The sequence below is a fragment of the Schistocerca cancellata genome, chromosome 5 (assembly GCF_023864275.1).
Source record: "Schistocerca cancellata isolate TAMUIC-IGC-003103 chromosome 5, iqSchCanc2.1, whole genome shotgun sequence".
In the NCBI taxonomy this organism is placed as follows: Eukaryota; Metazoa; Arthropoda; class Insecta; order Orthoptera; family Acrididae; genus Schistocerca; species Schistocerca cancellata.
The window spans coordinates 211,606,483-211,894,840 of NC_064630.1; positions in this window are offsets into that span (position 1 = coordinate 211,606,483).

Sequence of the window (288,358 nt, forward strand, 5' to 3'; positions counted from 1 at the left end):
GGTGTAATATGAAATGCGATTCATTTGCCCAGGCGACACGTATCTATTGCCCCACGGCGAAAGCTCAGCGATGTCGCGCGCATTGCAATCGTAGTTGACTGCTGTTGAGTCAGCACGGGCTTTCGAGCTCGTCACAACAGTGTCTCTTTGTCAAAACCGCTTACATCAGTGGGCTATTGAATTGGCGGTCCGTATCTTCTCTATAATGACTGTCCACTCCTCTCTGATCCGCTTATATTCTTTATGCATCACATCCCCGCAGCATCACCAGGAGGCATTCAACCTCACGGTGGGCAGTGGTCATAATGTTTCGGCTCATCAGTGCATGTATGTATGTATGTATGTATATATGTACGTCCCACATCTCCTCCTAGTCTGCTTCACCGATTTTAACCAAACATGGTAATCAGTCACATTCTAGAGACACCACATTGATATAAAAAAAAGGTGGGGGTGAGAAAGCCGTGTACCTCACGACGCGATAATATCCATACTATAGTCGCCCAGTATTTGTAATTTTACTCTTACTTTCAAACATTTACGAATCGTTCAAAAATGGCTCTGAGCACTATGGCACTTAACTTGTGAGGTCACCAGTCCCCTATAGCTTAGAACTACTTAAACCTAACTAACCTAAGGACATCACACACATCCAATGCCCGAGGCACGATTCGAACCTGCGACCGTAGAGGTCGCGCGGTTTCAGGCTGTAGCGCCTAGAACCGCTCGGCCACCCCGGCCGGCTACGAATCGTTGTCTCGCTGACAACACCCGCGAATTTATGATAGCAGAAAAGTTTATCGCTGTTCACGCAATAAAACTGTCACATAATACATGGCCTTCCAATTTACTACATCTTTATTGCTCGCTGTGTTGGTAACACATTTTTGCAGACAGTATTCACATGTACCATTGTATGTACCACAAAAATTACATCATTGTACGACTCTTAGTTCAGGACATACGACATCATAAACAATGAATGCTTGAAACTACCGCATCAGGCAACACGTTTAAATTTATTACTTCGCTACTACTGAATCTATTCGCAACGCTTCTCGCGGACAATATCCAAATTTACTGATGAATGTATCTACAAAAATACATCCTTGTGGGACACATAGTTGAGGGGATATAATTTCATAACACTGGAATGCTTGAGAAACTGTCGTATCTTGTATGACGTTTTAATTGATTACTTCTTCTCTACTAAATCTATTCGCAACACATTTCGCAGACAGTAGTCACATACACCACTTGATATACATGCAGAATTTTATATTTGCGCAGCACATAGTTAAGGAGATACGACGTCATAAACATTTAAATGCATGAAAATGAAACATCAGCGCGAAATTGGGTAGACGTACAGGTGAAAAACGTGCACAAGACACCTGAAATATGTTACAAATGTGATATCCAAGTGAAATTGGTACCCATATTAGTTACAACCTGGAAAAAAATACTGTAAGTGTGGGAACCACCAGCCTCCAATTGGGGTGAGTGTGGTAACGTGGGTAGGACGAGAAGATGGACATAGATGGGGGAAGGAGATGGTAGGCACAGATAGGAGGAGGTGGAGGTGAGCAGAGATAGGAGAGGGGGGATTGACAAAGATAGGAGAGGGGGAAATAATTAGAGAAAGGGGAGAGGAGGAGATGGAGACAGCAAGGAAAGAAAAAGAAATGGATAAAAATGAAAGGGAAGGAGATGATCTAACAGAGGGGGAGGAGGAGATGAAGGAGTGAGGGTGAGAGGGATAGAGAGAGGGGGAGGAAGAGACTGATAAAGAGAAGTAGAAGATGGACATAGAGAAAGGCAAGAGAATATGGATAGGCAGTGGCGGTTGGAGGAGGCTGACAGACAGAGGGTGTGGTGGAAATGGACAGATATAGGAGAAACGAGGAGTTGGGCAAATTGAACGTGTGTGTGAATTCCTAAGGGACCAAGCTGCTGAGATCATCGATCCCTAGACTTACACACTACTTAAACTAACTTATGCTAAGAACAACAAACACACCCATGCCCAATGGAGGACTCGAACCTCCGGCGAGAGGGGCTGCGCATTCCCTGACATAGCGCCTCAAACCGCTCGGTCACTAATACAAGGGTGGGGTAAATGCATCCCCCGGGCCCGCCGGGTACTCACGGCAGTAATATAATAAAATAGTGTTAATTTCAGATCAAGTTTCCATTTCATTAGTTGGATGATACCTTTCTAGACGTGCATCTACACCTACATGACTAAATTGCAATTGACAGTTAAGTGCTTGCAGAGGGTTCTCCGAACCACCTTTAGACTATTTCTCTACCATTCCACTCTCTAACAATGTGTGGGAAAAATAAATGTTTCGTATTTTACTACGATGAATATTTCTCCCTATATAGGATGGCGACGATAAAACTGGTGATCCAAATTTCGTGAAAATATCTCGCCACCACGAAAAACGCCTTTGTTTTAATGACTGCCACCCCAAATCGCTTATCATATCCATGAACTCTCTCCCCTATTTCGTGTCAGCCATTATCTGTTTTTTAATATTTTTATGAGAGGACAACTCTCCGCATTCATTTTATAGGGCCATCCTAATCATACCGTTAGCCCAGTTGCGCAACAGTTTTTCATTGCCGCCCCTGAGTCTGTAAGAAACGATCTGTCTCTCATTTTGGCCAACCAGAGCGGAACATTGCGGCAGCCAAAAAGGCGTGTCAAGAGCTGAGTTGGCGTCTCTCACTATCCCCTGTTGGAAAATGTGACGCTCCTTTAAAAAAAAAAAAACACGCTGGATACGTATTATTAGAATTAACTCAAATTTACTTCGGTCATTCTGCGAGCCCTGATTACAAAAACATTGCAGTATACGGCCGATGTTATTAACAAAATTCATAAAAATGCTTACACTCGGTTTTAGAACCTGAAAGAGTTATATTAAATTGCGAAACACAAATGGTTGGCTTGAATAAAAAGCGTCCTTCTGCCCTCTAGGTACTTATTCATTCATTCTTGCGTTTGACATTTTGTTATTCACACATCCATAGTGATGTGATATAAATTTCATTAATGGTTATTTACATAATCATTGAAAGTGTATCTAACACTTACGTGTAGGTGGTCATCACCTAGGACGATTAGGTGAAGTAACCCGTGCTGTGGCAATACTACGTCTAGCTTGCGGCGGGTCACATCAGCAAACCCATCTTTCAGTAGTAGCTGGTGCTCACTTTCATTCGTTAGATAAGAAGTCAATAAGCCTTAAGATGAAATTGTTTGGAAGATTCCTTTTCTGTATAAATTTCAAAGTCACTGCAAAAATCGTAAATATAATAATTACACAGTTACAAAAAGAAGCCACGAAGTACTGTAGGTAGTCTCTTCTCTTACTGGTGTTAGTACTTATTCTAGCTATATGTGCTTTTGGGGTGTGATTCTGGCGTAATTGTGTTCTAAAAAGAAAAATGGTGTAATTCTCGAAGAGAGCATGCGACGTGAGAGTGCATATTGGAAACATTCCTGGATTTTACCTTATAGCTAAGGGAAAAACTGTGGGAAAAGCCTTGGTTAGAAGTGGTTTCGTGTGTATTTTACCTAACTACCACGTTAACTACTGAGGTCTCTGCCTTGGCAGGTTATTGTACCAACTAACACAGGGCTAGCAATATTATAGTATTTCCTACAGTTTGTGCTTTTTGTTAATCCAGTTGGGGTTTCGTCTTGCCTGTGTGCAATAGTCATATGTGACACTTTAACATATGTTTGTATCTCTTTGGCACATACTTTTCAGGGTTCGAAGGTTTTAAGAATATTAGTTCCACTAAAGTATGTATTCGTTCAGAATCCATACCCGCAACCTGTATTGTATGCTTGGTTCAATGTACATGATACTTTACCGGCACGTACAGTTGATCCCTGATGACCCCGTATCGTACCTATTTCAGTAACATTGTGTCGGTTAACGTCATCAGTAATAGTATATTCTTCTTCTTCTTGTTCTTCGTCTTCTTCCTCTGATCTGCTGCCTTCATCCGTCATGTGTGAGAGCCTTTTAACATTTTCTGATAATGGATTTAAAGTTTCTGAGAATGATCTAGTTCCTACTGCTCCAATTTTACAGTCATAATTTACGACGAATAGTCATCCGCACCTCTGTGTTTTTACTTTGCATGGGCATGTTGTTGTACGCTAAACTAACTTCGAGATAGTATGCAAAATATTTACAGGGTTTCTTTTTCATATGTCTATAACTCTTTCAGCCTCATAAACCTTCCAATTTAGTACACTGATTAACCTCAGAAAGATCTTAATGTTTTCTTCCCAACCATTTCTTTCTTTAATATTTGCAAGAAGAGCTTTTTACTTTATATTCTCTATTTTTTCAATTTCAACAGCATTTCCCAACGTTTGCATTTCCGTAGTATTACGTTTAAGAGTTTTGGTGATATTTTTAAATTCTGTATTATAGATTTTACTACCTCCATTTATTCTTTTGACTTTTTTATGGGTATATAAAGGGATGTTAGGCTTCTGCATCATCATTTCGAAATGAGTGCATAACATACATATGACGCTGTCCACAATCTGCTCTATATTGACACAATTATTTATTGGTGCACTATCTTTTAAACAGAACTCATGGGAATTTCCTCTTTATTACCCATCATTCCATATTCTCATTTAATAAAAAAAAATGTTCAAATGTGTGTGATCCCTAAGAACCAAACTGCAGAGGTCATCGGTCCCTAGACTTACACTTTACTTAAACTAACTTATGCTAACACCAACACACACACCCATGCCCGAGGGAGGACTCGAACCTCCGGCGGGAGCGGCCGCGCAATCCGTGACATGGCGCCTCAAACAGCGCGGCCTCAATAACCATAAACTCCTACTGCGTGCAACTGGTAATAAATTCATCCAATGTTATGTCAGTTGCTACATGTGCTTCGTAAATGTGTTTTAAATTCATATCGTGCTGTTTGAAAGCGATAATAATTTTCGCATTATTCCTTACCAACAGCTTTGGAAATTAGCTCAAATAAAAAACGTCAACTCCCATATGCTGGCCAAAACAATAATATTCCTGAATTTAATTCTGGTTTTCACAAGCAACATCATCAAATATGAATACACAGTTAGGCTTTATTTTTTTCAGGTGGCGAGAAACCACTGCTTTCGTTGAATGTATGGTGCGTTACACCACCAATGCCATGAAAAAATCTCCTGCAATAGCTGGTATTTCGGCTGACATAATGATTTCGAAAACACCCCTCCCCCATAATTTTGGAAACACCAAGTGGTTCTGGACAATGCAAAGGAATGCATTTTATAGTTTTCTAAATATTCATTGATCTCAGGCAATACATATGTAAACACAACTGTTACGTTTTAGATTTCTCAAAGTAGTCATACTTTGCTTTAAGCACTACCTGGCATAATTTAGGCATGGGTCAGTTTCGGCAGGGTTTCAGTTGGAGTTAGTTTCTAGTCTTGCTGCAGAGCGTCCCACAAATTTATTCACCTCATGATTCCCTGTTTTCGGATTCTCCTGCTCAACTCATCCCGCAGTAGCTCGATTGGGTTACAATTAGAGGTCTGGGGAGGCTATTCCAAGCCTTTCAAAATTTTCTGAACCTCTAGATTCTTCATAGTTTTGATACAAGCGGGATGTAAGTATAAGGTTGTTGTCTTGCTGCACAACAAACTCTTCACTAAACAGACACAAAACAGATGTCTTTCATCAAATCTACGACTTTATTCTTTCCTAAAGATCCCCGTGCCATCATGGGACATCCTCCACGCTTCAGAGTTGAAATTGCGCACTGAAAATTCAAACGTTCTTAGGTTAAACGGCATACGAATTGAAGGCGTTGACTTCCAAATAATTCGAACCTGGTTGATCAGTGAGTAAGGCTCTTTCCCAATCCCTGTGTCCAGTGGGGTTGTGTCGTTGCTCACTGAAGGCTTTTCTTCTTGTTAAAAGGTCGCAACAATGTTTTTTTTGCCACACATCCCTGGAGGTTGTTTTCTGCCAGGAACCATCTCACTGTTGACTTACTCACTGGTGTACCCCTAGTTGTGTTTAGTTCAGCAGTAAATATACGGACAGTTTTTAATCTATTGCGTTTACTGGTCACTACCAAACACTTTTCCCGTCTTTCTGATATTTTCCTGAGTGCTCCTGATCGAGGGCGATCATCATAGGAAAGTGAATCTCGATGCCGTTGTATGGTCTTGACAACTCCACAGATGGAAGCCTTCGATTTCCTTGATATCTGTCGAATACTATTGCTTTATCGGTGCAAAGCGATTATCTTTACCCGTGACTCATAAAGAATCTGGCACTTGAGGACCATCTTCATTTGTTTTTGCTGTGTGTACTACCTTCTTTCGCAGCATGATCTATCTTCACACAAACGGAGCTACACCTGAACAGAACTGCAGACAACGTAACTTCACACAGTCGCGCATGTTTAGTAGAAATGCTTGAACGTGTAAAGTCAGTTTATATAAAACTTAGCAGTACCAATACATATGTATATATACAACAGTTATCTGTACAATACTGTAAGTATCGTTATTAATCGTTATTTGAGCGTATTATTTATAATTTACATAATTTAAATTAATAATTTACGTACATCACTCACGTCTTGCTCCGTTGTAATGCGCAGCGTTGCGTTTCCAAATTTAAAATGGTTAGTGTATGTATGAAGCGGATCCCTTGGGCACGTGTCAGCAGTGACATAATGACATTAGTCTTCTCACAGGTGGGCCAGCACTCATAACTCGTGTATTATTGCGATGGAGTGATCCACTCTTCTTCTTTTCCTTCTTCTTCAAAAATGGTTCAAATGGCTCTGAGCACTATGGTACTTAACATCTGAGGTCATCAGTCCCCTAGAACTTAGAACTACTTAAACCTAACTAACCTAAGGACATCACACACATCCATGCCCGAGGCAGGATTCGAACCTGCGATCGTAGCGGTCGCCCTGTTCCAAACTGAAGCGCCTAGAACCGCTTGGCCACACCGGCCGGCCCGTCTTCTTCTTCTACTTCCTTTTCTTTCAGTTTTCAGTATCACTGCAGGACCATTCAGTTAGTACAAAGCCATTAAGGCATGGTAGTTTTGTCCACTTTGTCATGTTGATGACTATGTGCTTCCATTAACATAAGGGGATTTTATAGAGAAATAAACAGATACACACACACAAACACACACGCACACACACAAACACACACACACACACACACACACACACACACGTAGCTCTTAAACTTTTTGTTTTATTTGCAAGCTCTTACATTTAGCGGAATATATGAACACACTTAAATTAGAATGTAGTACAGTGCATACATCTGGCACTGTTTATTCATATAGACTGTATTGCATAACTTGACTAGTCAAGTTGTGCAATGGTTTCTTCCAAGAGATGAAACACTAAGTCCAACAGATTGACCCACATTCTCTCACAGAATCGGTACACATATGGTTACCTGTTTAGCTGACTCTCTAGAGCGTGCTGGATCATGCAAGTGGCAAGCAGGAGATTTTTAAAAGTTGTCTTTTGGCGATGAGTACACTTTCTCTCGTTAAATAGTTTTATACTTCATGTTAAATCACCTCCAGTGAATGCATGATCATCTAACATCACTGAGAGAGAAGTTTTTTTCAAGTCATGCAGTTTCTGTGATGACTTCAACTCACCTACAAAGAAAAAAATTAATTACAGATATTTTTTTACGACTATATCCATATTGATCTTTGTCGCTAATACTCCCATGATCGCTGTCTTGCAGTCGGGAAGGCTGGTACGCCTTCTGGCATGTTCGCCCTTCGAGAGGTCTTAAGCGACTGGCTGACTGATTTATCAACCACTGTATACAGGGTGGTCCATTGATAGTGACCGGGCCAAATATCTCACGAAATAAGTATCAAACGAAAGAACTACAAAGAACGAAACTCGTCTAGCTTGAAGGGGGAAACAAGATGGCGCTATGTTTGGCCCGCTAGATGGCGCTGCCATAGGTCAAACGGATATCAAATGCGTTTTTTTAAATAGGAAACCCCTTTTTTATTACATATTAGTGTAGTGCGTAAAGAAATATGAATGTTAGTAGGACCACTTTTTCGATTTGTGATAGATGGCGCTGTCATAGTCACAAACGTGGTATCACGTAACATTCCGCCAATGCGGACGGTATTTGCTTCGTAATACATTACCCGTGTTAAAATCAACCGTTAACCAATTGCAGAAAGGTCGATATTGTGTTGATGTATGGCTATTGTGACCAAAATGCCCAGCGGGCGTGTGCTATGTGTGCTGCTCGGTATCCTGGACGACAACATCCAAGTGTCCGGACCGTTCGCCGGGTAGCTACGTTATTTATGGAAACAGGAAGTGTTCAGCCACATGTGAAACGTCAGCCATGACCTTCAACAAATGATAATGCCCAATTAGGTGTTTTAGCTGCTGTCGCGGCTAATCCGCACATCAGTAGCAGACAAATTGCGCGAATCTCGAAGTTTTTAATTCTTCTCCATGGATTTTAATACCTACTTCAAATTTTCCTTTTGTTTCCTTTACTGCTTGCTCAATATACAGACTGAATAACATCGGGGAGAGGCTACAACCCTGTCACACTCCCTTCCCAACCACTGCTTTCCTTTCATGTCCCTCGACTCTTATAAAAGCCATCTGGTTTCTGTACAAACTGTACATAGCCTTTAGCTCCCTGTATTTTACCCCTGCCACCTTCAGAATTTGAAAGAGAGTAATCCAGTCAGCATTGTCAAAAGCTTTCTCTAAGTCTACAAATGCTAGAAACGTGGGTTTGACTTCCCTTAATCTGTCTTATAAGGTAAGTAGTAGGGTCAGTATTGCCTCACGTGTTCCATTATTTCTACGGAATCCAAACTGATCTTCCCCGAGATCGGCTTCTACCAGTTTTTCCATTCGTCTGTAAAGAATTAGCGTTACTATTTTGTAGCCGTGACTTATTAAACTGATAGTTCGGAAATTTTCACATCTGTCAACACGTGCTTTCTTTGGGATTAGAATTATTATATTCTTCTTGAAGTCTGAGGGTATTTCGCCTGTCTCATACATCTTACTCACCAGATGGTAGAGTTTTGTCATGAATGGCTCTCCCAAGGCTGTCAGTAGTTCTAATGGAATGTTGTCTACTCCCGGGGCCTTGTTTCGACTCAGGTCTTTCAGTACTCTATCAAACTCTACACGCAGTATCATATCTCTCATTCCATCTTCATCTACATCCTAATCCATTTCCATAACATTGTCCTCAAGTGCATCGCCCTTGTATGACTTACGTGACTTAATTCCTTTGGCCCCTATGGGGGCATAGGGCATCCAGGAGAACTCGCCTCCGTCTCTGTCTTTGGCCATTTGCCTCAATTATCCCCAGGTCTTGCCAACTCTTTTTGCTTCCCCTTCACTGTCCTCTTCCATATGCCCCTTGGTCATCCTCTCTTCCTTGTTCACTGGGGATTCGATTCGAATGCTTTTTTCTCGATGGCTCCATCTGGTTTTCTCAAGCGGTGCCCCTACCAACTCCACTTTGTCTCTCGTATCTGGTATTCTATAGGTATCTGGTTTGTTATTCGGCAGAGCTCCTCATTACATATTTTTTCTGGCCACCAGATATTCATGATGCGTTGAAGACATCTATTTATGAAGCTTTGTAACTGGGATGTTATCTTTTTATCCATTTTCCAGCTTTCAGTGGCGTACAGAAGGACAGCCTTCACATTTGTATTAAAAATACGGATTTATGTTTTGTACGTGATATTTCTATTTTTCCATAGTGGATACAATTGTATGAAGGCAGCATTTGCCTTTTCAATGCGGTTTTCACGTCATCTCCGGCTCCACCATCTTCCGTCACTATACTACCCAGATACGGGAATGAGTTGACAGTCTCCACCCGCTGCTCACCTATTAACAGTGGCACCTCCATGTTCCCTGAATTTCTTCTCATTTACTTTGTTTTGCCTGTATTTATCTTGAGGCCAGCAGTCTCTGCTTCTTCTTTCAGCAAGTTTAGTTTAGCTTGCATGTCAGCCAGCCTTTGAGCTAATAAAATTATGTCGTCTGCAAAATCCAAATCCGCCAGACGTTCATGGATCCCCCACTGGATTCCTCGTCTCCTGCCTGCTGTGACTCTTCTCATAACAGAGTCTAGAACAAGTAGAAAATGTGTTGGTGATAAAATGCAACCCCGCCGAACTCCAATTGTTACTTTACGGGCTCTGTCATATTTCCCTTGTGGAGTACGCAACATTTGTAGCCATCATATAGATCTTTTATGATGTTTAAGATCTTCTGTGGTATGCCATACTTCCGCAACACCTGCCAGAGCACTTTATGTTTCACGGAATCGAAAGCCTTTTGAAAATCAATGAATGCCAGGTACATGGTTGCTTGGAATTCTATGCTTTGCTCTAAAATGATCCTAACAGAGTTAATAAGATCATCATAACTGTGTTGTGCCCTATAACCGGCCTGTTCTTTACGCAATCGCTCTTCAAGTGATTCTTTAATTCTGTTTAAAATAATTCTGCTGAGTACCTTACTGGGCACTGACAACAGTGTAATACCACGCCAGTTGCTACAGTCTGACAAATTTTCCTTTTTTGGGAGCTTTACACCAAACCACTTTTCCACTCCTTTGGAGATTTCTCTTCAAGCCAAATATGCTTCTGCAAAGGATGGAACATTTTAACTGTACTTTCAATATCGGCTTTTAAGAGCTCCGGTGATATGTTGTCTAGGCCTGGAGCCTTTGTATTTTTTAGTGTTTTCAAGGTAATCCTAATTTCTTCCATTGTGGGACACTGCAAATTTATATCTTGATCTTCTTCAACTTCCTCTGGAACATCTCTTACCTGTTCCTCTTCGTTGGATTCACAATTTAACAGTTCCTTGAAGTGCTCCTCTCATCTCTGTAGCTCTGCCTGTTGAGTTGTAATCATCACCCCATCCTTGTTCTTAACTGGTCCTTCATGTCTGAAGTTCTTCATTGACAACCGTTTGGTAATATTGTAGAGCTCTTTCATGTTTCTTCGTCTTGCTGCCTCTTCTGCTAATTTTTGCTTGCCCATCTATCCATTTCCTTTTATCTCGACGTAACCACATTTTCACTTTTTTGTTCACCTCCGTGTATTCTTTATGCGCTTCGCTCTTGTGCGCTCTTGTCACACAAAAATCTAACTTGAGTTTTAGTTCTTTCCTATGGCTGATTTCATTCCATGTAGCATCGGAGATCCATTCCTTCCTTTGATGTGCCTTAAATCCTAGGATTTTCTCTCCCACATCTAAATAATTGTCTTTTATTTTTTGCCAACATCTTTCAGCTTCCTCTTCCATAAAGTTTTCTTCAGAGAGGACCTGGAATCTGTTTGTAGTTCAAGGGTAAATGTTTCTTTGATCTGTTGGTCTTTCAACCTTGCCACATCTATTTTCTTGCACTTGTGATTGAGCTTGGTTCTATTTGCCACTATCTTCAGTCTGAATTCCGCCAAAACTAGGTGGTGGTCACTTCCAACGTCTGCTCCTCTTCTATTTCTGACATCTAACAGAGAGTGTCGGAACTTGCGGCTTATGAATATGTGGTCTATTTGATTTTCGGTAACGTTATCTTATGGCAGTTACGATGTGCAAACAATTTGCCTCCAATGACTATGTCATGTTCAGTGCATGTATCTATCAACAGCTCACCATTTACATTCCTGATCCCTACACCATGCATGCCCATGATATGTTCAAGCACTTCATTTTCTGAACCAACTTTTGCGTTCAAGTCACGAATTAAAATTTTTATGTACCTAGAATTTGTTTGTCTAAGGACTCCGTTAAGCTCTGTATAAAATGCATCTTTTAATTCTCCTTTAGCTATTTCAATAGGTGCATAGCATTGAATTGCAGTGACATATAGCACATTTGTTTTAAAGCGTGCGGTTTTTATCCTTCTGAGACTGGTTTCCACTCCAGTAAGCTCTTCTTGCTGCTTTTAGATAGTAAGAGCCCTTCACCATTCCTATTCATCACGTCCTCACCTGTCTGACCCGCATACAGCAGCACTCCACCATTTTGTGTTTGGAATTCCCCAGATTCTGGCCACCTTATTTCACTTAACCCCAATATATCTAGTCGACAGTTCTCCATCTCTTTTTCGACCTGTCTTAGCCTCCCTGCCTCTCTCAACGTCCCTACATTCCAAAAACCAATAAGGGTTTTCTTTTCAGGCCAAAGGTCATATCCTTAAGATCCATCCGGTTGTTTCTCCTTTTAGTTTCTGTGATATGTGTTTTTTGGCGGTGCGGGTTATCAGCCCACAACCCCTGAGTATCCTGGTGGGACTGCCACCTCATGGCTTGGACACCTGCCAAGGTTTAATTTCACGGCCTTACCCCTTAGATAGCTTGTCTTCACCACGACTACAGAGCGCTATCCATCCCTTCGCAGTAAGGACTATGTGCATCAACGTTGTCCTGGTTTCCAAGGATCATCCGCTGTCCACATTAGGAGACTGTGTCTGCTGCCACACAATCACAGGGAGGAAAAGGAAAGGAATGGAGTGTATAGAAAGGGACAGAACAGAATAGGATAGGACAGGACAGGACAGGACACTAGATGGGACGTTATGAGACACACTTTGTATGGATGCTCTGTGGAGACCTGTCTGGCTTGGGAAGCCCTGCTGGTAGTTACACAACCACCGGCATAGCCCTCCACTTCATTGGATCACACAAACCCCCTCGCCCACACGGACAGTGTTTCGTGAAGGTGGTGTCTCCTGAGGGGGATCACCCTTGTATAGACCCTCTATATACTCGTACTCCTTCCACCTTTCTGCTTTCCCTTCTTTGCTTAGAACTGGGTTTCCATCTGAGCTCTTGATATTCATACAAGTGGTTCTCTTTTCTCCAAAGGTCTATTTAATTTTCCTGTAGGCAATATCTATCTTACCCCTCGTGAGATAAGCCTCTACATCCTTACATTTGTCCTCTAGCCACGCCTGCTTAGCCATTTTGCACTTCCTGTCGATCTCATTTTTGAGACGTTTGTATTCCTTTTTGCCTGTTTCATTTACTGCACTTTTATATTTTCTGTTTTCATCAATTAAATTCTATATTTCTTCTGTTACCTAAGGATCTTTTTACCTACTTGATCCTCTGCTGCCTACACTAGTTCATGCCTCAGAGCTACCCATTCTTCTTCAGCTGTATTTCTTTCCCCCATTCCTGTCAATTGTTCCCGTATGCTGTCCCTGAAACTCTGTACAACCTCTGGTTTAGACAGTTTATCCAGGTCAGATCTCTGTAAATTCCCACCTTTTTGCAGTTTCTTCAGTTTTAATCTACAGTTCATAACCAATAATTGTGGTCAGAGCCCACATCTGCCCCTGGAAATGTGTTACAGTTTAAAACCTGGTTCCTAAATCTCTGTCTTACCATTATATAATCTATCTGATACCTTTTAGTATCTCCAGGCTTCTTCCATGTATACAACCTTCTATCATGATTCTTCAACCAAGTGTTAGCTATGATTAAGTTATGCTCTGTGCAAAATTCTACCAGGTGGCTTCCTCTTTCATTTCATCCCCCCCAATCCATATTCACCCACTACGTTTCCTTTTCCTACTATCGAATTCCAATCACCCATGACTATTAAATTTTCGTCTCCCTTCACTACCTGAATATTTTTTTTATCTCATCATGAATTTCATCAATTTCTTCCTCATCTATAGAGCTAGTTGGCATATAAACTTGTACTACTGTGCTAGGCGTGGGCTTCGTGTCTGTCTTGGCCACAGTAATGCGTTCACTATGCTGTTGGTAGTAGCTTACCCGCATTCCTATTTTTTTATTCATTGTTAAACCTACTCCTGCATTACCCCTATTAGATTTTGTATTTATAACCCTGTATTCACCTGACCAAAAGTCTTGTTCCTCCTACCACCGAACTTCACTAATTCCCACTATATCTAACTTCAACCTATCCATTTCCATTTTTAAATTTTCTAACCTTCCTCCCCGATTAAGGGATCTGACATTCCACGCTCCGATCCGTAGAGCGCCAGTTTTCTTTCTCCTGATATCGTCGTCCTCTTGAATAGTCGCCGCCCGGAGATCAGAATGCGGGACTATTTTACCTCCGGAATATTTTATCCAAGAGTACGCCATCATCATTTACCCATACAGTAAAGCTGCATGCCCTCGGGAAAAATTACGGCTGTAGTTTCCCCTTGCTTTCAGCCGTTCGCAGCACCATCACAGCAAGGCCATGTTGGTGTTACAAGGCCAGATCAGTCAATCATTCAGACTGTTGCCCCTGCAACTACTGAAAAGGCTGCTGCCCCTCTTCAGGAACCACACGTTTGTCTGCCCTCTCAACATATACCCCTCCGTTATGGTTGCACCTACGGTACGGCTATCTGTATCGTTGAGGCACGCAAGCCTCCCCACCAACGGCAAGGTCCATGGTTCATGGGGAGGCCTATGTTTCTCAAACAGGTCACACACAATGAGCTTATACTGACAATTAGATCATTCAGGAAACCTTCATGTGGTTCAGACTATATTGTAAACCAAATCGGATGTTATATTGTAGAACTGCTGAATATTATTAGTCACTCCTTTTCCACTGGTTCATTTCTAAATCTCCTTAAGGTTGCAAAGGTAACTCCTTGCACAAAAAGGGAGCTACTGACAATATTAACAGTTACAGTTCTGTATCTCAGCTTAGTGGGTTCTCAAAGATCTTTGAGAAGCTCTTCTAAAATAGATTGCTAGAGTTTATTAACAGACTCTTTGCCATCAACTCATCAACATGGTTTCACGCAATCGAGATCCAGAACCACAGCAGTCTATGAGTTTCTGCCTCTTATCCTAAAAGTTATACATGGAAAGGAAATGGATACTGGGATCGTCCCGGACCTATCTAAAGCATTTCATGTTATAGATCACACTATCCTATTATATAAACTAGAAAGAAAAGGAATTGCAGGTATTACAAATGAGTGGGTTAGGTCATATATTTCTAACTGATAACAAAAAGTTGTTCATTAACAGGGTAGAACCACTAGAAACATTATAAGAACAATCTTCTCGACGTAGAACGTTGGCTGTCTGCCTGTTCGGATCACAACATCTACCTTCGTAGACAATCTATGTGGAGCATCGCAGGACGCTGGAAACTCAATGCCGAGCTGTTGTGAGACTCCGAATGTCGACAACAGGTCACAGACCCATGGCACACACGTGTTACATGCATCGTGCGCTACGAGACCACACTGTAACGATGCGCGAAACCGGCCATCCGCCGCACCTTGACACACAACGGTACAGCATAAACCGGGTGGAAACACCACACAACAGATTTCTTCTATAGCGCTCTACGCGATCTCATGGACCATCTCCCGTCCCTCAACCGTCATAAAGAAGCTCAACGCTTCAAGGCAAAAATTTTAACCTTGACCAGCTGCCGTTTGAAGGAAGTCATTATACGATCATCCAGCCAAGACAGGATTAGCGGTGAAGAATCTTCTATTCACCATATCGTTCAAAATATTCGACGACGTCGACAAGCCTTAATGCCAACTTTAGACCTGCCTGATGGACAATGGTTCAAAAAATGGCTCTGAGCACTATGGAACTTAACATCTGTGGTCATCAGTCCCCTAGAACTTAGAACTACTTAAACCTAACTAACCTAAGGACATCACACACATCCATGCCCGAGGCAGGATTCGAACCTGCGACCGAGCAGTCTCGCGGATGGACGATGACTGATATAATAATCTCCCATCGCCGATGCCTTCCCAACTTACTATAGTTATTTCTATCAAGAAGTACCGGGCAGCGTGGAGACAACTGCTGAATTTCCTCAGGAAATCCATCACACGTTAGTAACCTTCCTCACTGAAGAAGGGTCCTCCGACAATGTGTCCACAGGATCACGTTATTGGTCTCCTGGTACAGATGGCTTGCCTCTCGAATTTTATAGAAACTACGAAGATAAGATGTTGCAACGATGGAGATACGTATACGGTGAACTATTGTTCTGCGTGACACTCTTGCCAACGACGTTCAACGAAGGCTTACTTATAGCAGTCCCTAAATCCGCAGGAGGAACAAGGCTTGATAGTTACCAGCCGATCACGTTACTAAATTCCGATTTCACCATTTTAACACGCCTCCTAATTATGCGACTCAAACATCTGTTACGACAAATTGTGTGCCATGAACAAACCTCCATAGGTGGCGACAATAACATCCAGGTTGCCCTCAGAAAATATCGAGATGTCATCGCAGCAGCAATACGCTCCCGACTCTCCATTCGACTTCAGCTAGCGTTTGAACGTGTCAATCGTGCACTCCTCATCGCAGTGATGGACCGGATGGCGATTTCCCCCATGTTCACCAGATGATCATGTGCCTCCTTCGAGAGGCGTCGTCTAGGCTTCTCGTCAACGGAAGACTTACAGAACCTACGCCCTTTACGGATTTACCCACTGTCAACCGTGCTTTACGCCATTGCGACGGAACCATTGATCTGCCGATTATGGCGTCACTTGACGGGTATTCTATTTTGGGAGCACGTCTTCTGCTGCCGTGCCTACGGGGACGACTTGGTCTTCCTAGTACGTTCAGCACCCGAAGTACAACCCATGATGTAATGGATTACCTGTTGCAGTGCAGGGACAGAGAGCGCTATGTACGATGGATAATCATGTGCCATGAAGATCAGTCATGACTTTCTCAGAGATTAGCGTAGCTCCGTTTCAACCTGTGGACACCCTTCGCTGTCTCAGTGTGGTATACACGCGAGATATTCGCCATACCCCGCCGATCAGTTTTCAACGCTACTGGAACGCATCCAAGCAAACATACAGAACCACCTACTACGCTGAATATATTCCAGAGGGTCACCTTTGTCAGTACTCACCTGGCGTCCTGGATGCTCCATATTGCACATATTCTGCCCATCACTGCGACAATAGCGGTCAGACTCCAGGCGGCCTTCGGGTATTTTGCCTGTTCCATACACATATTCGAAGTCCAGTATGATCCCTTCAACTTACTGAAGCGGAATGGTGGCCTCGCTTTGGTTAATGTGAGAGCTAGGGTCGCGACACTTTACACCGATAGCGGAAAAGCCAGGAAATTAGCTTCACTGGACTGTCGACTGCCCAGTTCGCATCTATTTCGAGAAACATGCCGACGACATTGGCAAATATCCCACCTATAATGCCCCACAGGCCGGTTCTTTTACGAATACAGCTCCACAGGACAGGAAGAAGACCACCCGCCTCCTCAGCCCGTCCCTACTCTCCGAAACCGCTTCGAAACATGTCACCCCCGAAAAACAATCCTTCAATCATACTACACGACTGGTACCAACAGCAAATATACTACAAGACTGCACTGTAGTTCCTTCTCTAGACTGTCGCACAGATGACAAAATGGTAGATATCGAAATATATGACAGAGGGATAGAAAAACAATTAAAACCGCTCAAAAGAGGAAAGGCCGCTGGACCTGGTGGGATATCAGTTCGATTTTACACAGAGTACGTGAAGGAACTTGCCCCCCTTCTTGCAGCGGTGTACCGTAGGTCTCTAGAAGAGCGTAGCGTTCCAAAGGATTGGAAAAGGGCACAGGCCATCCCCGTTATCAAGAAGGGACGTCGAACACATGTGCAGAACTATAGACTTATATCTCCAACGTCCATCAGTTGTAGAATTTTGGAAAACGTATTATGTTTGAGTATAATGACTTTTCTGGAGACTGGAAATCTACTCGGTAGGAATCAGCGTGGGTTTCGAAAAATACGATTGTGTGAAACCCAGCTCGCGCTATTCGTCCACGAGACTCAGAGGGCCATAGACACGCGTTCCCAGGTAGATGTCGTGTTTCTCGACTTCCGCAAGGCGTTTGATACAGTTCCCCACAGTCGTTTAATGAACAAAGTGAGAGCATATGGACTATCAGACCAATTGTGTGGTTGGATTGAAGAGTTCCTAGATAACAGAACGCAGCATGTCATTCTCGATGGAGAGAAGTCTTCCGAAGTTAGAGTGATTTCAGGTATGCCGCAGGGGAGTGTCGTAGGACCGTTGCTATTCACAATATATATATATGACCTTGTGGATAACATCGGAAGTTCACTGAGGCTTTTTGCGGATGGTGCTGTAGTATATCGAGAGGTTGTAACAATGGAAAATTGTACTGAAATGCAGGAGGATATGCAACGAATTGACGCATGGTGCAGGCAATGGCAATTGAATCTCAATGTAGACAAGTGTAATGTGCTGCGAATACATAGAAAGAAAGATCCTTTATCATTTAGCTACAATATAGCAGGTCAGCAACTGGAAGCAGTTAATTCCATAAATTATCTTGGAGTAGGCGTTAGGAGTGATTTAAAATGCAATGACCATATAAAATTAATCGTCGATAAAGCAGATGCTAGACTAAGATTCATTGGAAGAATGCTAAGGAAATGCAGTCCGAAAACAACGGAAGTAAGTTACAGTACACTTGTTCGCTCACTGCTTGAATACTGCTCAGCAGTGTGGGATCCGTACCAGATAGGGTTGATAGAAGAGATAGAGAAGATCCAACGGAGAACAGCTCGCTTCGTTACAGGATCATTTAGTAATCGCGAAAGCGTTACTGAGTTGATAGATAAACTCCAGTGGAAGACTCTGCAAGAGAGACGCTCAGTAGCTCGGTACGGGCTTTTGTTGAAGTTTCGAAAACATATCTTCACCGAGGAGTCAAGCAATATATTCCTCCCTCCTATGTATATCTCGCGAAGAGACCATGAGGATAAAGTCAGAGAGATTAGAGCCCACACAGAGGCATACTGACAATCTTTCCTTCCACGAACAATGGAATAGAAGATAGAACCGATAGAGGTACTCAAGGTACCCTCCGCCACATACCGTCAGGTGGCTTGCGGAGTATGGATGTAGATGTAGATGTAGATGAAGAAACATCACCCCTGTGCCTCTAGCGCAATGTCGAAGATATGGATTTACACTGTTTCGAGCGTGGAGCAGCAGCAGCTATCTGGATCCTTGTATTGACCATGGCTTTCTACCTCCGAGTACCATATATCACTTCCCTCCCGCCATGCTGATAGATTCTATTGCGACCTACTTTCCATCGTCCATGATCTAAGTCGCATGGCTATCAATTACCTCTCCTGGGACGACATTGTCTATCCGGCGGACTTCTGCACATGTCTCCAAGTACAACACCACACCCTCCACGGACAACGACACTATCGGGCCACTTCCGCGAACTTCTTACAACGTATTGTAGTCAACCCGCCCAAGAGCTGGAATCTCGACGAAACGCACCAACCAAGACAGGATGATTCCCCTTCCCCCTCCGACAACAGAATGGACGCTGTTCTGACGGCAAAACAACGTGGAGCACGGTGCAGCAAGTATTCCAAGTCTCCTTAACTTCCATTTTGCCTTCACCTATCCATGCATCTCTTTGCCTCTGCACCCTTATTTTGTTTTCTTTTTCGTGTGCTCTGCTACTGCAGCCATTCGATAATCAAGTGAAAAAAAAAAAAAGATCAGTACCGAAGATCATATACATTTTATAACGTCTCCTTGTTTTTAGTTTTCTTTCTTTGTTTCTAAAATATGAGAATACACAATCCTGTAACAGTTGAGAAAAGAAAAATTTGTGCATCCTGAGGTTTTCTGTTTTGTTTACCCTAACTAATATTTCATTTTGTGGTGAGTGTACACGAGAACACTGATAAATATTATTAATCTAAAACAAAAAAAATATGTAAAAAATGGAAACGTCAGACAATTCTTCTTTAATCTGGATTTTGAGATTTAAAAAAATCTCGTTCATGCCATTTTTTTTAGTTCAAGCATTAAATCCTAACCTGAAAAAAGTCTGTGAAGCACTTAAAAATATTTAAAAAACAAAAAATGCTCCGGTTATCTTCAGATTTCGAAGTTAGGGAAAAATGGTTGTATGCTGTTATACAGTGGCTGACGTGTAGTGTTTAAACCGACTAAGAAGCCAACTTTTATATTTTCTATATGCGGAAAATGCCGCCAAGATGTAGCATGACATGGAGTCCACGTTAAACTCGTTCAGGACAAACTATAGATACTGGATCTTAATACAAATATTACAGTCACCTTTTAAACACAACGAAACACACATGTCTACTTATTTACCAGCAGGATGAAATTGGTGTGATGTCCAAGTGCTTTTCATTGAAAATGTGTTACTTTTAACACAGTTAGTAATCAGTTTCTTTCAATTACGTTCAAAAGGACGTCAACTTTTCCGTCATTTATAAGTAGTGCAATGCAATGAATGCTTGTTACTATTCTGTTATATGTATTACTCATTTCTGCATTATGAAGGTAGTTTGGATATCTCATCACAATACAAAAAATTTTGGCCATGGCTAATGACAATGTACGGAAGCAAAGTAGATAGCCCTGAAAACGAAACACACTGTTACCAGACTTACAGAGTCATTAGTATTGATGTGTATTTCCGGTTCTTCTTCATTATAAATTCATAAACATTTAATCACTTTGATCATTCCTTTCCGTCTCTCTTTCTTACTTACTCAAGTGCTTCATAATATTGCAGGCTTTGTTTTGTTTCCTATGAATATCACGTTTTATTTAATGCTGATATCGATCTCACCTTTCAAACTTATCGTATTTCTTTCTTCATTAAAGCAGCTTTACTGTTATAATTCTCCCTATAATTAATATTATTAAGTAACTACATTAAGTTTATTTCTGGAAAAACTATTTGATGGACAGTTCAGCTCGTCCCGGTATGGCACAAATTTTCAGTTATATATATACAGGGTGAGTCACCTAACGTTACAGCTGGATATATTTCGTAAACCACATCAAATACTGACGAACCGATTCCACAGAGGGAACGTGAGGAGAGGCGCTAGTGTAATTTTTTAATACAAACCATACAAAAATGCACGGAAGTATGTTTTTTAACACAAACCTACGTTTTTTTAAATGGAACCACGTTACTTTTGTTAGCACATCTGAACATATAAACAAATACGTAATCAGTGCCGTTTGTTGCATTGTAAAATGTTAATTACATCCGCAGATATTGTAACCTAAAGTTGACGCTTGAAACCTCCGACGTTCAGTTGCGTGTTGTAACAAACACGGGCCACGGTCGGCGAGGAGCATCTGCAGGGACATGTTTACGATGACGATCGTGTTTACGAGTGTGGCTGTAGTGCACTGTTGTGGTTTGGTCTAGCTGTCGCAGTGTCCGCATGTAGCGCTTGCTGCTATTGTTATTCTGCATTCGTCTCCGCACGCAGACCAACTGTAGTACACCGTGTTACCAGACGTCTGTGATAGTGTAGTGTTGTAGGAACTGTGACCATGGTATATTCGAACTCTGAAAAGGCGGAGATGATACTCATCTATGGCGAGTGTCGACGAAATGCAGCTGAAGCCCGCAGGGTGTATGCAGAACGGTACCCGGACAGAGAGCATCCAACGTGCCGCACATTGCAAAACATCTGTCGCCAACTGTATGCAACAGGTATGGTCGTAGCACGCAAACGGGTCCGTAACAGGCCCGTCACTGGAGAAGCGGGTGCAGTTGGTGTGTTAGCTGCTGTTGCCATGAACCCACACATAAGTACACGGGACACTGCGAGAGCCGGTGGACTGAGTCAAAGTAGTGTTATGCGCATACTGCATCGTCACCGCTTTCACCCGTTTCATGAGTCGCTACATCAGCAATTACTTGGTGATGACATTAATCATCGAGTGCAATTCTGTCAATGGGCATTAACAGAGAATGCGTTGCAGTTCTACCTGTTTACCGATGAAGCGGGTTTCACAAACCACGGGGCAGTGAATCTACGGAACATGCATTACTGGTCCGTGGACAATCCTCGCTGGCTCAGACAGGTAGAGCGACAGCGACCGTGGACTGTAAATGTATGGTGCGGAATCATTGGCGACCACCTCATTGGTCCTCACTTCATTGCAGGGGCCCAAACAGCTGCAACATACATCGCGTTTCTACAGAATGATCTGCCAACGTTGCTCGAAAATGTCCCACTGGAAACGCGTCGACGTATGTGGTATCAGCATGATGGTGCACCTGCACATTCCGAAATTAACACTAGGCTGACCCTTGACAGGATGTTCCACGGGCGTTTCATAGGACGTGGAGGACGCATAAATTGGCCAGCCCGTTCTCCTGATCTTACACCTCTGGACTTCTTTCTGTGGGGTACGTTAATGGAGAATGTGTACCGTGATGTGCCTACAACCCCAGAGGATATGAAACAACGTATTGCGTCAGCCTGCGGCGACATTACACCAGATGTAATGCGGCGTGTACGACATTCATTACGCCAGAGATTACAATTGTGTGCAGCAAATGATGGCCACCACATTGAACATCTATTGGCCTGACATGTCGGGACACACTCTATTCCACTCCGTAATTGAAAACGGAAACCACGTGTGTACGTGTACCTCATCCCTCATGGTAATGTACATGTGCGTCAGTGAAAAAGACCAATAAAAAGGTGTTATCATGTGGACGTAATGTGCTGTTCCAGTCTCTTCTGTACCTAAGGTCCATCACCGTTCCCTTTGGCTCCCTACTTAATTCGGTGCTCTCCGATACACACGATCGAACAGCGGAGGAGTGGTACTCAAGCGTCAACTTTAGGTTACAATATCTCCGGATGTAATTAACATTTTACAATGCAACAAACGGCACTGATTACGTATTTGTTTATATGTTCAGATGTGCTAACAAAACTAACGGGGTTCCATTTAAAAAAACGTAGGTTTGTGTTAAAAAACATACTTCCGTGCATTTTTTTATGGTTTGTATTAACCAATTACACTAGTCCTTCTCCTCACGTTCGGTCTGTGGAATCGATTCGTCAGTATTTGATGTGGGTTACGAAATATATCCAGCGGTAATGTTAGGTGACTCATCCTGTATATATACAAATGATTTGATCGCCACCTAGTTAAAACTGAGCTTCACAACTGACAAAGTCTCACGCTACAGTATTTTGAAAGAGAGATATCGTGCCGAATTAGGGATTAGCGTCTGCTCTAGTACATTTCCTTTGTCGGAAGCATCCTGCATTTTATTGATACAGATTGTAATCCATAGTTCTGAGAACCACTCTCACTTTTTAATCCGAGACACATTTTTCCGCAATGTCATCTGACTTTATATTTGTATATTTTTACCGAAATTATACATTCATATGACTACGAGCTTTCATCCATTTTTCGTCTCCGCACGTGGCATTTATTTCCACATTGATGAGCAGCTTTTTCCATGAACGCATTTGCAGTTCATAGCGCGGAAGCTGCTCACTGTTTTGTGACATCCGACCATCGAATTTCAATTCGGTTTCCTGCCGGAATTGTTCGTACGTTTAAGCTCATTTACGCCTTCTGTTCTCTGAGGTGTAGCGTAGTCATACATTTCATTCTTGTACACTCAGACACCAACCGTCACATCTCCCAGAGTGATCTAATACACATCAAAGGTTGTGTCTGTTAAACAACCCATAGAAAATAAAACCCCTGTTTATATGATCAAGGCAAGGTCAACCGGATGTATGGTGTCTATGAAGAAATGTGATATGAAAATGAGTATGCAAGATCGTTCGTGGGTAGCAGTGGATGTTATAAAGTTCTGCATGAAATTGCCGTGATCAGAGACTCCCTCTTCATAAAGTGAAAGAAGCCCCAAAGAAAATAACTTTACTACGAGATCTACAGAGTGGCTCCAGGAACACTCTTCCGAGTTTAGACACACGTCTCCTGGCCACCAAACTCCCCAGACATGAACACTATTGAGCGTATATGGGATGCCTGGCAACGTGCTGTTCAGAAGAGATCTCCATCCCCTCGTGCTCTTATGGATTTTTGGACAGCCCTGCAGGATTAATGGTGTCAGTTTCCTCCAGCACCTCTACAGACATTAGTCGTGTCCATGCCACGTCGCGCTGCGGTACTTCTGCGTGCTCTCGAGGGCCCTACGCGATATGAGACCGGTGTAATAGTTTCTTCGGCTCTTCAGTGTAAAATGGGGTGGTTCTGCCCCGAAAGTGAACAAGACTGAAGCCTCCTTTTGTAACAGGGAGGATGGGGATCTTGTATCGGATTGTGAAGATGGTGTCAGCCGAAAAGAGGGACCCACGCACCTGTTGGAGTTGACGTCCCAGGATCGATGGTAGGAGGAGTACTCGGACAGCATGGAGCAGTTTAGGTGCTACGTATGTGTTGACTTGAGTCACTCTCTGCAGTGGATTCAGGCTGCGCAGGATATCGCGAAGAACGTGGTATTGCATGGACTGCAGCAATCGACGGTATGTTTCAGCTGTGTTACGCTTGGTGGATCCGGTAAAGTCACTGAGGTGATGAGGCAATTTCGGCACAACGCGAAGTTCGTGCTATCTTTTCTTGGCCACGCTGCACGCAGTTGCAGCTTTGCAAGGGCCTCGATTTTTAAATCGTGTTTTTATTAAACCTATAAGCAGGACTAGATTTTGGTATATACACTTTTGTCTTGAACTGAGCTGAGGGATCGCATGCCGACCGCCAAGTGCGGCACTTTTTTTCACTCTGTGTAAGTACACACACACACACAGAGAGAGAGAGAAAGAGAGAGAGAGAGAGAGGTACAGGGTGCAAAGAAACTAAGTAGAAGAAATTTTTTGCTGTTTAGAGAAGATAAAAGTGAACATTTTACGTGACAAAAATGTCACAGATGCACCTTTTCCCCGCTGGGATACCATGAAGGTTTCCATACGAATGCTGTTCAGAGACAGTTTTCGAACTGCCGTGTGATGAGCATTATTTTAGAAAATGGCTCTGAGCACTATGCGACTTAACTTCTGAGGTCATCAGTCGCCTAGAACTTAGAACTAATTAAACCTAACTAACCTAAGGACATCACACACATCCATGCCGGCGGCAGGATTCGAACCTGCGACCGTAGCGGTCACACGGTTCCAGACTAAAGCGCCTGGAACCGCACGGCCACACCGGCCGGCCATTATTTTAGAGACCTTGCTGAAAATATCATGCGTTTACATCAAAGCAAAACTGGTAATGAATGTAAATGACTAAATCACTCAAAACAACCAGGTGTTTCACGAAGCTGCAGCTTTCTGCCAAACGGCAACTATTTCTTCTGGAGTGTCTATCGGTGACTCGTAAAGCAAGTGCATCATCTTCACCCATAAAATAAAATCCATAGCAGTGAAGTCAGAAGAATTTAGTTGCAACTGTAATGGTTGAGCCCTTCTCATCCAACAACACGGGCAAACATCGTCTCAACGTTCTCTGACGTGAGCCGCAGTGCGTGGTGAGGCCCCGTCATATACTGGAACCCTAATCATTGCCTGAATGTTAGCGGGACACTCTCCAATATTTCCGGTAATACTTCACGGAGAAAAATACGGTAATTTCCTCCACCGGGCGTATTAGGCAGAAAAGGTCGTGGATAATACCAGCCCACAGCTTTATGTCAAATCTCTGTTGATGGTGGAACACACGAGTTGCCGTAGGGGTTTCCAACCCCAGACTTGTATATTTTGGATGTTAAATATTCATTCCCTTGTGAAGGCAGCTTCGACGGGAAAAAGGATAAGTTTGGAAGTCTAACATATTTACAATTTGGTGTAAATACCATTGGCAGAATTCCACTCGCTGAGGAAAATAATCAGCTGATAAGTATTGTACCTTCTGATACTTTAATGGATGCATGCCTGTTTCGTGCGAAGCGTTCTACGTATTGGTTCAAAAATGGTTCAAATGGCTCTAAGCACTATGGGACTTAACATCTGAGGTCATCAGTCCCCAAGACTTAGAACTACTTAATCCCTAACTAACCTAAGGACACACATCCATGCCCGAGGCAGGATTCGAACCTGCGACCGTAGCAGCAGCGCGGTTCCGGACTGAAGCGGCTAGAACCACTCGGCCACAGCGGCCGGCTACACATTGGTGTTGAAGGTGTTTATTACCTTGGCTTGTTCTGGGATTGTTCGTTGTTCACTATAACACAGCTTCCTCAAAATGAACAGTTTACGCAGTTCGAGGACAACAAGTTTCCCGTCGGTCTGGTCTACGGGATCCTGCTTCACGCAGACGCCCACGAAGGATTTGAAATGCGGCTTGATTTGTTAACTTCCTGCCCGGAAATCGCTCTGAATATAGTGCCTTGAATATTTGACTGTTGCATTGCGCCCCCTACAAATGAGATGTCAGGTAACTCATTTAAGTGTAATGCTAACATTAACTTGTAAACATCAGTAGAAATTTTCTGTAAACACGCGATATAAACCATAATAATGTAATTGCTTACCCAGGGCCGTGGATACAACCGGAAATAACGAAACTTTACCCTTCCTAGAAGTAAGAAATTGTGTTTCGACTCAATATATTGCCTACGAAGCAGTCAGAACAACTGTGAACGTTGTCCAACATCAGACACTTAATGAACCCCTGCTTGTAGTGCACCTGTGACATTTGTATTACGTAACAAAAGTGGTTGTTTTCATCTCCTTTAATATCTATAAAAACTTAGAAATTAAACAACAGAAATGCAATAACTGCTACGAAATGTATGTTATGTTAAAATTTTACAGCTTCTACGAGAAAGTGAAAATCTGTCGGGTCTTTCGATTTCTCCCATATTCTTTTAACTTCATACGGTAATATTAATAAATAAATACGGAAAACGTTTATTTCCTTCATCTTCAGAAAACGGGAAGGAAAAACTCCTGTATTGCACAAAAGAATACTTTTGTCCCTATCGTATTGTCATATGTGGTCTTAAAACAACCTGCTTTAAAGTCAATTTCTTGTGCCACTCCACAAGAGCGATTTCACAAGTGTCTTGTTCCTTTAGTTGTTACTGTGCGTTACTAGTTAGAATGCGGTTTTCATCATCAACACTTTCAGCTCTTAAGCTGTCTCAAGAGTTAACTGCAGTCCGCATTTGGCTCCAAGTTGAGATTCGAGATTCCAATGTTATAACGACAAACGTTCAATATATTCGTATACATCAGTGCCCTTGAGTTTGGTGGGCAAATGCATTGTGTTTAGTGTCCAGGAAATTTCCAATCTCGTTGCAAATCTCTGTCGACAAAAATCTTCTACCAGATGGCTCTGTAATCGCGATACATACTACGAAGCGCTGAGCGATCATTTCCACCGTCGAAACGTGAAAGGAGGTTAGCGTACCCGAAAAAGAGGAAATGATACACTGGTGTCCAAAATCAAAGCAACAAATCGCTCTTTAACCGTGTTGTGTCTAATTCACGGTATAATTGTACAAAATATCAACAGATGTTCGCACAGTCGTGCTCTGCATGGAAGATGGCATTCTGGTCAATCAAGTCAACGATGATGTCAGGGCTCCTATCAAACGGGGTAGTGTTTGCCGGGTAGTCCGACATTCACAGTCTTCACAAAAGGGAACGTCTAAAGTGGAGTCGTCAACATGCCACATGGACGGTCGAAGAGTAGGCCAATGTTCTTTTCGCAGATTAGTCCCGATTTGGTCTGTAGAGTGATCCTCGACGCATTTGGATCTGGGGGAAACGTGTAACACGATTTCGAAATCCAAAAATTGTGGTAAGATATCGAGGAAGATCCTTAATGTTGTGGACGGGGATTATGTAGACCTCTTCATGTAATTGTACAGGTGAATCGGTAAGGTTTAACTGCTGTCAGGAATCGAGATGAGGGCTTGGGACCTTATGTGCGGTTGTTGCGAGATGGTGTGGGTCGTACTTCGTATCGATGGACGATAATGCTCTATCTCATAGAGCACAGGTGGTTGATGTTTTCTTGAAAAAGAAAGATACTGCATGCATGGCGTGGCCTGTTCGCTCTCCCGGTTTGAATCCCGTAGAGCAGGGGCGGGCAAACGTTGCACGCGGCTCATGAGCGCACAGCGCTGCACGTGTGCTGCTCGCGTGCAGGCGTCGACCGCGGCTGTGGCGACACTCGGCAGGTTGCGGCAGTGTAGTGCCAGGCTAAGCTGCGGACGTTGATGCGAAGCGAGCACTATGTAGTGAACGTTGTATTTCAAGAAACGGAGAAGTGGAGATTTGCTATCTTTTAAAAAGTAATGGGAGAATCATTTTCTCTTTGTGCAAAAACGTGAAAATTCGAAATGTTTAATATGTGGCAGTATTCTCGCTGGTCAACGGAAGTTTAGTATTGAAGGCCATTATAACAAATTTCACAAGGACGAGTACAATTTATTGTCGGATTCTGAGAGGATGGGGAATTGACTGAGCTTAAGAAGAGCGATCTGACGATACCAGATGAATCTGTCGTAGTTGGCCGGCAGGAGTGGCCGAGCGGTTCTAGGCACTACAGTCTGGAACCGCGCGACCGCTATGGTCGCAGGTTCGAATCCTGCCTCGGGCATGGATGTGTGTGATGTCCTTAGGTTAGTTAGGTTTAAGTAGTTCTGAGTTCTAGGGGACTGATGACCACAGCAGTTAAGTCCCATAGTGCTCCGCCATTTGAATTTGTCGTAGTTGCTGTTGTCACGAGAGATCTGCGACTTTCTCTCGTCATGTCTCTCATCTAACTGATTTAAAATTTTATGGAGCACTGTTTTCAAGTTTTCAGGACGACAACAATAATAGCCCAGCGGTATGTGAAAGTTATAAGACTGCGCTTAATATAGCGAGAGCTGGAAAACCATTTGCTGAATTAATAAGTCTCGGTTAAGAGCAAACATCAGTGATGAAAATTTACGTAACTGTTTGTGTTTGTCTGTATGTAGAAATTTTGTTGCAGATATTAAACGTATTGTAAGCTCCACCTGTGATAATTAAATAAAACGCATCGTAGGTAATAGGTACTCTTTCAAACCATGATTTCTTTCAAGCACTCCTACTAACCTTATTCATTCACTCAATGAAGCAAGCTAGGAAACAAAACGCATTACAGAGGAAGAAGCGGACAGAAGGTATGGTGGGGATGGGAGATAAGCGGGTGGCCAGCTTGCCCCTGTGTGCACGCGGAACACCTGTTAACTGCACGCGTGCAAGTGCACCGCACATGTGCAGGATTCCTGCCCGCCCCTGCCGTAGAGCATGTTCAAAAATGTTCAAATATGTGTGAAATCGTATGGGACGTTACTGCTAAGGTCATCAGTCCCTAAGCCTACACACTACTTAACCTAATGATCCTAAGGACAAACACACACACGCACACCCGAGGGAGGACTCGAACCTCAGCCGGGGCCAGCCGCACAGTCCCTGACTGCAGCGCCTTAGACCGCTCGGCTAATCCCGCGCGGCGTAGAGCATGTCTGAGATTTGCTAGGAAGACAGGTAGCAGCCCGTCAACATCCATCAACCACTCTCCGAGACTTGCGAGCAGCTCTGCAAGAAGACTGGGCATTATTGCCTCAGCATCAGACTGATGACATCACTCACACCATTCCCCGTCGTTGTCAGGCGTGTATTGCTGCCAGAGATGGTAACACCCCTTGTGAACAGGTGACCCAGTTGTTAAAATGTACGTGCAAATGGAAAAAACGAAGAACGTTTTCGTCTACCGTTATGCATGCTGCAATTCTTTGCGTTCTCTGTTCTTTACATTGTTCCTTCTTTACTCTCACCTGTTCGCATTGTTTTGTGGCAAAATAAAAGCAACGTTGCAAAATTCCCGTTTGTTGCTTTAATTTTGGACACCAGTGTATATTACATTGAACAGTATTTGTTTTTGGTTCTGGCATATCACAGGTCAGAACACACTATTATTGCAAGACGACATAGTTTTCAAACAAGTTTGTATGTTCCGAAAGAAGCTGATGCGAAAACCATTCGCAAGGTTTTCTCCAAATTCAACCGAACAGGCTGATGACATAGTGGAGAGTTTTGGCTGCAGCACAGCTGTCGTTACTCCTGATAATGGTTTAGGACTTACTGAACAACATCCTAGAAAATCACTTCAAAGGATTGCATCAGAGGCTATTCTGAAACGTTCCAGCACGCGTACAACACAGAAACAGTCTACAAATGAAACTTCCTGACAGACTAAAACTGTGCGTCGTACCGGCACTCGAAACCAGGACCTTTGCCATTTTAGGGAAAGTGCTCACCCATGTTAGCTACCTGAGCACGAGCCACGGCCCGTCCTCAGAGCTTAACTTTCGCCAGTATCTCATCTACTAACTTCCGAACTTCACAGAATTTTTCCGACGAAACTTGCGGAACTAGCACTCCTGAAATAAAGTTTCACAAGTGAACTCCCGTGAAGTTTCGGAGGTAGGAGATAAGCTATTTGCGGAAGTAATGCTGTGAGCGCGTGTTGTGAATTGGTTGAGCACTTTCCCGAGAAAGTTTAATATCAGCCCGCACTCCGCTGCAGAGTGAAAATTCAGTATGCTCATGTTTCCATTGAAAATCCAAAGTCACTAGACCATGCAAGTATCCTCTGCACGACGAAGAGCTGATTTTGCGAACCATATTCTCACAGCGAAGATAATGTAAGATTTGATGAAGACGCCGCCTGGTTCGTAGAGGAAGAATACTTCCACCAGAATGGATCATGGAGAACTGTCGATTTTGCGTTTCCGAAAATACTAATAATCTATGTGAAGCGAGACCACTGTATTCTCCCAGAGTTATCGCTTGTATTGTGGTAGGCAGCAGAGACGTTATTGGACCTTGTTTGATGCGAGAATAGATAACTAATGAATGTCACTTGCAATTTTGGCACAGTTTATCGCCACATTGCAAGATAAAAATTTGAGAGAAAAAAGAGATACCAACAGAGTATTTTTTTTAGCTTATTTAATTTCTGTTGACATTACAGACTGATTCATGCTAGATGGCTCCGGCCACATCGCATCAAACTCGTGTTCTGCTGTCTTGTCGAATACCTCGGGAGGGAAGTCATTGCATTGGATTATCTCAAATTTATTCTCGTAGGCATTTATTGACCTCCATATTCACCCAATATGGCTCGTCGTCACTGCTTTTAGTGATACACATTGAAATACACTGCCCATCAGTACTATCCCACCATACTGGACGATATTGTATCGTCGATCTGTATAGCTACTGAATTGTTCTCCTTTCAAATACTACATGATTGAGGAAGAATCTGTTTATGCATGTTGATAAGAACTGCTTAGCGTACAGCGTCATCTGTTATTAGCTTTTTCAACTAATATATAGAAACTACCGTACAACATTCTTATAGCTTCCACAATAAGTATATCGTTTGTTGTATTCTTCTATCGATCTCTGTTTTCGTATTATTAAGTTTTAAAACCAGGGAGTCCGTTGTTGGACATCCTGTATATGTGCCTCATACACTTCAATACTACACACTTTACATAAATAAGTGATGACGTCTAGCCAAGTACTCTAATATTCGTGGGTAAATTCTTCGCCTCGACATTTCTTCAACACTCACAGCTCGCTCTCAGAACGTTTCTTGCGTCAGTATCTCTCTCCTACCTTCCAAACCACACGGAACCTCTATTGCGTATCACGCTTGACCAGCACGCCTAAAAGACACGGTACCGCGGAGAAATGGTCAACCCATACCCTACGAGATTGTTTCCAGAATGAAACTTTCTGAGATCTGAGCACTGAATTAGAGTTTCCTGGTAATGACCACGATGACCTTTCCTATAGCAGCGCTCAGGCAGAGAAATACGCAGAAGAGCTTCTGTGAAGATTGGAGAATAGGGGACACCTGCTAATAGAAAAGAATCTGTTAGGAAATGGCCGGGATGGGGCGTCGTGAGTCGTGCCTGAACAACTCAGCTGTTAAGAGCATTTTATTTTGAAAGAACATTTCCCGCGAATGGCAATGTTCCAGGTTCGTGAGTCTGGAATTTCTACACTATTTTAACCTGCCTGTAAAATTCGAACGAACGCCTCCTGTGTTGCAGTGTGAAGGATTCATTAGAGAATACTGTTGTTTAACAGGGTCGGTCCGCTGCGACACCAAAAATATTTGTCAACGCTCGCTTTTCTGAAGATAAAAGTTTGATGGAAAACAGAGATACGAACAGAGTATTTTTTCAGTTCTCTTCAAATTTACTCCAGCTATACGAGGTGGTGTTCAGATAGGACGTCTGGAGATAAGGTCCTAGGGAATACCTTAGGGCCGGCCGGAGTGGCCGAGCGGTTCTAGGCGCTTCAGTCTGGTGCCGCGCGACCGCTACTGTCGCAGGTTCGAATCCTGCCTCGGGCATGGATGTGTGTGATGTCCTTAGGTTAGTTAGGTTTAAGTAGTTCTAAGCTCTAGGGGACTGATGACCTTAGATGTTAAGTCCCATAGTTCTCAGAGCCATTTGAACCAATACCTTAGATGTAGCGTGTTAAATTAGTGCTGGCGTTGTAATGTAATAAGCTTATATTTATCAGTTAAAGAGATATCAAGGAGTTCAAGTTAGATATGTGTAAGGAACAATGAATTCTTTCCTGTTGCATAAGAATAAAAAGCTGAAGCGCAAAAAGTAATAAGAGGTTAAACAAAAAATAATAGACAGGCGTATTCCCCAAATTAATGTCTGCCAGGGATTCATTATGCAATGTTCTGTACTGGTAACAGGGAAAGTTCTAATTAGAGGCGGACTAAATGGAGAAGACTCTTCGGATCATTTCTTTTGTGAGTGCTAATTAAAAATACTATGAAATGAAATAATAACGCAAACAAAATAAAGTACGGCCGAAAGCATGTCAGGAATGTGCGAAGCGGCAGGATGCTCCCCCTATTACAAGACAGATGAAACACACGCTGAGTTTATCACAGTCAAAACTCGACCGCAGCCTGGGAACTTTCCTCGCGTTAACCGCAGGTTCATTAAACTTCGCAGTCCGTTCACAATTACGCAATTCATTAAACTTCCGTGGACGCACAAAATTACGCGACCCTGAAGCCATCAACTGACCTAAATTAAGTGATTTGAGTATTTATTTGAACAGAAGCGATAAACTGTCTTCCGATGGAGCACTGAAATTTTCTATGTTGTAAAATCATCTACCGCACCTATTTGAAGAGTACCTAATATTGATGCCATGTGAGGTGACTCGTTGAAGAGCGGTAAATTTTACCTTATCAGTCGCATCCAGTCAACAAAAAATGTCGAGTAGGACTATCGAAATTCTGTACAGACGTAAAAAGCGAATGAAATATGATCTCAGTACTAGAATAAATCTGAGAGTATAGGCGAAGATGGCTCAACAATATTTGATACGGGCCTTGATGCCCTAAGGCTTTCCCGCAAAAGATCCAAGTGGGAGGACAGGACCCCAGCGGTTTTCTCGTCAACATTCGCCGTTTGATAATAAATATAGAAATGTCTTTATTACATAAATAACAATTGCCAGCAATTAACAAGCGCAATAGATTAATAAGAAAACTGAAAGGGCCCACTACAGTTGTTAACTGACCGACATCATACAACAAAGAAAACATTTAAAGTCACACAATATTGTTCCATAAAACCAACTAGAAACTAGACAAATAACCTTCTAATTAACGCACAATATGTCTCCAGACACATTAAAATCAGTAAATAATCTAATACTTAGGAAGCTATTGCCTCTACCAGGGCACTTACATAAAAAGCTTTTTACTTCCACAATTTCTTAATCATCCAATTTTACTTCAGGAAATAAGAGTCCCTCAAAGAAACAAAACAAGAATTAATTACAGAAAATCCACAGAGGTCCTAAGAATAATTAACTGACTCAAACTTGCCAATAAGAAAACGAAATTTAAAACATACAATATTAAAATTCTGGTTTTAAAGACATTGACGATATTTGAACAACTTTTTCACTGGTACACTATACTAGGAGACACATCATAATCGGAAAAGGTTGCAAATACAACTATTAGATCAAATCTCAAAGCCACGTAGCCTAAAATGTACTCAATAACTTTTGACAATGAACACACATTCATAGAAGAATGCTCTATGGACGGACTGAGAATCCTTTGCCACCATTACACAAACAGGCTAGCATTTCCGATGTGTATGTTACCTTTGCAGAAACTAAGAAGCCGGTGAAACCGACCTAACGCTCCGAAGGTACCTAAACTTTCTCCAGCGGCTGGAAGGGCCCAGCCGAACCTAAATAACAAATGTGACAGGCGCACCTGAAATATGGAAAATCTGATCAGTTATGATACAGACACCAGATATTCATATGATACGCACGAAGTGGAAAAACTATTTACTGAACTACAGCCTGGGTACAATAATTTTAAGAATGTCTTTCCGCTTAGTATTTACATTTAAGACTGTCAAAGTCGTAAATTATCGACCGAAATACAAGGGCGCCTCCAATTCAGTCATCTTAGTAGCAACTGTCGACTAATAAATGTAAGGCAACATTATCCTTTAAACAATTTTCGCCCTAGGCGGCACAACAGGTATGAATAAATATAAAGAGCATTCCATGATAATAAGAATATTAAGCCAACTTCAATAAATGGAATACTACAATCAACTCAGGACCCTTAGGGATGTCCTCCACTGATGAACACTGAGTTAGATTAAGAAAGCAGAAGAAGTGAAAATCTCTACTAGTTTTGCAGTTTGCCTCTCCCCCGCTAGAAGACGGCACGGTGACGTAGACACACCTTACACTTAGTGAGCTCCATGGACAGCGCTAAAACGTATTAAAATACTCATCAATGAGCTATGCAAGCAAAGCGCTCTAAGGACTAAATTAAAGCCGAACATACGCACTCTTAAGAACAATAGCGCATCATATATATAAATATTAACAATTTCGGTGAGGCAGCAAGGCTCTAGTCGTAGTTAAGAGTCTGTCTTTCTCTCTCACCACCAAGAAGCGAAAGATCAGGACAAGGCGATCACAAAGCGTGGATTGAGAGAACACGTAATATCTCAGCTCCCAAAATAATAATCTTCATTCCTTTCAAGTTCGGCCCGAGACACAAAGAAGAAAGGCCAAAGAAAATAAAATCTTGCATCTGAGGCGACGTGCGACAAATCTACTGCTCCAGTTTAAGGATGATGACGACAGCAATGCACTGCCAGGCCCGGAACAATACAGGTTGCAAACGCCGAGCTGCACGCTGCAGCTTCACACTCATTCTCCAGACTCCTGCTCAATTCCACCGATCCACCCTAGTTTGCTTCTCGAGAGCCATTTCACTTCACTCTTCGAGCAGCACCTGCGTTCCTCGTACTGTGGACAACCAAAAATTCTCGTTTCGATGGAAGATTGACTCTGAGCGAGCCGTCCGCAGCTCGCTGTCTAGTGGCTAGTTGTTGCTACCTCTGGATCCTGGGATCCCGGGTTCGATTCCCGGCCAGGTTGGGGATTTTCTCCGCCCGAGGACTGGTTGTTTGTGTTGTCCTCATCATTCCGTCATCATCATTCGTGACAGTGGTTAGATTGGACTGTGTAAAAATTGGGACTTTGCATGGGTGCTGATGACCGCTCAGTTTAGCGCCACACTAAACAAACATCATCTGAGCGAGCTGCCACGGCTCAATGTCCTTTGAATTATCAGTCATCACGCCTAAGTCACATTTTATGATCCTGCCGCTTCCCAGCTATTATTTCATTTCAGAATAACTGCTGCATCCCACATTAACGACGTTCTGCCTTGTACTCAATTCTGGTGTCACTCCTACGATTCCTTCACTCTACCAACTGCAATTCAATGACAAATACCATGATACACAGATGAGCCGAAACATTTTGACGTCATGCTTAGCAGCGTGTTGGCCAACCTTTGGCACGCAATACAGCAGCTGTTCTGCGTGGCTTGGATTTGGCATGTCCTTGGTAGGTGCCACCACATTTCTATGTGTAGGTCATTTAATTCCCGTAAATTACTGACCGGTGGATTGTGGGTGGGAGCTAGTGCCCGATAGCTTCCGAGAATTTTTCCATCAGGGTTCAGATTAGGCGCACTTGGTTACCAAGACGTCAACGTGAAAACTGTTGCCCTGATGGAAGATGCCCTCGATGTCGGGCAAGACTTCAAGCATGAAGGGATATAGGTGGTCTGCAATAATGTTCACGTAGCAACTGAACAGTGGCGTATTCGGACACTACCATCCACCTTGTCCAACATAAAGCGTGATTAGTTCGACGAGTCGAAACGTTCCCATTGACCGACGATTCAGTCTCCATGATCCTGTGTCCACTGCAATCGTAAATGACGATGTCGGACGGCTGCGTCACAAATAAGTACACTAGGCTTGAATTTGGGGAATGCTTGCAAATTTCGCGCAGCTCTGGCTGGCAGGCAGTAGTCACGGCACCACTTGTCACATCGGATAGCAGGCGTGAGAATGTTGGTACGTAGGAAACGATTCTGCGAGGCAGATTTACGACACCGCGCGCAGGCGACCAGGCATAGCTTGGCGTGCACTGTATATACAAGTGTGAAGTAATCAGAGCGGCAGGGGGCACTGATGTGCAGTGAAGAACACATGCGTTGCTCTTGCAGCAGCGCCTGGTCACCTGTTTTTAAGGGCGGAATCGGGCTGAGGATAGGTGCTGTAATTATTAAAGCACTCCATTTGTCCCCTCCAGAGGGACTAAGTCAGAGGCATAAGGAAAAGACGTGTAAATAAGCGAGCCTAGAGGCTCAAATGGGAGTAGTCTTATCGCCATTCTGTCCGCGTCTAGATCCGGAGAGAACGACAATGACTGCAAGCTGCCGTCCGCAGGGACGCCTGTAGAGCTGTCTGCGGTCACTGACCAAGCTTCTGCAGGCGGACAACCGGAGCTGCTAAGACTCACTACAACGACGGCGGTCGCCTCTTCCCCTTCTGAACTCTACATGTGGTCCGCGAGTTGCACTTCAGGGAGAAGCCAGCCATGTTCCGGGCTACCAGCACAGCCAAAACGCGTGGCAGATAGTTAGCCATATCGTGGCAAGGAGCGGTACACCTTCAAGGCTGGGCGGCAGGACGCTGACGCACCAGTTTCCGGCATTGTCACTGGCGCTGACCCACGCACGCACGCCGCACAGTGCCATCACCAGGATCAGCGCAAGGCCAGCTGTTTATCTTCAATGCAATGAACAGTGACACACTTGCCATTGTTTCTCTGTACGCTTCGGCATGAGTCACCCCTCTCCCCCAAACTATACTTTTCGGCCATTCTGACACACTGTAAGTAGGCTGTTTAGGTTTTTATGTTGGTAACGTCACGTAGTGCTCTGTATGAAAATCACTTACTGTGCTGTGTCCAGTCTGTGGCTGGTTTGCATTGCTGGATGGAATATTCGCTATTGTAGTGTTGGGCAGTTGGATGTGAACAGCGCGTGGCGTTACGCAGTTGGAGGTGAGCCGCCAGCATTGCTGGATGTGGGGAGAGATATGGCAGAATTTTAAGAGCGGACGATCTGGACGTGTGTCCGCGAGAAAGAGTAAATGTGTAATACTGATATCATGAACTGATATATATATTATGACTTTTGACCGTTATTAAGGTAAATACATTGTTTGTTCTCTATCAAAATCTTTCATTTGTTGAATTTATTGCAACAATAATTTATTAGTCTCTGGAATCTGTTCCTCTATGCTTTTCGGCAGTGCATTTGCACTGGCAACATTCACATTTTGACAAGCAGAAAATGTGACTTATTTGAGAAAACGGTGAGGACCTAAAACCTGAATCTACAGTATTTGCAAGATTGTATCCTATCATTTCGGATTCCTGAGGCGAGCTGCTGCCGACCGATCGACCGATAATGCTTCCCTGTTCACTAATTATTTCACTGTCTACACCATTATTTGCCACCTGCTCCATTTCCCTATGCACAATTACCAAATTACTACGTTGAATGTCTGTTAATTCATTACACGGTGGTGCTGATAAGCTACAATCGTCGTCACTATCATTTCTCAATTTACTTTGGAGCCTACTGTTACGTTTTTCACACGCCATAATTATCACGTATTTAACACGATAACAAGAAAAGCTGCATGGGGGCCTAATTAAATAAATTGCAAATAATTTTAGTAGCTGTATGTCCGGTTACGAAGTCTCGTAACCGGTTGGCCCTAAGTAGTATTACTACGCAATCTGACTGCAGAGAATAACAATAAAGAATGAAAGGAAATTTGCGTTAACACAATTGATTAATGAAGTCCCCAGCAACTATAAAAGCTACGAAACAACAAAGCACAAATGTAAATGTTCTGTGTGTGGAATTGTGACTCAACGTACACGTATCTGGCTCGGTTCTTCCTAAATACGACAAGATATTTTAAACACCATTTACAATAAAGTAATTAAAAAAACAGAAATACTATAATTGCACGTAGAAACCAGAATTACAGTCTAATACATGAACACAAGACAGATGCTTTGTTGACTGAACCTGTGACCAAGAGGCATTGTTATTTAGGAAATTTGAAATAAAAATTTTTTTGTTACCTTCATATATATTGACGAAAAATACGCTGTGATCATTACAATGTCCCCAATCGAACAGCATCTGCTGTCTCGCTCAACAGAACAACTGCACCCGACATGCCCTCAACTAGTAGTGCTATCGACATCCTCTCAACAAGCACTGCCCACGGCAACCTCTGAACTACTACTGCTCCAGTGGAGGCGGCGGAAAAATACTCTTTGGCGCAATCTCTGGCGCTGTGACTCAGAGTAGCCACCTTTCATATGCCCCTCCTCCACGGGCTAAAATTTGATGGTATTTTTGCCAGAATTGGTGGTGAAAATACCACCAAATTCGTCCATAAAAATACAGACAAAAATAAAAGATAATATTAATAAGTAAATATCACATAACTAAATAAATTTTGGCTTTGCACTGACCCTTCAATAACCTAACATATAAAATACAGTAAGGAATACAAATGCTTGCATACATGTGATTTTACATAATAGTTTACACAAGTATCATTCAATCAATGGCACCAGCAATGACGAATAGGTGTAGGTAAGTCTCTCAGTAAATGCACAAAAAAATCAGTTTATACAAATATTCACATAAAATCTTTTCAGTAGTTCAATAAACAAGTAGCACTCCTCAGAGTAGTTGACAGTTCCAACAGTAGCACCCAGCAATGGTCAACAGGTGCAAATAGCAGTCTCATAACATTTCATCAGCAGTATTTAAACAGCTCCAACAGTGGCGCCCAATAATGGCGAGCAGGCGCAGACACCAACAAGTGACATTATCTCAGTAGCAGCAGTTCCATCTGTGGTACCCAGCAATGTTGAACAGGTGCAGACAGCAACAAGTGACATTATTTCAGTAGAAGCAGTTCCATCAGTGGCACCCAGCAATGTTGAACAAGTGCAGGTAACAGTCCATAATATTCACTATCACTAATCAGACAGTTCATCAGAGTTTATCAGCAGAAATTAAACATTTCCAAGTGGCACCCATCATGTTGAACAAGTGCAGGTAACAGTCCATAATATTCACTATCACTAATCAGACAGTTCATCAGAGTTTATCAGTAGAAATTAAACATTTCCAAGTGGCACCCATCATGTTGAACAAGTGCAAGCACGAACAACAGTTTGAATGCACACACAATTGCTTTTACAAAATTATTATCAATGCTCTTACACTAAACATACAAATTATAATAAACACACAAGTGATACCAGATAATTGTCATATTAACTATTATAAATACACAAATATCAGCAAACCTATAATATTTATTGGTGTCAGTGCAAGCCACAACAAACAAGTAAAATAATATTTAGGAGGTAGGTCGGTACCAATTATTTGAGATTAGGAAAGGAAAACACACAAAACACACTCACTCATCTTTCTAATTGAATAGTGTTAACTGTGTAAATGCAATTCTGTCAAAGATTTGATGTTCAACATGTGTATCAAGTAGTAGTGGCAGCAGTTTATTACAGTCAATAATAGTTAGTCAGTGTCATAGTCATCACGTCATGACCAATGTTTGCCAAGCCAAATCAAATGTACGGTTGCTGAACAACTGTCAGTGTGCCAAGATATGCAAATACTTCCTCTCTCCAAAAAAAAAGTATATACGGCTTATTGATTTAACAAAGTGTGTGTGTAGACAATCTTCCTTCCACTTGGGTGTTCTAGTCTGCCATCTTCATCCTCCTTGTTCCATATAAACCAACAACAACAAAAATATGCTCCTCACTTACTTTACCTCTTATCCACCAAAACTCCAATAATCATCAGCATCACATAATCTTAATACTTCAATAATACCTCTTACGTCGATACATATAAACCTTATCATCAATATCATTTACCTTACCTCTTGTCCACCAAAACACCAATAATCATCAACTTCACACAATCTCAATAGCTCAATAATACCTCTTCAATACGTCGATACATATAAACCTTATCGCCAATATCGTTTCACTTCCCTAACAACTCTTTCCTCTAGCCAGTATCCTCGAACAAATACAGATAAAATCCTAGTGCAAACTTCAATTCATCATACCATACAGTCCGAAGACACAATGTCCACACACAACCTCTGTTTAATCCATCTGACCCAAATCTTCTACTCATTATGAATTATAAAATACATTTTGGTTACCTTGTCCATCATTAAATAAAAGAAATGCATACATGACCTCCAACAGCCTTTATTTTGAATAACTTTCAGTAAGTAAGTAGGAGTACGGAGTGTGAATGATCGTAATATTTCACAGTGTGTGTACCACTTTAAGAATCACGGCAAAACAGAAGCAAACATGTGGAGTATTTCTTGTGTCAAGTGTCACTTTCCACTTCAATTGCTAACGAAGAATGCAGTGTAACAACTGTCAATGGTCTAAACCTAGTGTTGGTATGTCATGTCGTTACCTTCCTTCTTATTAGCATAAATTTATACAGCTTCCAAAAAACCTCCAGCTCATGTGACTTCAATGAAGTTTCTTGTACCAATGTCGTTCGTAGAATTATAGCAGTTAATTTTCTTATCTTAAAAAATAAGGCACTGAGCATAAGCAAAACATGCAATAGCGAGTAAATTTACCAGTAGAGAACAGAATGTTAACAAGTGGATGTAGCACAATCCCTATAACGAGGCTCTGGCAAGCGAACAATCTATAATTAATACCATAGTGTGATCTAAACTCCATGTTCGTACACCGTATACCAACATTTCTATATACCAAATTAAAGAGTAGTTATGACAACAAGACAGAAATGTGTAAATATACAATCCAAACGCAAAGCAGCAAATATATATCTTACATAATAAACAGGTCATTAGCATCATATCAGCATAAGCAAATAAATGTTCATATGTAATCTTAATAAGTAAACATGAAGGCGCAAGCAGATAAATCACAAAGTATAACTTACATACATAACCATATCAGCACAACTAATCAGGTGACAATTATAATTTAAATAAAGAAGCACAGCAGGCACATAATAAAAGAATGTGACATCAGTGAAAAAGCAGCGCAGCCAATCAATGCATAATATACATACGTAACAACCCTGTTCATTAATCAATCATTGTCAAAATCAGTTAACACAAAGTATAAATCACATAATCGCGAGCAGCAAATTACGTCTAAAGTACGTACCTAAGTGGAAATATGTTAAAAATAAACTCAATTAATAGTTAACTTTTTAGTTTATTACTTTCTTCTTCAAAATTACATTTTTCCAGAAATTTTCTCGATAGCAAGTCCTCTTAACGTCGGACACACACAGAATTTACCTGAAGTTCTTAAATATTTCACACAACTGTATCCTGAAAAAAAAAACCGAACGTTAATAACATAATTTATCAAGTCACTATAGCTTCATTCTGAATTTAATCAGAGAAATTAGACTGTGTATTTGTTTACGGCTGTCAGTGCATTCGCACTGAGCGCTCGATCAGCTGTAGGTACACGTGACGTAGGAAGTAATTGTTTGCGGTCAATGACTGCCTTGTGCGGTGCGCAGAGTTGACTGTTGACTTGAGTATGTGCCGCCGTCAGAACACGGCGCGGTATCCTTGTATTCTCTGCGTGTTTACGTATAACTGTTAGTTTCTCAAAAGTATGTCATTCCACAAAAATTTTAACGTTCGATATATGATGTATTCCCTTAGAGCGCCGAGATTTAAGAGTTTCTACTTCGACAGTGTTATCATGAATAATTTTGTGAACTCTATACGGACCGTTATAAAGCAGAAAAAATTTGCGACACAAGCCTTTTCCTTTGTGAGACAAACGGTGAGACTTAATTAACACCTTTTGACCAACTGACAAGGTTTTTAAACGACCGGGACGTTTAGCTGATTTCTTTCTTCTAACAGCCGCAGATGCAATATTTTGTAGAGCCAGGTTGACAATTTCAGAATGCCACAGTTTCCATGAAGGCGGAAAAGGAATGATTTCAGAAATGCGATTTGTCGGTGCATTATTTTTTAATATCATTGTAGGCGGTAAAGAAATTGAATCATTAGGGAGTTCATTCAGAATGTTTTGAAAAATATGAAGATACTGATCCCACTTTCTGTGATTCTGATGACAATAAAGTCGACACAATTTATTGATTTCCTTCATCCATCTCTCTGAAGCGTTAGATTGAGGGTGAAAAAGTGAAATGAAAATTGGTTTAATCTTACGACGCCGTAGAGTATGAAGCCAAATTTTAGAGCGAAACTGTGATCCATTATCTGATATAAACTTATCAACATGACCCACTTCTTTAAGAAAATGTTTGATGAAAGCATTAGATACTGAACGAGCTGTTGCTTTGCGTAAAGGTGTAAAACACACATATTTTGATGTCAATTCTACTGCTACCAAAATGTACGCAAAACGATTAGTAGAACGTACCACTGGACCGAACAAATCGACTGCAGCCATCTCCTTTAATTTCGCTGGAATGATAGGAAATAACGGTGCTCTGTGAGAAATAGTTGGCGACTTAGCCTTTTGACATAATCTGTATTTGGCAAGAACAGATCGAATACGTTTTTCCATATTACTGAAGTTACAATTTTCTCTTAATTTTTGAAAGCATTTTCTGGGACCAAAGTGTGCATAACTGAATGTGTATACCAAATCAATTTATTAACCCACTCATCAGGAATGCAAACTAACCAAACAGAGTTGTCGACTGATTTTCGTTTAAAAAGAATATCATTGCGAACTAAATAATGCGTCTAATCGCTATGCTTTCATTTCTCCCCCACTTCTCCTCAATGTCCTTCCAGATTGGATCCTTGTTTTGCTCCTTAGCGATGTCCTGGAGCGAAGACGAAATAAAATTTTCAAACGCAACTCCTTGAATATACATCAAACAATAATTGTTTTCTTTGCAGTCCTCCTCAGCACTTTGTTTCAAACCCATAGGTGCATGTGATAAAGCATCAGCAATAATATTTGAAGAACCCTGTATGTAAACAATACTAAAATCAAATTCCTGTAGATACAGCGCCCATCGTGACAATCTTCCATGTGTTAATTTAGTTGACATAAGATATTCCAGAGCTCGATGATCGGTGTAAACCTTAGTATGTCTGCCATACAAAAATATGCGAAATTTTGTGAAAGCCCAAACAACAGCCAAGGCTTCAAGTTAAAAAAAATGGCTCTGAGCACTATGGGACTTAACTTCTAAGGTGATCAGTCCCCTAGAACTTAGAACTACTTAAACCTAACTAACCTAAGGACATCATACACATCCATGCCCGAGGCAGGATTCGAACCTGCGACCATAGTGGTCACGCGGTTCCAGACTGAAGTGCCTAGAACCGCACGGCCACATCGGCCGGCCAACTTCAAGTTCCGTAATCGAATAATTCTTTTCTGATTTAGAGAGAACACGACTTCGAAATGCAATAGTCTCCTGTACTACAACGCCGTTTTCTTATATCTCTTGAAATAAGTGTTCACCTAGGCCTTTGTATGATGAGTCCGTCGCAAAACAAAAATCTTTAGATAAATCCGGATGTGAAAGAAGTGGAGCAGCAACTAAAGCATCACGAAGTTGTTCAAATTCTGATTGAGCTTCCTCATCCCAATACCAATGAGAATTCTTTCCAGATAGTTCACATAAACGAGGTGTGGCCAAATTGTCCAATCTAACAAAGCGTCTAAGAAAATTACAGACACCAAGGAAACTACGAACATCATGTTTTGTGGTAGGAACAGCATAATTACGAATAGCGTCTAGTTTCTCTGGATCAGGAAGAATACCTTCTGTAGAAATAATATGACCAAGAAATTTCACCTGAGAACGACCAGATTCAGAGTTTTCCAAGTTCACTGTAATGCCAACTCTTGCAAAAATACGTAATAATGAATCCAATATTTTGTTATGCTCACTCCAAGAACGTTTAGCAATAAGAATATCGTCAACATATGAAGTAATATTGTCACGAAGATAAACAGGTAAAATTTCGTTTAAACTACGAATGAATCCTGCTGAAGATACAGTAAGTCCAAACGGTGATTTCCGAAATCACTTTTGGGTAAAACAGTCATATCCGGTTATTCTTTACCGACTCTCTAGATAGATTGATAGTTGAAGAGTTGTTTCGATAGATACAAAGAATAGTAAAAGAGTAGGCAGCGGTGCAGAAAACTAAAAGGGAAATAGCACCACTACAGCTCGGGGCCCTGTGCACGCTATGGCACATATACACTTAGTGTAGCGAATCCCCTGAGGACATAAATAGCCGCACATAAATTCCAGTTTGTGACTTAGTGGCCAGTTTGGTGGAAGTGCGTACATAAATTGATCTAACCATTAACATGGATGTATGTCATTCTTAGAATTGCGAAAAATCTTAAATTTCCAAACAGTTAAAAAGTGTTTATAGTCAAAGTTTTTGCCTCGTGGCGACAAAGACCTACCGCGTCTGTCCCAGTCCGAATGTCGATTATTGTCAAGTTCACGCGCCTGGCGCTCTCTTGTTGCATCTCGTAAATGAAATAAATTATTTTCTTACAAGCCCGCTGCTATTGGTGATTCTAAATTTCTTCTACTGTCTTTTCCTACGATTTCGCTTTCAATTTGTTTGACTTGCTTCAGTAACGCCTGAAATTCTCTTTTAACACGTTCATTAAATTTTCCCTGATTTTCAATATGTTTATTTATGTTCTGGTACTCTTCGGTTTCTGCAAATGGCAATGGAGCTGTATCATCTGAATCTCTGTCCCCATTTAAACTAATACTAATAATAAGCCACAGCTGCAAAATACTAACACGAATTCTTTACAGACGAATGGAAAAACTAGTAGAAGCCGACCTCGGGGAAGATCAGTTTGGATTCCGTAGAAATTCTGGAACGCGTGAGGCAATACTGACCTTACGACTTATCTTAGAAGAAAGATTAAGGAAAGGCAAACCTACATTTCTAGCATTTGTAGACTTAGAGAAAGCTTTTGACAATGTTGACTGGAATACTCTCTTTCAAATTCTAAAGGTGGCAGGGGTAAAATACAGGGAGCGAAAGGCTATTTACAATTTGTACAGAAACCAGATGGCAGTTATAAGAGTCGAGGGACATGAAAGGGAAGCAGTGGTTGGGAAGGGAGTAAGATAGGGTTGTAGCCTCTCCCCGATGTTATTCAATCTGTATATTGAGCAAGCAGTAAAGGAAACAAAAGAAAAATTCGGTGTAGGTATTAAAATCCATGGAGAAGAAATAAAAACTTTGAGGTTAGCCGATGACATTGTAATTCTGTCAGAGACAGCAAAGGACTTGGAAGAGCAGTTGAACGGAATGGACAGTGTCTTGAAAGGAGGATATAAGATGAACATCAACAAAAGCAAAACGAGGATAATGGAATGTAGTCGAATTAAGTCAGGTGATGTTGAGGGTATTAGATTAGGAAATGAGACACTTAAAGTAGTAAAGGAGTTTTGCTATTTGGGGAGCAAAATAACTGATGATGGTCGAAGTAGAGAGGATATAAAATGTAGACTGGCAATGGCAAGGAAAGCGTTTCTGAAGAAGAGAAATTTGTTAACATCGAGTATAGATTTAAGTGTCAGGAAGTCATTTCTGAAAGTATACTTGAAAAAAGAGACAGCATTGGTCGTATATTTTTTCTATTGCAAAATCGATTTTCTGTCACTGAGTGACCATCTTCAGTGCTATATTGTATAACAAATTGGGATGCACTGTCACTAGGCTTACGGCAATCACATAGACTCTATGTGATTGCCGTAAGCCTAGTGACAGTGCATCCCAATTTGTTATACAATATAGCACTGAAGATGGTCACTCAGTGACAGAAAATCGATTTTGCAATAGAAAAAATATACGACCAATGCTGTCTCTTTTTTCAAGTATACCTGTTACCTGGTCGTAGTGCACAAGACAACATGGAGTCGCCAATCAATTTCTGAAAGTGTTTGTATGGTGTGTAGCCATGTATGGAAGCGAAACATGGACGGTAAATAGTTTGGACAAGAAGAGAATAGAAGCTTTCGAAATGTGGTCTACAGAAGAATGCTGAAGATTAGATGGGTAGATCACGTAACTAATGAGGAAGTATTGAATAGGATTGGGGAGAAGAGAAGTTTGTGGCACAACTTGACCAGAAGAAGGGATCGGTTGGTAGGACATGTTCTGAGGTATCAAGGGATCACCAATTTAGTATTGGAGGGCAGCGTGGAGGGTAAAAATCGTAGGGGGAGACCAAGAGATGAATACACTAAGCAGATTCAGAAGGACATAGGTTGCAGTAGGTACTGGGAGATGAAGAAGCTTGCACAGGATAGAGTAGCATGGAGAGCTGCATCAAACCAGTCTCAGGACTGAAGACCGCAACAACAACAACCTGTCAATTTATCTGAAATCTCCTCAACTCTTTCCGATAAGTCACCTATTTGTTCTTTCTGTTTATTTACGTCTTCCGTAAGTATCGCGATTCGGGTTTCAGTATTGTCACATTTAGTAGTTAGCTGTTCATATTGTTGTGTTAGGTTATTTATTCTGTCATTTGGTACAGATTCCTCGATTCTTAACTCTGAAAATTTTTGTAGTGTCACGCGATCTCATTCTTCCTGTTCTCTATCCTGTTCCTTTTGTCTGATTTCTATTGAAATTAATCTATTATTGTGATAATTCAAAATTAGTTGTACTTCTTGTCTAATTTCTTTCTTTAATTCATCTTTCATGTTTTTAAAACATGTCCCTATTCGTGAGACTAACCGTGTTTCCATTGTTCCCATAACAATTTTTAACCGTGTTGCCACTGTTTTTAATTCCGATCCTAACTGTGATCCCAGTGAGTCTAATCGTGTTTCCATTGTTCCCATCTTTGCTTTTAATTCAGATCTTAACTGTGTTTCCATTGTTCCCATATCAGTTTCTAACCATGTTGCCACTGTTTTTAATTCAGATCCCAACTGTGATTCCAAATTTAATATTGCAGTCATCAACTGCTCCATATTAACTGGTTCGAAATTCTTTTCGCCCCTAACATTTCCCGCAAAACCAACTTCCGTCGTCATAGCTGTAAAGCTATCTGTGTTCGATACAATTTAGAATCTTCTGTCGTTAATATCGTATTCCGAAAATTTTTTGATTGTGAAAATTTTTTAACTGGTTCTGGACTATTTTCCCGGCTTATTAAATTGTTTTCTGCTCCATTATTCATCATACTGTTCTCCTGTGTTGGCGAGTTCGCCATGTTAACAATTTCGTCATTCTGACTATCCATCATTTTTGCCTTTTTCATGGATCGCGTAATCATTTATAAAACATACAAAACTCGTCACTATACGAAAATTACACACAATATGACACTTTATCACCAACAATACCATTCATACGAAATGCTTCCCAACAAACACGATTAACGAACACTTGAAATCTTCATAATCGTACAAAATTGTCAAAGCTGTATACAAGACATCAAGAATTAAATTCTGCAAAAATACCATTAGAAGAATGACAAGACAACTACAAATGTTCAGTTACCAAATCTACACATGCAATATAGCATACAATTACTAAACTACAAATTATTACAACAATAATACTGTCTACTGTTTTTACAATCAAAAGAATTCCAAGGGGCGATCCTGGCAGGGTCGCCACTTGCATGGGGGCTTCATTAAATAAAATGCAAATAATGTTAGTAGCTGTCTGTCCGGTTATGAAGTCTCATAACCGGTTGGCCCTGAGTAGTATTACTACGCAATCCGACTGCAGAGAATAACAACAAAGAACGAAAGGAAATTTGCGTTAACACAATTGATTAATTAAGTCCCCAGCAACTATAAAAGCTATGAAACAACAAAGCACAAATGTAAATGTTCTGTGTGTGGAAGTGTGACTCAACGTACACGTATCTGGCTCGGTTCTTCCTCAATACGACAAGATATTTTAAACACCATTTACAATGAAGTAATTAAAAAAAACAAAAATACTGTAATTGCATATAGAAACCACAATTGCAGTCTAATACATGAACACAATCCAGGTGCTTTGTTGAGTGAACCTGTGACCAAGAGGCACTGTTATTTAGGAAATTTGAAATAAAAAAATTTTTTGTTACCTTCATATATATTGACGAAAAATACACTGTGATAATTACAACGCCCCCAATCGAACAGCATCTGCTGTCTCGCACAACAGAGCAACTGCACACCACATGCCCTCAACTAGTACTGCTATCGACGTCCTCTCAACAAGCACTGCCCACGGCAACCTCTGAACTACTACTACTCCAGTGGAGGTGGCGGAAAAATACTCTTTGGCGCAATCTCTGGCGCTGTGACTCAGTGTAGCCACCTTCCAAAGCACAATTTGAAGAGCAAAACCAAGAAAACACGTTGACATAGCACTGAAAATAATATCTCGTTAATTGCAAGCGCAACTGCGAAATACTTGGTGCAAATCTACATGCATGCCACAACTGTTTTACTGTACAAAAATGAAAAACTACAACTTCAAAGGAATTTCTCTACATAATTACGCCATTGCAATAAACAATAGCTACACTAATTACACACACTACAAGAAAAAATCAGAAGATTCCAGTGAGATATCCTCGGCTAAGGGTCGACATAAGAAACACCCCCTTTGAAAAATTAATGAATTACTGTGCTGGTAAACCCCTTACGTTATTTGTTTTTCAAACAGCTGAGCAGAACTGAACGTACTCAGACATTACTCTTTTTACTTATTCTGATCAACACTAAACTGACACACAATATTTTTAGCGCAACGCAATCTGATTTTCAAAAATGGCCCTGACTGACAATAACCTACACCTTTCATGAATCACTTACGTCACAAAAATCTTCGTTACTCAAACTACTGCAATACAGCATGTGCCAATACTGCCAGCTGGATAAAAGATTCTAACTACTGAAGGCACTAACTACTGATTGGCATAGTTAGCAAATGAAAGATTTTGATAGAGAACAAACTATGTATTTACTTTAGTAGTGTTCAAAAGTCATAATATATATATATATATATATAAGTTCATGACATCCAGTCTTACAAATTTACTGTCTCTGATGGACACACGTCCAGATCATCCGCTCTCAAAACTCCGCCATCTTTCTCCCCACATCCACCACTGCTGGCGGCTCACCTCCAACTGCGCAACACTGCGCGCTGTGAACAGCCAACTGCCCAACACTACAATAGCAAATTCCAACGATGCAAATCAGCGACAGACTGCACACAGCACAGTCAGTGATTTTCATACAGAGCGCTACGTGACGTTACCAACATAAAAACCTAAACAGCCTACTTACAATATTACAATTCCTGAGCTCTGGAGGTTGTAAGAGTGGAGTCAACGTGTGGGTCATTTGCTAAGTATCCCCACGTTCAACAGTGACTGCTGAACGATATGTTCCAAAATGCTTTTGCTTGCACCACCACTGTACTCTGTCATCAGAATGCTGCCTGTCCTGCTTTACGGAGCGGGCACGTGTCCAACCTCCACTTCTGCTGTGAGGCATGGATCAACACACGTCACCTGCTCATCGTTTCAACCAGTTTCCATAGTTGCTCATTAGACACTCGTTCTCACACTCCAAGCCATAACAGTCTCCCATTTGTCAAGTCCCTTATGTCAATGGATTTTCCCATTTACGCCCGCATCCTCGCTATAATGATTCCCCGTTCATCTCTGTTCCATTCACATACTTTCCATACCACGTCATATCGCCGCAACCTCACCACGCCGCATGCTATGTCACGAGAGCAGTTGCCTTAATCTGTTGGCTCATAAGCGTATGTGGTCAGCCATTCTATTTCTTCGTTTCATTGACTCGTATGACAACACCTTTGTTTCTTACTCGATTAACCGATCTGATAAGCAAATCTCCTGTATCATCACATTGCAAAGGCTTCTAATTGTTCCATTTCTGTTTTACCCAATGTCCACGTTTTGCACCCATACAGAAGTGTGCTCCGAATACGGCTTTTCGTTAATTCTTTTTTGCCCTCAGATTTCATATTTTTGAATGCTAGTAGATGTTTATTTTCACAGAAAGCATATTTCCCTTGTGCAATCCCTACTACTGTTTTTCTCATATATATCCCAGTACATATCGTTCTTCCAAGACGGTAAAATTTGTCCTTCTCTTCAAGAATCTCTTGCCCAGTTTTAACATTTATTCTTTCTACATACCACCTGTTCTACACACAGTTATCTTCGGTCTGTTTTTGTTTATATGTATATTGCAGTCATCAGCTAGCGCCTGACTGGATTCCATTCAGTTGCGGCTACTACTGATATATCACCAGCTAACCACATAGTGATAAACTTCTTTCCACGATAAAAAATATAGTCCTCTAGTTCCCTGATTCCCTCTTCTATATAAAGATTGTTTTTTTTTTTTCTAACGTCCAGGTCGCTCTACGAATTCACCTGTCACTTATGGTCACAAACTACAGTGGAGAAAGATAAATTTATGCGTTAGAGTTGAACAAAAATAGGCTTCGAATTTCTGTGTTAGAAGGTAGACTGAATTTTATAGCATTACACATTACTGAACGTCATGTTTTAAGATCACGCAGTTATGAAGATATTATAAGCAGCTTCCCTGGTATGGATTGTAGGCGCAGTGATCATGAAACTGAATGTCAACAATGTATCCTTCTAAAAAAGTTTACATAGTTGTGAACAGCATTGTTAATATATCTTGCTGAATACTCTAGTGACATTAATTATTTTCATTTTTAGTCTAATTGTACACTATAATTTTACATGTAATATACCTTGAACAAAGTGTTTTAAATACCTACGAGAATGGATAATGGGCAATACAAAAGGAGAATTTATGGTAGAAAGTAGAATACATAAAATGGAAAGGGCATTAATTTTGAGGGAAATTATATATAAAAAATCTTTATCCTGGGCCACAGACAATAAAACAATGGTAAGTGCTGAAACACTGTATGCGGAAGAAACACTTAAATTAACAAAATTTGGGGATTTTGAAAACTCTAAAAAATTTTGAAGAAGAATTCTGAGGAAAATACTAGGACCTGAAAGCATTTATAATGCTGCATACAAAGTAAGATCAAACAGAGAGCTGTTTGAAAATGGAAAAGCTATCTGATCTAATGAGGAAAAGAAGACTGCACTTTTATGGACACACATACCGAATGGATAGTACAGACTAACTAAGTAGATCTTCAACTTACAACACACCTACAAATTAAAACCAGTATGGTTCACTGAGATTAACAAAGATAGGAAAAATACCGTAATTGTAATCTACGTAATAGATAACCAAATACTTTTTAGAGAATTAGCATAAAAGGCAGGATTTCAGGAAAGAAAGAACGCTGCAAATGTAAGTAAGTGTACCCAAGAACGGTGAAGGAAGTCTGGCAGCAACGAAAATTAAACACAAAGAATCAAAACCAAAATTGATTTATCGTACCCTTCACAAACGTCAAATGCTACTTTATAGACGTAACTCGAAAACTGATCTAAAATTAGATTTTTACTGGTTTGTTGTTCCAAAGCTTACCTGGCTATGGTCTGCACCACAGGTGCGCCCTAGAGGTGTAGACGTTCTAAATATGGCCCTGCAGAACACTTGTGATCCGAGGGATAAGGTCAGGGCTTGACACCTATTTGATGATCAAGTCATTATAGACAGCTGTCACTTTCGTTCGCTCAAGATTACTGTTGATGAAACCGTAAAGATATAGGCCTATACCTAACATGCCGAGAGATGGTAAATATCCCCTTTGGAGCTCAAATAACGTTACGAAATTTGAGATATGAATGGTCTACTGCTACTTACTTACACTCCTAATGGTCAAACAGCAAGCAGTGACAGATATCCTCGTACTCAACCACACGATTGTACCCACCGTTATCATTTGGGAAAAGCGGATAACCTGATTGCCTAAACATCATGCACACTGTCACCAAGAAACTGAATGCCACCTGGTGACATTAAGGGCACATGACGCAGTAAGGAAAGTTAATAAGCTGAGCACAGCAGAATAGGAAATCATTCTAGCAACGATAATAGCACTGATTGGGGAAACCTTCTGACACAGGCGACTTTGATGACAGGTTGTTCCTGCCCATTTGGTGGGGCAGATAATCTCGGAAACGGCGAAGCTGGTGTGCTATCCACGTCCTACTGTCCGCAGCATCTATAGAATGTAACAGAACAACGGTGAAACCACGAATACCTGACAAGTTGTTCGGTATTCACGTTGTAAGAAGGCTGTTGAGGTTTTCATGTTGGTAACGCCATGTAGCGCTCTATATGAAAATCACTGGCTGTGCTGTGTGCAGTCTGTGGCTGGTTAGCATTGTTGTAATATTCGCTATTGTAGTGTTGCGCAGCTGGCTGTTAACAGCGCGTAGCGTTGCGCAGTTGGAGGTGAGCCGCCACCAGTGGTGGATGTGGGGAGAGAAATGGCGGAGTTTTGAGAGCGGATGATCTGTCCATCAGAGAAAGTAAATTTGTAAGACTGGATGCCATGAACTGCTATATATATAATGACTTTTCAACACTATTAAGGTAAATACATTGTTTGTTCTCTATCAAAATCTTTCATTTGCTAACTATGCCTATCAGTAGTTAGTGCCTTCAGTAGTCTGAATCTTTTATTTAGCTGGCAGTATTGGCGCTCGCTGTATTGCAGTAGTTCAAGTAACGAAGATTTTTGTGAGGTAAGTGATTTGTGAAAGGTATAGGTTATTGTTATTCAGGGTCATTCTTATGTAGGGGTTATTGAAAGTCAGATTGAGTTGCGCTAAGAATATTGTGTGTCAGTTCAGTGTTGACCAGAATAAGTAAAAAGAGTAATGTCTGAGTACGTTCAGTTCTGCTCAACTGTTTGAAAATCAAATAATGTAAGAGGTTTATCAACACAGTAATTCATTAATTTTTTTCTAAGGGGACGTTTCATATGTCGATCTTTAGCTGAGGATACCTCACTGGAATCTTTTGATTTTTTCTTGTAGTGTGTGTAATTAGTGTAGCTATTGTTTATTGCTATCTCGTAATTATAGAGAGAATTTCCTTTGTAGTTGTAGTTTTTCATTTTTGTACAGTAAAACAGTTGTGGCATGCATGTAGATTTGCACCAAGTATTTCGCAGTTGCGCTTGCAATTAACGAGATATTATTTTCAATGCTATGTTAATGTGTTTTCTTATTTTGCTCTTCAAATTGTGCTTTTCTGTGTTATAGTGTGAAATATTGTGACAATAATGGCGTGTGAAATACGTAATACTAGGCTCCAAAGTAAACTGAGAAATGACAGTAAAGACAAAAGCAGTGTGTTAGCGCCACCGTGTAATGAATTAACTAATGTTCAAACTAGTAATTTGGTAATTGTGCATAGGGAAATGGAGCGGGCTGCAAATAATGGTGTAGACAATGAAACAATTAGTGAACAGGGAAGCATTATCGATAGATCGGTCGGCAACAGCTCACCTTAGGAATCCGACACAATTTCGCAAATTCAGGATTTCCTCCAATAAGTCAAGACACATTTTCTGCTTGTCAAAATTTGAATGTTGTCGGTGCAAATTCACTGCTGAGAAGCACTGAGGAACATGTTTCAGACACCAGTGCATTGTTATTACAATTAATACAAGTAGGAAAAAAGCTTCAAAAGTTAGAAACAATGGAACAAAATCTTCAAAAGTTAGACACAATGGAAAAAATTTCAAAAATTAGACCCAATGGAACAAAATCTTCAAAAGTTAGACACAATGGAACAAAATCTTCAAAAGTTATACACGATGGAACAAAATCAGAGATAAACACAGCAAAGGCTTCAAAAGTTAGACACAATGGAAGAAAATGTTCGAAAGTTAGACACCACGCTTAAACAAACACGTGAAGATTTAACTACTGAGTTACATAACATCGGATCGAAATGTCAAAAAGTCTGTAATGACGTAAAAACACAAATTTGTGAGCATTTTCAACCTATTTTTTCGCGGCATGAAAATACATTACAGAATCACGAAGCAGCCATAAAAGAACTGCAAACTATTGTTCATGAAAATCGTGAGACCTTGCAAGCTAAAATTGACTCAGTTGCATCTACCGATTCGGTTACGCAACTTGCAAAAACTCAGGAAAACTTAAAGGACACAGTAGATACTCTGAAAATTGCTTCAGAAAGACACATGGAGGAAATTAGTTCATTATTGGAGAAAGTAGTCGAACTTTCGGATCAGTTCACTAACTTATCTACAAAGGTAGATGATGATCTGAATGACACAAGACCCGTAGCCTTCACTGACACAGAAGAGTATGAACAAATTAGAAAATTCAAACAAAATAAAATCAAATCAATACACAGTACAAAAGAGAAATCTGGGAATTACAAGATCAGTTGACACAGGTAATACAAGAATTGCATATTTCAGAGGACACTCGCGCTCCAATACAGGAAGAGGTACATAGAAATATGGAACAGCCACAAAATAACAACACAGGGCACTTCAGAAATTATGAAAGAAATAGGCAAGGTACACCGAATTTTGAGATGGAACCGCCGAAACGACGTAACAATGAACGACATGTGACTCGCCGACGTGATGATTTTGACTATAAACTGTTTATTACTACACGTAAATTCAAAACATTTAAGAATTCTGGCAATGACATTCATCCACAAGCGTGGTTTCATCAGTTCTCTCATTGTTTTCCTCCCAACTGGTCATTAGAGCACAGATTAGAATTTATGTGTGGCTATTTAGAGAATGAACCAGCTGTAAGAATGCGATCTGTCATTCACGATTGTCACAGTGAAGGAGAATTTTATCATGCATTCCTTTCAGCATATTGGTCACAAGCTACACAAGACCGAGTAAAACGTAGCATCATAATGATGAAACATTTGGAACAATATGAATTTTCCAGTCTTGTGAAACATTTTGAAGACATGTTGCACAAGAATCAGTACCTGTCAAACCCATACAGCCCCTCAGAACGCATCCGCATTTGCTTAATCAAATTGCCTGAACATTTACGACATATTATTTTGGCAGGACGTTGCAAAGACGACATTGAAGCTTTCTAGGGACTCTTACAAGAATTGGAAATTGACACTGACAGTCGCCGGATGCGAAAACAGGAAAACAATCACTACAGGTCACATATGTCACAATTCCCTGACGACAGAAACAATAACTGGACACGACAAGGCTATTCTTACAACGCAAATCGTGATCAAAACAGACACCACCCGTATGACAACCACTGGCAGAGTAATAGTTACAGAGAAAGATCGCATTTCCGTAGTAATGAATATGACAGAGATAACCATAGAAACAGACAATATGGTAATCAGAACTATTATTATCAAGGGAGACAGAATAATTTCAGACGCAACAGTTCAGCACGCAGTTACGATTCAGGGAGAAATTCTCCACCACGTGACCGACACGAAAGAAACTGTGTAAACTACCGACAAAACGACAGACCTGAATTCCATCAGAACTGGCGAGCTTTAAACAGAGCTGGGCTCTCTCAGCAAGGCGAATTTGTGGAAGTTAGGCCTCCTAATCCCAGTAACGATGCGTGCCAACAAAGGAACAGACAATGACTCGCACCGCAGGCATAACCGTGCGCCGGCTGGCTCCGAGAAAAATAACATTATATCTGGTACTGCTAATGAGATTTTAATGCAACATTTTGGTTCACTTGAAAATACATTCTGGATTTAAAGTGCTTTCTGTGAGATACCAGATGAGACAGTAGTTAGTTTATGTGACAGCTACACGATTATATCACGACGTTACTAACGAGTGACAATTTACAATGTTGCTTTTTCGGTGTTTCTGTTTTATATCTGCACAGTTTTTCTGAATTATTCTGGAAAATAAAGCATGTTTTAGTAGTAACTTTTGTGGTATAGCTACAAGGAGACAGCCTCTTTCGTAGCACAACAATATGTTACAGCACAGTACTTTCTTCATCACAACAAAAAGCGTAATAACTAAGATACCTATACGCAAAGCATTTCACTTTTGTTTATCATGAGGTAAGTACATTGACTTCTGCAGAACTTAGCTTTCGGAGGACAATAACTACGACACTTCCACAGAGATTATCTTACAACAAGACGCACAGTTTAGCGCTACAGGACACGTATTTGAGTGATTAATTTTGTACTTAAAACAGTTATTTTTAAAGATATTTGAAGTACAATGATACAAAGGTTTTCCGTAACACATTTCATTCCATTGCTGTAATCTGTAACACCTGAGGGTATAATTACATTAATCCTCAGGGGGGTACACACCTACTTTGTGTACCATGTGTTTGGCAAGCACAAGGAGCCCTAGCTAATATGGTATTTGCTTATACAACTTTACACATTGGTACCATATTTCTCTAACACAAATTACACAGCTATCTGATCATTTAACTGAGAGAGACAAACTTTTTTATTACGTCAGTGACAGATGTTTACGTGATTACACTGTTGGATAACTTCACACTTACGAAATTGTATTTTGTCTGTACTTTGTAAACTGTTCATATTTTTTCGGACTCATTGTGATATTATGAGAGCTTTGAATGATATATTTGGTATGGGATCAGGATTTTTAAAGTACGTTTGAGGCAGATGACACTTTTGACATGAGCAGAGAATTTTTTTAGGTTTTGAAATTATTGGAGGAAGCTACGACGATTTTGAGAATTGACTGAGATGTTATGATATTTTTACGATGACGATGTGTATTATGCTGTAAGATTTTGCTTCTACACATTTGCAATGCAAATTCTTGACCTGTGAAATATTTTTATATGAGACTATCACTGTAGCGGAAACTGCTGTCGTAAATATTTCCGTAAGAAAGTTGAGTGACCACCCGCACGTAATGCGTTTAGGGCGCCCAGCTGAGAGGTAGTCGTCTGACAAAAGAAAGCCATTAGGTGAAAAAAAAAAGGGAGGCCATTATCCTCGCCATTGACATTCCTTTAGAGAAAACATTGCAAATGCGACACCCTCATTACTTGAAAGGATACTTACATCTGCACACCTGATTATAACAAGCGTCTTTCTACGAGAGTTGAGAGAATTTCTACTAACTTATGAAATGTCACATGACTACTGAATGATATTTTTATGATTTGGTTTGCGTAAATGCTTATTTCATTTAATATCTGGTTTCCAGCTGTGTTGCAGCGTTAGTTTTATAAAATAAACTTCGATGCATTTGCTAATGTGAACACTTTCTGTCAACAGATCTACTAAATAATTATTTTATGACCCACATTCTTCGATAAAGGAGCTCTTGGAATGGAAAGAAAAATAAGAAGGGACTAATAACAGTAACTGCATACATAATTTTCTTTTCAACTACTTGGTAATATTTTTCGTAGAATAAGTTGTGGTGCACCACTTTAATTACATAGACATTAAGGTGTGAATATGCATTTCCCTTGTCTGCATTGTTGTCTTTAGTGTAATGTTTTTTTTTTGCTTGAGCTATGTCATGTTTAGATATAAGTTGCTGCTGCTCTTTGCCAGGCATAATGTTACTGAATTTGACTTTGTATTACTCTGTTAAGCCAGTTTTACTACTAATTTATTTTTATTGTTTCCTGCTCAGTGCCTTATATTAGTTGTAATATTGCAATTGCTTTGCCAATTTGAATTTTTTTGTCATTGATGTTTGTGTTAATTTGTTATGTGCTGCTGCATTGCCTCACCCCTTAGTTTAGCATCTGAGCTCAGTAGATTTAAGTTAGCTTAAGAGGGGTAGACTATATAAGAAACTGACTATGGAGAATAGGTAAAGAATGCATTGCGAAGTTATATGAAGAAGATTTGGGCCAAAATGAGTATTGTACAATGAGAAACAATTATTTTGAAAGAAATATGAATAGAATACAGGAAGGAGGTATAGATAGGACTTTTTGGGAATAATGATGAATGAAGGGAGATCTCCAAGAAGCAAAGAAAGTTTTGTTTGCAAAATACTGCAATGAAACAAACCCTGTCCTTTCCTTTTGTGTTATCCCACTATGTGTTTGTGTACCCTTGTGTATTTGTTTTCTTCCTGTCTCTGTGTAGTTTCATAGAATTTTTTCTTCTTCTAATACTAAGCTATATTCACTATGATGAGTAATACTGTTATCCTCGAATATAATTGGCATTAATAATATGTTATTTACCTTGTAAAGATGCTTAGACATTATTTATTCTGTTTTGTTTTAATGCTCATGTGTAAAGTTGATGTTTCAAAAGTTATTCTGATCGTTTATGTATTTACTTATGTCATAATTCCTGTAACACTGATGTATATGTTTATTTCTATTCTGTTGTAAAGCCTGTACTACAAATGTTATCTGTATTGTTATGTTCTTTAATGATGTATTTTGTACCTTTGTAATTGTATTCTTATGTTATAAAATTGTAATTGACACCAGTTCATCAAATTAAGTAACTTGTAAGTTACATTTCACTGCACACATTTCCGTTGGTCATAGTATATGGACAATATGTGAGAAGTAGGGACTGTTAGTGTTTGTACGTGTGTTAATAATTCAGCAAGGGACTGGATAACAGCATTGCTGGTTCTAAGGACAATTCAAAAAACTTTGTGAGTGCACAAGTGGTGGTTTATGGACTTGCTCTATTATCCGCAAGACTCTTCAATGGTGAATGTGCACCTGCACAGATGGCTGCTGGCCGTCTCTACAAGGACTACAGTGGGTCTGCACCTCTGGAGGCCCACCAATACCACAATCTCTACCAGGACTACAGTGGGTCTACTCTGTGATGACCTACCTACCAATATTCTTCAAAACTTCGACTGACTCTGCTGTGGATTTGCTTTGTTGTGGCTCATTACCTGTCTGCATGTCAAGAGTCAGCACTGTCTTTCCGTTGGAAGGACAACACTACTTCTTCAAGACTGCATGGAAATCCACTACTTCCGTGTGCATTCTCTTTTACTACTCAGACTTCGAGAAAAAAAAAACACTGTAATTTTACTGTGATAAATGATCAGGACTGTCTTTATGGACTGTGAGAACATTTTAGATTTTGACCAACATTGTATCAATAAGTGTGTGCATTTGATATTTTTCTTACTGTAATTATCAAAAAATTTTTCAAATCATTATTGGCCACTGGCCAAAACAATTTGTAAAATTTTTTGTGGGGAGCATGGGGGCTATGTAAGTAGGCTGCTTATGTTTTCTTTATGTAAGTAGGCTGTTTATGTTTTCTTTATGTAAGTAGGCTGTTTATATTTTCTTATTAGTAACGTTACGTAGCGCTCTATATGAAAATCACTGGCTGTGCTGTGTGCAGTCTGTGGTTAGTTTGCATTGTTGTCTGCCATTGTAGTGTTGGGCAGCGGCAGCTGGATGTGAACAGCGCGTAGCATTGCGCAGTTGGAGGTGAGCCGCCAGCAGTGATGGATGTGGGGAGAGAGATGGCGGAGTTTTGTAATTTGTCATGAACTGCTATATATATTATGTCTATTAAGGTAAATACATTGTTTTTTCTCTATTAATATCTTTCATTTGCTAACTATCCCTATCAGTAGTTAGTGCCTTCTGTAGTTTGAATCTTTTATTTATCTGGCAGTAGTGGCGCTCGCCGTATTGCATTAGTTCGAGTAACGAAGATTGTTGTGAGGTAAGTGATTTGTGAAAGTTATAGTTTAATGTTTGTCTGGGCCACTCTTTTGTAGGGATTTTTGAAAGTCAGATTGCGTTGCGCTAAATAATATTGTGTGTCAGGTTAAGCACAGTCGTGTAAAATTGTTCTAAGGGGACGTTTCACAGCAAGTTTTTGCTCAGTTTAATATAAATCTTCCTTGACTGGATTTACCCTTCGCTTGTTTCCAGTAGCTACTTTTTAATAACCTCTGTTAACTGACTTAACATTTTCTGAGGATTTATTACGATCGTTTCCAAGTTGAGACATTCCTTCGTCAACCTTACAGACGAGTTCAAATTATTAGACTAAACGATTATTTTTGATACTCTTAAGTTTTCTGGTGTAAAAATAGGAGAGAAAAGTGTAATAATTTATTTGTGTTAATGGTCTGATTGATGCCACGAAATTTCCCTTTCAAGCAACTCCCAGACCACTGAATTTTTCACAGTTGGTGACATTTGTCATTTTCCTTCCAAATCGTGTTAGTGCTAGTTGTCTGTGTACATGCTTTGAGACTGTGTTGACAGTAATGATTTATGTTTCTGCGGTGTAATTCAGCTTGTTATTTATCCTCTCAAATTCTCGCTGCGCTAAAAAGACATTATATAGCTTGTGACCTCACATGTTTTTAGCTATAGGAAGAACTCGAGGAGTTTCCAAAGAAGGTGAGCTTATGGGGAAGACAAAGGATGTTTCACTTCGGAAAGTTTCGGTTGTGGTAGCACGTCTGGCTGAAAATCGTTATACACAGCAAGAAATTGCTGACAGAATGAAAATATCACAGAAAACTGTCTCAGCAGAATCAAACAGGAAAGTAAAATGTGGATGTAGAAGAAAAATCAGTCTTAGAACAATGAGATAACTTACAAACATGGCAACAATGAACATGCGCAATCAGCTGACATGTTTGGGTGTTGAAATTTCACGTGTGGAAGTGAGGAGGAGGTTGTTTGAATGTGGGTTAAAGGCATCCTGACCAAGGAAAAAACAGAAAATCACACCAGCCATGAAAACCAAAAGATCGCAGTCGCCTAACCAACTTCAGGAGTGGACGAGTGAGGATTAGGTTAAGGTAAATTAAGTGGGTCTGATCTCTAAAGTTAGGAGTTTTGGCTTGCAATCGTGATAGAAATGCACATTTGAATTTTGGGACTGTTGAGGCCTCCTATGCTACTACTCCCAACTTCTCTAACTTGAAATTTTGTACACATACTTCAGGTATGCTTCAGTGATGAATCTTTATTCACTGTGATGAAAGAAAGCGGACAGTGTGTTAGTTGCAGATCTGGAGAATAGTTCAAAGTTGAGTGTGTGCAGCAATGTGTGATGCATCCAACTTCCGTTATGGTCTGGAGTGTGATGTCCATGAAAGGTCCAGGCAGATTACTCATTGTTGAAGGAACAATGAGGCAAAAACAATATAAATAAATCCTTGAAAAGGAATTTTCCCCCCAAATAAATGAGTGGTTTGCTAATAAAGATGACATTTTTATCCATGATGGGGCACCTTGCCACAAAGCTAAAAGTATTTCCAAGTACTTGGAAGAAAAGCAACTGGAAGTGTTGCCCTTGCCAGGGAATGGCCCTGGCATGAATCCAATTGAAGATTTATGAGCTATTGTGAAACAGAGGGTAAGGAAATTAACAACAATCACCAAACAAGATCTCATGGAGAAACTAGAGGAAATCTGGTACGTCGATAATGATATTCAAATGCCATGTGGAAAGTTAATAAAACTGTGCCAAATAGGATAAAAGTGTTGACTAAGAACTAAGGCATGCGTACAAAGTATTGAATGTACAAATATAATGTGTATGTGGCTGTAAATGTGTAACAAATTTACAGTTTTGGAAAAATGTTTTTAGTTTAATAATCTGAACATGTACGTAGTATCACACGAATCTTTTTCTCACATTTTCTTTAACTCAGCAGCCTGATTTTCGAATTTTACATTAATTTCGGATTTAAACTTTTTAAGATCGCCAGCCAACCTATTAATACTACTACACTGTTGTTCAGTTTTCTCATTTTCAGTCTGTTGCTTATGTTTCTTTTTAAGATCTGTTGTTCTGTGCTTTCATTTGATCAGTAAATTTTTTTAACTTCAGTAAAATTGTTAGTTATCACCACAGAATGGCCTTGATGGCACCAAACATTTCCTGCATACTTTCTACCCTACTTTCTTCAGCTTCTGTACCCCGTTTTTCCTTTCGACAAACATCAGCCCCAGTAGGGCACCTGTTTCCACACTTTACTGTTCATCTACGTTACATGGGCTAACATCAAATGAATATCACTCATATTGTACACCTAATTACAGTCAAAACTTATACACCTAAAGTTACATTTGTTGAAACATTTCCTTCCATTTCGATCCCCACAACTGTTGATAATTGAGGTATATCATCCACTGAAACATCATTACCTACTTGCCTTTGTTCTGGAGTGCTTGTTTGACTGGCACTCACAATAAGTTTAACCTCATCACTTCCTCTCATAACTACAGAACTGTCGCTGTCTTCCATCCTTGCCAGTCTTTTAATACAAGTACACAGTAAATAAAGTACACTTAACTTACCTGCAATTGTGTGCTGTGGTCACGGCTTGTTTTTTCTGCTGGTCCTGTCTCGTCCCTCAGCAGTACCAGTTTCAGGGCCCCCAGCGATGCATACGTTGCCGTCAGCACTGCTCTGCTGCGCCGGCTACAAACTGCATCCGTCGCTATCTTGCCCAATTCTACGTTGCATACTCCACCGTCGTGATGTTCGCCGTCCGTTTCCCGACGTAAATGTACAGTTTTTGTTGCGTTTGGTCTTCTTTTTCACTTCGTCTTACACTGTATCATTCTGTCACCTGCTCACTATGCTGCACTGTCCTCTTTCAAAACTGTTCCCGACACCATCTTCGACCTACTACAGCCTTTAATTTCCCGGTCGATATACCATTATAACGGTGCGGTTACTAGTGTTTCGTACTACACAAAACAGTTCCACCCACCATTCGGTGATGTCTTGTTCTGCTGTCCCGTTCGCAGACCTTTCCCGTTAAATAAATGCTTGATGTTTGTCAGCTAGGGAAAGCTGTAGCGAAAACTAGCGGTACTACACATCTCTGCAGGTCGCATCAAAATGTTTTTCAGTATCAGGTTAGCTGAGCGATTAATTGAAAGGTATTTTGCGAGTAGAAGCTTCAATATATTGTGACTTGTTTGATACAAAACACCGTCAAGCCCACGCTAATCTTAACCTCCAGTTTCGTCATCCACACCCAGTCACACTCACTCATAATTAACGAACCCAGGTACCAAAAGGATTAAAAACGGATTGTCTGTGACAGAATGCTCTCTCAGATATTACACAGTACGACCACTATGAACGTTAAGTTCGCGGTATCACTTTATACAACGCGCCCGCGGATTTTGGTTATTTAAGTCACAGTTTACATATAAAAATCGGAATTTCACGTGTTCGTCATTTTCACATATTTGCGTCCACCTTGTGAGACGTCACGGTCAAGTTATAACTTTTACCCCATAAATTTTCACATCTGTGCAGAGCGCCTTATACCTACCTCCGATCATGATCACGCCTAAGATCCGAACTGCCCTTAGGCTTCACAAAGCAATTCTCTTAGTTCACAAAACACACGCAAACGTACTGTCCTCTAATTGCCTTACATACAGTGTAATCAATCAAGTATTAGTACTAAACCGCGCAATCCTGCGTCTTTTACTTTTGGCCAGTCAGAACTTAACAGCTTTTATGAACAGTTTATCAAAATAATAGATTTATAAAATCCATAAATACCAAAATAACCCCCACCCTTTAAATAACAAGCTCTTCATCAAATTTATCTTGTTTTGTCAGTCCCATGAACTGGTTAGTTGCACTTCACAATTTCTCCTAAGCATGATTCACTCTCTCAGTACACAGTTCTCAAGCTAATGTATACTCAATTGATAGACATAACAATATTTATTTATTTAATGTTTTGCGTTCATACCACTGTTCACACTAATAATGAAACAAATTAAATTAACAGTATTTAATGAAAGACGTCACCATCACAACAACTCAGTTTTATTTCCAAAATATGTTTTAACTACTCGATGATTTCATAATCCATAAGATGCAGACACCTTTTGATCACAGCTGAAACTACTTATAGCTACCTAATAGATTCGAGTGACTCCATAATCAGAGTCATACATACATACACACATACATACATTAATCCTTATTCTATAGACCATTAATACAACTTTTGTAATGATGCGGAATTTGTCACATAAACATAAGTTTTCTTTACACAAAATAATTAATTACTTAATTTTTTTTACAATTGCTACTTTATATCTAAGAATTCATCTATTGAGTAGAAGGAGTTGTAATTCAGAAATTCTTTTAACGTGCTTTTAAATGTTGGTTGGCTATCTGTCAGACTTTTAATACTATTTGGCAAATGACCAAAGATTTATGTGGCAGCATAATTCACATCTTTCTGTGCCAATGTGACATTTAATCCAGAGTAGTGAAGATCATCCTTTCTTCTAGTTTGTAGCTATGCACTTCGCTGTTATTTGTGAATTGGGATGGATTATTAATAACAAATTTCATAAGAGAATATATGTATTGTGAAGATACTGTGAATATCCCGAGTTCCTTAAATAAATGTTGGCAAGGTGATCTTGGGTGGGCTCCAGCTATTATTCTGATTACACACTTTTGTGCAATGAATACTTTCTCTCTTAATGACGAATTGCCCCAAAATATGATGCCATATGAAAGTAGTGAATGAAAATAGGCATAGCAGGCTAATTTACTCACATGTTTATCACCAAAATGTGCAATAACCCTAATAGCATAAGTAGCTGAACCTAACTGTTTCAACAGATCACTGATGTGTTTCTTCCAATTCAATTCCTCATCAGTACACACACCCAGAAATTTTGAGTATTCTGCCTTAGCTACAGACTTCTGTTCATAGTCTATATTTATCAGTGGTGTTATGCCATTTACTGCACAGAATTGTATAAGCTGTGTTTTCTCAAAATTTTGTGAGAGTCCATTTGCAGAGAACCACTTAATAATTTTCTGAAAGACATTATTTACAATTTCCTCAGCTGATTCTTGCTTGTTCGGTGTGATTACTATACTTGTATCATTGGCAAAAAGAACTAGCTTTGCATCTTCATGAATGTAGAGTGGCAAGTTGTCAATATATATTACGAATAGTAAGGGACCCAAGACAGAACCCTGTGGGACACCATTCTTGATACCTCCCCAGTTAGAGGACTCTGCTGATTTTTGCAGACTATCTCTACTGTTAATTTCAACCTTCTACAATCTTACAGTTAAGTATGAATTAAACTATTTCTTGAATACATTACATTTTCAAGAATTTTGGGTGAAGCTGTCAGAAGTGAGATTGGGTGGTAGTTGTTAGCATCAGACCTATCCCCTTTCTTATGCAGTGGTTAAACAATAGTGTATTTCAGTCTTGTTATTTAAAGGGGGGGTTATTTTGGTATTTGTGGATTTTATAAATTTATTCTGTTGATAAACTATTCAGTGAGCTACTATGTATGTGGCTGAGAAACCTATTTATTTGTTGGGAACAAGCTTTTAGCACTCTGTTGAAAATGCCATCAATTCCATGTCAGCTTTTACTTTTGAGTGAATTTATTATTTTCCTAATTTCAGTAGGAGAGGTGAGTCGAATTTCAATTTTATCAAATTGCACAAGTACTGCCTCTTTCATATACTGCCTTGCCTGATGAATAGCTGGATCCTATCTTCTCTACAGCACTTAAAAAATGATCATTAAAGATGTTTTCTACCTCTGACTTCTTGTTAAGGAACTTTTCATTGTGTTTGACAGAAATTCACTCTTCCAGTATTGTCAGTTGCCCTGTTTCCATTTTAACAATATTCCAAATTGTTTTAATTTTATTATCAGATGTGCTAATCTCAGACTTAATGCACATACTTTTGGACTTTTTAATAACTTTTCTCAATAGAGTGCAGTAGTTTTTATAATATTTCACTGTTTTGGGATCATTGCTCCTCCTAGTTATAAGATACATTTCCCTTTTCTGTGTACAAGATACTTTTATCCATTTAGTAAGACATTGCTTTTTACTCAGTTTCTTATAATTATATTTCACTGTTTTCTTAGAGAACTGTTATCAAATATACTCACAAAGGTATCATGAATTAGGTTAAATTTTAAATTAGCATCATGTTCCCAGTACACTTCATCACAGTGTATCTGTTGCAAGCTTTCCCTAAAATTTTGAATTGTTAAATCGTTAATTGAATGCACTATTTTGGAGGACTGTTTTGTATTACAGTATGGAGCTATATCATATACTGTAACTAGCTGTGCATCATGATCAGACAGACCATTCTTAACAGGAAAAGTTTCTATTTGATTAAATTTATCTTCGTCTATGAATACATTATCTGTCAGTATGCTGCTTTCCTGTACCACCCATGTAGGAAAATCAATAACTGATGACAAATTGAAAGAACCAAGTAATACTTCATAGTCAACCTTCCTATTGGACTCATTCAGAAAATCTTCATTGAAATCCCCAAAAACAATAATTTTCTTTCCTCTGTTTGACAGATAGCATAACAAAGAATTCTAGTTTTTCGAAAATAGCTGAAAATTCTCAATGAGGACCTAAACATGGCTGTAGTTATAAAAGTGCCATTAATTAGTTCAAGCTCACACACGCATGCTCCTATATGTTGCTCTACACAAAATTTTTTTATTCCCAAATTTTTCGCAGTACGACAGATTTTAATGTATATGGCAACTCCTCCTCTCTCAATAGTCTCTACTTACATGTGCTGAAAGTTTATATCCACCTAAATTTACTATTTCCATACTTGTTGCTATATGATGTTCAGACAGGCATAGTACATCTATTCCACCCTCAGTTTCTAAATCTTCTAAACAAACAAGAAGCTCATCTACTTTGTTTTTTAATCCCCTGATATTCTGATCCAATATACTAACATTATCTTTCACTGTACTTTTACTTGAAACTTTTGACATACTAACATTATTTTTCACTGTACTGTTAGGAGAATCTTGTGATATTTGAACTTCTGTAGTACCTGCCTGTCTGAACGTGTCATTAAGCTTAATTTCAATCAATGTAGGATTATTGCACACCGATCTTAGCCTAAAAAAGCTCTCCTATGAGTGTCAATGCCCCTTAAAGATTTTGCTATCATTCCAGCCAGTTTACCCTTCCCTTTCCTACTGAGATGCAGGCCATGCCTTGTGAACCAGTACCATCAACAGTAATCAAACCTATGCCTGACAAAGTAGCCACCCGAAGCAGCTGATCTAGCTCCATATTGACCGTCCTGACAGAGCTGTTCAATTGGGGCCGATCATATCGCATGAAAGCAGGAACAAAGCCAACGTTTGTTGGTTCATTGCAGATGCTATTTCTACGAGGTCGCACTCAACATTGTATCCCTGATCCCTATCAATACTGTTTCCCGTTCCACCCACAACCACAACATGATCCTGCTTTGTAAAACTCTTGCACACTGTTCCTACATTCTCTATCACTTGGCGAAGACATGCTTGACTCATGTATTAAGTTGTCTGCCTGCTACTATGTCTCACTTCCATAGCCGCGATGTGAAACGCTACGGCTCTTGCTGGATAAGTAAATGTGTAAAAATAATTTCTTGTGCATTTTGCCAATTATAACAGAATTTGACTGGCTTCATGAAATAACGCACAACTTTCTACTCAACCATAGTGACTAAATTTGTTTGTCGTAGCGATGGAAATTAGCTCTCTTACCTATTAAACTAGCTCTAAAATTAAAGTATATGCTAACGACCTTTAAAAATTACCTAGTAATCAGTGCCATTACATCAAATTGAACTGATTTGTTTACTAACAGTTATTGTGGTATTGTTCATATGTTTTTTGGAGTCAGTCTTGTTGCGGCTTGGCGTGCAGTAATCCGTCGTTGAGTCGTCATCCTGAGTGCCTTATCACTACTGCTACTTGGAAAATTTATTTTAGTAGTTATGATTAGACATTGCGAACCTGTAACGATAATCGTTATTGTGTCGCGCCGCGTTTTCCTTGTCGTCTAAGTATTATTTTGGTCACAGTAATTACAGAACAAATATTTTTTCCAAACTCGACAGGAGTGTTTCTTTAAATCAAATTAGCTTAATTTTGAATTCGACAAGAAAATTTTATCTTTGTCCTCGCGATGCAGTTAATAAATAGTAAAGGTATGGTTATGGCTTAATTACGAAAACCGTTGTTGGAACGACGCATTAATTAGTTATGTACTGGAATGGCGACCTTGTTGTTTCCTAATAATTATTACTTCACTTTTCTTTTTTCCACTTTTGCCAGTACTGAGCTTTCGAGACCAATGTGATTTGCACTACTGGTATCAGATGTACCACGTGTTCTTACTTGAAGCTGAGTAAGAGAGGAGCGTGTCATTTTGGCAGTAGATTTACATTATCCCGTCCCGTTTCGACTACGTTTCGGAGCCGATTTTCTTATTCTTGAACTGCTAGGCTTGTAGTCACACGGTTGTTGTGATTTAAACAATCGGGATGAAAGGTTGTTTCACGTGCCTCAGCGTGACAGGACACAAACAAAACTGAAACTAGCAATTTATCGCGAATTTCCTACTTACAAAACTGTACGACAGATGGTTAAAATCACATGACCTGACTCACGGTCAGTGAGTGTGTGTCCCACGAAAGAACTACTATGAAAAAATTATTGATTTAACACAGAAATGGAAAACAAAACAGGATTATAGGCTTTGGGAGTATGTAAGAAAATGCATGTTTGTATCAAGGCATGCTGTCCCAACTCGTTCTCATGTAGTAACTTCATCAGATGTGATTGTTGAACAGCAGTATGATTACACCGGAAATAGAGGCAAAATTTCCACGCTGCTGGGAGGCACAGAGTTTTTTTACACAAGATACGATAACAGGAAATTGGCCCTGCACAATTACCTTAAAAAATTTAAGGAACATTGGAGAATTAAAATTAACATTGTTCGAACGTATCTTCATAGCTGATTCACTGTGTTAGTAATGAATGTGAACCTTTTTTTTACCCCAGTGTTGTGAAATTGGAATGTTTTAACTTTCCGTAGACAATATGTTTAGAAAAGTTCCTCTTAAAGTCACTTTCGTTTTACTAAATGTTATAGTACTATGTGAAATAGAAAAGTTTCTGGAAAAGTATTTCCTTCACGACTGTTATGACTTTCTCGTAACGGGCAAATGAGTTTCAAAATAGTAACACGCAAAGGGTAGAGTAGCATGGAGAGTTGCATCAAACCAGACTCTGGACTGAAAAGCACAACAATAACAACAGTAATAGCATACGGACTGTACTTCATGGAACCTATTTTTATTCGCTGGCATGTGTAGGGCTTACGTCCGTGATTTGCATTCTGCCTCCCAGCATTTCATCGGGAAATAGTTTTCCCATCCATTTAATATACCCTGGTTCGTTAAAACTATCAAATCGTTTGGTTGTCCTAAACAAATAAATTTAGCATGTAAGCTCGTGTTTATTAACTCAAAGTTGTAACTATGTAAATACACAGGGTGTTCGGGAATACTTGTTACAAACTTGTAGGACTTGTAGAAGGGAGTGAGTACAGATATTTTTAATAAGAACCCATGTCCAGAAACCTACCGTTACCGTTCTACGGCGGTTTCAGTTCAGATATGTAACGCGTCCATGTCTCAGAGTTGCTTGTCCTGATAAGCAATATAGTAGTCAGGATGACGAGTAGTACGTCAGACAGTGGCGTGATGTCGCTTTACGTCTGCCTTCCTGAAGACCTATTCAATACCTTTGCGTTTCCAATACACTTAAAACGGTTCGACACACGTTTTCGGAATACACGGATATGCTCCCTGTGTATGACGAAGCTCGAGGTAACAGAAGAGCTGCTAGTTTGTCTCTATCACGAACTTTTTCCGCAATGTAGCACGATATCGTAAAAACTTTCTGCCCAAGTTGCCCTGCGACTCCGAGAAACAGATACGTTCACCGAGAGGAGGTTGCACTGTTGTGCTCCACAGCAACGCCGCACCCCAGAATTTGAAGAACATGTACTGCATCACGTTGGTCACAGTATCGTTTGGATCGTTCTGCGTGAACGACAGTTTCATGCCATGGGTCTAGCCAATTTTCCACAACACTTTGCCTAATGCACGTCGTACCTTCAACGCTGCATCGACACACCCCTGTTTCACGTGGAGTTCTGTTCAAAGATGAACTTAAGTTCACTAGGAACTGTGTTCTGAATTTGCGGAACAGCCATATATTGGCAGACGAAAACACTCGTTCCACGCATTTTCAGGGATTTCAGCACCTGTCTGATATTAACGTATGAGTAGGTACTCTGGACGGTCATGTGACTGAGCCATACCTCCTACCACTCAAGCTAACCGGTCCTGCAAACTTGTTTTTCCTACAGAACGTATAGTAACCGTTCCTGGAAACTGTGCCACTGAATGTTCGTTAAGAAATGTGGTTCCAGCATGATGGTGTACCATCTCACTTATCACATGCGGTTCGATGACATCTCAGTAGACGAAATGGTGTAAGATGGATAGGCTGAGTGTCGGCCGGTGTGGCCGAGCGGTTCTAGGTGCTAAGTCTGGAACCACGCGACCGCTACGGGCATGGATGTGTGTGATGTCCTTAGGTTAGTTAGGTTTAAGTAGTTCTAAGAAGTTAAGTCCCATAGTGCTCAGAGCCATTTGATAGGCTGAGGTGGTCCAACGGCGCGGTTGCCACGATCGCAGCATTTAATTCCTATGGGAAGTATGCAAAGTTCAATTTACAAGATTCCTGTAGAGACAGAGCATGATCTGCTGGCACGAGCTCTTGCTGAAAACTGAAGAGACACTCGCTGGGGTGGAGTGAGTGTACCAGAACATGTTTCGCAGGTACAATGTCCGTAACAACGTTGGTGGCCGCTACATCGGGCCGCTGTTGTAATGCATCAGTATTGTTCTGTACGTACGGTATGGTGGATTCTTTTTTGTTTTCGAATAATGTAAACACGTAATGTTTAAGTGTTAATACAAACAAATGGCCTTAAGTGATAAAATAGATGTTTTATTATGTTTCCTTTCGAACCGTTATCTAATAACTGTACGGCGCCTCGCCAGATTCAGTTCAAATGGTTCAGATGGCTCTGAGCACTAAGGGACTTAACATCTGAGGTCATCAGTCCTCAAGAACTTAGAACTACTTAAACCTAACTAACCTAAGGACATCACACACATCCATGCCCAAGGCAGGATTCGAACCTGCGACCGTAGCGGTCGCGCGGTTCCAGACTGCAGCACCTAGAACCGCTCGGGCACACGGGTTGGCCCCTGATTCAGTTCGTTAAGCAGAAGTAGATGAATTAAACGCCTGAACTGAAACCGTCGTAGAACGTAAACGGTACGTTTCTGGTCATGGGTTTCTATTCAAGATATTACTTACTCACTCCCCTCTATAAGTCCTAGAAGTTTGTAACGGGAATTTCCGAACACCCTGTATATTGTGAATCAACATTAGTCATTTAAGAGGGTATGCAGATGTGCTATCATTTCCATATCTATCGCCTGAACCCTTAGGAAGAAGCTGTTCTACAGGGCGTCTGTCGATGAACAGTGTTAGTTTGTTTCTGATGACCTCGATGATTTTCGTGCCTACTTTAAAATACAGTCTTTTTTTTTAAATTCGCAGTACATTTGCAAATGTCCTACGGAGTAATATCCTACATGATAACTATCAGCCGAGACAACTCCACCAATGTCAGACGTTGGTACCTGACGGCCACATTAAATGGCATGATGCTAAATAAATTTTATCTTCTAAGAAAACAATGTAGAATTGGGACGTACACTGTAAATAGATCGTTTTCAATAGTGCATGTTAAAATGGTACTTTGGCTATTGTTACCAACATATACCGATGAACACCAACTACCAAACATAGATTAGGAATTTTGACCATTCTAATGGAAAGTATACACGAACTGTCTCCCTCATTATTTCTCCGGACGGAGCAAGCTGTAGATAAATTCGCGTTCGAAAACCAATCATGTTGATTACGGACGAGCTGTTGTGGAGCATAACAGGACGTGTACTTGAAATATGCGCGTCCACGAATTAATTTAATTTTGTGAAAGCTACGCGCATAAGCGACGTTCGAGTAATGAGACTCGCCGTCTGATTATGAGTTACGACGATATCAATTCGTTTATCCCTGCTGATGAACACCGTTGTATTTCCACCCAGTTTACATGAATTTCCTACAACATCCAATTCATTATCGCATCCTAGCTTTAACATCAACGTCATTCATTCTACGATGAGCGCGAAACAAAATTTCCGTTTCTGATCGAAGAGAATACATTAAATCAAAACACAGATGGAGTACCAACACCATTATATTTTATAATCACATTTTTCCTCAATAAACTGGATTTTTCATCCAAAGGACACACCGCTACGTGATTGTGACATTCTAAAAGCCCCAACTGGGTATATCGAAACAAACGTTTTTCGAAAGGACAATGTGATTACAAACACGAACAGACTGATAATAAAATGTAATATAGGTGTGACATGTAGTATAAGCTATAACTGTCATTCAAAATAAATTTCTGAAGTTTCAGTACATACGAAATATGTTATAACGAAAACCCCATCTCTGTACATATTATCCCTTTATTTATATAGGGTTCGAACTAAATCCATTTCAGATTTTCATAAATTGAAAACTACACCGCTCAACAAAATTTTGGAACACTATAGTAAAATGTAGTCTACGATACTAGAGGTCTCACTGACCTATGTACTTCATGCATTATCCAGTTAGAGGCCATATATTGGACGGTGTTTACTACTGGCATGCTTTGAGGCCGTTTCCCAGTCACGTAAACACACGGCTACCGCAGCATCACTCCGCGAACAGTCCGAGCTGTCCAATATCAACAACACCTTCACTAAGCTTGTGTTCAGCACTGCAATAACATGCCACATAGAGGCATACAACACTTAGACAGAGTCAGAATAGTGGCTTTACTTTCAGCAGGTCATGCCCGGCAAGATGTTGCCGGTCAGTTACATGTCATTCAAAGTGGTGCGCCTAATGTGTGGAGAAAGTACAGAGAGACAGTAAATGTGAATGATAGACCTCGCAGTGGTCGTCCTCCTATGACAACACCAAAGCAGCATTGTTTCCTCCGGCTGTCGGCTCGCAGGCGTCCGACATCAACTACCAGAAATATTGGAAATGATTTCTCCCACGCAGTAGGGATTTGTAGCTAAGACCAAACAGTGCGTGGAAGATTGCATCAGGGTGGTCTTCATTCCAGAAGACCAATGAGGAGTTTTGCACTAAACCAACGGAAACGACGCAGGTCCTGGGCTCTTGCACGTCAACACTGGACCATGAATTGCAGAATGAAGTAATGTCATGTTTGCTGACGAGACCAGGATTGGTTTGCGACCGGACACTAGACGTGTTAGGGTTTGCAGAAACACTAGTCTATACAAGGAACGCCGATACGTTCAGGAAGTCCATCTGTTTTGAGGTGGAAGTGTAACGTTCTGGGAGGCGATAACTATGGGATGGCGGACCCCTCTAATTCCGATTTACGGCAATTTGACTGATCCTCAGTAACTCCAATAGGTCCTGCAAACGATTGCAGGGTCCTACACATGTGAAGTCGGTGACAGCTTCATCCCAGTCGATGACAATGCAAGACTCCACCGTACTCTAGTATTGTCTCGGTATCTTCAAAGCAGCAACAGCCGGCCAGAGTGGCCGAGCGATTCTAGGTGCTACAGTCTGGAGCCGAGCGACCGCTACAGTCGCAGATTCGAATCCTGCCTCGCGCATGGATGTGTCTGATGTCCTTAAGTTAGTTAGGTTTAGTTAGTTCTAAGTTCTAGGGGGCTGATGATCTCAGTTGTTAAGTCCCATAGTGCTCAGAGCCATTTGAACTGTTTTTGTTTTCAACATGTACGCTTAGGAGAGAGCCTCCTTCGTTTTGTAATGATTTTTTGTAACTAACGATAATTTTCTTTTCTTCAGAAGAAACTATGTTTTCTTGTTGATAAGGTATTGTTCAAACCTCAAATGGTGTACTATAAGAAGTCGTTGTAGTAAATTATTTGATATTCCAAACTTTTGTTGACGTGTGCATTTACGTTTTTCTTGTAATATTAACGGTGTGGCTTTCAGTTACTCAAATGAGGTAAGAAATGAGGAGTTTCTCCAAAGAATTGGTGAGGAAAGGAACATGTGTAAACAAGAACGAAAAGAAGGCAAGAGATGACAGAATATATTTTAAGACATTAGAGTAAAACTTGCATGGTACTAGAGGGAAAAAATAGGGGACAAAGGAGCCTGGAATATTTGCATTATGTAACTGAGAATGCTGGGTGTATCTGTCACTATGAGCTGAAGGGAATGGCACAGGAGAGAATATCATCGCATATTACATCAAAGCTAGTTGGAAAACTAATGACGAAACAAAATTCTCCAAAGTAATTTATATTAGGTAACAAGTATTAAGCCGCATGGAGTGGCCTCGCGGTCTAAGGCGCCCTGTCACGGATTGCGCAACCCCTCCCGCCGGAGGTTCGAGTCCTCCCTCGGGCATGGGTGTGTGTTTTGTTCCTAGCATAGGTTAGTTTAAATTAGCTTAAGTAGTGTGTAAGTCTAGGAACCGATGACCTCAGCAGTTTGGTCCCTTAGGAATTCACGCACACACATACACAACAAGTATTAACCCCACAAATATGTACAATCATATGCTCAGATACAAGACGAGTGTTGGAAGACAGCATACCAGGCCGAAGCACCGCCACATAACAGATGATGCAAGAAGACATTTTCTGCGTGTACTCGTCGTTTTCCACACTCTATCCTAAATTCTCTCTTGTCTTTATCACAAATACCATTCCAGTGTGTATATATTTGATGTCACTGTATGAATCCCTATGTTTCACAAGATGTTTGTTTATCAGCTTCAAGCAATATTCTTTTTGCACGCTTCGGTAAAATAAACAATTTTTTGACGGAGAGGAAAGGGTATAAATCGTGGCGGAACCGTCGGTGTAACCTGACGGAATCGTGCTGCGTAAGGGTACGGCTTTACACGCTCCCCACCGCCCTCTCCTTCTCATCGTTACCACCAACATAAACGTGTAGTTTCGGCCAGCAACACTCTGCGAAACGTATATTTCCATCAGCAGCGGTACACGGTGAATTTCGTTCCTTTCTGCAAAGAATCAACTTTTTGCCATTGTAGCATCGTGACAGGACTAATTATATTCACAACACAATCTGCGCTCCGGCCGTGGGGGTAGCATCTTGTCAACAGGCCTCTGTGTTATCGTCCGCTAATGGTGATGTATGGGGAGGACCAGGGTGAGGGGGCGGGAGGGAGGGGCTGAGATCAGCACCCCGCTCTCTCTGTGGTGGTCGGCTTCCATGACCTTAGATCTGCTACACTAGCACTTCTAGGGTCACAATTATAAGGTACATACTGTATTGTTAATACCGAACAAATTACTAGAACCACTCTTCAACAAACGACACTTAGAAGCTCTCTTCCAGCGCTCACAAACTCGTCCGAAGTGCGCGCGTTCTTCAATTGTTGTTTTGCGCATTCCCCACTCCTTTGTGTATTAATTGAAGTGTCAGAAACTGGTGACAAACGAAACAAAACTTGTAGTGACTACAGATCAGAAACTACATTTTGTAATGCGACTGGATTCTGAGGTAGCAGCCAGATGTATTCCATTGGAATTAGGAGTAGGGAAATGTATTGTTGGAGATGGAACAAAATTTGAGCAGAAACTGAAAAGTGGTGTACCTCCCAAGCTAGTGGATATGCCGCAAAAGTAAGGAAGACTATGTTGAAAGGTAAGCATAAAGAAGTTTAAACATTTAAGACAAAAAAATATGCCCTTTACTGGGCTGATATTGCAAGATGAAGCATCGAAATTTGAGCGGCAAATAGAAGGAGAAGATTCAGAATGTACTGCCAGTGATGGACGGTTGGACCGGAGGAAAAAACTATTCGGTATTCGTCAGATGGCCAATAATGGAGAGGCTTTATCCGCTGACCAGAAGACTGTGCTATTGGTTAAAGCTTATCTTTCGAAGTTCGTTGACGAGAAGGGAATTTCTGGTGAAGAGTTGTGTAATTGCGATTAGAGTGATTTAAATGACATGTTGCTCCCTACGAAAACATTTGCCTTAAAAAAGGAAGCTGCAGCACTCAGATATAAGAAAAGCAAGGAACGAGTTATCGTATCGGGTTGCAGTAATGTAGCTGGCAACCGTAAGTTTAGGCTTACATTAACAGGGAAAGCTAACGCTTTCAAAACCCTGAAAACTCAGGAATCACTGCTCCCACATTAAACTCATCAAAATAAGGTATGACTGAATTAAGAAATCAGAAATCTTTAAAAGCTGTTCCAAAATGAATTCGTACTAGCTCTGGAGAAATATTTCAAAGATAATTTACTGAGGGAAGCTTTGCTGCGTCTTGATAATATGTCTTTCTATCCTGCCAGTGACAACTCACAGATGGAGACATCAAAGCATTATTTTTGCCACCAAATGTGACTGCTCATAGTCAGTCGATGGACCAGAGCCTACTTGAAATACTAAAAAAGAAACATCACTACCATCTTCTAAGGTTATTGATATCATAAGACCTTTGAAATTTCTTTTAGACCATGAGTGTGGATATTTTAACTGTGAATTAATACGTAAAACTGAAATCAGAGATGGAAACAATGATATTGTTTCGTTGCTCAAAAACGTACCTGGCTGTGAGGATTTCGGTGCAGAGAACGTCACAGAATGGATGGCAGATGATGTATCTGTTGAATTAACTGAGAATACTATTGTGGAAGTGGTGCAGCAGGAGAAAGTAACACAAGACTAGGAGGCAAGCTTAGATGAGACGCGCGAAAAAAGATCATAGCCATATTGTGAAAGAATAAACCAACTTAAAAAAAAAATTTATTGAAAATTTTACAAATATCTTTATGTACAGACGAAGCAACCTATTGAACAGAAGGTAACAGATTTTGTACTGTTCATGTTCATATATTTTACTTTTATATTAACTATATCTTAACGTACCTGCTTATTAGCAATGGGCAAAACAAACATAGAGATCACACACATTACCTAAACCAAAGAAAAGAAGACACTAGAACTGATATCATAGCCACATCTGACGTCTTTGACAAAAAATATTTCACTGATATTATAGAGCACGATATACCAATTTATGCTAATATGAGATTGTGCTAAATATAATAGAATATCAGCAAAAACTTCTATAAAAGGTTGAAAGTAAAATATAAATAAGTGCTAAACAAACTAATACGAAATATACAAAATTACACGTTCTGACTGCCATAATATGTAGCCTAATGTGTAAGTATGTATTTTGTACTATTTTTACCTATCCTTTATAGGAGTGCTGTTGATTAGCATGTGCTTGATAATAGTCCGTTAAATTAAGAAAATACATAAAGCTCCATAACACCTTGAATACAAATCATTTGTAAATCTGTCGACAAGATAAAAGGTGTTCTACTATCATATCAGAACATACTAAACAAGGAACAAAGATGGTATAAGCTTCAGTAAAAAAAGCTTAAACAACCTCATAACCCCAACATAACTTTAGGTCAACATCATTTGAACCTCTTCGGTACCAAGATAAATAAAACATAAAAGTGAAATGATGTGGGCCAAAGAAAATATAATACACCATTTAACATGATCCACACAGCTTCCTAATCTCAATAATATAGCATAATGTGTAGTAGTTCGTCCTCTGACTTTATTTCATTCTGAAATTATTTTCCAGAAGGACAAATGCTAATGCCTCATCACCATCTTAGACTTTCTTTCTTGTTAGCCTCCTGTCTGCATGGATGGATTAAAAGGTGCAGTCCTGTACTGATACACTGCCTGAGTTTAATTCTGTCATGAATCCTTGTTTTATTCACTTCTTATTATTATTTAATTTATTCTTTGTCTAATCTGATTTTTAACGTATTTCTTCAAATATTCAGGGGAGGTGACGTTCTTTTCAAGAATCGATATTGAGAAAATTTAGAGAACCGGAATTAGCGACAGGCTAAAGAACAATCCTACTGCCACCACCATGCAGATCACGTAATAACCGTGACGACAAGATAAGGGAAATGGAGCCTTCTACGTAGCATTAAGTTCGTCATTGCTTCCTCCCACAGTTTTCGATTGGCTCGATAAAGGAAATGACTTCCAGCGGTACAAGGTACCCAACACCGTACCCCACATGAGAGCTTGCGGAGTATGTATGTAAACGTAGATTCAGTAATTTGTAAAGGTGATAAATGACTCACCCTATTATTACCACTGGATAGTATCCTTAATTATGTGGCGATTATGTTCAGTATAAATCCTCTTAGAATAAACAACAGAACCGCGAAGTAACGCTGTTCTCAACAATGCAGGAGTCCCTTCAACGGCCAACGACGTTGTTTATCAACGGTTCAGGACAAGACGTCAACAGTCAGCAAAATCTTACGAAGATCGTGAAAGGCATAAAGGCATGAAGAGTACGGAGTTGCTGTAACAGTCAGCGGGTAAGTCATCAACATATATCCGAGTTCTGCCACTCCGTGACAACCAAAACCCAGGCGTCCAATCGATTCCCCCGTTTCTGCGGACGCTCAGCATATATTCTGACAAGCTTGTTTAATCAGTATGCGTAATTCAGTCATATTCAGGATAGTTTCATTGTGCAAAGCAGTTATACAGACTGTTACTTGACACAGTTTGTGTTGAAGGAGCCGTCATTTTAAAAATATCGTTATAATCTTGCATAAAAAAGTTCACTACAACTCTTACAAAGTTTCCGTGCCAAGTACACTTCTTCATTCGCTGGTACAGAAAATATTCAGACACTTTATGAATCACTACGATCTCTTGAAATAAGCGTTTTCCATCCGAAAACCATAACAAATAACAAATTTTTGTAAGGAAGTCCGTCACATTCCATACAGATTTCATTCATTAAGTTTTGTCATAAAACTCATTTGCCTTTTAAATCGTAGGCGTTTTAAAAAGCTTGGATATTAAGGAAATGATATGCGACATAAAAGTGTTGTTTCTGCTGACGTATAATTAATTAGTGTGGATCAGCTTATTGCCTTTGTATTTGTATCCTGAAGCCCAGTAGTGAACTCATAAGTGCTTGACTTCTCGTCTTCGTAGTACTGAAACGCTAGAAGACTTAAATTCTGTCTGCAAGCACTTTGACCAGACCTCCTAGCAACTTGGGCGATCAAACGATATTTTGCACAGTAGGTCTGGCAATATAGTTGTGATTTCTTAATTGTGTGTTTTTATTTCGATGATTACTTTATGACAGTAAGTGTCTTTTGTTCGTGACCTCTTATTACATTTTGTACCTGGTTTGGCGGTCACATCGAGTAATCCCGCCGACGATTAGTTCGTAGACGGTCCTGCACACCAGCGATATGTATACATCTGCCAGCCTCGTTAGCGATGATGCCTGCAGTCGGTCTCTCTCATCGAGACTCTCAGACACGAGCGATTAAGGAAGGAATTTCGACCAGTATTCTGAACGGCGCTGTTTCGGGAACCTCTGCTGTACAATATGAAGTGTTGTGTTTAGCACTACTAGCAGTGGATCTGCAAATGACGAGTAATATTCGTGGGAAAAACATGAGCTCAAATTTTTTAAATTATTTCGGAGCGCTGTTTCTTTCGAACTGTAATGCATTCATTACTGAAAGTATGGCTGTCTTTCGTTAGTTCATTATTTGCCTTAAAAAATTTCCTTACTTTATTGATCTGTTTTCCCTTCTCATTTTTTATAGTGTTGCAGCTGGAGATTGGAATCCATCTGTAATTACCTCCTTGTTGACGGGACTAAAAACACAAACACTATTGTCCGTTATTTCTTTAATAATACATACATTTTGATCCTCTGATGATTTTACTTACAGATAATTTTAAAACTAGACCAGCAACAGCTAAAGTAATTATACATAATTGACTGACCAATTCACACAGTACAAAAGCCACGGCAAAAGTAATTACACGTAATTGATTGACCAATTCATACAGTATAACAGGTGTTAACCTACAGGTACTAAAACTAACGAAATATAAAACTGAATGAAACGTCCAATAGTTCGCTGTAGCTGTGTAAATACAGCTACAGCGGACTGTTAGACTTTTCATTCAGTTTTATATTTCAATGGTTTTAATACCTATATGTAAACACGAGTTACATTATATGCCAATCAGTTATACAGGATTTTGCTTAGAACTTTACTATTCAGTTTGAAATATAATTTTGCCCAGTAATCACGATTTTCGTTTACAGTCATTCTGCATGATATACTGATTCTATTTGTAGCTCGGCATTTAGCAGCACTTTAATCTACTTACACAGGATAAATTTTTAGTACAACCGATTTCAAAGAAGGTAATCTATGTCTACGTTACAGAATAATTTATGTTTTTCCTTAACACCAAGTGCATGGTGAACATATTTCCAATCTGTATTTTGCAAATTCATCTTGACGTCCTCAGCTCCCTTTTCATTTACTAGTCTTATGGTTTAACTGCTAGTATTTACTCAATGACTATGCAATATCGATGTGTCTATAAAAACGTTATCAGTAGAAAGTGCTGGTTGTTCCCACAACTCTTGTTGTAAATTTGTGTTGGAGAGAGAGATTACATGAAATGGCACAGGAGATACCTGCAGCTCTAGAATACGTATCTCCTAAGACAATTTAAGTTTAAACTTATTATTACCTCATTTTGTTTAGAAGTTCAATCATATCTCAAGCTGTTTAATGTGTAACACAAAATCGCCGGCTGCAGCCCAGGATATTGTGACTGTTAAATTAATTTACAATGAATATCTGCTTCTACAACACAGTTCTCAAAATACTGATCCCTGCAAAATCTCAGAAGATCAATGCTTTAATGTTTTATTGCTTCTTAAAATAAGTGATAACTACTCTTTCAACTTCGCTTTTGCTCCATGATTAACAATAAAATCTGACGTAAAGTCACTGTGGCCATGGCAAGCAAATGTTGAACTGCTCTTTATATATCTGTAATTTACTTTATTCCTTAAAACGAGCTGTGCATGTTGTCAGTCACTGGATAAATTGAGTGGCATTCGAACTCTAGATTCTGCTTCTGTCGAAATTAAATTATTTCGAAAAGATCATTAGTGTTAGCACCATTTCGTAAATCTGTAGTTCTGATTACTTAACAATAAATACATTTTTTCATTCTGTTTAAATACTAGTATTAACATGTGAGACAATGTCATGGAGGTTACAGCTTCTCACAAGAATGTATGAACATCTTCTTCATCACACAGTCCACCCACAATACATACACCATGCATCCAATATAATAAAATTGAGACATACACATCACATATACTTAAATATCTCCTCTTAATTTCTTGTCTGAGTTTTAGGAGGTTCCCGCAATAAACCAGAAACTGCTTCATTGTTTACTTCACAACAAATACAAGAACAGTAACTACATAACCACTACCACACTGGTCTAGAATCTACACAGTATTATTATTATTATTTCTTTCCTTTCTCAGACTTTATGTCTGGTTAAAAATGGAAAGTAATGCCGACCTTGATCAAGCGTGACTTCCTTTTAACTGTATGGTATATGTTACATTGCATTTAGGAACTTTCAGGTAACTGAACATGTATCAATAGTTACAGATTTCTGTAGTTGTGTATATACGTTTAGATGTAGCTGTATTGCGTTGATGTACTGGTGGATAGTGTGTGGTATGACTCCTGTAGTTGATAGCATAATTGGTATAATGTCAACTTTATCCTGATGCCACATGTCCTTGACTTCCTCAGCCAGTTGGATGTATTTTTCAATTTTTTCTCCTGTTTTCTTCTGTATATTTGTTGTATTGGTTATGGATATTTCGATTAGTTGTGTTCATTTCTTCTTTTTATTGGTGAGTATGATGTCAGGTTTGTTATGTGGTGTTGTTTTATCTGTTATAATGGTTCTCTTCCAGTATAATTTGTATTCATCATTCTCCAGTACATTTTGTGGTGCATACTTGTATGTGGGAACGTGTTGTTTTATTAGTTTATGTTGTATGGCAAGTTGTTGTTGTATTATTTTTGCTACATTGTCATGTCTTCTGGGGTATTCTGTATTTGCTAGTATTGTACATCCACTTGTGATGCGATCTACTGTTTCTGTTTGTTGTTTGCAAAGTCTGCATTTATTTGTTCTGGTATTGGTATCTTTAATAACATGCTTGCTGTAATATCTGGTGTTTATTGTTTGATCCTGTATTGCAATCATGAATCTTTCAGTCTCACTGTATATATTGCCTTTTCTTAGCCATGTGTTAGATGCGTCTTGATCAATGTGTGGCTGTGTTAGATGATACGGGTGCTTGCCATGTAGTGTTTTCTTTTTTCAATTTACTTTCTTCGTATGTGTTGATGTTACGTAATCTAGAGGTTTGTAGAAGTGGTTGTGAAATTGCAATGGTATAGCCAATGTATTTATATGAGTGATTGCTTTGTGTATTTTGCTAGTTTCTGCTCGTTCTATAAAGAAGTTTCTTAAATTGTCTACCTGTCCATAATGTAGGTTTCTTACGCCGATAAATCCCCTTCCTCCTTCCTTTCTGCTTAATGTGAATCTTTCTGTTGCTGAATGTATTGATGTATTCTATATTTGTGACATTGTGATCATGTAAGTGTATTGAGTGCTTCTAGGTCTGTGTTACTCCATTTCACTACTCCAAATGAGTAGGTCAATATTGGTACAGCATAAGTATTTATAGCTTTTGTCTTGTTTCTTGCTGTCAACTCTGTTTTCAGTATTTTTGTTAGTCTTTGTCTATATTTTTCTTTTAGTTCTTCTTAATATTTGTATTATCTCTTCCTATTTTTTGTCTGTATCCTAGATATTTATAGGCATCTGTTTTTTTCCATCGCTTCTATGCAGTCGCTGTGGTTATCCAATATGTAATCTTCTTGTTCAGTGTGTTTTCCCTTGACTATGCTATTTTTCTTACATTTGTCTGTTCCAAAAGCCATATTTATATCATTGCTGAACACTTCTGATATCTTTAGTAATTGGTTGAGTTTGTTTATAAATAAATAATCTGCTACCAGTCACGATTTTTTCTTTATTTTATTATTCGCACGACGAATAAAGAAAAAATCGTGACTGGTAGCAGATTATTTATTTATAAACAAACCTATTATATCTACAGTCGCAGGCTTTCAAAAACCATTTATATTGGATCTAATCAGAATTGGTTGAGTTGTTGATTTGTTGCTGCCAGTAGTTTTAGATCATCCATGTGTAGCAAATGTGTAATCACACACATCCATGCCCGAGGCAGGATTCGAACCTGCGACCGTAGTGGTCACTCGGTTCCAGACTGAAGCGCCCAGAACCGCACGGCCACTCTGGCTGGCTCTGTGTGATTTTGTGTTGGTATGTTCCAGTAATATTATATCAATAATTTGTATTATTTAGCATCTTGCATAATGGGTTCAGAGCAATTACTATGTTGAGGAACTGTATCAATTAAGGATCTACTTTGTATATTTCCAATATTTGTAGTAACCATGAGTGGGGTACACTATCAAAAGCTTTTTGGTAATCAATGTATATGTAGTGTAGCGACCTTTGTTTAGTTTCAGCTTGATGTGTACCTCAGCATCTATTACACAGCTCTACAAAATAAAATTTTTTTTCGTTGCCAGGGAAGTTTGAACGAAAATGGGATATTGTTATGATACTCATTCCTAGTATATTTGTACTTTTTCCAAATTGGCTCTGGTTTTTGAGATATAGGTTATTTGTGGAAATGAGAGTTTCATGTGGATAATATCGACTGCAGGGTCCATATATGGTGTAATGTATTTGCTACCTGTTTTTTAATTAGTGGTATTGTACTATCTTTATTAAACAATTGTGCTCAGGGAGTGCATCTGTGTGGTTGAGGATTACATCCTGCAAACATCACACTGTCAGCATGTGTTCAGTCCTGTTGTGCAGTGCATGTGTTGAAGATATTGAGGGTTGTGCAGATTTGAATTCGGCGGTACTCGACATTCATTTTTTGGCTGAGGTAATCCCCGCAACAGCCGATAGGTAGCGTTCAGTGTAAACAAGAAAAATGGCGATGGTCGAAAGTCACACACATGTGCAGTGCAGCTTCAAGGAGATAGAACCTTTTCATCGTGACGTAGCAAATAAGAGGTGAGTATTCATTTCACACAAAACAATTAATTATGTTTGTTGGATGTGATTGACATGCAAATACAAGAAAGTTCTGCATAATATGTAGTATTTGTGCAATTTTGTTTTAGGAAAACATGAGTTCTTCACGCCGTCTTTGCGTGAACCATCCAGATGAGTTCTGCTACATTTGTGGTGAATACGTTCTTCAAAAGAACAGGAAGAATATCACTCCTTTTGTGAAGGAAGCGTATCTGGCATATTTCGGAATTAAACTTGGAGAACAAGACAAGGCGTGGGCACCCCATAAAGTTTGTAAATGCTGTGTGGAGTGCTTATGGCAGTGGACAAAACGAAAAAGGAAAAGCTTAAACTTCGGAGTGCCTATGGTATGGCGAGAGCAGAAGAACCATACAGATGATTGCTATTTTTGCATTGTTAATGTGAAAGGTTTTAATAGGTTCAAAAAACGAAAGTGGGAATATCCCGATTCGGAGTCAGCAAGAAGACCAGTGGTGCACAGCAACGATGTTCCTGTACCAACCTTCACAACATTACCCACGCTAACATCATCAGATGACGAGGTGCACGGCGAGGAATGTACAAGTAGTGGTTCGGAATACGAAGGACGTGAGACACAACCCCAGCAGTTCGACCAGAAGGAGCTCAGTGACTTGATACGAGAACTCAATCTTTCAAAGCAAGCATCAGAACTCTTAGCATCCAGGCTTAAGGAAAAGAACTGTCTTCATCCAAGTGTTAAAATAACAGCTTACCGGACGAGAGAAGAAAACCTTTTTCCATACTTCAACCAAGAAGAGGTTATAGTGTATTGCAGCAATATACCTGGACTTTTACTTGAATTGGGGCTGCCGGAATATAGACCAGAGGACTGGCGTCTCTTCATAGACAGTTCCACTAGAAGTTTAAAATGTGTTCTCCTACACAATGGCAATCGTTACGCATCTATTCCAATTGCCCACTCAACAAAATTTTGTGAAGCATATGCTAACATCAAGATGGTTCTGCAGAAAATTCAGTATATGCAGCACCAGTGGTTGATTTGTGTTGATTTGAAAATGGTGAACTTCTTGCTTGGACAACAAAGTGGATACACAAAGCACCCATGTTTTATCTGCATGTGGGATAGTAGGGCAAAGCATGAACATTGGAAGCAGAAAACATGGCCTCCAAGGGAACATATGGCTGTTGGTGAAGCAAACATCATTAATGAACCTCTGGTTAGTAGGGACAAGATTGTTCTTCCACCATTACATATTAAGTTAGGACTAATGAAGCAATTCACCAAAGCTTTAGACAGAAATGGTAATTGCTTCACATACATCTGCAATACGTTCCCTGGACTCAGTAGTGAAAAACTTAAGGCAGGAATATTTGATGGTCCTCAAATTCGCAGGCTCATCAACGATACCAATTTTACAAGTGTCATGACTGTCACTGAAGCATCGGCCTGGAACAGTTTTGTCGCTGTTGTAAAATGTTTTTTGGGCAATCATAAAGCTCCCAATTACGAGGAACTGGTCAAAAACATGCTCACTAACTTTCAAAACTTAGGAGCTAACATGAGCATAAAATTGCACTTCCTTCACAGCCACTTGGATCGATTTCCTCGTAATCTAGGTGATTTCAGTGAGGAACAAGGAGAGCGGTTCCATCAAGATATGAAAGGAATAGAGGAAAGATATAAAGGAAGATGGGACAGGCATATGATGGCAGATTATTGCTGGAATCTGCAACGTGAAATGCCTATCAGGTTTTCATAGAAGCTATTTATAAAGATTATTTTCTTTTTTCATTGTAGTTTGTAGCGCTCGAGTTCAGTATTAGCAATTTTTTCTAATTTTTTGAATAAATCATGCATTATCTCAAAAACTAGAGCCAAACTGCATAAATGGTTGCTATATTCGTCCTCAGCACCACTAACCCTTTACATCCTCGTGCTTCTTTGCAGCAGCCTTTTTGTTCTTGATTTATAATTTTGTTCTGTGTCATTAATTTGTGTGTAATGACTGAAGTTAATATTTTGTATATTGTTGGTAGGCATGTTATGGGGCGATATTTTGCTGGGTTTGCTGTGTCTGCTTGATCTTTAGGTTTCAGATAAGTTATTCCTTGTGTAAGTGTGTCAGGGAATGTGTATGAGTCTGCAATGTAACTGTTAAATAATTTAGTTAGATGTGAATGTGTTGAGGTGAACTTCTTTACCCATAAATTTGCTACTTTATCTTTTCCAGGGGCTTTCCAGTTGTGCATAGAATTAATTGCTCGGGTGACTTCATGTTGCAAAATTATTACTTCAGGGATTTGTGGCATCGTCTTGTATGTGTCTGTTTCTGCTTGTATCCACCGAGAATGTCTGTTATGTTGTACCAGGTTTGACCATATGTTGCTCCAGAAGTGTTCCATGTCTGTTATGTTTGGTGGATTGTCTATTTTAATGTGTGTGTTATCTATTGTCTGGTAAAATTTCTTTTGGTTTGTGTTGAATGTTTGGTTTTGTTTCCTTCTGTTTTCACTTTTTTTGTATCTTCTAAGTCGTTTGGCCAATGCTTGTAATTTCTGCTTCTTTTCATCTAATTGCTCTATCGCTTCTTGTTGTGAGATTTTACCTCACCTTTTTCGATTTTTGTCTGGTATTTCATTTCTTATAAATTGTGTTAGCTGTCCGACGTCTTTTTCAGTTTTTTTATTCTGATTTGTAGCCTGTGTTGCCATGCTGGTTTTGTGGGTTTCTTCTGTGTGTTGGTTGGTTCTGATCTCTGCCTAGTGTGTATATTTAGTGTAGTGAGTGCTCCTGTTTAAACCAGTAGTTGTAAATCTTCCATAGTTGTACTGTCATTTACTTTGTTGTGTATGATTGTGTTGATAGTTGTTATTGTTGTTTCGACTTGTGGCTTATTTGATGGTCTATGCAAGAATGGTCTAATGTCTGTATTTGCGTCTTTGTATTCTATATATGTCAGCTGAAATTTTTCTTCTGTATCTAAAATGTGTGTCAATTCATGTTCTATTTGTGCTTGTTCTGGTGGCTGTCTTAAGATTTCGTTTTCCTCTGATTGTTTAATTGGTGTGTGTTTTTCTTTGTTTGTTTGCTCTGGGATGTTTGAGTTTATTACTGTATTTTCTTCTTCTTCTGATTGCACATTATTTTGTTCCAGTATTTGTTGTACTTGTTGTTTGATGTTTTCTAATTCTGACTGGGGTATCCTGTTATTTTTGATTATTACACGGTTCTGATCAGCTAGTCGTTGTTCTGTTAAAAATATTAATTCTGGGTATCTGGTAATAAATGTTGTGTATACTTGTGATCTGTATCCAACTGTGTTGGTTCCTAAGTTTGTTGCTTGGTAATAAGAGAACATGAGGTGTTGGTTAACTTCATCTGACCATCTTATTCTCTGTCTTTGCTTTCCTTCTAGAATGGTTTCAGGAAGCATATCCTGCAAAACACCTCTATTTGGATTTAAATCATTTTCCATGTGGCTAGCAGTGTCGTTTCCATTGTGGACGGGCATAGGGTTCAAGCGTCATCTCTGACCATGACAGCGGTTGTCCAAGGCTTCTTTAGTTCTGTCTTGAACCAACTAATCACACTAAAAGGGGGTTAGCCCTATCAGTGGTTTGTTCTTTTCGTCGCCTTTTACGACTGGCAGAACATACCGGAGGCCTATTTTTTTCCCGGGCCTCCACGGGTTTCATTTATTATTATTATTATTATTATTTATTATTAGTAGTAGCAGTGGCCAAACATAAAGTATTGGCAGCCTGAAGTCTTCTAGTTTCTGCCATTTCAGAAGAAAGGAGATCGTCAGTGAACTGATTTAAAAACTAAGTACGTTGCATACATTGTAACTTGCTTGATTTTAAATGGGAGTGCACGGTGGGGGTGAACCAAGTGTCACTGGGGAGAGGAGTGGTACAGAGGAACCATGTTTTCTAACAAATGTCTACCCTCAATATCGGTAGTTAGCTTTCTTTACTGAAAAGTTGTTTTAGGTAATACTCACTATGATTTGTGGATTGCCACACCATTCTATAAAAACGATTGTTGGGAATAAGCAGTACTAATGACCTTTTTTTAAAAAAAAAAATAACGTACATGCATACTGCAACAGTCACTTGTTAGTAAAATTTTATTACCACGACGCGTTTCGGCTGCATGGTGCCATCAGGAGGTGCATTTAAAGTTACTTTTACATTGTAATTAATATAAAGTGTGGTTAGATTTCTTTGCTGTATGTGCCAATGAGGTTATGTTTCGCAAAAGACGCCTGTTTAGGAAGATAAATATGTTATAGTGTGTACTTTATGTGATAAGTATGATAAGTCATTTTCACAAATTGTTAAGTTGTGATGTAATTGTTACTGCGCTCTGTGTGCGACATAACAAAATTACCAATAAAAATGTAGGTAAATGCACTAACAAAATGACTAATCACGCTTGTCACATATTTAAGTCGTATAACATATTTATCTTCCTGAACAGGCATCATTTTTCGACACATAACCTCACTGGTACACACAGAAAAGGAAACTAATCTCCCTTCGTATGAATTGTAATGTAAAAACAACTGTAAATTGTTACGTATACGCAACAAATTTGCAGCAGCAACAGCGGCTAATGTAACGTGCGTAACAGTGTGTGCGTGTGTATGAGTGCCAGCTTCACTGTCATTTAAGCCCTCAGCAGATCGTTACATGAAAAACTTAAAACTAACATCTGGATAAGCTATCTGACTGCGTATTTGAATAAGAATTTTCAAGTGCTACAGAATCTGACTTTTGCAACGGAATTTACTCGACTAGCGTACATGACATGTGGTGTGTCAGTGTCTCTGTTTTGGCCCTAAGTTTTGCATTCACCTTTTAGGTGACTGCCTTTTTCCATGTGGTTTACAGCAATGGACATCAGCATGCAGCTAAAGCTTATTATTACTAAGAATGAATTCAATAAAAAGGAGTTTGCTTGGGTACTGTTAGCTACTAAATAACTTTTGAGAAGGGACTTCATTAATTAAGTCCATTTAAAACTCGAGAATCGTCATGAACAAATATCAACAATTACAATGACAAATGAATATGTGTCAGTAATGGCTGAGTGCCAGATTAACAAATTATTTCAATTTCAAAATTGCATTAACATTTAGTAACCACAGCTTGTTATTTAGATGTGGATAATAGTTATTATTATTTGGAGAATAAGGAGGCTTCTTTCACTGACAAGTAAAGCATGGGATCATTGTAAACTCGGACTAACAGTCACGAGCCTGACCCTGCAATTGCTCTTGCGCTGTGCTTGCGAATTGTACCTCAAGTTCCATCTTCAAGCGTAGTTAAGCCACCTAGATCTCTCCTGGCTATATAAATGGCATCAGGCCTTGAGTGTGGTAAGATCTGCCATCACCGACGTGAGGGCAGCGTGGCACGTCTTCTGTCTATGAGCTTTCGACTGACACTACTACTTCCACCCTCGCAGACTGACTTTGTCTCACAACAATGCTTAGAATCGCGCTCCCATGTTTCGTCCTCAGATTGTTACTATCGATATCTGAGGGCTTACACAATAACAAGAATAGCACTAAGTTGGACATATTGTTTCATGTAATGGAGAGTTCTGACACACTCCTTACAAAATGCATCTGACGATGGAGCGTGCTGCCGAAACGCGTCGTTTTAATAAAATACTAGTAACAGGTGACTGTTGCAGATATATGTTATTTCCTAAAAATTTACAATACAGTCATAGCACTCAAATAACAGCAAAATAACATGGATAAATTTAAGTACTGATGTTATCATTGACTCGTTAGATCGTGGCTTAATAAAACATCTAAAATATTAAAATGATTTAACTTTCCTCATTTTAAAAATAGAAGTGTTGAAGAAAATTGTTTTTCATTCTAAAGTTTAGCTAAGCACTAATGTTGTAGATATGTGGGTGGTGGGCGGGAGGAGTACTATCTAACATCCAGTTGCACTCATGTTTGATGATCACAGAATGCTTGGGAACCACTGTTTTAAATGCTGTATTGATTATTATCAATATTTAACACTCAACAATAAAGTTGTAGTATTCAGTTATAATCTCTCCTTCATAGGGCAGATGTCGTTGGTAAACGTCACAATTGAAGAGTAACTCAACCAGTTTTAGATACAAGCATGCGCGACTACAGTTTTGTTTTTCCCAGCTTGCAGGGCCACGTGTGCAAAATTGCGACTGATGGGTGTAAAGCGTTTTATGTTCTACAGTTTTCTAAGTGTTAATCTCTAATTTCAGTTCCACGTACGTTTCTTTTTAATTTTAATTGTGATCCCCCATGTGGCAAAAGCATCCGCCGATGGTATAGTCACTTCGAAACGATCGGATATGTACATAAAGGGAAAAGAACGGAACGACGAAAAGTGTCTATAGAGGATGCTGGCTGTATCAGAGCATCTTAGCTTCGAAGTCCTAAGTAGTCTGTTCACATAACAACTCTTGAACTTCAGGTGCTAAAGACAAAAGTGTGGAAGGTTTTAAGAAAACGTTCACACAAGGGTTCACACTAGTTATAGTTGGTACATGCTTTACAACTAGATGACTATGGTCCACGACGTTATAACTTCGCAGGTGAAGTGCTGCAGCGGAAAGATGACTTTCATGATCGTATAGCGATCAGTGATGAGGCACCTTTTGCGGTGTAGGAAGGTAAATATCCATAATGTTCGTATCTGAGGGTCAGAACATGCTCATTAACTTATACATTATTTAAGAGATTCCCCAAATTAATCGTTTTCTGCCTTGTGTTCCAACGTCAACTATGTGGACCACATTTTTTCCCCTGAAACTACCGTAACAGAGGTGCATTATTTACATATGCTGCAAAACGGCTCTTTCTCCAATTAGAAGGTGAACCTGAAAACTTTATTTGGCAACAAAATGGAGCCCCTCCCGTTGGCATCGGTTTTTACAAGACTGGTTGAACATCGAAGTCCCTGACCACTGAACTGGCCGCAATGCTGAATGCGACAGAACTCTTTTGCCCTGACCTCCACGTTCACCTGACCTCGCACTATGGGGTTTTTCCTTTGGGACTTTATAAAAGATCGTGTCTACGTTCCGCCACTACCTAATAATTTGCCAGAGACGAGACACAGAACTGAAGAGGCTATAACTTCCATTACTCCAGATTTTTTAACCAAATGGTGGGAAAAATTGAAGTTTAGTTTGGATGTGTGCAGTATAACTAATAGTGGACATATTGAATATGTGTAAGAAAAATTAGTTTACCTTCACTTTGATGTATGCCTCAATTAAAGTAGCCTCAATTAAAGTTTAATAGTATGCTATTGAAATCTGGGATATTCTTTTATGGACGCGCTGTGTTGTGTTGTCCGGCTCTTCTTGGAACGTACGCTGTCGGATACACAGCACCTCCCTTGCTACGTCCGCCACTGGAATATCTTGTGCATGTCCGTCAAGCTCTCCCGCTTACAAAACGTTCCCTTGACGGAGCGTGTCGCTCTTTGTCGGATCTTAGCTCTATCCTATTAATCAACGTTGGTAAGGGTCCCAGACGGATAAGCAATACCCAAGAATCGGCCGAGTAAGGTGAATCTCAGCCTGGCATTGTTTTTCCTACAATTAATTTTGTGCCATCCCACCACTTTCAGCTGCTGGCTACTTGTAGATATTTTACGGTCGTTACAGTTTCAAATGATTTATCGCCAACGCCGTAATCGAAAAGTAATGGATCTCTTCGAGTCTTTATGCGCAAGACGTTAAATTTATTGACGGTCAGAGTCAACTCACAGTCCCTGCACCAATTATTGTCAGTCCTTCGCAAGGTTTCCTACATTTCTCTGCAGTCTTTTGTCCTTGCAATCTTCCTATAGGAATAACATCGTCTGTGAACAGCCTCATGAAGCTTCCAGCATGACCACTAGATCATTGACACATAGGGTGTAATGGATACAAGTACAGATATTTCTATTGATGTGCTGAACAACATTACATCAGTAGTTACGTCATTTGCAGACCAATAATTACAGCTGTGACAAGTTTTAAGTTTTTAGGTTAGTTAGTACCTCCAAGTATCTGTGGCAAGAGGAAGCTATTAATGTTAATTTTCTTTGGACAGCACGTCAGGTGTTGAAGTGTGGACGAGTGGCCGCGTGAACATAATATACGTAGTCTATACAGGGGTTCCAAACAAAATTTTCTCGACGACCCCCTCATCGAGCATGATTGGTACCTGTCATATCACAGTATCGAGTACCTAAAAAATCCAAATTAAGAGTCTTTTTATACGTTTTCTATTTTTGGTACTTAGAAAAAACACTGATATATTCATTTTTGAAAAAATATTGAGCTTAAAACTTTTTCAATTTAACGTTCATTGTTACTGATAAATTTTTGATTATTGCTCAAAATCGCTGTCTTCAAATCTGGGTGTTTAGTACAGCAAACTCCTTTAAAATAATAAAAATTGAGTATGAACTGAAAATGACAGGAAAAAATTAAAACTGAGTGGATTGGTCTTTCAATATGTAAACAACACGGTCTGTGAAAGCACTGGCAATAAATTAACAATGGCCGATTGTCGTCTGAAATGCGAGTTTCTGTGTAAAGTGACTGTCAGTTGTCAGCTGCAAAGAGGCAGCACGCGCAGGCTAACGGTATACAGCAGAACTATTTGCCTCTATTTAATTCTAGTTTTGCGCTAGAGTGTGCTAGTGTTAGTTGGCTCTAGGAAGACGCTAAACGCAGAAGTTAGCGTTCGCTAAAGCTCTGCTCATGCAGGAAGAGGCCAAAACAAAATTCTGTTATCATATGAAATATATTTAATATATTTTTTTTATTGTACTAGCATCTTGCGGACCCCTCTGTCATAGCTCGCTGACCCCTGGGGGTCCGTGGCCCACATATTGGGAACTATAGACTCTATACCGATAGGTGTAGTCCACTTAGTGCTGCAGTTGCGACCATGCAGAAAACATCAGGTACTAAGTCTGTCACGTATTTGTGGGAGGACATTTTCGACGAAGAGAAAACAAAGGCAACATGCTGATGTGCGATGAGGGGTGTTGAATAAATAATGCAACACATTTTTTCTCGTTTAGTTCCGATTAAAAAACTTAGGAATTTGTTGTGGGGCACCGCGTAATATTCCCGTATCGATCCCTATAACTTCATGAAATTTCGAGAGGTAGCGGCGCTGTAAGGGCCTTCAGAATGGCGTCTGTAGCGAAGGGTGTTCGCAGCAGAGGGCTGTCATTGATTTTCTTTTGGCGGAAACCCAGAGCATCGCAGATATTCATACAGGGTGTTTCAAAAATGACCGGTATATTTGAAACGGCAATAAAAACTAAACGAGCAGCGATAGAAATACACCGTTTGTTGCAATATGCTTGGGACAACAGTACATTTTCAGGCAGACAAACTTTCGAAATTACAGTAGTTACAATTTTCAACAACAGATGGCGCTGCGGTCTGGGAAACTCTATAGTACGATATTTTCCACATATACACCATGCGTAGCAATAATATGGCGTAGTCTCTGAATGAAAGTACCCGAAACCTTTGACAACGTGTCTGGCGGAATGGCTTCACATGCGGATGAGATGCACTGCTTTAGCTGTTCAATTGTTTCTGGATTCTGGCAGTACACCTGGTCTTTCAAGTGTCCCCACAGAAAGAAGTCACAGGGGTTCATGTCTGGCGAATAGGGAGGCCAATCCACGCCGCCTCCTGTATGTTTCGGATAGCCCAAAGCAATCACACGATCATCGAAATATTCATTCAGGAAATTAAAGACGTCGGCCGTGCGATGTGGTTGGGCACCATCTTGCATAAACCACGATGTGTTCGCAGTGTCGTCTAAGGCAGTTTGTACCGCCACAAATTCACGAAGAATGTCCAGATAGCGTGATGCAGTAATCGTTTCGGATCTGAAAAATGGGCCGATGATTCCTTTGGAAGAAATGGCGGCCCAGACCAGTACTTTTTGAGGATGCAGGGACGATGGGACTGCAACATGGGGCTTTTCGGTTCCCCATATGCGCCAGTTCTGTTTATTGACGAAGCCGTCCAGGTAAAAATAAGCTTCGTCAGTAAACCAAATGCTGCCCACGTGCATATCGCCGTCATCAATCCCGTGCACTATATCGTTAGCGAATGTCTCTCGTGCAGCAATGGTAGCGGCGATGAGGGGTTGCCGCGTTTGAATTTTGTAGGGATAGAGGTGTAAACTCTGGCGCATGAGACGATACGTGGACGTTGGCGTCATTTGGACCGCAGCTGCAACAAGGCGAACGGAAACCCGAGGCCGCTGTCGGATCACCTGCTGCATTAGCTGCGCGTTGCCCTCTGTGGTTGCCGTACGCGGTCGCCCTACCTTTCCAGCACGTTCATCCGTCACGTTCCCAGTCCGTTGAAATTTTTCAAACAGATCCTTTATTGTATCGCTTTTCGGTCCTTTGGTTACATTAAACCTCCGTTGAAAACTTCGTCTTGTTGCAACAACACTGTGTTCTAGGCGGTGGAATTCCAACACCAGAAAAATCCTCTGTTCTAAGGAATAAACCATGTTGTCTACAGCACACTTGCACGTTGTGAACAGCACACGCTTACAGCAGAAAGACGACGTACAGAATGGCGCACCCACAGACTGCGTTGTCTTCTATATCTTTCACATCACTTGCAGCGCCATCTGTTGTTGAAAATTGTAACTACTGTAATTTCGAAAGTTTGTCCGCCTGAAAATGTACTGTTGTCCCAAGCATATTGCAACAAACGGTGTATTTCTATCGCTGCTCGTTTAGTTTTTATTGCCGTTTCAAATATACCGGTCATTTTTGAAACACCCTGTAGGCGCTTGCAGAGTGTCTGCGGAGACTTGGCGGTGAACAGAAGTATGGTGACTCGTTGGGCGAGGCGTCCACATCGTACCAGCAAGGTTCGTGCAGACCTTCCGAACTTCCGCGGGCCGGCCGGCCGGCCGCAAACAGTTGTGATTCCTGCAGCGTTGGAATGTGCGGACACTTTCATTCGAGGTGATCGACGGATCACAGTCAAACACCTCGCTCCACAATTGGACGTCTCTGTCGATAGTGCTGGCACACTCGTTCACCAGGTGCGGTACTCAAAAGGTTCCTCGCCGCCTAACAGAAGACCATAAACAGTAACGACGGATAATCTGATCGGGGTAGCTTACACGTTGCGTGGGTGACAGGGAGATTATTGATGCGGCGAGACGTTCGGTCCGACATCGACCACTAGAGTGGTACCATGTGGGCATACAGGCCCTCCCAGTATGATGGCATCAGAAAGTCCCATTGAACGGAGATTATTCTGAAAAATAGAGTTTTATAGTCAAAAGCGTGGAAAATAATACCGAGTATTGGAATTCTGAATAAAAGCAACTTGCTTTAAAAAAAAGTATTGCATTACTTATTGAACGCGTGTGATATTAAGATTCCGCATACACAATTATCTGCACTTACACCCGTTACACCCTGTATGTTGTAAACAGTAATGGTACTATGACGTTCCCTTGCGGTAATCCAGAAAACTTTAGAAACACTTTTGCGAGCGTGCTGACATATACGAAACCAGATGAAGCTCCTACACGCGATAAAGAGTAAATAAATCGACATAAGCGGAGAAATAATTGATTTTTGGTGGACTTTTATGCATCTTTTCTCATTATTATTCCCTTATCAACTTGGTAATCGTAGTTGGGATCCTTGGTTCAAAATGGTTCAAATGGCTCTGAGCACTATGGGACTTAACATCTGAGGTCATCATTCCTCTAGAACTTAGAACTACTTAAACCTCACAAACCTAAGGATATCACACACATCTATGCCCGAGGCACGATTCGAACAAGCGACCGTAGCAGCAGCGCGGTTCTCTACCTTCGTCTTCATTTCCGCGTATGTAGTGCATCCCACATCATTCATATGACATGTATGACATCTTCGGTTGTCCCCGCGATTCCTTCCCTCAGTAGCTCCTTCTGCTATTGTTCCATTGATGCTACTGTGCCTTAAAATATGCCCTACAAGGCTGTCTGTTCTTCTTGGATGTGCCTCCACCGAGGTCTGGTTTCCTATACTCTTCTCAGCACCTTTACGTTGGCAACTCTCTCTCTCTCTCTCTCTCCATCTTATCTTCATCACCCTTCAGTAGTACTAAATACCCAGGGCTTCTATCCACCTTCTCTCTCGTTGTACTATTGTCCAAGTTTCACACCCGTATAGGTCCACACCCAAACAAATAGTTTTATAATTCGTTTCCTTATTTCCAGACTGATGCTCCTGCTGGTGAATAAGTTCTTTCTTAAATTAAACGCAATATTGTCCTGTTGTATTCTGCTCCCAATTTCTTTCTGGTCTCTACCATCCCTTGTAATCCTTCTTCCCAAATAGGTGAATTCCTCTGTCAATTCTATTTCCAGTCATCCAATTCTTGTTATTAAAGTTTCATATCTTCTTCAGTACTGCACACTATTACTTTAGTCTTCTGCTTTTTTTTCCCAAACTATACTGATTACAGAAAATTCTTTCCATTGTGCTGGAGACCTTCTTTGTCTCACATCTTTTCTACTTCGGTGTGGTACGTTAGCTTCCTATACAAAAGTGCTAGTAAAACCTCGAATTTCTTAATTCCTACCGCACTGTCCTGAAACGTAATGCTGCTCACTGATTCTGCCTACATTACATTTCGGAAGTTCCTCTTCAGCTAACTTATATGATCTGTTCTACTTATGAACAAGACGACAGTATGTGTGTGTATTCCATTAGCTTCTTGTATCATTGCTTGAACAGTAATTCCCCTAATGATCCCTTTGTCAAGCTATTATTTAAATGAGCTGCTAAGAGCTTGCGTATCATCACGGCCTGTCAGGATTTCTCCATCTTTCTTCCTATGTAAAATAACAAGGGCTACTTGCGTAAATGAATCTCCATGTTCGATATTATTATCATCATTATAATTATGCAAACTAGTCAGGCTACTTCCACCTTCACATTTGTTGATTTAATTCCTTTAAGAACAACGTGTTTAGTTCTGTATGGTAGGAAGTTCTGAAGCCTGTCAGAAATCTTGTCCGGTCTTCGGTAAGCTCGTATTTTGTTTTGTGCGGTAGTGTATCGGGCGCCTTTCGAAAGTCAAGAAACACGGTATCAACCTTTACGCCTTAGCCTACGATGCTCTCGATCTCGTGGACGCACAGTGCAGGCTGAGAATCGCAGTCAGCTGCAACCTCATCAGCTGATGGCAGACATGGCGGCTACTCTTCGCGTACTGTAGATCCCTGAAGCTACGTGGTAAATGACTCCCTTTAAACTCTTATCACTTGCAGTTTCCTTCCGCAACACTTCTTCTACTTGCAGGTGCTTACGTTACGCTAACTAGAGAGATTGTTCCGATGCTCTGACAGCAGGGTCTCCTCTCAGTGATGCGTGACGTCATCCCATCCCCCTCCGCCCACTCATCCCGACTCCAAAGTTGGCCGAAGTTATAGCGGACGCGAGCAAGTGGAATCTTTCCGGGTCTCGGGAGAGCTGAGAGGTTTACCGGCAGTGGAAGATCCGTCCCGGCCACGCTGTTTGCAGTGCCGAAGCTCCCGTCTTACCGCAAGCAGAGCTCTCTTAGAAAATGCGCCTTCAGAGCCCTCTGCTAATCCCACCCAACAGCAGGCACAGACAGACTCACAGGCGGACGTAATCTTCTTAACGCGGTGGTGTATTTCGGGAGCTACGTCTCCAGTCTCTCAAACTCTAAGAGAAAACACTTTTATACTCTTAGCTGGTCCGTCATTGTAGCAGTACACGTTGCCTGTTAGCAAAGAAAGCGGCAGAAGTTTGTTCATAATCACTGAGGGAAGGAAGTCGACCAAACAAAAGAATGTGTTTTAAAAAAATACCAAGGAAGATCTGTATTCTCTCATTTTCAAAAAGTTTTTGTTTTGTAAAAGAGCATAAGCTTCAAAGTAAGTAGGCTGAAAATTTCCGTACATGGAAAAAAACCTGCTTTCGAGGCTTAAAGATACAAAGTACGTAACTGACCAAGGTACCTACGTTACTGCACCAGTGTGCCTTCCCACATTGAACTCATTCTGCTCTGCTGACGTGTGAACACTAGGGCGCAGCACACCAAGCACGTAAGTTCACCGGAACGTTTATTAGTTACCCCTCTTAGAAGACGACACTGGTCGCCCTGGAGCACTTAGATGGCATGGAACTGGTACCGGCCGATCGTACGACCATCCACCGCTCATGGAGGCCATGACAGTGAAGTGATGTCCATGTACCGGTCTCTTGTACGGAAATAGCGCACTCATAGGTTCTAATTGGCAAAAAGCAACTACTGTATTTGGACGTGCCCATATTAAATGAAATACTAAGAGTAACACATCTACGAGGGGCGTTAAATAAGTAAAGCAAAACATATTTTTCTGAGAACAGATTGGTTACAGTCAGGATTCCAATACACCATATTATTCCCCACACTTTTGGCTACAAAACCTTATTTTTCAATGTAACTTCCGTTCAGTGCAACAACCTTGCGTCACCTTAATGAGAGGGCCTCCATGCCCGCATGGTGCCTCTCTACTGGTTGTCGTCGGAGCCAACGCCTTGCTGCACCAATAACCTCCCAATCATTCGTGAACTGCTTCCCGCGGAGTCCGTCCTTCATTGAACCAAACAGATGGAAGTCGAAAGATGCGAGATACTGGTTGTAGGGTAGATGAGGAAGAAGAGTCTAAAGAAGTTTTGTGAGCTCCTCTCATACGCGCAGTCTTGTGTGATGCCTTGCCTGGCTCTAGAGAAGCAGAATTTCGTTTGCGTTTTTGTGACAACGAACTCACTCAGGTCGTTTCTTCAATTTCCCATACAGTTCAAAGTTGACCTTTGCATCATGACTAAGCCCTTCACTGTCCAAGAAGGTCGTCACCATGACTTTACCGGCTAAGGGTCCGGCTTTGAACTTTTTCTTCAGAGAAGAGGTGGTGTGGTACCATATCGACGTTTGCTCCTTTGTATTCCGTTCGATGGGATGAACCCTTGTTTCATCGTCTGTGACAACGTTCGTCAAAAAATTGCCACGATCAGCCTTGTAAAGGCAAGCAATTCTGCAACGATGGTCCTTCGTAAATCTTCGTGGTCTACTGTTACGTGGTCTACTGTTACTGTTACGAATATTCCGGCAAGCATACACCTACGAGCACCGCACCGTTGGACGAGTGTGCCAGAAATGCCAACAAAGACGTCCAGTTGTGCAGCGAAGTGTTTGAATGTTATTCGTCGATCATCTAGAATGAGAGTGTCCGCACGTTCCCACATTGCAGGGGTCACAGCCGGTGCGCTGCCGGCCGACACGTGGGAGATAGGACAGGTTTGCACAAACTTGTTGCGATGATGTCAGACGCTTCGCCAAACGACTCACCGTACAGTTGTTCACTGCCAGGGCTCCGTAGACGCTCTGCAAGAACCTGAGAATATCTGCAGTGCACTGGTTTTCTGCAAAACGAAACTAAGCGACAACTCTCTGCTTAGAATGCGCTTCCGTTACAGACGTCATTTTTAAGGTTACATCCAGCGTCGCCAACTGTGGGAAATTCGTGCAACTGTAGGGGCTGAAGAGGGAATATCAAAGATATCTCACAACTACTTTTGCATTTTTTCAACCGAAATTTTTCAGTTGTGTGGCATTACTTATTGAACGCGCCTCGTAATTTACAAAGAGATATTTAAATTTTTAAGGTAACCAATTGCGTCGTTCGTTGGGATCAGGTAATGTTTGAAAAAATGTCTCTGAGCACTATGCGACTTAACTTCTAAGGTCATCAGTCGCCTAGAACTTAGAACTAATTAAACCTAACGAACCTAAGGACATCACACACATCCAAGCCCGAGGCAGGATTCGAACCTGCGACCGTAGCGGTCGCGCGGTTCCAGACTGTAGCGCCTTTAACCGCTTGGCCACCACGGCCGGCGGTAATGTTTGAAGGTTCCTCGATATGTCCTACTCGGGACATTCTGTAACAGTGTGGCGAACGGTTTAGCTGGTTGCTCCTCAGTCACATTAAGGAAATGGAGCCTGAAGCCATCTGTAAAGAGAGTCTGCACTTCTGTCATAATTGGTGCATATTCCGTTAATTGTTGTCTATAGCCTGCGCGATTGGTCGAGGGACGGGGGTTTCTTTCAATGCGGGACAAGTGCTGACGATGTGGAGGGCAAGCCTCTGTCCGCTCTCGTTCCCATAAGTAGGCTAAGTCCAACTGAGACGTGTGAGGTTCTATGGTCGTTTTCGTGGATGGTTTTCTTGATAAAAGCCGGTTTCTTTCTAGGAAAATCGCATCTTGATGGATAAGGACTTGTGAGTTGCCTTCGTTTAAACTCACGGAGAGGAGCTGCTTTTCGTCGATGGCTAGAGGCCGCATTGTAGACCAGTATGGGCAGCCACTCGATGGCTTTTTGCGCCACTAGTAATTCTCATTGTGCTGTTCAGCTGTGCGTCGAACGTTTGTGTGTGTGCGTGTGTGTGTGTGTGTGTGTGTGTGCATGCGTGCGTGTGTGCGCTATTGAGCCATACAGGAACACCATATTCTGCAACAGAGTAGACTAGTGGGAGCGCTGAAGTGCGCAGAGATTCAGCATTGGAGCCCCAGGTTATTCCGCACACGTTATGTAGGATGTTGTTCCCAGTTTGTATCTACATCTACATTCACATCTACATAGTTACTCCGCAAGCCACCGTACGGTGCGTGGCGGAGGGTATCCTGTACCACTACTTGTCATTTCCTCTCCTGTTCCACTCGCAAATAGAGCGAGGGAAAAACAATTGTCTGCATGATTCCGTATGAGCCCCAATTTCTCGTACCTTATTTTCGTGGTCCTTACGCTCTATATATGTTGATGGCAGTAGAATAGTTCGGCAGTCAGCTTCAAATGCCGGTTCTCTAAATTTTCTCAATAGTATTTCTCGAAAAGAACGTCGCCTACGACTCGGGTATTCCCATTTGAGTTCCCAAAGCGTCTCCATAATACTTACGTGTTATTCGAACCTAACAGTATCAAATCTAGCAGATCACCTCTGAACTGATTTTATGTCTTCCTTCAATCCGACCTGGTGTGGATTCCAATCTCTCGAGTAGTGCTCAAGAATAGGTCGCACCCTCGACCTATATCCCGTCTCCTTCACAGGTGAACCACTCTTTCCTAAAATTCTCCCAATGAACCGAAGTTGACCATTCACCTTCAATACCACAACTTTCACCTGCTCGTTCCACCCCATATCGATTTGCAACGTTACGCCCAGATATTTAAACGACTTGGCTGTGTCCAACTGGACACAAGCAATACGGTATCCGAACATTACAGATTTGTTCTTCCTACCCGTCCGCTTTAACCTGCATTTTTCCCCGTTTGGGGCTAGCTGCCATTCAACACATCAACTTTAAATTTTGTCTAATTCGTCTTGTATCTTCCTACAGTCACTCAACTTCGATACCTTACCATACACCACGGCATCATCAGCAGACAACCACAGATTGCTGCCCACCCTGTCCGGCAAATCATTTATGTATACAGAGAACAACAGCAGTCCTATCTCACTTCCCTGGGGCTCTCCTGATGATACCCTCGCCGTTGAGGTCAACATACTGGGTTCTATTATGTAAGAAGACTTCCATCCACTCAAGTGTCTGTGAACTTATTCCATATGCTCGTATCTTCGTTAACAGCTTGCAGTGGGGCACCATGTCAAATGCTTTCCCGAAATCTAGAAGTATGAAATCTGCCTGTTTCCCTTCATCCATAGTTCTCAATATATCAAGCGAGAAAAGGTCAAGCTGAGTTTCGCAAGAGCGATTCTTTCTAAAACTACGCGATTCGTGCACATAAGCTTCTCAGTCTCAAGAAATTTTATTATATTCGAACTGAGAATATGTTCAAGAATTCTGCAGAAAACAGAAGTTACGGATATTGGTCTGTAATTTTGCGGGTCCCTTCTTCTACCCTTCTTATAAACTGGGGTCACCCGCGATTTTTTCCATTCGCTTGGGACTTCGCGCTGGGCGAGAGGTGCACGATAAATGCAAGATAGGTAAGGGGCAACCGTAGATTACTCTTTGTAAAATCGAACTGGGATTCCATTCTGACCTGTTGATTCATTTGCTTTCAAGTCCTTCCGTTTTCTATGTGCGCCAGGTATGGTCATTACTATGTCGTTCATACAGGAGTCTGTCCAAAGGTCAAATGGCGGCACGTTTGTGCGATTTTCTTGTGTGAAAGATTTCTTGAACGTGATATTTAAAACTTAAGCTTTCGTTTTGCTATCTTCAACTGCCACACCAGTCTGGTCAACAAGGTACTGAATGGAAGCCTTAGACCCGCTCAACGATTTACACATACGACCAGATTTTTCTCGGGTCCTCTGCCAGATCTTTTACTAAGGTTTGTGGTACGCTTCGCGCATAGATCTATTTACATACTCACGAATTTCTACTAACCTTTGCTTGTCGTCATTTATGCGTCCTATTTTCAACAAATACTGCAATAGCCCTTGCTTCCTAAGCATCCGCCGACTTTCGTTATTAAACCATGGTGGGTATTTTCCATCCTTTATCCACTTACTAGGCACATAACTCTCAGACCACGACTTACAATCTGCTTAAACTTTGCCCACAATTCCTCTACATCCATCTATCTGGAACTACGAGATGCCAGTTCACTGTCTAAGTGACATGTTAATAACTGCTCATCTGCTCTTTCTAGCACAAACGCTCTTGTAGCCTTCTTTACTAATTTATTAAGTTTCGTAATCATAGCTGCTATAATGATATCATGATCGCTAATCCCCGTTTCTATACTGACATTGTCGATAAAATCCGGCCTATTTGTAGCTACAAGGTGTAATATATTTCCATTGCGTGTGGGAGGCCGAACTAGCTGCTCAGGACGATTTTCAAAGAAGTGTTCAAAAGTATTTCGAATGACTGTCTGTCTGTACCCCCCGCAATGCATGCATAGACATCGCAGTCTTTACTCGGCACGTTAAAGTCACCTCCAACCAGTCTGGGTATTTACGTGCTATTGACCGTAGACTTTCCCTGAATGACTCTCTAGAACTGTCACAGCAAAATCGGGTGGCCGGTAAAAACATCCAACAATTAACCTTGTTTTATCTACACCTATCATACGCGGACAGATGACTTCACTGTCACACTCAACTTCGACCTCAATAGAGACAGTATTTTTGTCAACTGTCCCCCTCCTATGGCCACTAATCTGTCTTTCCGAGATACGTTCCACGGCTCGCTAAATATCTCAGAGCTTTCCACTTCGGGTTTCAGCCAGCTCTCGATACCAAGAATCATCTGAGCGCGAGAACTTTCCTGGAGGACAGTAAATTGGGGAATTTTACTACGAATACTTCGACAGTTTGCTGATAAAATTGTAATATTCGAAGTGCCTTTACTCTGATGCGGTGTTTTCCAGCTGCTTCTTGCAGGCAATTTCCTATCCATTGCAACCCCTTGATCTGAGCTGACCACAGCGTGCCCAACTTCACGCAGGTCGGGTGTGCAGGCTGCGTGCGATCCACAGCTCGGCCTGACTCTATTTTGCTCATTCCTTCCCGTAAGTAATTGCTGCAGGGCGACATTTCATTAAGTATTGCGATGTGGCACCTTTCGCTAGGCAGAAGTCCCTTCAGTTCTAGAGAATCTTGATGTCAGCACTGCTTACCCTTCACTATTTGTTGGTGGTACGAAGGACGTTCACATGTCCATTAGATGTCTGCACAGAAAGAGGCAGTCTAGCGATCTGTCGTAACAAGCCTTTAAAAATGAATGGGAATGGCAGAAGATGGGGGTGGAAATTCTCAGTACCTGTTAAGCACTCGCATATGCGATGGATACTGCAAATTTGCTGTGAAGTGGTGTTACAATACCATGCAGAAAGAATTTAAAGATTTGGTAGAGAATGAAAGAGGAAAAAATTGCAACGCTCGACAGATGGGATTCCTGTTCAAGAAGCACTTTTTGCTCAATTTGCAGGCATACAGCATGTGAAGAAAATGATGATATGAATAGTAATATTTGTGAAGTTGCATGCATTATTCCACTGTCAGTTCCATCAGTTTTCGGCGGAACTGAACGAAGAGTATGGAGACTTTATATATTACTCCAAAGTAAGTTGGTTAAGTCGATCAGCATGCCTGAAACGCTTTTCGATTTAAAATTAACTATTGTTGAATTTGTGAAGACAAAAGGGATGCAGGAACGAAAATTGGAACGTTCGGAATTGATTACAGACCTCGCATTGTAAGTGGGCTTGACCGCACAGTCCCCAGTAAGAAACTGAAATATGTGAAATAACTTATTTCTGATTTGATGAGGACGCATTTGAAAAGAAAATCACGTTATAGAAGGGAGACATTCTGAAAAACACAGTCAAGGTCCCTAAGCTCACTACCATTAAATATAAGGTGAGGTTTGAAGAGCTCATCGTGGCCTTGAAAGAATTACAAGGATAGTTTCCTAAACGTTTTGAGAACAATGTTAACCTTACATATGTTTTCGAGCTATCTATGAGACCGTTTACTGTTTCAGTTGGAAGTGCCCCAGCGCATATGCAAAATGTAACTAACAGACCTGCAAGGTAATTACCATTCTAATGACAAATTATTTTACGTTAAAACTGTCCAGGACATCTACTTTCTTTTCCTCAAGCAGAGTTTCTGCGTCTCCATAATGAGGTTTCAATAGTGCTGCAATATTTTGATCGACATATATTTCTGAAAAGCCTTTCTTCTATTACAAAATTAAATAAGTCACGATTATGTGGCAACTTGAGTGTCTTCGTCTGTCCATATGCCGATAGTTTGTACCAGATAACATAATTTTTATGTCTTTAGCGCACCGAAAATAAATAGTATTATGTTGTTGGGAAATGTGAAATATGAAACCAAGTCGAATGCAGTGTGACTTCATTGTCATTTAAATGCGGCGCATTTGGAGTTTCCCCTGTCCCTCCCCCCCCCCCCCACCCTTCATCACATTCTAACCACTAATAACACTACCATACCGTAGCACCACTTCCTCCATACTTCATTGTTGACGTTAAACTTGACGGTTGGTAACGTTCTGAAGGCGTTCGCTAAACTCATTCCTTCCATAGAATTGCCACAGGGTATAGCGTGGTTCATTACACGAAATCACTCGTTTCCAGTGATCTACTGTCCACTGACATTGCTCCTTACACCACCACAAGCGTCAGCATTGACAACAGAAATGTGTAACTCATGGGAAGCTGCTAGACCATGTACCCCATTATTTTTAATCCTTGCACACACTCCTTGAGATAGATGGACTGCTGGTAGCACTCTGAAATTCACTAGTGAGTCCTTCCATTGTTTTCATGCGGTGTTTTTACAATCACCCTCCGAAATGCTCGATGGTCCCTGCTGCCTGAACATGAGGTCAGCCTGGCCTTGGTTTAGTTGTGGTTCTTCCTTCGCATTTCCACTTCACAGTAACATTGCCAAGGGTCGAATTGGGCAGCTTTAGAATGATTAAAATGTACCTGACGGAGCTCAGTGGCTTCGAACGTGGACTACCGGTAACAAGAGTTCTTCCACCTCCTTTTCTACTGACTAGTCCACCTCTTGTGACACTTAATGGTCAATTCCACGTTGCATACAGATCTGGACACTACTTATCGGATAGCTGCATGGAAACCAATAACGCCATCACTGCGATCCAGAGACAGTGACCCTAATTTAATGCTGCTTCAGGGTGATAGCGTAGCTGCCAGCTGTTGGTGACACAGAGTGCACTATAAGGCCCCACCACCGGCCTGGAGACTGATGGAACACTACCACATGTAGGCTCACTTTGTCTGCCATTTAGCCACATAACTTTCAGTGTGTTTTCATTGCTTCACTGCCTTTTATTCCAGTATATTATGCTGCTGATGACAAAACCCTTAGAAAATGTGTAGCCATGTTACTTATCGCAATATAATTTAAAATATATTTTAAAGGCACACACTATTTTCTTCCCTAGCTTTCAGCTGCCATTTTCCTTACAATTTCACTGCAGATGTATCCCTGTGCCAGACAGTTTCAGACGCTGTCGTTTCACAGTTGCACATCACTGTTACCCAGCATGCTTTGGGGCACATAAGTAGTGGGGTAAAGTTGGGATCAGCACATTTTGCTAGTGCGGGTTGTATTCATTCAGGGGCAAACTTGGATGATTTATGACCCCCTCTGTTTACCTATTCTTCTGCTAAGTGGTTCATAGCCACCTAGAGATTGATTTATGACACCCTGGGGATAATCAGCCCTTCTCAGAAGCCCCTCACCACTCCACCTCAACCTCCACCTCCCCCACCCCTCTGAAAACTTCCAACAATTCCCCCTTCCCCTCGCTGATTGACTAATTATTTTGATTAATTAATTAATTATTTAATTAATGTCTGGAAAATCCAACACCTTCTCATCCCATCTCCACCACCTGAGAACTGGCAGGTCTCCGTTGGAAAGGACAGATCTCACGACAGGAAAGTCAATTACAAAGCAAAGGATACACCATTTACATTCCCCCTCTGAGACTCGATAATCCTCCAGTCCTCTCCTGCCACCACCCACCAGGAAACTGGTGGGTCTCTGCTGCAGAGGAGCGATCTCACAGCAGGAAATTCAATTACACAGAAAAGATATATTATTTATTTATAAAAAATTCAATTTGCAGTGGCTGGATCCCTCTTGCTCATCATTCTCTGCTGTTTAGGAAGCTGCAGGTATTGTAAAATACATTGAAAAGACGTAATTAAAACGATCTCTTTTTTGTTCTAACTACACAAGAATTACCATCAACATAACTCACCAAACGTAATTACACTGCTAAAAATCTTTCGCACTGACCACAGCACATTGTGCACCCTCATCTCAACCACTTTGTCTGGCCAGACCCTTTGCATATTACCACACTATACGCTCATGGGCCCCACGACCACTGTTGGCCACATCGTGTGTCAGCTGCCTCATACAGTGCACAGAGCACATGTTATGCTAATCCCTCAAAAAAAGCTTCAGGTGGCAACAACCCTTTGATATTTGATACCTGAGAAATTCCTATCGAAAGACATGCTCTCACTCTCTCTCTCTCTCTCTCTCTCTCTCTGTCAAGTGTATGCTTCCTGTTCATATGAACCACCATATGCAAACACAAACAGACCAAGATGCCCCGTCCTCCTCCCTTCCATCCCCCTCCCCTGTTACCCTCACTGCTAGTAGTTGGTACATCCCTTTGTTCTCACACTTCCATTGCTATGAAAACGTTTAGTGGGTAGAACAAAGACATTCCATAAGAAGTGGGTATTACCTGTCATGTGCAACACTAAACCCACCTTTGTCCTGAACAAAGTAGTGGATACATGGTAAACCACTCCAGCTTGTGGATGCCTTGGAAATATTCCCTCATTCTATCAGATTGATTCATTAATTAATTAAAACGATAGCCTTTGTATTCAGTCAGCTTTTTCCTCGCATTATGTTGGTGCATACTAGTACTGGTAAATTTGGCATAATTCAATTCTACAACTCCTTGTTTTCCAAATCCTATCTGAATTTATTCCCTTGCCACCTATTGCTGGACACTGGCACAGTTATGTCATTTGATAGGAAGTTCATTACGTTGGAGGTATCTGAAAATTTCAGATTCTATCTCAATTGTATGCTATGTCCTTAAGCAATTTGCGGGTGGGACTGGACAGATATGTTCTCACAATACGACTATTGTAAACAGTAAATTGATCAATTGTGAATTTTATGTTGCAACACGGTTTTTATAGCACTATAGAAGTCCTAAATTGGTTCTCTCTGCTACATTTAGAAGGTGGAGAAGAAAAGGCCTAGGCCTACTGTGTGATAGCATAGAGCCAACAGCAAATACCACCCACTGCAGGACAGAGTCCACTTCAGTGTATTGAGAAGCAATAAACATGACACACTTAAACCACATCCAGTCCATCGCATGGCTAGAAGTTGGAGATCGCCGAAAAACTCACACATCCCTTTGGCTCATGTACCAATATCCACACACACACTGTGCCTGTCCACTCATCAGCACCAATACTCAGAGGTCAGAGAAAACTACCAGCGTGACCATAGCTGCAGTTGTGGATACGTGTGTATGGCAGAGTGCAAGACCCTTGGCAATGGAGAGCGTCAGTGGATGATTGGAGTGGTAGGAACTCGGATGTTATCAATATGTCCTGCACCAACACTTGGCAGTGATCAATGTTGAATTGTTCAATTTTCTGTGGAAAATACACGGAACAGCAGACAGCCCAGTGCATACTGAGTAATAGATCGCTATTCACCTCCCCAGAAGGTGCTGCCACCAGGACTTGCCCCTGCAGATGCAGGTAAGAACCGACTAGGCGTCCGGGTGGAACTTTTCTTTGTACCTGCTGCTCGGGAGAGCCTTAAGCCGGAAATGCTCATTCGTTCTAGCCATAGGCTACCTTCGTCACATGCCAAACAATGTCGTCCTAGGAAACCACCTACATATTTATCATTGTAATTACAATTAAATATTATGATTGCAGTCCCAATTTGATGATATTCGACAAGAAGCGAAGTGTCGGAAATACCTCATTATGATAGCTGTGGTTCTGGAAATATCAATATCTGTATCCCTCTTATGACTGGACATAAGTTTCCACGTAAAGTCCTTCATATCCCTTATGGCTGTTGGTGCATTGAATCGCAATCTCCTACGTCAAATCCATACCTCCCTTACGACCATACATATTCATTTTCTTTTCACATGTTGGACCAATGATCACAGTAACTTCACACCCAACACAAACTTTATAAGTCTGCCGATCATAGCGACTCTATCACATATCCCCTACTAAGTGTAATACTTCGCCAATAACTGAATGCTAGTGGCACCAAACAATACTGAGTAAAAATCCGCGAAGGATGGAGATGCCTCATTTGTTTTTTTTTGCACATCATAGTAGTGTGTCTTAGGAAGGGAGACGTAATATTCTTATAAGCGACCAGACGTTAAAAACACGATCACAACGACCACATTACTGCATAAGAAGCGGTCTTGGCGCTACGGGCACACACAAATATCGCTGACAATATCCATGTTAAAAACTATACGTGCTTTGTAAATCAGGCTATGGGATTGCTTCCAAATGAGGTGGTCTTCCACACAAATACCGAGACATAGAATGTATGAATATGGTGATTGCGATGTGTGTATTAACAGAGCAAAAGTGCAGGTGCATGTTGCCAACGGTGTAAGCTCGTAATAAAATCACTTTTGTCATAGAAGTTAGAAAGTGTTTCAGCTAAGGAGCGTGAAGTTAAGCTGATATTTGCCATTCCATCTTGCCACTGCCAGGTATTTCCCACGCTAACAAACAGCATTTGTAGTGCATTCTATCTCAATAACATGCTGACATTGTAACAGAAGTTCTGCGATATGTCCGCGGCTCGTGGTCTTGCGGTAGCGTTCTCCTTTTCCGTGCATGGGGTCCCGGGTTCGATTCCCGGCGAGGTCAGGGACTTTCTCTGCCTCGAGATGACTGGATGTTGTGTGTCTTTCATCATCATTTCATCCTCATTCACTCGCAAGTCGCCGTAGTGGCATTAAAGAACTTGTGGAGCGGCGGCCGAACCTCCCCGCGAGGGGTCCCCCGGCCACCAATGCTATACGCTCATTGTTATTCTGTGATATGTCCATGGGGTTATAGGCCAGGAACAATGACAGTTGACTGAGAATGATAACATACAATAGATGGTATGCTAGTGAGGAATCACTTAAAAAGTGCAACACTAGATTAAAGTCAGAAATAATATTCAAAATATTATGACCAATACAGTGGCTTTACAGATTCTCATGGAAATTCTGCCTCTGATTTGGAATCAAGTCTCTCCATTCAACAGATGAATAGTGAACTAACACTCAGTACGCATTAGGCTGCCTCTGTGACAGTGTGTGTTTCATGTATTCTCCATGGAAAATTGAGCAATTCATTATCGATAACTGCCAAGAGTTGGCCCTGGACATATTGATAACATCCGAATCCCTAATACTCCAATCATCCACAGATGCCCTCCACTGCCAGGGGTAGTGCACTCTGGCATACACACATGTCCACGACAACAGTGGCAGTTTTCTCGTACCTCTGAGCCTTGGTGCTGGCAGCATATGAGGAAATAGGAACGCTATGTGTGCACATGTGGATATGACTGCGCAGCTAGTGATCTACGACATCTAGCTATGACAATTACAGCTACAGACTGGATTATGGTTTAAATATCATGTTTAGTGCTTCTCAATACCTCACAGCAGATTCTGTCTTGTAGTTGTTGTTATTGTTGTTGTTGGCTCTATCCTATCACTCAGTAGGTGCTTTCTCCTCCTTCTGAATGTAGTGGAGAGAACCAAGTTAGGAATTATATAATGCTTTAAAAACCAAATTACAACAACAAATTTCCGATTGGTCAGTATGTTTCTGATAGTTGCATTGCAAGCACACATCTGTCTAGCCTCCTCCTGCAAATTGTTTAGGGTTGTAGCATGCAACTGAGCTGAAATCTGAAATTTTCAGCTACCTCCAACGAAATGGATGTCCTACCAAATGACCTATCTGTGTCAGTATCTATCAATAGGAGACAAAGGAATAAAATCCAGTAGTATTTGGAAAGCAGGCAGTTGTGGGATAGATTCACAAAACATAACAGTCCTAGTATCCATCACTAGGATGCAAAGAAATAACTGGCTGCACACAAAGGGTATCAGTTTAATTAATTAGCCATTCAGTCTGACAGAGTGAGGGTATATTTCCAAGACATCCACAGCTGGGGTGGATTACCAGACATCCACTTCTTTGTTTAGGACAAAAGTGGGCTAATGTGGTGCACAACTAATGCTACATACTTATTAAGAGAATGTGTTTGTTGCATCCACTACAGATTTCCACAGCAGTGGAAGTGTGAGAACAAAGCAATGTAAGGACTACCAGTGGCGAGGGGTATGGGAGGTGCATAGAAAGGAGGAGGAATGTGGGGGGAGGACATCTTGGTCTGTGGGTGTTACATAACATGGCTCACACAAACAGGAAGCATACACTTGAAGAGAGAGAGAGAGAGAGAGAGAGATAGCATGTGCTTTGACAGGAATGTCTCAGGTATCACATGCCAAAGGGTTGCCGCCTCCTGAAGCTTTTCTTTGGGGATTAATGCGAGATGCGGTGCATCACATGATGCAGTTGGTGCAAGATGCGGCTGCCAATGGTCGTGGGGCACAAGTGGGTATATTTCCGAAGTATATGTGTAGTGGTTGGCCTAGAAAAGTTGTTAAGGATGGGTGTGCAGTGTCCTGCAGTCGGCCTGAAAGTTTTCTATCCATGTAATTATCTATGGTGAGCTATGATGATGGTATTCCATATGCAATCAGAATAGAAAAGACTGATTTAATTAGTTCTTTTTGGTGTATTTTACAAGACCTACAGCTTCCCAGACAGCAGAGAACGATGAGCAAGAGAGATACAGCTCCTGCAAATTGAATTTTTTATAAATAAATAATATATCCTTTCTGTGTTCAGAGACCCACCAATTTCCTGGTGGGTGGTGGCAGGAGAGGGCTGGAGGATTACCCATTCCCAGAGGGGGAGGGGTTAATTGATTTCTTGATTCAAATAATTAGTCAATCAAATTGATAAAGTAGCAGTAGTCTACTTGAATAACTCAGGCCTGAAAGTATACTTGTTTCAGCAGGGAAGGGGGGGGGGGGGGTGTTGGAAGTTTCCAGAGTGGTGGGGCAGGTGGTGAGGGAGAGAGGAAGGTTTGTCAGGATAGATTATTTCTAGGGGTCATAAATCTGCGCTTTTGTTGTTGTTGTAGTGGTCTTCAGTCCTGAGACTAGTTTAATGCAGCTTTCCATGCCACCCTATCCTGTGCAAGCTTCTACATCTCCCAGTACTTACTGCAACCTATATCCTTCTGAATCGGCTTAGCGTAATCATCTCTTAGCCTCCCTCTACAATTTTTACTCTCCACGCTGCACTCCAATGCTAAATTTGTGATCCCTTGATGCCTCAGGACTTGTCCTACCAACCGGTCCCTTCTTCTTGTCAAGTTGTGCCACAAACTCCGCTTTTCCCCAATTCCATTCAATACCTCCTCATTAGTTATGTGATCTACCCATCTAATCTTCAGCATTCTTCTGTAGCACCACATTGCGAAAGCTTCTATTCCCTTCTTGTCCAAACTATTTATTGTCCATGTTTCCCTTCTATACATGGCTACACTCCATACAAATACTTTCAAAAACGACTTCCTGACACTTAAATCTTTACTCAATGTTAACAAATTTCTCTTCTTCAGAAACGCTTTCCTTGCCATTGCCAGTCTACAGTTTATATCTTCTCTACTTCGACCATCATCAATTATTTTGCTCCAAAAATAGCAAAACTCCTTTACTACTTTAAGCGTCTCATTTCCTAATCTAATTCCCTCAGCATCACCCGACTTAATTCGACTACATTCCACTATCCTCGTTTTGCTTTTGTTGCTGTTCATCTTATACCCTCCTTTCAAGACACTGCCAATTCCATTCAACTGCTCTTCCAAGTCCTTTGCTGTCTCTGACAGAATGACAATGCCATCGGCGAACCTCAAAGTTTTTATTTCTTCTGCATTGACTTTAATACGTACACCGAATTTTTCTTTTGTTTCCTTTACTGCTTGCTCAATATACAGATTGAATAACATCAGGGAGAGGCTACAACCCTGTCTCACTCCCATCCCAACCACTGCTTCCCTTTCATGCCCCTCGACTCTTATAACAGCCATCTGGTTTCTGTACAAATTGTAAATAGCCTTTCGCTCCCGGTATTTTACCCCTGCCACCTTTAAAATTTGAAAGAGAGTATTCCAGTCAACATTGTCAAAAGCTTTCTCTAAGTCTACAAATGCTAGAAACGTGGGTTTGCCTTTCCTTAATATTTCTTCTAAGATAAGTCGTAAGGTCAGTATTGCCACACGTGTTCCAATATTTCTATGGAATCCAAACTGATCTTCCCCGAGACTGGCTTCTACCAGTTTTTCCATTTGTCTGTAAAGAATTCGTGTTAGTATTTTGTAGCTGTGACTTATTAAACTGATAGTTCTGTAATTTTCACATCTGTCAACACCTGCTTTCTTTGGGATTGAAATTATTATATTCTTCTTTAAGTCTGAGGGTATTTCGCCAATCTCATACATCATCCTCACCATATAGTAGAGTTTTGTCAGGAGTGGCTCTCCCAAGGCCGTCAGTGGTGCTAATGGAATGTTGTCTACTCCCGGGGCCTTGTTTTGACTCAGGTCTTTCAGTGCTCTGACAAACTCTTCACGCAGTATCATATCTCCCATTTCATCTTCATCTACATTCTCTTCCATTTCCTTAATATTGTCCTCAAGTACATCGCCCTTGTATAGACCCTCTATATACTCCTTCCACCTTTCTGCTTTCCCTTCTTTGCTTAGAACTGGGTTCCCATCTGAACTCTTGATATTCATACAAGTGGTTCTCTTTTCTCCAAAGGTCTCTTTAATTTTCCTGTAGGCAGTATCTATCTTACCCCTAGTCAGATGAACCTCTACATCCTTAAAGTTGTCCTCTAGCCATCCCTGCTTAGCCATTTTGCACTTCCTGTCGATCTCATTTTTGAGACGTTTGTATTCCATTTTGCCTGCTTCATTTACTGCATTTTTATATTTTCTCCTTTCATCAATTAAATTCAATATTTCTTCTGTTACCCAAGGATTTCTACTAGCCCTCGTCTTTTTACCTACTTGATCCTCTGCTGTCTTCACTCCTTCATCCCTCAGAGCTACCCATTCTTCTTCTACTGTATTTCTTTCCCCCATTCCTGTCAATTTTTGCATTATGGTCTCCCTGAAACTCTGTACAACCTCTGGTTTAGTCAGTTTATCCAGGTCCCATCTCCTTAAATTGCCACCTTTTTGCAGTTTCTTCAGTTTTAATCTACACATCATAACCAATAGATTGTGGTCAGAGTCCACATCTGCCCCTGGTAATGTCCTACAATTTAAAACTTGGTTCCTAAATCTCTGTCTTACCATTATATAATCTATCTGATATATTTTAGTATTTCCAGGGTTCTTCCATGTATACAACCTTCTTTCATGATTCTTGAACCAAGTGTTAAGTTATGCTCTGTGCAAACTTCTACCAGGTGGCTTCCTCTTTTATATCTTACCCCCAGTTCATATTCACCTACTACATTTCCTTCTCTCCCTTTTCCTACTGTCGAATTCCAGTTACTCATGACTATTAAATTGTCATCTCCCTTCACTACCTGAATAATTTCTTTTATTTCATCATACATTTCATCAATTTCTTCATCATCTGCGGAGCTAGTTGGCATATAAACTTGTACTACTGTAGTAGGCGTGGGCTTCGTGTTTGTCTTGGCCACAATAATGCATTCACTATGCTGTTTGTAGTAGCTTACCCGCACTCCTATCTTTTTTATTCATTATTAAACCTACTCCTGCATTACCCCTATATGATTTTGTATTTATAACCCTGTATTCACCTGACCAAAAGTCTTGTTCCTTCCGCCACCAAACTTCACTAATTCCCACTATATCTAACTTTAACCTATCCATTTCCCTTTTTAAATTTTCTAACCTACCTGCCTGATTAAGAGATCTGACTTTCCACGCTCTGTTCCATAGAACACCAGTTTCCTTTCTCCTGATAACGATGTCCTCTTGAGTAGTCCCCGCCCGGAGATCTGAATGGGGGACTATTTTACTTCTCGAATATTTTACCCAAGAGGACGCCATCATCATCTAACAATACAGTAAAGCTGCATACCCTCAGGAAGAATTACAGCTGTAGTTTCCCCTTGCTTTCAGCCGTTCGCAGTATCAGCACAGCAAGGCCGTTTTGGTTAGTGTTACAAGGCCAGATCAGTCAATCATCCAGACTGTTGCCCCTGCAACTACTGAAAAGGCTGCTGTCTCTCTTCAGGAACCACACGTTTGTCTGGCCTCTCAACAGATACCCCTATGTTGTGGTTGCACCTACGGTACAGCCATCTGTATTGCTGAGGCACGCAAGCCTCCCCACCAACGGCAAGGCCCATGGTTCATAGGGGTAGAAAAAAATCTGCCCCACTTAGAGGAAGATTATTTTAAAGGGAGAGGGAGGAGGTGATAAATCAATTATGTTTGCCCTTGAATGTATGCAACACACACTAACAAATTGTGCTGTTCCCTACTTTAACCCACTATTCACATGCTATATCTGCATCTATATGGCTGATCTGCAGTTCACAATTAAGTAGATTCTTCGAACGACCTTTAGACTACTTCCCTACCATTCCATTCTCGAGTAGCACACGGAAAATGTGTCAGCTGTGATTTCTCTTATTTTATTATGATGATCATTTCTCCCTGCACAGATGGGGGCCAACAAAATATTTTCGCATCCAGAAGAGAAAATTGGTGGACGAAATTTCGTAAAACGATCTTACTGCAATTAAAAACGCGTTTTTATTTATGTCTGGCACACTGTCTCCCCTGTTTCACAATAATACAAAAGAATTGTCCTTCTTTGAACTTAACTGGTAAGGATTCCATACCACACAGTGTAATCCCGAAGAGGATGGACAAGTGTAGTGTATGTAGTCTCCATAGCAGACCTGCTGAATCTTCTAAGTGTTCTCCGAGGTAAATGCAGTCTTTCGTTCATGTTCAAAATTAATTTATTTATCTGATTGCTCCAATTTAAGTTATTCATGACTATAATTCCTAAGTATTTAGTTTAATTGACAGCCTTTAGATTTGTTTGAATTATCATGTAATAGAAATTTAGCAGATTCCTTTTAGTACCCATGTGGATCACCTCACACTTTTCATATTTAGAGTTAACTGCCACTTTTCGAACCATACAGATATCTTGTCTAATTCATTTTGCAGTTTATGATTTCTAATGAGAGGGCTGCTCATATTGTCTCCTAAATTGTTTATGTAGATTAGGAACAGCAGAGGTCCTGGAACACTTCCTTAGGGAGCGACAGATACCACTTCTGTTTCAATCGATGATTTTCCATCAGTTACTACGAACTATGACTTTCAGGAAATCACGAAACAATTGCAAAATTGAGATGATACTCCATATTCACATAATTTGACGAAAAGTCGCTTGTGAAGAACGGTGTCAAAAGCCTTTTGGAAATCTAGAAATACAGGATCAATTGGAGATTCCCTGTCATTACTTCATGTGGTCAGAGAAAAATATTTTCCGGATTCCCGCTATTTGTCAATAGAGCGTTTCCTTCTTGATAATTCACGATATTCGAACACAGCATGTATAAGCTCAAAGATCCTACTGCAGACCGACGTCACTAATACGGGTCTGTAATTCACCCAATTACTCATATTTCCTTTCTTGAGTGTTGGTAAGATCTGTGCACTTTCCTAGTTTTATGCACGGTCTTTTGCCGAGAGACCAGGTGCGTATGACTGTTAATACTAAGCATGTAGCTGTTGTATCAGGATACTCTGAAGGAACCTAATTGGTTCACAAACTGGATGAGAAGATTTGCATTAATTCCTTAAGTGATTTAAGCTACTTTGCTACTACGAGAACATCTTCTAAGTCACCCTTTTTAGCAGCTGTTCTTGATTCGAATCTGGAATATTTACCTCGTCTTTTTTGGTGAAGGAATTGCACAAAACCGTGTTTAGTAACTCCACTTTATGGAGCAATTACACCTGTTCGCCTTGCGCCTATCGCCATGTGTCTGTGCTTGCCCCATACTCAAGTAGAGTCGCTCTTGCAGGTGCAAGCCTCTTCCTCAACAGGTGTATACAGTGGATTCCATCCACTCCTGTGTTCACACTGGACAGCTTTATTTCTGTTAAGGGCAAGCTACAGCCGCACAGGGACTATTCGCAAGGTCCACAGGTGTAAACGAACCCTTAGCGTCACTGCCATTGGTAATGATACTATTGCTCTCATTCAGTGAAGGTATTGACTGTCTCGCTGCTAGTGTGCTTAACGTACGATCTGAATCTCTTTCCATTTTCTGCCACTTTTCGAAGAAGAGTTCTGTTGTGGAAACTATTAGAAGTATCTCACATTCAGATCCGATCTAAATTTCGAGTTTCAGTAAAATATAGCCTATTTTGGAAATTTTGTGTTCTTTTAAATTTGACATGCTTTTTTCGTTTCTTTTGCAACAGTGTTCTGACCTGTTTTTTGTGGTATAGTAGATCAGTTCTGTTTATTATCCATTTATTTGGTATAAATATCTCAACTGCCATCGATACTATTTTCTTTGAACTTAAGCCACATCTGCTCTACACTTACATAGTTGGTTTGGAAGGAGCGGATACTCTCTTACGAAGGCGTCAAGTGAATTTTTATCTGATTTCTAAATAGATACACTCTGCATATATTTTTCGTGTACATAGTTGTTGTGGTATTCAGTCTCGCTACAATGAACTTTTGGTAACTAATCCCTATATCCATCGTGATGCTCCCTATTTGCTCAGGATTATTTGTTGCTAAAAGATCAAGTACGTTTTTGTAATCATTAATATTTCGAGTGGACTTCTGAACTAACTGTTCAAAATAATTTTCGGACAAAGCATTTAGTACTATTTCGTACAACGTTTTATGCCTACCACTGGCTTTGAACAAGTATTTTACATAAAATATCGAGGATACATTGAAATCATCACCAGCTATAACTGTATGAGTCTAATACCTATTTGAAATGAGATCCAAGTTTGCTTTGAACTGCTCAGCGACTGTACCATCTGTGCCAGGGAATCGGCAAAACGAACCTACTATTAATTTATGGCAGTTGTAAAGTATGACCTTACAGGAACTATCTACCTCAACTTGACTACAAGGTAGTCCAACCTCAAATAGCAATAAACACTCCGCCACCAACTGTATTTATTCTTTCTGCACACTATTAGGTCCCTCATAAAAATTTCGGCTGAACCTATCTTCACCTTTAGCCAGCTGTCAATACCTATAATGATTTGAGCTTCAGTGCGTTTTATTAATGCTTGGAGCTCTGGTTCTTTCCCAGTACAGTTATGACAATTTACAGCTACAATAGTTTCCAGAATGAATCTTTCACTCTGTAACGGAGTGTGCGCTGATACGAAACTTCCTAGCAGATTAAAACTGTGTACCGAGCCGAGATTCGAACTTGGGACCTTTGCCTTTCGTCTGCAAGTGCTCCACCAACTGAGCTACCCAGGCACAACTCTTGACCCTTCCTCACAGCTGCACTTCCGCCAGAACATCGTCTCCTACCATTCAAACTTCACAGAATCTTCCCGCGAACCTTTCAAGACTAGAAATTCTGGGAGAAAGGGTATTGTGGAGACATGGCTTAGCCACAGCCTGAGGGATATTTCCGGAATGAAACTTTCAATCAGCAATGGAGTGTGCGTTGATATGAAACTTCCTCGCAGTTTAAAACTGTGTGCCAGGTAGAGCACTTTCCAACGAAAGGTTAAGATCCCGAGTTCGAGTCTCGGCCCAGCACACTGTTTTAATCAGCCAAGACGTTTCAACTACAGTAGTGATTGCTGCTAGGTCTTACGTCGTTCTGTGTCTGAAATGCTCCCTTTGGGACTGAAGCCCATTCTGTACCTTCCCGAAACCTTCTAACGAAAAAAATCGCCAAGATCACTTAACATAGCTCCCACTACCCTGTAGCCTTCGCCAGTATGTAATGGACCCTAAATCTATTAAGCGATTAAGTGGAACCCGAAAGCCTACCACCCTACTGTGCAAAACGTAGAATCTGTAGCCTACACAGTTGCAGAATCGTCAGACCCTCCGATTCAGACGCTCCACTAAGCTCTGCACCAAAGGTCCGCAGTCGGTCCTATCTAGGGTGTTACAGATGGTGAGCTCTGCCTACACCTCGCAGACAAGAATTATATCCTACACCATTTCAGATTGCTGCCCACAACCAGAGAGAATCTTATCCAAACCAAAGCGACGTATATCATTAGTGCCTACATGGGCCACCACCGATTGCTGCTTGCTTACGTCTATTGGCGGTATGTAATTCACACTTAATACTGAGGACCGTTCTTTTAATTTTAGAGTGCACGAGATCACATCTAAACCTTAATTGACGCAACGATATGCAAGCAGCTTGTTTTTATGCAATTGTCAGGAAGAACATAGAGAGAAATGTCCACAGAGTAATGAAGCGATGTCTTTTAGCTACTAAAATTGTAGAACGCACGGTTTTTGACAACGTAATGGCATAATTCTTCAGCCAAACGTAAATTCCCATGCAAGTCAAAGTACCAGATCTTATTCCACATTTTTAACGTACGCATTTTAATATGTTCCAGGTCCTCCTGCAACATCTAAATTTACATTCCCACATCATTTAGATTTCCACATGGTGTTTGGCAACATACACTCCTGGAAATGGGAAAAAGAACACATTGACACCGGTGTGTCAGACCCACCATACTTGCTCCGGACACTGCGAGAGGGCTGTACAAGCAATGATCACACGCACGGCACAGCGGACACACCAGGAACCGCGGTGTTGGCCGTCGAATGGCGCTAGCTGCGCAGCATTTGTGCACCGCCGCCGTCAGTGTCAGCCAGTTTGCCTTGGCATACGGAGCTCCATCGCAGTCTTTAACACTGGTAGCATGCCGCTACAGCGTGGACGTGAACCGTATGTGCAGTTGACGGACTTTGAGCGAAGGCGTATAGTGGGCATGCGGGAGGCCGGGTGGACGTACCGCCGAATTGCTCAACACGTGGGGCGTGAGGTCTCCACAGTACATCGATGTTGTCGCCAGTGGTCGGCGGAAGGTGCACGTGCCCGTCGACCTGGGACCAGACCGCAGCGACGCACGGATGCACGCCAAGACCGTAGGATCCTACGCAGTGCCGTAGGGGACCGCACCGCCACTTCCCAGCAAATTAGGGACACTGTTGCTCCTGGGGTATCGGCGAGGACCATTCGCAACCGTCTCCATGAAGCTGGGCTACGGTCCCGCACACCGTTAGGCCGTCTTCCGCTCACGCCCCAACATCGTGCAGCCCGCCTCCAGTGGTGTCGCGACAGGCGTGAATGGAGGGACGAATGGAGACGTGTCGTCTTCAGCGATGAGAGTCGCTTCTGCCTTGGTGCCAATGATGGTCGTATGCGTGTTTGGCGCCGTGCAGGTGAGCGCCACAATCAGGACTGCATACGACCGAGGCACACAGGGCCAACACCCGGCATCATGGTGTGGGGAGCGATCTCCTACACTGGCCGTACACCACTGGTGATCGTCGAGGGGACACTGAATAGTGCACGGTACATCCAAACCGTCATCGAACCCATCGTTCTACCATTCCTAGACCGGCAAGGGAACTTGCTGTTCCAACAGGACAATGCACGTCCGCATGTATCCCGTGCCACCCAACGTGCTCTAGAAGGTGTAAGTCAACTACCCTGGCCAGCAAGATCTCCGGATCTGTCCCCCATTGAGCATGTTTGGGACTGGATGAAGCGTCGTCTCACGCGGTCTGCACGTCCAGCACGAACGCTGGTCCAACTGAGGCGCCAGGTGGAAATGGCATGGCAAGCCGTTCCACAGGACTACATCCAGCATCTCTACGATCGTCTCCATGGGAGAATAGCAGCCTGCATTGCTGCGAAAGGTGGACATACACTGTACTAGTGCCGACATTGTGCATGCTCTGTTGCCTGTGTCTACGTGCCTGTGATTCTGTCAGTGTGATCATGTGATGTATCTGACCCCAGGAATGTGTCAATAAAGTTTCCCCTTCCTGGGACAATGAATTCACGGTGTTCTTATTTCAATTTCCAGGAGTGTATTCCACACAAACACTCCACAATTTTCTTGTATTTTGAACTTTTTGACGAACTAAAGCACATTTGTATTTGTAAGCAGTCTGCTGGGATACACTTAGGTGACCTTTTTGATAAACAGAATCCTTTCTTGAATGATTTTAAATAGAGTCCTTTACTAAAAGTGACAGCCTCTCCACTCTGCCATGTCCCTTAGCCTCCTCTAGCTATTCCCTGAGCTTTGTACATTCTTTACTCTTTGGCCTACAGCCACTGCCCCTCCTGCTAATGAGCCAGTTGCTGATATTCCATAAACACTGTAATTAGAAATGGGAAAATTTTGCCACATGTCTTAGGTATTGACAGAAGGAATCTTAAAACTTCTTCTTCTTACAACCTACTACTTCAAGACACATTTTGTCACAGAGAGTGCCAAATGGATGCAATTTTCTAAACGTCCTACATGTTTCCCGTTCTGTGCCTTTAGTCAATGATGAGCTGCGTTCATAACTTATCAGAAATTTATCCCAGCACCCAATTTAAGTTTTGCATGCACTGAATTGTGAATGCTGCAATATGCTGGCCCGTGCCCATGTCTTTTCTTCGATGTATTTTCTTGGCTTTTCAGAGAAAATCGATCATCAGCATGAAGTTCTGCCAACCCTAAATCATGTTCCTTGGAGGTCTCATCTAGTAGATTAATTTCCTTATCGCCATGAGCTAGTCGCTTTTCCGGGTTTGTTCCAGGTCCACAGTAGTTATGCTAGGGAGAAGGATTTCAGCTGGCAAATTATCAAGCACACCACCACCTCATCTGAACTTTTCATAGCACTCGTATTATCCTCCAGCACTGCCAGAGATTTCTGCAATCTGTTATATACCAAATCAAGAGTGCTTACCCAAATGATGCATGATGATAGAAAGCCAAGCTATTTAACTAAAGCCTTGTTCCCTCGATTTCCTCAATGTCTTGGGAGACATTCTGTGAGAAACACGTCTTGTTCAGAGCTTTTTGGTAATTCTTCTGTGTAATAACTACAAACAATTTCTTTACATTTGCTGTCCTTTAAGATGCAAGTTCTCAGGTTTGTCGATTGCACTCTGAAAAACTGCAAATATCTCTGTTGGCCAGTTCAATGCGTAAAATTTCTCAAACGCAGTTTCGTATTTTGAAATAAACATCAAACACCTATACTGAATTTCTGTTTGCAAGGATCCATTATTTTAATATGACTATATTCTCAGTCTGGAAGCTCATTGTCACAAACATCATTTGGCCTTATTCTTATCTTACGATTTTCAGTTCTGTTATACTGCTCCTTAATTTGTATGCTCCTTGAAGTTTAAATTGCATCTACATAAGGTTTTTTATCCTTCTGTTCAAACGTTCCAAAATATTCATTTTCAAGCAGGAGAATGTCGAACAGTGGTTTATTCTGTTTCATTCCATTACCAACTTCAAAAATGTGTTGTATTCGCTCCCATGTCCAGTTTAAGGTTTGTTAGGGCAAAAATTTCTCACTGTCTGTAGCAATTGGTCACATTGCTGTGCAATTTCCTTCCCAGTGTTTGCTTTCCTAGGTAAGGCCCATGTGAATTTCGAATACATATCCATGACATTAAAATATATTTGAAAGGCTTATTTACTCATGAATATTGTCTTATATCTATGAGATCTGCCTGCCCTACTTCATCCAAACCCCACATTACAACATGTCTACATGTGAAAGTTTCTTGTGCCAGCTCGTGGAGTTCTCAAACCATAGCCTCCACTATTTTTATTATTCTTTATGTGTTTTTCACAAAGCTCTGAAATGATCGATACTATTTCACTTGTGTGAGCCAAACTCTATGCAACAGCTGACACTGTGAGCAGCCATAGCCATTTCTGTTATTTCATTTCGGTCATTGTAGTACATGTATTCCAGACTTAGATTATTTAGTCTTTTATGCTACAAGCAAATGCCTTCTCCTGTGCTACGTGCACTAGTCAATGCAGATCCAATAATATTAGTGTATTTCCTACTGTTTAGGCTTCTTGTTCATCTATTTGGGGTATTGTTTTGGCAATATTTGTGAGTTGTACATAATATTTAGCATACATTTGTATTTCTTGTGGCAAATACTTACTAGGTTTCAAAGTTTCTATGAATATTAGTTCCACTAAGCTGACTGTTCATTCAAACTTCTTATATCCAACCTGTTTCATGCAGTTAGTTAAGCATATAGGATGCTATCCCAACATATACAGTTAAACTCGGCTGACACCTTACGTCGCATTTATTTCAGTAGCACTGTGATGCTTAATGTAATCGATAAAGATATATTCATATGGTTCTTCTTCTTTCCCCCCCCCCTCCCCCTCTTCTCCTGCCTCCGCCCATTGTGTACTTCTGTTGAAGCTTTAAACAGTTCAGAGATAGAATGTTCTCACCCCAACTGTTCTAATTTTAGCAACGATAATTTCTGAGGAATAGCCTTCTGTGCCACGAATACTGTGTTTTATCGACATGCTGCTGCATACTAAATCTATTTTGAGATAGTACAGATCGTACAAGGTTTTATACAGGGTTTTCTCTTTCAGTCTCTTCAACCTTTGCGATTACTACATTGATTAAAAACAGAAGGATTTCAGTACCTTGTTCCCAAAGTTTTCTTCCCACGATACTTATCGAAGCCTTTTTTACATTGTCTCATGTTTTCTCGTTTTAAACGACCTATATAACTACTTCTTTCATAGCACCTCACAACACCTGCATTTCTGTAGTACGACACATAAGAGCTCCATTAATATTCTCAATTTTTGCAATAGAGCTTATAAAAATTTACATTTATTGCTTTGATTTTTCTATCGACACATAAATATATGTGGCCTGTGTTTCGCTCCGACAGAATGAGTGTGTGACATGCATGCAAATTTATTCATAGAAACTCCTGTAAGTTTCATCCATGTAGCCTGTCATTCAATTTATTCATTTGACCAATAACCAGGAAACCATACTGTGTGTGATTCCAGCAATCCCCATGTATAGTAATCAACTCATTGAATTTCGTGTCAGTTCTTACATGTGCTTGATAATTATATTTTAAGGCTACATAAATCTATTTAAAAGCGCTAATAAGGTTCACATTATCCATTACCAACTCATTTGGATTTCTGGAAGATGTTTGGCTACATTCTGAAACTGGTGGTTCATACATTTCTACATGTGTCAATGGACAACATGAATCGTAAAGTGGAGGAGTATTTTCCTCTGATGGTAAAGAGATTTGCACACTAACTCAAACACATTGCTCCACATTCTCTTATAAATCGGTACACAAACAGCTACCATCTTATTTGACTGTCTGTAACATGCTGGATCATGTAACTCAAACACATAAGATTTTTAAACATTTGCTGCTGTAGATGAGTACACTCTCTCTTTTTAAATAGTTAAACTGTTTATGTGAAGTCCTATACCGCAGACATATTTATACCCAATATGATTGAAAGTGACCATTTCCATAGTATAAAGCAGAAATCTATGTTGAAGTACCACATAGATGAGCCAACTTATTCATGGATGACATTACTTTGGCATCACTATATCGAGGATTTTCGAATACCACCACCAGACAGAACTCACTAATCAACATCATACTGACACTGACATGTTTACTAATGCTGATGTTTAAATTGTAGCTATAAATAAATAATATTACTTCCGCTTCATGACTTAACTTCACCTGCATGAAAAAAAAGAAAAAAATCATTAGTTAAGCATATATTTTAGTCTAAGTTCTTATTCATCATCTTTGGCACAAACACTTACATGACAGCTATCTTGCTGCGGGATTGTTGCTATGTGTTTCAATATATTTACCCTTTGAAGCTCTCACATGACTGAGTGAATGATTTATTGACCACTGTAAATATATGTGTGTAATATTAGCAGCATTGTATGCAACTTTAAAACAAAAAATATTATATTGTATTAGTTTTTTTTAGATATAAACGACGAATATGCTGAGTTATACAGCTGTTTATCAGTACTGCTCATGCTAAATGAACAAGATTATGATCCTTGACGCTAAACCTCACAAATGCAGAGCGACAGTATCCATTGTTTCAATGTGTGAGAAGGTAGTGAGCGTTTATTGCAAATTTACCACTGATTCATCTGCCTGTTTTTTCAATACAGCCATTAACTTACTCTTAAGGAGAATGGTTACTGCAACAATATTGGTGCATTCAAGAAATATACTTAGTCCAGACATACTAAATATTTTCAAACTAATTATTTCTAAATTTGTCATGCCTCTTCAACTGGATGGCTATGGTTGCCACAAGAGAAAAGAAGAGGACATTGCTACTGCTTATTACTTATCTCAGTGGCCACCTATCTAAACTGCTTATAAACATTTATAGCAAACTTACATAAAGACATTTTAGTACAAATGCTATTGACTGGTATTTTATTTGCTACGGAATTTACACTATTACCATATGATTCATATGATATTTCACACACATTTAACTGCCTACCTGAAATGTTTAAGAATGATGGTCTTATTTCTCTGTGTGAATCGTGCTGCAACCATTATAATGTGAATACATTATCTCATAACGATGACCCTCTTCCTATTAAACTCCACTGTAAGGGCTGTAAACAGGAACATATAAAATTTATTTCTTGTATATTTCTTTCTTTCTTAAAAATAATAATTATAATTATGTATATATTAATCACAACTTAGCAAGTTGGTTGGATTATACTAATGTGAAACCATTTCTGTTTATGAATCAGACACCCTGTACACTAAGCCATGGTGCGTTTGAGTATTGATCAACTCTTGATTAACATTTGAATCCTGGCTATTGTCAGAGAAGGAAGAACCAGTGCAACTGTGTGTGTGTGTGTATGTGTGTGTGTGTGTGTGTGTGTGTGGTGTGTGGGTCTTTCATATGTGATGCAGTTGGCATATCTTGACCATTATGTAGAGCATTATGAAAGTGTCCATTTACGGGCAGATTATGAAGACTCTGTGTGCCTCTCAGTGTAGTCATGGTTCTACCTCTCTCTCTCTCTGTCTCTCTCTCTCTGTCTCTCTCTCTGTCTCCCTCTCTCTCTCTCTCTATATATATATATATATGGCCAGTGCCAGAAACATTGCAGTGTCAGCAGCAGCTGGTGAGGGGAAAGTGACTCTGCTGGTCTATATAACTTTCGAATGATAGGATGGGGAAGGGGACAATAAGAACAATTTCATAGGGAATATTATTTTTTATTTATTTATACATATAAAAATTACTATAAATTGTTAGTCATTCTCTTCTGCAATATTTTGCAAGTAAATGTTTCCTGTGTGTATTATACTTGGCCTGTATTGTATTCAGCCCTCTATGAGCAACTACATACATAGGTGTTCTGTCTGTAAATTCAGCTTCTGTGGTTTTTTACTTATAGGGTCAACATTTGCAGACATAGACAATGGATGAATACCCTGGAAAGGGAGCCCGAGCTAGAGGGCACTATTCTGACTGACTCAAATTTACACTATGTTCTTACAAACAGCTCACAAAGTCAAAGTGGCTCATTCTGTCATGATTATTAATGTAAGGGTGCAGTATACTCGTAGATCAGGTAAATTTGCAACACTTCAGTGTTTTATGTAACTGCATATGTTATCTGAAGTTAATTCCAGCACAGCTTCTCCATACATATTGATGAGTGATACCAAACATATGGGCATCAACAGGTATGTGGTATGGGTCATACTTGGTCATCTTCCTCTGTGTGTAGCCCATCATAGGGCACAGATAGTACCACTCATACCCTGCATACTGTTCTCTAGCAACAACATGTTAAATGTTCTCTAACTCAGTTACTGCATAAGTCACTGTCAGGCACTAGACCCACATTTAGGCACTTAGGTCCGCTATTACATGTGGTGGCAATTTGCTGTATTCTTGTGGCACTAACTAGGCTCACTGACTTGAAGAAGAAGTTCCAATGGCTGCTGCTGTGTTTGTATCGGTGTAGAATATTCCAGTATATTAGGAAGACTACCTGTAGACTGCCACTGCTGCTGTCATAGTACGAACAATAGCAGATAAACAACTGCATGTCCTGGTCCAGCAGTTCTGCTAGTACCACATCAGGAATGCATTGCAGTGTTGGAAAACAAATAGCAAAACGAAAGTATAAGGGAATACATTAATAAATGAGTAATAACAATAAGGATAACTTTTATTACTTTATTTCGTGTCAGAAGCAAACTAAAATATTATGGCATAATTTACTGCATTACATTACTACATACATTATGGTTTATAAATTAAGCCAAGTGTAGAATAAAAATATATATACACATAGATTACACTAAAAACATTGACTAATTTAGCTACACAATGGATGCCCAAAAATTTGCAATGTCCTGGCACTTTGTGTGGCATTTACAAGATCTTCCGTAGTGCACACAGTTGGAGGTAATGTGCATTGTAGAAGATATGATGATGTCTGCACGACAGCTCCACAGTCACACTTCAGAGAGTCCACCCAGAAGCCCCACCTCTGCAGGTTGCTTTTCAGTCTTGTGATTTCCATGTGAACCATTTCTCTGTGTAGCCTGGGGGAAGAGCTTCTTTTGGAATCAGCCACTCCTCCAGATACTGGCATCTGGCCATTCATCTCTTCTCCTGGTGTTGGTGTTGAGTGTCAGCAACTACTTCTGTGTTGTGAAGAAAGCTCTTTCTAGACAGAAGCCTTTGCAGTGCCAGTTGATGGCCATATATAAAGTGGGCTTGGGACTACATCCAGCATCTCTACGATCGTCTCCATGGGAGAATAGCAGCCTGCATTGCTGCGAAAGGTGGATATACACTGTACTAGTGCCGACATTGTGCATGCTCTGTTGCCTGTGTCTATGTGCCTGTGGTTCTGTCAGTGTGATCATGTGATGTATCTGACCCCAGGAATGTGTCAATAAAGTTTCCCCTTCCTGGGACAATGAATTCACGGTGTTCTTATTTCAATTTCCAGGAGTGTATATATATATTAAACAGAGTGGGTGCAAGCACACTGCTCTGTGGCTACTCGTTTTTCTGCTGCCTCCATCTGCTTCTTTGTCCTTGATATTCCACAAAATATCTTCGATTCTGCAGTAGATTTCTAATCATACAGGTTAGTTGGTACTCCTTTGTGAGATTGTATAATTTCAGCAACAAGAGTCTATGGTCGACAGTGTATGATTTCTAATCATACAAGTTAGTTGGTACTCCTTTGTGAAGTTGTATAATTTCAGCAACAAGAGTCTATGGTCGACAGTGTCGTAGGCTGCTGAGAGATCTATGCAATGGCTAATGCAATCTTCCGCCTTTCGAAGATGTCCTCTGTCAGCTTCAACAACTGCGCTGTGCAGCTCTTTCCTTGTCTGAATCCTGCTTGTTGGGGGATCAGTAATGAGTCTATCACATCTGTTACTCTTTGGAGGATCAGCCTTTCTTTCACCTTATACAGATGGCGTAGACGGGAAATAGGCTTATAGCTTTTGGGATCATCCCGGTCTTTTCTTGGCTTATCTAGAGCTATGATATTTGCTTTCCTCCAGGATTTAGGTATCTTGCAGCTCTTGATACAGTTGCTCATTAGTTCGAGTAGTCATAACTTTGTGTCTGGACGAAAGTTTTTGATCCGTTTAGTTATTATATCATCTACCCCTGTTCTTTTCCGACTTTGCACTTGTTTAGTGCCAAGTCATGGACGTTTAGACTGAAATGTTCAGACAGAAAGTGGCCCTCTAGCTCGGGCTCCCTTTCCAGGGTTCGTCTCCCGATTTTACTGGCACGGTCAGGTTTACCATTTTTCAAGAGCTGGCATACAATCTGGTCTGCCTTCACATATGTATGTTTATTTTATTGGGAGAAATCGTTGTTGAGACGTTGTAACAATCTCCAGGCCTTTTGGTTGCTCCTGCTCATCTCACATTCTGTCATCAGTTTAATCCACTGTTCTCTCTTTGCCTCAGAGATTGAGGAGAGAGTATTCTGTGCAGCCAGGTAAGTTTCCTCACTATAAGGATTTTCTTCGTATAGCGAGTAATATTCGTCAAGTAGAGCAACTGTTTCAGGTGTCTCACCCTGCAGATACATTGGCCTACACCCTCTCGAACTTGATGCCCAGAAGCAGTATTTTACAGTCTGAACAAAGCTCTCATACACTTCAGGTATGGGTGGCACAGACCTAATGTCCTTGTCCAGCATGTTAGAAAATTTCGTCCAATCAGCTTTCTTGAAGTTGTATAATTACAATATGATAGGGAAAAAAATATTTTCAGGTGTGATTGTCTTCTTCTTCTTCTTCTTATTCTATCCAGAGGCAATGGCTGATCTCTGCTACTGCTGCTGCTGCTATTGTTGCTGAAGCTTCATGGCTATCCTTTCAATGTGGAATACAGACATCTTATGACGATGCTTATACAATTAGATTTATAATTAAAAATGGAAAGGGAGTGGGAATTTGAGCCCTGTTTGTCCAGGGGCTTCCCACTTTTTTAAGGCTTCCAGTTGGTCGATATCAGTTGAGGGGGGGCGGGCGGGGGGGGTGGGGGGGGGGAAGCTTGACCTCGAATATAATATATACAATTGCCTCAGGTGCAAAGACAGTATTGTGGGTCGTCGTGGGGAGAGGGGGTAGGAGGTAACTTTGTACATAACAAATCCAGTTGCCTCAGATGTTACATGGCACCAGAAATGAACTTGAAATAAGATCGTTGCTTGCCTCAGAACCGACCCTGCAACCCTACTAATGCCACCCTCAACTGATGTTGTTTTCTGAACCTGATTTAAAGAACCGGTTCTTAATAGCGTCAACGTACTGCAGTTAATCATGTAAACATCTGAAAATGGTACAAAGTAGAAGTCTTGTTTCTTGATGTGTAGTAGTGGGTTCATAGATTGTACCATCCTTATAAACTGTGTCCCTGAGCTTGAGAATATGTACTAGTCTAAGTTAAAGGAAATTTTCTAAATTTTAATTCTTATTTGTTTATTCTCATTCATTACGATGTAACGTTTTTACTCTTTTCCACATCACTACCCACTTTCCAAAAACCCACGTTTTGCATTTCATGCATTTGATCGTTTTATCCATGTGATTTTCCTCACACAAATTGTAGTAGTATTCATCTGTTTTACGAATGAGTTCCTGTGGTCACTTCTCTGCGAAGTCTGCAAAACACTTCCTTTTCCCAGATTTCTCCTCCTTTGCTTCAATTAACTTTATTTTTTGAACAGGATAGTCGTCAGTGTACAGAATCTGTGGCTAGGCCTTTGAGTTTTTCTTGGAACGTTTTCTTTCCCCATTTTGGTGATATTTGAAGGATGAACAAATTTAGCCTACATGTTGCCTACCATGGCTTCTTCTCCATTGAAATTAGGGGGCATTCCATTTCCTTCCATAATTTCAAAAGCAAGTTTTCTTATGTCTAACATGTTTGCAACGAACATCATATCTTCAAATGTAAGAATATGCTCTTCCAATTTATCATCAAATTCGTTAGAAAAGTTTTCTGCGGTCAAAAAGTTTTATATCTTCATTTGAATTTGAATTTTTAATTTCAGCAAGTATCGTAATTGTCGGCTTAGGCACATTTTATATGCTAATCAACCAGAACATTATAACCACCGACCTACTATCGATACATACCCGTCTAGGCGATAGCAGCGTCAGCTGGCGAGAAATTACTGCTAGTCTAACACACGCACTTTGCATGTACTATCAGCGAACGTGCTCTCTGAATGTAGAATGAGAAAGGCACGCGATCTATCTGAGCTTGACCAAGAGCAGATTGCTATGGCCCAGAGTTTCGGCACGAGAACTTCGGAAACTGCACGACTTGTTGGGTGTTCGAGGAGTGCTGTAGTGAGTGTCTTCAACACGTGAGGTAACCAAGGTGAAACCATATCCAGACATCGTGGGGCTGGGCGGCCAACCTTCATTAAGATTTCAGACGTTGTATGCTGGGCAGATTGGTAAAACAAGACAGGCAGCAAACTGTGGCGGAACTAACATGACTTTAATGCTGATCAGAGTACAAGTGTCTCTGAACACACAGTGCACCAAACACTCCTAACGATAGGCCTCCGCAGCCGACGACCCATGCAAGTGCCAATGTTAACGGTGGCAACTACAACTCGCACGTGGCCATCAGCACTGGAAATTGGCACAGTGGCAAAGCGTTGCATGGTCTGCTGAATCCGGATACCATCTTCATCATACTGCTGGGAGGGCGCGAATGCGTCATCTTCCAGCGGTACAGCTCCTTGATGCCTGTACAGTGGAATGGAGAGAAGATGGCGGTGGCTCCATTATGCTCTGTAGACACTCACTTGGGCATCCGTGGATCCAATGGAGCTCGTCCAAAGCACCATGACAGCCAAGCTGGTTGTAGACAACGTACACTGTTTCATGACGATTACGTTTCCTGACGGCAGTGGCATTTTTCAACAAGATAATGCGTCATGTCACAAGGCCAGGAGTGTGATGGAGTGGTTCGAGGAACACAGTAGCGAGTTCCAGTTGATGTGCTGGCCCCATCAACTCGCCAGACCTCAACCCAATCAATGAATGAACATGGTCTTAGAACTCATCGCCCACCTCCCTGGAATTTACAGGAGTTAAGTGACTTTGTGTGTGTAGATGTGGTGCCAACTCTCTCCAGCGACCTACCAAGACCTCGCTACTTCCATATCATGACGGGTCGCCGCTGTTATCTATGCCAAAGGTGGACATACCCGCTATCAGGTAGGTGGGCATAATGTTCTGACTGATCAGTGTATGTGTGCACATTCATCTAGTCCATGATCTCCAGTTAAGTACACTATTGTAGTTAATTTCTGTTCTTCTGTGCCGGCCGGAATGGCCGAGCGGTTCTAGGCGCTACAGTCTGGATCCGCGCGAACGCTACGGTCGCAGGTTCAAATCCTGCCTCGGGCATGTATGTGCAGCAGTGCGGTTCAGGACTGACGCACCTAGAACCGCTCGGCCACAGCTGACGTCTGAGTCTAGGGAACTGATGACCTCAAATGTTAAGTCCCATAGTGCTTGGAGCCATTTTTGTGCTCATTGAAGCACCAGTTACACCTCGAATCGATGATAATGATAAATCCGGGGCTCTGGGTGTCTCTCTGTCGATTTCTCGACCCTTTCTGTAGCCTCTCCAGGTCAACCACATCCTTCTTGAAGCTGTTTTAGACCATGGTTCACCCACTCCCACCAACAGCGTTGAATAATGGCATCGCCCCTATTCAAATGTCGAGCGATTCGCCGATTACTCCAACCGCCTTCTTTGAGCCCAACTACACGTCCTCTCTCAAACTGTGACATCTGCATGTTCTGTTCACGTGTCTGTCTGCAAGGCATAGTTACTGTCCAAATGAGTACGTGAAATAAAATTCGCGTAGAGTTTATGAATTGGTAGTGACACACCCCCTGTTTATTATCCTTGCCATCTGCACGATGAAATTGTGTTACAGTGTCACACACTCACCCATCGGCCGCCGAAGTTAACAATTTTTCATTTTTCGTCTATACCTGTATGGATATCAATTCATGACCAGTTTGCGTAACTCCTTTGTGGTGTATCGATTTTTTTCTTTTTTTTTTTTTAGAGTATACCTCAGTAAAGCTTCTGTTTCAGTGCCATAACCGGTTTTTCGCATCCTTACCCATCTTAAGATGTTTAACGTTCCGATTACATTAATGTTTTCATCTGTAGCAATTCGTCAGCTCGAGCACTGTATACAAGAACACAGGAATATGTAGCGCCACTTTATATGTTGTTTCGATATCAGTATATGTTATGTGCCTACATTCATTTAGATGTAAGGTGAAAAAGTTGAATACAGTTACATATGTTTCAGTAGACGGCGCTTTGTCTTGCTAAGGCTTTAATTATTTTGCAGAATTATGAATAATCTGCTGCAGAGCAAACAGCATAAGTATTCTAAATAAACCACTCTGGAATGTAAAACACACTTCGTAACCATAATACTCTCCTTGTCAGTTTGAGCTTCAGACATGTACTTTAAATTGTATATTTTTTTTACAAAGCAAAAATCATCCACTAAGCAAAGATATCATTCATTTCCTATTGAGCAGAGATCGAGGCACAGTAACAAAGAAACATTTTTAAGGTGCAACATATTAATAACAGAAAAATGCTTTTTCTCTGAGAGGAAACTGATTGTTTATGGATTACAGGACAAATTATGACACGAAAATAAAGATTTTTAAAATTATTTTTGGTTGGTTGCATCGTTCGACTGTCACCATCAACTGCCGCAGAGTTCATGAGATTCAGCATGGATAAAATAAATCGGTTTGTTATTTTATTGGATTCTTAATTTTCTAGCTCCGACGGAGGGAAATATTCCTCAAGGATCTCTAGTATTACGAAAAACCTGAATTTGACTGTTTCAACTGGACGGTTTAGAGTCTACAAAAATTTTGCCTTTTTTAAATTTCTACATTTTACTTAATGTAAAAAATATATCGGTTTTCATTCAAATGCATTTTTGAACAGTTGTTTAATCACTGTTACATTACAAATGATAGAGCGCAGCTCTCAGTCGTCCTTTTTTTTTCTTTTTTTTATTTGCAGGTTTTATTACGCAGATCCAGATTTCGGCTACAGTCTAGCCATTATCAGTGCACTATTTTTTAATCTCGATGAATGTTAGTTCCCTGTTGTTCGGGGACGCCCACTTTCCTAATTGAGGTAACCTGACTGTTACATTACGTTTATAAATAAACTTTCTCGCATCACACCCAGAAAATGGAGAAAATGGTACTACAGTACTCATGGAAGGAAGTCTCCCATAAAATCTGGAATAGTTATACTTGGAAAGAATTATTTTAACGTCTTCTGTTTAGTAGGAAGGAGTGACATTTTTGTATCTCTTCTTTCTTCTTCCGCATTTGATTGTTTCTCTTCCTGAGAGTCCAAGACCTAATTTACCATACTGTAGTTCACGGACTCTCTGTAATATCTCTAAGGGACGTGTTAACTACAGGATAGGTCTCAAACAGAAATTTTCAGTCTTGTGCTTATTAACGGCTTAAGCCTTTCACGTAGTCTTTTAAGAATCGGATTTACTGCCGCTGATGGACGCTTGGCGACCTCTTCACCTTGGAGGAAATGTACCGCCCTCTGCTGTCCACTCCAGGCCAGCACGCGACGAGCCTGCGCACACGCATCGTAATTCGTCAGGGCTGTCCGTGCACGGGGAGGGGGGGGGGGGGTGGCTGGAGGGAGGAGGGGTGGGAGGCGAGGCGGACACCGACTGTCCTTGTTTTTAATCCACTGAGTGCGGCTGAGAGCGCCTCCCGCCTGCGCGGCCGGATTTGATTAACGGGGAAGCCCCCACTGGCGGGCGACCCGCAGAGCAGCCCAGGGGAATTCCCGTGTCGTTTACAAGTGTCTCTCCCCGCCCCGAGGTTCTCCCTCTAGTCGCCACGTCGGACCTGAGACACCGTGGAGGTCGTCTCCGATCTACGTCCACCGGCGACCTCTCGTCCTTTTTACAAGCAGCACACACCGTATAACACCACCTGACAACTCTTTATAATGCGTTTCCTGCTATGTTACTACATTTTGACCGTAATCGTGTTTGTTTGTTCACACATGCGGACTGAAAGTTACCTATTTGTGTCCGAAACAATAGATAATCAATATACATAAAAAATCGGGCTGTAAAACGTTTCTCTTAGTTAACAAAAAGCTGTTGTTACGAGTTGTAGGGAGTTAATAGTATGGTCATCAGTCCATATCAGACAAGCATTTCAGTGATCACGTTAATTATTATATTTATAATGAAAATTGCAATAAGTAAGTAAATGTCTTCCCTAACTGTTTCATGAGAGAACTATTTCAGGGACTCAAATTTTCACTATAGTATTCGTTATGTACTTTACTGCTAGACACTAATTAAGAAGAAAATCATTCCCTCATGTTAACGACTACGAAAATAATATGGATCGATCCAAATAAAACGACGTGTAAAGTTACCACACAGTTTAACTCACATACCTACTTTCTATATGTAGACGTTTTGTCAACGCAAGTACAAGAAATTGAATATACAGTAGTTTACTTTATTGTATTCCGTTCTTGAATCACAATGTTTTTTGTAATAAGGTTATTGAGTTGGGTCGGTAGTGCCCATCTTCGGACGATAAGTAATGCAACACGTTTTTACTCGAGTCTAAAAATGGTCATTAACGACCAAAATTAATAACTTGATTACAAATAAACATCGTGATCAAAGACTGGAATTATAATGAAGCAATTTTTAACTGGATCGCTGGAAACTTCTCACAACTTGTGGATATACAACTGACACACTTAAAAAAGAAATATCGTACAAAATTTAATAAAGTGTCTTGAATGGTTGTTGAATACTATTGTCAGAATCACGTTACTTTCAAACGTATCTAACGTTTTATGAAATTCAAATTGTATTTCAATATTGCACAATAACTTTGAGTAAGCCTGTTTAGATTTCTTCAACCATTAAGCAGTTCTTAAGCGTTTAATAGTCTCTAACAGTCTATGTTAGGCTAAATTAGACAGTTTTTGCTTACAATTGTGACAAACTATATTTTAGAAATAGGACAAAGATTCTGTCATAGGTAACATGACTTGGGTTAATAACTGTCTGGTTCCACACGTAAATTAACTTGTGTACATATATTTTGATAATAAAGTATTATTAATGTTGTACCATGCGTTTATACGATATTAAAGAAGACAGTATTTTGCCTGGAGGCGACTATGCGAATTGATGTGCTGGTGTCGTCGGGTGATATAAAATGATTCACACATGGCTCCCCTTCTAATTACTAATTGCCATGAAGAACATTATAACCTTTCCGCGACTTTACATTCGAGCCAGCATCCAATCGAGTCTCTGTTTCCTTGGAAGTACAGATGTTTTATATTGTCACAGCCTGACGGTTAACGACTAGTAGCGTACGTTGTTATCAGATGGTGCGCTGCCCTAGCACCCTCCATCTTTCCCACTGTCGCGCTTTTCTCTCCCTAGCGCAGAGGAACATCAATCCACTTCTAAGTATCGCCCTCATACACTGACAAGTAAATTATGTAGTATTTTTATGGTTCACATTACACATCTAACGAATGTTCATACTCAGTACAAAATTATAAATTAAAATTAATAGTAAGAAAGAAATTTCGAATGGCCTGAAATGTTGGTGTTGCAACCACTACCTAAAATAAGATAAATTGGCTTTTAAAAAACGTCATTGTCGCCTGTCAGTACATTATTCACAAAGCACGTGTAAATCAATTTAAAAGAGAGAAATTTCAAACAATCAAAGACAACGATTCATACACCAATGTTTTGTCTCTGAACGCTTATTTTATTTTTTGTAGTTTGCAGTTGTTGCAGTTGTGCTCCCTGCCGCCGTTGGATAAGCAGCTGCAGCAGCAAGTCGTATACTCCTAGCTCACTCATTTGTTACATAGTTTAATTCTTAATTTCTTTGCGTGTTTTTGGTACTTGCATTGTTTAATTCATAAATTTCGGGCGTATTATAGTATTTGAGAGTTGTAGCATCGCGTTTTAGTACCTGAATAGTGTAAATTCGCGTAGTCGTCTGTCATCTGTTTTTGTTTTGAACGGCCAGTGTCGGTTGGTCACAGTCAGTGTGCTCCCTGCCGCCGTTGGATAAGCAGCTGCAGCAGCAAGTCGTATACTCCTAGCTCACTCATTTGTTACATAGTTTAATTCTTAATTTCTTTGCGTGTTTTTGGTACTTGCATTGTTTAATTCATAAATTTCGGGCGTATTATAGTATTTGAGAGTTGTAGCATCACGTTTCAGTACTCGAATAGTGTTAAATCGTGTAGTCTCCTTCCGCCGCCGAGCAGTGTGTCAGCAGTGCACAAGTGGCAGCATTACTGCATTTACTAGGCAATCTTGTATTTTAATAACCGCTTCAATTTTGTGTCGTTTTGTTTGCGCTCTCTGTAGATTAGTTCAGACGTTCTTTGCACAAGTTTTTAGTATGGATAGGGACTGCAACTGCTGTGTTCGGATGCAGGCTGAGTTGGCATCCCTTCGCTCCCAGCTTCAGGCAGTGTTGGCTTCGGTCACACAGCTTGAGGCTGTTGCCAATGGGAATCACTGTGGGGGTCCGGATGGGGCTTTGTCGAGGACGGCCAGCTCGTCCCACGCATCCCCCGATCGGACTACGACTGTGGTTGCCCGGGATACTGCCCGCATTGAGGCTGATCCCTCACCTGTGGTAGAGTGGGAGGTCGTCTCAAGGTGTGGCAGGGGGCGAAAGACATTCCGGAGGGCTGAACGGAAGGCCTCTCCAGTTTGTCTGACGAACCGGTTTCAGGCTCTGTCTCAGGCTGATACTGATCTTCAGCCTGACATGGCTGCTTGTCCTGTTCCAGAGGTTGCCCCTCAGTCTGCAAGATCCGGGCAGTCGCAGAGGGTGGGCTTACTGGTAGTTGGGAGCTCCAACGTCAGGCGCGTAATGGGGCCCCTTAGGGATATGGCAGCAAGGGAGGGGAAGAAAACCAAAGTGCACTCCGTGTGCATACCGGGGGGAGTCATTCCAGATGTGGAAAGGGTCCTTCCGGATGCCATGAAGGGTACAGGGTGCACCCATCTGCAGGTGGTCGCTTATGTCGGCACCAATGATGTGTGTCGCTATGGATCGGAGGAAATCCTCTCTGGCTTCCGGCGGCTATCTGATTTGGTGAAGACTGCCAGTCTCGCTAGCGGGATGAAAGCAGAGCTCACCATCTGCAGCATCGTCGACAGGACTGACTGCGGACCTTTGGTACAGAGCCGAGTGGAGGGTCTGAATCAGAGGCTGAGACGGTTCTGCGACCATGTGGGCTGCAGATTCCTCGACTTGCGCCATAGGGTGGTGGGGTTTCGGGTTCCGCTGGATAGGTCAGGAGTCCACTACACGCAACAAGCGGCTACACGGGTAGCAGGGGTTGTGTGGCGTGGGCTGGGCGGTTTTTTAGGTTAGATGGCCTCGGGCAAGTGCAGAAAGGGCAACAGCCTCAACGGGTTCGGGGCAAAGTCAGGACATGCGGGGACCAAGCAGCAATCGGTATTGTAATTGTAAACTGTCGAAGCTGCGTTGGTAAAGTACCGGAACTTCAAGCGCTGATAGAAAGCACCGAAGCTGAAATCGTTATAGGTACAGAAAGCTGGCTGAAGCCAGAGATAAATTCTGCCGAAATTTTTACAAAGGCACAGACGGTGTTTAGAAAGGATAGATTGCATGCAACCGGTGGCGGAGTGTTCGTCGCTGTTAGTAGTAGTTTATCCTGTAGTGAAGTAGAAGTGGATAGTTCCTGTGAATTATTATGGGTGGAGGTTACACTCAACAACCGAGCAAGGTTAATAATTGGCTCCTTTTACCGACCCCCCGACTCAGCAGCATTAGTGGCAGAACAACTGAGAGAAAATTTGGAATACATTTCACATAAATTTTCTCAGCATGTTATGGTCTTAGGTGGAGATTTCAATTTATCAGATATAGACTGGGACACTCAGATGTTTAGGACGGGTGGTAGGGACAGAGCATCGAGTGACATTATACTGAGTGCACTATCCGAAAATTACCTCGAGCAATTAAACAGAGAACCGACTCGTGGAGATAACATCTTGGACCTACTGATAACAAACAGACCCGAACTTTTCGACTCTGTAAGTGCAGAACAGGGAATCAGTGATCATAAGGCCGTTGCAGCATCCCTGAATATGGAAGTTAATAGGAATATAAAAAAAGGGAGGAAGGTTTATCTGTTTAGCAAGAGTAATAGAAGGCAGATTTCAGACTACCTAACAGATCAAAACGAAAATTTCTGTTCCGACACTGACAATGTTGAGTGTTTATGGAAAAAGTTCAAGGCAATCGTAAAATGCGTTTTAGACAGGTACGTGCCGAGCAAAACTGTGAGGGACGGGAAAAACCCACCGTGGTACAACAACAAAGTTAGGAAACTACTGCGAAAGCAAAGAGAGCTTCACTCCAAGTTTAAACGCAGCCAAAACCTCTCAGACAAACAGAAGCTAAACGGTGTCAAAGTTAGCGTAAGGAGGGCTATGCGTGAAGCGTTCAGTGAATTCGAAAGTAAAATACTAGGTACCGACTTGACAGAAAATCCTAGGAAGTTCTGGTCTTACGTTAAATCAGTAAGTGGCTCGAAACATCATGTCCAGACACTCCGGGACGATGATGGCATTGAAACAGAGGATGACAAGCGTAAAGCTGAAATACTAAACACCTTTTTCCAAAGCTGTTTCACAGAGGAAGACCGCACTGCAGTTCCTTCTCTAAATCCTCGCACCAACGAAAAAATGGCTGACATTGAAATAAGTGTCCAAGGAATAGAAAAGCAACTGGAATCACTCAACAGAGGAAAGTCCACTGGACCTGACGGGATACCAATTCGATTCTACACAGAGTACGCGAAAGAACTTGCCCCCCTTCTAACAGCCGTGTACCGCAAGTCTCTAGAGGAACAGAAGGTTCCAAATGATTGGAAAAGAGCACAGGTAGTCCCAGTCTTCAAGAAGGGTCGACGAGCAGATGCGCAAAACTATAGACCTATCTCTCTGACGTCGATCTGTTGTAGAATATTAGAACATGTCTTTTGCTCGAGTATCATGTCGTTTTTGGAAACTCAGAATCTACTATATAGGAATCAACATGGATTCCGGAAACAGCGATCGTGTGAAACCCAACTCGCTTTATTTGTTCATGAGACCCAGAAAATATTAGATACAGGCTCCCAGGTAGATGCCATTTTCCTTGACTTCCGGAAGGCGTTCGATACAGTCCCGCACTGTCGCCTGATAAACAAAGTAAGAGCCTACGGAATATCAGACCAGCTGTGTGGCTGGATTGAAGAGTTTTTAGCAAACAGAACACAGCATGTTGTTCTCAATGGAGAGACATCTACAGACGTTAAAGTAACCTCTGGCGTGCCACAGGGGAGTGTTATGGGACCATTGCTTTTCACAATATATATAAATGACCTAGTAGATAGTGTCGGAAGTTCCATGCGGCTTTTCGCGGATGATGCTGTAGTATACAGAGAAGTTGCAGCATTAGAAAATTGTAGCGAAATGCAGGAAGATCTGCAGCGGATAGGCACTTGGTGCAGGGAGTGGCAACTGACCCTTAACATAGACAAATGTAATGTATTGCGAATACATAGAAAGAAGGATCCTTTATTGTATGATTATATGATAGCGGAACAAACACTGGTAGCAGTTACTTCTGTAAAATATCTGGGAGTATGCGTGCGGAACGATTTGAAGTGGAATGATCATATAAAATTAATTGTTGGTAAGGCGGGTACCAGGTTGAGATTCATTGGGAGAGTCCTTAGAAAATGTAGTCCATCAACAAAGGAGGTGGCTTACAAAACACTCGTTCGACCTATACTTGAGTATTGCTCATCAGTGTGGGATCCGTACCAGATCGGGTTGACGGAGGAGATAGAGAAGATCCAAAGAAGAGCGGCGCGTTTCGTCACAGGGTTATTTGGTAACCGTGATAGCGTTACGGAGATGTTTAACAAACTCAAGTGGCAGACTCTGCAAGAGAGGCGCTCTGCATCGCGGTGTAGCTTGCTCGCCAGGTTTCGAGAGGGTGCGTTTCTGGATGAGGTATCGAATATATTGCTTCCCCCTACTTATACCTCCCGAGGAGATCACGAATGTAAAATTAGAGAGATTAGAGCGCGCACAGAGGCTTTCAGACAGTCGTTCTTCCCGCGAACCATACGCGACTGGAACAGGAAAGGGAGATAATGACAGTGGCACGTAAAGTGCCCTCCGCCACACACCGTTGGGTGGCTTGCGGAGTATAAATGTAGATGTAGATGTAGATGTACTGTACACCTTATAATTGCTATACATGCATTCGTATAGCAATAAAAAATGGAAACTCGTATGACACGACCTTCTTAGGGCGAATAAAATAATAACAAATCATACGCAGAAAAACTTCTTCTAAGCGACTTTATTTCAATGTTCTTACAGTTTAGCCAAGCATTTTCCCTCGAAAATTCGTCTCCTTGGCCTCTCCTGCTAACTTCATAAACTGAAACTAAATCATTTCTCATTAAACTGTGCCCTTAGCTTCTTGTTTGGATCTCTTAATCAATGAGACTTACGTTTTGTTAGGACGATTTGTATATGGAGGTGTGTTAATGATTTCGACAGTCAGAAATAAACCGTTGCTCACCGTCACCATCCAAGAGAAAGAAATAAAAATAAATTATCATACAGATCAACAAAACTCACTAGTAACAACACTGGTCTACAAACACATTTTTGCTAAAACAATAACGAACACATTTACACTGAGCATTTTTATTAACGCTTTCCTGTCAACACCATGAAATACTGTACCAAAAGAATACAGTTCGGGGAGAATATTAAAAAATTAACTAAAAACAGACCAGTGCGTTTTCATAACCACTTTTTTTTTGTTTTTGCTTATGTACAAAACACAAACGGGATTTTTGAGTCACATCAGGATATAATAACTGCATCTGATCACATGAATTAGTTAGTAGCAGTTGTGGAAATACGATTGAAAATTTTGTAGAAAGCAGATTACAAACATCAAAACCCTCACAATAATATCTTCCCGTCAGCAGGCCTCGTAAACTTTAACAACTTAACAAACAACACAAGGTGCAACATTCTAAATTTTATCGCCATTTGTGAGCAAAGATGTTTAACTATCACAGTCAAATTGCTTTCTGTATTACATCAGAGGGACGCAGACATCCCGACAGAACATAAAAACCAGAATTCAACTCCACGCTGTTTTATGAGATCTTTAGGTCCTTCCGGGCAGGAACGGGTTAATGCTAAGACATAAATGGAGAACGAAACAGCTATCTGCCTTCTGTCTAAGAGCAGGTTGAATAATGATAAATTCAAAATTTTCCCGATGCGACATTTAGTCTCACAAGACGCCGGCTCTCGCTCTTGAACCCTTCCACCCCCCCTCCCACCCCCCCACACCCCCACCTATGCATGTACTTTAATGCAGTCTATGTTTTTATAACTTTTCCCTAAGGCATATATGGACTGTATATAAACAAACGGAGGGTAAAATGACTTTCACAAAAAGTGGACTGCCTTTTTGCTGAGTCGACTTCAAATGTAGTTTATTTTTACATAGCCGTTGTTACACTTCAGCAATGATTCAAACCGTTCAAAAAACTTAAAGTGCGTTTCACACAACACAACTACGCATTTTATGTGATACGACTTCTCCCATGAACCATGGACCTTGCAGTTGGTGGGGCAGCTTGCGTGTCTCAGCGATACAGATAGCTTTACTGTAGGTGCAACCATAACGGAGGGGTATCTGTTGAGAGGCCAGACAAACGTGTTGTTCTTGAAGAGGGGCAACAGCCTTTTAAGTAGTTGCAGGGGCAACAGTCTGGATGATTGACTGATCTGGCCTTGTAACATCAATCAAAACGACCTTGCTGCGCTAATACTGCGAACTGCTGAAAGCAAAAAGAAACTACAGCTGTAATTTTTCCCGAGAGCATGCAGCATTACTGTGTCTTTGAATGATGATGACGCCCTCTTGGGTAACATATTCTGGAGGTAAAATAGTCCCCCACTCGTTATCAGGAGAAAAAAAAAACTGGCGTTCTACGGATCGGTGCGTGGAATGTCAGCTCCCATAATCGGGCTAGTAGGTTAGGAAATTTAAAAACGGAAATGGATAGGTTAAAGTGAGATATAGTAGGCATTACTGAAGTTCAGTAGCAGGAGGAACAAGACTTCTGGTCAGGTGAATACAGGGTTATAAATACAAAATCAAATAGGGGTTATGCAGGAGTAGGTTTAATAATGAATAAAAAAATAGGAGCGCGGGCAAGCTAATGTGAACACCATAGTCAATGCATTATTGTAGCGAAGATAGACACGAAGCCCACGCCTACCACAGTAGTACAAGTTTATATGCCAACTAGATAACGAAGAGATTTAAGACGTGTATGGTGGGATAAAAGAAATTATTCAGATTGGGAAGGGAGACGAAAATTTAATAGTTATGGGACACTGGAATTAGATAGTAGGAAAAGGAAGAGAAGGAAAAGTAGTAGGTGAATATGCAATGGGGGTAAGGAATAATAAAGGAAGCCGCCTGGTACAATTTTGCACAGAGCATAACTTAAACCATAGCTAACACATGGTTTAAAAATCATGAAAGAAGGTTATATACATGGAAGAGGCCTGGAGACTCTGGATGTTTTCAGATACATTATATAACGGTAAGACAGTGATTTAGTAACCAGGTTTTAAATTGTAAGACGTTTCCAGGGGCAGATGCGGACTCTGACCATAATCTGTCGGTTATGAACTCAAGATTAAAACTGAAGCAACTGCAAAAAGGTGGGAATTTAAGGAGATGGGACCTGGATAGACTGAAAGAACCAGAGATTGTAGAGAGTTAAAGAGAGATCATTAGAAAACGATTAACAAGGATGAGGGAAAGAAATACAGTAGAAGTAGAATGTTTAGCTTTGAGAGATGAAATAGTGAAGGCAGCAGAGGATCAAGTAAGTTAAAAGACGAGGGTTAGTAGACACCCTTGGGTAACCGAAGAGATATTGAATTTAACTGATGAATGGAGAAAATATAAAAATGCAGTAAATGAAGCAGGCAAAAAGGAACACCAACGTGTCAAAAATGAGATCGACAGGAAGTGCAAAATGGCTACGTAGGGATGGCTGCAGGACAAATGTAAGGATGCAAAGACATATATCACTAGGGGTAAGATAGATACTAACTATAGGAAAATTAAAGAGAGCTTTGGAGAAAAGAGAACCACTTGTACGAATATCAAGAGCTCAGATGGAAAACCAGTTCTAAGCAAAGAAGGGAAGACAGAAAGGTGGAAGGAATGTATAGAGGGTCAGAGGGTCTACACAAGGGCGATGTACTTGAAGGCCATATTAAGGAAATGGAAAAGGATGTAGATGAAGATGAAACTGCGTAAAGTTAGTGAACTGCTTATAGGTGTCGACTCTGAAATTATTGGTATATCAGAGGAACACTTAACTAATTTGACAATTCAGAGGCTTCCTTTACCAGGCTGCAGATTACCTGGTTGTTTTTCAAGGAGTTCCTTGCAGGGTGAGGGAGTGGCCATTTAGTTAAAAAACAATAGTTCATTTGAGTCCATAGACGTATCACGGTACTGCACTGAACAGATATTTGAATTTTGTACAGGGGAAGTTTAATTTAGTGAAACTAAACTTCTAATTATTTTTGTTTATAGGTCCTCTAACTCTGACTTCAGAGTATTTCTGCTCAGGCTGGAGAGGGTTCTTGATTCACGTTATAGGAAGTACCAGAAATTAGTTATATGTGGTGACTTCAGTGTAAATTTTCTATATGATGGTGCGAGAAAAAGGATGTTGGTAGATCTCCCAAACTCATATCATCTGATGCAGACTGTGTTTTTTCCAAATAGGGTGCAGTGGAACAGTAGCACAGCCATAGACAATATTTTTATTCATTCTTCATTTCCAGATGGGCATTCTGTTAGTAAAAGGGTGAATGGCCTTTCAGACCATGGTGCACAAATTTTAACACTAAAAGGCTTTTGTACACAAACAAATGTCACATATAATTACAAACTATGTAGGAAACGTAATCCAATAGCAATTTTTAAACGTCGTCAAGGAACAAGAGTGGCAGGATGTTTCTAATTCCGATAACACACATGACAAATAGCATGCTTTCCTTAACACATTTCTCATGCTCTTTGATAATTGCTTTCCATTAGAACGTTCTAAACGGGGTACCAGCAGTAAAAGTCAGCCCAGTTGGGAATTATATCAAAATGTTAGAACTTGTCAAAATCAAGCTACAGTAGTCCATTACAAACAGTACTGTAGGGTGCTTAAAAATGTTGTTAAGAAGGCAAACAGTATGTGGTATGCAAATAGATTAGTTAATTCACAGGACAAAATTAAAATAATATGGTCTATGGTCAGCAGCAGAAGGTCGACGATATAAAGTCAGTTCGTAGTAAAAATATTTCTGTTACTGATAAATCAGGTATATTTACAGTATTTAACAAACATTTTATGCTCATTGCTCGTGAATTAAATAAAAATTTAGTGTCTACGTAGAATCATAACTCTCTTGGCAAAAGCCTTTCCGAAATTGATATCTGAAATACTCCTCTGTGATACAGACAAGTGGGAGATTGAGTCAATATTGAATCACTGAAGACTAAGGACTCTCATGAATATGATGGAGTACCTAGCAGAAATTTGAAGTACTGTTCTGCACAATTTAGCCATGTATTTAGCCATATATGTAATTTTTCCTATAGGAATGGTCAGTTTCCTGAACGATTAAAGTACTCAGTAGTAAAGCCGCTTTATAATAAGGGAGAAAGGGATATTCTAGAATATTTTAGCTCTATTTCTATGCCATCAGTGTGTGCTATAGTTATTGAAGAGGATGTAAGAATAGTTAATCATTTTATATCACACGATTTGCTGTCAAATGTACAGTTCAGCTTTAGAAGTCGTTTAACAACTGAAAATGCTATATTCTCTTTTGTTTCTGAGGTAGTGGATGGGTTAAACAAAAGGTTTCGAACGCTAGGCATATTTTTTGATTTAACTAGGGCTTTTGATTGTGTTGATCACAAAATATTGCTCCAGAAGTTGAACCATTACAGAATACAGGGAGTAGCTCACAATTGGCTCACCTCTTACTTTAGCAACAGACAGAAAAAGGTCATTATTGACAGTGTTGAGAATGATTGTGATGTGAGGTCTGAGTGGAGTATGTTGAAGTGGAGGGTGCCCCAAGGATCAGTGTTGGGGCCACTCTTGTTCCTTATTTATATAAATGATATGCCCTCTAATATTACAGATAACTCTAAAATATTTCTGTTTGCTGCTGACACTAGCCAGGTAGTAAAGGATTTTGTGAGGAAAACTGGCTCGGTTTCAGATATTCAGTTCATGATAAGATCATGACTTCTAGAAAATAAACTAACGCTAAATCACAGTAAGACTCAGTTTTTGCAGTTTCTGACACATAATTCAAGAAAACCTGACGTTTTGATTTCACAGAATGGGCATATGATTAGTGGAACTGAACAGTTTAAATTTCTAGGTGTTCAGATAGACAGTAAACTTTTGTAGAAAGCCCACGTTCAGGATATTGTTCAAAGACTTAATGCTGCCATTTTTAATATTCGAATGGTATCTGAAGTGAGTGATCATTCGATTCAAAAATTAGTCCACTCTGCTTATTTTCATTCGCTTATGTCGTATGATATTATATTTTGGGGTAACGCTTCCCATTCTAAAAGGATATTTTTGGCTGAGAAACGGGCAGTTCGGGCAATAAGTGGTGTAAGTTCACGAACATCTTGTCAACCCCTGTTCATAAGTCTGAGTATATTGACATTGGCCTCTCAAAAAAAAAAAAAATATATATATATATATATATATATATATATATATATATATATATATATATATATATTCTTACTGTCATTTCTTGTGAACAATATTAGCTTATTCCCAAGAATAACCAGCTTTCACTCAGTTAATACTCGGCAGAAATCAAACCTACATTTGGGTTGGACTTCCATAACTCTTGTGCAGAATGGTGTGCAGTATACTGATGCAACCATTTTCAATAAGCGATCACTGGAAAGCAAAAGTCTTAGCAGTAATCCACGCGCTTTCAAATCGAAACTGAAGAGTTTCCTCATGAGTCACTCATTCTATTCTGTCGAGGAGTTCCTTGAAAAATTAAGCTGATTCTTCTTGTATTGTTTACTGTGTTTACTTAAACTTATGGCTTGATTTTTATCGGGTTCATAAATATTTTATTTTCATCTGTTATTACTTTATGTTGTAATTTCATGTAATGACACATTCCATGACCTGGGTGATTTTTCTCCTCAATTTGGTCCTACGGAACTTGACATGTAAATAAATAAATAGCACTGAAAGACCTAAGTCGAAACAAGGCCCCCGGTGTAGACCACATTCCAATTGAACTACTGATACCCTTGGTAGAGCCAGCCGTGACAAAACCATCTGGTGTGCAAGATGTATGAGACAGCCGAAATACTCTCAGACTTCAAGAAGAATATAATAATTTCAATCCCAAAGAAAGCAGGTGTTAACAGGTGTGAAAATTATCGAACTAACACGAATTCTTTATAGATAAATGGAAAAAATGGCAGAAGCCGCCATAGGGGAAGATCAGTTTAGCTTCCTTAGACATACAGGAAGAGAGAGACTATTTACAATTTGTACAGAAGGCAGTTATAAGAGTCGAGGGGCATGAAAGGGAAGCAGTGGTTGAGATGGGAGTGAGACAGGGTTGTAGTCAATCTACGATGTTATTCAGTCTGTATATTGCGCAGGCAGTAAAGGAAACAAAAGCAAAATCTGGAGTAGGAATTAAAATCGATACAGAAGAAATAAAAACTTTGAGGTTTGCCGACGGCATTGTAATTTTGTCAGAGATAGCAAAAGACCTGGAACAGCAGTTGAACGGAATGGACATTGTCTTGAAAGGAAAATATAAGACGAACATCAACAAAAGCAAAACAAGGTGTAAGATTGCAAGAAATATGCCCCTTACATGAAGTCATTAAAGATCACCTAACTCACGGTGAGCGAACAGTAGGGCTGAACAAAAATGACTGACAAGGCACAATGCATCTTGTAGGGAGTATAGTATGGACATATTGGAATAATTAAAGTTGGGTGATGGTTTTAAAGTAATTCACACGACATTAAAACTTCGTGGAAACGCGTCGATTTACTGGAGGCTAGTTTATCCCAGGGAAGTGTTCAAGAGTTGACCGAGGCCAGCTGGGAGCGGCGAAGGGAAGCGACAATAGGCAGCTTAGGGTGGCTCAGGCTCTGAGGAAGCGGTAACGGGGCGCGGCCTCCAGCCTCCTTAAGATGAGTGACAGCATGGGTGGTTGACCCCGACCCCATGCTGGTGTACTGGGAAGCAGACGGAAAACTTGTACGCCTGTTGATAAATTTCCGTTATCCCATTTACAGTGAAACATGCGAGAAAGCCTCGCAAAGCTACAGTGGAGCGGTCAACAGAGGTCAAAATATGCGTGTTCGTGACTATAGCAACTTCACGCTGAATTCACGGTCTGCAGAGTCTGAAGTAAATCAAGTGAAGAGCGACAGAATGAAATACGCCGGCCTCCGATGGGAATGTAGGACCGAGGAATTTGAAGTACTCTCCTGGGAGCCAGAATTCCGGAAAAATTGGTGTTTTGTGCAGACGCTAACCTTCATGGGTGGCCTGGGAGGAGCTAAATAGCAGAAGTTGAGAGGAAGGGAAATTTTGTGGTTTTGTGGGAAATTTGTTCACTTCCCGGAGCAGGCACTGATCGGCGCTGGGAAGCGACGCATAATTAACGCGACTTGCGCTGCAATTGACGTAAGTGATTTTGCTGGAGGGGAAACCGAGGCGAAGAGCGGACTGGGAGAAGTCTCCGTAGAGGTCTTCCGTTCCCAGCTTCCCTAGAGTGCGGATGTGGCGTTCTTTACTCAGCTTGCCTGAGAAAGAGTGAGCATCTCTGCAGTTTAGGACTTAGCAATTAGAACGATTGAGCTTGGAGATAGGAAGTTTTGGTTCAGCTATGTACTGAGCAAGATAGCTAGGAGTGAATAGACGAGCACAGCCTTGCAGCACCACGAGGTCGGCCGACATCAACACAACGACGCCGCTCCGCCACGCTGTATTTGGTGATATTGCGCCCACTCCGGCCACTGATTAATTTGTTGGATCACGTCGGCAAAGTTTCCACGAGGGTTTCATGGGCCGTGTATTGTAGAATTCTTCTCGCACTTCACATTACGCCTGGGTCAGTCGATAGGAATTACTTTTGAGCTATCGTGCTTTACTCCACGCAAACGCAATTTATTTCCACTGCCTGTTAGGAGAGTCATTTAACGTGATGATGTGATTTAATGTGCTAATCGACTGCATCTGTTTTCAGTCAAGTAGTTGAAATCCCAAGTCACTTTTGTTGTGGTTGGCAGGAGAGCCAACACCGTGTTACTAGAGGAAGCCGAAAGGCACGCGTTTTAGCTCACGCAGGCTAGCGTGAGGTCTGGAACAGGACAAGGAAATTAGAATTTAGAAAAAAACGGACGTATCTGGTGGAATACTTAACTTGAATCCATTAATGGTGAACGTCGCTCTTAACGGTACATGATTCAGTATCAACAGTAACTGGTAATGGCGCCTTGCTAGGTCGTAGCAAATGACGTAGCTGAAGGCTATGCTAACTATCGTCTCGGCAAATGAGAGTGTATTTTGTCAGTGAATCATCGCTAGCAAAGTCGGTTGTACAACTGGGGCGGGTGCTAGGAAGTCTCTGTAGACCTGCCGTGTGGCGGCGCTCGGTCTGCAATCACTGATAGTGGCGACACGCGGGTCCGACGTATACTAACGGACCGCGGCCGATTTAAAGGCTACCACCTAGCAAGTGTGGTGTCTGGCGGTGACACCACAACTTTCTTAATTAATTTTATGTTCAACATTTGCATCTGGTGTTCGATAGCTCAATATAACATCAATGTGCACCCCTTTTTAATTAAAAGGGATCAATTCTGAACCAATTAATGTCAACACTGCCACCGCAGTTCAATCAGGAGTCACAGGGCCTTATTACTTTCTTTGCGTTATCCGACATTGCGGCAGTTTTGCACTCTCTGTTGATCTGTTAGTCAATTACCTGGGGTGAACACACACCAAAACCAGATAAGTGACGGGTGGGGTGATACAAAGGATAGAATGAAATCAGGTGACGCTGAGGGAATTAAATTAGGAAATGAGACACTTAAAATAGTAGATGAGTTTTGCTATTTGGGGAGCAAAATAACTGATGATGGTCGAAGTAGAGAGGATATAAAATGTTGACTGGCAATGGCAAGGAAATCGTTTCTGAGGAAGAGAAATTTGTTAACATCGAGTATTGATTTAAGTGCCAGGAAGTCGTTTCTGAAAGTATTTGTATGGAGTGTAGCCATTTATGGAAGTGAAACATGGACGATAAATAGTTTAGACAAGAAGAGAATAGAAGCTTTCGAAATGTGGTGCTACAGAAGAAAGCTGAAGATTAGATGAGTATATCACATAGCTACTGAGAAGGTACTGAACGGAATTAGGGAGAAGAGGAATTTGTGGCACATCTTGACTAGAGGAAGGGATCGGTTGGTAGGACACGTTCTGAGGCATCACGTTATCATCAGTTTAGTATTGGAGGGGAGTGCGGAGGGTAAAAACCGTAGAGGGAGACCAAGGCATGAATACACTAAACAGACTCAGAAGGATTTAGACTGCAGCAGTTACTCGGAGATGAAGAAGCTTGCACAGGATAAAATAGCATGAAAAGCTGCATCAAACCAGTCTCTGGGCTCAAGACCACAACAACAACGACAAAAGTGCTCTAATCATCAGCTAGAACTAACATATCTATCGAAACACATTGTTCAGTTGCTGAAGTGTTCTTGAATGCTACTAGTTATTATTGGCTCGTAATCGCCATTTCAGCCTTTGGCTATTCTGAAGTGCAAAAATTCTATGTTATAGCATATAAAATTCCTAATATATCAGACAATGCATTACATGCAGTCATCGCATTGTCCGTCTCCAATGACTATGTCTACTATGTGACAATGGGTGTACCATGTAATCTCATATTTTACGAATTTTGTCATATGCTAACCGGCAAAACTGTTCCACCTGAGAGTGGTCAAGAGATGAAATTGTAGCTGGGACTTTGTAAATAAAGTAATTTTCACAGTCAAGAGCGAGAAAGGCGCCTCCTAGAAAGATTTATAACCCTGTGATCCCCACTCCACCACAAGAAAAAATACTGAATGTAGTTAGCGTAGTTTTGATTTCAAACTTTGTGCGGAAACTGGTTTTTATGCTTTGCTTCTCCATTATCCTGACAGTTTTGGCTGGGGTGGCCCTGGGCACAGAAAGAGCGCCAGGCAGTTTGTTTCTCTTTTGCATAGCTTTTTTTCTTGTTCCAGCTCAGCTGGAGAGCATGTCTTATTAGTGGCTCCGAGTAGCCGTTCCTGTTAGAGGTTTAGCACAGATGCTTGGGTCAGTCCATGAAAGAGTGTACTGAAGGATTCTACTAAGGTCAATTTTGACAACATCACATGTGCTGCATTTTAGGGCTGAGCGCTAACAGTATAGGCATGTGTCACACGCTCTGAAGCAGCAACTGGCGGATAATGAAGGGCTACTTGTATGTTCTACAGAGATGGACATTTACTACCCTGAGAGAGAACAGAGCATGGCGGTGGATTGCGATGCTTGAGAAGGCAGAACCCCCATAGCGTGAGCAGAGAAGGACTCTGGTCTGGAGAGGATTCTGGTCTTGACTCTTGTTATGAGTGGGTTACACTTGGGTCATTCATCCTGAGCATGACTTCGCACTGGCTTTGGTCTTGACTGTGGATTCTGTAGTGAGGACTTAGCTGTACCGACAGTCTACACCACATTTATTTCATACAACTCACTGTGCAGAGGGCAAATTTATTCAGGTCAGCTCTGCCGCCTTCATATTTGATCTCCTTGTCCACACTGCTGTATAAGTGATTCAGATTGGTCCATGGTATGACTGATGGTTGGGAGTGTCACACACTGGAATCTGCCGAGATTTCTGGGCTCCATTAGAGAGTAATCGCGATCCTTCTAACAGATCGCGAGCCACTACTTTACATATTTTGTGCCTGCGATAACGGATTACAGGCGCCACATATCGCTACTCCACAGACACTTGAACCACGACCGTCACCTGAGACAGTTCTAGACGTAGAGAAAGGGGTGTAGTATTGCTGCCCCAGCTTGTTAGGGCAAACATCGTAGTGCAAGACCAGTGTTGTCTTGCAAGGTCTTCTATTCGTGACCACTAAGCAGTACAGCCAACTTTGTGTCTGTCTGGGGGGTGGGGGGCGCATGGTCTAAAGAAAGTCAGACCTGCCTTCTGCCAATTTCAAAACACATGCAGGCTAGAATCCGATATTTTGTACTTCATATTTATACAACTTTTTCACTCTGTACTTTGTTTTTAGAATAAATAGTATACTGTATCTGCATTGTCTTTCATTCCAGTAGCTTCTCCATTGGATTCATTGTTTTGATGTGTTAACTCATGTGAAATAAAATCATAACACTATACTTCGTTTCATGGAAATCCCTAGGTGTATGCTTTCAATCTCCGGATCGTCTTAATCATTTGTAGGCGTGAGAATTCCGTTGTGGAGACAATATTAGGCAACCACACATACACATGCCGCATGTTACAGGCACCACGGGGGTTTACACACGTGATAGTGGAAGCAAGGCATAAGATAAGTCAAAATCGATTCATACCATTTTTCAACCTACCGCAAGCATTTGACCATGTACAGATGTTCGAAATAGTAATAAAAATATGTGCAATATACAATACGTAGATTTGACAGTGTCTAGTAAGAAAATTAGGATTGTGTCAGTATATTCGCATTGTGAAGGGACTGATCAAGATAAGATGGATAGTTTTTATGAGGCACTCAGTGATGTAGTTGTTAGAGTAAAGGGCAAGGACAGTGTTCTGCTCATGGGTGATTTTAATGCCAGGATTGTAAATCGAACAGAAGGGTATGAAAAGGTTATGGGTAAATTTGGAGAGGACATGGAGGCCAACAGGAACGGGAAACAACTCTTGGATTTCTTTGCCAGTATGGGCTTAGTAATCACAAACTCCTTATTTAAACATAAGAACATTCACCGGTATACTTGGGAAGGCAGGGGAACCAGATCTGTCATTGACTATATAATAACAGATCAGGAATTCAGGAAGGCTGTGAGGGACACACGTGTATTCAGGGGATTCTTTGATGACACTGATCATTATTTGATCTGCAGTTAAATTGGGATTGTGAGGCCGAAAGTGCAGGAGGTCAGGTCCATATGTAGGAGGATTAGAGTGGAGAAACTTCAGGATAAGGAAATCAGGCACAAGTACATAACACCGATCTCAGAAAGGAACCAGTTAGTTGAATGTTGTCAATTACAGTCATTGGAAAAGGAATGGACAAGGTACAGGGACACAGTACTAGAAGTGGCTAAAGAATGTCTTGGAACAGTAGTATGTAAAAGTAGGATGAAACAAACAGCTTGATGGAATGACACAGTCAAGGCAGCCTGTAAAAGGTAAAAGAAGGCGTATCAAAAATGGCTACATACTAGAACTCAGGTAGACAGAGAAAGTTATGTTGAAGAAAGAAACAAAGCCAAACAGATAATTGCAGCATCCAAGAAGAAATCTTGGGAAGACTTTGGAAACAGGTTGGAGACTATGGGTCAAGCTGCTGGAAAACCATTCTGGAGTGTAATTAGCAGTCTTCGAAAGGGAGGTAAGAAGGAAATTACAAGTATTTTGGACAGGTCAGGAAAACTGCTGGTGAATCCTGTGGATGCCTTGGGCAGATGGAGGGAATATTTTGAAGAGTTGCTCAATGTAGGTGAAAATACGATCAGTAATGTTTCAGCTTTCGAGGTAGAATGGGATAGGAATGATGATGGAAATAGGATCACGTTTGAGGAAGTGGAGAAAATGGTCAATTGATTGCAGTGCAATAAAGCAGCTGGGGTGGATGAAATTAAGTCGGAACTCATCAAATACAGTGGAATGTCAGGTCTTAAATGGCTACACAGGATAATTGAAATGGCCTGGGAGTCGGGACAGATGCCATCAGACTGGACAAAAGCAGTAATCACACCAATCTTTAAACATGGAAACAGAAAAGATTGTAACAACTACAGAGGTATCTCTTTAATCAGCGTTGTGGGTAAAATCTTCTCAGGTATTGTCGAAAGGAAAGTGCGAGTACTAGTTGAAGACCAACTGGATGAAAATCAGTGTGGGTTTAGGCCTCTTACAGGTTGTCAGGACCAGATCTTTAGCTTACGGCAAATAATGGAGAAGTGTTATGAGCGGAACAGGAGATTGTATCTATGCTTTCTAGATCTAGAAAAGGCATATGACCGGGTTCCTAGGAGGAAGTTATTGTCTGTTCTACGAGATTTTGGAATAGGAGGCAAACTTTTGCAAGCAGCTTTACATAGATAGTCAGGCAGCAGTTAGAGTTGACGGTAAATTGATTCATGGTTCAGAGTATATTCAGGGGTAAGACAAGGTTGCAACCTGTCTCCACTGTTGTTCATATTATTTATGGATCATATGTTGAAAACAATAGACTGGCTGGGTTAGATTAAGATATGTGAACACAAAATAAGCAGTCTTGTATATGCGGATGACTTAGTTGTGATGGCAGATTCGATTGAAAGTTTGCAAAGTAATATTTCAGAACTAGATCAGAAATGTAAGGACTATGGTATGAAGATTAGCATCTCCAAAACGAAAGTAATGTCAGTGGGAAAGAAATATAAACGGATTGAGTGCCAAATAGGAGGAACAAAGTTAGAACAGGTGGACAGTTTCAAGTACTTAGGATGCATATTCTCGCAGGATGGCAACATAGTGAAAGAACTGGAAGCGAGGTGTAGCAAAGCTAATGCAGTGAGCGCTCAGCTACGATCTACTCTCTTCTGCAAGAAGGAAGTCAGTACCAACACTAAGTTATCTGTGCACCGTTCAATCTTTGGACCAACTTTGTTGTATGGGAGCGAAAGCTGGGTGGATTCAGGTTACCTTATCAACAAGGTTGAGGTTACGGATATGAAAGTAGCTAGGATGATTGCAGGTACTAGTAATAGGCTCTGAACACTATGGGACTCAACTGCTATGGCCATAAGTCCCCTAGAACTTAGAACTACTTAAACCTAACTAACCTAAGGACAGCACACAACACCCAGCCATCACGAGGCAGAGAAAATCCCTGACCCCGCCGGGAATCGAACCCGGGAACCCGGGCGTGGGAAGCGAGAACGCTACCGCACGACCACGAGATGCGGGCTGCAGGTACTAGTAGATGGGAACAATGGCAGGAGGGTGTCCACAATGAGGAAATCAAAGAAAAACTGGGAATGAACTCTATAGATGTAGCAGTCAGGGCGAACAGGCTTAGATGGTGGGGTCATGTTACACACATGGGAGAAGCAAGGTTACCCAACAGACTCATGGGTTCAGCAGTAGAGGGTAGGAGGAGTCGGGGCAGACCAAGGAGAATGTACCTGGATTCGGTTAAGAATGATTTTGAAGTAACAGGTTTAACATCAGAAGAGGCACCAATGTTAGCACTGAATAGGGGATCGTGGAGGAATTTTATAAGGGGGCTATGCTCCAGACTGAACGCTGAAAGGCATAATCAGTCTTAAATGATGATGATGATGATGATGATACAATACGTACAGGGAGCAATAAGAGAGGAAGGCCAACAGAGAACAGTGCGGAAATCTCCAGTTTTTTCTCCCTTACGGTTCAAGTTTTACATCAATGAAGCAATGACGGAGCTAAAAGAAGTGTTCCGGACTGAGATTCAAGTTCAGAGTGAAAAGATATCCAAGATAAGATTCGCTGATGACTGCAGCTGTTGGATGGAATGAAAATTCCAATGAGCACAGAATATGGATTGAGGGTAAACCAAAGAAGGAAGGCAATATCAAAGAGCAGCAGAAATCAATTAACGAAAAACTTAAAATCAATCTTGGAGACCGAGTAGTAGATGAAGTGAAGGTATTCGTCTTCCCTGGAAGAAAGTAACTCACGATGGAGGAAGCACGGAGGATATAGCAAGCAGAGCAGCACGAGCAAATAAAGTATTCTTCACCAAAATAATTCAGCTAATGTCAAACAGAGGCCTTAATTGCTGAAAGAAATTGAGTGAAAGCGGAGCTTAGACTACAGGAAAATCGGAAAAAGAGAGAATCAAGGCATTTAAGATGTGCTGTGACGGAAGGATCTTGAAAATTCAGTTTACTCGTAAAGTACGGCACGAGGAGGTTCTCCGCAGAATAGGCGAGGAAAATAACACATGGAAAAAACTGTAAGAAAGGACAAGATGGTAGGACATATCGTAAGACATCAGAAAATACGTTCCACGGAACTAGATAGAGCCGGAGAGGGCAAATAATTTAGGAGAAGGCAGCGATTGGAATATACACAACAAAGAATTGAGGATGTTGGTGTAAGGTGCAACTCTGGGATGACAAGATTGTTACCAGAAAGGAAACCATGGCAGGACACATCAGACGAGCCATAAGAGTAATGACCTAGAGCAACAACCATAAAAATATAAAATAAAAATGAAAAGCTACTGGATTTAATTCTCTCATAGGGTCAGATTTCTCAACTGTGGAAAATTGCAAATTGCAGCGACAGCTTTACTTGTGACAGCTCCCATTTTCACTTTTGCTCTGTTATCAACATTTAACTGAGCCCTGCGATCACTGTAACTAAATCAGTGATAGTTTAGTGCATTAGTATATGCTCAGTATGCATTAATTTCTTGCTGAACTCTTTGAACCCCTCTTTCCTGACGTGTATCTGATGGTATTGTGATTTTTGTGCTCGTCTTTTCAGTTATCCTGTGTATGCTGCATTTCTCACGTGCTTCCACTCAGACCTGATCTGCTTCCCCTTCCTGCCTAATATATCTCCTTCTGCAAGATCCTCACGTTTGAACTCCCTTGCTTCATCACTGAATCAAATTACGTTTCCGTTTCTTAAGTCCTCAACTTATTAATCACATTTAAACTGACTTTAGGTACTCTTTAATTCCAGTTTTAATTTCCATTACATTTCGTCTTAATGTCTACTAAATGTTTGAAGTTCGACTTATTGGCAATAGCAAAATTGTCCTCAACCTGGAATTTGGTTTGAACACCACAGTGGTGTATTAGATATGTTCCTATTAGAGGTGATACGTTTACTGTCAACTCCCTATAAGAAATCATATACTAACAGTGATATGACGCTTGACTAGATACTTCATACAGCACGTAATGGGCGGCTGTTCTTATATGTGGGTTTGCAACACTGCCCACAAGACACACCAACCTCGTCTCACGCAGGCAGCTGAAGCGACTTCTCTTTTACCACAAATTACCACATAGCATACTATTACAGCGTCGTCTCTGCTAGTAATACTCCCGACCCACCCGCCTCCCCCTCTTTTTCAATCGCCAGATAACGCCAGGTTTATGCCTTGCCACAGTGGAACGGTGGGGGAGGCGTAGCTGAGCTCCCTAAAAATATATCGAGTGGCACAGACGGTAACATGTGTGATCAGTGGTAAAATTGATGTCCCAAACAGGAAATCTGAGAGAGTCTCGACCGCAAATTATCACATACCTCCATGAAACAGTCCAGTAAAATCAAGGTGCCAGTCCTGTCATGGATTGTGCATATGTAAGAACGGAGAGAAACATTGTGGCATTGATAGTTGACTGTGGCTGCAGTTAAGACGAGTTCTGCTGCACTGAGCCTTTATCCCATTGCAAAATACACATTAAAAAATGGTTCAAATGACTCTGAGCACTATGGGGCTTAACTTCTGAGGTCATCAGTCCCCTAGAACTTAGAACAACTTAAACCTAACTAACCTATGTACATCACACACATCCATGCCCGAGGCAGGATTTGAACCTGCGACCGTAACAGTCGCGCGGTTCCGGACTGAAGCGCCTAGAACCGCTCGGCCACCGTGGCCGGCCCCAGATCACATTAACGTGACCACCTGTCAGTAACGTGACAGGCACTTTGTGCACCGACGACCACAGCGAGAGGGACAGGAGCAGAGTCAGAGAGGTTCTGGAAGGTACTGACAGCGATGTGGAGTCATGCCAACTCTATTGCACTGGGTTTCTCAATTGAGGGTCCCTGGTGTAACAGCCCGATCGACTTAGTCCCTCAGATTTTCTATTGAGGTTAAATCTGGAGACTTTGGTGGCAGGGGACTACAGTAGACTCATTCTGGTGCTCTTCGAACCACGCACGTACACTATTATCCTGCTGGTACACGCCATCGTGTCGAGGAAAAAGAATTGCATATAGGTGTGTTGGTAGCTCCTTGCTCATTTGGGAGGTAACTTGCTCGACAGGTGCACGTATATTCGCCCGTACACATCTCCGCACCCGTCGTTCACCACTGTCATCTACGGACCGTGGTGCGCCACAGTTGCCTCGGAATCTGTTTTGGCTAGCGCCATTTTGCTATTCTCGCTATACTTTAAACAAGGCAGCATGCAAACAGTTTACTTTCTTAACCGCTTCAGAAGCGCTTCCAGCCTTGGCCAGAAAGCCATCGATCATCCAGTTTTGGGTGTCAGACAAATCGATCCACATTTCCGCATTACTACAACGACTGTACTGCACTGTTTTCCATGTCCCACCGCCCCGCCCACACCCCTACTACCCCTCACCGAAACGATTTATATACCCTCCACTATAGTGCAGCCACCTGCCTTCTGCGAGTGGTTATTTTAACGATGACGACTAACATAGGCGGCCTCACATTAATGTGACAAGACGATGCAGTTACGAAATGTAACCCTCTTTATGGAAACGGTCCAGCCACCCCGACTGCACCACTGCCAAACCTTTGCACAGCAACAGGTCGCGGACCGGCGCTGTGAGCATCTCGCACGCTGTTGACGTGATGAGCTCATTCAGGTGCTGGCGAGGTGAAAAACAGACCATTTCCTGGTGATCGAACTCTGTGTCTACGTCTACATCTACACCACTGGCCATTAACATTGCTACACCAAGAAGAAATGCAGATGATAAACCGGTATTCATTGGACAAATATATTATACTAGAATTGACATTTGATTACATTTTCACGCAATTTGGTTGCATAGATCCTGAGAATTCAGTACCCAGAACAACCACCTCTGGCCGTAATAACGGCCTTGATACGCCTGGGCATTGAGTCAAACAGAGTTTTGATGGTATGTACAGGTACAGCTGCCCATGAAGCTTCAACAGGATACCACAGTTCATCAAGAGTACTGACTGGCGTATTGTGACGAGCCAGTTGCTCGGCCACCATTGGCCAGAGGATTTCAATTGGTGAGAGATCTGGAGAACGTGCTGGCCAGGTCAGCAGTCGAACATTTTCTGTATCCGGAAAGGCCCTTACATGACCTGCAACATGCGGTAGTGCATTATCCTGCTGAAATGTAGGGTTTCGCAAGGAACGAATGAAGGGTACAGCCACGGGTCGTAACACATCTGAAATGTAATGTCCACTGTTCAAAGTGCCGTCAATGCGAACAAAAGGTGAGCGAGACGTGTAACCAATGGCACCCCATACCATCACGCCGGGTGATACGCCAGTATGCCGATGACGAATACACACTTCCAATGTGCGTTCACCGCGATGTCGCCAAACACAGATGCGACCATCATGATGCTGTAAATAGAACCTGGATTCATTCGAAAAAATGACGTTTCGCCATTCGTGCACCCAGGTTCGTCGTTGAGTATACCATCACAGGCGCTCCTGTCTGTGATGAAGCGTCAAGGGTAACCGCAGCCATGGTCTCCAAGCTGATAGTCCATGCTGCTGCAAACGTCGTCGAACTGTTCGTGCAGATGGTTGTTCCCCATCTGTTGACTCAGGGATCGAGACGTGGCTACATGATCCGTTACAGCCATGCGGATAAGATTCCTGTCATCTCGACTGCTAGTGATACGAGGCCGTTGGGATACAGCATGGCGTTCCGTATTACCCTCCTGAACCCACCGATTCCATATTCTGCTAACAGTCATTGGACCTCGACCAACGTGAGCAGGAATGTCGCGATACGATAAACCGCAATCGCGATAGGCTACAATCCGACCTTTATCAAAGTCGTAAACGTGATGGTACGCATTTCTCCTCCTTACATGAGGCATCACAACAACGTTTCACCGGGCAACGCCGGTCAACTGCTGTTTGTGTATGAGAAATCGGTTGGAAACTTTCCTCATGTCAGCACGTTGTAGGTGTCGCCACCGGCGTCAACCTTGTGTGAATGCTCTGAAAAGCAGATCATTTGCATATCACAGCATCTTCTTCCTGTCGGTTAAATTTCGCGTCTGTAGCACGTCACCTTCGTGATGTAGCAGTTTTAGTGGCCAGTAGTGTATATCTACATCTACATATACATCTACATAGCTACTCTGCAAATCACACTTAAGTGCCCGATAGTGTTCATCGATCCGCCATCACAATAATTATCTGTTATTCCACTCTCAAACAGCGCGCGGAATAAACGAACACTCAAATCTTGTCGTGCGAGCTCTGATTTCCCTTATTTCATTATTATAATTATTTCACGCTATGTATGTCGGCATCAACAAAGTATTTTTGTATTTGGAAGAGAAGGTTGGCGATTGAAATTTCGTGAGAAGATCCCATCCCAAATACTGTTCCATATCCGTGACACTCTCTCTGCTATTTCTCGATAATACAAAACGTACTGCCCTTCTTTGAACTTTCTCGATGTACTCCGTTAATCCTATCTGGTAAAGATACCTCATCGCGGAGCAGTGCTCCAAAGAGAACGGACAAGCGCACTGTAGCCAGTCTCTTTAGTATATCTGTTGCATCCTCAAAGTGATCTGCCAATGAAACGCAGTCTTCGGTTCGACTTCCCCACAAAATTTCCTATACGTTCTTTCTAATTTATGTTGTTCGTAATTGTAATTCCTAGGTATGTAGTTGATTTTACGGCCTTAGATTTCATTGATTTATCGTATAACCGGATTTTAATGGATTGTTTTTAGCACTTTTGTGGATGACCTCACACTTTTCGTTATTTAGAGTCAACTGCCAATTTTCGCACCATACAGGTATCTTATCTAAACCGTTTTGCAATTGGTTTTGATCTTCTGATAACTTTACTAGACGATAAATGACATCAACATCTACAAACAACCTAAGACGGCTGCTCAAATTGTCTCCTAGATCGTGTGTATGGATAAGGAACAACAGAGGGCGTATAATACTACCTTCGGTAACGCCAAAAATCGCTTCTGCTTTACTCGAGTGGTCGAGCGGTTCTAGGCGCTACAGTCTGGAACTGCGCGACCGCTACGGCGCAGGTTCGAATCCTGCCTCGGGCATGGATGTGTGTGTTGTCCTTAGGTTAGTTAGGTTTATGTAGTTCTAAGTTCTAGGGGTCAGATGACCTCAGACGTTAAGTCGCATAGTGTTCAGAGCCATTTGTTTTACTCGACTTTACTCGACTTTACGTCAATTACTACGAACTGTGACATTTCTGACGGGAAATCACGAATCCAGTCACATATTTGAGACGATATTCCATAAGCACGCAATTTGATTACAAGCCGCTTGTGAGGTAGAGTGTCAAAAGTCTTCTGGAAATGTAAAAACACGTAATCAATTTGAAATCCTTCGTCGATAGCACTCAGCACTTGAAGTGAGTAAAGAGCTAGTTGTGTTTCACTAGAGCGATGTTTTCTAAATCCATGTTGACTATGTGTCAATAGACCGTTCAGTCGAGGCAATTCATGTCTGTCGGGGACCATGGGAAGGTGGGAGACGGTGTCTGGATTGGTATGTTGGGCGGTGAGGTCGAAGTGGTTCTTACAATGGCTAAAAAACAATGCCCACCACTGCAGACACTGCGCTGTCGTTTCTGTGAGCTTGGACCTATACTCACTACCATACAAATATATACAAACTTCTACGCACTATAAATTTTCTATAAATCCTCTTTTACAGTATTTGGATAGATAACTGCATTGCCATTAATGTTTTAAGGGCACTGAATTTGATCATTCGGATCCGTCTGACATTTTACGTGATGAAAACATACCAATCCAATACTGTGATATACCCACTGTGAGCCTTAACCGCAGCTTTGCTTATATGGTATAAATCATTTTGCTGTTTTTAATAATCCTTAAGGCAATGCTAATCCTGTTTTTGCTGACAACACAAATTTGACGTCTTATGGTGGAGGTGATTTAGTGGGTACATAATTTGTGCTGATTGGTGCATAAACTTAACATAGTGGGTGATTATTCTGGCAAGTTTGTGCATCGTGCATGAAAGTGATAACTCCGATGCTGAGAATGTGCTCAAGTATTTAACTCTGGGGGCAGAAAAGCTGCACTTGTCTAACTGACAACGCAATCCATTTTCCAAGAGCCGTGTAAAAAGATACTGGGGCTCCTACGATACTTCGTGCTCGACGTGTGACATTAGAAGCAGACGGCTCGAGAGACAAGAGACAGTATATTTGATGGCACAGCGGCCATGGCCGGGATGGAAAAGCCAGCATTGGGGCACAGTGTGCTTGAAGGTCGCGTCTGGACACAGCCGTTCCTAGGGATACATCAAATGCCGGAGTGAGGGCTATTCTCTTTCTGGACAGTGGCAAGATAGAAGCTCCAGTATCAAGAAAGAAGAAGATGGGTAATTGTACTTCCACAAAGGATACATAACATTCCTTACACACAAACTGTGAGAAAACCAGATACATCAAAGATATCGCAGCCATGAGATAAGCTCATTGTAACTTTAATCTTTATTCTAAACTACATACTTTAAAAGTTATAAACGTTTTAACTACAATAATTTATAACATTTAATAACAAAAGGAATCAAACATGCAGTATGCACTTATACGTCATATGAAAGATGACAACATCAGTAATGACAGCACAAATTACTTTCACAATCAGGTATATACCGGGTTGACCATTTTAATCCATAATGGAGAAAATTCGGAAGAGAAGTGAGATAAAAGAGTTCAAATGACTCTGAGCACTATGGGACTTAACATCTGAGGTCATCAGTCCCCTAGAACTTAGAACTAATTAAACCTAACTAACCTAAGAACATCACACACATCCATGCCCGAGGCAGGATTCGAACCTGCGACCGTAGCGCTCGCGCGGTTCCAGACTGAGAAGTGAGATAAAACAAAATGTTTTAGATAAAGGCTGTAGGTGGCAAAGAGGGTCACACCTGCTACTGATGACCATGACCTTGAACGTAATTTTCAAGGCAATAGGGAGATTAAAGTGATTTTTTTCAAAATTGGAACTCTAATATTTGACTTCAGATTAGATAAGAGCGGCAGATTTTGTGTATAAAATGATACATTATTCAAGGTCATGGTAAGGTTCAGGGGAAGTGAAATAAGAAAATATGTTTTTAGGTCAAATAGGGATTAATTCGAAATAGAGGAGGGATACAGCAAAATGGAATGTTAGGTAGAAATTGGAATGGTCATCCCGAGGGATGAGAGGCAAGAGGAGTCACTCAACGACTTGTAAATCAATGATCCACATTTTATTTCTGTTTGTTCTATCTTGCAAATGTCAAAATTACACAATAGTTTGTGATGTATTTACTTTTGCCAATAAACATGTTAATTAAAACTTAAAAGTTCAAATCTCTCTTCGTTTTCTCTAAATCCATGAAATAAAACTCAACATTAGAATGATCTTCGATAATTACCTTTAAAACCAGCTTTCAGCATAAATCACAACAGACCTCCACCCTGCCCTCCAGTGAGCTCTCGCTTGGCACCACTGGAAGTCACTAATAGCAGTGGGCAGTGGAAGGGAACTGTCCTTGAAGTAAACTATCTGTAACAGTTCGTTGTGTCACTGTGGTTCAAACTGCAGCTTAAATGCAGTGTGGTGCGCCAGAGCCATACGACGGTCTGTACGGTTGCTATATTCCTACCAAGTCTTTCTGCAGGATCGTAGAACGAACTTCCATTTTCTCGTAGTCCTACTACTCGATACCATTCAAACTCAGAGAGGTGTTGATAATGGTGTCCTCAACGCCTTATAGGCATTATTGACAAATACAAACTCACCACGTCCAATCTCAAAGGTAACTAACGCTCACGACCGTTAAAGCATGTATTCAAAGCAAACCTGATAAGCAGCCTCATAGCGGCGCTTGCTAGCGCCATTCTTATGAGACTGGCGCGAAATTTTAATAGACATCGTCTTTCAGATGTAGAAAGACGTCAGCCAACTTTCGTTTTTGTCACACAACCCTTTCTTGGTGCTGCGATTTTTTTCCGTTAGTGTAAATAAAATAAAAGAGATAACTAAACTTTATCAACAACCATTACTATCGTGACAAATAGCTGACAAGTTAGTCACACTAGTTTCAACAATAAATGTAGCAAAATATTGTAGTTCACAGCTACAATCAACTGCTTTAAACAATGTTAAAGTTCACGTGGTCGCACAAAACCCCACAAATGTTGCAAGTCCCCACAGAATTCCAAGTCCACAACTTACTCTCCTGAAATTCTTCTAATTCCATATAAACTCTTAAATATTCAACCCGCGAATACAAGAAGTTTTCTAAGTGCAACGAACGTTAACTCAGGATAAGCAGTCCTCTGACCGCCAGTACTACTCACCGACCTGCCAATCTACTCGCTCGACAATCAAAGAGCATGCCTGGACCCCTGCAAAGGCCTTTAAGTTCTTAGTCCTGTGACTGGCAATGAATTCATATTAAATATTTACAAATGATTACTTTACCGTTCTATAGAATATTATATACAAAGTACTAGACCACAGAGGAAAATCTCAAAAAAATGGTTCAAATGTCTCTGAGCACTATGGGACTTAACATCTACGGTCATCAGTCCCCTAGAACTTAGAACTACTTGAACCTAACTAACCTAAGGACAGCACACAACACCCAGTCATCACGAGGCAGAGAAAATCCCTGACCCCGACGGAAATCGAACCCGGGAACCCGGGCGCGGGAAGCGAGAACGCTACCGCACGAACACGAGCTGCGGACGGAAAAACTCAATCAGTTTGTGATCTCTCATTAAAATATGTACCCATTTTTGCAATAGTTATGAAAATAATGCACAAATGCCTCGCAACATCCGTGCTGCAACGTGTTCAAATTTAACTAAAATAAAAATACTTCTTAAATCGTCGAACTATGGTCACTTATATATCAGGATTTGTTGGGTGTTGCTCTGTAACTTTCATGCTGATCTCATGCTACATTTATCTGTGGAGAATACGTAGTAATGATACATTTTTCATAGAAATTTAGTAAATTGTTTATACACAGGGTGGACCATTTTAATCCATAACGAGGAAAACCTCGGGATAGGGATGCGATAAAGAAAAATGTTTAAAAGTTTGTAAGTGGCAAAGAGGATCACGCATTGCTACTAATGGCCGTGATCTTAACCATGATTTTCTAGGTTATTTTGAGATTTTTTGAAATGGGAACACTAATATTTGATTTAAGATTTGAAAATAGCGGCAAATTTTATTTATAAAATGACACATTATTAAAGGTCTTGGCAACGTTCAATGAATGTCAAAAAAAGCAAATATGTTTTTAGTTCTAATAGGGATTAACTTGGTATAAAGGGGGGATACTTCAAAATACAGTATTAGATACAAATTGAAAGGGGCGTAAGGGGTGATGTGTCATTACGAATAACCATGGTTTTAATGATAATCATCGACGGTCAGTGGATGTCAGTGATGGCCGTGTGTTGGTCAGGAGTAGGCCAGCTGAGGGCCTGCAACCAGTCTGTCTTCGTGCTAGACACATTGGTTCTGCACCTGGAGTTGTGATCAGAGGCGCGATTTCGTATGAAAGAAGGAGCACTGTAGTAGTTGTCCCAGCATCCTGCCTGTAAATCTATACGTCAGTCTGTTGATTCGACCTGGAGTGCTGCTATTCATGGACAGCATTCCAGGGGGGTTTTGTCAACAGCATAACGCTCGCCCACATACCGCTGTTGCAACCCAACAAGCTCTACAGAGTGTCCACGTGTTGCCTTGGGCTGCTCGACCACCAGACCTGTCTCCAATCGAGCACTCGTGGGACATTGTGGGACGACAACTCCAGCGTCATCCACAACCAGCGTTTATCATCCCTGTATTGCCGACCAACTGAAACAGGCACGGAACTCCATTCCACAAACTGATATCCGGTACCTGTACAACACAACGCAATCACGTTTTCATGCTTGCGTTCAACATTGTGGCAGCTACACCAGTTATTAATGTACCAGCATAATATTTATTTGTTTGAGAATTGGGCTTAAAAGCGACGGTGCACAACCGCCCCTACTGACTTCAGGTGAGCCATGTTTACAAAGTTTTATTTCGTACTTTGTCCACATCCATCTATTAGGTAGCGTCGAATTAGTTTCGCTCATCAAATATAGGTTGTACCAGTGCAGTAAGAATACCGTGTGTCAGCTTGTGATACAATAAAGTGAAACACGTTGCATGATGTTGTGGTCGAAACAAGCGTTGTATCATTGGGGGGATACAGAGGCGAGCGAGAGTGCCGGAACTTACCCCAGTTCACTGCTAGTAGCGACACGTTACCACAACGCGTCTGTACGTAGCACACGAGTATTGCACCATAAATTAAGAATGGTATTAAAAGTTAAAGTTGCTTTTCCAAACTTTTTTAGCATGTGCTTTAGTATATTAATTCATAAACTGTCAAATCTTAGAATGATCAGATCAATATTTTTCCTTAAATACATCGTTTTAAGGGAAAAATAAGTGGCGCTAAATCGAAGGCGCTAAATATTAGACATGGGGATATGAAAATTTGTATGAAGCTTCAGTTTACTATAAAAACATTAATTATGTAATCCCACTGAGCTACCTCTAACAGTTTTCGAGTAATTTGCAGAAAACTAAATTTGGAACTAAAACATCATTATTTGTAGTAGATTAAGTATCTGTTATATTAAGGTTAGAAGTTTTGGTTACAGCACATGATGAAACCTATTAAATAATAGAACTACAACAAGTTTCAAGGCCTGTATGTAAATAATAACAAATACAAGGTCTCTTAAAGTTGTAGTTCAGAGGCAGGTTCTACTGTCAGTTCCATTCAGAAAATTCTAGACAGGAAAGTTTAAGCGCAGGCGACCTAAAACTTTTTCTATGATTCTAACCAACTTAAATACATGCATACAAAAATTTCTAAATTAATATATAACAGTGTCATAAAATATTATGTGTCCGAGAAGGCGGCCATTTAGAGGCTGCTACCGTGGGCATAGGATGGATGAAAGCTCGTATTCCCTTGGCTGTCCGCTGCGCCACATGTATAAATACAGCCCGAGAGGCAAGACAAGGCTTCACTTCGCACCCTGCCACTGTACGAACCGCGTCAATCAAACGCCGGAGTGCGCGCTGACGTCAGAGACAGGGTGTTAGTAAACGCATATTTTCAGTAATAATAGAAAATGAACTCGCGAGGACTGTACACCGTCCTGGATCGTTTTCTCGGAAGTAATTGTTACTGTACCGCCGTAATGTTAACAAATTTGTGTGGCAAGTGGTGACAATTGTTTTTCACTTTTGTGACGAGAAATTATTTTGATTATCAGAAGTCAGAGCGAACACAATTTAGTAGGAACTTACCATAGAGGTCGCCTCTGGACTGCTCATAGCGCTGTTTAAGATAGAGAGCTGTATTGTCAGTATTAACATAATGAATATTACAATGTTGAGCATGTGAAACTTTACCAAATACATCTATCAATTAGGACTCGAAATCTTCATTTATAATCATAATCCTGATCCCGCTGAGCAAACAGAGAATAGAAACATTTCTTTCAATGAGCTGGACAAGAATGTGGACTTTCAGACTAGGAACTATGGTCAGTATGTTCTCCATCGCTTTCTGGCTGACCAAAGAAGTGGTTTCCAGGCTCTCATAAAAGACGGCGAGCAACATTCCAATATTTACAGCTATTCAACAGTATTCTAATGTTTCTAATAATTTTTCCTATTACTTATGACATATAATACATATATTATATATATTACTATTATTATTTCTTTACTTTCTCAGACGTTAAGTCTGGTTAAAAATGGAAAGTGACGCGGACCTTGATCAAGCGTGACTTCCTTTTAACTGTACAGTATATGTTATATTGCATTTACGAACTTTCGAGTAATTGAACATGTATCAATAATTACGGACTTCTGTAGTTGTATATATAAGTTTGGATGTAGCAGTATTGCATTGATGTGCTGGTGGATATTGTGTGGTATGACTCCTGTAGTTGATAGTACAATTGGTATAATGTCAACTTTATCCTGATGCCACATGTCCTTGACTTCCTCAGCCAGTTGGATGTATTTTTCAATTTTTTCTCCTGTTTTCTTCTGTATATTTGTTGTATTGGTTATGGATATTTCGATTAGTTGTGTTAATTTCTTCTTTTTATTGGTGAGTATGATGTCAGGTTTGTTATGTGGTGTTGTTTTATCTGTTATAATGGTTCTGTTCCAGTATAATTTGTATTCATCATTCTCCAGTACATTTTGTGGTGCATACTTGTATGTGGGAACGTGTTGTTTAACAAGTTTATGTTGTATGGCAAGTTGTTGATCTATTATTTTTGCTACATTGTCATGTCTTCTGGAGTATTCTGTATTTGCTAGTATTGTACATCCGCTTGTGATGTGATCTACTGTTTCTATTTGTTGTTTGCAAAGTCTGCATTTATCTGTTGTGGTATTGGGATCTTTAATAATATGCTTGCTGTAATATCTGGTGTTTATTGTTTGATCCTATATTGCATTCATAAATCCTTCCATCTCACTGTATATATTACCTTTTCTTAGCCATGTGTTGGATGCATCTTGATCGATGTGTGGCTGTGTTAGATGATACGGGTGCTTGCCATGTAGTGTTTTCTTTTTCCAATTTACTTTCTTCGTATCTGTTGATGTTATGTGATCTAAAGGGTTGTAGAAGTGGTTATGAAATTGCAGTGGTGTAGCCAATGTATTTATATGAGTGATTGCTTTGTGTATTTTGCTAGTTTCTGCTCGTTCTATAAAGAATTTTCTTAAATTGTCTACCTGTCCATAATGTAGGCTTTTTACATCGATAAATCCCCTTTCTCCTTCCTTTCTGCTTAATGTGAATCTTTCTGTTGCTGAATGTATGTGATGTATTCTATATTTGTGGCATTGTGATCGTGTAAGTGTATTGAGTGCTTCTAGGTCTGTGTTACTCCATTTCACTGTTCCAAATGTGTAGGTCAATATTGGTACAGCATAAGTATTTATAGCTTTTGTCTTGTTTCTTGCTGTCAATTCTGTTTTCAGTATTTTTGTTAGTCTTTGTCTATATTTTTCTTTTAGTTCTTCTTTAATATTTGTATTATCTATTCCTATTTTTTGTCTGTATCCTAGATATTTATAGGCATCTGTTTTTTCCATCACTTCTATGCAGTCGCTGTGGTTATCCAATATGTAATCTTCTTGTTTAGTGTGATTTCCCTTGACTGTGCTATTTTTCTTACATTTGTCTGTTCCAAAAGCCATATTTATATCATTGCTGAATACTTCTGTTATCTTTAGTAATTGGTTGAGTTGTTGATTTGTTGCTGCCAGTAGTTTTAGATCAACCATGTATAGCAAATGTGTGATTTTGTGTGTGTATATTCCAGTAATATTGTATCCATAATTTGTATTATTTAGCATGTTGGATAGTGGGTTCAGAGCAAGGCAGAACCAGAAAGGACTTAATGAGTCTCCTTGGTATATTCCACGCTTAATCTGTATTGGCTGTGATGTGATATTATTTGAATTTGTTTGGATATTAAGTGTGGTTTTCCAGTTTTTCATTACTATGTTTAGGAACTGTATCAATTTAGGATCTACTTTGTATATTTCCAATATTTGTAGTAACCATGAGTGGGGTACACTATCAAAAGCTTTTTGGTAATCAATGTATGCGTAGTGTAGCGACCTTTGTTTAGTTTTAGCTTGATATGTCACCTCTGCATCTATTATCAGTTGCTCTTTACATCCTCGTGCTCCTTTGCAACAGCCTTTTTGTTCTTCATTTATAATTTTGTTCTGTGTTGTATGTGTCATTAATTTCTGTGTAATGACTGAAGTTAATATTTTGTAGATTGTTGGTAGGCATGTTATAGGGCGATATTTAGCTGGGTTTGCTGTGTCTGCTTGATCTTTAGGTTTCAGATAAGTTATTCCATGCGTAAGTGTATCAGGGAATGTGTATGGGTCTGCAATGTAACTGTTAAACAATTTAGTTACATGTGAATGTGTTGAGGTGAACTTCTTTAGCCAGAAATTTGCTATTTTATCTTTTCCAGGAGCTTTCCAACTGTGAGTAGAATTAATTGCTTGGGTGACTTCATGTTGCAAAATTATCACTTCAGGCATTTGTGGTATCATCTTGTATGTGTCTGTTTCTGCTTGTATCCACCGTGCATGCCTGTTATGTTGTACCAGTTTTGACCATATGTTCCTCCAGAAGTGTTCCATGTCTGTTATGTTTGGTGGATTGTCTATTTTAATGTGTGTGTTATCTATTGTAAAATTTCTTTTGGTTTGTGTTGAATGTTTGTTTTTGTTTCCTTCTATTTTCTCTTTTATTGTATCTTCTAAGTCGTTTGGCCAATGCTTGTAATTTCTGCTTCTTTTCATCTAATTGCTCTATCGCTTCTTGTTGTGAGATTTTACCTAACCTTTTTCGTTTGTTTTCTGACATTTCATTTCTTATAAATTGTGTTAGCTGTCCAATGTCTTTTCTCGGTCTTTCTATTCTGATCTGTAGCCTGTGTTGCCATGCTGGTTTTGTGGATATCTTCTGTGTGTTGGTTTGTTCTGATCTCTGCCTAGTGTGTATATTTAGTGTAGTGAGTGCTCCTATATAAGCCAGTAGTTGTAACTCTTCCATAGTTGTGTTTTCATTTATTTTGTTGTGTATGATTGTGTTGATAGTTGTTATTGTTGTTTCGACTTGTGGGTTATTTGGCGGTCTATGCAAGAATGGTCTAATGTCTGTATTTGTGTCTTTGTATTCTATATATGTTAGCTGAAATTCCTCTTCTATATCTAACATGTGTGTCTCTTCGTGTTCTATTTGTGCTTGTTCTGGTGGCTGTCTTAAGATTTCGTTTTCCTCTGATTGTTTAATTGACGCGTGTTGTTCTTTGTTTGTTTGCTCTGGGATGTTTGAGTCCATTACTGTATTTTCTTCTTCTTCTGATTGCGCATTATTTTGTTCCCTTATTTGTTGTACTTGTTGTTTGATTTTTTCTAATTCTGACTGGGGTATCCTGTTATTTTTTATTATTACACGAATCTGATCAGCTGGACGTTGTTCTTTTAAAAATTTTAATTCTGGGTATCTGGTAATAAATGTTGTGTATACTTGTGATCTGTATCCAGTTGTGTTGGTTCCTAGGTTTGTTGATTGGTAATAACAGAACATGAGGTGTCGATTAACTTCATCTGACCATCTCATCCTCTGTCTTTGTTTTCCCTCTAGGGTGGTTGCAGGAAGCATATCCTGCAAAACACCTCTATTTGGATTTAAATCATTTTCCAGTTGGCTAGCAGTGTCGTTACCATTGTGGGCGGGCATAGGGTTCAAGCGTCGTCCCCGACCATGACGGCGCTTGTCCGAGGCTTCTTTAGTTCTGTCCTGAACCAACTAATCACACTAAAAGGGGGGTTAGCCCTATTAGTGGTTTGTTCTTTTCGTCGCCTTTTACGACTGGCAGAACATACCGGAGGCCTATTCTTTTCCCGGGCCTCCACGGGGATTATTATCATTATTATTATTATTATTACTACTATGAACCCGCCGCCCCACAGTGTGTTTCAGAGTGTGTTTGAGTTGCTATCTAATGGGAGTCACAAATCTATTTTTGAATAAAATCGGCATGCTGCTAGTTTTGTTAGCAAATCCTCTGGAGCCGGCCGTTGTGACAAAGCGGTTCTAGGCGCTTCAGTCTGGAACCGCGCGACCGCTACGGTCGCAGGTTCGAATCCTGCCTCGGGCATGGATGTGTGTGATGTCCCTAGGTTAGTTAGGTTTAAGTAGTTCTAAAGTTCTAGGGGACTGATGACCCTAGATGTTAAGTCCCATAGTACTCAGAGCCATTTGAACCACATCCTCTGGACGTCGTATAGGACAGAGCTGAATATCTGAAGTGCGTTATAGTTGCTTTAAAATCGCCACAGACGTGTACAGGTTTTATAATGAGAACTGCTGGCATCGCCAGTTCACTGGTTGGTACCGGTGAAACGGCGCTCAGCTCCTGAAGCCGGTGAGCCTGGCCTGAACAGCAAACAGCAAAAGGAGAGCTCTACAACATTTTTGGTGCTCGAGATGGTTACACATATACATGAGCAGTAAAGTTTTGTGCACGACGTAGCGATGCATCGAAAATATCCTTGTAAGTTGCACACAGAGAATTGAGGTCAGTAAATAGCATTGTTTCGAAGGCTAAGTTCACGTGATTCACTATTTTGAAACCAAATATTATAAAGATATCTAAGCAAAAAGTGTTAACAGCGTTAGGCACATCTACAACTAAGAATGTCAGTACTCGTTAAACGTTTTTGTATTTGACTGTGTCACTTCTTAGAGGAGAGGAACCATCTTTAGATAGTAGGCCGCTGGAACTCCACTGACTGACCGGAAATGGTGAGAGCCAACTTCGGCATCCGCGGTACTTTGTGGACCGTCTGCCCAGATGACATGATCACGTGGAGTGGCCCGTATTCACGGAGCTACACTGTAAAGTGAGGCTGGCGTGCAACTTGTTGACGCACATCTGCCTTGTGTCAGTAAGCAGCGTAGAGCGGGCAGCCGTTTCTTGGATGACGTCGGCTGCAGTCTGGAACTTTGTTAACATGCAAGTTGCACGCTTCAACGTCGCGGCTGAAGGACGCTTTTGATCTTTGTGATTGACGTACTTAAGTCTCTCAAGATAAGTTAGCTATCCAGACGGCGATGAACTCTCATGAAAAGGTTCAAATGGTTCTGATCACTATGGGACTTAACATCTATGGCCATCAGTCCCCTATAACTTAGAACTACATAAACCTAACTAACCTAAGGAATCACACAACACCCAGTCATCACGAGGCAGAGAACTCTCATGAAACGTAGGGTTGTAGCAAGAGTCCGAACCATCATTTAGCTGCTACTCAAAATGGCGAATAACTGCATTGGATATCTGATTTTCGTTCCTGAAGGTATGCTAAGCTTTAACGTCAAAAGATTTAGCAATCTTAATGTCACTAATTCTAGGATCAGATGGGGCTAATACTTTAAGTATGCCTTCTCTGTCAGGGGTCGATGAAACCGCTTAGCAAACTTCACAGTTACGCCAAGTGAAATTGCACTTTCTTGTGAGACCTGTCGTTTTGGCAGCCCATATTGCATGAGACTGTCCACGTTCTTTGTAACACTGATTATATTTTAGCCTATGTGTTACAAGCTAGTATTTCGTTAACAGAATACAAAGTTCGTTAAAAGATAATTACTGGTGTTTGCGATTGGTCGCGATTTCTGCACTACCACATATAAACGACTGCTAGAAGATGTAACACCGAAAGTGCAGGACGCATGGCACCAGCTACCGATTTATAATTGTATGTAAATATTTGTTATTTAAATGCTTTCTTTTAATAAGTAAGGACATTGCTTCACTGTATTTATCTGTGTCTTACTGTGAAACTTATAAGCTCTGGGAAAAAGCCAAAGGGATTGTTATTTGCATCGACTAGCAACGATAATAACAGTACTTGTGCACTGTAAAATCTTTGGGTAAGTTGTTGCGCGGAGGGTGCGGAGAGAGAGGGGCCGGGTTCCAGCGCTTGTAGTGTGCGGCAGTGTGGTGTTAACGCTTTCGCAGTAGAGAGTACCATTTCGGCGACATCGTGTACGCGCGCCGGCCAGTTGTCTAGAGCAGGAGTAAGGACAGTGGACGGGCGGAAGAGGCTGTATTAATTATGATTGCCCGTTCCTGTAATTAACCGTGCTCCACAAGATGCTACCGTCTTCAACAAGAGCAGCAGTTCCAGTAACACAGATTCGTCGTCGGCTCCGAGTTTCGTCATATGTGCAGCGCTGAAGTAAGACTATTCATTGGTACAAAGTATTAATGGCTAACCCAGCAGCACAACAGAATATGATTTGATTGATAAAATTTATTTAAATAATAATCAGTCAAACTCAGGGCGATTGTGTCCTCATTGTCCTCAGACATTATTACCAAGCAGGGTCCTTGTTCCTCTTTTTTTTCCTCTTATATGCTAACCGAGTGTCACTGAATAGTTACAGCCCGTTTATTAATGAATAATTTCACTTTAAAGAATTTTAGCCTCAGTCTACTTTCAATGAACTGTTGTACAACAGAGGCTTCAGTATATGAGTAAAGTAAAGAAATTTCATTTTTCAAGTTTGAGAGTCAATCACTGCAAAAAATCCAAATCTAAAGAAATGCACAAATTAAGAGTGCGGAAGTTTTATTTGTTTCACATATAGCTTGGAGCGCACGGCTGTTTGGTTTGGTATGTATTCTGTTATTTATTTCTGTTCAAGTCAGTAAAAAAAGCCGAGTTGTTCAGACAATAATTTGAAATCCAATTTGCAAAACAAGTAACTGCAAAGTAAAAGTGCTTGCTTTTTTTCTAAAATTCTTTGAGGAAGTTACGTTGAGGTCACTGAAAGTCATTGTTCATGTAACGAAGTTCAAAATACTAACATACAGTTTAATTGCATATTTTCGAATCATTATTCCATTTTTTTCAAAATTTAGTGAGAAACATAACGTAAGAGTGACTTCTCAGTTTTATTTAGCATTACATACTCACTTAAAATTAGTGTCAAAAAAAACTTGACAACTTTCAGTTGCCAGGTCAGTGTTTAATAATACATGTTTTTCTTTCCCATCATCTTGTACAGGATTTTGGATGTAAATTGCCCTAGTGGGCTACCGACCATTATTTACTTCCTTTTCGTTCAATATTGTGACTTTTGGGTTCGTGATCAGTGGCACCCCTCTTCTGTCCAGTGTTGTTCGTGAGTGAATGCACAAAATAACTTTCATTTTCCAAAATATAACCCTGTTCGGTTTAATTACTTTTTATATTTAGTAGACTTTTCCATCAGAAGGGTCTGTTGTACACTTTACTCCTACTTATCAGTATTATTTCTTCGGGAAAGATAGCCTTATCTGATTAGTAAACATCCATTAGGCATACATGCAATCCACGGTCATATTTTATATCGCAAGCAGGATAGATCAATCAGTAAGGAGGAATTATAAAGACAGAAGTAAAACATATTGCTATCAGCAAGATAATGCACTTCAGAACCTCTCTGAAGCCTCGTGGAAGCAGATGAACGGCGTTTAGGGGCGTCCCCGTAACTACGGAACTTATGCTGCTGATACAAGAGCTTCAGCACCGCAGCACGCAAGTCTTGTTGTTACTATTGTTGTTCCCGTTAAGGTTTTACTTGTTTCTGGTACTGTTGCCACACCAACAGCCGTTGTTTTCAAAGTTCAACAAACTTAAGACGATTGTGTTACTAAACGCAGTGTAGCATAAATTCCTCATCAACACTTTACTCTCCGTCCCGACATGAAAGTTCAAACTGTTAACACAACAAGAATTATCCTCATCTCCACGCTTAATGTTAACCTATAGCGAAAATCAAACAGTCAAAAAGCAAAGAAGAGTTGTTGTAAGTGTAGCATTGTGAAGACTGATTAAGCTTTTCATGAAGTACGGAACCAGTCGAGGATGTCCGATAGCTGGGCTTTATGCGAGTTAGCTACACGACCCACGTGATACGCTGGAACCGCCTCCTGTAGTTGGTCGCGGCGGCTTCACTGTTACACACCTGCAACATCTCTGAATCGCCGCCACTGTCGATAGTAAAATATGACCTTATATTCCTCAGACTTTAGAACTGATATATAGGAGGGCCTGCAGCTTGAAGCAGTCTCCGAACCACAGCCCAGCTTCACACTTTTTTTTCTAATAATACCTTTATGAGAGTACCACATACGCTTAGTCAGGGTGGCGTACTTTTTTCCTCCACCGCTGATTAATCTGAGTCGCCGCAGAACTGCGAGTTGAGGAAAGACAATATGGGTTAAGAATCCTAACCCCATGTTGTGAGCAGGCAAAACTAATCTCCATAACACTTAAGTGTTGTTCGAACCAACCAGTGATAAATGTAGCAGCCCGCCTCTGAATTGTTTCGATATCTTCCTTAAATCCGGCATGGTACGGATTACAAACACCCGTGTCTCATATGCGGTCTGCTTTACAAATGAACCACATGTTCCCGAAATTTTCCCAGTAAACTGAAGTCGACAGTTTCAAGGGAAATATAAAAGTAGAGGACAGTACACGGTACCGTATAGAGTAACCTAACCCGGGTATAGAATCACGCCTTCAAAGAGCGAGAGGTTCAGAGTATTGCTGAGATCCTCGTCATCGGATGTACAGTAATAAAAGATGGGGCAGACTCTCGGTGACTTTCTCAGGTAAGCCTTCGGTGGTGGCGCTCTATAAATCCTAATCTCGTTCCTATCTCTCATTTTCCTATAATATTAACTCATAAATTATTAATTATAAGCCTTTTAGTTTTCTAATTGGTTTAACGTTAATAAGTATGTAAAGCTGAAGCATTGTAAATATTGTTAAAAATAATAATAAATCAAATAAGCTTCACATTTCGCACACGTACAATTTAATATCGTGATAACACGACCTGTATTACTAACTATAACGCAGGTCATTTGTAAACAGCAGCAAATAAAATAAGAAGTAAGTGTAGTAGGCAGTCCTCCAAGTCCTTTCATCCGGCACGGTCGATGTGTATAAGAGAAGTAGAGTAAGTTGCAATTAATTTCATAATGGTTAATCTTCGATGGAAGCTACGTTTACTGATAATGTCACGTGCATCAATAGATAAAACACATGAATTATTACTAATATGTTGAGCTGCTCTGGATGTGATAGAAACTGTGATAAACTGGTGCAATCTGTGACCGCTGTATGTAGGAGAACAACAGTTATCCTATACCAAATCCGATCTTTGATCTTTAACTTGCCATCCATTCCCCTCACACAGGAGTCCGTATGCCCCCAGTCCATTACCTTTATCATCCATTTCCCTTCCTTCTACTCCGCCTTCCCCCGTCATTCCTCCTGACCCACCACCCTTACATCCTACTACCACCCACCATTCCCTCTCTCTTTGCTAAGCCATTAGCCTTACCCCTCCCCTCCCTTTCATTCAACACGCTCCTTTTTTGGAAATAGGCCAACCAGGATGCTTCTAAACCAACTGTGTTACACTTATCTCTCCCAATAGGAACTCAGTCCTAGTTGGCATTATTTCGTGTTTTGACGTTTTCGAGAAAAAACTAAAGTTACGGTCATCTCCACAGTTAAATCGAAAACCTCTTTCTTCACGCAGTAAAAGCTTTCCAGTCCAGTGTCTACGATGAAAGATTTCGGTCTGACAGGCAGTGGTCGTTTCGCTCCTGATTGTAGGAACATCTTTAGAGGTAAAACTGCAACTGCAGCCAGGGCCCCCCGGCCTTTAAAGAGCAGCATAGTGGACCCTACCATTCGTCACATGCTATTGATTGTGCGATTATTTCTGGCTGGCGCCATCTCCTGTATTAAAAGTAAGCACATGCCAACTGCCATTCTATTGGCTAAAGTCGACATGCATATTTTATCTAACTCAACAACTTCTTCTTTTCTATTAGAATTGTTGTGGTGATTGTGAATCTCTATGCCCTCTCTATACATCTGAGCATGATAACGCATTGTCTTCACCAAAATACTCGTCTCACAGAATTTTACTTTTATACCGGAAAACATGTTCTCCTGTTAGCCATTTGTCAGTATGTCCTGGGCAGCAGCTCCTTTTGAGTTCGGATAAGTCTGTGTTAACACCTCTTTTCGTGGTTTCAATACTTATCCACAATTACATGGAATTTTATATGTGTCAGGTGCTAGTGAATGCAGTACATGTTTTGCCATTCTTAAGCATCACTTTATCTTCTTGGTGGCTCTAAGGCTCGTTTCAGTCTCTTACTAAGCAACACTTTCCCAGTGCGATCCATATTTTTATTAATAAACGGGAGGAAAACTTTCCCAGTTGACAGCCATTGTTTCTCATTAGCACTGTCTTCTCGTCTCTTGGACGGAATACTCAATGCACCTCCTTACTGGAGTAACCGTTTCTTTTATTCTGTTTCAGTTCGTCTTGTAAGTAGACTGGTGCACAAGTTTTATTAGTTACGTCCACCAAGGTTTTAATGACAACTCTTTTTTATCTTGGAATGACGATTGGTATCCGTATAGAGGTATCGATTATTGTGTGTAGCATTCCTAAACACTTTATAGCCCAAAGTTGGATCCACCTCGTTGATCATAAACACATTAAGGATATTAAATTGGCCATTGCTCTTTTTTTCCATCGCAAACTGTATTTTTGGGTTGATACTACTGAGGTGTACCAAGAAGACATCCAACTCTTCTTCGTCCTGTGTCCATGTTGTAAAGATGTCAACCACATAGCGGTGCCAGTTAGCTGGTCTTTTATTGGCTATCTGCAGTGCTCGTGGTTCGAAAACCTCCACAAACCTATTGACAGTAGCTCGTCTACGAGAGCTGACCATCGCTACCCAGACAATTTGTTCATAAAATTGGTTGCTATGTATGAAATAGCTTCATTCACCTGAATCTTCACAAGAAGGAATACAGCATAAAAACTGACAAGAACATCACTCGGGCTCACGTTCATGTATTCTAGTTTTTCAATAAAACGGGCTGAGCATTTAATATAACTACAAGTTCTCTCAATGTATGGTTACAGCAATAAGGGTAGATATCTGACCATTTCGTGGGTAGATGACCCTACAGCGGTCACAGTACGTCTCAAAGTTATCTCTGACTTGTGTACTCTCGATAAGCCATATATTATCAACAGATAAGCTCCTATCCCGGAGAGTTATTTCTTGTCGTTCAAAGATAAAAAAGAAGAATCACTTACTAGTTGATTGGTAATTCTTAAAACTTTCCTTGTAAGACGTTTATGAATCTTCTTACGATCAGTCGGACCAAAAGACCATAAAACTTCTTGTAATAATTTTCACTCTTCGTCACAACCGTGACATTATTTTAGTCAGTGGCAAGGTCAATGATGGTTACTCCAGTAAAGAGATGGATCGAGTACTCCATCCAAGAAGAGAAAAAGCCAAGGCTAACGGGGAACAACGGCAGCTAACTGGGGAAGTTATCCTCCCGGTTATCAACAAAACTACGGGTCGCACTGGGAAAATGTTGGCCAAGTATAAGGTTGAAACGATCTTTAGACACACCAAGAAGATAAAGGAATGCTTAAGAATGGCAAAACGTATGGGCATCTTCTAGTGACTCCTGACGCGTATAGAATTCAATGTAGTTGTGGAAAAGTATTGGATCATCAAAAATAAGTGTTAACATACGCTTAACCGAACTCAAAAGTCGCTGTCGTCTGGGACATACAAGTCGGCAGTAGCACAAGACAGACGAGAGTTTTAGTAAAGGCGACTCTTGATCGCGCATGCATGTATAGTGGGGCCGTGGAGATTCACGAACATTACAATAGTTTTAACAGAAAAGAAGAAGGTGTTAAATTAGATAAAATTTTCATGTAGACTTTACGCCAACAGAATGAGAATCCCTTACATTTAATCGAGAAGATGGCACCAGCCAGAAACAATCACGCAATCAGTATCAGGTGACGAATGATGGTGTTCTCTATGCTCCTATACTTATGGGGGTCTCTCGAGTTGTGATTTCAGTTTTACCTCGGAAGATGTCTCTCGCAGTCGGAAAGGAGGAGTTATGAATTAGTATACATAACGATCACGACCAATCAGCCCAAAAGTTTCTATTCCAAGTAAAATGTACAGAATTTTGATAACAGTGTTATCTGCAATATGGGGGCTGCATTTTTTATTGCAGATAATGAGACAGAATCATGGGTACAAAAATCTAACTTCAATCACTTACCGTTTTAGACGTTTCTCGATAATGGTTCCAACCACCACTCTTAGATTTTTTTAGATTTTCTGTTTTCGATATAATTAATGGGAGCAATAGGTAACAAAACGTACATGCGTTGACCTTGTAGGCATCGCAACGAGATGGTAGCTTTATTTCGTATTTTACATTTTGTGAGAAAAAGATTTGAAACTATAGATATTTCCACATCGAACTCAATAACTTACTCGTACTATTGTTTTGCTACATTTGAAAGTTAGTCTTAAGTATTTATGAGTAAAGTGTGAAACGGTTTATTTATTCACTATGCATGAAGTGACGAGAAGAAAGGTACGTGCTTTGAGGGTTGATATCGATTCGGGACAAAAAACGTCACCTGCACATATGTCTTGTTCTTAACAGTTTCTGTGGAAACTAATGGTAACAATCGGGTACAGGACAAATGCAGATCATAATAAATGAAACAGTGTGATCTAATGTTTTGTTTAATTGTGTTAATTTCCTCACAAAAGACGTCCTAATAGTCCACTGTCAATTGCAATACATTTTGTAGCTCTTGTAGACAGCTGCTCATCTGAGCTCATTCGAACGGTCCTTTTACTTGAGCACACACATGTAAACTATGAGCGAGAAGTTCTCCCTCTGTGTCCAGTTTGCGTTTGTAGACTTCGCTCTCAAGCCAACAACACAAAAAGTAATACAATGGAGTAAGATGAGTGCTGGTGAAGAAGGACATGCGACTGATGCCCTTGATTTTCAAACACCTCTATGGCTCTATGTCAGATACGGTTAAGAAAAATGCATATGTTCAAATGAAACTTTTTATTCAAAATCACCAGTAGTATCACCTGATATACTACAGTTTTGCACTACTAAGTCACTATACTCCAAATAAAACAAGTTGAATTTTGGTATAATTTTGTCTATGACGTGAGGCCAGTATCTGTTATTGCAAATATTCTTCAAGGACTGGTGGGTACAAAAAAACGAACTAACATCACGTGACTTTTTACAAGTTTTTTTTCGGTAATGGATCATTTCACCGGACACCATTTTAGAGAAGAAGATGATAATACATAACGTTCTATACTAGAAAAAAATTCATTGTGTTATTGACTGGCTCATATACCTCTTCATTAGTGTCGATTTCTGTCCTAGTTGAGGGTATGTTCCACTATGATCATAAACCTTCTTTATGCCTCTCTGCGTGAAATGTTCTTCCTGTATAGTGAGCATTCCATTTATTTTGTTATTGTGGCATAAAATGTCCACGTTTGTTCTTATTTCGTTGTGGTGGTGTGTTTCATATATCAGCTGTTCTGTATATGTGCAATGAGTGCATTCACTTATAAATGGCCTCATATGTTTTGTGTACCTGATATTAAATCCTCTAGCAGTCTATCCAATATATTTACAGTTGCAGGTATTGCATCTGACTTCATACACTCCTGGAAATTGAAATAAGAACACCGTGAATTCATTGTCCCAGGAAGGGGAAACTTTGTTGACACATTCCTGGGGTCAGATACATCACATGATCACACTGACAGAACCACAGGCACATAGACACAGGCAACAGAGCATGCACAATGTCGGCACTAGTACAGTGTATATCCACCTTTCGCAGCAATGCAGGCTGCTATTCTCCCATGGAGACGATCGTAGAGATGCTGGATGTAGTCCTGTGGAACGGCTTGCCATGCCATTTCCACCTGGCGCCTCAGTTGGACCAGCGTTCGTGCTGGACGTGCAGACCGCGTGAGACGACGCTTCATCCAGTCCCAATCATGCTCAATGGGGGACAGATCCGGAGATCTTGCTGGCCAGGGTAGTTGACTTACACCTTCTAGAGCACGTTGGGTGGCACGGGATACATGCGGACGTGCATTGTCCTGTTGGAACAGCAAGTTCCCTTGCCGGTCTAGGAATGGTAGAACGATGGGTTCGATGACGGTTTGGATGTACCGTGCACTATTCAGTGTCCCCTCGACGATCACCAGTGGTGTACGGCCAGTGTAGGAGATCGCTCCCCACACCATGATGCCGGGTGTTGGCCCTGTGTGCCTCGGTCGTATGCAGTCCTGATTGTGGCGCTCACCTGCAAGGCGCCAAACACGCATACGACCATCATTGGCACCAAGACAGAAGCGACTCTCATCGCTGAAGACGACACATCTCCATTCGTCCCTCCATTCACGCCTGTCGCGACACCACTGGAGGCGGGCTGCACGATGTTGGGGCGTGAGCGGAAGACGGCCTAACGGTGTGCGGGACCGTAGCCCAGCTTCATGGAGACGGTTGCGAATGGTCCTCGCCGATACCCCAGGAGCAACAGTGTCCCTAATTTGCTGGGAAGTGGCGGTGCGGTCCTCTACGGCACTGCGTAGGATCCTACGGTCTTGGCGTGCATCCGTGCGTCGCTGCGGTCCGGTCCCAGGTCGACGGGCACGTGCACCTTCCGCCGACCACTGGCGACAACATCGATGTACTGTGGAGACCTCACGCCCCACGTGTTGAGCAATTCGGCGGTACGTCCACCCGGCCTCCCGCATGCCCACTATACGCCCTCGCTCAAAGTCCGTCAACTGCACATACGGTTCACGTCCACGCTGTCGCGGCATGCTACCAGTGTTAAAGACTGCGATGGAGCTCCGTATGCCACGGCAAACTGGCTGACACTGACGGCGGCGGTGCACAAATGCTGCGCAGCTAGCGCCATTCGACGGCCAACACCGCGGTTCCTGGTGTGTCCGCTGTGCCGTGCGTGTGATCATTGCTTGTACAGCCCTCTCGCAGTGTCCGGAGCAAGTATGGTGGGTCTGACACACCGGTGTCAATGTGTTCTTTTTTCCATTTCCAGGAGTGTGTATTCCTGAGCTACTGTACCGTTTTCATCCTTCTTTTCTTTCAAAATTTTTGCTGTCTTTTTTATTGTGCAATTTGCCTTCTACGTTTTTGAAGACTCTACGAATTTTGTGTACGAACTGGTACTTGTATGTTATTGTGTGCCTTTTTGTCTTTCCGCTGTTGGAAAGAGCTTTCTGGTGTGAGGATGCATTGTATTTATTTAATAGTATATCTAGATTGTCGAAATAGTTCATGGGTGAACTGCCAGTTGTCAGTGTCCAACTGGCACAATATTTCCGCAGACGTCCACGTTGCCATCATCAGGTGCAATGATGAACCGACTGATGTGGTCACAGTCGCGAACATGACGAGCTTTTCCTTGGGATTGCTGCGAGCGCTTGTTGAGCTATTCCTACAGTACTTCTTGTTGACGATGATGTTGTGCCTCCCTTTACGGATATTCCTCTGATGTGGCTGGCGTATGTGTCATCCTGTCGGCTGCAGGAGATGTTTACTCCTGCAGCAGGTCCGGCCAACGTGTGGTCGGCCTGTAGTGTATTTGATGGCCCAAGGCCTGGATGGGCTTGTTTCGGGAATGTTCCACCTTCTCGTAAAACTGATGCACAGTCTACCTGAATCTCTCCCTCAGCAGTGGGACACCAGTGTCCTGGTGCAGCACTTCAGTATTGTGTCTTCTTGGTAGGCGCAGTGTGGACTCCTGGGTTCGGTTCTGCACCCTCTGTAGCATTCCGATGCGGATGTTGGCCGCATTGCCCATGCAACTGCTGCATACTCTAATACTGATCTTATCAGTGTTATCCAAGACTGGTTCAGTTTCAAGACAGCTCGAAATTTAGTGCGGACGTCAATCCGAGATGCTTTTAATAGTTTCCACAACGAAACATTGTCTCAAAATATGGTAGAAAATCCAAAGAGATTCTGGTCGCATGTGAAGTACACCAGTGGCAAAAAAAGTCAATACCATCACTGCACGATAGCGATGTAAATGTTAGCGACGATGGTACCACTAAAGCGGACTTACTAAATACAGTTTTCCGTAATTCCTTCACGAAAGAAGACGAAGAAAATATTTCAGAATTCGAAACCAGAACAGCTGTTAGCACGAGTGACATAAGAGTAGATATCTTAGGTGTTGCGAAACAACTCAAATCACTTACTTAAGAAAGGCAAGTCTTCCGGTTTAAATGCTATACCAATCAGGTTCCTTTCAGAGTATGCAGACAATAGCGCTCTTCTTAGCAAACATATACAACCGCTCACTTGACGAAAGGTCTATTCCTAAAGACTGGAAAGTAGCAAAGGTCACAGCAAACATTCAAGAAAGGAAATAGGAGTAACCCATTGAATCACAAACCCTTATCACTGACCTCAATTTGCAGTAGGGTTTTGGAGCATATACTGTACTCGAACATTATGTATCACCTTGAAGAAAATGACTTATTGATACATAACCAACACCGATTCAGAAAATATCGCTCTTGTGCAACACGGCTAGCTCTTTATTCTCATGAAGTAATGAGTACTGTCGACAAGGGATCTCAGATCGATTCCATATTCCTAGATTTCCAGAGGCTTTTGATACCGTTCCTCACAAGCGACTATTAATCAAATTGCGTGCATATGGAGCATCGTCTCAGTTGTGTTACTGGATTCGTGATTTCCTCTTAGAGAGGTCACAGTTCGTAGTAATCATAGAGTAGAACAGAAGTAATATCTGGCGTTCCGCAAGGTAGTGTCGTAGGCCCTCTGCTGTTCCTGATTTACATAAATGATGTAGGTGATAATCTGAGCAGCCCCCTTAGATTGTTTGGAGATGAGGTTGTAATTTACCGTCTAGTAAAATCATCAGACGATCAATTCCAATTACAAAAGGATCTAGAGAGAATTTCTGTCTGGTGGGAAAAGTGGCAATTGGCACTAAACAAAGAAAAGTGCGAGGTCATCCACATGGGTACTAAAAGAAATCCGATAAATTTTGGGTATACGATAAATCGCACAAAAATAAGAGCTGTCAATTCGAATAAATACCTAGCAATTACAATTACGAGCAACTTAAATTGGAAGGACCATATAGATAATATTGTGGGGAAGGCGAAACAAAGACTGCGCTTTGTTGGCAGAACACTTAGAAGAGGCGACAAACCCACTAAAGAGACAGCCTACATTACACTTGTCGGTCCTCTGCTGGAATATTGCTGGGCGGTGTGGGATCCTTATCAGGTGGGGTGACGGAGTGCAAAGAAGGGCAGCTCGTTTCGTGTTATCGCGCAATAGGGGTGAGAGTGTCACTGATAGGATGCACGAGTTGGGGTGGCAGTCATTGAAACAAAGGCGGTTTTCTTTGCGGCGAGATCTATTTACGAAATTTCGATCACCAACTTTCTCTTCCGGATGCGAAAGCTACGTAGGCAGAAACGATCATAATAATAAAATAAGAGAAATAAGAGCTCGAAAGGAAAGATTTAGATGTTCCTTTTCCCCACGCGCCATTCGAGAGTGGAATGGTAGAGAAGTAGTATGAAAATGGTTCGATGAACCCTCTGCCAGACACTTAAGTGTGAATTGCAGAGTAACTATGTAGATGTAGATGTAGGTACAGTTTTGTGTCGTAGCGAGGAGGTAATCAGGACGACGGGTTGAGTGGAGGGTACGGGACGCGAAGTCGCCGTGTTGCTTCGCTATTGACATCTTTGACGTGCAGTAGCCATGTCAACCGTTGATCCAGAGTAATCTCGCGGTAGCGGCCGGTCTTTCTGCATGTGATGGGGTCTCCCATGATTGTGACCGGTATCAGATGTAGAGGCCTCCTTTTGAATACCACCGACTGGCTTTTGGCGGGATTGTATTTCAGCCGTCATTTGGTTGACCTCGCTCCAAGAGCGTCTTGGCCAAGTTGAAGGAGTCTCCTTACTTCTGCCGCGTTCATGCTGTACGAAAACAGCGCAGTGTCATCGGCATAGAGTGCCAACTTCGGACGCGCCCCTCGCGAAGCATCATCTGTGTAGACTGAGTACAGCAAGGGGCCGAGAACCGACCACTGGGGGCACTCCCGCTCGTATCGGCCTCTGCGTCGATCTTCCACCATTAGTGCGGACGTCGAACTTCCGCCCGGCGAGGTAGGAGCGTATCAGGATCCGATGTGACATAGGTATCCCGTGCACAAAGAATTTGTTCACGAGGTCGTCGTGCCACACTGAGTCAAAGGCCACGGAGAATAGAGCACCACCGGCCCAGTGTACTCTCACATCTCCAAGGTGCACATGACTTCATTTATCAGCCTTAGCAGCTGAAGGGTGGCAGAAGGTCCGCTCCTGAACCCTATACGCTCTACGGGGGTGATGGGCTCTTGTCCCACACGACACAGGAGCCTCCTGATGTAGAGACCACTCCAACACCTTCGAGAGGGACGGAAGCAGGTTGATGGGTCTGTAGCAGGCTGCCAAGTGAGATTCTTAGTTGGCCTTCGCTACTGCTACTACTTCCTCATGTTTCCGTACAGAATGGTAGACACCAAACCGTAGGATGCTGTGGAATATTCTCGCCAGGGGCCGGTGGCCTACTGTGGCAGGTTACGTAGTCATCAGCTCCCTCCACCCTCTTGATGTCCAGCAACAGCAGCTGTTCTGCCAGCTCTTCAGCGTTGCGGTTGACTACGTCATCTTCTGCTCTTGTTACCAGGTACGTGGGCAGTTCTTCTTCTACTCAGCAGATGTGCTACAGATCGTTGACTTCAGCCACAGCTGCATAGTCTTACGTGAAAACCACTCGCTTCACAGGGTTTAGGCGATGTTTGGTGTCTGGCTAGCGTGTGATCTGCCACTATCGGAAAGTCGTATTCTGCTTTCTGATCGCCTCCACAATGTGAGGTGGGAGTTTCCGTGAGTGATCCCGCTGCTGATGTGTACGTCCTGGGATGGCTGCTTCGGCAACTCGTTGTAGTTAGCGATTCTGGAATTCCAGTGCGGCGTCAGCCGCTACAGTGTCAGGATCTGGCGAGTCGCCCATCAGGTCAGCATTGGAAGCGCTCCCTGTTCATTTTCCTGCTGTTGGATCGGCGAGCAGGCAGCACTGTGCCTACCTTGTCGGCCTCATATACCACCAGAAGATAGTCCGACGACAGGGCTTAGTTTGTTGTGGTGGACGTGTGTTGCTCGACACCTTTGAGTATGGCGATGTCGAGCACGTTCGAGAGTCCTCGGGAAGAGTAGATCGTCGGATTGTACGACCCCAGTATTGTGGCGCCATTTTACTGGACGGCGTGCAGGAGGTGACGACTGCTGGAGTTTGTGAGGCGCGAGTTCCATTGCATGCGCTTTGCATTGAAATCACCCGTAGTGAAACGCTGCCCCCCATAGCCAGTAGTGCGTCGATGTCAGCTATTTCCAGGTTCTCTCAGGTTGGCCGACAGGTTGCGATGAATGTGATGTGCCCGACAGCAGTGTTTTGGCAACCTTGCCCGTGGCCTACATAGTGGCTACAGCCGGCAGATGTTCCATGTCATGCTGCAGTAATCTCGTAATGTAAATAGCGGTGTCGCCTCCAGCTGTCAGCCTGTCATTGCGGTAACATGAGCAGTTTGCAAAGCGCACGTTGACCCCGACCTTGAGTGATTTCGTGTACGAGACAAATGCCGATTACCTTGTCCTGAAACAATTGGTGAAACTCACTATGCTGGAGGTAGAGACTGATTGGGTTAAAGCCGCATAATGTGAATCCGTGGATGTGGTTATTAGCCACGATGATACCTTGTGGCTACGGCATTGATCGTAGAGCCACTATGATGCTGCCACCATTATAGGCTGTTCCTGCAGGAGCTTCTTCAGCGATCGCAGAAGTGATAAGAGTTCCGCAAGGTCCTCTCTGGGTTCAGGGGCGGCCATTAGGGCGACCTGCGCGGATGGGGCAGCACGCAGCAACTGGGCAGCGACTGGTGGCTGGTGTGCGGCATGTTCAGCGGATCGTGGCGTGGGAGGTAGGGGGGAGGGGGGAGAGAGAGAAGTCGCTCCTTGCGCCGTCCACGCACTCACGATGCTGCTTGTGGAGCGGCTGGTCCTCGAGCATCATTAACTGACATTATTGGCCACTGTGTTCTTCTGCTGATCTCATTCTGTGGTTCTCGCCTGTTTCTGTCGGGAAGCGGCGGATGCCTTCCCCTTGAAGGCGGTCGCGAAACTGTTGCTTGGTTGAACCTTCCTTGACGGTGCTGCCCTTCCTCTCTGGTTGCTGTTGCGCGTCTTGAACACCTTGCAGCAGCTGCAGCGGCTCGCTACAGTTGCAGCACTGTGGAGCGTCTTCTCTCTTCAGGATGCATTCTTCACTCTGCTGCAGTCCCACGCACTTTACGCAGCGAGGCGGCATGAAGCAGTAGTACTGTGTGACGTGGTCTAGGCCCTGGCGCGAGTAACATTGAATCCGCCTCTCCTTTCCTTGGAGTGGTTCAACGGTCACCCATACCTGGGTGAAGTGCTGCAACTGGAAGACCTTCCAGTTTTCGATGTTACCGAGCAGGACGACACGAAACGGGGGTATGTTCCTGCGAGTCCTGGGCGACTCATCAAACTTGTCGATCGGAAGCCGTAGCCTAGTGCCTCCAGTCCTTCTTTAAGGTGGCTGGGTGCCATCTTCATCAGAAGCCGGGAAAATCACCGCCTTGAGGAGTTTGAGTGGGTCTGTCTACTGGTGTAGCTGTGAAGCCCCTCCTTTCTGATCAGGTTCATCAGCTTTCGGTAGTCGTCGATGATCCTGAGTTTGCTCTTGAGAAAGTCGTTTCCGGCAGTGGTAACTGTTGCTGACTCGATCTCTTCCACCTTCTACATAAAATTCTTGTAAGTTTCCCTCCCCCGCCCCCCATCGGATGATGACATGTGGAGGGGGAGGAGGCTTCCACCCTTGTGACGGCTCAGGGTCACTCACACAAGCATCAAATACGTTTGAGGATGCAGTAGTTGCACCGGCTCGAACACTTTGGCTTTGGCTCTGTGCCTCCTGCTGGCGACAACGAATCCCACTTGGTCCTTGGTGTTGCGCAGGCGTTGTCTACGCGGCAGCCGCTGCAGCTTCTTGGGTCGCTACTTTAGGTTTGCGGCAACCCGTGTGGCAGTCGTCTGCATGCAGCGCAGACGTTTGCATCTGCGTGCTGGCCACTGGCTGCGTCTTCCAGTTTGAATGCCAGTCGGGGCGTAAAGGAATTCCATCCTTGTGAACCTTCGGCAGTCCATTACCAGCAATATTTATGCTCCCAACGTACTCACTCACTAAGTTCCTAAAAGATTTGCTTTATCCTTACGCCGAGAAGTGTTCATATCGCATTTGCAACTCCGTGGATTTTGTGGGACGCCGTAAGAAGATACTAACATCCTGTTGCTTTTCGACGCTTTCTGTCTTTTTACCAGAATACCTTTACAAGAATCCTTAGAACTTATCGACCAGAAATTTGACGCAAAGACGACCAACCTATTTAAGCACGTCTCGACATGAACATACTTTCTTTTTGACGGGGGCTGCGCCGAGCAAACGGAAGGAGTAACCATGGGCAGCCCATTTTCACCAGTCGTTCCCAATAGTGTACAAGGAATATTTCGAAGAGGAATACCTGGAATTAGCCCTGTAGAAACTACCTGTTTCTTCCGGTATGTAGTTGACATGTTCGTCATATGGCCACATGGAAGAGACAAGCTGAACGGTTTCGTTATACATCTCAGTTCCGTACACCAGGACATCAATTTTACCATGTCACCCGAAGTGGGTGGAGTGCTCCACTTTTTGGATATCCTGCTTAAAAGAAGAGCGAACGGCACTTTGGGTCACAGCGTGTACCGGAAGAAGACTCACATTGACCTTTATTTACATGTGGACAGCAGCCGTCACCCGACACAGAGCAACGCCATCGCCAAGACGTTGCTGCATAGGGCCGCCGCTCTCTCGGGCAACGAAAGTGTCAGCAAAGAACTTGAACATCTGAGTGCGGTTTTTCGGAAGAAAGACTACAAAGAATGGCAAATTCGGTGATCCGTACGTCCTAATAACTCTGTACAATCGGCAGAACTAGAAGAGGATCCTCAGGAGGACGCGACGATTGCATTTATTCCTTTTCCTGGCGTCTTATCCGCGATGATAGGAAGATTCTCCGGAACACCGAGTAAAGATGGTCATCTAACCACCAGTCAAATCACAGGCACTGCTTGGTAATATGAAAACGACCATGGACCACGGAAATCCGATGTCGGTCAGATGCCCTGCCATTGTGGTAAGACATACCTATATACAGGTGGTGCATACTGTTTAGCTGTCCTGCATGGCCTATGTACCATACATACGTCTGGCGGCTGCTATTTTTTATAGAAAATAAGTCATTTTATTTCTTGCTACTATCAGGTCTGTAGGTATTCCCTTTGTGAATAGGTTGAAGTGTGTCTTTGAATGTTGTGTTGTATGTAACACATCCGCATGTGTAACTCGGGGTTCAGTTATGAGATATATCTCATCACACACACACACATTATCTCACGAAATAAGCGTCAGACGAAAAAACTACAAAGAACGAAAACTTGTCTAGCTTGAAGGGGGAAACCAGATGGCGCTATGGTTGGCCCGCTAGATGACGCTGCCATAGGTCAAACGGATATCAACTCCGTTTTTTAAAGTAGGAACCCTCATTTTTATTACATTTTCGTGTAGTACGTAAAGAAATATGAATGTTTTAGTTGGACCACTTTTTTCGCTTTGTGATACATGGCGCTGTAATCGTCACAATTTTAGACGAACAGTTGGTAACAGGTAGGTTTTTTAAATTAAAATACAGAACGTAGGTACGTTTGAACATTTTATTTCGGTTGTTCCAATGTGATACATGTACCTTTGTGAACTTATCATTTCCTAGGACGCATGCTGTTACAGCGTGATTACCTGTAAATACCACATTAATGCAATAAATGCTCAAAATGATGTCGGTCAACCTCAATGCATTTGGCAATACGAGTAACGACATTCCTCTCAACAGTGAGTTGTTCGCCTTCCGTAATGTTCGACATGCATTGACAATGCGCTGACGCATGTTGTCAGGCGTTGACGGTGGATCACGGCAGCAAATATCCTTCAACTTTCCCCACAGAAAGAAATCTGGGGACATCAGATCCGGTGAACGTGCGGGCTATGGTATGGTGCTTCGACGACCAATCCACCTGTCATGAAATGTGCTATTCAATACCGCTTCAACCGCACGTGAGCTATGTGCCGGACATCCACCATATTTTGTAAGTACATCGCCATTCTGTCATGCAGTGAAACATCTTGTAGTAACATCGGTAGCACATTACGTAGGAAATCAGCATACATTGCACCAATTAGATTGCAATCGATAAAATGGGGGCCAATTATCCTTCCTCCCATAACGCCGCACCATACATTAAACCGCCAAGGTCGCTGATGTTCTACTTGTCGCAGCCATCGTGGATCTTCCATTGCCCAACAGTGCATATTATGCCGGTTTACGTTACCGCTGTTGGTGGTGAATGACGCTTCGTCGCTCAATAGAATCTGTCATCGTCCCGTAATTTCTCTTGCGCCCAGTAGCAGAACTGTACACGAAGTTCAAAGTCGTCGCCATGCAATTCCTGGTGCATAGAAATATGGTACGGGTGTAATCGATGTTGATGTAGCATTCTCAACACCGACGTTTTTGAGATTCACGATTCTTGCGCAATTTGTCTGTTACTGAAGTGCGGATTAGCCGCGACTGCAGGTAAAGCACCTAATTGGGCATCATCATTTGTTGCAGGTCGTGGTTGACATTTCACATGTGGCTGAACACTTCCTGTTTCCTTAAATAACGTAACTATCCGGTGAATGGTCGTCCAGGATACCGAGCAGCATACATAGAACACGCCCGTTGGGCATTTTGATCACAATAGCCATACATCAACACGATATCGACCTTTTCCGCAATTGTTAAACTGTCTATTTTAACACGGGTAATGTATCACGAAGCAAATACCGTCCGCACTGGCGGAATGTTACGTGATACCACGTACTCACACGTTTGTGACTATTGCAGCGCCATCTATCACAAAGAGAAAAACGTGGTCCAACTAAAACATTCATATTTCTTTACGTACTACACGAATATGTAATAAAAATCGGGGGCTCCTATTAAAAAAAAACGGAGTTGATATCCGTTTGACCTATGGCAGCGCCATCTAGCGGGCCAACCATAGCGCCATCTGGTTTCCCCCTTCAAGCTAGACGAGTTTCGTTCTTTGTAGTTTTTTCGTTTGATGCTTATTTCGTGAGATATTTGGCCTGGTCACTGTCAATGGACACCCTATATATATATTGCAAAGACCACTGGTGAAAAATATACACAAATCAAGTAATCACTGAGGGAAACTAAGTTCAGTTTATCACTCCATCTATTTACAAAGGAAGGCCTTCCAATAGGAAACCCATTCCATATACATACTAGCGAATATCGATATATATATATATATATATATATATATATATATATATATATATATATATATATATATATGCTAGTATAACACTTTACATTTTTTCTGATATTTCTGCAATAATTTCCTTTTCAGTGGGTTTCATTACGATATTCGCTAGTATGTATATAGAATGGGTTTCCTATTGGAAGGCCTTCCTTTGTAAATAGATGGAGTGATAAACTGAACTTAGTTTGCCTCAGTGATTACTTGATTTGTGTATATTTTTCACCAGTGGTCTTTGCAATTTCTCAGTTACATGCTGTACTTTCATGTTGTTTGTCCTGTCATCAAATGAGATTATAGGCTATACCTCTTGGATTGCAAAGAAAATCAGTTTAGCAGTTGGTGCAATATGTGACTTTTATGTTTTACTTCAATGCTTCTATTGTTGTCTAGTTTGTAATGTTTAGTTAGGTATTAGTGTGCGAAATTTTGCAGATTGGTATGTGGGAGCATTTTCTAAATTGCTTACTGGTTTCATTGGGCCATTATATTTACGTATTTTTGGCTGGGTTCTGAGTGTTGGTGTTGCTCAGTTATTTAGTGTGTTTTGTACCTGTTTAAGTCCGCAGCTCGTGGTCTTGCGCTAGCGTTCTCGCTTCCCGGGTTCGATTCCCGGCTGGGTCAGGGATTTTCCCTGCCTCGAGATGACTGGATGTTGTTGTGTCGTCTTCATCATCATCATCATTCATCCCCATTACGGTCGGAGGAAGGCAATGGCAAACCATCTCCGCTAGGACCTTGCCTAGTACGGCGGCGTGGGTTTCCCGCATCGTCCCCTGCACTCCTCGGAGTGTAGGACCGCATCATCATTAGTGGGTAGGTTTTTTATATTTTTAATGTGCTTATCAGTTTCATTTCGAATCTAATAGTTAGATCAGGCTTAAGTTCTTAAGCACTTTATTTGTCTTTGTTTTACTCATATATTCCTATAACGCTATAAGTACTATAGTATTACTTTTCTCTACTTGCCTCAGTCTCTGTATTTTTTTATTGACTTAATTGTTAGTTTTTCTTTGTTAGCTTCCTGTTTGTTTCTACAAGTCTTCTTGTTCTCCATTAAGCCATTTATCTGTTTTACTACCAATTTCCAGATTAGTCCTATATTTATATCACTGTTTTGGTTTCTTTCTTCTTGTGTTAAATATGTTGTATTTCTGTTATTAAGACCCTAATGCCTGCAGTTGTTAATTTGTTCTTGTTAATGTTATACCTAAGATTTTTCTCTAACAATTATGGTTCCGCTTCACTCAGTTCTATGTTTGTGAGACGTTTTACCCTTGAATAAAATGTGTATTGTAAGTCTTGACTCTGTATATGGGTGTGTGTGTGTGAGAGAGAGAGAGAGAGAGAGAGAGAGAGAGAGAGAGAGAATTCTCCTGCAGCTGTTCTCTCATGAGCACATTAAATTTCTTTTTATAGTTATTCTGTTACGTTAATATTATCTTAGCTGCCTGTTGCACTTCATCTGACAAGGACCGTAGGACTGTTCAGGTAAGTTGTTATCTTCCAGCATCTTAGCTGTCTGTTGTACTATATCTCACAAAGGACTGTAGGGCTGTAGGACTGTATGGCTGCTGATGTAAGTTGTTACCTGCCAGTGCACGCTGCATGAGTTTTCTTTTAGTATGAGTTTTTTGATACTATAGCCTATTTTATTATTTAACCAAGATCTCTGTTCGCCTAACTTACGTTTGTGTGCTGTTTGAGAATCATTAATTAACTTCACATGAATGTGATTTCGAATCATATGATATAGACTACATATTTTGCTGAATTTCTAATTGTTTATTCTCCTGTGGTGTTGGGTGATGGTCCTCTTGTATGTGTTGTAGATCTCCTGTGGAAATGCTTCACACACACACAGTAACAACATTCTGAATATTTGCAATCTTTCTTCCTCATTTGCTATCTCAATTATGTTTATCATGCAGATAAGAAAAAAATTTATCTGACTCAATGGAACATATTTTCAACTAGTAACTGCTATATTATAAAATCATTAACGTAAATTATATTTTTCTAGTGTAGAACATTTTGTAATGTAATTGTGTCTCCTACAATGGTGGTTGGGGAGGTGAATCATTACTGAAAAACTTCTAAAAAATTAGGTGATGATTGTTCATTTTTTATACCCACTGTTCCTTAAAGATTATACAACATCACAGACTGAACTATCATATAAAATCTGCGAGTTTCACTTGCACTATAGTGTCTTATTAGCGAAAATCTGTAATATATAGTAAGCAAACAAACTATTTTATATTTTACTCACAAATAGTAAAACTCTAACAAATATAGAAAAACGAAAATGGGTTATTGATTTCACTGTGAAAAATCTGTAACATTTTCGTTGCAAAATGTTAAAATACGAAATAAAGTTAACTTCTGTTTGTGAAGCATACTACACTACTGGCCATTAAAATTGCTACACCAAGAAGAAATGCAGATGATAAACGGGGCATTCATTGGACAGATATATTATACTAAAACTGACATGTGATTACATTTTCACGCAATTTGGGTGCATAGATCCTGAGAAACCAGTACCCAGAACAACCACCTCTGGCCGTAATAACGGCCTTGATGCGCCAGGGCATTGAATCAAACAGAGCTTGGATGGCGTGTACAGGTACAGCTGCCCATGCAGCTTCAACACGATACCACAGTTCATCAAGAGTAGTGACTGGCGTATTGTGACGAGCCAGTTGCTCGGCCACCATTGACCAGACGTTTTCAATTGGTGAGTGATCTGGAGAATGTGCTGGCCAGGGCAGCAGTTGAACATTTTCTGTATCCGGAAAGGCCCGTACAGGACCTGCAACATGCGGTCGTGCATTATTCTGCAGCAATGTAGGGTTTCGCAGGGATCGAATGAAGGGTAGAGCCAGGGATCGTAACGCATCTGAAATGTAACGTCCACTGTTCAAAGTGCCGTCAATGCGAACAAGAAGTGACCGAGACGTGTAACCAATGGCACCCCATACCATGACGCCGGGTGATACGCCAGTATGGCGATGACGAATACACGCTTCCAATGGGCGTTCACCGCGATGTCGCCAAACACAGATGCAACCATCATGATGCTGTAAACAGAACCTGGATTCATCCGAAAAAATGACGTTTTGCCATTCGTGCACCCAGGTTCATAGTTGAGTACGCTATCGCAGACGATCCTGTCTGTGATGCAGCGTCAACGGTAACCGCAGCTATGGTCTCCCAGCTGATAGTCCATGCTGCTGCAAACGTCGTCGAACTGCTCGTGCAGATGGTTGTTGTCTTGCGAACGTCCCCATCTGTTGACTCAGGGATCGAGACGTGGCTGCACTAACCGTTACAGCCATGCTGATAAGATGCCTGTCATCTCGACTGCTAGTGATAAGAGGCCGTTGGGATCCAGCACGGCGTTCCGTGTTACTCTCCTGAACCCACCGACTCCATATTCTGCTAACAGCATTGGATCTCGACCAACACGAGGAGCAATGTCGCGATACCGTTAACCACAACTGCGATAAGCTACATCCCGACCTTTATCAAAGTCGGAAACGTGATGGTGTGCATTTCTCCTCCTTACACGAGGCATCACAGCAACGTTTCACCAGGCAACGCCGGTCAACTGCTGTTTGTGTATGAGAAATCGACTGGAAACTCCCCTCATGTCAGCACGTTGTAGGTGTCGCCACCGGCGCCAACGTTGTGTGAATGCTCTGAAAATCTAATCATTTGCATATCACAGCATCTTCTTCCTTTCAGTTAAATTTCGCGTCTGTAGCACGTTATCTTCATGGTATAGCAATTTTAATGGCCAGTAGTGTAGCTTAACATTCATTCATTTATGCACATACTTATCACAACGACTGTATCGAAAACAGAACATCTAGCAAAATAAGCCAACAATATCTTTTCAAACTGCTCATAGTATGAAATTTCATGGCAGAAAGCGAATACCAGGCCAACACTCAAAACTCGGCCTCTTTGCGTTTCCTGTGCAAGCACTTCACTGACTGAGTTGCCTAACCATGACTCACGATCTGTCAACACAGCTTTACTTCCGCCAGTACCTCATCTCCTATCTTCCAAAGTTAACAGAAGCTGTAAGCATGGGTCGTGAGTCGTGCTTCGCTAGTGCAGTCAGTAGAGCGCTTCCCCATGAAAGGCAAAGGCTCTAGTCTCGGTCCAGCATACAGTTTTGATCTGTCAGGAAGTTTCCGATCAGCATACGCTCCGCCGCAGAGTGAAAAATTTCTTGTGCTCATAGAGCAATTTTCTACGATTTCTGGTCTATCGGGTATGGAAAATGAATTTACGTCAGTGATCATATGATATGTCTGACGCCATGTTGCCATTCACGCGTTACACAACTTTAGATACCACTGGGCAAGAACGATGTTATACCTGCCAATCCTTCATGTAGGGCACTCGCTGCTAGGCCTATTTCCAAGAAGGAGGCTGCATTTAAAAAGGAGTTGGAAAATATGATTGGAAGAGCTCATACGGCTGTAAAATACAGAGTTGTTGTTGGGGTAAATACGTCTAGCTGTTATAAGCACTGTAACTCGCCGATTTTCAAAAGAGGATGCATCTTAAGAAGGGGGTTGTGAAATATGATTGTATGAGGTGATTTAACAGTAAAATACTGAGCTGTTATTGGGAGAGGTAAATATGTGTTACAAAGTTGCCTTAGAATCTCTCTGATTGGCGTGTTTCCAAAAAAGTGGAGATAGTAAGAAAGAGGGGATTAAGGTTAGGAGTGGATATGTCTGTAAGGGGGGGTTGGGGGTTTGGGATGGAATGGAATGGAATAGGAACGAAGACTTGTGGTGAAGGTGAGGGTGAAGGGAGTGAGACGCGATGGAGGTCAAGGTCAAGGTCATGGTAAAATTTAGTCCACAATGCCTGTTGTTCTCTTATTGATGTAAACACTTTCATTGGTAGGCTGAGCTATCCAACCACACCATCACTGTTTCTTTTCCACCATTACTCCCTCCTTACTATTCAAACTGCCCAAAAGCTATCCTTAATCCACAGAGGCACACCAGGTATTACCTGACTGTCTATAGATTACATGATACCCGAGATAATGTGCTGTTTTCAGCCCATCTGGAAATATTCGATTTATTCAGACTGACGAGTTGACATTGGACAGAAGAGGCAACTAAAACTGAGTACTGCAATAATCTTAATAACAATAGCAAAGAGAAGCTATTAGAAAATAAAAATAATTGTCCTGTTTTTATTACTGAAAACAGTGGTTTTAAGTTGCACAGAAATTGTGTATTATTTGATCAGTGTTTGGGACTAGCCCCTCATCTAAAATTGTGCACTAGCACTAACCACATCCAAACTGAATTTCAGGATAAAAACTTGAAAAATATAACCTTGTGGATGTATGGTATCATGTTAAAATTACATAGTGCAACCAGTTTCTCAATTTAGTGTCAGCTGCGCTGAAACCATTTATTTTTGTGCTCTGCAATCAACGTATGTATTCAGTAGAATTGATCAGTAGGCAACATACACCACAGAGCACCAGAACTCATGCAATCAGTATCGTTGGTCTTCTAATGAAGCTAGAATGAGCTGTTCATTACACCTCATGAATTTAACAATATACCATATATTCAGAATAGCCTTACTTTCTGTCTGTGTGTTGCTGTTTCTATTTCAAAATGACCAGTTTGAGCAACTTCATTGATTTTCATATCTGTTAAACGATAATAATAAGTTACAATTCTAACTCTGTATTTACAATATTACAAATCAAAAAATTTTAATCTAATTATAATAGAAGAGCTGTATAATTAACCATATCTCATAATTAAAGATTAACCTGTCTTAACAGACCTATCAGTTCACTGTCATATACTAAAACAGATCTGCATGCTATCATTTCATGTTAATTGTAATATGTTATTAATGTAATTATCATGTTATATTTTATATTATTATACACTGATAAATATGTTAATTTTAATGTAAAATGAATGCCTGTAGTTACATTTCACTGTATGACAGTGAAGTGATTGTTCCATTAAGGCAGGTTATTGTGTGAGTGTGAGATATGTATCACAACTTTTATACTGTACTAGATTTTTTTTTTGCTTTGTTGTATTGTAAACACAGGATTAGAACACAATTGTAAGTTTTATTATTGCATACAGATGGTTGGCATTGCCAGAAATCCATCATTCTTAAATGAAACAGCAATGAATAGGCACAAAATAAGCCTACTTTGTATAAGTAAGCGTCATGGATAACTCTGTGTCCAGTTTTGATATACCATATAGTTATATAGTTCAATTTTTCAAGTTGTTCACCTAACAAAACGAATACTGGCAATGGAGGTACTACACATGATGCCAATTTCGATGTGATTATTAGCAGTATAAGATTTATGGCGGTTGGCGAAATACAAGACTGTGAAACAGTACTGTTAGATTTTAATGTTCTTTCTTTGTTGCAGTGATATCCAGTTGGTTATGTGCTAGTGTTTGCTGTGCTCTTAAACCATTCGGTTTCTTGCATACCTACTTCTAAGACTTTGTGTCAATGATTCCTGGTCTCCTTCCTCCACATACCGTCCCTATATGCCATGTACATCATGCAGATCAGGTCTGTAATAGCAATTCCATGCCTATAAAAGACCACTTAGTTAAGTTTGTGTCACTGTTCTTCTTAACAGTATATTTATACGGTGAAGACGTTTCCATCTAACCTTTATAAATATTCGTGGCAACTAGATATCTTAAGAAACAATAAATCAGCATTCTTTGTAATTACCGATGCCCCATCTTTTATTGCAATCATATGTGAAAACAAATCGACTCCTTCCCCTACGCTTAACTTGCTGCAGTAAAATCACGAAAGCAATATGAAATGGAATGAGCATGTAAGGATAGTGGTAGGGATGGCAAACAGTCTGTTTCGCTTTGTAGGGGGAATTTTAGAAAAGTATATTTCTTCTGCTAAGAAGACCGTGTGTAGGACACTAGTGCAATCCATTCTTGAGTATTGCACTAATGTTTGGGATCCCCACAAGGTTGAATTAAAGGAAGATACTGCAGCGATTCAGTAACAGCTGCTAAATCTGTTACCAGCAGGTTCGATCAACATTTGAGGATTATGGAGAAGCTTTGTGAATTCAAATGGGAATCTCTGGAGGGAAGATGACGTTCTTTTTGAAAAACACTAACAAGAAAATTTAGAGAATCAGTATTTGAAGCTGACTTGAGAATGGCAGTATTTGAAGCTGACTTGAGAATGGTTCTACTGCTGTCAATGAATATTCCGTGCAAGATCACGATGATAAGATACAAGAAATTAGGGCTCATGTAGAAACACTCTCTTTGTTAGTGGAACAGGAAAGGAAATTACTAGTATCGGTACACTGTACCGTCCGCCATGCACCATACAGTGGCTTGCAGAGTATGAATGTAGAAGCAAATGTAGATGTAGATATTTAGAAAAAAAATTAAATTTATTTTGCTATGAAGCATAGTAGGTCAACCCATACATTACCACATACCACTGACATCGTGTGCTAATATTGTGGTTGTCCGTTGTGCACAAAATCAATATTAATGACGTTATTGTGGCGATGGAATTGAACAGATTTAAACATTTTGTACATTCACAGGTCTCACGCGGATAAAGAGTTACAAATAAAATGTTCTTTAAAATAGCTCCCTGATACCTGGGCCCACAGCCTAGGCACCCCTTTGTAATAACAAAGCTTTTAATTTCGTTTGAGCACTCCCCCCAATTTGACAACCAGCCTTTAATGTTTCTTATACCCAAAAATTATTAAACTTTCAGTCTATAACCAAAAAATTCGTATGCAGCTTAAAGGTGCTGTTTACAAAAACAAAACCAAAAACTGTATTTTATCAAGTAATGAAAGCTGAGGAGCTCCATGCATCGAAAATATTCATATTAGAAAATAGTATGCAAAGTATCACAATTAATAAAAATAATACATACCAGATAGTGGTTAACAACTTTTGATGTCTCAGTGACATACACACATATAGACCAAGGGTGTGGTATACATCGAATGTATGCATAAACTGTATTTCTACAATGCAGGTTGCGTAAAACCGCGCAAGCCATTCAGTAACTCACTGATCTGAGGTATTGTGCTCCCTTTCCTTCACGGATGCAGCTGTTACATAGGCGCAGGTTCGTAATCTGCCTCATACACAAACACAGGACCGCAAAGGGCTGAGAAACTAGGTCTGCAATGCAGTGTGCCACGGCAGTCCTTCAACACGGAGGACAACCCACCGCCCTGCAGATAGGACCCCGCCGTGTTGTTTGTTCCTGTCGTTAGAAACGCGCAGGCGCGTCTGTGTCGCTGGTGGCACAATGGGACAGGTTTATCTGGCTCACCGGCAGTGTCTGCCACCGCAAACTGTGGTTGCCATTTTTTCCGCGATCCTGTCGTAGTTATGCCAGCGGCCTGCGGCCACGTGTGGCGGCTACTGGCGCGTGAATCAGCTTGGAAAAAGGGGGAGGGGGTTAGGGCTGGAGAGGAGGGGCGAGGGGGACGCTCTGGTGGGAGGTCAAAGCACACGCGCTCACACACTCTCACAGTGCCGTAGCGGATGTTGCGGTCGCGCAGATAAGGCCACAAATTACGGCGAGCGAGCGAAGCGCGCGGCTGTTCAGAAATCAGCGGCCCGTGTCGCAGGCGAAACCGCAGAGGCAGCGGCGCTGGCGGCGGCGCGCACAGCGGCAGCACGGCCCGGCGATCGACCGGTATTAGGCAAATGAATTAATCCGCTCTCTCCACCTTACCGCCCATTGTGGCAATTTCGCGCTTCATTACACTGTCCGCACTTGAGTTCTCGATATTCAGGGAGATTTCAACTGGAAATGTCTCTCTGATTCCGAGTGGCATGACCGTGGCTCTGACAACTGCATTGCAACACAGTGCATTGTAAATCATCGCTCGTATATAAATTATAATAACCGTCTCTCTAGAATGTATTTAGGTAGCTGCTAAGGATAATAATGTTACTTAAAATCCGTCTTGATTGCAATTTTTTTTTTTTTTTTATTATTCATATGACCGGTTTCGGTTCATTCAGAACCATCTTCAGATCTGATATTTCAGTTACAGGAGTAACCCGTCCAAATCCAGCAACTTTCACATGCTACGTCACATATGTGACGTAGCAAGTGAAAGTTGCTGGATTTGGACGGGTTACTCCTGTAACTGAAATATCAGATCTGAAGATGGTTCTGAATGAACCGAAACCGGTCATATGAATAATAAAAAAAATTGCAATCAAGACGGATTTTAAGTAACATTATAAAATCACTGATTGCTGTTATCCTATAAGACATTATGTCTGTTTTTTCTAAGGATAATATTCAGTTTCACCCAGGATTTCGAACTTAAGGTTCTATTGAACTATTGTTTCAGGGTGTAACACTTCCACTTGCCCATTTATCTGTTTACAGTTCTAATAATTGTGGGTTGCATACTGTTATTAAAAAATTCTTTGACTCTGCTAATCAGTATGCCAATCAGTGAGAACCATAAGGACCTAAAGCCACTTTCATCGATTTTGAGATTCTAGTATGTATGAATGCTCCTGACGTCTGTTGATCTAATGTTGTACCAGATTTGTCTGTCTGTAGCTCTAAATTGTATATACAGTGTGGTCCATTGATAGTCACTGGGCCAAATATCTCATGAAACAAGCGTCAAACGAAAAAACTAAAAGAACGAAACTTGTCTAGCTTGAAGGGGCAAACCACATGGCGCTATGGTTGTCCCGCTAGATGGCGCTGCCATAGGTCAAACGGATATCAACTGCGCTTTTTTAAATAGGAACCCCCATTTTTATTACATATTCGTCTAGTACGTAAAGAAATATCAATGTTGTAGTTGGACCACTTATTCCGCTTTGTGGTAGATGGCGCTGTAATAGTCACAATCATATGGCTCACGATTTTGGACGAACAGTTGGTAACAGGTAGGTTTTTTAAATTAAAATACAGAACGTAGGTACGTTTGAACATTTTACTTCGGTTGTTCCAATGTGATACATGTACCTTTGTGAATTTATCATTTCTGAGGACGCATTCTGTTACAACGTGATTACCTGTAAATACCACATTAATGCAATAAATGCTCAAAATGATGTTCGTCAACCTCAATGCATACATGTAACGACATGCCTCTCAACAGCGATTAGTACGCCTTCCATAATGCTCGCACATGCATTGACAATGCGCTGACGCATGTTGTCAGGCGTTGTCGGTGGATCACGATAGCAAATATCCCTCAACTATCACCACAGAAAGAAATCCGGGGACGTCAGATCCAGTGAACGTGCGAGCCATGGTATGGTGCCTCGACGACCAATCCACCTGTCATGAGATATGCTATTCAGTACCGCTTCAAACGCAAACGAGGTATGTGCCGGACATCCATCATGTTGGAAGTACATCGCCATTCTGTCATGCAGAGAAACATCTTGTAGTAACATCGGTAGAACACCACATAGGAAATCAGCATGCATTGTAGCATTTAGATTGCCATCGATAAAATGGGGTCCAATTATCCTTCCTCCCATAATGCCGCACCATACCTTTACCCGCCAAGGTCGCTGATGTTCCACTTGTCGCAGCCATCGTGGATTTACCGTTGCCCAATAGTGCATATTACGCCGGTTTACGTTACCGCTGTTGGTGAATGACGCTTCGTCGCTAAACAGAACGCCTGCAAAAAATCTGTCATTGTCCCGTAATTTCTCTTGTGCCCAGTGGCAGAACTGTACACGACGTTCAAAGTCGTCGCCATGCAATTCCTGGTGCATAGAAATATGGTACGGGTGCAATCGATCGATGTTGATGTAGCATTCTCAACACCGACGTTTTTGAGATTCCCGATTCTCGCGCAATTTGTCTGCTACTGATGTGCGGATTAGCTGCGACAGCAGCTAAAACATCTGCTTGGGCATCATCATTTGTTGCAGGTCGTGGCTGATGTTTCACATGTGGCTGAACGCGTACTGTTTCCTTAAATAACGTAACTATCCGGCGAACGGTCCGGACACTTGGGTGATGTCGTCCAGGATACCGATTAGCATACATAGCACACGCCCGTTAGGCATTTTGAGCACAATAGCCATACATCAACACGATATCGACCTTTTCCGCAATTGGTAAACGGTCCATTTTAACACGGGTAATGCATCACGAAGCAAATACCGTCCACACTGACGGAATGTTACGTTATACCACGTACTTACACTTTTGTGACTATTACAGCGTCATCTATCACAAAGCGAAAACAATGGTCCAACTAGAACTTGTTTACGTACTTCACGAATATGTAATAAAAAAAGGAGGTTCCTATTTAAAAAACCGCAGTTGATATCCGTTTGACCTATGGCAGCGCTATGTAGCGGGCCAACCATAGCGCCATCTCGTTTCCCCCTTCAAGCTAGACAAATTTCGTTCTTTGTAGTTTTTTTCGTTGATGCTTATTTCATGAGGTATCTGGCCCGGTCACTATCAATGGACCACCCTGTATATGAACATTCACGTGAAAAAGATGTCTCGCCTACTTCTGGGATATTCATTTCCATATGGGCAAAAAGCACACATTATAATTTTGTTGCTGTGCACTGCTCAATTGTTATCTAGGGTTTAGTCTCTACATAATGTACGAAGTAGTGAAACTTCGAAATCGGAGGTTTATTGGCAGTTTCACCTGAACCTCAAGCCACAGAACGTGCTTAATGTAAATGATGATAACGAGGACCATGAAGTGTTACAATAGGTCATGAGTGTGTGTGTGTGTGTGTGTGTGTGAGAGAGAGAGAGAGAGAGAGAGAGAGAGAGAGAGTGGTGCATTTAGCATATGTTCGCTACGTTGTGATTTAGTTTCACATTATGAGAAACTAAAAAGACGTTATTGTCTTTACCCTATACATGGAAATTTTGTGAATTAACATTAATAATAAATATAAACTTAAATATTAATTAATATGTCATAATATGAAGTGGGTAAATTATTTTTCGTAGGAAGCTTAGGATGTTGAGACTTGGATAAGAAACAATTCAGACCTATGAGATTGGTAGTTTGTCTACAAATTTGATTTTCATAAAGATCCATATTTCCCACAACTTTCTTTCTGAGCTATGGCCCCTTAAGGTTCTCAGTGCCACAACCAAATTTTGTGGAGCTGGATGTTCACTACTAAAGTTTATTGCTTGATTTCTCAACACAATTTCAACATCACTGCGCTGGTTTCTTATACGATCAATTTCTATGACATCCCGTTTGATAAAAAACAATACTAATGGGAATACTGTGTGCCATACTATGATCGACGAATATACAGTATGAAGTGAACTCTCAGGTTTTTGACGTGCCCAATATTTCGACGACCGACTCACTTATCTTTTCCAGGTGTTGCGAGTTGTGCTATTGTATGTGCTCACTGGGTGGACTCCAACCAGGTTGTGAGCTATTGTCGGTCCCGCGCCCATATTTACACCTAGGTTCGAATCCAGCCGCCCATTACACGTTTTGATCTTCTTTTACTTTAATCAATGCTTCGAGTTCATCACTCAGTTTACGAGGGGTGTTCAAATAAGTGATGCAACACCTTTTTTATCGACCAGTTACGGTTTGAAAGTTTCGGAATTCGTTGTGGGACATCGTGAACTATTCCCGCTTTAGCCCCTGTAGTTCATTAAGTACCAAACGTCGCGGCGCAACACAGCCTTCAAAATGGCGTCTGTAATGGACGGGCGTTCCAAGCACAGAGCTGTCTTTGAGTTTCTTTTGTCGGAAAACCAGAGCATCGCAAATATACATAGGCGCTTGCAGAATGTCTACGGAGACGTGGCAGTGAACAAGAGCACGATGAGTCGTTGGGAGAGGTGTCTGTCTTCATTGTAACAAGGTCGCGCAAACCCGCCCGATCTCTACATCTACATCTACATTTATACTCCGCAAGCCACCCAACGGTGTGTGGCGGAGGGCACTTTACGTGCCACTGTCATTACCTCCCTTTCCTGTTCCAGTCGCGTATGGTTCGCGGGAAGAACGACTGCCAAAAAGCCCCCGTGCGCGCTCGAATCTCTCTAATTTTACATTCGTGATCTCCTCGGGAGGTATAAGTAGGGGGGAAGCAATATATTCGATATCTCATCCAGAAACGCACCCTCTCGAAACCTGGACAGCCAGCTACACCGCGATACAGAGCGCCTCTCTTGCAGAGTCCGTCACTTGAGTTTGCTGAACATCTCCGTAACGCTGTCACGCTTACCAAATAACCCTGTGACGAAACGCGCCGCTCTTCGTTGGATCTTCTCTATCTCTTCTGTCAACCCGACCTCGTACGGATCCCACACTGATGAGCAATACTCAAGTACAGGTCGAACGAGTGTTTTGTAAGCCACCACCTACATTTTCTAAGAACGCTTCCAATGAATCTCAGCCTGGCACCCGCCCTACCAGCAATTAATTTTGTATGATCATTCCACTTCAAATCGTTCAGTATGCGTATTCCCAGATATTTTACAGAAGCAACTGTTACCAGTGTTTGTTCCGCTATCATATAATCATACAATAAAGGATCCTTCTTTCTATGTATTCGCAATACATTACATTTTTTTATGTTAAGGGTCAGTTGCCACTCCCTGCACAAAGTGCCTATCCGCTGCAGATCAAATGGCTCTGAGCTCTATGCGACTTAACTTCTGAGGTCATCAGTCGCCTAGAACTTAGAACTAATTAAACCTAACTAACCTAAGGACATCACACACATCCATGCACGAGGCAGGATTCGAACGTGCGACCGTAGCAGTCGCTCGGTTCCAGACTGTAGCGCCTAGAACCGCACGGCCACTCGGCCGGCTGCTGCAGATCTTCCTGCATTTCGCTGCAATTTTCTAATGCTGCAGCTTCTCTGTATACTACAGCATCATCCGCGAAAAGCTGCATGGAACTTCCGACATTATCTACTGGGTCATTTATATATATTGTGAACAGATCTCCCGCGTATCGGCCGCCCGCATACAGCTGTGAATCCTCCAATGTTGGAACGTGCAGGCACTCTCATTCGAGGTGATCAGCGGATCACAATCAAACATCTCGCTGCACAACTAGACGTCTCTGTTGGTAGTGTTGCCACACTCGTCCACCAGTTGGGGCACTAAAAGGTGAGAGCCCGCTGGGTCCCTCGTCTCCTAACAGACTACCATAAAGAGCAATGAGGAACCGTCCGTACGGAATTGCTTGCGCGTTAAGACATGGTCGTGACAATTTTTTGCCGAACATTGTCACAGGCGATGAAACAAGGGTTCATCACTTCCAAACGGAAAAAACTGTGAAAGGTCTCTGTTGGATTCCTTTCATGTTAATTTTTTAGGTATGTTTTCATTTACGGCATAAATTCCTCTTCTAAATTTACTGCGGCGTTTCTGACTATCTGGGAGGAGACTGAGTAGTGGAACGTGTTACTTTTACACATAAACAAGAACGATCTGTCACACTACTACACTTTAAAACACAGTTTATATGTAATTCATGTCACACAGTCTCATACAGAACCTACATCCGCTTTCTTATATATACTGTATATGATAAGATACTGTTATCCCCCTTCCCTTCTTTGTGAGAGGATGAATGAGCAAATGTATTTCTAGTTGCATGCTTGAGGGTAGCAGACAAGCCTGTCTGCTAGAGAACAGTAGGACCAACGTCGGAACAGGTAGCTACGCTTTCTAAAAGCAGAGAGGTTTCTATTCTTAGTATGGTCCTGTCCGTCCCTTGTCATGTTGGTATAGGAAGCTGCCTCTCTGGCCACTTCCGTTTGTATTTGTGAGCCACCCTCAGGAAGGGACCAAGGCAGTCTGTCCGTGGTGAGCGTCTGAAGTGGTAAGATCTCCGGCTAAGCGCGTGTCTGCTAAGTCCGTAGGACAATGGATTTCTTAAGTTCAGCCTAACTGAAAATTTAATCACCTTTATTTCATGTTTAGCACTAAAATATCTAATGTTATCTTAAATTGCAACGCAGTGTAATTCGAGTGTGAAGTTCAGAATATATTACGGTAGTTGCTTTGTCACTACTTTATGAGTAAAGTGGAACCACGTGTTGATCAGTAACTCTAACTAGCATCATCAGTCTTCAATGCGAATGTGCGTGAGATTATAACGTCTCGTCTTGACAATATTTTTCAATATAGCAACTTTTCTTTATGTTCAACCCACGTGGGGTGTACTTTGTGAGACCAGTACCACGTGCTTATACAATTGTTTGACGCATCAGGTTAATAGTAAGACGATAGTAACCAGTTTGAGGTTTTTCTTTTGCAAATTGCTTTTCGATCTAATTTATTTTAATTATCAAAATTATTGTGGAGTTACACTCTTTGTGTAAACCAAGTTGACCACGTGAAGCATGTGGTGTAATCATCAAAGTAGCCCTCAGCTATTCTTTTCGGGAAGATTTCACAGAGAGTTAGTATGAATTTAGTATACAAGTGTGTGGTAATTACATGACGGACAGGATTGTGCTACGAACGTAACTTCTTTGGGTGAAAATTGAATCGGTTGGTTGTGGTTAATTTCCTCTTGCATATGTTTCAACGTTCTTCGTGTGTTATTTTATGAATGCAGTGTTGTATGTAGTCTCCCAATCTTGGCTCCCTATTTGATGTGACAGTCTCACATTTTCACAATCCTAAAAAAGGCACCAGTTTAGTTATGAATCAAGTTTAATATGCTGAAATTTCAATGATCAATGTTAAAATAAATTTCCAAATATAAACTGATTTATTTCTTTTTATTTAAATTCTCTTTTATATATATATATATATATATATATTCTCTTTTATATATATATATATATATATATATATATATATATATATATATATATATAAAAGAGAATTTAAATAAAAAGAAATAAATCCGTTTATATTTGGAAATTTATTTTAACATATATATATATATATATATATATATATATATATATATATATATATATATATATATATATATATCACTGGTTGTCGTATGACTATTAAAAGATTATAATTAATGTTAGTCTGGTTGGGAATTTGGTAAGCTAGACTGGATACCTGGTGAAACAGTTGCTCAGTAATGCAAGTTTAACTTCCCCAGACAGCTCACAGCTTTTAAACCGCTTTTATTGGCTATCGGCACCGCTTTCATAGCAAATTAAAGCAACAACGTTACAACGGCAATCCATGGAGTGATGCCGTACAATCTCTCCTTCGAAGGAAAAGACCAAACCCACACCCTTAGCCGGTAAGTCATGGTGACGGTCTTCTAGGACTCAAAAGGGGTTATTCTGATGTCCTCCCTCATAGTGCAACGATCAAATCTGAAGTGCACTCTGCTACCCTCAGGAAATTGAAGAAACGATTTCAGCGTGTTCGTCGCCATAAAAATGCAAACGAACTTTTCTATGACAACGTAAGCTCTCACACAAGCCTGTGAACCCGAGACGAGCTCACAAAACTACAGTGAACTGTTCTTCAAAAGTGGCTCTGAGCACTTTGGGACTTAACATCTGAGGTCATCAGTTCCCTAGAACTTAGAACTACTTAAACCTAACCAACCTAAGGACATCACACACATCCATGCCCGAGGCAGGATTCGAACCTGCCACCGTAGCGGTCGCGCTGTTCCAGACCGAAGTGCCTAGAACCACTCGGCCACCCCGGCCGGCGAGTGTTCTTCCTTACCCACCCTACTGCCCGGATCTCGCACCTTCCGATTTCCATCAGTTTGGCCCAATGAAGGATGTACTCCGCGCGAAGCAGTACGTGGATGATGGGGAGGTTATTGATGCAGCAAGACGTTTGCTCAGACGTCGATTCGGGCAAACAGGCCCTCCCTGTAAGATGGTGTAAGGTCGTCGGATTGAAAGGAGATTAAGTTAAAAAATAGGATTCTGTAGGCAAAAAAGTGGGGAATAACGTGGTGTATCAGAATTCTGAATAAAACCAACCCGCTTTCAGAAAAAAATGTGATGCACTACACATTGAACGCTCCTCATAGTAAGATCCAGCCAACCATCATACCCCCCAGAACTGGGGAACAATAGGACAACGCGCATTTTACGTAATATCAGTGCGGCCTCTGAAAAACAAAAGAGCATCCAAGAGCGTAGTGGACATCAGTGGTTGGACCAAGCTATAAATAGCAGCACAAGACCGACAAAAGCTAAAAGCCTGGTTTGTACACAGTTAGCGAGTACACGTAACAACATAGCGGCCAGCACCTGGAGGAGACAACTAGGTCGGTTGTCGAAATATTGTTCACAAAGTGGAAGCAACAAGTCATCTGTGAACCGGCAAGTACACCATTAATACGGCATGAAGTCAATTCTTTAAACAGTTTAATATCGGAATACTTCCAAGTGAGCGAGAGCTATCTTAACCTTATGGAAGCTAGGCACCTAATTTCTCGTCCTGCAATAAAGCGCGACAGCTTTGCCATTTTTTAAAAAAAAAATGGTACTGACAGCACCAATCACTGCAACCAATATTATTTTTAATAACAATAGCGTGGCTACAATACAGGAAGCCTTTTAATCCCTTGAGCGTTCGTCACCAGTTGGCGGAGAGGACCCCTTCCAATTTACCAGGGCTAGCTAAAATACTCAATAAAATCCACGGAACAACACGCAGTCCAGTTCCAGCGGAATTTTAAGTAGTAGAACACACTTTAGTGGGGGTGCATAAATGTAGAGCACCCAAGCTCAGATTTACAGGTGGAGACTTCAATGAAGTCTGTAATGGAGACACAGTGCAATTGGAAAACAAGGCACTCTGTACTTCCAGGAGTTAATTTGCATAAGAACCACTGCCTGGGGGCGAAGAAAGATCTTCAACCACTAAGGGAGTCAATTATAACATAAAATCCTCGGCTGCGTTAAGTTTACCAAGCAAGCAGTAGAACCATAAAATGAACTTCGGATGGAAAAAGAATCCGACTTCTTGTTTCCTGCGAACGAATGACGCCCCTTGGAAGTCCAGTGCAAACCCAACTACTGCAAGAAGAAATATTAATAGAAGACAAAAGAATCGATATGGAAATGAAAGGAATTTACAAACTAGAATGGGAACACTAAATGTGACATCCTAGACAGGAAACACAGACCTAAGGAACGTCAGCTTCGCAATAATTCAAATGTTTGCTCCTCAACAATGGTGCAATGATGAGCAGAAACTGTAATTGTTTCGAAAAAGTAGAAGAGAAAGTCCAACAAAAATACACCATAGTAACAGGGGATTTGAATGCACTATGGTATTTGTTTATGAGAAGATAACTGATCATTCTAGCCACAGAACCAGAATACTGAAAGGAGAAAAACTCCTCAACTTTTAACTCGGGAATAATCTTACTATAAATAAAACATTCTTGAAAAGATGGATAGTCACAAGATCACTACATATAGTTGGATGAAAAATTTAAAATAATGAATGGCTATGTATTAACGTACAAACTTTTGGGAGAGGAAATAAGACTCTCAAAAATCATTCCGTATGAATGTTTGGACAATGAACACAGGCCTCTAGTATCATATCTAAAATTACATGGTGAAACTCCAGCAGTAAACACAAGAACAACAAAAATAAAGGAATTGAAGTTTAAAGAAGATGAGGGCCTATCAAAAATTTTTAAGCCAAAATGTGCAACTGAATGACCCAGGAAATGTTGATGTTACTGCGCTATCGAAGTATGAGATTAAGCGAAATGTAAAATAAAGGAAAATGAAGAGAGTTGGCAGAATGAAAAAATATATTCATCCCGAAATAAAGAAAAGGAAATCAAAGCTACAGATTACAGAGAAACTAAACAGAGATTTAGACTAACTAAACCAAGTAAGTGGTCTCGTGCTACAGGATGAATTAGAAATTGCCAATCTTTAACAGAAGTACAGAGATCAAAAACTCTCCGTAAAAGCGATCGTGAGGACAGAAAACGAGAGATGTTTGGATACCTTCGGTGAAAACTTGAAACAGTCAAGTAAATCAAAAAATATAAGGGCATGCTGAAAAGTAATGCCTCCGAATTTCTTATGTGAAAACTGGTAAGGCTTTGTAGATAAAATAAACGTTATTAACATGCTACATGTTTTCTTTTTTCATGTCTGCATATTTCTTTCTCAGTGTAGTCACCCTGGCGACGGAAATACCGGGTGATCAAAAAGTCAGTATAAATTTGAAAACTGAATAAATCACGGAATAATGTAGATAGAGAGGTACAAATTGACACACATGCTTGGAATGACATGGGGTTTTATTAGAACCAAAAAAATACAAAAGTGCAGAAAATGTCCGACAGATGGCGCTTCATCTGATCAGAACAGCAATAATTAGCATAACAAAGTAAGACAAAGCAAATATGATGTTATTTACAGGAAATGCTCAATATTTCCACCATCATTCCACATCAATAACTGTAGTCGAGGAATAATGTTGTGAACAGCACTGTAAAGCATGTCCGGAGCTATGGTGAGGCATTGGCGTCTGATGTTGTCTTTCAGCTTCCCTAGAGATGTCGGTCGATCACGATACACGTAACCCCAAAGCCAATAATCGCACAGATTGAGGTCTGGGGACCTGGGAGGCCAAGCATAAGGAAAGTGGCGGCTGAGCACACGATCATCACCAAACGATGCGCGCAAGAGATCTTTCACCCGTCTAGCAATATGGGGTGGAGCGCCTCGTTCTAATAAAACCCCATGTCATTCCAAGCATGTGTGTCAATTTTTACCTCTCTATCTACATTATTCCGTGGTTTATTAAGTTTTCAAATTTATACTGACTTTTTGATCACCCCGTATTTCTCCCAAAGAGACCAATTTGTTGATTCCGTCAGTGCAGAATGTTTGACTTCGTTGACGAAACTACAACCTTACATTAACTTGCAACGCTCCATCAGTATTAAAGTGAAGCCCTCGAAGATGTTCTTTAAGTTTTGAAAGCAAATGAAAATCGGATGGGGCCACGCCGGGACAGAATGGAAGCCGATCGATGACAGTGAACCAAGGCGTCGGATTGCTGCAGATGTCGCAGCACTCGTGTGGGGTCTGGCATCACCATGCTCAAGGAGTGGATGCTCCATGTGTAGCGAAACGTTCGAATTCGATACTCGATTACAGCGCGCTGATTCTCACGCACGAACACAGTCGCGTTACATCGCCATTTTACACGCTGCAGAGGGCTGCAAATATGTAGATATGAAAAAACGTATAATCTTAATAGCATTTGTTTTATTTAAAAATATTTAAAAGTTTTGGCGTAATAAATTCGAAAGCATTGTTTTTCAGCACGCTCTCCTACGATACGACGTGTATAAAAGTATGAAATCAGAAGGAGAAGAGATAAAAGGCAACAGAAACAGTCATAAGGATAATTATCAAAGCCATACAAAACATAGGTAAAGGGATGAAGATTTATTTTCAAAAGTTATTGAACAGGGATAGCGAGAAAGTCCATGTACGCAACGTCACCGATCTACTTGCGGAATAACAATCACCAGTTACCTGGACGGAAATAGAAATTGCTTTGAAAGAAATGAAATGAGAGAAATCTCCTGGAAAATATCAGATAACCACAACTGCGACAAAACCAGCGAAGATCAATGGAATACAGTGGCTACACTGAATCCTGGGAGTGATACGGAGAGAAAATGGGGCAACCAGTCCCTGGAGAAAGGGACTTGTAACACCGATATTTAAAAAAGGAAATAGGAAAGAGTGTACCAAGTATAGAGGGAATACCTTATTACAACCGTGTCTTAATAGTTTAGAAATGTTTCTGCAAAAGAAATTGAGAGTTATCCGAGAACCCCACTAATATTAACATTTTTTTGTTCATTTCCACTCAGACGGGAACACAGCTTAATTAGAAATAGTGTTCTTGTCTACCACACTTAGAAGGCAGTCTCACCAAAGGAGACAAGAAATGAAAATTGTAACGGTGGAGCTTACAGAAAGATTAAATAGAAATAAAATTTATTTAACTGAGACTCTGAGGCGTGGCTCCTTACATCGCTCCTGTCTAGAGCCTGTGTATCAGAAGAATGACTCATGCGTGCACAGTGACAGAAGGTCTGAAGCGTGTACGTGGTTCTAATTTTCATCTGCTAGAGAACAGTAGCGGACAAGCACATTCAAGAAATAGGTCAAGAGAATGTTTTTGTGAATTGTTTTGTTTAATTATTGAAGGCTTTTTTGTTTATTTATGTTTGTACATTTTTATATGCTTTTAGTAATGTGAATGATGCGTGAATGTGGTCTAAAGTAAATACGTAGATCATTGTTCTACTGATAAACGTTATACTAACTAGCGTGAGAAACATTCAAGACAGTGTGAATGCAGACGACGGGGAACTTTGTATCATAATATGTTAAGTAAGTTTATGGTAAAAGGAAAGTTAATTCGAGTGCAAATGAAAGTAGTGAATAACGTAAAGTATAAGCAATTTATCGGAATGTTAAATATTTATTTCGGGAAAAAGTGCAGTTCGAAAGTGTGTTATTTGTTAATTGGTTAGTCATGAAAAGCGCGGACTAACGCGGGAGAATCTTTTTCTATTGGCCTTAAAGAAAACTGACCAATCAGAACCGCCTCTTTTCTCTTGCAGATAGATAATGCTTACAGCAGTCTAAAGTAGTCGGAGCCCAGCCTTTCAATGGTACGGTCGTGTGTAGTATGAGCCCCGAAGGAAGTTATAGTTTGCCGATGCCTTAAAAGTGCCTTAAAGTGAAGGCATATTTATTCCGGCGTGTTTTTTTTTTTCAGAAAGAACGGATTTTTTTAGGTAATTTTGTGTATGACAAAAGACTAATTCCGCGTGGCATATAGAACAGATCGATGACCAAAAACTTGAGTGCATTAGACACCGATAAACCTAATAGTGTGGCGAACAATCCGTGCTTAGTAACCATTCAGATTTCGGGAAATACGTTACCTTCAAGTTGCTAATGTGAATGAAAGGGTTTGTGAATGACTGTGTTAATTCTCGACGTCAGAATACACCGAAGTTTTACCAGTATTTTCACCTTTCATTCAAAATTAAGACCTTCTCCCGATTCTTAAAAAAAGTTAAGTTGTGTGCAGCATGGTGTGAGTTGCAGTACGGTAGGTTTCTGCTCGGCTTTCCTACCGGCGATCTGCTGCAACGAGTTCACAGGTAGGTGCTGGTAAAAAGGACGAAAGGAACCGCTCCGCCGCAGCTTGTACATAGAATGCTTTAGTACCTCACGTCTACTCATTTGTCCATGAAAGTAGGCCTGACATATTAGTTGTTGTTGTTGTTGTGGTCTTCAGTCCTGAGACTGGTTTGATGCAGCTCTCCATACTACTCTATCCTGTGCAAGCTTCTTCATCTCCCAGAACCTTCTGCAACCCATATCCTTTTGAATCTGCTTAGTGTATTAATCTCTTGGTCTCCCTCTACGATTTTTACCCTCCACGCTCCCCTCCAATACTAAATTGGTGATCACTTGATGCCTCAGAACATATCCTACCAACCGACCCCTTCTTGTAGTCAAGTTGTGCCACAAACTTCTCTTCTCCCCAACCCTATTCAACACCTCCTCATTAGTTATGTGATATACCCATGTAATCTTCAGCATTCTTCTGTAGCACCACATTTCGAAAGCTTCTATTCTCTTCTTATTCAAGCTATTTATCGTCCATGTTTCACTTCCATACATGGCTACACTCCATACAAATACTTTCAGAAACGACTTCCTGACACTTAAATCTATACTCAATGTTAACAAATTTCTCTTCCTCAGAAACGCTTTCCTTGCCATTGCCAGTCTACATTTTATATCCTCTCTACTTCTACCATCATCAGTTATTTTGCTTCCCAAATAGCAAAACTCCTTTACTACTTTAAGCGTCTCATTTCCTAATCTAATTCCCTCAGCATCACCCGACTAAATTCCATTAAATTCCATTACACTCGTTTTGCTTTTGTTCATGTTCATCTTAAATCCTCCTTTCAACACACTGTCCATTCCGTTTAACTGCTCTTCCAAGTCCTTTGCTGTCTCTGGCAGAATTACAATGTCATCGGCAAACCTCAAAGTTTTTATTTCTTCTCCATAGATTTTAATACCTACTCCGAATTTTTCTTTTGTTTCCTTCACTGCTTACTCAATATACAGATTGAATAACATCGGTGATAGGCTACAAACTTATCTCACTCCGTTCCCAAGCACTGCTTCCCTTTCATGTCCTTCGACTGTTATAACTGCCATCTGGTTTCTGTACAAATTGTAAATAGCCTTTCGCTCCCTGTATTTTACCCCTGCCACCTTCAGAATTTGAAAGAGAGTATTCCAGTCAACATTGTCAAAAGCTTTCTCTAAGTCTACAAATGCTAGAAACGTAGGTTTGCCTTTCCTTAATCTACTTTCAAAGATAAGTCGTAGGGTCAGTATTGCCTCACGTGTTCCATCATTTCTACGGAAGCCAAACTGATCTTCCCCGAGGTTGGCTTCTACCAGTTTTTCCATTAGTCTGTAAAGAATTCGCGCAAGTATTTTGCAGCTGTGACTTATTAAATTGATAGTTCGTTCGGTAATTTTCATATCTGTCAACACCTGCTTTCTTTGGAATTGGAATTATTATATTCTTCTTGAAGTCTGAGGGTATTTCGCCTGTCTCATACATCTCGCTCACCAGATGGTAGAGTTTTGTCAGGACTGGCCGTCCCAAGGCTGTCAGTAGTTCTAATGGAATGTTATCTACTCCCTGGGCCTTGTTTCGACTCAGGTCTTTCAGTGCTCTGTCAAATTCTTCACGCAGTATCATATCTCCCATTTCATCTTCATCTACATCCTCTTCCATCTCCAGAATATTGTCCTCAAGTACATCGCCCTTGTAGAGACCCTCTATATACTCCTTCCACCTTTCTGCTTTCCCTTCGTTACTTATAACTGGGTTTCCATCTGAGTTCTTGATATTCATACAAGTGGTTCTCTTTTCTCCAAAGGTCTCTTTAATTTTCCTGTAGGCTGTATCTATCTTACACCTAGTGAGATAAGCCTTTACATCCTTACATTTGTCCTCTAGCCATCCCTGCTTAGCCATTTTGCACTTCCTGCCGATCTCATTTTTGAGACGTTTGTATTCCTTTTTGCCTGCTTCATTTACTGCATTTTTATATTTTCTCCTTTCATCAACTAAATTTAATATTTCTTCTGTTACCCATGGAGTTCTACTAGCCCTTGTCTTTTTACCTACTTGATCCTCTACTGCCTTCACTACTTCATCCCTCAAAGCTACATATTCTTCTTCTACCGTATTTCTTTCCCCCATTCCTGTCAATTGTTCCCTTATGCTCTCCCTGAAACTCTGTACCACCTCTGGTTCTTTCAGTTTATCCAGGTCCCATCTCCTTAAATTGCCACCTTTTTGCAGTTTCTTCAGTTTTAATCTACATTTCATAACCAATAGATTGTGGTCAGAGTCCACATCTGCCCCTGGAAATGTCTTACAATTTAAAACCTGGTTCCTAAATCTCTGTCTTACCATTATATAATCTATCTGAAACCTGTCAGTATCGCCAGGCTTCTTCCATGTATACAATCTTCTTCCTTGATTCTTGAACCAAGTGTTAGCTATGATTAAGTTGTGCTCTGTGCAAAATTCTACCAGGCGACTTCCTCTTTCATTTCTTAGCCCCAATCCATAGTCTCCTACTACGTTTCCTTCTCTCCCCTTTCCTACTACCGAATTCCAGTCACCCATGACCATTAAATTTTCGTCTCCCTTCACTATCTGAATAATTTCTTTGATTTCATCATACATTTCTTCAATTTCTTCGTCATCTGCAGAGCTGGTTTGCATATAAACGTGTGCTACTGTAGTAGGCGTGGGCTTTGTATCTATCTTGGTCACAATAATGCGTTCACTATGCTGTTTGTAGTAACTTACCCGGATTCCTTTTTTCCTATTCATTATTAAACCTACTCCTGCATTACCCCTACTTGATTTTGTGTTTATAACCCTGTAGTAACCTGACCAGAAGTCTGGTTCCTCCTTCCACCGAACTTCACTAATTCCCACTATATCTAACTTTAACATATCCATTTCCCTTTTTAAATTTTCTAACCTACCTGTCCTATTAAGGGATCTGACATTCCACGCTCCGATCTGTAGAACGCCAGTTTTCTTTCTCCTGATAACGACATCCTCTTGAGTAGTCCCCGCCCAGAGATTCGAATGGGGCACTATTTTACCTCCGGAATATTTTACCCAAGAGGACGCCATCATCATTTAACCATACAGTAAAGCTGCATGCCCTCGAGAAAAATTACGGCTGTAGTTTCCCCTTGCTTTCAGCTGTTCGCAGTACCAGCACAGCAAGGCCGTTTTGGTTAGTGTTACAAGGCCAGATCAGTCCATCATCCAGACTGCTGCCCCTGCAACTACTGAAAAGGCTGCTGCCCCTCTTCAGGAACCACGCGTTTGTCTGGCCTCTCAACAGATACCCCCCCCCCCCCAATTGTGGTTGCACCTACGGTACGGCTATCTGTATCGCTGAGGCACGTTAGCCTCCATGGTTCATGGTTCACGAGGGGAGGGACATATTAGTATAAATGTACATTAGTATAAATGTACATTTCTTATTCATCTGTATATCTCCGGATGTCATTTTAAAGCCTTTCCTTTGTTCCTTCATTGACTCACATATAAGATAATGCCTTAATAAATATTATGGTGTGAGATTATTCACTTACTAACTACAAATAGTTATATACGTATTTACAAAAATTTGTGGAAATAGAAAAATAGTCCAATTATCATGTGCTGACAAAATTCCGCACTTCCTTTATAATTTTAGTTAGAATCGTCTGTAACATGCCAAGAATCACATTATTATTTATTAATTAACACTAATTGATAAGTTTCTTACCACCTACTATATATAAGGCTGAAGTTTAGATTACCCAGCCAAGGTATCTCTATATTATTTCATCAGACAATTATGTGACCATTTTAAGTTCATGGTTTAGAATTCTATAGTTGTATCCTTCTAGGAAGAGTACGGCTCATCCCCAGCGATTTTAATGACTAGTCTCTCTACCTTTTAACTGAATTACTAATACCAATAGCTTACAGAGAAATTCTTTAATATTGCTGTTACATCTTCCATTCATTAACACAAGGTAGTTAGTGTAGTTACTTATATACTAAAACGTCCTCTTTGAACAATAATACATGACTGTGCTTAAACTGACACACAATATTTTTAGCGCAACGCAATCTGACTATGAAACGTCCCCTTTGAACAATTATACATGACTGTGCTTAAACTGACACACAATATTTTTAGCGCAACACAATCTGACTTTCAAAAATCGCTACAAAAGAATGGCCCTGACTAACATTAACCTATACCTTTCACAAATCACTTACCTCACAAAAATCTTCATTACTCGAACTACTGCAATACAGCGAGCGCCACTACTGCCAGCTAAATAAAAGATTCAAACTACGGAAGGCACTAACTACTAATAGGCATAGTTAGCAAATGAAAGATTTTAATAGAGAACAAACAATGTATTTACCTCAATAGTGTTCAAAAGTCATAATGTATATAGCAGTTCATGATATCCAGTATTGCAAATTTCAAGACTCCGCCATCTCTCTCCTCACATCCACCACTGCTGGCGGCTCACCTCCAACTGCGCAACGCTACGCGCTGTTAACATCCAGCTGCCCAACACTACAATGGCAGACAACAATGCAAACTAGCCACAGACTGCACACAGCACAGCCAGTAATTTTCGTACAGAGCGCTACGTGGCGTTACCAATATAAAAACCTGAACAGCCTACTTACAATACTAAAGAAATAAATCCTCAGATAAATCTTTAGATTACAGTTCGTAAGTTGAACTGTTTCCACAGTGTTTAATTTTTTACTCTTACTATCACGAGGTGAAAGTTCACTTTAATCCGTAGAACATTAACAGGATATTTCCACACGAAGCTTGTGAATAAACACTGCTTGGAAGTTTATAGTCAAAGCATCAGGCTAAAAGACACATACTTATTCTATTAATCAGCCATTTAAATTCTGTTTTTATAGGTGTTTGCATTACTCAGTCACTCAGTTCTCTGAAAACACTAATATTTATTCGTTAGCTAATGTAGATGATATTATTCTTTTTCCTTTTAGCTATAGATGAGTCAGCATCTGCTGTCTCACGTATTTCGTAACATTCTTATATACCTACTTATTTGCCCATCAATTAAATTCCATTCCGCATGCAATGCGGATTCTTCCAATGCCTCCAAAGGTTTCAAACACCCGACCAGTATGCATCTAATTACTAATTTTGGCTGTGTCATTGACTCAGAGTCTTTTTTATGAAGCTATCCTAGAATTACAGTGGTCTTAATACCAGTCTTTGTTAACTACAACAAGTGCATACCTACTAGTATCTCAGAGAGAAAATAGAATGTATTTCATTTTATAACAATTAGACAATAGCTGTTGTCTTTTGGGCTCTGAGCACTATGGGACGTAACATCTGAGGTCATCAGTCTCCTAGACTGAGAACTACTTAAACCTAACTAACCTAAGGACATCACACACAACGAAGCCCGAGGCAGGATTCGAACCAGCGACCGTAGCGGTCGCGCGGTTCCAGACTGTTGCACCTAGAACCGCTCGGTGTTCTCTTTTATTTTACCTTAGTTCTGCCGTAGTTTCAACGTATTCAGTGGTGCGTAACGGAGCAGAAAACAAAGTGTAATTGGTAAGCCTGTCGTTTGCTTTTCGTCTTTTAGTGGCTTACATGTGATTGGGGAAAGTATTTCTTAAGGTCTCGGTGTGAATAAAGTCCAGTCTTTCTGGTAATGGGGTATGCTGTAAGTAACTGCCACCATATGGAATCCGTTTTTCCTGAAGTGGGCCGTATGCATCAACTGCCGTTTCCTGTTCTTCGTTAGCAACAGTGAAGGTTTAGATCTTTAGAACGTGTAATCAATAACGCGTTTCCTCCTATACAGTAGCTTTGCATTCTTCCTAGCTTCCAAACATATTGTATTTTCTTTAAATTTGTATTTTGGTAATGGAGTGTAATATTTGTTTCAATTCCTCTTCTCAGATGGTTTCCAACCTAGGCAAGTGTGGGATTGGTTCAAGCCATTCATTTCTCTGAAACTTCCTGGTAGATTAAAACTGTGTGCCGGACCGAGACTCGAACTCGGGACCTTTGCCTTTCGCGGGCAAGTGCTCTACCAACTCAGCTACCCAAGCACGACTCACGCCCCCTCCTCACAACTTTACTTTTCCCAGTACCTCGTCTCCTACCTTCCAAACTTTACAGAAGCTCTCCTGCGCCCGCGAAAGGCAAACGTCCCGAGTTCGAATCTCGGTCCGGCCCGCAGTTTTAATCTGTCAGAAAGTTTCATATCAGCGCACACTCCGCTGCAGAGTGAAAATCTCACTCTGGAAACATCCCCCAGGCTGTGGGTAAGCCATGTCTCCGCAATATCCTTTCTTTCAGGAGTGCTACTTCTGCAAGGTTCGCAGGAGAGCTTCTGTAAAGTATGGAAGGTAGGAGACGAGGTACTGGCAGAAGTAAAGCTGTGAGGACGGGGCGAGTCGTGCTTGGGTAGTTCAGTTGGTGGAGCACTTGCCCGCGAAAGGCAAAGGTCCCGAGTTCGAGTCGCGGTCCTGCACACAGTTTTAATCTGCCAGGAAGTTTCATATCAGTGCACACTCCGCTGCAGAGTGAAAATCTCATTCTGTCATTCATTTCTCTCTTTTCCTTTACCCTTCAGATTGCCTGGAGTACATAGTGTAGCATATGGGGGAATGTTGCTTAATATCTCTTAGAACACTCCCAAGACTTACACCCATATGGTTTGCTTATTAGGTACATGCATTGTCATGAAATAATTGAACTCCCGAAAAACCGTTACGATTGGATTTCAGGGTCAAATTTTGGTATTGAAATCTATTTAATCTGTTTACCTTTCAAAAATTCGTTCCACTTTTTGTAGTTAAACTTTGACGCATTTTCAGATAATACTGCTGCAGGTTTGCCCATCATAGGAATATAGTCATTTACTGTACGCTTAGTTACTGGTGTAGCAATGGTTGATTTCCCTCCATAGAATTTGCTTCACTTGGAAAAGAGGTCATACATCCCAACTATATATTTGACACCTCCATGTGCAGCAGGAAACGGTCCTGCAAGGTCAATACTAACTATGGTTACTGAACCTATAGGTAATATCGGGTATAGTTCTGTTTTACTATCTTGATTTGATGGTTTGCATTTTGACAGATTAAACAGGTTTTTAGTATTTGCTGGGTGCGCAGTAACACATTCGGAAAATAACAGCACAAATTAAGTTCCATGTAGCATTTACTTTCACCATAGTGCTCCATGCATACTGTGTGTGTCAGATGAGTGACATATAGACACATCACATGTCAGTAAAAATATTCCTCCTACGCAGTAATACGTTTTCATCATGTTTGTAGTGCTGTTGTATCGTACTGTCGTTTCCCTGCGTGAGAAGTAGTTTTACCTTTCTCTTCCTGTGGTCCCTACCTTGTAATTCCTTCAAATTCTTGCACATATCTAGAAAGTTCTATCTGTAGTTAGTACCTTTCATTAACATGATTTTAAATACAGAGGCTTGCTCTTCAAATTCTGGAAATCCTTGTGAAAGCTGGGACAAGGCAATTGAAATAAAGTTGTCCTTTTCCTTTATGTGGATAACCTCAAAATAATAGGATTGTTAAAACATAGTCCAGTGTGCTAGACGACTATGCAACAATTTTCAAAATAACAAGTACTTGATGATCGCAATAAACTTTCACAAGGCTTCCACACCTTCAATAATTGATGGCTAATATATCCAACTCGTTGGCTACATACACCCTCTTGCATTTGGACAGAGTGCTACAAGCAAAACTTATTATTCTTACTACCAATTAGGTCAGATCTAAGCACCGTATAAAGTGCAGTAATGAAAACCCCGGATCTGACCTAAAAAGTGATACACAGTATTGATAGGACCTTCCAGTAAATGTGAAAGCAGTATACTTTCGTAAATATTTTGAAACTGCAATCTCCCAATATGAAGTTCGTACATTGATGCTAGACAAAAACTTAACACCATGAAACCTCTGTAGCTGTTACTCTAAACTTTCTGGTCGTGTGTGTACTGGTACAATAATTTTGTTGATTGACCTAGCACCTAGAATGAGGTGTAACTTTCCATCCGGTTAAACTACTGTTAGAAGTGGACTAAAATACAGAGAGAGTGAAGTTTCATTGACTTACCTCTCTAACAAGCGTCTAATTTCTTGGTTATCTGCCTCCCTCTTTGTCTATGGAATTGAATACGGGTTCTTACAAAAGGTTTCTTGGAGTCCAATTTTCATATGGTATTCACAGGTGTTGATCACACCTGGTTTTTTATCGAACACTGGTGCATATTTCAACAGTGATTCCTTAAGATGCTCTTTCTGTTGCTGTGAGATTCCAATGGATTATAAAACTTTATCGTAAATAACATTATCATCTTCATGAGTTGAAACAATATGCTCGGAAAAATTACAGAATGCCATCTGTCTTGTCTGAATGAGCTTTAATTGTACGAAAACAAATTCTGCTATGACGTCCCGTTATTTTGATGAGATCTACAGTAAAAAAAATTCCATTTATTTGTTGGTGGCATTTTCCTGACTATAAGTCAGTATTTTCCTCTCTACGAAATTCAGACACCAAGGATACACCTTTCTATTAACTCCTCGACCACAAGAAAGATACGTTTTATCACGATATTGCCTACATCCACATCAACCTGCGTCTGTATTTTTACGGTTTTAGACTCACCACCTACAGCACCAACAACTCTACAATTCTGCACACAGTATGTAGGTAATTTCTGTAAACATATATTTCGTTAGATAAAATTCTTGATATTATGTTTATCATAGCTTCTGTGTCAAGAAAAACAATAGTTGGAATAGATCCCACAACACGACGAATGCAGGCTTGCACTAGCCCTTCCAATTTTTTTGAACTTTTGTGATAGTGATTTGACAATTCTTTTTGTGCATTTAAGTCATCATTATATCTTGACAGGTTACTCGATGGATCGACGTTACCCTCACCCCACCACCAACATTGGGGGGCTAAATGAGGCCAAGTCTAGTTTGTTGAATTTACAGTCTCTTCTCTGACCTCAACAACACTGACCATGGGATTCTGATTTCATCACTACACATCAGCATCACGATTTGATCCCGTAGTCAGTTGCTAGTAAGCGTCGTTTATGTTAAAGAGTGGCTGATTCCTGTGATTAGAATGCCAGTGGTTAATTGAGTTTTCCTGGCCTACAATAAACTGTGAGTGATTTTGAGCAGTGGAATACCATTGATTACTACACTTTTGGTTATTGCAAGGACGTGCTCCATTGCTTTGACAGCCGTCTTGAAACTTATCAGTTCTCCCCCTCTTTTTATGGTTCAAAAGATTACTGTTCACGTACCCACCACCACGTGACGTCTGAGAAGCCGCGGAAAAGAAACTGTATGCTGGAGCAGCGGTCTTGCTTGACTCAAGCCATTGCCATTTCGATAATTATTACTGCTGTTTCTAGCTCTTACGTCTTCGTTTATTGAGTCTAAGACAGACAGCAGGTACCCTAAATTTCATTCAAGGACTTGCACTAGCTTTTCTCAAATGCTTAACGTCAATTTACATTTCAGAAGACACAGTAAATCTTTGTCGGATACTCGTTTGTCCAAAAAGCGGGGTTTCTTCAAGTATTTCTCGAAGTACTTTCTTAAACTTCCTTGGTCGACATCATATTGTTCTGAGTTGAAAAGTTCTTTTCGTAGTCTCTCCTGAATGTATTTGGACGAATGTTCTCAGAAAAAAGCGTTTTCAAACTGCTCATACTTGAGACAATATTCTGAAGTTGTGGTCACTGAGAACCGGCCGGGGTGGCCGAGCGGTTCTAGACGCTACAGTCCGGAACCGCGCGACCGCTACGGTCGCAGGTTCGAATCCTGCCGCGAGCATGGATGTGTGTGATGTCCTTAGGTTAGTTAGGTTTAAGTAGTTCTAAGTTCTAGGGGCTGATGACCTCAGAAGTTGAGACCCATAGTGCTCAGAGCCATTTGAACCATTTTTCGTCACTGACGGGGTTGGCTCACCCTGCACGAAAGCGATGACTATATCTTTTGCTAATCAGACCATGATTTGCGCAACATACCTTTAGAAAGTTTAACTATAATAATAGGATGCCTGTATACTTTTCTTTTCCAGTGTGTGATATTGCCTGTTTTTTTAGGAGGCTGTCTTCCGGCTAAACAGGAGCAAGTGTGGGCTCTGGCCCCATCCTCCTACTTGTATGGTTTTGTGACAGCGCGTCGCTACAATGCATCTGATCAAAGTAAGTGTTTTCATTGGTCACAGGACTACGAAAATCAGCATGAGTCTCCGCTACCTGCGGAATACATTTTTCCATGTTACTTATCAGCATTAGTAAGGTGAGTTCGAACAGTTCGTTGCTACTTAGAGAAATCTTGTGTAAAAGCTAACAGCCTGTGCCGAAGCGCTCTGTTCGGAATACACTTTACTAATAGTTTGCTCCACTACTTTCCTTAATTCTGTTTCAAATTTTTCTGTAATTTGATCGTCCTTCTCCCTTAAAAATACGCTAGCTCTCTTTTGATGATCAGTAGAGAGGCTTTTCACTTTGGTTACTACCTGTAAAAGGATTAATTTCGAAGTATCTTCCTCTTGCGAAGTACTACGGTTTTCAGTCACCTATAATTTTGTTTCTCAAGCCTGTAATATCGCTAATTATAGTTTCTAGATCGGTTCGCAACACTTCGGTCATGTGAGTAGCAACCTTAGTTTTTAACTGTTCAGTTTGATTCATGACCTGGTCAGTTATTTGCGCAACCTGATTTTCATTGGCGAATTCGCACTCTGGTAGCTGATTAGACTCAATCTCTGGTTGAAAAGAAGCCATCATTGACAACTGCTGTTGGGTTATAACCATACTAACGTGCAATACAGTTTATCGAATCTGTCGTTTATCATAATGCAGTATGCGTGTGAACAACTCAGAAATGGTATTTGCGCACAGGGCAAGATCACAGATAAAAAAAAAACTTTTTTCAAAACAATTGCCGATCACTACGTCAAGCTACTCGCCATTAACTATGTATATTTACCATCTTGCGACTATTTTACAAAGTGTACGGTAATGACATATAATTACAGAGTTTTCAAATGACAATTTTTCTTCTAGAAGTCTGAAATAAACAAATTTTACAGGTACAGAAAACAGAACTAGGCCGATTGAGTGGTATATTGTCTTACCTCGTCCAGTAGTCATTAACAATGAAGTATTCTTAAGAATTTTCCAACTTTGTCTTCTTGCGTTTTTATTTAGTTTATTAGTTTTATATAAGTTCCATTCATTTATGGGTAATATTTTCCAGCTTTCAGAAGATTACAGATCGTTTGTTTGACATTGTAGGGCTGCGTGGAAAAGAAACAGACATTCATGAAACAGACGTACTTTGAAATAAAATTACATATGTGCTATAATAATGAATTATTTTAACGGTCCTTTCGTGGTCGCCAGTTTAACTGACCAGACGAGTTAAATTGACGAAAATTCAACACACTGAAATTTTGTGAGAGCCAGAATAACTGTCTTGGCTTCGTGTTTTCGCAAATGTGAAAATTTTTCGAATATCTCAAGTGTGCTAATTTTATTTACTCTTGGCAGTCGGACACGTTAATTCAGTGACACGTAGGTTCTAAGTGAAGGCACAGTCTAGAATTAGTTCATTACATGTGTTCTTGGTAAAAAAGTACTTTTGTCAAAACAAGAAAAACAAGAAAAAATACTAATATGTCATTATGGCAGGTGCACAGCAATGGCCAAGAGTGCGCGCTAGCGCGTCAGTAAAAACTGAAAATGAGGAATGCCGCGCCGTCCAAATAGAGAGCGCACGAACGAACCATTTCCTTTGATGTACCGGCACAGCGCGGAACTTACTCATTTCGCTGAGCGGCGAGGTTTGAAGTCCACACCGGACGCGCCACGCTGCGCCGAACCTGTTTTGATCGTGTTTCGTTTCTTTTTAAAACTGTTGTAAAGTTCTGGTGCTCGAAGGCCGGCGTATCACAGTCGAGATGATCATGGAAAAATGTGAAAACCCGCCGGTTTCGCGACTGTTCACGCCCATTTATTGAAACCTCCGAAGAGGAACAGCCGCGAAAACATTGTAGCTGCGTCAGTCTAATGCAGATGAATTCCTTAGCCACTTAACTCGAGATAAGAGATCAAAGCTAGAACTAGAAACTTTGTTTCGGCACCTCCAGGAAAAGCGAAAAGCCATCTCTTAAGGTGAAGCTGAATGCCTTATGGGACTGCCGTGTTTTGATACCAACACGCAGTGGTGGATTTAAAAATTATGCGCCCCCCCCCCTCCCCCACCAAAAAAAAATGTTTTAAATAACAATTACCCGATCACTTCATAATTGCCGTTTTGGGTGGGAGCGCTGTGAGCTGTTTCCGTACTCAGTTATTCGTTGTTCTGAAGGACGCGTCAGCGGTTTAGTCGCGCTCAATCAAAATGTAATATGGTTCCTGGACTGTACTTGTGTACGGCAGCGGATAAAACAAACTTAAAACTGCAGTGTGTTAACACATTCTTCTGTTAAAAGACAACAGAAAGGAACACAAGGGAAATAACTTTTCTTTTATAGTCCAAAAATTCAGCTGAGCATGTAGGAGACAACGCATTTTTGTTATACATTCACTTTTAATACGTTCTTTTACACGAAACCGTTGAAAATGAAAATAAAAAAGTTGTGTTACGATCTAAAACTGGAAGCGAACGTGTCATACATTAGAAATTAATGCGTGCTTTTACAGAGATGCGTTCAAAATTAAAATTAAACTGTCACTTTACGATCTAATAACCTGAATGTGTAGCAGATAAAAAAAAGCACGTTCGATATTTATATGTGAATCTGTAGTAAAGCGCAAGAAGTGAAAATGAAACAGAGATTTCGGTGCACGAACTAAGAACTAAATACAGACGACCAAACACGGAACTAAATTTGCTATTACATAATTTTACAGACTAGTGTGGAAAAATCAAATTTGTTTTATAATCTAATAGTTAACGTGTAAAGCATTAGGATCTGTGTAGGTAGATGCTGCATAATAAGTGTACACAATACCTTTAATCCATGAAGGGCTGAACAGTTTTGTACTGCAGCTACTGCTCTCAAAATAGCTCTTTGACTGAACTACGCTATTTATTAACACTTTTTCATCCGAACGTACTCTCTGATAATGTATATTTCCGCGATAACTATACATTTCAGCATATCCCAAGAATACGCAACAGTTGTAATACACTACAGTATCAGTATGACTTGACTGTACAGCGCCGTGCGGTCTGGGTCATTAGGGTAACGTTTAGTATTGTCGGACGCCTTCGGTCACGTCTGCTCGTTAAATAGGTTTAGTTTCGCGTTCTACCCTCGGCAATTGCAAAATACAAAGGTAATACGTAGTTTGTGAATCCAATGAATGTGCTCTAATTTATAATAAAATGACATTACAATCTTAAATTCTTAAAACTAATATGAATGAATAAACAAACTCACCAGTCAGTAAAGTTTGCGTCTAGCTCTGATGGCAGAAAACTCATTGATCATATCATCATAGTTCAGACGGTTGTTAGTTAGGAGGTCGACTTCGATGTGAAGAATGGACAAGGCGTTCAATCTCTCCTCAGACAACGTAGAACGCAGGTACGATTCTGGTCTTTAAAGACCCGAAAACGACAGTTCTGCTGAACAATTTGTAAGTGCCGCACATAGAAATATTCTAAGAGTAATGTCAACATTCGGAAAGACGGACTGTAACCTCTCTTTTCGCAAAAATTTGCTCATTTCGACTGGTATATCAGTAATCTCAGAAGATTTCAAAAGTTTCGCGAAATGTACACATTCACTAGGGACGGAAGGCTCTAAATCTGTGTCATACGACGCTTGGAGTTTTGCTGCACGTTCAGCAATATCGTCAGGTGAACTGTTCGTAAGTTTACTGAAAAGAGTCCAACAGTGTTCTATAGCTTTCCTTCCTCCTCACTAATTTGGCGTACAAGTTGTCGAGTACTGGGACAAATGTTTCGACTCTTCTCTTACAGTCAGAAAAACTCCTTCAGAGTCCACTTCTTAGTCATCATGAAGTTTGCGTTTTCGTGATCTTTTATAGGTGCATTCATAGTCTATACCAGTCACGATCTCCATGGATTTATTTTCATAATAACTGAACACGCCACGAATAGATGCAATAAATCCTACAAGTGATTCATATAATTCATGCACTATTTTAGTATCAGTATTTACACTTAGCAATTTCAGATTTACACTATTAAATCTCTGGAATATGTCCTTCCAAACTGTCATCATGAATACTGTTTCCAGTCTTCTGAGTTGATTCAATAAAGCTGAAGCCTCATTTCGCACAAGTGATTTTTCAAACGTATTATTGGCAATCTGTGTGAGGGCATTGATGAGGCCCTCCCATTTTTCATACAGACTTACACACGCTTCCTCTCTTGCTGACCAACTTGTTTTTGGTAAACGTTTTACCGTTTTTCTTCCTGGTTTCATGAAAGAAATAAGTTTATCCCAGCGCTGCGTAGAAGGAGAGAAAAAATTATGAAGGTTTAGCTCTACATTGAAAAATGAACATGCTTCCCGACAACAGCTTGCAGCCCTAGTGCTGACTAAATTCTAAGAATGTGCTGCACAAGGCACATAATGCGGTTTCGGATTTCGTTCTTTAATGCGTTCCTGCAAACCAGTGTAGGTTCCTGACATATTGCTTGCATTATCATATGAGTGGCATCTACAGTCAGAAATATCAATGGAATTTGTAGACAGGACTTTTAGAAAGGCCTTAGCTAAGTTTTCGGACTTGTGACCCGGGTTTGGTAAAAACAGAAGGTAACGTTCAACAGGTTCACCATTGGCACTGAGCACTATGGGACTTAACTGCAGTGGTCATCAGTCCCCTAGAACTTAGAACTACTTACACCTAACTAACCTAAGGACATCACACACATCCATGCCCGTGGCAGGATTCGAACCTGCGACCGTAGCGGTCGCGAGGTTCCAGACTGTAGCGCCTAGAACCGCATGGCCACTCCGGCCGGCGGTTCACCATTCTCGTTCACACATCTTAATGTGAAAGATAATTGACCAATACGTGAAATTTCCGCAGTAGAATCTACTATCATTTCACCTGTTTTATTTCACTTATGATAATACTTTTTATTCGTTCACAAAGAAGTCTGTTATTTCATCACGGATTGTTGAAGAAAGATAATTTGTACGTCTCTGCCCTGAATTTCCATAGCATTCTATGTTATCTGCGAAAAAAGGATCAAACTCTGCTATAAGTTCAAGAGACATCATAAATTGGCCACTATGTAATGAATGGAATCCATCAACGTGTCCACGTAGGGGAAGTCCACAACTTGTTAGCTTCTTCACTACTGCAAACACCCTTTTCAACACACTGCGCCAGGACTTTTTTTCTGTCTCAACGTATGATTCGAAATGTTTATCTATTGTTCCAAGTGGCTTTTTTCTTGTTAAGAGTGATAACTCTGAATTTTTGTGTTCAAGTGAATTTTCATGATGAAATAAAATATTAGAAATATTTTTTCCAATCTGCAATACCATTAGTAGCAAGCACGGCCTTACCTCCGAACAATTTACATGGTGCACAAAAAGCAGCATCGGTGCTACAGGAGTGTACTGAAAAATCACGCGAAGTTGATTCACCATTTAAAACTTTACAGTAAAATACATTTTTGTTCAAATATCTGGTTTCATCGCCTATTGATCTTCCTAAATTAGAAACATCACCGTTACAATTTGATTAATCCCACGTTGTAAGAGAATGTCGATTGTTGATTCATTGACACACCATCCTGCAGGATCATCACTAACGAAGTTATTTCTTCTTGTAATGTCTGACTCGATACTTAGTTTTTCGTGAAACTCGAAATCAGGAACTATTTGCTTTTCTTCATTTTTAACTTTTGTTTCATCTGTATTTACTTCTTTTACAACAGCTGCAGTGCCAGAAATATCATCCATACTACTTGAACTAGAAATCGAACCAGCAACATTTCTTGCGAAAAATTTATCTACTCTACCAAGTGTTTCTAGAGCATTGGCTTCTCGTTCTGGGCTTTTCTGCAATAATTTCGGAAATTCCACCCCACTTAATTTTGCACATTTGCTTTTTTCACTCTTATACATGTTAAGGCACTTACAAAATTGTCAACCGACAGTCAAAAAAAAAAAGAAAAAAAATGTAAAAGGCAAGAAATTTGTAAAAGGCAATCGTACTACACCGCGCATGAGCACGAAGCTTTTTACTGTATACACGGCACTCAAGCACAAAGATGTTTCCTTTAAGCAGAGAGCGATGAACTGACCAACTCGAATTACTCGACGTAACTGTGCTATGAAAGAACGACAATGAAGAATAATTTAATTCTAATGTCCCCTGTTTCTCTGTCGTCAGTGAACAGTAGAAGCAACACTTGCCGGCTAGAATTCGTCTCATAAAGAAAATGGGAAAGTCGCTTTCATGGCTTCTGCTTCTCGCGTCGCCGGAATTTTTGCTGGGACGCAAATATGTTCTGAATATTCTTCACGTTGCCTTTCTAATTTAAAAAGCAAATAATTTTTGCAGTTTCCTGCAGTGAGGTGTGCAGGATCGACTCTTGTTCCATTTATTCTTATAACATTTTAGCGGTTTCTGTGGGCAGAGAAGGCAGACTACAAAGTTTAAGTAGTCTTTCTTGTTGGCAGTTGATGTGGTGTGTTGTCATTTGTGTGAACGCTGCTGTTACGTCTACAAGCAAATGCACCTTATGTTCCAAAGTAAAATAACCTTTCCTCGAAGAAAAAAAAACTTATTTAAGAAGTTGAATATAAAATTTGCAATGCCACGTGCTATTCGACTGCACAGAGTGGGAACTTTGATATCGTGCAGGCTGCAGCATAATAAATGAGACAAACCAAAGTTGGTTTCTTCTTTTTTTTTCGCCAAAAAAAATAACTACGTAAATAAATAAATAAAATTTTTAAACTGTTGAAAAGTGTATTTCACACATTTTTAGATATTCTGCGTATGTTCTTTTTGTATAAACATATGTTTAAAAATTTAAAACATTCCCAGTATCAACATATGGTGTTAAACGGGTGTCATTAAATCAGAGCTCAGATATTGAAGACCACAGAGCTTTCACATTAATTACAGCAATGGAGGGTTGACTAGATACTTCCCTGTAATTTCTACAAGAAATTTAAGTACAGTCGGGATTTACGCTCTGAGACCCACACATGTTATAGTACATAAGGAACTGCTGATTAGTTTATCACAGCTTTTCAGGGGTGTTGATATTTTCACGAGGAAAATATGGTAGGGGTAAGTAGAAGCCGACAACATTCTCGGAGTAATAACGTTTCAAACACTGTATTGTAGATTGCCATCCTGACAGCTTACTTCAAGATATGTTGAACAATCATGGAGATGATACCAGACAGAAACCCAGTGTTAAATTTCCATTCAATCACCAAGTAAACTAAACCAAGCTTGTATTGGCGAATTTCGTTCTTAAGGCTTATTTAAACCAGCAATTTGTTTAACAGTATTAGAAATTTTTGTCGTTTGTAAGCGCATTTATTTTAAAACGTAAAAGGTTAAAATGAGTACGGAGCAAAAAAAGCCGCCCCCCTTAAGGCGACCCCCCCCCCCCCCCCGTAGACCCGTGCCTAGTGGGCCTACAAGTATATCCGCCACTGCCAACACGTTATGCTCTTAGGGAGTAAACGTCACAGGAACCTCGTACTACCGAACTTTCCTGACGATGGAACGAGCGAGGTGACGCGGTTGTTTGCACACCGAACTCGCCTTCGCGAGGGAGACGGTTCAAGCCCCTATTCGGTCGCTCAGATTTAGGTTTACCATCATTTACATAAATCCCGTAAGGCAAATACCCGGATGGTTCCTTTGTAAGTGGACAGCCAATCTCTCCCGCACACCTGGCTTGTGTTCAGTCTCTAATAACGTCTTCGTCGACGGAATGTTAAACCCTAGTTTTCCTTGTTCCAAAGAAGGCTAAGGCAGGCCGCCAAGACGAAGCCTTGGAAAACTTCCAAGCGAGTGTTTTCTTCTCCACTACAATGTGTCAGGAAAATTCTTCTTATGGCTGTCAAATTTTGACTCCTCCCCCCACATTCTCCTGAGGTGGTACCCTGTGACTTCTTTCTCTTTCCTCAGTTTAAGAAATCACTGCGTCGCAGCTGTTTCCGGAATAATGAGGAGGTTATTTTCGATCTGTAACTTTTCCTGAACAGCTGAAATGTAGCGTTCTATATCCAAGGCAAACACCACGCACTGATTGGGTCGCCTGGCCGAGTGCTGTCTACAAGGCCGTATAAGGAGCGCCCTATGATCGCGTGACATTTTATCAGCATGTCACGAGTCCCTTAAGCCGTAATTGGCAGTGAATGAATCCTCATGATGCCGCTGCTTCTTTGTTCGAGCAGTTCCTCATTTGGCCTTACAACGGCTGAGTGAACCCGGTACCACAACACCCTAAGAAAAAAAAAATCTGAGAAGCCACCGGGTCCTTCCACAATGCTAACCACTCCACTTTTTTCCGTCCATCTCCCCTTACGGCTTATCCAATCGCTCTTCTTTATTGCCTTCTTTTAAATGTTCTTCCTATCTTAAAACAAAATTATAATTTCTAATCATGAAGAGAATGTGCTTCTTGATGGTAAAATTCGCTTCATATGAACAAATAAATCCTGCTTCCTCTCTCGTTGTGGATCTGCTCGTCAGCAAGTAAAATAAAAGAGTGAAATTCTTCTGTTAGAAGAATAACAAAAACTTGCAAAAACTTGTTCCTCAAATCCAAAAAATCTGTTCAGTAGCATGGGTGAGTATTATAGTAGAGCGGTCAAAAATGGGACAAATTTATCTTTCTATTTTGTGCAACGTAACAGACTGTTCTGCTCCATTTCCTGGTATACAAGCAACTTCGAGTCCCATTTACGTTTTCTTGGTAAATGAGTAGTACGTATAGTTAGGAGCTGGAGAAATGCGTTACATACGAATTACCACTGCAAGTTTTTGTCTCGTCAGTTCCCACAGTTCAGGCTTCTCACAGCATTTTAGGCGGTGACTTACCGTATCTTCTATGATGTAGCGAGTACACACTGACTAGTTGCTAAGCCCTATGTTATGGAATCTGCATTTGTGGGAATCTTTTGGTAGATAATCCTATGCCACCAAGATCGCCCATTTGAATTCATCCTTAGGTTATGGATATTTGCCCACATCTTTTTCCAGTCTTAGCAATTATTCTCAGTTTCAACTTCACTGGTATAGAGTTGGCATATTGCATCGTCTATGTTTCTATCCGCTGGATTTCCTGCAGTTGACTGTTCTACATAACGATACTCTACGAAAATTCAGCGTTGGTGTCTAAGATGGAGGTTGATAGGGGTTACAGCAACTGGCGTTCTCTCCTTGGTGACTCTGTCTCGTCGATGATGTAGCCTGTAAAGGTTCTTTGAAGGTGTTAACGACGATGAAACATGTTTGGCAGGGAGAGTGTAGTACATTTTCTCTGATTTTTCTCTGTCATATATGTGCGTTATTTTGTGCAGAAATTTAAACATGTCGCCGTTCTGTGCAACTAATTCAACAGTAATTTCCATTCTACTGGCTGTTGGCACAGGAACTGAAAATATGTGTGCTAAATGCCTTACTTTGATTTAGAAAATGCATTTTAACCATCAGCTGTTTATTTGTCCCATTAGTCATCCACCGGTTGCGGTTATTAACCATCATCCAAGATGTAGGGTACAACAGATTAGTTAAGTGTCCCATATTCCTTTGAAGCAGAACAATATCGAAATTATCCAGTGAAACTGTGCAAATACCTGACGAAAATTCGTCTTAGAATACTGACAGTTATAACCCATTTCAGATTTACGAACATCACGGAGAAAACAAGGTGAATTGTTGGTCTTGTTTTTCATGTGATGTTTTTATATTTGACATGGATACGACTGTCAGTATTCTAAGACAAATTATGTCAGGTGTTTGTACAATTTCAATGGATAATTTCGATATTGTTCAGCTTCAAAGGAATATGGGATGCTTTTAACTAATATGTTGTACCCTACATCCAGGATGATGGTAAATAACCGTCACCGATAGATGGCTAATGGGACAAATAAACAGCTCATGATTAAAATGCATTTTATAAAATACTTTATGGCTGTCAAACTGCACCTTATGGAAACATTACCATATTTTGGGCAACGCCACGTTATTTATGCACTGTGTTTCTTGCATAGTGTTAAGTGTTCTGTGGAGGTATCTTAGCAATTGCACAAGTGTAACTTCAAGCCATAGTCTCCAGCTGATTATGATAGCACTCTACATGTTTTTTTGCGAAATGCCGGCCTAGTACTTTCAATGTGTCAGAGGTTTTTTATTTACTCAGTCGCAAGGCAACTTGAATGAGGCCTCTATGTTCACAATTATATATTCTCGTATATTTCGGCCTATTGTTGCATTAGAATCTTTGCTGTAGCTGCCAACTAGCTCCCGCATCTTTGCAGTATCTTCACTCTGTGTAACTAATAGGTTGACATCATCAGCGTAAGCACACACTGTTAATTTTTTTCCTCACTACGGCAGCCCCGTATTTTATCGATGGATACCTGCAAGTAATGGCTCTAAAGCGCAAGCGAACAATAACGTGGACAATGGACAGTCCTGTCTGCATTAAAGATTGCTCTTCATCGGTTCGCTTATGACTCCGTGTGACTGAGTTCTTGACAATATGTCACGTATTACCGCGTAGGTACGATTGCAATATTCTTCACACACACCCGTTTTCTTGCGGTAGAATTGCTAGTTTAATGTTAGCAACATGCGAAACTGCTCCGAATGTCTGACAATGGTTAGGGTATAAATGAAACATCTTCTGTTCCTAACATAGGGCTGATATTTGACGACAAGTTTATTTGCTAAGGGTTTCATTTTTCTCGCAGTTACTCGGCTAAATATCTTACAGCCAGAATTAAGCAGAGCTAATGGTCTATATTTTTCAACGTTTTTCCCTTTTAGCTTCCTGAAGACTCTTCATTATCACCACTTCTCGAATTCCAGCATCGTTTGAAGCATCCCATTACACATTTCTCTAAGTGACTGTTTCAGCTGTTCCCAATGTTACACATGAAATTCTGTAAGCAGGCCATCAGGGTCTGGTACTTGCCCTTGGGACTTTTTTTACCGACGTCGAACACCTCTTGCTCTGCGATTTGCTCCGTGAAGGACGTACTTCCCTCTTCGCTGACGTCTTCTCAAAGGAAGGTTACCAATTTTTAAGCTTCATTCTCATCTGTCGTTTCTTCTGCGTGTAATTTGGACAGATGTTCCAACATCGTAGCCTGTATTGCTGGCTGGGTCTTGATATTCTTACTTCTTCCAACACATGATTTTTTATCATACATTAGTTTTCTCATCGCGTTACGCTTCTCGGGGGCTAAGTAGTAAGTGGAAGAAGTTTCGGCTTGTGTCATGAAAGGTTTTCTGGCTCTCACCTGATATCCAGGTCTTGCTTCCCTGTAAGTTCGACTATTTTCGCCTTTATCTTCTTAATATCTTTCGATTTTATGTGATATCGTTTTCCTTGTATAAGTCTCTCAGGGTGGGAAACACGAATTCTTTTGTACTATTTCCTCGCTTATGCATAGTTCTAGCGCACGGCTTCGTGCATTTTACCCACCGTTGTGTTATTTTTGCGTATCTATTCATTTGCCTCCGGCATTGTTCCCAGTTGCGGCGTCCCTCACCGTTTACGTGTTTGTTTTTTTTTATTTATTTTTTTATAAACGATGTGTTTCGCTTCCACAAGCTTCCACCCCTATAAATATTCTGGCGACGTAGATTTATTTTACAGTGGTAAGCGCTGTGTGCCGAATAACATTGTGGCCAAACTTCTATCCCAGCCAGTTTAGACAGTATGTTGCAGGATACGTAAATGCTGTCTAGTCTGTTTCCTGACTGAACTGTTACAAACTACCAGGAGGTTCCATAGTGACGTATCTCCCCAGGTCCCTCTCATACCTAGATTGTTAATGAGGTAGTCAACTTCTTCGTTACAGCTGCAGTTCACGGAGTGATCTTTCGGTGACAAAATTAAGTTAAAATGTCCTGCTGTGACAAGGTCGGCATGAAGGAATCCTAACAAAACGAGCATTTCGGTTTTATAGAAACGTTTCCGGGCTTATCAACTTTGATTTCCGGATGGAGCGTGTAAATTAACGATGCGTGTTCCCGCTATTACTCAAGCATTTTAACTTGCGTCACTTCAATGTCTGTGATCATTATAGCAGCTACAGCAGCGCAGCTGTTCACAAAATTTTATATTGTCTCATATTCACTTTTTTTTCTAGCTATCCTGGAATCACTTCTTGCACTAGCGCTATATCGACCGCCGCTGCATAATCCTGTACACATTTTATTTTACGTTCACTTTGTGTTCTCCAGATTTTAGAACTGCAATGCAATATACACTCCAAGATACAAAAACGACGGACGACGAAGGAATAACCCGAATGGGATGAAAATCGCTAGATACGATGTATGTGTTGTAATGGTATTTGAATTACGTAACCATTACGGCACCTCATCTGAACCTCTCGATACCAGTAATATTCTACTGTGTTTCTGTAAAGTAGTTGACATATTTCTGAGACAACATTCAGATTTGATTTCATTAATGTAGTGGTACTTTGATACATCGATATGTTTGTATTGCAATGATATTATGCTCATGTGTATTCTTTATTTTGTCACTACGATCTTTGACGTACTTGTAACTCTGATTTTTGGGCGCGTAAGCGATTATTAGTTTGTTAGAGAGTCGGACCTTGAGAAAGTCAAGACTCGGACGTCATGTTGAAAAGACGTATATTGTAGTCAGCTTATAAAATGTGAACTTTAACAGTGAGGAAGATGTTTTCAAGTATGTTTTGTATTGTGAAGTGATGTTTTGTGTGTTACCTGATATTGCAGCAAAAGCAATAAAAAAGAAGTGTAACTTAAATTCGGAGTGCTGATTACTTTTTTACATCACCATTGTCCTGCAAAAGTGTAATCTTAAAGAATGGGTTGTGAAACACATCTATAAAACTTTTGAATATCGCACAACAAAACGTAGGCCTCTTCGCATCCGAGCTTCGAATCATCACCACCTACATTTTCGACGATTGAGCCATGATTCAGAAAAGCAAATGATTTAGTTTCAGGAAAATTGGATAATTCATTCAAGAGGAAGAGCTTCACAAATTGAGCAAATCAGTAAGGCGTTGGCCCTTATGCAAGCAGTTATTCGGCTTGGAACTGATTGAGAGTGTTGTTATATGTTCTCATGAGGGAAATCGTGCCAATTGCTCTCCAGTCGGTACGGTATTTATGGAGTCATCAGTCTTCTTACTGATTTGATGCGGACTGCCATGAATTCCTCTCATGTGCCAACCTCTTCATCTCAGAGTAGCACTTGCAACATACGTCCTCAATTATTTGCTGGACATATTCCAATCTCTGTCTTCCTCTACTCTTTTTGCCCGCCGGCCTCGGGCATGGATGTGTGTGATGTCCTTAGGTTAGTTAGTTTTAAGTAGGGGGCTGATGGCTTTAGATGTTAAGTCGCATAGTGCTCAGAGCCATTTGAACCATGTTTTTCCTTATCAGTCACCTAATTTTTAATATTCGTCTGCAGAGCCACACTTCAAATGCTTCGACTCTCTTCTGTTCCGGTCTTCCATCGGTCCATGTTTCGCTACGCTACCATACACTGCTGTGCTCCAGATGTACAATTCTCAGAAACTTCTTTCTCAAATTAAGGCCTATGTTTGATACTAGTAGACTTCTCTTGGCCAGGAATGCCCTTTTTGCTAGTGTTTGTCTGCTTTTGATGTCCTCCTTGCTCCGTCCGTCATTGGTTATTTTGCTGCCTAAATACTAGAATTCCTTCGTGACCATCAATCCTGATGTTACGTTTCTAGCTACTTCTCATTACTTACGTCTTTCTTCGAGTTACTCTCAATCCATATTCTGTACTCACTCGACTGTTCATTCCATTCAGCAGATTACGTAATTCTTCTTTCTTTCACACAGGATACCAATGTCGTCAGTGAACCGTATCATTGATATCCTTCCACTTGAGTTCTCATCCCACTCCTGAACCTTTCTTTTATTTCCATAATTGCTTCTTCGATGTAGAGATTGAACAGTATCAGCGAAAGACTACATCCCTGCCTTACACCCTTTTTAATTCTAACATATCGTTCTTTGTCGTGTACTCTTATTATTCCCTCTTGGCCCTTGTTCATATTGTACATTACCCGTCTCGACCCATAGCTTACCCCTATTTTTCTCATAATTTCAAACATCTTGCACCACTTTACATTGTTGAACGCTTTTCCAGGCCGACAAATCCTATAAACGTACCTTGATTTTTCTTTTGTCTTACTTCCAGTATTAACCGCAATGTCAGAAGGGCCTCGCTTGTGCCTTTATCCTTCCCAAGACCCAACTGATCGTCATCTAACACATCCTCAGTTTTCTTTTCCATTCTTCTGTATATTATTCTTGTCAGTAACTTGGATGCATGAGCTGTTAAGCTGATTGTGCGATAATTCTCGCTTGGCATTCCTTACTGTCATCTGAATTGTATAGATGATATTTTTCCGAAAGCCGCATGGTATGTCGCCAGCCTCGTACGTTTTACAGACCTACGTGAATAGTCGTTTTTTTACCATTTCCCCCAATGATTCTAGAAATGCTGGTGTAATATCATCTGTCCCTTTTGCCTTATTTGATCTTAAGTCGTCCAAAGCTCTTTTAAATTCTGATTCTAATACTGGATCCCCTGTCTATTCTAAACCGACTCCTGTTTCTTCTTCTTTCACATCAGACAACTCTTCCCCCTCACAGAGGTCGTCAATGGACTGTTTCCACCTATCCGCTCTCTCTTCTGCATTTAACGAAGAAATTGCCATTGCAGTCTTAATATTACCACCCTTGCTTTTACTTTCACTGAACGTTGTTTGGATTTTCATATATGCTAAGTCCCCCCATGAACCATGGACCTTGTCGTTGGTGGGGAGGCTTGCGTGCCTCAGCGATACAGATAGCCGTACCGTAGGTGCAACCACAACGGAGGGGTATCTGTTGAAAGGCCAGACAAACGTGTGGTTCCCGAAGAGGGGCAGCAGCCTTTTCAGTAGTTGCAGGGGCAACAGTCTGGATGATGGACTGATCTGGCCTTGTAACACTAACCAAAACGGTCTTGCTGTGCTGGTACTGCGAACGGTTGAAAGCAAGGGGAAACTACAGCCGTAATTTTTCCCGAGGGCATGCAACTCTACTATATGGTTAATGATGATGGCATCCTCTTGGGTAAAATAATCCGTAGGTAAAATAGTCCCCCATTCGGATCTCCGGGCGGGGACTACTCAAGAGGACGTCGTTATCAGGAGAGAGATAACTGGCATTCTACGGATCGGAGCGTGGAATGTCAGATCCCTTAATCGGGCAGGTAGGTTAGAAAATTTAAAAAGGGATATGGATAGGTTAAAGTTAGATATAGTGGGAATTAGTGAAGTTCGTTGGCAGGAGGAACAAGACTTTTGGTCAGACGAATACAGGGTTATAAATACAACGTCAAATAGGGGTAATGCAGGAGTAGGTTTAATAATGAATAAAAAAATAGGAATGCGGGTAAGCTACTACAAACAGCATAGTGAACGCATTATTGTGGCCAAGATAGACACGAAGCCCACGCCTACTACAGTAGTACAATTTTATATGCCAACTAGCTCTGCAGATGACGAAGAAATTGAAGAAATGTATGATGAAATAAAAGCAATTACTTAGATAGTGAAGGGAGACGAAAATTTAAGTCATGGGTGACTGGAATTCGGTAGTAGGAAAAGGGAGAGAAGGAAATGTAGTAGGTGAATATGGATTGGGGCTAAGAAATGAAAGAGGAAGTCGCCTGGTAGAATTTTGCACAGAGCACAACTTAATCATAGCTAACACTTCGTTCAAGAATCATAAAAGAAGGTTGTATACATGGAAGAAGCCGGGAGATACTAACAGGTTTCAGATAGATTATATAATGGTAAGACAGAGATTTAGGAACCAGGTTTTAAAATGTAAGACATTTCCAGGAGCAGATGTGGACTCTGACCACAATCTATTGGTTATGAACTGTAGATTAAAACTGAAGAAACTGCAAAAAGGTGGGAATTTAAGGAGATGGGACCTGGATAAACTGGCTAAACCAGAGGTTGTACAGAGTTTCAGGGAGGCCATAATGCAACAGTTGACTGAAATGGGGGAAAGAAATACGGTAGAAGAAGAATGGGTAGCTTTGAGGGATGAAGTAGTGAAGGCAGCAGAGGATCAAGTAGGTAAAAAGACGAGGGCTAGTAGAAATCGTTGGGTAGCAGAAGAAATATTGAATGTAATTGATGAAAGGAGAAAATATAAAAAAGCAGTAAATGAAGTAGGCAAAAAGGAATACAAACGTCTCAGAAATGAGATTGACAGGAAGTGCAAAATGGCTAAGCAGGGATCGCTAGAGGACAAATGTAAGGATGTAGACGCTTATCTCACCAGGGGTAAGATAGATACTGCCTACAGGAAAATTAAAGAGACCTTTGGAGAAAAGAGAACCACTTGTATGAATATCAAGAGCTCAGATGGAAACCCAGTTCTAAGCAAAGAAAGGAAAGCAGAAAGATAGAAGAAGTATATAGAGGGTCTATACAAGGGCGATGTATTTGAGGACGATATTATGGAAATGGAAGAGGATGTAGATGAAGATGAAATGGGAGATATGACACTGCGTGAAGAGTTTGACAGAGCACTGAAAGACCTGAGTCGAAACAAGGCCCCGGGAGTAGATAACATTCCATTAGAACTACTGACAGCCTTGGGAGAGCCAGTCCTAACAAAACTCTACCATCTGGAGAGCAAGATGTATGAGACAGGCGAAATATCCTCAGACTTCAAGAAGAATATAATAATTCCAATCCCAAAGAAAGCGGGTGCTGACAGATGTGAAAATTACCGAACTATCAGTTTAATAAGTCACGGCTGCAAAATACTAACGCGAATTCTTTACAGACGAATGGAAAAACAAGTAGAAGCCGACCTCGGGGAAGATCAATTTGGATTCCGCAGAAATATTGCAACACGTGAGGTAATACTGACCCTAAGGCTTATCTTGGAAGCTAGATTAAGGAAAGGCAAACCTACGTATCTAGCATTTGTAGACTTAGAGAAAGCTTTTGACAATGTTGACTGGGCTACTCTCTTTCAGATTCTGAAGGTGACAGGGGTAAAATACAGGGAACGAAAAACTATTTACAATTGTACAGAAACCAAATGGCAGTTATAAGAGTTGAGAGGCATGAAAGGGAAACAGTGGTTGGGAAGGGAGTCAGACAGGGTTGTAGCCTCTCCCCGATGTTATTCAATATGTATATTGAGCAAGCAGTGAAGGAATCAAAAGAAAAATTCGGGGTAGGTATTAAAATCCATGGAGAAGAAATAAAAACCTTGAGGTTCGCCTATGACATTCTAATTATGTCAGAGAAAGCAAAGGACTTGGAAGAGCAGTTGAACGGAATGGATAGCGTCTTGAAAGGAGGATATAAAATGAACATCAACAAAAGCAAAACGAGTGTAATGGAATGTAGTCGAATTAAGTCGGGAGATGCTGTGGGTATTAGATTAGGAAATGAGACACTTAAAGCAGTAAAGGAGTTTTGCTGTTTGGGGAGCAAAATAACTGATGATGGTCGAAGTAGAGAGGATATAAAATGTAGATTGGTAATGGCAAGGAAAGCGTTTCTGAAGAAGAGAAATTTGTTAACATCGAGTATAGATTTGTCAGGAAGTCATTTCTGAAAGTATTCGTATGGAGTGTAGCCATGTATGGAAGTGAAACATGGAGGATAAATAGTTTGGACAAGAAGAGAATAAAAGCTTCCGAAATGTGGTGCTACAGAAGAATGCTGAAGATTAGATGGGTAGATCACATAACTGATGAGGAGGTATTGAATTGGATTGGGGAGAAGAGAAGTTTGTGGCACAACTTGACTAGAAGAAGGGATCGATTGGTAGGACATGTTCTGAGGCATCAAGGCATCACCAATTTAGCATTGGAGGGCAGCGTGGAGGGTAAAAATTGTAGAGGGAGACCAAGAGATGAATACACTAAGCAGATTCAGAAGGATGTAGGTTTCAGTAGGTACTGGGAGATGAAGAAGCTTGCAAAGGATGGAGTAGCATGTAGAGTTGCGTCGAATCAGTCTCAGGACTGAAAACCACAACAACAACAACAACAACATATGCTGAGTCAGTCCTTCCGAGAATCACTTATTGTTCGATTGTTTCACTTTTTTGTGCAGCCATTTCGTCTTACTTTCCGGGCATTTCCCATTTATTTCATTCGTCAGTGACTTGTATTTCCGTATTCCTAAATTTCTCTGATCATTATGTGAGTGTGTGAATTCCTCAGGGACCAAACTGCTAAGGTCATCGGGCCCTACACTTAAACACTACTTAAATTAACGTAAACTAACTTAACACGCACTAACTAACACGCACACACACACCCATGCCCGAGGGAGGACTCGAACCTCCGGCGGGAGGGGTCGCGCCTCAAACCGCGAGGCCACTACACGCCGCATGAACATTCTTCAGTTGAAGTTTCTTCCGTTAGCCATGGTTTCTTCGCAGTTACCTTCTTCTATCTATGTTTTCCTTTACAACTTCCGTGATTGCACTTTGTAGAGACGTCCATTCCTTTTCAACTGTGCTCCTTACTGAGCTATTTCTTATTGCTGTGTCTATAGCCTCAGAGAACTTGAAGTGTATCTCGTCATTCCCTAGTTCTTCTTTATCCCACTTCTTTGTGTATTGATTCTTCCTAGCTGATCTCTTATGTTTCAGCCTACTCTTCATCACCACTAAATTGAGATCTTGATCTGATTCAACATCTGCTCCTGGGTAAGCCTTGCAATCCAGTATCTGATGTCGAAATCTCTGTCTGACGATGGTGTAACCTAACTGAGATCTTCCCGTATCATCCGGCCTTTTCCAAGTACACCTCCTCCTCTTGTGATTCTTGAACAGAGTATTGGCTATTACTAGCTGAAATTTATTACGGAACGCAATTAGCCTTTCTCCTCTCTCATTCCTTGTCCCAAGCCCATATTCTCCTGTGACCATTGCTTCTACTTCTTCCCTACTACTGCATTCAAGTTTCTCATGATTATAAGTTTTTCATCTCCCATTACTTACTGTAAGACCTTTTCAATATTCTCATATACTTTCTCTATCTCTTCATCTTCAGCTTGCGACGTCGGCAGATATATCTGGACTATCGTTGTCGTTGTTGGATTGCTATTGATTTTGATAAGAACAACCATATCGCTCAACTGTCCACATTAACACAGTCTCTGCCCTACACTCCTATTCATAACGAATCCTACTCCCGTTGTACCATTTTCTGCCGCTGTTGATATTACCCTACACTCATCTGACCAGATATCCATGTCTCCTTCCCATTTCACTTCACTTACCCCTACTATATCTAGGTTCAGCCTTTGCATTTCCCTTTTCAGATTTTCTAGCTTTTGTACCACTTTCAAGCTTCTAATATTCCACACCCCGGCTCGTAGAACTTTATCCTTTCGTTGGTTATTCAATCTTTTCTCGCGGTCACCTCCCCCTTAGCAGTCCATTTCCAGAGATCCGCATGGCGGCATCTTTTGCAAATGGGAGATCATCTTGAAACTTTTTTGGTTACAGGCCACATGTCCTGTGGATAAACATTGTGTGTCTTTAATGCAGTTTCCATTGCCTTCCGCATCCTCTTGAGTTGATCATGCTGATTCTTCCGCCGTTAGGGGCACTTTTCCACCCAAAGAACAAGAGAGTTGCCTGAACCTCTATCCACTCCTCCACCCTCTGCGGCAAGGCCGTTGGCAGAATGAGGGTGACTTCCAATACCGTAAGTCTTCGGTCGCCAACGCTAATTATTAGTCAAAATTCAAGAGATGGTGGCTCTCGAAACCGGGACTGAGTATGTTTTGATTACTAATCAAAGACGCTACCTCTACTCCACGGGTACATTCCGTCAAAATCCCGAGATCGGTCTCAGCTCAGGAGAGATCCAGAGACTGTATTGGCCAAAGTATAGTTTGGCAAGCAAGTAGACAAGCAGTAGAAACTCTAGCGGTGTATAGGAGGGCGTTATGTTACTGAAATATAAGCCCAGGATGGCTTGTCACGAAGAGTAACAAAACGGATTGTAGAATATCGTCGTCGTACCGCTATGCTGTAAGAGTGTAATGGATGACAATCACAGAAGTCCTGCTATGAAAAGGAATGAACCACTGGCCTCACTCCTGGCTGTTGGGTCGTATGGTAGGCTGGTATCCCGCCGCTGTCTCGAGTGTGTCCAGACAAGTCTTGAATAGAATTGTCTTCAGAAACGTCATCTTTTCGAAATCAGCCCCGATAACTAGCGAAGACGTGTGTGGCGATGCAGTGAGATACCAACCTCACTGTCGCCCGCTATATTGCCTGACAATCACGAGAGATGGTCTGGGGTGACTTTATTTTCGTTGCAAGACTCCTTTGGTTGTGATACACGGCGCCCTTGGAGCACATCCGTCGACGATATTCTGCCCCATTTTGTTACCCTTCCTGGCAAGTCATACTGGGCTTACGTTTCAGTAAGATAATGCCCACCTGCAAACGGCGGGAGATTCTACGGCCTATCCTCATGCTTGCCAAAGGCTACCTTGGTCAGCAAGGTCGCTAAATATCTCCGCAGTTGAGAAAGACTGCAGTATTCTGGGCAGGGTCCTTCAACCATTTCGGAATTTTGATAATCTGACGTGTCCATTGGACACAATTTGGCACGATATCCCTCAGGAGGACATCCAGCAACTCTGTCAACCAACGCCAAGCCGAATAATTGCTTGATCAAGGACAAGAGGTAGACCAACGCATTACGTACTTCCTCAATTTGTGAATCTCCTTCTCTTGAATACATTATCCAATTCTTTTTGAAATTGTAATCATTTGTGTGTGTGTACATGTACATCACATGTAAGGATTATTGTTTTGTATTAGACTATATTTCTCTACCAGGGTTGTCATTATCTAGTCTCATGACAGCAGCGTGATGCGTGAATGAAATCAGGGTCTATGCAGTTTTGGTGGTTATCATGGATCATATCAGATAATGCTACTATGATGTTACTGAGCCGCCAAGCAACTTGTATAAAGAAGTGACTCTACTCTCATTTCTTGATTATGTTCTTTCTGCGGAATAGCCGGCCGCGGTGGCCGAGCGGTTCTAGACGCTTCAGTCCTGAACAGCGCGACTGCACCGGTCGCAGGTTCGAATCCTGCCTCGGGCATGGATGTGTGTGATGTCCTTAGGTTAGTTAGGTTTAAGTAGTTCTAAGTTCTAGGGGACTGATGACCACAGATGTTAAGTTCCATGGTGCTCAGAGCCATCTGAACCAGTTTGAACCACTCATACATTACCATAGCCATGCAACGCCCAATGAATCTCATTCATTTGGTCATTCAACAGGCAGGTTTTACTGAACATCTTAATAGTCCTGAGAACATATCTAGCATGTATAACTACATCACAAATATTTCCATAATGTCCAAATTCACTATTAGCACGAATTTACACAGCCCTTTTGCACTACTAATCGGTTATGTACAAAGTCCAGCTGAGTTTCAAATATCTTCATTTATTGAAATTTTAGTTCACTGCTCATCGATTCATGGATATCAAAAGCATGTGGACACTGATGGCTTCTGTCAAACCTTCACTGCATTAATGTATTTATAGATATATATATATATCACAAATAGATGAAGAAACATTAATAAATGTCATTGATGCTTGGGTTTAGATTAATCTTATAATATTTTAGGTGTACATAAATAAAGTTAGTGCTACTATTGTTGTTCATGAAAACAGTAATTAGTGATCATAAAAAGAATGTTTTAAAACAGTTAATTTATTTTGGTTATTTGAATATTCCATCAACAACATACATCCCTCAAGTGAATTATAAAGGAGCAAAAAAAATTTAGAAGTAACAGAGGTAGCATTTCCTTATGGCAAAAATATATTGGTATTCATTCATGCATTAAAACTAGAAAATTTCCGAGGTTCCCACAATAATGAATTCTAAATTGAGATACATTAATAGATTGTTGTATTTTTTCTAGGGTGATACTATTTATAAATATAAAGAATTCAGAAAAAAAGTAATTAGGGTTCATGGGTCCCATCAATTTATTTGGTATTAAACGTACAACATTAGTGCTTGAGGCAATAGATACACTTAGGTATACATTAAGAAATATCAGAAAATTTTTCTTTTTCACAAATCTAATAAATTTTGTCTACATAAATAGGAGCAATCAAAACCAAAATGTGTAAATATTATAACACTCAGAAGTCGATTGAATATTTTACTTCAAAGAAGTACACAAATGATGCTTACACAATGTGTTAATTAATATAGTAAAAAATTATAACAGTAAACAAATTACTTGTGTAAGTGGAAAAAGTATTTCTAAATATAAGAATCATTTACAATGAAATCAGAGGGAATTCGAAAATATTGTTACCAATGAACAATGATGAAAAACAAAAAACTGACAAAAACCCGGATATTATGTAAAACTTGTCAAGAGATTAAAAATTTAGATTGTTTCTGTGTTAAGCCCTCACATATGGATAACCATATTAATAAATGTAAAAAGTGTACTTTGGAATACATGAAAAATAAGAAGGGGGAATCTTCTTCTACTTTATATTTAAATATCTATTAAATATCAGGTCAAAGTTTTTTACAAGTCTAATTTATATTATTTTCTATAAATATGAAGGCAAAATGAAGAAATTCATTGTTGTTAAACTCTGTGATTATCTGAAAAGGAATAATTAACCAATTTATTAAATAATGCTGATCTAATTAAATTTATTAATAGACATCATATATTGCAAGGCAGAAGTGTTTTGAAACAATTACCTTATAGTAAAACTGAAAGCAATGATGAAATTTTTCAATATAATGGAACTAAACCATCAAAAGAAATATTTACTTTTTCTAGCAGTGTGTTTGTAAAACAAAAATTGAACTAATGATGAAAAACTGTTTCCTTTTTATACTAATTTATTTGTGAAACCAAGAGATAGAAAAACATTTCACGATTTTTTAGTTTTTAATGTATTTGCAAACAGATTACAAACTATAAATTTTGAAAATAATATAAAGTCCATTGAACCTAATCATTTCTTGAGGCAGTAAAACTAAAAGTTATAAAAACTGTGAAACATACTCCAAGAATGGATCATGGATTAAAAGTAAGTTTTAAACTTTTTTCTGAGTGCCAAATGCTGGCAAATAGACGTATTTTGCAATTTCTTTCTCAAACAGAAAACTATAGGCTCACTAATGAAAATGAGTTAATTAAAAAAATTATGACTGGCAAAGAAATATTTTATCAAGAATATCTTTAGGATGGTCATTAAATAGAATTACTGCTTTATAACTAGGAGTTAATAGATATGTACCATATAGAGGATCATCTTGCATTACATTACTAGATAAAAAAAACATGTATTAATATATTAAATAAAGCCCAAAATCTTTTTTGTGTGCTATAAAATCTGCATTATAGCCAGTAGATAAAAATTCAGAAAGAGTTACAAAATATAAAAATATTGGTCTACATCTTGATGAGAAACTTGAAAATTTTGCATTTGCATTAGTTTTGATAACATTCCGAAAATTGAGAGTATAATTAATGTATGTATTACTACCTATTCGTTTGCTGAAAAATGTCAAATTTATGCATTAAAAATTACTAATCTAAGAAGGAGAAATATATAAATTTCTTTTACTTTAAGAATGAAACTAATTCACACTATTTTTATATAAAAATTATTTCAACTGGTTTTGAGTCAAATTAGTAAACATCAGGAAGTAAAATTTAGTTGTGATATGTTGGTACTCCACCAGACTAATAAAAAAATTAGATAATCATCCAAAAAAAGTTTAATCAACAAATCTTTAAAACTGGAAATGCTAGAGGTATATTCATAAGGAATTTTTTTTAAATTATAAATAGTCCATTTGTTATTTATGTTGATTTTGAAAATTTACTATTGAAGAAAATTCATACACTATGAGTATCTAATCCATGAACTGAGTGGTTTTTGTTATTATATAAAATACATTAATAGACATTGTTAAAATCCTGTTGTATACAGAGGCCCAAACTGTCAAAAGAATTAATTGAATGTATGAAACATCAAGTAGAAGAAATTGGAAGAATTTATTCTGAAATCGAAGAAATGAGACCATTAACAGCCAAAGAACAATCAAGACCTAATAAATCTAAAATTTGTACATTGTGTAGATGTCATTGTATATGAAACAATAAAAAAACCTCCACATGATAATCATTTGACATTATGTAATAATCGTAATTTACAGCTGAAAAATCCTAGTTTTGTACCAATTTATTTACATAATTTAGCATGATATGTTTTATATCAGTTTGTGAAAGAACTTGATTATTATAAAAATAAATAGATTTAATGCTAAATAATGAAGACGTATATTACTTTTGGCAGGGGGACAGAAAGTCTAAAAGTGAGATTTATTGACATTTAAATTTATGGCTACTTCACTTATCTCTATCAAAACCTTCATTTTTAATGTTGTAAACGTAAATGTCCATATCTTAATAACACAACTCAATACTTTCTTTATATTTTGTTTTCATTATTTTATAAGTGTAAATCATAAATCTGTTCTTTACATAAATCAAGAATAAGCATATATTGATAGAAAAATGACTTATTATCAAATGAACTAAAAATAAACAATTATGAAGTTGAAGTTAGAGGTAAAATATTAAACGACATTTAAAAGATACAGCCACTAGAATTTTCTCAAAAACACAGAATAAAACAGTAAATGACAAGATAATTGATAAAGTTCCATTACATGAAGTGACTAGAGATGAACTAATTCCACTTATCTCTGAAATCTATGAAGAATATCCTGATAAAAACAATATAGACAGACAAACACCAGAAAATCTTCTTGAATCAAAAGGATATAAAATTAATGCAAAAACAACTGCATAAAAAGAGTCAAAGAATATTATAAAGAAATTTAATCCAAATTCAGAAACTGATTTTAAGTACCACAGTAATTAACTTATTATTGCTTTTTAATGTATTCATAAGCAATATCAATTTCATCTCCATTGAGATTTCATAAATAATTCACATTTTCATATATTGATTGATTTATGAGTTTAGAGACCATATCTTCATCATCATCAGAATAACACACAAATAGAAGAAATCAAGGTGCTAATTTTCTCATTCGTACTATTTGATATATTTATATGTAAAAAATTTTATTTAATACTTATAAAACAATTTTATTTTTATTTATCCAACTATTATGTGAATTATCAAACCCTGGTCATTTAACATATACTTTGTCTACTATCTTTCTCAAGATTTTTTCAACAAGATATACATGCATCTATTTTATTTCCTGTTAACTCATACTCATAAAAATTTCCTTTTAGTTATTCACTGTTTGATCACTAATTTATGTGTCACTGGATCAGTATGTATAACAGATTCAGTTTCAAAATTTCTGTTGAGTGACTGTATATTTTTTTTCTAAAATTCCTTTAAGTTTACTGATTGTAACTTTATATTCTTTGTTAATTTTCACTTTCTCATTAGATTGAGTTGCACACTTATAACTCTTTTCATTAACTTCAATTGGTTTCGTTTTTATAACTGAATGTTTTGTGTCGTTATATTCATCAAACAATTTCGAAACTAGTTCAGTCCAGTTATAATTTCTGTGGAGAAAAAATTTTTTTCCACATTTTTTTTCCTTATGTGTTGTGTTAAATCATTCAACAACACATGCTTTTAATTCAGCAAAGGTTGAATTATTGTCAATGCTGTATTATTTCAAATTCTTGAAATTCTTTATTACACAGTCCTTTACCATCATCTATTTGTAAATTTTTTGGATTTCTTTGTGTTAAAATTTTCTCAAAACAATAACTACATTTTTACCTGTTTTATATTTAACTGTAAGAGTCCAAGGAAATTTTGAAAAACAACTGTAACAGTTAATAAATATTTGTATTCACTATTTATTTTTGAAATTTATTTCAAATTACCTGAAACCATTTCTCCTATAACTGCTTGGCATACATCATCAATACCAAGAGAAATTACATTTCCTTGGTTTACGTAACTCACTTATAATTTTTTCTTGTGTGTTTAACTTTAAACTTTCACCTAGATATTTTTTAACTAACCTGCTCTTTTTAGTCTTACATATTGTACAAAGAGCTTTGATTCCTTGTCTTCCATTTTTAGTAGTTACTCAGTAAAGATTTTTTATCCTTCAAGCAGCAAAAATTAATCTCCTGAACGACTGAGCACCAACCATGATTTTCCATTTATATAGAATCCAAATTTAATAAGATTCAAATTGTTGTTCCGTTCTTTCATCATCATTTGATTCTAACAACAATTCACCAAACATGAATAATTCACCTGATGCAAGTACAGTTTTAACAGACTGATTTAGAGATTGAATGTTTTACCTTTCATTTTCATTTTGAGTAGTGGATTACTGAGCTGGGTCGGATATAAAATTTGTAATTCATCGGTATTATGTGTTTTTACCTCTATTTTAAAATCAATAGCTGACAAATCACCACCTATAATTGCCCCAAATCAAATAATTCTCCTGATTTTTACATCATATTCTATTGTATACTTCAATATTTCATCACACCTAACAAAATGAAATTTCAATTTTTTTCCACACATTCTTTCCTGAAGATTACTGAACTGACTTAGGTATGGTGTTAAATCAGCCTATGAGATATAATCATATAAACTCTAAAAGCTTCTTCTATTTCCTATTTTGACCAGTTTCATTAAGTTCTTTCATTTTATCATTAAAATGTTTTGTAGAGACGTAATTGGTGAACTGTGTTTGAATATTTGCATAATCAGGTTTTGTAACATATTCTATTTCTAACTATTGTTCAGTAACACAACGTTGACCATTTACTAGATCTTTCACAATAAAGGATGACAGCCAAAAACAGTTGCAGGATAAAATTTTTTATTAAAATTCTTGACCAAGGTTTCGGTACATATAAATATACCTTCATCAGAAGTAAAACTTCCTAAACAGAAAGACACATTCATTAGAAAAGCCATATCAACGAATGTGAGAAACAGAAGCTTAAGTAACGGTGAAATTACTACAGTAATGTAGGCACAAAATCATTAGTACTTACTAAAATTACGTCATGCAATGGAGAATAATAAAAACAATTATGCCAAAGGCGTCGTCAGTAATTAAAACATCATCAGCCATTTTCAAAGGCTGTTTCTAAATACATGGACATCTCATTTAAAATCCTGAAAACAGGTATGGCTATTGACTTCACTAAACAGTGTGAGAGACGCCATTTGACACCGAATTACGTGAAGGCCTTTATCAATGTGAAACAGTGTAAGAAGTTTCCATCTACTAAAGCTAATTTGGTGAAACAAATTATGAGTGACAGAATCAGTGACCTTTATAAGAAGAAATATAAACTAAATGAAGAAGCTTACTCTTTGTATCTCTATATTACTAGAACTTTTAAAGATTATTTTAACTTTCATGTAGACAGTATTTGGCATAGTGTTAATGAGTGGTTACACAATCGTAAGGTTGAAATTCAGTGTAGGCATGATTTTAAACTTCATAAACTGGAAAATGTTACCCCAAAATCTAATGTTGTTCATGCAAAAAGAACTGTCAATTGTGAACACCAATTTTTCGACAGAGTAATAAACAAAACTTCTATAAGCTTTACCCCTCAAGAAAGCGCCATGCTAGCGAGAGGTTTTAAATATAATTTCATGCCAATTATTAACGATCCTAAAGTGGTAGATAATTTTATTGCTGACCTTAAAGTTGGTCTTGATTCCATAAAAACTGAAAAATCCCAACAAAATAGGATTGCTCATGAATGTAGCGCAGTTATAGAAAGAGAGGTCAAGTCGGTAAAAAACAGTGATTTAAAACAGAGAGGGGGTAACATTATTACTAGTATTAACCGTAAACTAAAAAATAATGAGGCTCTCATCACTAAATCAGACAAAGGAAATTCGCTTGTTGTAGCCTATAAAAGTGAATATATTGCTAAAACTTTGGCTTTTTTCGAAGAAAATGGTATATTTGAAATTGAGCAGGATCATACCCCTATGTTACAAAAGCAAATTAGGGATACGTTAAGAAGAAGTAAACATCTTATGAAAGAGTTTCAAAAGAAAACCTTAATTAATATGAACCCTAGAGCACCTATGCTTAGAAATCAGTTTAAGGTACACAAAAGTCAACACCCAGTTCGTCCCATCGTTAACAGAATAAAGAGCCCACATCATAAACTAGCGAGATTTTTACACACTAAAATTAAAGAAGCCTTTGTTTTTGGAAACAACTACTCTGTTAAAAATAGTGCTGAGGTAATAAACAAGCTAAAATCGATAGAGATCACTTCTTCCTCTCGTTTGGTTTCTTTTGATGTCGTAAGTTTATACACTAATGTTCCAGTGGATATCACTCTTAAGATTATTGAAGGTAACATTCGACAACATAAAACTCTAAGTGAGCTACAGTTGTCGGAACTTATGTCACTACTGCATGTTGTACTAGATTACAATTACTTCCAGTTTAATGGTAAAATGTATGAACAACCATTCGGCTTAGCCATGGGTTGCCCGTTAGCTGGCATCTTAGCTGACATCTTTGTGAATGCACTACAAGAAAATTTCTTCAAAAACAATCCTACGTTAGGCAATAAGATTTCTTTTTATGCTCATTATGTTGATGATATACTCATACTGTTTCAAGGGTGTGACCAAGATCTACAACAACTATTTTATGTTTTCAACAGTTTCCATGAGAAAATGAAATTCACAAAAGAGATTCAAAATAACGAGAGAGAACTCCATTTTCTTGATTTGAAACTCAAGTTATCGGGTAACACTATTAGCTTCGACATTTTTTGTAAAGAAACTTTTTCTGATAATATTATTCCAGCAGATTCCTGTCATCCTCAAACTCACAAGATCGCCTTTTTTCATTCCGCAGTTCATCGCGCTGTGAACACTCTTTAGCACAGAATTGTTTTGAAAATGAAATATCTTTATTAAAATCAATAGCTACTAACAATGGATACGACCCTAAATTAATTGACCAAATTGCTAATAAAAAAACAGCTGTAATATTTTCTACTTTAGGAGATAACAGGGAAAAAAAGTATGAGAGTAATAACTTTATTTCTATTCCATTTTTAGGGAACGTTTCATATAAGATAAGAAGACTTTTACAGAAACAATACGGTTATAGAGTTGCCTTTTCCGTAAATAATAGCCTGAAACGTAGAGTAATTCATAATATTGGAACACAAGAAGAACTCAGCACTAAGTCCGGGGTATACAAAATTACGTGTAACGACTGCCCAAACTATTACATAGGGCAGACAGGTAGACCCATTAAAGTTAGGTATAAAGAACACTTGTTAGGTAAAAATGGGGAAAACGTATATAATTCCACCTTTGCTGAACATCTATGGCTCTTACGGCACACGCCAAGTGAACTGGACGACGTAGAGCTGCTTCATGAAGCTAATAAAGGTTACAAACTAGACTTGCTCGAAGAATTAGAGATTTTCAAGCATCTGTCTCTAAAAGACGGTTTTGTTCTTAATGAAAAAGTGCAACTTCGAAACAAAAATTTTTTAGACAGTTTCAAACCCCTCATTGCCTTAATGTAACATATTCTGGCTGACTAGTAGTTATTTTCTTGCTTGTTAATGCCAGTGAAATGCGCTTTTCCTGTCTTGTTGGGATTCTACGTATTGTGATGTTTGTTTGTTATGAATTTCAATTTGTATGTATAGTTAAATGACTACTATGTTTTATTCATAATGACAGATGTTTTCGTTTTATTATAACATTTTTGGTTGTTTCGCTAGTATGTATTTCACTGCCTACGTTATGCGAGACTCTCGCGCATTACACTAGTGCCCCCTCTCGTCAGATGTTCCAAGCGCAAGCTTTATCCGTTTGACACTAGGATACAGATAAATTGGTTCTATATTTCTATTTTACATAAATGTCTTTAATTGGCCTAATACGTTTTACTTATTAAGACAGAGTTTGAATTAACACAACCTTTAATAATTTTTTGATGCGCTTATGCATGTATTTATGGATTTTAATATGCGCGAGTCTGGCACATGCAAGTGCCCTCTCTCGGCGAAACCATCTGCCCTAGTGCTTTCACACTCGTGTCTCAATAGTTCATAAGTGAAGTAATGCTGCTAATACTGTTCGATTTGACCCTGTGCCCATTACACATATTGTACAAATGGAGATGATGTTTTAATTACTGATGACGCCTTTGGCATAATTGTTTTTATTATTCTCCATTGCATGATGTAATTTTAGTAAGTACTAATGATTTTGTGCCTACATTACTGTAGTAATTTCACCGTTACTTAAGCTTCTGTTTCTCACTTTCGTTGATATGGCTTTTCTAATGAATGTGTCTTTCTGTTCAGGAAGTTTTACTTCTGATGAAGGTATATTTATATGTACCGAAACCTTGGTCAAGAATTTTAATAAAAATTTTTATCCTGCAAATGTTTTTGGCTGTCACCCTTTATTGTGAAGAATTTTAACAGTTGCTGCCGCAGCCATGTTTAAAATCATGAAATTTACTAGATCTTTTATATCCACTGTTCACCTAATTTCAAAATCAATATGTCCTTTAGTTGCTTTAAAAATAGTATGTAATTCGTTAGGAAATTGTTTAACTAATATTTCCAATGTTGGATCAATTCTTGCCTTTAATTCATTTTTTATGTTTTCTAAATATATCAGAGTATTAATACTGTGAGTTTCAGGTATCAGCTTATTTTTAAAAAATGAACATTTATTAGATTCAAAATATCAGACAAAATGACCACATGTTGCATCATCCAAGTTTTGTAGTCTATCAGTATTGTAGCCTAGATCATGTTTTCTGAAATAGATGATTAGTTGTTTTGGTATATTATCACCAAATGAATCAAAAACAATTTTTATAGCTTTATTGTTATAATGACAAATACAATGCGTACTGCATAATCATATGTATCGAGATATACAATTCAAGATTCAAAGTTTTTTTGTTCATTATATAATTCATCAGTGATATATACTCCAAGAAAATGTTTAATTTTTAACTGTTTAGCAAGTTTTTGTTGATCACTATTACTTAATGCCTTAGGATGCATTTGGGTTATTTTTTGCATTTAGTTTACTCCATTTTCTTTCTTTTACATTGCTAAATTATTCCTTTTTTCTTTGCAACAGCAGCTACTCCACCAAGCAATGAAATGTTAGACTTAGTGATGCAGCTAGTAGTAATGGAAGAAATCCACCATGTTTTTTAATCCTGAACATTTTGATATATATTCAACACTTTTTCACAACAGGTGTTAGCACCTTTAGCTGTTGTTACCTTCTCTTTTTTTCTCCTTTATGCATCAGTTAAAAATGATCTGTACTATTTCATACAATATTAGCTTCAATCATAATTCCTTTTGATTTAGTTATAGTACGTAGTAGCAAAGTATAATCAATGCTAAGGTTAGTCATTTACATAGTTAAAATTTATAAGGTCTAATAATTTTTACAATACCTATCTATTTTCGTCTAGTTCAATACCCATACCTAATTTTTGTTTTCCATATATCACTCTTATAATTGCAGTTGCACCTATTTTTTCCCTAATGAATTATCACTTGTATGCATTCTTTCTTTTGCAACTACTTGAAGTTCTTTATTTGCTTCATGTTTTTTTTTCTAACTCTTTATTATCTCTATAGGCAATGTCATGTTGTTATAAGTTTCATCTAATGCTAATCTTTCTTCTAGCTTGATGCCTAGACCACAGTAATTATAACCAGAAAGATTAATTTCAAATGTTAATATATTAATCAAACTGTTTAGTAAACTTGTTCCAGATTTTTCACTTTGTCAAATGTAAGCAATAAATTATTCAAAAATCTAATTAAATGTGGATTTCGTATTGGATCATCGGTTATGAAATCATTAAATTCATTTATTAACATCTGTGCTAATGTCATCCAACTTTTCCATTATGGTAATTTTTATTTCCAGTTATTTCTTGTCCATGAATTACTGCTAATCTGTCGATTAAATCTGTAACATCATTCAACCAAACATATTCAATAGGTTTTTCTTTTTATCTCTATATTAAAACTTTGCCAACATTTTCAACTGAACTTGAGTCAAAATAAACTATATTTTCTAACTCATGTTTGGGTAATAATCAGCAACAACTTGTTTCATCGAACCTTCATATTTTTTACCTGTGCTTAATTTTATTTTACTTGGATTATTATCAGAATCAAATGCACCTGAATAGTATAGTATATCTGTGTAATTACATGAATCAACTCATTCAAATTTTTATCCATATCATTTATACTAGTATGTCTTTTAGTTAGAAGATTCATTAATCCATCTACAACTTCATATTGTTTATGAACAATAGTTATTTTATCATAATTGAAATTAACTGGTTAACTAAGAACTTATTTAAATTGACCAACTGGTCTTAATCCAAAGACTCTGTCTTCTCAATTGGTGATGTACTTTAACATTTTTTTACTTATATTTATTTTTTGACATCTCTTGCCTTCAATTTTTTAGCATCACCACCATTATTTTTTTAACTGCACCTTCTGTTTGGGCTATCTTTTATCTTTCTTCTTCATATTTATTCAGTGCAACTTGTATTTCTAATTTACTTATTATATAGTCATATTTACCAATATCATCTTCAGACCAATCATGTAATTGTCTAACTGATGATAAATCACCAAAATCTTCTGTATGATGCCAATAGGGAACCATGATTTAGTTTTTCATGATATATTGTTTGTTGTTTTTTCTAAAGTTTGAATTGATCTTTCAATTCCCAATTTTTTTCTAATTCGTTTAGCTTCTCTAACAACTTCTAGGTCATATTTTGAAAACATTTATTAGAGATGAAAAAACATTTACTAAGCATCTTTAACATTTAATGTTCATGTTTGATGTTTGTCTAATGTTTATATTGTAAGGAAATCTTTAATTTGATATCTGTATTACTGATTGAAAATATATGAAAAAACTTAGATTATCTCTGACTAATTGTTGAATATGTCTGCAGTAAATAAAAACAGTCGATTCCTTTATGTCTACCTCTAGTAAAATGTTCTCTAACTACATCCTGATTTCCAGAATTAAATCATCAAATACTACTACTGAATTACCTAGACACTGATCTAATGGAATAATTTCAACATTGTTGTCAATTAAAGTAGCAATTTTTTCGTTATACTTATCTTCAAATTTCTTACACCATTTCATAAATTCTGATTATTTTAGTCCATTAAATTTCGTGCATACAGCCACATAAATAAAATTTCTTCCCCTGATATTTCAGTCGCATATCATCTGATACCTTATAAAAATGTTACATCAGTTGGTTTTTATACATTTGTTTTAACTCCAAATATTACATCGAAAAACAATAAACTATATTGTGATGGAGAAACAATAGAAATTCCTGTAGGTCGGTAAAGTTTAAAAGATTTATAAGAGTTTATTCATTCGAAAAAGCCAAATATTCACATTAAAGCTGATGAAATTTTAAATGGAGTTACTATTGGGAATAATGTTAAGTTGCATATGGATTTAAAAGAAAATAATACAGCAAGTGTTCTAAGATTTAATAATCAAATTATTGGTGCTAATAAAACACTATCATTAATAGTGTTCCTAAAATTATTACATTACAATTAATACATTGGAATTTTAATCTAGGTAATGGAATGTTTGTCAATCATAGTGACTATTTTCATTTTGACACTAAAATTATTACTTCATTTAAACCAAATAATAGATTTGATAAATTTGGAACACAAGTAGTTTATGAACTGCATTATTCCATATATATTCCAGTTCATGATAAAATTAAAGACTTAGAAATAACTATAACTGGTGAAAATGAAAATTTGATTGACTTTATTGGTGCTTATGTAACAGCTGTTTTAGGACTGTCTTAATAAATTTTATCATTAACAAATAATAATTAAATCAAGGGTTATCAGTTCTAATCATTCTCTGCAAATGAGAACATCCAACAAGGATGCAGAGATTGAAATAAAAATTGGTGACGGATGGCTTCATCCAAATCATACAACAGAATAGTTATAGTTAATTTTGATGGATCAGCATCAGATTATCCAACATATGATGGAAAGTCCAATAAAAAAATAATCGATAATTTTGTGGAAAAACTTTGATTTTGTGATCATAAAGAAAGGAAATAATATTTTGTCTAGAAACAACATCCTTTTATTTTATCAACAGATATTGTTTATTTATATTTCTCTGTTACTGAAAAAATAAGTATGGAAGGTCATACGCTTAGTAATGGAAAATAAAGAGTAAGGAAAATGAAATGCTTTATCCATTAGCAATACTTGGGGGATTTTTTAAAGATTATAATGAAATTATGTGGGGAGGTGATTTAACTGTAATTTTTACAAAGTCTTCCAGTTCTGTAGATGCAATAACCTGATAGTAAAGAAGCTGGGGCTAAGATTAGAGATACATTTCCTTAGGAAGAAAAAGTTATTGTAAAATCAGTGGAAATTCGTGTATCAATTGTTAAATATGAACCAAATTACGAATTAGAGCAACGAGACAATGATCTGAAAAATCAAAAAATTCCAATATCTATTCGTGAACTACAAACTGTAGAAATTGTGGGATTGTGTAGTAAGAAAAATTCTGAATGTGATAATAGAAATTACTACAAGTCTGCAGAATACGATAGGCCATATTTCTTATTTGTTACACTTCAGACAAACTATTAAAAAATCAGGTACTTCACTCATTATTCAATCACGTTGATCTACAGAACATATACTTTTCCCAGACGAGATGTAGAATATTAATCCACCAAATAATTTTCTCGGAGCATACGATTCATTTCTCGATTTGAAAGGAATTAACTATTGAAAGGAGATGCAGATATTAGTCCATATAATTTCATTTCAAATTATGTGATCTATCCCGTTAATATGAATCGTAGAAAGAGTATTGTAACTTCACAGAAAACTTCTATGAAACTTTGTGGAACTTTTAATGAAAAAATTCCTTCAGGTGCCATAGCATATGTGACAATGTATGTCAAGAAAAAATTATCTTACAATGACAGCAAAATACTTACTGGAAATTGTTAAGTATAGAAGTGCATAATAGATTAGAAAAAGTTACAAAAGTGTTAAATTCATGCTTATATATCTTTCTGAAATATTTAAAAAAAGATAGAATGAATAAAAAACTGAAAATTTTGCTATGTCGAATAGAAAAGACATCTAATTTTTTCTTTGTATTTTTTACATACAACTCTTGTAATGTAGATTATTTTAGCACTTTGAATTTTCGGAATCAGTTAATATTTGGGTGAGAAATTACCAAAAAATATTTCCCCTTTGCCCCATGAGCTATTCTATACAACGTACTTCCGAATATTGTGGGTAGTCGTTTCCAGAGCCAATTGTCGTTTCCAAAAATGCAATCAGAATTCAATTATCTCTAAAAATAAACAAGTTCTAACAAAAACTACTACAGTAGATGCTTTTAACATGTGTTAACTATACAACTGTTGTATAATATATATTTAAAACCTTACTTTAGTTAGAAAATCTGTCAACAGATGATGTTTAATAAATTTTATTTCTAATGACAATTTGTGTATTGTATTTACCATTATGTATTATTACCATTTCATCCCATCAAATAAAATATAAAAATGTGAAGAAAATAATTTATTTACATCCAAAATAAACAGATGAAAATTACTAAATTAGAATCAACTTTGTTTCTCAAATACCAACGACGTATACGGTTTTTGAAAGCTTCTACATCAGCAAAACTTCACACAAGCATTGACAACAGGGAGTGCACATTACCAAAGGTCATTAAAACGCAATAGTGTGAACAGAGCTAGGCATCTGGCTAAAACAGGCAACAACCTCACCTATGTACTTAATAACAGCCGAAATAAATCAAAAGGTTCTTTTAGTTCAGAACTTAGTCTTCGTGTAGTGCTGTGCACAGAGGGTCACAGGAGTCCGAAAAAACACAAGTTGTGTTAAAGACAATGAAGGGGTTGTGTTGCAGTTTTTGATACTGAATTAATTTTTTCTTACAGTCACTCTTTACAATAAAATACACTGAACTAGTGAGCCAGTAAAATTTAATATGAATTATTCTTTGTGTAATGAATTAAATTTTATTCTTATGTGCACCATTTATAGTAAAATATTACATTTATTTTCTCACACTCACCTTTTGTGAGAGAAAAATTAATTTTTGTAATAAGTGAATATGATAAGAAAATATTAATTTTTCTCAATTTTCTAAGTAATTTATTACAAAATATATGTTTTTTATTAAAATAAGTGAGTTAGACCTAAAAGAATTGGACTATAGTAGAAATATTCAGTGGGTTCTAGTTAAGGTTTTGTGTGTTAGTAAACGACCGAGTGAGCTAACTTACGAAAACAGAACTGTAATCTGCTGAATTGTTCTACTAATAGTGTTGCAGAATCATGATGTTAACCACAGACATTTTTTTAGGTTTGATCCAAGTAAGAGTGTGCATCCTAAACAGTTTTGGATTAATTCTGAGGATGTGTTGCTTAGATCATGGAATGACAAAGAGAAAATAGGCTTTGTGGTATCTAATCTTATGGGAGAAGCTAGTGTTTGGGGGAATTTAGCTGTACACAAGTATGATAGGTAAGTTTTACACAGGCTTTCCTTGAGGAATACTGGGGGAAAAGAAAACAGATGGAATAATTAAATAACTTTTAATCAGGTGAAAAGTTTAATCCAAAGAAAGACACTATTAAGAGGTTTGTGCAGAAATGGGTAACTACTTTGTTTCACATAACTACCAAATTAAAAACAGAGAAAATTATAATGGGGTTAGAAAACAAGTTGCCTTTTTACTGGCCTAGTAAAATAATTTCTGCACCCAGTGAGGACATTAACAAGTTCGTTGATACTTGGAAAGGGTACAGAATCATTTGAAAGAAGAGGAAGATAATAATAGAGATTATAGGGTTATTACTAGACAAGATGAAGTGCAGGTAAACAGAATAGGTGTGTAGAGAGTTAACCGTCAAAGAGGAAGATCCAGAGGACGAGTGGGTTTTACTGGATAAAGAAATTACGACAAAGACAGGGATGAGAGTTATCAAAATCGGCAATCAGCTGCGAGAGCAGAACAACATTCCAGACAGCTAAATGAATGGAACACTATGGGTAATGACAGAGTAGACGATGACGAAAACTAATAGCAATCTGTAAGGGTGATAGAGTTTGCAGGACTGCCGTAGCGAAGGTTAAATCCTCCAGCAAAGCCCTTTGTAAACCAGCAACCAGCACAACAACACGGTAGTGGTATGGGTACGATAAACCTACTGAAGGAAAGGGATGAAGCGAGAATATTTACTTTTCAGGGATACGTGGCAGAATTTTGTGAAAGATTAAATGAAAATTGCGAATCTACAAACGAGGTTCGCAACGAACAGGAGAAATCTGATGAGATTATGAAATATTATCTTAGTCTAACTGAGCACTGCAATAATAAAGAGATTCCTATATGGAGTGAAGAAGAAGGCACTGTGTATGGGGAAAGCGTAGCAGGGGAGGAAGATTTACTGGCAAATGACGTTTTTGGTAGAGTAAAGAAAATTCTGTCTAGTAATAATGGAACAGTTTTAGACGTCGAAGAACGTATAGGCAGGATGGAAGAAAGCTCATCAGATAATGATAGAGCTACAGAAGTCGACAAACCTGGGAGTTATTTTGAAAATTCTGACAACATAGAAGGAAGTGTTGCAGAATCTGAGAGGATTAGAGAAAGTGAATTTTTGGGGAAATATTTTGACTTGTTCCTACTAAACAGTTTAATGAAAGCTGCAACAGTTAAAGAGAAAGAAGACCCCACAAAAATGTGTGGTATTTCCACAGAAGGTATAGGATTCGACAGATGTAAGGTCATGTGAGATTTATTGGAAGAACCAAATCCTGAAATTGTTGAACTTTATCAACTGATAATACAGGTTGCATTTTTGGTGAAAAAGTTGCTTGCTTACTTGATAGTGGTTCAAATGTATGTGCAGCGTCACAAATTTTATAGATGCTATTCCCAGTCGAAAAGAAATAGTTATTATGCCCATCTCCAGAATAAACATTGTAGTAGCCACAGGTAAAAGTAAGAAAGCAGTAACTCATGAGGGCATGTTACCTGTAAAGATTCAGGGTGAGGAACTGTACCAGAATTTCCTGATAATTTTTGCGTTGAGCGTGGGGCTGTTGGTTGGGGACGGTCGATTTTGGGAATAGCCAGGCTGTCAGTACCGAAAATGGGAAGTGCTTGACAGTGCCATTTAGAAGAAGAAAGCGATATCCAGTAGGTGAGCAATGTGATGTACCTATACGTTGCTGCAGGAAAAAAGAGGATATCGTGGGGTACAGTGAACACGGAGAAAGGAAGGAACAGTATATACAGAAATATAATGGGAACAGTAGTAACTAACTGGCCTCAGGAGACGCACATTCTTTGAAACGTCAGGCGTTTTACGAACACCTGGCATCCGAGTCAACCTACCTCTTCTTCACTCAGAACTTTTGCTATCTTCTATTCTTTCTCCACTGTCTTGGTCATATAGTGTACATAGCGTTTTGTAGTGAGTTATACACAAGTCATATTTGAACAAATTCAGTACAAAAAGTGTACTAACGTACTAATTAGTGCATGAGGAATGAGTGAGGAGAGTATGTGAAAGTTTTGTAGAATCAGGCAATATATAATTAAGTGGGGTAAAATGTTCTTATACCTCTTTATGTAAAAGTTTCAGAACAGAGGCAGTACTGTTAAGATTGTCATTGTACAAATCCAACAAATTTTGTATAGAAATCGAGGTGAACAGGTTTTGTATTTTATTAAAATTGCAAACTGAGGCAGTAATTGTAAATGTTTTCAGTAATTTTACATCCATTGTGTATTTATACATGTATATATTACGTAAAGCTTATGAGACAGTAGATGTTAGCCTTAGTATGTAAAGGTTTTCTGAAGTTGAGAAATGTATTTACTAGTATGTGAAAAAAAGTTGGAAAGATTTATTACCAGAAGCAAGGAATTTGCGTGGTAAAGAAATATGTTTTTCAGCAGGAACTTGCTTCAGTGAATTTGAGTCAGAAGTGCCTTTTAATGATTGCCGTTTTGGAATTTGAGTTGGGTAAAGAGAGGGATAGTTAGTGTACCATTTACTTTCGATTAGTAAAGTTTAGTCCACTTTTTACTAAAAATATTTTTTTCTGAAGAAGAATATATACTGAATAATACGTTACTTGAGTCATGTGACCTACACGTGGTAGGTATTTAGTCGAATTTTTTGTCAGCGCTGCTTTTGTGGGCTAAGCCAGGATCTACCATCTCAGAGTGAAGGGGCAGACAACCTGAAGCCTGTCCAGGTACGTGGACAAATTGTTTAAGGATAATGAGAGAGAAACCCTCCCCGCCGCACACTCTGCAGTCGCATTAATGTGACCACCTGTTAAAACCTTGAATAATCACCTTTTGCAGTGCGGACCACTGCGACACATGCAGTAAGAGAGTTAGTAGGTTCTGGAAGGTACAGACAGGGATGTGGAGCCATGCCGATTCCACCAACGTGGCCAGATGTACAAGGTTTCTCGAGTGAGGACTCATTGCTCAAACAGCCCAACCGAGGTTGTCCCACAGATCGTTGACTGTGTCTAAACCCAGGGAATTTGATGGCCATGGGCGTACGGTAAATTCATCCTGGTGCTCTCTGAACGACGCATGTACACTGCGACCCATGTGACGCATTGCATTGTCCTGCTGACAAATGTCATCCTGCCGAGGAAAAACAAACTGCACGCAGAGGTCGACATGGTCCCAGAGTAACGATGCATGCTTATGTTGATCCATTGTGCCTTCCAGAATGACTAGATCATCCAGGTAATGCCACGAAAACGTTCCAAAGAGCATGGAAGATGCTTGCTTTCAGACGTTTCAGGCCAGATCTGTCCAATGATCAATAAAACGTGATTCACCTGAAAAGGCCACTTGTTGCCACTCAGCGGACGTCCAGTTGAGATTCTGGCATGCAAATTCCAGCCTTAGTCACCGATGAACAGCAGTCAGCATGGGCGGATGAACACGGTGCCTGCTGCAAAGGCCCATACAAAGGAACATTTCCTGAACGGACATTGAGGAAGCACTGATGGCAGTCCCTTGGTTCATCCGGGGGTCAGTTGGGTAATAGTTAGACGTCTATTCTAACGTACACATCTCCGCAGCTGTCGTTTAACTATGTGATCTATGGTCCTTGGTTTTGTATATCGCCATTTTGCAACGCACTGTGTACTTTAAGCACACCAGCACGTGATTTAGACTTCCAGTTTCTGAAATGCTCCACCTTTGGCCCGACCAAGCCCTTCTGGACATCGGCGCTACGTTTCCCACGTCCCCGTGACCCGATTTATATACCCTCCACTGCTAGTGCTGCCACCTGCAGTATTTGAGTGGTTATAGAATATTTACGCCGAACATAGGTGGTGCTCACATTATATGTCCGTCAAAAAGCCCTGACAATCGTCTTATCACATTTCACACTTATTACATTGATCGTGTAGGTCGGATAAGTATGTCTTACACTTACAAATGTCTTCCATTTTATTAGTACCAGCTAATTTTTGAAATTTATCTATCATATTATCTCCAATGTTTATGTAGCTAATCTATTAAAGTATTTATAGTGCGAAACCAAAATTACTAAAGGATCTTGCGTTTCTCACATCCACTACTAAATAAGTAAACCATTTTATTTACAACTAATAATAAAATTCAGTTTCAGATGAATTTCATTTTACACAACCCTAATACTACACGCACAGCCATTAGTAGAGGGGGCTAGTGATTAACATGGAAACCGAGCAACGGTACAAAAATCCTGACAGAGATAAGGTGCGTTTAAGCGGCACGAATGTATTGTATGGTCAGCTGGAAAAAGCAAATACGAAAAGTTTTATTTGCAGTCTGATCCTCAGCCGTTAAGCAGCTGATGAACTAAATAAGTCTAAGATGCGTTCAGATTAAGCAGATTACTGCTGTTCATTACGGAATTGAACCTCCAGAGCGATCAGTCTTCATCACTAAAGATAATTACTCCACTTAAAGCATCACAGTCTACAAAAGGCGAGTTCCTGTTGTTTGCAGTATCCTCTTAATTACTTCGATCCAATAATAAAGCAAGTTTTATTCCAGGTAATGAAGTCCGTGACTCTAAAGAAAAATTAAACCAAACCAAGACATCTTTGAAGCTAAAGCCTACTAAATTATAGTTATTTCTTTAATCCCTTCTGAAAAGTTAGTTGTTATAACGCTGTCAAGTTCAGAGATCGAGCATTCAGTGCGACATATGTCGAGCAGCAATAAACATTTGTTTACACGTAATATGTTCTCTTCCCTTAATTCGAGCGTCCAAGACGCGCTTAGGGCCCTTCTACATTGTCCTGAATGGTACTGTGATGTTTGAAACACAAGTTTCGCAGATCCCAAGAAGTTTACGTACACAGGTCAACTGGAGTAGCGAATATGCCTCTTCTGCTTTGTAGAGGTGCGCTGGAACTGTTTTTTGCACAAGTCACAGAGGAGTAATAGAAAATAATTCTGTATACCTAAAACGCAGTGCAGGCTGGCGCATCTGTAGGAAACGTGTAGGAACGTTTCCGTTCCGAAGTAGGATGATTGTTCAGTTGTTGCTGTTTTCCGTTTGTTTTACGTTTTTGCATAGGCAGCATAAACATATCATCAGACCAGAAGCTTAGTCAAATTATCAAATAACTTATAGGAATACATACATTGAATTTTTGTCCCTTGCGTGAATACTGTGGTGTCACCACCAGACACCACACTTGCTAGGTGGTAGCCTTTAAATCGGCCGCAGTCCGTTAGTATACGTCGGAACCGCGTGTCGTCACTATCAGTGATTGCAGACCGAGCGCCGCCACACGGCAGGTCTAGTCTAGAGACTCCCTAGCACTCGCCCCAGTTGTACAGCCGACTTTTCTAGCGATGGTTCACTGTCTACACACACTTTCATTTGCCGAGACAACAGTTTAGCATAGCCTTCAGCTACGTCATTTGCTACGACCTAGCAAGGCGCCATATTCAGTAATTAGAATGAATTCTGAACAGACAATATTGTGAACCATGTACCGTCAAGAGCGACGTTCATCATTAATGGATTAAAGTTAAGTATCAAACTAATTACGTCCTCTTTCTGAATTCTAATTCCTTGTCATGTTCCAGACCTCACGTCAGTATAGCCCTTCCCTCCTCACGCCAGCCTGCGTGAGCTAAAACGCGTGCATTTCGGCCTCCTCTCGTAAGACGGTGTTGGCTCTTCTGCCAACACAACAAATACTGCTAAGAGTGTTGCTAGAAGAGTGACGTTTCGAATGCAGAGTTAGTTCAAAAACGATGGGGTGGAGCCTGGTGCTATTAAAAGACTGTCGAGAAAAAGAGAAAAAGAGTAGCAGTGGTAGTACCAGAAGTAGCAGTAGTAGTTTTATTTATCCGTAGATCACTTTTGCAAGATTATTGGACATGTCTTGGTATTACAATATAAGAACAGCAAAAATAACATAAATCGTTTATCAGTGTCTCCCAGGAGGAATGGTTAATAATCAAGGATATGAAAGGAACAATCATTCGAAGCAAAAATGTTTAGTAAACTTGGACTTTAAAATGCGTACCCGAAGAGCCATGAGCACTTCTTCATTTCGTTACTGCGAAACAAATCTCTTATACTGCAAGTTCTCGGCTTTCTGTATTTTGAGAAATGGCAATATGTAACAAAAGACGAACAAAATGTCCAGTAAATATGGGCACTGAAGTGCACATCCTGAGACCTATGAACACTTGTTCGTCTTCCCTACTTTCAAGCACATTTCTTCTATTGAGCAAGTGCTCACAGCTCTTAGCGTATGCGTTTTAGAGCCTACATTTACTACACCTTTTTGCTTCGAATGATCGTTCCTGTCGTACTTCTGAAATCTTATTCCTCCTGGGGCACCCTGCACACAGGCATTTTCTTACTTACAGATCTTTGACAAGAATGGAACAGTTAGTCGGCCGAGGTCTTATAGTAAAAATCATCCCGGACCCCCACCCCCCCTCAAGACTAAATGTCAGTCGGTTTAAGACAATGCTGCCTCATCCGGTTTATCCATAACGTATAATAGTGTTTAACAAAGAAGTCATTTAATATTATAAAAGACTACGCTGTCCATTCATTTCTCACTCCTAAGCACTGAACACACTACACACATTATCCACTCACAACGTTTCATAACTTAATACTACACGTCAACACACACAATCAGTTGATTTTGTGTACTGCATCTTCCCATATGATAGCCTGGGAAAGGTGGGTCAGCATCCTTCTATAACGAGCGAGGTGTTGAGCTCAGAAAGAGGATAAGGTATTAGCTTTATACACTACATAGCTTTAGAAGTAAGTTTTTTCCATAAAACAAAAAAAAAGAAGGAAGGTCTGGTGTTGAAGTGGTATGTGAAATGATACATATTTTATCATTGCTTTTTTAATTTACATGAGTTACATTTTTACCAAACCTCTAGTCTGAGCTAGCTAAGGAATCCAATCTATAGAATGTATTACTCAACAGCTTCTTTCTCACTGCCTTTTTAAGCTCTTCAAGTTTGTTTTGGTAACCTCTTTAATCTGTTTGTCCTTTATTGTAAAGTTTTATTCATTGACAGATAATGCTGTTATTAGTTTTATGTTTATTTTTTTCTTGGTAAATGCAGGTTTAGTCTAGTTATTGTTCCATTTTCATGGACAAAGCTCTCTGTACATTAACTATTAATGTTGTTTTTGATGTGTGCAGCTGACTGGGAAATGTACTCGCGTAGTTTAGTTGAAATCTATAGGGTTTTGCGCAGTTATTTACCAGGAGTTTGACAACTATTTTTCGTTACTACTATTACGGCTCTCTTCTATAGTTTGAAAACTGTGTTCGTATTTTGTGCATCTGTGATCGGAAAAAGAATTCCATAGCTAAGAATCCAGTGTACATATGAATAGTATGTAACTAAAGGACACTGGCTGTTACACGCTGATGAAAGGAATCCAAGGGTATAACATGCTGATTACATTCTTTTTGTAAGTGTATTTGTGTGTTCACATTACTTCAACTGAGACTTTAATAATCATTTCTAGGTGTTCCTTACGCATTCTATGGCGGTGCTAATCTGAAAAGCAGTATTAAGAAAGTGAGATTGGTGGACTCTGTAAAATCAACATATAACTTGGAAAAGGCACTACTATTTTTTTATTTTATTTAGGATCGCAACATTCCAGGAAGACCAAATTCGAACTGAGATGATTATGAAGAAAGGGATGTGATGAGGCACGTTGTAAGCTTTCTATAAAATATTTATTGTCTGTATACCAGGAAACTTAATACATTGATTTAAAACGTACTAACCTATTCAACTTTTGAGCAAGACTGACTGCTGGTTGGCTCAGTGTTTTGCACTTGAACAGTATCGTGAAATAATACTTTTAACTTCGGAAATGTAAAATTTGAATGAAAGAAAATGAATCTAATTGAATGCCAAAGGGAAAGAATTGCTTGATCAATAGATAGTGATCAGATAGTGGGAAATGCAGACACCAGACTCAGATTCATCGGAAGAATCTTCAGGAAATGTAATTCATCCACGGAAGAAGTGGCTTATAAAGCGCTTGTTCGCCCGATTCTTGAGTATTGTTCATCTATCTGGGATCCCTATCGAGTAGGACTGATATAGGAGATAGAGAAGATCCAACGGCGTTTCGTTGTGGGATCGTTTAGCTAACGACAGAGCGTTACAGAAATGATAAACAAACTCCTCTGGCAGACGTTACAAGAGAGGCGTTATGCATCACAGAGAGATTTACTACTGAAATTTCGGGAGAGTGCTTTTCAGGAGGAGTCAGACAACATATTACTTCCCCCCACATACATCTCGCGTATTGACCACGAGGAGAAAATTCGAGAAACTGGAGCCAATACAAAGGCTTACCGACAATCATTCTTCTCACGCACTATTCGCGAGTGGAAAAGGGTTGGAGGGATCAGATAATATTCATAAAAATAAATTACTGCTCCTCTCAAAAGAAAATAGCTCTTTGAAATTACCAACACTGTTCACTGAAAATTAATGCACTTACTAGCACCACAACTAACAATCTTGACTACACATTGTTTGCACGAGGATACAACGTGAGTTCTGCCGCATTTTCTTTTCTGTGTCAGGAGTACTGACGCCCTCGAAAGCAAATACAAATCAGTAGATGGACAGGTTAAGATAAAAGAATCTCATCTAAACTTTTTTGTCATAAACACTCAGTTGCTGAGTGTGGGGCAAGGTACAATCTCACACAATGCACATGACCATGACTCATGGGGGTAGGTTTTACTTTTAAAAAATCGTTTTTGAGAAATCAAACTCTGATTATTGACAAAAAGACTGCACGACATGAGAAGGCTCTAATAATTACATAATTCTCTCGTTAGGAAGACACTACATATATACCCTTCAAAGTCCTCCAAAATCTTCACTATTAACACAAATAACAAGAAAATATTAAATGAATTTCTATCTCCAAAATAAAGTATTCCAAATAGCTTCTCCCAGATTCACAATCACAGATCTCACTCTCTGAAGAACTCAACTGCACACTAGTATGACTCAAATAAGAATGTCTCAGCGCTGCACAACTGACTGATTAATAAGTCAACCACAGATAAAACTAAATTGGTGTCAAGAACCTTATTCACTACTCCTACAGTGCCTTGATTCATCCTCGTCCCAGTACAGAATATCATTTGCGATAGCAGAAAACATAGGAGGACCTTACATTACCCCCTGCCCCCAGAAAAATTTTCAAATAGATTTTCTTACCTGTAATAAGACAAGGAGAACGAAACATTTTTTGTAAAAAAAATTACAAAGAAGTGAGTGAAATAAGTTACAACTACAAATAATATTACATTTTTTAGAAGTCATGTTACAAAATGTGCTACAGAATGTTGTCATTTGAGTTTTACACGAGAATGTTGTCTTTGCACAGGGAAGAAGCACACAAAATATTTGCTGAGTTCTGTCGATTGTAGGTAAACGTCGTATCATGTAGAACTATCAATGATCTGCTTTAATGTCTCATATCATTAATCTTGAGGCTAGTTTTTGAATACGATTGAAGGTAAAATGGTACATCACTTAACACCAATAAGATACTGTTCATATCTCTTGCCATTAATCTTTTGGCTAAGAAAAGGAATGGAACTAGCACAATATTGACACAGTTCTTCAAGTATGGTCGCTGATGAGGTCGCTGACACTATAGCACTGAAACCACAGGTGAGCAATGCCGACAGGTATGAAGAATGTTTCAGACTTAGGGGCAGCCAGTTAGGAAATTAAACGTCCATCACTGACTATGCTCTGAAAACTGGCGGTAAATATATCAAATATGAATAGACTCGGGGAAGTAGTTTCCCACTGACCGCTCATTTATCCAGGTGAAGTCTCGTAAATATGAGCAGACTCAGGGCAACAGTGTTCCACTGAAGCTGGCCGAAGTGGCCGAGCGGTTCTAGGCACTTCAGTCTGGAACCGCGCTACCGCTACGGCCGCAGATTCGAATCCTGCCTCGGGCATGGATGTGCGTGATGTTCTTAGGTTAGTTAGGTTTAAGTACTTGTAAATTCTAGGGGACTGATGACCTCAGATGTTAAGTCCCGTAGTGCTCAGAGCCGTTTGAACCATTTTTGTTCCACTGAAGACTCATATGTCCATTTGAAGTCTTGTAGATATCTTTGCTCTCAGTGCCACTATTTCCTTGAAGTGTGTGCAAAATTTAATTAAATCGCTGGCAATTTCATTGAATTTGTGACTATAGAATACAATAGAAAAATGTGAACTGCACATGTTGTGTTCTCTCTCTAAGAAATGACCTTATTCCTAGCAAATATTTGAAATAGTGCAAGACTACTGCATGAAAATATAAGATGAATCTTACATACAAAATTTGAATACTTAGAGATTACAGTGTTCAGTGTGGTCAAAAAACATCTACATACAGACAGAACTATGTAATGTTCGGTACCAGATACAAAGAACAGGTAACAAGAAAAGTAACTGACAAAACACCATTATCTTCTAAGGATGACAAATTGGGATGAAAATGTACAAGAAAATCTAGTGTGCACATAATAGTAGGTCTTACGTTAAAGACAATGTTTAGTTACTCAGAACTAACAACCAACATATAAAACATAGGACCAGTGGTAATAAAAAAAGGTATACATGAAAACCACAACACACTTTAAGATGAAAAAGGCATATAGATGAGAAATGAAGGACAAACAAACAAAGGTATCATGGTTCATGTAAAGGAAAAGGAAGGGGAATTCAGTGCACTTCATAGTCTAAGTCTCAGTCAGTCCATCTATTAATTTATCCTAGTGTCATGCATTATTCTAGTGTACTCATCAGTTTTCTAACTTCTGTTCGGTATCATAATGTGTATTAACTGAAACCTTAGACTTTTCTCATGATATCATTGATCCTAAAGTACCTGTCAAGAACATCACATTCATACAATAATACGTTTTATGACAATTTACCTATCAAAAATATCATGACATTCTGCCTGCATTTCATTATCACATCAACATACCCACATAATATAATCATTACTCAGTCTGCCTACACTCATATTTCCATATATACACTCACATTTCTTTCTCGTCTACAAGCATCTGTTACATTTTTGATTTACCCTCTTCCTATACCCATTTCTCATAATTCTGTTATGTCATGACGTTTACCTCATTTACGGCCTCTAATAACAAATGCTTACCCTAAGTGAGCTTTCATAAAAATATAGCCACCGTGATGTACATATATTCACAAAAATAATTCATCAGAAATGCAATGCAACCAAATTCATTATTGTGGTGTGCGTACTGTAAGACCTTCAGTACACACACCATCAGATTATTTGACTTGTCGCTCTAACGAAGTAGGCGACTGTCAGCAATATGTCTCGTGGTCTTATAGTGGTGTGTTTATTTTCTGCCGTTAGGTCACTTGCACGCTTAGAGTAGCAGATTGATGGTGACCAACTTTAAACAGAACTTGATTAATTTTCACATACATTTATTAAAATAATAAAAAGGATAGACATTATGTAACTTGATTCTGGATGCTGTTTACAATTGACAATCGGAAGTTCCTTTGGTCTTGGTACGTTAATCTTATTCTCACATATCTCTGATACGTGACAAAGTGTCTATACATTTCTCTTCATGGCTATGTACAGGAATATAATAAATCATATTAGGCACAGACTGAAATTTGACTATGGACTGGTACAGACAAATGTAGACTAATGCAGACTGGTACAGACTAATGCAGACAAATGCAGACTGACTAATCGGAGGTCTGTACGCTTGTTATAATACCTCACGCGTTCAGGTATCACTGCGCGAATGTGATCCGCGAGGAGAAAATGTTCTACGTTAGCAGCAATCTCATTGGCTGCGTTACATATTAATACGCGGATCGGCGGAAGCAGAATTTGGTCCGTCTCTATGACAGCGCCATCTCGTAGTGCGGAGATGGACGAGCGCTGCTCCTGCACTGTTGTGCTTAGCGGGGCGCGCTCTAGTGAAAAAGTTGTGTACGCGCTGACTACGCGGAACTATGTACACAACAATTATCATAAATGTATAAACATCAAATAGTTCATCACAAAGACAGTTCAGCAAAGTGTCTGATCCTATGCATATCCAGTAAAAAATTATAATGGTAAATCAGTAAAAAAAATGAAGAACATATTCATAGGCTAACAAGGAGAGGTCCCCAGCAGTGGGATCAACTTTTTAACCATTTATATGATGCTACAGGTTGAGGTCCCAGGTATCACATCCTGCAGCCATTCACCATGGTGGTCCCTTGTTTGAGAGTAACTGTTGAAAAAAATTTCGGAATTGCACATGATGCCGAGTGGCATTAAAAAATTATTATGGTGTGGATTGTTCACCTGGTGTAATGGACAGGTGCTTAAGGTGATGGGTATGACTCGCTGAGGTACTTCAATATCTTTATCTTGAAATTTTTAATGAAATTATTTTTCTTGAATTAATTTGTTTAAATGGAGTTTCTGATTTCTGTTCCCTTACCACATCATTTTAATCAACATTTGAATTTTTCCATTTGTTCTCATTTTTACTTTGTATCATTCCTTTCCAACTCGGAATTTTTGTGAATGTCAATTTTATTGTATTTATCTGTTATAATATTTAAATATTTGAAAATGCTGATGTATCTGGTAAAAAACAAAAGACTAGATAATCTGTATTGACTGTGCAAAGTGTCAAAAATGTATTTTTCGTTGAAAGATGTGCAATTTTTTTTAATGGTAATCGTCATACATAAACTAAAAACATAGCCTAAATTCCTATCGCACCACGGAGAAAATAATGCAGATACAGATTTAAATAAAAGAAGGGATTGTAGGTAAAACGAAATTCAAGTGAAATGAGGAATAGAAATAATGAATGGATGAAAGAACAGGATGACGAAACGAAATAAATTAAATCTAAAATAATAAATAAAATTAATTTAAAGCACATGAAGGCAGAGTTCAAGCTGAAAAAGGGTGACAGGAAGAAAAATAAGAGCAAATCATGATGTTGACATGATGATTAAAATAATGTGCTAAGGAAACATAATTAAAAATATCTCTAAACAAAGTAATTGACGAAAAACGATGATCCAAGTCATTTGGATCAAAATTTTGAAAACGGTAAAGTACCTAACTAGCTTCAAACCCACGACCTTCCACACGAGAAGTTGCACCATGCAATTAGTCTGCATGATACTACTTTTTAATGCTGTTGCACATCACGCAAAATTGCGAATTCTTTTTCGTCAGTTACTTGGAAACAGGAGCCCACTAGAGCTAATGGTTGCACAGTGTGATACTTGGGATCTTAAACTACGTCACTGTATAGATGGTTTCAAAAAGTCAATCCCACTTCTGCGGACGTCTCCTTGTAAGACAAATCACACACAAAATTTCATCATAAGACCGATGTTGTTAATAAAGTCCAGTATGTCATCAAAAAAATTCGGGGTATCAATGTCATCACAAAATGCCAATGAGATAGCAGAGTCAAACGTTTGTTGGTGCACCAGTGATTGTGTAATGGATTAGTTCACAAGAGGTAAAATCTATGCTGGGCAGTAGTCATATCACGCAACAAAATTACATACATTTCACAACCCTAACCTAAGCCCTGGCAAGTAAATTAATTAATAAGTGCTAAAATTTAAAAGGAAGACAGGTCATTGCGGATTATTATCATACTGTTCACTAAGTACACAGTTTACCACAAAAGACACTCATGTTTTCTTTCTCTGCCAAGTGTCATAATAAAAACTGGTTATTCAGCGGTGCATCCTATGTGTATTTGAGTCTCATAAATCTGGAATATATGCATATTAGACAGATTAGTTTTAATATATATGCATATCATCATATCTGTGACAATCTCATCACCTGAAGAAAAACAGATGTGTAGCTAGCCATAAAAGGAAAAGGTATGTACTTCATCAAGATACGCCAAATGCAGCAAATTAAAAAATGATCAAATCTTAAAGACCATCAATACATCAGAAATGTATCCATGCCAGTCATATGTGATGACCCAAAAACCTTCACATTAGAAAATAATTGTGTTGCTTTTTACCATATTAGCGTTATTATTTTAGATATCTGTTGTGCTACTAACCATATAACTCTTCATCACTTTCCTTTTCCTACATGAAAGCTAACGCACTAATGAAATATGTTAATGCACAGACAAAAATCAATTTGAACAAAAACAGAGACCCTAACTTATGCCATAACCATTACCTACTCATTCCTCATCGTACACATAAATCCTAGCAGTTGCATCTTCCTATCGCAATATCATAATTATCTTCATAATCAGCATCATGAAAATCACTAATATCTTCAACATATTTGTCTTTACTGCATCATCATCATAATAACCTCACATCTCATAATATCTTTATACCCTGTCAATAATCAATGTTAAATACTCTCTGCTTTGTTTCATTAATCATTCTTTACAAATCACTCTTTGTAAATAAACCTACTCAGCAAACAAATCTTCATTACTGCACAACTGACCATGAAAATAAAATCTTCACAAAAATACCCATTACCTCAGGCACTTCAGACAGCACAATCTTACTTCTAACAACCTGTAATTATTCGTCAGACTCGTAGAAAATTCTTCTTATAATTGTATTTCATCAATAGCACTTCTGTCTCCATGACAGACTTTTCATTTCCACAACACAACTACAATCTCAATAATCTCAATATCTCATTACAACTGGTACTAAGTCTTTCATTTTGTAAGTCATGACTGCTACTGCCTTACACAAAATGAAGATGTTCAGAGCCATAGACTTGTTTGGGGAATCTGTCTTTCACACCCAAAAATTTCGTACTAGCAAATGTTTACTGATAGTACAAATCCTGTTTCTATTTCTGTTTGTGGTGGGCAATTTAACATCATGCGTGGGACGATCAGTAAGATGTCCCAGATATTTCTTTAGTGAACAAAGTTCAGTCTTACAGCAGCTGTATATTTTGTGTGATGTGATGTATTGTTTACTGCCGGAATTGCAGGTCACTGTTCTGGGGAGCATTCCTGTCTAGAAAGTGGTCAGCTGCCGCCGTTGCGAGTCATCCCTGTGTGTTATTTCAACGCCTTGAATTGTTGGCAGGGTTAAGCGATCTCACTTTAACTATCTGTACCTGTCGCGGCGGTCTTGATCAACTTGCTTTTTTCCAATGTTGACTGTGTTATTGTCTGTTATTGTTTTGATGATCTACCCCATTTTGATGATTGTCTCTGTAATTTCTGTTTTCCAATGAGTTCTGTAGGCTTGATCTATCAGAATTGTATCCATTAGGATACGAGTTGCGCCTGTAGTTATTCATATTACTCTCATAGTGTCTGTGTTCGTTTTCATACCTCTATCCTGGCGATTTTCGTGATTATGATCATCGCTACGTAAATGACTTCTGTCACGATAATTGTTTTAGGTTTTTCCAGTGTGAATCATACGGATGATGCCTGTGTTGTCGTCTGTAACAGCCTCGATGATAATGAGTTTTACTAAAGCGTTCGTCATTTGTATGATCGGACGGTGGAAACGAGTGTCGCGAGTCACGATGTCTGCTGTCATATTTTCGAGTGATAAGATTGCCGGAGTCTGGTTCTAGTTTTTGTAACAAACCTTCGAAACCATCAAGGTTGTCCTTGCATCTTCCTACCAATATCACTTGACGCAAATGTGAAGGCAGTTTTGATAAGCAAATACGTATCAACTCAGACGGACTGTACGGGACTGTGAGGTATTGGTTTCTACGTAACATCTCTTCAAAATATTTCACTGGTGTAGAAAACTTGGACTGGCCAAAATTTTCCATTGTTATACAACATGCTTTACTCAGTCCTGAGTAACTTATGACCAATACGCAGACAGAAAAGCGTGATAAAAATCAGCTTCACTTTGGCAACACGTGATTACAGACCGCATTCTCATGGCTGGTTCACTCTCGAAAAATTCAGACAAGAATTCTAGTTTATGGCCTAGAGGCCAGTCTGGTGATAATGAAAAAAACTGATCTAACCAGGCTTGGGGTTGAATGTCATTGCAAAGTTTCGAAAAATTTTGAATTTACGAACATTGAGAAAAAGTCTCTAATCGAACGGTCACTTCGGTGAGAGCCGGAACGATCTCTATTGCGCCCGTCGGGCGGCCCAGTATCGTGTCTTCTTGGAAAGTATTGTTTGTTAGTTTCATCACAAGTTTCAGATTGTAGGTGTGAGTGTGAACGCGTGAAGTCATTAATGTCGGCATTACTACTTCGTTTGCGTTCCATTCGTGCCAACTGTTCTCGCATGTTGTTTACGTCTTTTTGCCGTTTTCGACTGACTTTAATATGACTTTCTTTAAAATTCTTAAGTACCATATATTGTGTTGTGTCTGAAAACGGTACAGGATGTATGACATCAGAATAATTGTCGATACTTATAGAAAAATTTGTCACGTCGTGAAATCCTCTACATTCTTTGTTAGTGTACTAAGTTTTTCTTTTTGTTTGTCAGAGTTCACTCTTAATGCGTCTACCTTTTCGCTAATTATTTCAACAGTGATATTAACGTGGTCATGATGTTCTGTGAGCTGCGACACTATTGCGCTCGGTACAGTTGAATTCACTTTTGAGAGAAGCCCTTCTTTGTCGCTCTTTTGTGTAGTTTTTTAATTATTTTCTTCAGTTTTAAGGCTGCCTAGCCTGGACTGCAATTTCCTAATAATGTGTTGCAAGTCATTTCTAATCTCATCTCGAATTTCTACAAAAAGGTTTTGTTAGGTTTTCTCAAGTCTCTGAATGTGTGATGTGAGTTAATTTTTCGTACGTTTGATATCTTTACATATTTCTTCTGTGATTTTGCATTTTGTTCTGCGTTTTCTTCAAGTGTTTTGTCTATTTTCTGAAATTCTTATTTGTTATGTTATGGTGTTTCTTCTATTTTCTGAAATTGTTCAAGTGCTTTATTCTTTTTTAGTAGCAGTTCTAACATAGTAGAATTATTGATTTACGTAGTCTTGTTTACTGTATTTGCAGCACTGAGTGCGTGTACAGTCCGTAATTGAGGGTGGCTCGTGTACTGTTTGATTAGAGAAATTGAAGCAAAACCCGAATCGATTGTCTCAGTAAGTGCCTGGTGCGAAATTTCGCATAGCTGAGGCGACTTGTCGCCTGCCGATTCGTCTTCTGAAATTTCTTGTTCACCATTGGAAATCTGTTCTACTGCACTCCCCAATCAAGTACTCATCTATGCCGGATAGCTATTTGCATTCTCTGAAATCTCAAATAATTTATTTATGCGTACCAAGTATTGTGCTTCTTCTGTTTCATTAACAATTGCGTCTTTACTTCGTGACGTGGTCTGTGATCTCTTAGGACGACGAAATACTGTGTGGCTAGCTATAATGTTGAAATTTAAAAACTAAATTACCAAAGAAGTATTCTATTTTTAGTTAAATAAATGAAAGTAACGAAATCTCTTACACAACAAAAAATCTGTGAAAAATCTACGTAAAACTGAAATAATTGATACAGTTTGTAGTATTGTTTGTCAATGCAACAAAGAGCTTCACACTCAATATTTTCTTGCAAAACAGAAAAAATTGCACACAAAATCACACACAAATATAACAATGAAATTAAAATAGCTGATAGACAAAATAAAATGTTAGTACGTATAAGCTTAGCGCTGATATGTTTTCAAGAACCCGTGCTTCAATCTAACTACGTAATCACAGAAAAACGAGAGCACTATCCTAGGCGAAAACGCTCGACATGTGTAAGCTTTCTGTAAAATACTGTCTGTATATGAGAAAACATCGTACATTGGTTTCAAAAACTTTCTCCTCTTTATAAGTGTACTTTAGATAATGTATTCAAATGCCGAGCAAGACTGACAGTTAGTGGCCCTGCATATGTGAGCAAAATCATAAAATAAACCTTTAATCTTCATGAAAAGCAAATTTTATAATAAAGAAAATTAATCGAATTAAATGCCAAGAGAAACGAATTGCGTGCTGAATGAAAACAGTATAATTAAGCTCAATACCGAAGCACATTATGAACGTCGTGTAATTTGAAATACAATGTTAAACTAAGAATATCCACAAAAGTAAATTACTGCTCTACTCGGAAGAAAATAACTGTTTCAAATTACCAACATCGTTCACTAAAAATTTATGTATTTACTGGTACGTCGCCTGACGATCTTGAATAAACAATTTTTGCATAAGAATGCAAGGTGAGATTTGCCCTGAAAGAAAAGTGGCTCACCTCTCGCTCAGCAGGCTGTTTTGTCTGTCGGGAGTACTGAAGTTCTCGAAACCAAATACAAATCAGCAGATGCAGCAGTTAAAGATAACAAAATCTACTCTAACTTTTTTTGTCAGAAATAGTCTGTTGCTGCGCGTGGTGTTAGGTGTAATGCACACACGATAAAAATTCAAGACTTTACCATGACTCAGGGGGGTAGGTTTTACTTTTAAAATATCGTGTTTTGAGAAATCAAACTCTGATTATTGACAAAAAGGCTGCACAACGTAAGACGACTCTAACAATTACAAAATTCTCTCATTACAAAGACACTACAGACATACCCTTAAAACCCCTCCAAAATCTTCTTTATTAACTTAAATAACAAGAAAGTATTAAATGAATTTCCATCTCCAAAATAAAGTATTCCAGACACCTTCTCACACATTCACAGTAACAGATCTGATTCTCCGAAAAACTCAACTGCACGCTACTACACCTCAAATACGACTGTTGCAGCGCTGCTCAACTGACTGACTAGCAAGGCAACCGCAGATAAAACGAAACATAGAATCAAGCATCTTATTCACTACTCCTGCATAGCGCTCATTCTTCTTTGTCCCAGTACAGTAAAGGTGGATTATTTACAATAACAGAAAACGTTTGAGAACCTTACAACGTGTATCTAGAGGTTTCACTTCGCGTATGTATATTTATTCAACTAGAAGTCACAATACTGGTTTTGCAGTTCCTGCTCGACTGGGAGTAGAGAGGAAAGATATTCTGAAAATGAGAGATAGGCCCTATGTCAATATCGAATACGATTTTTAGTGTTACTTCTTCCTGGAAGTATTAGCCTCGTGTATAGCCCTACATAGGAGAGGTGTTGGCGTAAAATTCTTGATAACTCATCACCAAGTCCAGGACTTGATTCCATACCCCTCCGCTGTGCCTCATGAAGTGAGGGTGTGTGACACTGCTGCTGGCGATCCGTCTGTAGGATGCGGACATAAAGCTCGGCGGCTCCCTAGACGCTATTCGTGAGGAGAAGGCTATCTGCTGGCACAGGGTTTCATCCTCTCCCTTCCCTTCTACCATAACAGTACAAACCGAACACTATGCCGTACAAGCACTCATCCCAGGTATCCATGTGACACTTCATGCCAGGTCGGAGTGAGCCACCCCCACGAGGACTTTGCCTAAAATGACGATGCAGAGTTTCTGCATTTGCTCCCATACGCTCATTTCCCAAGCATTTAACTACTTTGACTTCATATTTAATACGAACGATGAAGAGTAAAGACAAGTAGAGTACAGGAGCGATTGAAATTTAGTTTTACGGAAGATGGACGTGACGGGTGTCGACTCGATGACCTGCTTGGCTGGAAGGTGGGCGGTGGTGCCCAGAGGGTGCCGTGGTGTAATGCTGCACCAGCGTTTTCAGGCAGGAATTCTTTTTATTGCATCAAGCTCTCTTGCCTAGGTTCGTGACAATGGAAAAGGCCTTGGTTTCCGAGTTTATATCTTTACAAGTTCTTTTATTCTTGGTTGCGTAATTACTGGCGATATCAGATGCACTTTTGCTCTGTGGCTGTAGTAACTCTCCAGGAGTGAGTTTCTTTGTGCTTAATGTGAATAACTTTACGTATATTTAATTGATTCAATCTGTCATAATGCTATACTATGTTGTTCTGTGCTTATGTTAATACTGAAGTTTTGCATTTACACATACACTCCTGGAAATGGAAAAAAGAACACATTGACACCGGTGTGTCAGACCCACCATACTTGCTCCGGACACTGCGAGAGGGCTGTACAAGCAATGATCACACGCACGGCACAGCGGACACACCAGGAACCGCGGTGTTGGCCGTCGAATGGCGCTAGCTGCGCAGCATTTGTGCACCGCCGCCGTCAGTGTCAGCCAGTTTGCCGTGGCATACGGAGCTCCATCGCAGTCTTTAACACTGGTAGCATGCCGCGACAGCGTGGACGTGAACCGTATGTGCAGTTGACGGACTTTGAGCGAGGGCGTATAGTGGGCATGCGGGAGGCCGGGTGGACGTACCGCCGAATTGCTCAACACGTGGGGCGTGAGGTCTCCACAGTACATCGATGTTGTCGCCAGTGGTCGGCGGAAGGTGCACGTGCCCGTCGACCTGGGACCGGACCGCAGCGACGCACGGATGCACGCCAAGACCGTAGGATCCTACGCAGTGCCGTAGGGGACCGCACCGCCACTTCCCAGCAAATTAGGGACACTGTTGCTCCTGGGGTATCGGCGAGGACCATTCGCAACCGTCTCCATGAAGCTGGGCTACGGTCTCGCACACCGTTAGGCCGTCTTCCGCTCATGCCCCAACATCGTGCAGCCCGCCTCCAGTGGTGTCGCGACAGGCGTGAATGGAGGGACGAATGGAGACGTGTCGTCTTCAGCGATGAGAGTCGCTTCTGCCTTGGTGCCAATGATGGTCGTATGCGTGTTTGGCGCCGTGCAGGTGGGCGCCACAATCAGGACTGCATACGACCGAGGCACACAGGGCCAACACCCGGCATCATGGTGTGGGGAGCGATCTCCTACACTGGCCGTACACCACTGGTGATCGTCGAGGGGACACTGAATAGTGCACGGTACATCCAAACCGTCATCAAACCCGTCGTTCTACCATTCCTAGACCGGCAAGGGAACTTGCTGTTCCAACAGGACAATGCACGTCCGCATGTATCCCGTGCCACCCAACGTGCTCTAGAAGGTGTAAGTCAACTACCCTGGCCAGCAAGATCTCCGGATCTGTCCCCCATTGAGCATGTTTGGGATTGGATGAAGCGTAGTCTCACGCGGTCTGCACGTCCAGCACGAACGCTGGTCCAACTGAGGCGCCAGGTGGAAATGGCATGGCAAGCCGTTCCACAGGACTACATCCAGCATCTCTACGATCGTCTCTATGGGAGAATAGCAGCCTGCATTGCTGCGAAAGGTGGATATACACTGTACTAGTGCCGACATTGTGCATGCTCTGTTGCCTGTGTCTATGTGCCTGTGGTTCTGTCAGTGTGATCATGTGATGTATCTGACCCCAGGAATGTGTCAATAAAGTTTCCCCTTCCTGGGACAATGAATTCACGGTGTTCTTATTTCAATTTCCAGGAGTGTAGATGACAGAAGTCTTGGAATACCTCCTAATATCCAGTCTGACCTCCTTTGCTTGGCCTAGAGCAGCAACTCTACATGGCTTCATGGAGTCTGCGCCACACCCGAGTCCTCATCAATTCTTACCAATTGAAATCGGGACTTATCCGGCCAGGTCACGGTTTTCCAGTCGTCGAGGGTCACAGGCACAGGAGAGGCTGTGTAGGCGATGTTGTGCTATTAGTAAATGCACTCGCCTCTGTCATTTACTGCCACAGCCCACTAACGGATATGGTCGTCGTAAGTCCCACACTGATTTCTGTGGTTATTTTACGCAGTGATTCTTGTGTGTTAACACTGAAAATTTTACGCAATCGCCGCTGTTCTCCGTCGTTAAGTGGAGGCCGTCGGCGAATGCATTGTGCCTGGTGATACGTAATACCTAAACTTTATTATTCTCGGCACACTCTTGACACTGTGGGTCTCTGAATACTGCGTTCTCTATTTCCGAAGTGGAATGTCCCATGCGTCAATCTGCAACTACCATTCCGCATTCAAAGACTGTTAATCCCCGTCGTGCAGCCACATACACGCCGGAAACCTTTTCACATGAATCACCTGTGTACAAATGAAAGCTGAGCCAGTGCACTGCCTTTTTGTACCTTATGTAAGCGATACTACTGTCATTTGTATATGTGCACATCGCTATCCCGTGACTTTTGTTACTTCAGTGTATCCAGAGTGTTTGTTTTAACTTGAGACCACTAAAACCTGTTCTAGGTGAGAAGTTGATATTAACAAACGAGACATGTGTCTGTGCTACAGTGCTACGACTGGCTACATCCTGACTAGCCCTCCTGCGGGGGGGTGAGGTCAAGTTTTTATTTTCAAATTGGAATCCGCATTTGTATTGCATATTCGGATTCTACGCCAAGAAGTACGAATGGTCTACCGAACCAACGTTTTCCATTCGTGGTAGCTGCTTGTTTTTGCAGCTAAGAACCGACGTATTTGACTCTACATTTCATTTACGACGTAAATGTAAATCTTTGTGTTCTGGAGGTTGAAATGCATGTTCGAAATTTCTTTTAGTGTTGCAAATTTTATTGTACAATACAATATGGTTAGCTGTTTCATTGTCTGGTTAGAAACTCCGTTTAGCGTGATCCAGGAACACCGACGTGGATATAATAGCTTACTAATCCCGTTGGGATCCCTGATTTCGGTGAGTCCCCTTGCCTCTTACTATTGCGGTGCTTATTTTGGTGAATATCCATGACAGGTGCACCTGTCACTATCACTTTATGGATATTTTACCTTATTACAAAGGTTGTGGTTTACATTCCGCCTGTAGACGCGTAACGGCCAATGCGAGAGTTACGGCGGTTGGACGGAAACACATCGAAATCAGTCACTCTGATGGCAGCGTTCGAGAGCGGTCATCGAAATCAAGTATTCTGATAGTTCAAGGATTCACCACAATCAACACCATAGGGAACAGAAATACAAGTAGCTTATTTACCCGAAATGTCAACGTCTAGATATATTCTTAGTATTGTACAATCACATTTGCAACACCCATGTGATGTATGAACATCAGTATCACGCGTCAGAATACAAAGGTTATATTTATATCGTAGAAAGGTTACATATATGTCGTAAATGAAATGTAGAATCAAATGCATCGGTTTTTAATAGCACAAACACACACACTTAATGTTTGTCGATTGTAGTGCCATCTACCACGAGTGGTAAACAATGGTTTGGTAAACCGTACAAATTTTCGGCTTAGAATCCGAATATGTAATAAAATGGGAGGGAGAAGGGGGGAAATCATTTGAGAATACGACGTTGACCCCGCTCACAGAGGAGGAATGCTTAGGAGGTGGTCATATGTAGCACAGACATATGGCCCCATCACTGTGAGTAATATTAACTTTTCACCTAGAACATTTTTACGTACAATGGAGGAGAGGAGGAGATTAGTGTTTAACGTCCCGTCGACAACGAGGTCATTAGAGACGGAGCGCAAGCTCGGGTGAGGGAAAGATGTGGAAGGAAATCGGCCGTGCCCTTTCAAAGGAACCATCCCGGCATTTGCCTGAAGCGATTTTAGGGAAATCACGGAAAACCTAAATCAGGATGGCCGGAGACGGGATTGAACCGTCGTCCTCCCGAATGCGAGTCCAGTGTGCTAACCACTGCGCCACCTCGCTCGGTTACGTACAATGCGTCGTTTTCGAAATATTTATTTGTCTCAGTTTAAAACAAACACCCTGTGTTATGTACTTACGTGTTTAGTTAGTAATGTTATGTTTTTGCCTGCCGTTGTGACCGAGCGGTTCTAGGCGCTTCAGTCTGGAACCGCGCGACCGCTACGGTCGCTGGATCGAATCCTGCCTCGGGCATGGATGTGTGTGTTGTGTAACTAGTTCTAAGTTCTAGGGGACTGATGACCTCCGATGTTAAGTCCCATAGTGCTCAGAGCCATTTGAACCATTTTGTACGTTTTTGTTGACATCCCATAATGAACCACTGCTTGCATTGGTATTTTTAGTTATTCATCGACTCTTAATTACGGTTGTTATGTGTTTGTTGACTTTCTGTGGGGTATCACTGAGTATACAGAGACCATATCATTACACTGTGATTGGCTCGTTAACAGATTTACTTACATTCTGTGGCGCCACGGCTCTTACTGACAAGTTACTGTAAGACTCTTTGCTTATTAAATTTTTACTGTCACCACTAGCTATAGACACAGATACATAGGCACTTAGGTGCTTTTATTATGTTAACATTATTCTGTTCTCTTTTTGTATAGTTTCTTTGGACTATCGTAGGTTTTATTTGTTATCTTACTTTTTATCGCTAATCTACACGAAGGATCCAAGACCGAAGATGTATGAGAGTTCCGAGGATGTAAAGTTACTGTTCTCATATCTCCATGATTGATTGATTCGATGATCTGTCCGGCTGGTTGACCAGTATTTATAAGCGTCAGTATTTCCATACAAGCGTAGCGAACAGTAGTGCCGGTGATTTGCGATAGTAAGCAAACTGGCCACAGCAATGTGTTTGATTTGTCCTCTGTTTAGCGAGGCGGGCAGTAGGAGTTACTCGGCAGAGTTTCTACGTACCATGAACAGAGTCATTGGCGTGGGGTTGTTGTGAACGATTGTGCGAATCGGTCGCGAGAATTTGACTTTGAGATGATTCGCCTGTTGATGATCAGAAAGATAGTCGAGCGAACGGTTCAAGGTATTATTAAATTTCTAATCAGATGACTCAGCCAAGAGCATAGACATATTACACTACTGGCCATTAAAATTGCTACACCGCGAAGATGACGTGCTACAGACAGGAAATTTAACCGACAGGAAGAAGAAGCTGTGATATGCAAATGATTAGCTTTTCAGAGCATTCACACGAGGTTGGCGCCGATGGCGACACCTACAACGTGCTGACATGAGGAAAGTTTCCAACCGATTTCTCATACACAAACAGCAGTTGACCGGCGTTGCCTGGTGAAACGTTGTTGTGATGCCTCGGGTAAGGAGGAGAAATGCGTACCATCACGTATCCGACTTTGATAAAGGTCGGATAGTAGCTTCTCACGATTGCGGTTTATCTTATCGTGACTTTGCTGCTCGCGCTGGTCGAGATCCAATGACTGTTAGCAGAATATGGAATCGGTGGGTTCAGGAGGGTAATACGTAACGCCGTGCTGGATACCAAAGGCCTCGTATCACTAGCAGTCGGGATGACAGGCATCTTATCCGCATGGCTGTAAAGGATCGTGTAGCCACGTCTCGATCCCTGAGTCAACAGATGGGGACGTTTGCAGGACAACAACCATCTGCACGAACAGTTCGACGACGTTTGCACCAGCATGGACTATCAGCTCTGAGACGATGGCTGCGGTTACCCTTGACGCTGCATCACAGACAGGAGCGCCTGGGATGGTGTACTCAACGACGAACCTGGGTGCACGAATGGCAAAACGTCATTTTTTCGGTTGAATTCGGGTTCTGCTTACAGCATCATGATGGTCGCATCCGTGTTCGGCGGCATCGTGGTGAACGCACATTGGAAGCGTGTATTCGTCATCGCCATACTAGCGTATCATCCGGCGTGATGGTCACCTCTTGTTCGCATTGACGGCACTTTGAACAGTGGACGTTACATTTCAGATGTGTTACGACCCGTGGCTCTACCCTTCATTCAATCCCTGCGAAACTCTACATTCCAGCAGGATAAAGCACGACCACATGTTGCAGGTCGTTTACGGGCCTTTCTGGATACAGAAAATGTTCGACTGCTGCCCTGGCCAGCACATTCTCCAGATCTCTCACCAACTGAAAACGTCTGGTCAATGGTGGCCGAGCAACTGGCTCGTCACAATACGCCAGTCACTACTCTTGATGAACTGTGGTATCGTGTTGAAGCTTCATCTACATCTACATCTACATTTATACTCCGCAAGCCACCCAACGGTGTGTGGCGGAGGGCACTTTACGTGTCACTGTCATTACCTCCCTTTCCTGTTCCAGTCGCGTATGGTTCGCGGGAAGAACGACTGTCTGAAAGCCTCCGTGCGCGCTCTAATGTCTCTAATTTTATATTCGTGATCTCCACGGGAGGTAGGGGGAAGCAATATATTCGATATCTCATCCAGAAACGCACCCTCTCGAAACCTGGCGAGCAAGCTACACCGCGATGCAGAGCGCCTCTCTTGCAGAGTCTGCCCCTTGAGTTTGTTAATCATCTCCGTAACGCTATCACGGTTACCAAATAACCCTGTGACGAAACGCGCCGATCTTCTT